Here is a 288358-nt window from a genome sequence, read left to right on the forward strand (position 1 = left end):
GCAATTGTGGGTCATGTGGTGCCTGACTGAAGCGGTCACTGGGCGAGATGTCCCTCGTAAAAAATTAAATATTTTAAAACATATTATAGTTGTTGAAAAATAGATTTAATAGCTTTAGTAAACGTAAAAAAAATGGTTGAATCCCACTTTTTGCACTTTTTTTGATGACTTCCTACTACCATTTTGTGGCTTTCAACTGTCGAATGCGATTTTAGATTCTCCAGCAACAATACCATGTCTCTTAAGAAACTGTAACTGATGCAATAAATTCAATATTTTAACACTGAACCTGTTTGAAAGTACAGCTGCTAATTTTGCTGAGGGCAACAACAAAGCTGAGAACCTGGTAACACTATTGTTTTCCAAGGTGCTCCAGCATGGAGGATTTTACCAGTGTTTCCCACACACATTTATGCTAATTACTGTAGACAACGTTTATAGAGTACTCCCATAAGAAAACAGTGCATGGCCAGGGCGATTATGTTTTATTTTGTTCATCATTCTGTACATCGACAAAGCAATGGGATTTCTAGATTTCATTTTTTTAAATTTACAAACATATGATACATTTCATAATTAGATTTTTATTGGGTATATTGATGAAAGCGTTGCATGTAGATATGACGTATTTGTGACACAACAGCAGTAACAATATTAATAGTATTAATAATATTTGATTGGTTTTCTGCAGCCGCTCACTCGTCTTCCCGTGTCGGGGTGTTTGAGTCGATCAGGAAAATACTGTGGACAGGTTGCTTGTGTGCTGCGGGCTGATAAATAAGCAGACAAACAAATTCAAACCTAAGGACAAGTTTGAGACTTCATTCCGCCAGATGCATGCATGCATGGTGGGAGGAAGGCCAGCACATACATCTGAGCTCATTAAACAAACCAAGGTTAAACTTCAGACATGGCTGTGAGCAACTGAACTATTGAGCCAGGCCACACATCGACTAACTTAGCGGCATACAGGCGTACTGGCATATCTTAGGGTCCACCTCAGGGGTCTAAAGCCGATGCTTTGCATGCTCCGTGCTTTGAAGCTCCATGGGTTTAGATTAGAGAACAACCATAACTCTATAGGTGCAAGCACAGTTTGTGTGCTCGCATGCACCTGTGAAGAATCGCACATCTGTTTCAATTTGAAAATGCAGCCTGGACTCGTTAGTAGTAATCTACCTGATTACTCGCAAACACTCCCGTGCGCAAGGTGCAGAGCAGCTGCGAATACAGGATCATGTAAGATGATTTCACTGTCACCTCTTTTGAATCAGACTGTGTGAATGGATGTGAATTATTCTCCTTGGTGGTGTTGATGTGACACTCTTTCAGCTTTTTGTGATGACTCTTAGCAACATGAACACTGTGTGCACAAAAACACAACTTCATCCTGGAAGACAGTATAACCTCTTTGCTGCATCTGGCTGCATTGATCCTTCAATCTTATAGAGTTATGCTTCCTTGTACAGATCATCCATTAATCAAACCCACACACACACACACACACACGGCAAACTTACTGGATCGTGGTTTATTTTTCTCTATCCTTTCTCTGTGACTAACTTTGTATCCTCCGTTTCTCCCTCTGCTGCTTTCTCACTTTTAAAAGCAATCTATTGTCTCATGATGCCATGGTGATACATCTATTTAATGAGGAAGGACAGTGTGAGCAGTTTTCTGCTTTTTAATCATGTCAAAATATGATATGCTTACACAACACCAACTCACCTTAGTTGCCCATTTTTATGTAAAGCCAGCATCATAATTTTTGTTAAAATACAAGCAGTGTTGAGTGGCACTAATAACCTAAGTTACAACCATTAGGACTAACAGGGGTGTCAAGATAATTCCTATGGTTTCATAAGTTAAGATTAAAGAATGAAAGTTTTTTAACACATACACCCCCCACACACATGTATGTATTTATATATATATATATATATATATTTGTGTGTACATGTATTTATGTATATATATGTGCGTGTGTGTGTGTGTGTATATGTATAAAGTATAAAGGGCCAATGCACAGTTTTTTCAAACAAAAGTATTGTGATTTGTGAAACCTTTATTTGTAAAAAAAATAAATAAAAAAATAACAAAAATGTCATTTTGCTAAAGGTATTGCAACAATAGGCTCAAATTAGCTGCTGAATTAGTTGAGCTACCTGCTGAGGTAGCCACGCCAAAGTCGGCCACTTTATTGTTATGCTGCTCATACCTTACCAACTTTAGTTTCAAAACAAGGTTACGTTTCTATTAATAATTTGTCCCCCTCCTTTGGTTTCCACACCATGACTTTCTGTGTTGTTATGATCTGCAGAAATGTTTTCTTCTACCAGTTGACCTGCATTGTACCAGTACAGGTGATTGGCTGTCAGATATGTGCTACTACTTAAATGAATTGTGGTTATTTTTAAATAACAATTTTCTAAAACCTCATACCAGATAACCCCCCCAAAGAAAAAAAAAAAACATGCCTTGTTACTGTTAGTTGAACGTGGCTCTTCCTGCCGCCATAGACTTCAGTGTTTCTAATCAGTGTTGTTGGTGTGTGAGATTCATTCCAGAGCAATGACTTGTTTTGGGAGCCCAGAGCGTATAAATTGTATTTTGTGGTTTGTTTTTCTTTCTTTCAACATACAGCCAATACATCTTATACTGCAGTGGTTCCTAGGATTGCCTGTGGCATGCTGTTTGGCAGAGTGCTTGTCTAACAGTTGGGAAGTCTTGGGTTTGATTTCCAGGTCCTCTACCTGCCAAAATACCCGTAGGAAAAAAAAAAATATCTTGTGTTGAACACTAATGTGTTCATTGGTGTGAGTATTACTGGAAGCTCCTTGCAATGAACAAAGAAAGAAAACTGCACAGTGTGTTTGAAAGGCTTATTGGCAGAGAAACTGTACAGCATTTTGTTGTGTGATTAATTCTGGGCATGGGCCATGATATTCTTATATGAAAGCAAGCAAAAATATCTCAGGTTCTAGGATTTTTCGCAGGACGTAAAACAGGAAAGCATTTTATTCCCTTGCCGTAAAATAATATAAAATAGTGTCACTAATATCAAAACATAATCTGTAAAATGTATTTATTGTTATATTTATCATGATGCATATAGCTTTTTTATCACAGAAACTCCTACATTTAGTAGTAGATATTGCAGATTTAAAGTATTGTTATGCTCCTAATAGAATAGCTTTTTGAGTTTAAGAAGCTGATGTTGGCTGATTAAATTGTCAGGGTATCTATCTAGGTAGCCAGCCTGCAGTCAGCTGCTCAATAAACCTGACATTAATTTCCATCAAACAGCCCACACAGCATGGATGTTCTGCGGCATAGTCACCAGTGATGCTTTTTTGAAACAGTTCTATGCAGGAGCGTCGACTCGTCTGATAAAATTAACTAGAGCCGAAGTCCAGTCATCTCTTCACTCTCTCCGCATGTCTTCTGCCTCTCAAAGGCACAAATATACGTGTCACAGACCATGCCACTACCAATGTGTGTTCACTATGTGTGCGACAAAGGTTAAATGAACTCTGGTCACTTTCTCTGGCATCTCAAAAAGTATTTTAAACCATAGCGCCTGTATGATGTATAAAACTCTGCCATACCCCGATACCAGAAACCAACCAATGCCTAGTGAATGCAAATGGGAAACTTCTTTCATGACGTTGATGGCAAATTATGTTTTCCCAGAATTTCTACCTTTATTTCCTTAATAGAAACTCAGATAGTGATCAGTTTAAATAACTTTGAAATATTTATTCCATATTAGCTCAGTTTAAGTCTGATTTTAACTGTTCATCTTACAATGAAATTGTTGATAGTAAAATTACATAATGTGGTGTAGTTACATATGTGTTCTTTTATTTATTGTGTATTTTTTGTTGAGCCGTTGTTATTAAGCCAGACATTGTGGTTATTTTACTTTTTACATAAAAACACAGTTGCTGGAAAAAAAATTAAAACATTAATAAGAGCTGTAAATGTCTGATAAATATACTGTGAATACATTGTGAATCTGGAGACATAACTGCCTACTGCTTTTATTGAAGTGAACAATATGTTGCAATACTAAGATGGTCTCTGCACCCTTATGTTACGTGTGATGTTAACTTTCTCTACCTAATTAAATCTACACTGTTCTTTCTTTACAATGGAAGGTTTTCCTAACTCAGTATATCTGTGTCTACAGCTCTATTTCATAGATGGAGTGTCTGTCATGTAAAATGTGAGATTGAAGCAGGACCAAACTGCACACAGGAGATGGGGAGCCGCATGGTGAGTAAACACAGAATTTAATAGTATTTATTTCATAAGAAAACTGAGCAAACTTAGGGTCAATGCATAGTCTTAAAAAAACAGAGTTGCTTGTTCTCACTCCTAGGGGTTCAAGAACTAAGTGACACTATTGTGATCTTGCAGCTTGTTCTGGAAGCATAGTCTGGGCAGAACCTTTATTTTATGTGGTGTCAGAGAAATATGAACTTAGTGTGCTGCACTGGGAGAGACCTACTGTATAAAGACCTCCTAGGAGTTCTGCACTGTAGCTCCTGTAAAGTAGGAAATGTTCTAGTTTGTTTTTTCTTGCCTTGCCTTGGGTAAAACACCTAATTTATCTACTCTTTCAGGGCATGCATCGGCTTTCTTGTGTCTGACCCAAGCAGAGGAGGACACAGAAGAGGGACGGTGTAAGGGAGGAATCCAAAAAGCAACGCTGACAACCAGGGTGCTTACATACAGAGGGGGTGTGATTAGTGACATGAAAACCAGGTGAAAACCTGCTGTGGTCTAACTCATCAGGCGAATGCAGAAAAGCTGAGGCAGAGTTTACAGCAGGGAATAGAGGCAAGAAGACTAATGAACACATATAACAGAGAGAAAGAGAGCTGGTCTCAGGCTTTTTTTGTCTTTTGATTTGTACATCCTTTTGTGTCTAACACTAGCATAAGAGAACAAACCAAAATGCACAGAGGATATAAGACAAGAAAGAAGTAAGAAACTAAACTCAAGGGATTAAAACTATATGGTAAAACCCTAACAACCATAATGAACACTTCAGAAAAATTAGCTACATCTGGAAAGACCTTACTAGCAATACTAAGCCAATAAATTAACTTTCTGTCCTGTCAATCCTGAGCCAAGTCAGTCAGTTGCGCATACCAAGCCTAGTTCTTCTATAGATTTACTCCTGTAGAAGGGGAGATATTACCACATCAACAAAACAAAGTTGACCAATACACTACAGTTAATAAATCTCTATGGTTTAATCTCTGCTTTCCTTACATCACTGCTTCCACTCTTTTGTATTGTTTGACATGTTCCTTTTTCTTGTAGTTTCCTCTAGGTTACTTCACTGTGGGTTTGTATAGGTTTTACACTTTAGCTTTGTCCAGTGCTCGTTCTCATATCTTCCTGGATTTTTTTCGTTTTTGTTTTGCTCCTCCTCTGTTTTCTGCCAATTTGCTGCAATCCAATCTGCATCCCATTCAACAGAGAATGAGATTAGGATTTCGCACTGACACATCTCTAAAAATAGCAGCATATTTGGTTCCCCTTCTCTGTGTTATTATGTTTCATATTTATCACTTTGATGCCACTCATAAAAAAAGCTATAATTTTTTATCATTCAATGTTGTTTGTTCATCAGATATTTAAAAGCCATTTCAACAGGTCAAGACTGCACTTGGAGTAACCCTGGTTGACTGTTTGTGGAAAATGTCTTGAAACAGTTCTTCGATCATGGTAGTTTGCAGTCTCCTGTCTGTGTCCTGGTTTATGTCCGAATGTGCAGCATTCTGGGTTCCCGACAGTATTTGTCCACGCAGAGACAGCCCATTCAAATCCAATTAAAGCTACACACATTGCTTCACAGCATTATTCATTCATGTGTCACTTATTCTAACCCCTTCCTTCTTTCTTTCCCTCCCCCTCCGCCAACTATGGATGAATGATTTGCAACTGAGTCAGTGAACTACATCTCTTTTTCTTTTACAAAATCATACAAACGTTTCCAAAAGGCTCTAAAAAAATAAATTCTGCAGCAATTCAGACAGTATTCAAAGTTGAATTACATAAAAAAATAATGACATCTTAAATACCATTATTTAAGATGTTCTAACTTGCTACTGAGGTGTTTTTAGTATTTCAAAGGTTTGTGTTTTTTTGAGTTGAGAAGTAGGGGTGGGGGGGGGGGATTTGACAGTTGAATTACTGAATTATTGAAGTTAGGTAGGTGGAAAATGGATCTATGGTCCATTATACTGTCTTTTATATAGGCTTGCTTTTACTATGTAAGATTGAAAAAAACTGAGCACATACAAAGCCAAGGATTTATTCATTTTTCAAATCTTAAAAGCAACTGATAGAAAACTAGGGAAAATAACTAAATATCCCTCAATTGCCTGCTCATTTTAGGGGAGGGAAATTCAAGGTGTTTGCAGTAGAAGAGAGGCGAGGATGGGGGGATATACAGAACTATCAGCAACTTATGAGTCTGGGTTGTGTAGGGATTCTGATCAGATATCCAAACCACATCAATTGAGTCCTTTCATCGTGGAAAAGCAATTGTTCTACTCTGAGCTCAATGATTGACGGAGCACCTCTGCATAGCTCTAAAGACTCGGATTTTGCATGGCGGATATCTCAAGAGAGGTCAAGAAGTGAAGAACGTTACTTTCAGTTTTATACCCTTGTGCATGCCATTTACTGCATTTATACAGTGGATGCCACTGCAGATCAATTGTGCCTGTGCTCAATAATTGATCAAAAGAAGAACATATTGAGGAAGTGCATTTATAACAGCCAATACATACAACAAAGTTTGAGTTTACAAGTCTTAGTTTTAGGCTTTTTAGTGTTAGGAACATGTTACAATAAAAAATTATCTCTGGATTTATGGTTGACCGTGCATATACTTCCATGTCACTACTTGTGTAACTCTAGTAGATATATAAAAAAAAGAACAGTCATTCGAAGTTAATTTTACAAAGTTCCTGGTTATTTCTATATTTGCCCACCTAAAGTCGCCATTATGCCTATGGGACACATGAGTTAGAATGGGTGGAGTATGCAAATTATCAAAAGTCTTAGTTCAGTATCAAACCTTATCATTTTGCAAACCATAGTCAAGCACCTTCATGTCATAAGCTTGACCAGAGATTTATTTTATAAATCGAAAGTAGAAATTTATGACTTTGTGTTCAGTTGTATGGATGGGAAATGTTTAAAACCAGTTCAGAGCTACCTGAAGCTGGTGACTGAAATAGCACAATCAGGAGGACTAAACATTTATTTTTTTTCCTGAATATTCTCAAAGTTTGTATATATTATTTAGTATATAGCAAGTCTGGAAAAGATTCAACAGAAGTTTTAGCATTTCTTGACAGGCTGTTGTTTGACCCATATATGAACTCACAGTTGCACTGTAAATTTAACTAAAATAATAAGATTAGACATAAAGAAAAGATCTGTAACTCAGACAATATATATTAGAAATAAAGACAAAATAGAGAATGGCATGGTTAAGTTATGCAATACTGTACTCTCTGCAGTTTAATATATTGAACAATGACCTATGATGGGCATTGTGTTTTTGTAAATTTGCCAAGTCAAAATGCGAGCTGCAATAAGTGTCAATTTTAAATGTAAGTGCATATCTAAAGTCAAACAAAAATATTAGATAAAGTAATAATATGTGCCATAATGTGTATAAAAATTATTAGTGCAAAATTTTTAATTGACTTGAAAATTCCAAAAGAAAAAAAATTCTACTGAAAAAAACTAAATCTTAGACTAAATAACTAATACTTATTGATGTCATTATCTTTAAGATTAGACACAGCATCAGATAAAGGAAATTCCAAAATAACCCTGCTTTGTCCTGGCAGTCCTGAAGGTGAAAAAAACGTCTTACATTTCAACTGAACATGCTTCAATCAAGCCTTCTAAAAAAACACATCTTAAATATGGATTACAGATAATGTTTCTCTACATGCACATAGCTTACATGCACATAACTTACATGCACAAAGCGCTTCCTGTCAGCAAAAGCTGTGAAAAGTGATCTTTTTCCAAATGTATACCATTAAATATGAAGGGCAAGCATGACACAGAGACGTTTGTGCAGCTTATCATTCATGGCTACAGAATCTGAACTCTTTAGGGAGTTACATTTAAACAGCTATATCTCTTACTTTCTATTTAGAAGGTTTCTACTCAAATTATGATATGTGATTCTAAAACAGAACAGATGAAACTAAACCATCAAAATGAAAAAATGTAGTTTCACCCTTTCTTAGCTACTGTGAGGTCAAACTTTGTATGGTATAAAACACAGTTTAAGAAAATTACGGTAACGTATTAAACAAAACTGAGATAAAGCAGATACAGTGATCAAAAAAATCTGATAAGAGCAGATATTGAGAGTATAATTCCTTTTGCTGCTTGGATTCAGATGAAACATATAGAAAGGAACATCAGTAAAATAAGTCACAAGAGAAAAATATCTATCAGCAAATATTACTTACGTTTTAATAATTTTTTTTACATGTTTACAATTTTTTACAGCTTTGTTTTCCGATAAATAAGGTCCAGATTGCTGCAAACAATTAGGTCGGCAGAAAAAAGTCGACCTTCCATCCGCCCAGGACATGTACAGGTCTAGGTTTAGGAAAAGGGCTGCCAACATCTCTGCAGACTCCACACATGCTGTGCACAAACTGTTGAGATCTTTGCCCTCAAGTCGGCACTATGAGCGCTAATCACAAAAACCAGACAGCTTCTTTCCCCAGGCTGTCAATCTGATAAACACAATGGACACCTTACAGCCTGATTAGTCAGCCATACTGCTATGAGACAAAAACAAGGACATAGCATTTTCACAACTCACAACTTTCTTTTTTTTTCTTTCTCTACAAAGAAACAAATCAAAACATTGTTCATATCGTACATAGCCTTTCTGTTCTCTCTCTCTCTTCGGAGCTGGTCGCTTTTTCTCTCTGGTCCGGCTCAGCCCCCCCCCCCACACACACACACACACACACACACCCACCCCTCCTGCTACTGCTGCTGTGTTTTTGTCTTTTGGAGCTCTCTTTATATCACCCGAACTCTTGGAAATATGTATCTAGTCAGCTGGTCTCTCAATGCTATTGATCAAATTTTTTTGACGGGAAGGCAGGGAAAAGGGGACCCGTCCTGTCCTGATGGGACACATGTCGTGGGATACACCCTAGATTCTTGGAACAGGTGGAAAATGGTGTGTTTTTCGATTTTGTCAGTCGAGGATGTGGAAGACGTATACATGTTTGGATTCATGATACTTGGATTTCTGCTATTTGGATTCGGTGGATTTTTGATGTATCAGCAAATTCAGCGCATGTCGGTAGCAATTATGGCCTTGATCAGGCTACCGGCTGCATATGACGCGATCACAGCAGAACTGTAAGTTGGAGGAGCAGAGCCGCAAGCTGGATGCGCTGGAACGCAGACTGGCTTCGGTGGTTGAACTCAAATGGGTTCAGTATATTTTTTTTTCCTCTCCCTGCCCAAATGTGGCACCTATCTTTACACAGAGTTAAAGGCAGCACCCTATGGTAACTGCATAGGTGGGGTCCTTGGCAGCAAGGCCTTAGTCAATCGTTCCCCCAAAATGTTTGTGATGTCTGTGATGGATGGTTGTACTGGAACTGTAATTTCCCTCTGGGATTATTAAAGTATTTCTGATTCTGATTCTGATATAGTCTGTAGACTGTGAGCGCTGTAACCAAGACAAATTCCTTTATGATTCCTTGTGCACACAATCATAGCCAAATACATATGGTTCTGGTTCTAAATAAACTGTAAAAAAAAAAAAAATTCCACAAATTCTTTTTGAATGTGTATCAGATAAAGTGGACATTTCTAGAGTGGAAAGACGCGACTACATGTTTATTTTTAGTTTCGGGAAGTTGTGGCTATAGTTTCAAAAGAAAATATTGACCCTCAAGGTTATTAAGGAAAAGAAAAAAAAATCGGCACCATAATATTGACTCTAGTATATAATAGGTGTGCTGTAGCTAAAAATAGACTACTTCTTCTGTGACCTTTACTAAAAAATAAATTTTCAGATCAAGACTTTTCTGTGCCCAGTACTGATGCAAGTAATTAAAAAATAAGAATTTGCCAATGCTAGGTCTCAGACTGATACTTGCAATATTTTATCGCACAGACTTGCACACATATATAATATTAATATTATTACCAAGTATATGAGGGTACCCTCTGTGGGTACCCATCACCTCCAGGTAATAATTAAACCACCAGCAACTGTAAGCCTGCTGACCTTTTTTCTCCTGGCGGCTCACTAATCTCTGCAACTAAGGCTACGTTCACACTGCAGGTCTTAATGCTCAATTCCGATTTTTTGCTGAAATCAGATTTTCTTGAGTTAGCTATTCGTACTACTATTAAATGCGGTTCGGAACGGTTCAAAGCCGCAAAGCGACTCGCATGCACAGATAACAGAAGGAGACCTCACAGAGCAGCGCACAGTTTACGGAAGTAATGGTGAAAGAAATTGTTTCTAGATGTGTTCAACAAAGTTTTATTTAAAAAAATATATAAAATAAAAGAAAAAGAAAAACACGGATACCAGCTGGCATCTCTCTTTGTCATTATTAGAAAACTGTTGCACCATGTTAGCCGACCATATTAAGACCATATCATAGAGAGATGAAATAGGTAAGAAGAAAGCGGCACAGCTATTAACAACGGTCTTTTATGGAGCGCTAACTGTTACTACTTTGTCTGGACATGCAGTGAGAGACAGGAGAGTGACGTGAAAGACGGATAAAGTGCAACATTGAAAAAAAATCAGATACGTATCCGAATTAATGCCACATGGAAGTAGTACAAATTAGATTTTTTGGGGGGTGAAAAGATCACAATTGGGCTGTTCACACTGTCATGACAAAGACACATATAAGACTCATTTGGGCAAAGAGATTGGATTTTGTCACATTTCCCTGCAGTGTGAACGTAGCCTAACTCTGCGCTTCCTTCCTCAGTGCCGTGCCAATCCAGTTTTCCGCACACTGATCCGGGAGTCCTGTTTCCTTCATTCATCTTTTAAATAAAAACCCTTAACCTTTTTCCTGCCTCCATGGTTGTTGCCTTTAGATCACAGTCGAAGTTAAGCATTATGACAATGCATTGGTGGTATGAAGTTAAGCTCTTTTGTTGCACCCCTCATAAATACCCTGGAACTCCTATTAAATTTGTCAGTGACATGCTTTGATAGGTACTGCAGTCTGACATTTGGGATTAGTTTGGGACATCCATGATGAAAAATTTTGTAAATGTTTTTTTTTTTTCAAAAGTGTTTCTATTCTCTATCTTAAGATACTTAATGTTATGTTTATCAATTTGGAGATGTTTATTTGGCTAAACTAACAGCGTTGTGTTTGATTTTCACATGCATGAGCGTATCCCTTTTTGTTTTTAGTTGTAATGAGCATTTAGCACCAGGTTTTCTTTGGATGTTGCAGATAACCAGCTGTAAATATATGGCAAGACCTGTGTGCTAAGCAAAAATGTTTCCATGCCAATGACAGGGTGCTCGTCTTGGCAGAGTAGGATGTGATCTTTTTAGGGGTTTTATACTATCACCACCAAGCAGGCAAACAGAAGAGCTTCTTGTTGCCAAATATTCTCCCTCAACCCATATCTTATGGTATAGGGGATGTGCAAATAGAAGCATGCAGATGCATACAAAATTAAAAAAACATATAAAAAACTAAATAAGAACGAGAGACTGTACACTAAGGGCAAATTTACAGCATAAGAGAAATAATACTCACCAGCTATTCAAATTAGTATTCTTAGATTAAACGAAATGTGCAACTGTGTAGGGTGATTTTATTTTATTATTATTCTTTTTTACAAATGATGCTTGTATATTTGTGCATACAGACAACAGACTATTTACCACAAATGAAAGAAATTCTGCAGAAAAACAGCAGGAATGTAAACACTTATTGAGTATGTTGGTCTAACAGCTGCTGGACCAGCAATAACACTCCTTAGTGCACCTATGGTGCAGCAGTCTGTCACTGAAGGAGCTCTCCAGTTCTGCAGCAGTTTCATGAATGTGGTGGGAGACATTGTCCAAAAGCAATATTATGTTTGCCAGAGTTTGTCTGTCCCCCATCATCAGCACTGGGTCGAAGGGGCATCCTAGAGCAGAGCTAGTATTCCTGATGAGTTTATGCCACTTACTCTCAGCTGTAGATAAGGTGCTGAGAGTAAGTGGCTGTTTAGTGTGACAAAAAAGCTTAAACAAAAAATGTGGAAGTGATCCAGTTTCCCTTTGTTGATACATGTTTTTACATATCTAAAGTGTGGGATTTTCAGGCATGGAAGAGGAACTTAGGGAAAACTCTGAGAGGTGCTTAGTGCTTTCAAGGCAAAAAAGCAAAATACAAAAAAAAAAAACAATAATGTATTATTTTCTTTGAAACTTTAAAGTAAACTTCACTTTGTTTTGGATGAGCAGTATTGCATTCCTAATAGAGCAAACAGACAACGACAGGTTTGTCAATGAGTTATCGTATTACTCCGAATGTCTGATGTACTACATGGCTAACACGTACACAGAATGCAGCAAAATATTTTTCTACATATCAGTAGATCATTCATTACATTTTCTGGGTGCGTTTGAAACGTCACCATCCTCATACTGTTTTTTTTTCTTCTTTATGCTTGCTATTCCACATGCACCTAAAAGGATTAAAAAGCTGTGCAAGTCATTACTTGTATGGTTTTATCCATTAGCTGATGCTCAAAGCTTTTTCAAATGAGCGTAAAACGATCTGTATCTTACCATCTAACTGCTTGGTAAGCATTTATTTTATGGAGTGCATTTCGACAGCTGGGTTAATATTAATGTGCATGTGTGTGCGAACCTCACACAGGGCCCACTATGGGGTGTACTGTTTCCATTAATGTCAGTGCTAAGATGCAACTCAGCTTTCTGAATTATGTAAATGAGGTGCTGTAAATTCATGACAGAATCAATGACTTTCATTTTTATCAAATCAATCAGGCCTCCATCAGTCCAAAACTCCACACTACTGCAAGACACACACAAATACACACCCACACACACAATGCAAGGCCCTATATTAATCCTGCCAAGACCGGTCTTAGAGTAATGAGTTTTGGAATGATGTGTATACAGTCATAAATATAATTTTTGCTTTTAACCATAGGCTGATTCATGAGAAAGTGTGTGTGTGTGTGTGTGTGTGCGTGTGTGTGTGTGTGTGTGTGTGTGTCTGTGTGTGTGTTTTGAGAGAGAGAGAGAGAGAGAGAGAGAGAGAGAGAAGAGGAAAAGATTTGTCTGATTGTTACAGTTACAACACTTTCAAAGGAACACATCATTAAAAAGAAGTTCTGAGCTCATTAGTGTCAGAAAATTCCCAGTGTCTCCATTCAATTTAATGTATCTATATTCTACCATCACTGTTGCCATTACTAGTTTTGAAGCTGTTGGCACACTGTTTCCTATATGGCCTGGCATTTTGGTAAAAGTAAAAACACATCATGTGACACAAAACATAAAAAAGATAAAAGCTATTTTGTGAAACATGAAGACTACATTATTTATGTTATTGACAATGCACCATTGTGACATAACTATTGTGATTACTGGGATAAAGTGTATCAGATGCACATTCTGCCAAAGACTACAGGTGAAGTATGAACTCCTTTCTATCCTGTGATGAAAATACAATGTTTTATAGGCTGTCAATGAGTGCAACCACACCACCACCAAGGTATAGGGATGGGCATCGCTACACATTCACTACTACTCTTAACGATACTCCTTATCGATCTGGTATTTTATCGGTACCATTATCGATACTTTTTTAATCAAACAAAAGGGTAAAAAAACAAACAAATCATGATTGACTAACTGGTTTATTTTTTAAGTACAAAATATTGTTTATAGATAGAGCAATAAAATCATCATATAAATAACTTTATATTAAATGACTAAAACACTATATCTTGAATAAAAAGTATATGGTAGGAGAGATAAATGACAACAATGACAAGATGAAATTATTTTATAGTGTGCTTTTTCGTTTTGAGCATATTTAGAGTGTTTCTAATATTTTTTAAGTATGACATAAGTATGAGGTATGCTGAACAAATAGGACTTTCATCTGAGGTTGTGCAATGCAACAGATGTGCTCTCTGAGAGCACATTAACAGAGTTTTTGAGAAACATGCTGACAAGTTCTCCCTCCACCCGCTTCATTCCTTTGAAGAAGAAAGCTATGTGCAGCTTGGAAATCCTGCAGTGTGGAACCAGCTAATTTCTAACGCTTTTACCGATCTAGGACCAGATCCTATGTGGACCCTGGTACTAGGAAATGTACGATTTTTTTGAGAAGACAAAGGCATCCTTGTTTTTTGTTTTTTTTTCTCCAGTCAACTATCTGTAGTTTTCATAATCTCTGCTTCCTGAACTGAAGTAAAACTGTGCCTCCCTGAGGCCCAGCGGATGTGCTGTTCAGGGAAGCTAGCTCGCAGCTACAGGCTACACCATGTTTGCGTCCTGTGAACGCAGCCTTGTTTTTCCTCTGCCCCTGTCTTGGCCGCTCTGACAGTGATCAAACACATTAAAGGTAGAGTGGATGATTTTTCCTGAAATGTAGGTAAGAGTCCAAGTCCCTTTCTGAAAAATTGTGTGCATGTGAAAGGGTGATCACGTGAAAAGAATCTCCCAAATACACTCTGGTCTTATTTCTGTCTTCTGAGGCCTTTATGTCTTCTCATAAACTTGTATAGCAGTTCACTTCCTGTTGACTCTCTGCCATTTTCAAAGTATATGGTGAGAGCAACGCCGCAACAAATAATGGCTAACACAGAAACTAACTGGATCCATAAACACTAGAAGTGCACATGCACAGTCAGCAAGCGGAAACTAACCAGGAATGTGGACGCACACTGGCATTAAGTGAGCGTATCACAATGATTGTCATGCGGGACAACCAAATATAAGGTGATCATCCACTATAACTTTATTTTTCCCATGAATGTTGTTTTTCTGTTTGCACACTCCAAGTTGATCCAAAGATTTGTTTATTTCACTGAATCTGCTGGTACTGGTTGACGCTTATCACATGGAGGAATCAAACTGAAGCCGTGTGATTACCTGTTTAATCGTCTAGGAATTGCTGGTCCAAATTGGTGGTTCAGTGAACCTGATATTAAAACCAATACTGTCAGTGGAATGGGGGGAAAAAACAACAGCTAATGTTAGTGACTATACTGGGGAGAGGGACGCGATTGGCACTGAATCTGTAGCAAATGTCTAATGGAGGTAAAACTTTTTTCACAGTACTTTGAAATATTATTTTTTTATTTACAATTTCCATTGATAGTGGTGTACAAGCTGATGACGTGCTGTCTGATTATGCTCATCAGCAATGCTTACCCCTGGACCCCACTACAATGCTGTGGCCTTTGCCTCGAAGGGAAAAAGTTCCCAACTTACTATGTTTGAAACTTAATGTGATTGCATTGACACATCTAGTTAGCTTCATCAGATTTCTGTTTTTGGCTTCAGACGGACTTGTTTATTTGTAACTGTTGTAAAATTCAGATATGTTCAATCCTTTGGTCCATCTGCAGCTTTGCATCCCTCATCACTCTGCTTTCTTTGTCTCCTTTCACCTTTCCGTCCATGTCCAAGAACACCTCAATATCACATTCCCACTTCTTTCGGATATCTAATAATGTCTAGAATGGCACAATATTGATTTTCTTACTGAAGAAAGAGAAAACCTATCTCATTCTTCATGTTATTCTAGCCTTGTAATCAACGATAGCTCATCTTACATTGTCATCGCTGGCATCTCATTCATACGTAAGAGTCCGTTTGATTTCAATCTTTCATCTTTGTGTGTTACGTTTTTTGCATTTGCATCTTTGCATTTCATTTGGTTTTAAGATTAACAGAGTAACTGACTGTTAAAATTCAGCATTATCAGGGTTTAGTTTTCATAGCACGATTTTGAAGCTACATCATGAGTAAAGGTCACCAGAAATTTAATCTTTACAGTTGTTTAAAGCCTTCTGCCCTTTGCATGTGGCAGATATGCCTCACATAAGGGAAAAAAAAACAAAAACTTATCAATGGCCAGAGCTGTCAAACACATCTTTATTTGTGTAGTAAAACATTCGGACCCTTGTTAAGACATTTATTGTCCTTAGCTGTAAAACTTGTTCCCCAAAAAAACTAAACGTCCATTTTAAAATTCAATTGTTTTACACAGAGTTGCATTCTTTCAAATAATAACGCATTTCTTAAATAAATACTGTGTTGCATTTATATGTAAGGGTAGGCCCTCACGTCTGTGTGTGTGTGTGTTGAACTTATGTCACCTTTCCTATTGTTTAGAGTGACAGGTGTGTTGTTGTTTCTAACTCTGTGTGTGTGTGTTTGTGAGAAAGTACCGTTGGATGCAATAATTTCCTGTCTCCTGGCTCAGGGAAGATGTTGGCATGACAACATGATACTTGGGAAGGGATTGAGGTTTGACAAAAATCCATAGATGGACAAATAAGATGTTACCTGGCAGCTGTGACAAGGAACTTTAAGCTGAACATACATTAGAAGTCCAACTTACAGTCAAATTTAAACAAAAATAGGAAATGACCTCAATAATTATACTAGTAATTATATTTTTAGAGGCTAGCCTCAGGTGATCAAACAAACAAACAAACAAAAACAACAAAAAAAACACTGTTGGGTTATTTATGTAACCAGAACTTTCTTTACAGGGCACCATTTTACACAGCAACCTAATCAGATTTCTGTAAACCTCTTCCTCAGGAGGAAATAGGAGATGGTAAGGTGGTAAAATTGCACTAAATAATAACTTTAATGTCAAAGATTTGTGTAAATAAATATTGTTAACTATGGAGAAAAGTTTTGCTAACAGAAATTATCACTCAACCTTTCACCTGCTCAGTAATTTGTGCAAGTGAGTGCAAAATATGTTCACTATTAACACTTTGACCAAAGAACTGGTCATAAAGTTAAGATTAACAACTTTTAAAGCTATAGTTGGTAATCCTGTTCAGAAGTTATACTGAACGAAATTGTCCTTCCATCCTGACTGTAGTCAATACATTATATACTCAGAAAAAGGAGGTTCAAAAAATAGATCTCTGTGAGAGCTGCAGGCCTGTAAAAACTCAATCCTATCATTTGCATTCGGTACGAACTAAAAGAACCAATCAGATGCCTTCATGTCTTGTCATGTCTCCCCCCACTTTAATCAAAGATGCAGTTAAATAAAGAGAATGTTCTATGACAAATATACATTTAAACATCTAAAGATATTTTTGTCAATAATTATGCATTTCATTTGTCCTTGGTAGTTGAAATTCTCGACCTCCGAGCCGGAAGATTTAACTGAAACGGCCCCTAAACAGTATGGTACGCGATCATAATGGCTGCTCCGCGCAGCAACATTGAGTAAAACCTCATACTTTGACTGTTTGTAGCAGCTCTACATTATTTGTGTAACATTTAGTCAGTTGAACAGGTTTTACCTTTCAGTGTTCATTTATTTGCACAAAATTCCACCTAGAACAGCGTCACTGTCATTGTTATTGCTTTAACAACAGTGCAAGCGTCCATGTTTTTCCCCACTGTCCGACAACAAGGAAACTGGAATGCAAAAAGGCAGAAATTATGTAATATGTGACTTGTTAGTTTCAACCTGCGAGATAAAAGTAACACTCCATTCAAGTCTAAACTGAAATAAAAAAACATATTTTATTTAAACCCAACAGTGACATGTTTAGTAATCCTGGCTTATTCTTTTTCAAACATTGTTTGATAGCTTAAATATTTGACATTAATCAGTTTAACCCAGTTTATCGGGTCAAACCGCTAATCCAACCCTGTATTTTCAAATCAACCCAAGATGAACTGGTCTATGTTTGACCCAGGATGAAGCAAAACAAATTGTAATTGTAGCGATTGGCTGATTCGGCTATAGTTGTGTAGAATTTTCTATTTTCTTTCTAAACCTAACCTGCCACACCCAATATTGACCATTGTCAATTTCTTTAATTGTTTTACGGACAATACAGCATAAAAGAGAATAAAATGCGTTGCAGGTTCCTTGGTAGAGTTATTAGTCTGCTACATGTTACAAACACACTTCTGGTAATGCCTATTTGCACACCATAATATCTTATGGAACGTCTGGTTGGATATCCATGCAATTCTGTAACTTCAAGGTTTAAAATTATTGCACATAGTTTACTGTGTACATGAGTGTCTATAAACGATGGAGCGTTCAGGTAATACATTCATGCAACAGCACAGTAATCTACATTGTTCGTAAAGGGATTGGTACATTTTGTCTCAAATATTAATCTTATTAGATCCTGGGAACAATTTGCACATATTAAACTTTTCAGGAAGCTTTGCTGGTTTGTCCAATCAACTGATTTCATGAAAGCAATAGGCGTGTGGAAACATTGTCTCTTGTCGTGTGGAAACATTGTCTCTTGTTGTGTCTGCGTGTTATGAGTATGTAATCTGTGTGCATCCTGAGCCGGTGTCTGTCTCATCAAATATGTCATTATAGTGACGCGTAATGGCGATAAAGATTATTGATTCTACTTTTAAATTCAACAGAAAAAGATGGAATTACAAGATTCCCCATATGTGCATTACATCACGTATCCCTAAGCTGTATCTGCTTTTCATTCAACTAAAAAAAATAAAAAAAATTACACCTTTGCACAAGCCGTTGATTGTATTTCAAGACCGAAAACAGTCTGTCTCTGGGTGTGTATTAAAAGCAGTGAGCAATTTTATACGTTTCATTTCCTAATTTAATGTACAGTATTGTTCATAAAAGGACAAGCTAAGATCAGCACTAGTTATGGGATGTTAATGTAATTCAATTCTGCTGGCACATTGATCCTGCCTATTGGACATGTCCTCCTAAAACATTCATGAGGAGGCTGAGGCTGTCACTCCCTCGTAACCACAAACACCAGCAGAGATTTGCTGGCACACAGTGATTTGATTGCAGCACCGTTTTGATCACTTTGACAAGACATTAATAATGTTGCTTTCTTTTTTTTAAACTTCATGTAAGAAAGGTATTAACTCAGTCTTCCCACTCTCTGTTTCAATTTGCATTAAAATTGGGGTGTCAGTAAAAAAAAAACAAAAAAAAACAGCATTAACTGTTTAGCCTTAACTATTCAATCTACTGTTTTATGGCTGGAGTTATGTAAAATATCACTGAAAGACAGCATGGAAAAAAAAAAAAACATGTAAAGAGAAAATGCATTTCTAAAATGGGGGAGGGGGGGCAAAGAAGCTGGGGGATTTTATCACCTCAATTATTAATCAAGATAATTCAGCTCCCACTGATAAGAATATCGGTCTCAGCCGCATACACACAGAACACATCTGTTCCCGTAGATGCGCAGAAAACTTTTATCTTGCATACTCAACGGTTATCGCTTTAAAATGGGTCAAGACGAAATAAAAACGGAGACACTTCTCATTGCTTGGAAACGAGGAGAAGAGTCACAGACACACAAGCGAGAGACAGATGAGTGCTGGAGGAAGGGAGGCAGGGAGGCAGGGAGGATGGGAGGAGGATGAGAGTAGTTTGCTGTGAAAAGTTTCTCTAGAATTTACAGGAAGGCAAAATGAAGTCACCCCATATTTTTAGCCATACAACAGAAAATCCAACTGTTTTTCATACTTGTAATGAACTCCTCCCAAAATACACGGTTTAAAAAAGCATCACTCCCAAGGGAATTTATTGTTTTCTGCATTGATTTCTTCTTCCTCTCTGTTACCAAGACAACAGACATACAAAATTAATGCTTAGTTCTGTTTAAATTTGCCCTTGGCTTTTTTCTCTCTCTCTTATAGGTCAGAAGGTCTGAGAGCATCCAGTAATCTATAATATATAATGATGCTGAATGATTTAACTATTTAAAAAAAAAAAAACTATAAGCAGAGTTTTACCCACGCGGGGGGGTAGTGCAATTTAACTTATCGCTGAGAGATAAACAGTGACTTGGCATGAGAGACGGTGAGAGGAAGCGAGGGACGAGGTGGGAGCAACGCCCACAGATGTGACAGATGCGAGGTAGACGATGAATCCCAGAGACAGAACCATCTAATGAAAGCCAGAGCTGCTGATTTGCATCGCTTGCTCTTCACTTTAAACGTGTTTATCCAGACAGATAGGTGGCATTCAAAACTGTTATAAAATGACAAGCTAATAACCTGCTTTATGCTCACGCAGTTGTTAACCTTCGCTGTAGCCTCCCACTGATATACCCCGGAGCTATTCGCTAATGTACCAAGCTCTGTTTTTCTGCAGAGTATGCTTCTTGTCAGTTTCTCCCTATTCCCTTTTGCCAACGGCTTTGCGATAATTGCATTTAGTTTTGAGAGATCTAAATGGAACCAAGTTGAAGTAAGTGCATCAAAATAAGAACTGACAAGCCATGACACTATCAAAATGTGGCTATATTGAACTTTAAAAAGGGGAATGGACTCCACACACTCCCGTCTAATAATAAATAAGTCTAATCGCATTGTAAGGCTTTTACTTGCGTCAAGTTATATCAGATGAAGGTCAGGCAGAACCTGCAGCATGACAATATTGCTTTAATAACGTGTGCAATGGCTACCAACATCCTTTTTGATCCTTTCTGTTTGTGCTTGTTTCCCTATAGGAGGCTATTTTTTAACACTGCCTAAAACACACGCCTGCAGCAATACATTATAAAGCACCTTCGCAGGCCTTATTGCTGAAATGTGAATATGAAAGTTTTTAGATATCTTCGTGATCACTTTAAATAAGTTCGGCAGTCAAACTAACCTGGCCAGCCAGACTGATAATGTATAGAACCGCTTGGCACTGGTCTTGGCACTTCTTGCTGTTCTTCTTTCAAATAAATTGTGGATTCTGACGAATCAGATGTGATACACTGTAAAAGATGTCAGTAAAATTCTCTGAAAGTTACTGTAAAATGGTGACATATAAAAACAGTCAACTGAAAAACAATAAAACACTTTAATTAACAGTAATGTTTAGTTATATGTTGTACTACGCAAGACTGGTATTTTTTTCTGCAACTACGTACATTTCAAAGTAATAAAAAATAATTGTAAAAAGTAGAAGTTAATGTAGTTTCAACACAGGAAAAAATGCTAAACAAAAACAAGTAATTATAGTTAAAAGTACAACATAGTTGTGTTCCAAATATTGTGTTTTTTTTATTATAAAGAAAACAATCTTTTACTTTACATATTATTATCTCAAGGTCCCCTGAACATGCAACACAACACATGCAAATACAACACCAGTGATTATTAAAATTAGAATACCATTGTTTTGATATGAGGGGTATAAAATGTGTATTTTGACATAAATATAGGCTTTTGTTTAACAATGCAACCCTTACGACCAGTGCCATGACTACACTTTTTTAAATCATAATTGATGCATATAATACTACAACGTGATTCGCCGAACTGTTTTTGGTTCAGTCATAAACGGTTTTAATAGGGAGCAGTGCAAGTTGGATTTTCATATTTGTAAATGCACAAATACTGCGATAATTCAGCTTTCAGGCAAGGTTACAGTAGAACTACAACATTTAAAGTACTATTGAGGTGACCTCCAAAACAGTGGGTTGCACAGGATTTGATTTAGGGATGTCAAAGAAAAAGGGGGCTGAATACAAAGAAGACTTTTTAATGTTTTCATGCAACACTTGAAGCATTCTTTTCCTTAAACTTCAGTAGTGTGAATACTATTGCAAGGCACTGAATGATGTGCACTATCTTTTTTAATGGAAACACTGTAAAACACTGAAATTCTCTGCTTTGCTTATAATGCTAAATGTTTGCAAAAAAAAAAAAAAAAAAAAACAGATCTCCTGACGAGATTTTAAGTTTATAGAAAATATGACAGAGGAGATGACAAAAAACAATCATGGCAATATTCAGCCAGTGAGAAATGTTTCAAACCCTACCAACAAGAAGCTTCGCCTTTAGGTTAGTGTCAATCAAAAAAAAAAAAAAAACATTACCTTGGATAATTGTTTCATATTTCTACTTTGATGATATTCTAATGTCAAAACAAAACAAGCAAAACATAGAAAAATCAACGGAAATCATAGTAAATACATTCTAATTATTTTTTTTATTGGCAATTCTGTTTGACAAGCTTTGAATAATTAAGTGTTTCAACCCGGCTTCAGGAGTGTCCCATTTCACAGTGGAATATTTTCCACGGCCACTTGAGTTTAATATGAAGGGATGGTGGAGCAGGTGTTGGCATATGGCTTACGTTATACATTTGATCCATTGATCAGTTCTCCTTCATTCTTTTCACATAAACAGAAGAAACATCCCTATTAATTGACAATAATAGCAAGCACAGCTTAGAATTGATACTAGACTTAAAGGAGCAATAAGTAAGATATTCACTATAAAATCAACCGATACATCATTCGCATTTGTCACCCAGGATGGAAGTAAAATTCGCTATACACAATCGCTCCTCTCTATCAACAATGTCTTAGTCACGTTTTTTTTTTTTCCTTTCAAATCTAGAGGTACTGTCCGGAACTACTTTGGTTCAGAGTGTAGCCGGTGTTTACTTCCTGGTTCCTGGGCCAATAATATGAGACTTCCCAGGGTTCCCAAAACAGAGCACAGAATGTGGTATTTTATTTTGGCAAAAGAGCTGCAGCCTGCAAACATGGATGCCACTAAGAGAAGCATCCTATCCTGTGGAAGTAAAAAGTCAGTGCAACAATGGACCATTGAGTAAATGGTGGGTGTCTGTGAAAGGCATTGGTTATGTGCTGTTCCAATTTTAACCACTAGGTGTTGTTATCACTTATTGTTCCTTTAAAAATGGCTATGTTGACAGTTAAATGGGTTGTGATGAAATTTGGCAGACAAAACCTTTTTTTTCATTGTTTTATGCTTATTAAGAACAATTCACACATATACAGTATGTCAAATAAATTGATTATACTTTAACACACATGGAAGGGGATTTTGTGGTAAAAAAAAAATACATGGAAAAGATTATTTCATTTGTGAGTGCAGTTCCTAGTGTGGTTCATAACCCTTTCTTTCAGTGCGCCCCTGAACATTATTCTATATGTTATATTCAAAGCAGGTCAAAATGTGGCATACACATACTCAGGAACGCAACTCACCCTTCTTCTGATAAATCCTCAGCTTTTGGAGTCTGCTGGTTGGCCACATGCTGTACCAGGAGCTTCCCACTGGATGTTCCACACAATAGCTGCAAAGGCGACGGTCCATTTGGCTTGAACATTCCCTGAAGCAGAGCCCACCTCCTCAAAAAAAAAAAAAGAAACTGCTTTCCAATGCAGTTTCTCTCATCCAGTCTGGATTGGATATTATCCTAATAAACAAAATGCTCTATGCTAAACTATTTTTTGCTTTTGATGAGTACAAAACCCAATTTGTATCAGGAGTACTCTTTGTTTTTTGACTGTTTGTGTTAGGTAAACTTCAGTCTCAGGTCACAGATTAGAATATAGGACATAGGATACAGAAATTCAACTTGTAAATAAACCAGAATGAAATAATAGCGTTGTTTGTTTTTTTTTACTACAGTTTTTTGTGTGTTCTTGCAATGCTCCCATTCATAGGACATTATTAAGTTTATGTCTGACTGTACTGCAACATCCTTTCTTTTTGACTGCAACTTAGTGTTAAATTCCTGGCTGCATTCAGATGTAAACAAGTTGTGGTATTCATTCCATTTGAACATTCCTGATTTTCCTAATTTTGCAGCAACAATTAGATTGTTATGAGTGAAGTAATGGTCTTGAAAATAGTTTTGTACTGGTTTGTTTTTTCTGGTGGTATTTACACCAGAAGTCCTTTTTGAGTCTTCAAAGACTGTCTTCATTTTGAAATATTTTTAACACTATAACCACCTCAATCTAGTGTAAAGAGGGTCTTACTAAGGTTTAGGTTTTGAGGAATCAAATCTCTGTTTTTGGCGTCAAATATAATTAGTATGAGAAAGTGCTTCGGTAATTTTTACAATGAACTAAATGTTAGTGTAAGGCAAGTATTCCCTTTGACAGTCAGAATAATTCAAGTTAACATCAGGTTTTTAAGAGTAAACAATGCACAGTTTGTGTACACTAAAATAGAAATATATAGGAGGGTGAGGGGTTACAGGAAAACCTTTGATTTATTTCACACAATTATTTTGAGATCATGAATAATAGGGCATATTTAAGAGTTAAAAGAACAGTCGGCATCATGCAAGGTTTCTCAAACCTGCAGCTTTTGGAAACAATCTGCTTATCTGGAATTACTTTTACACATTTGAATGAATTATTCAAAAGAACTGTGGTATTTTGATGCCTCCATTCAGCATTTAAATTATGCTAAACATTTTATTTTTGAGTATGTAGTAGTTTGTTGTTGTAGTCATAAAATAATGTTTGCAAGGTGTGTTCTGCATAACCTAACTCCAGATTCTTCTTTTAAAATGGCATCTGCTGAATGCTTGATTTTAATTAAAGTTTGAGAATTAAATAGAACACAGAGATGAATTAAAAGTGAGTATAGTAGACCTTTAGGCAAGTATGTATCAGATGCTGTAACGGAGCTGTGAAACAACACTTAGCAACTATAGGATTTCATCCTGGAATGTTTTACTTTACAGTAACGTTATACTTGCAAAAGGCAATGAAAGTCGAAGTAACATTTCACACACACACACACACACACTAACCCTAACAATAAACCTAAACATTCCCAGTACCTACCTAAGCCGAACCCCGTCCTAAACTAAATTCAGCCAACAAGACCGAATTACATTGAGCGTAAGTCAGTCTGGTAAGGCTCCATTCCCTCTGGCCAAAAACAGACCGATACTAGCTACTTTCGAGGTTGATAAACAGTGTGTATCACTTAAGTCAGTCTGGCTGTACAGGCTGAAAACCTAACCTCAGCCCAAAAAGGTGAGGACCAGGAAAATGTCCTCACTTTGCTGGTTAAATACAATAGAGAAATTATTTTCACTCCACAACACGGACACAAGCTTACCCACACACACTTTTTCCAAAAAAAGGGAACGTCTTGATGAAAACCCATACGTGTCCCATCAATACATAAATCAAATGGAAAATGGAGGATCAATTACAGACCTTGATGAGGTATCATGTCAAAGCCATCCTATCTACATCTTGTACTTATTTGGAGAAATATGCATTGCTTTAAGTGTCACATCCATACAACCAGAGTACAGGCCAGAAATTCAGTTGAGTAGATATGGCAAGACTTGTAAATTGCTGTTAACAGACACGGACACAGTGACTGAGCTTGAAAAAATGTCAGGCACTATTAGAGAGCGCTGTTGGAGATATATCTCTAATGACCAGCATAGCTTGGTCTACAAAATGTTCAAACTTTTCTGTTTTAATTGAAAAGCAAGAATCCTTTCACAGCTGTGTACTATTTATTTATTTTTTTGTTTATCTATATAGCACCCATGATTAATGAAAAAGCATTCAGCATTCGATGAGTGAAGCTACGTATTAAACCTTGTAACTTAGAGACAGTAAAAATGTAGTACCTACATTTGTCTATTGGGTTCACTTTTTTCTGCTTCGGATTTGTCCATTGTTCTTTATTGTGTTCGGCTCTACTGTATGCTTTACTGAACTTAACTCAGCCTTATTGATTCTCCACTTTGCATGGCTCTGATCTACTCTGCTTTTAAGGGACTTTTAATGAACTCGTGGAAGACAGCCAGCCAAGACCGATGGCAAACCTGTGACTGAAGATAACAGTTTAACACAGCGACAGAACAGCAAATATTAGAAAAAAAAAATCATCATGAACAACAACAATGGAGCAAATATTTAACAAAAATAAGTGCTCTACTAAGGTGCAACTAGAAGAGTCTCTTCATAATTATGTGTGATTTGTCCTTAAACCTTAACATTACAATCAAAACAGTGAAGACTGGCATATTGAGCCTGTGCTTTAGCAAGAGTGTTTACATATTAGCCAATCATATAATAACTAGCACCCTGCCTTGAAGTGCTAAGTTTAAACATAGCTTGTAAAATCACTCTACTAAAAAAACACTGTACTCTAGCACAGAAATTATGGGGCTAATTTACATCAGGCTGGTATGATGGCTAGTCCATATATAGCCTTTTGAAGTATTTGCCCCATTATTGATATTTTCAGTTTTTGCTTATTTGTTACACTTGAATATTTGAATCATCACATTAAGATTAAACAAAGATAATCTCAGTAATGGTGATTACTGCTGGACCTAATCAAGATTTCCATTAGATAAAACTCATCTGACAGCATGAAGTATTCTAAGAGATCTCAAAGGGCATCACATCGTATCCAAATTGAAAGGAATTTAATAACAGATGAGAAATAATTTGTGTCCATCTGTCTGAAAATGGTTACACGGCCATTTCAATGGCTTTGGGATGGCAACGAATCAAAGCAAGAGTGTTATCCACAAACAGGGAGAAGATGAAACCGTGGTGAATCTTTCCAGGAGTGGCTGACCCTCTAACATACCTCTAAAAGTGCATCAGTAACTCATCCATGACACCAAGCAGGCTTAAGCAACCTGCAGTTGGTGCACTTCTGCTTTTAAGCACATGGAGGCCCATCATTCTAGGCACATTCCAAGTCAGATTCAAATCAGTGACCCATCCGCCATTCTCCTGGGTCATTATGGCGCGTTCCACCGACCATGGTGACTATGAACACAGTGGTGTGCAGTGGTGAACACGCGGTGCACATTTTGCATGTTCACGGGGAACACGGGCTTCACCGCGAGTCACCGCATCATCAAATAGAAGGAGCTTCTATCCGCTTGTCTGTTCAACTCAACATGGCGGACTGGGACTATACCAAGTGTGTCACGGAGCCGCATTTAATGGGGAAAACCGAGCAAAGGGTGCTGACATCCCTGCTATGGAGCTCAGACAGAAGCAGCGGGACAGAGCAGAGCAAGAGGCCGACAGACAGATTACCTGACCCGCCCACAGAAGCGGCGCCTGGTAGGTCCAGTTCTGGAGCTACCAGAGGAGGACGCATGATGAAGGATTTGACAGTCCTTTGAAGGGCTAAATTAAAACGGCTTTTATCAAAGCAGCCCACAAACCTCTAAAGAGCATTTCTTACCTCAATTTTCTCTCTCCTATTTTGATTGAAAAGAGCTTGGCCTATGCTTCGCTCACTGTATGTCACAACAACAACAACCAGTCCCTGAGTAGTTGGTACGACACTATTTGACAGGAAGGTTCAGATTTTTGAATTCCAGACGGACCGCGGCTACCACACTTCACATCCCGTGTGGTCCGCACCGCGGACCGTTTTACCGCTCCTGACCGCCACCCGAATCATGATGAGAATGCTTTTATAAGGAGTGTGTCCCATTATATCTTGCATAAAACTACCGGTATTTCAGAAAAAAACAACATAATACTGAGTCCAGTATGAGAGTGGGAGTGTTATTATCTGATGCTGCTTTGCCTCGGGCCCTGTTATCTTATGTTATGCAGCAGGACAATGTTCACTTTCGAATGGCTCAAAATCAAGAAGATTTTAAAGTGTCAAAGTCAGAACTTAAATTGGAAATCTGATTAAGAACACAATAAACGTGCTGTTCATGTGCAAACACCTCTCATTGTGGCTGAATTAAAACAGGTCTGCAAAGAACAAATATCAAGTACTATCTAAGCAGTTATTGCAATCAGTTGATGGCACTTTCGACAGTTTTATTTCCCTAGGTTTATGAAATCATTATTTGAAAACAGTGTTTTGTATGGTCTTTTATTGAAATAGATTGGTGGTCTTAACCGTTTAAGTGAAATGCAAAAAAGAGGTTGGGTCGTTCTCTTGCGATGTCAGGCTATAAGGATCTATGGGGTGTAATACAAAGTTTTCAGAAATTATAGTCAGACTAATTTTTATTGTACCTCAGTGGACAATAAAATTGGATATAAATTTGAATCCATCCATCCATTTTCTAACACGCTTATCCCTATTGGGGTATAAGTAAATAATAATATAATATCCAATTAAACTATAAGATAGACAATGGGTACAAAATCGAGATACGGACTGGCCATGGGACAAATTCATTCAGAGCTGGAGTTAAGATTTTAAAAACCAAAACATTAGTTTTGACGGAGTCCCATTCTGACAGTTTGCGATAGACATTTCATTTCTGCTCTGACAGATCAATCCATGTTCTAGGAAGAAAGAAGTGACAGTTCAAGGTGACACCTACCTCCAATCAATCCAGAGTTTGCTCTGTGTGATGTGAGCTCCGTGTGCTGTATTTCTGTGTGTGCGTGTCGTGTTTGATTGCTAAAAAGAGAAAAATGTGTTAGCTCACACAACACCTCTTTTGTAGTGTTGGCCTAAGAAAGGGCTAGCTGGCAGGTGTCCCTTCTTCTTTGCCGTACAATTTATCACCCTGCTGGTGGTGGAGACCTTTTGCCTGAGTGGAAAAAAAAAACCCCAAGAACCTTGTGTCTCTCTCTTTTCTCTCTCTCACTCTGCAACAATTAAAGCATCGATAAAATCATTTCAATCTAAGACCGTGTAAATATGACAACATCATGTTTCTGTTTTTGTTATGCCCTCCCTCCATGCCTGTAATTATCAGTGGAGTGGCAAAGGCAGCAAATGCATTCTGACAAGAAAGAAAATCCTAATAATATTTTTTTTTTTAAAAAGTGCGGGCATGCTGAGCAGCCATGAAGATTTCAGATCTTTTGTTCTTTTTGGCTTGATAATAAAAAAAAGGTTTTCAGGGCTCAGCGTGACGCCAGCTGTCAGAAATAAACCACGTCTATCAGGATCACTCCCTAGATATCATTATTTTAGTTTTTTCAATTAATTATGAGAGTGTGGTGAGACGGTACTTTAGATCTCATTTCAGGGTCTAAATTGGTTTGTGAGCATAAAAACCGTTATTGAGTATGCCCTGCAGCTCTACACACACACACACACACACACACACACACACACACACACACACACACACAAGGAAGAAATGCCGAGGCGAGTCAGTTTAGATATGGAAGTTAAATGTGTAAATTTTCAGTTGAAGATCACAACATTTCGCTGGATATCGATCTGTTTATTGTCAGGCTTTTATTTTCAAATGTGCTTCATTTTGTTTGGTTATCTGGATCATCTTTTTTTTCTTTTCTTTTTTTTTTTTCGTGTGAAATACACATTCCTTTACTCTCTCCTTAGAAACAGCAGCTTTCTCAGTGGGGAGCCCCCTTACCACCAACTCACCCACTTCACCCCCACTACCCCTCCCTTTCTATTCATCCTCTGCTGCTGTACCAAATCAGCTTAAAGGGAGGGTGGGAGAGGTGGGTGGGCTGCGGGGTACCGCGCTGAAAGGCACAGGCAAAAGCAGGCCCTTAAACGCCCAAACCTTTGTTTTCCACCTTATCGTCTGATTCTTTTGCTGTCTTCATCTGTTCCACGCCGCTCTCGTTGAGGGAGCGAGAGTGATAAATAGGTGGTGTCCGATGAGCCCCCTTCCCCCGGTTTTTCTTTCTCTCCTTCTGCCTCGGCTCTCTTCCTCAGTCGGTTCAGCTCACCGCGCTTCCAGCACAACAATGAGCTCATTGCTGTCAGCAAGAAAGGGAATCACTGGAACAGCCAGATCCGTCGTGCACGCTTTAAATATGCTGGCGTGTCTGCAGACGGAGACTTGCAAACACAGAGGATGATGCGGTTGATACTACGGGGCCAGTGATGGTATATTAATGCGCAAAGCGTTATTTGATCAACTTGAGGAGCCCCGGTTGTTCGCTGACTTTAAAGTACACATGCAAGCCCGCTCACATCCAGACTCTGTTAGTGTTCCTAGTGGTGACCGTCTGTGAGAATTACCATCAGTGGTGGCCGGCACCTATAATTTACATGTGCTCATGCATCTATAGCATCTGAGAGCGAGAACTACTCTTCTTCTCAGTTTAACCCTCAGACCCATGGCACAGAAGCAACAAAACCCAATTTAAAGGAAGTGGTGAGTATGACTTCTAGTGATACGGACCACTCAAGGCTCTTCACGCTATTGCCACATTGCACTTACTAATGTGCACACATTCATACACCGATCGGTAAGCAATTTTGGGTTAAGTGCCTTGCTCAGGGGCACTTAACTATTGACACGTGGCAGGTGGAGGCTGGAATCAAACTCACAACCTTCCGATTGCGAGACAACTACTCTACCCTCTTAGCATTCTGGGTTGCTGACAGAGTTGTCAATGTCTTCCAAAGTCATCACTTCCCAACTTTCGAAGTGACTGTAAAAAATGAAATAGAACCCACTTTAGAGGTAAACTATCCTTTAGTTTCAGAGGGTGTGACTATTTTAAACAGGAAAGCTGGTAGTCATGTGTTAAATGTCATGAAAAGTAAAAAAAGCATGCTTAAAGTTTTGAAAGAAAGAATGAAAGAAATGAAGACATAATCAAATTGAAAAAAAAGAAAGAAAAGTGCAGATACGGTACAGCGGGGTGGTCAATGCAACTCCTTTTGATTAATGGCAGCCCTGGAGTTAGAGGCCTATCGAGATCATTCCTGCTTCTTGCTAACATGACATGTGTCCCTCTGGAAAACTAATATCAAAGGAAATGCCCGAATCTTGTGCAGCAACATTTTTACAGCTCCCAGGAACTCCTCAGATTTCCACGGGTTCATTTCAAATGTTTCTCTGGATGTATCCTTTTTACAGCTTGTTTCTAGGTTTATTACAGCATATGTGTTTCAGGGCTACCTCCTCTTCTCCAAACATTCTCTAGTTGTGCACTTCCTTCGACCTTTTGCTTGCTAAGCTTGTCAGTGGACTGTAATTGAGGAACATTTGGTGTAACCATTCCCTCGATGTTTTCATCCGTCTCCTGTTGTAAAGCTGCAGAGTCTGAAGGCCTGCTAATGATCGCCGGCTCAACCCTGGGCCTGTATTTGCATTGCTTTTAGCTTAGCACAAGGCTAATAGCAAGCCTGAAGGCACAATGGATCGGAGGATCGAACACCAATTTCCACAGTGCCAAAGGCAAGCTTACCACATCATTAGGAGCACAAGAGAAAAGGTGCAGGCCACCCGTTCTCTATATATCCCGCTGCACTTCAGATTGCAGCACTGTATAACTGAACCGCTGTTGCCTGGAGGTGCTCTGAGAGCTGCTATTTATTTGGTTGATGAGATTGAACCTGTTAGTGCAAGGGCAGTGAGGGAGGGATGCTAAAACCTCCAAAGAACTAGCTCTTTCCTCAACTCAAGAGAGCTCCTTTAAGAGGTCAGATGCAGTAAAGTGCACATACAGCACAACTCAGGAGGAAACGGATTATAAGCGAAAGATCTCACACACAGACACATAATCTGAATGTAACTTACAGCTACTGGCGAGACGGGTCTGGAAAATAAGTTAGGTTTCTTTTCTTTTTTTCTAATTTGATGTAAATTGCTTTTAGATCAGGATAAAATCGACCTCCAAAAAGAATCTTTCATAGGTGGGCAGTTGTTTTTCCCAAAGTGCCAAAAACGCAATTGTGACTGCAGCAGAAGGTCTGACTTTTGGCAGAAAGCAATGTTTTCGACTATAATGTTTACCTACAAGTAAATTCATCCTCTTGCAAAAGTAATCTATGCAGCTGAACCTTTAAATGTGAGCCACATTACTGGCAACTGAAACCTTATATTTATAAGGTAACCCCTTCATCTTCTGCTCCACCTGCTTCCCTAGGGCATGAAAAGATAATTTAAGGATTGCCTAAAAATATTATGTATGAGCATGTATTTTCAAATGTTTTCTTAAGCATCCCATTATTAATTTCAGTTCTGTCATGCAAAACAAAAGCTATGCATTTTCAGGATTTTAAAATGCATTTAAAACCCACTAAATACCAGTTCCACTGCCCAATGCACAAAGGTTATTTGTCTGAGTGTAAAAAATAAGCAACAACTATGACTCTGATCATTTATTTGTGCACATTTTTTAAAAGGTACAGTTTTTCCCAACCTATATTTGCCAACTGTTAGGTTCACCGTACATGATATCTTACGTACCATACGTAACATCTTCACCAAGGGGAAAACAGTAAAATATACCAATGTTAAACAGATTTTGAAACCAGACAATGAAAAAAAAATTTAATAAATTACAGTGACAGTCAAATAAAGAAATTCCAACAGGGATACAGATTATGTAGGGAAAAAAAAAGTTTGAAGAAAAAAAGCATGAAAAATGAAAAGTCACCCCAGCTTATGCAACCTGGCTCAGTTTTATTCTATTTGAATCACATAGCCAGTTATCCAAAATAAAACAAAAGAAAAAAAAAGGTCTGGGTACCCAAGTATCTTTTATAAAAACAATTGCCAGGTGTCTTGTTTTTCCAGTTTTGTTCAGTGTATACTATGTTTTTAGCATGTGCTAAGATTTAATACAGATTTATTAGATCTCTCTCTTTATACATAGCCTGTTTACAATGGTGCACTGTTGGATGAGTTCAAGGCCACTTGTATAAAAGGATCACATTAAGATTCACTAAGCACAGAACTAACACTTTTTGCATGTTTGATTTACAGTAGTCAAACAGGCTAGTTGAATACACCTAAGGCTACTGTACGTTAACACTGTAGGTCCTAATTCCGTTTTTTTCTGAAATCTGATTTATTTATTTTTTGTGAGATTGTTCGCATTACTTTAAAAATGCTACATAGATCCGATTACAGTGTGGACTTATCCAAACTTTTGCATCACTGAAGAACAATAACAATGATGCCATGCCCATTATGCTTTGGTCCAGGAAAAATGGAAGCCTTCAACGGATGCCATTTATTGTGTCAGTGGGTGCTGAGGGGGAAAGGCACCAATAGAACAGAGGTCTGTTTGGATGCGGGGACACAGCCAGCAATGGTTGCGCAGGGATTTTAACAACTTCACAGAGAAGAGAGTTTATCCATAACATTAGGATGTCAACTTTTAATCATATAAGTCAGAACCTTTAATCTCGACTCTTAAGGAAGGACACTCGTTGCAATTGCGGGCCAGTGGATTATGCCACGCTGCCCCCAATGAAATAAGAAACGATGGATTGCAAAGAGTGAAAACCTCTTCGGTGTTGCAAAGAAAGAAATAAGACGAGAGTGGATTTGGACGATTTGTTTCACACGATTCCCCTGAAGAGCGAAAGAGCAGGTAGGATGGTCTTGCACATGCACAGGTATTCAAAAAGGGACTTGGGGAAATGTCCAGAAAAATCGCCAACCCTACCTTTAAGGCTGCCCTCCGGTGACATTACATAAGGCATAAGGCATGGTACAACTGATCAGAGTTTTGCTTGAGGAGCTCCATTTGTGCTTTTCCTCTACCAGCATGATGTTAAAATTTTTGCTACAGTTGCAAGAAACAATTAGAGCCAATTCAACAGTTTGCAGTACGGTAGCTCTTGAGGACTACAATTGGAGACCCCTGATTGATAATATTTACTGCAGGTTTGGGACCAATAGACATGTTCAGTTCTTTGTTTTATTTTTTATCATTATTAAAATAATTTAGCAAGTATTGTTGCTGTTATTTCTTTTTTCTTTTTGCATGTCACTGCCATTGTTCCCCCTGGTCCCCCCCCCCCCCCCCCCCCCCGTTCCCTCTAGTTTGCCCTGCCTCTATTATTCTTACCAGTCTCTCTCTCTTTCTAACAGACAAGATTTGTAAATTTCTGCTGTGGAAATCCATACTTTTTTTTGTTTGTTTTATATTCTTTGCCAGAGAGAAAAAGACACCGCAGGATAATATCTTTAAAATTTAGTATTTTTGTTTGTTTGTTTTTTCCTCCTAAGATTCATTCTGCACGGGGCAGGGATTGGGTAGGAACAAGCACTGGATTTGTTTTCTAGTCACAAAGATTGAAAGTAGATAAAAAAAAAAACACCCAACGCAAAGCTTCACTTGCATTTTTCTTTCATGAGTATAATGCTGCGTGAATGTGTTCGTTTCTGTGTTTGCTCTGCTTTTGAAGGCAACAACAGAAATTTAAATGTTGATTTGAGTTTCCATTCATCCAGCAGATGCACAGCCATCCCACATGCAAAGTGAAATCCTATCCCCACTGAACGACACGCAGTACGTTACTAGGTGATATAAACAATGTTGTAGCTCCATCCTTGGCCTGCTGCTGTCATTTTGAGCTGCCTGTGCTTCACTCTCTTTATGGCACTTATTATTGGAAAGTCAACAGGGATATAGGGGTAGAGAAGCCTGGCCAGTGTTTTGGAGTGTCATTTGGCAGCTGTAGTCAGGAGGGTATTGGATGAAATCACAAAACTATACAGGAAATCATTCACTTGGACTGTCTCTAGCTACTCCAGATTTTTAGAATGGGCTCCGCCGCTTTAATTGAAAAGGAAAAGGGAGATGGAAAGAGAGAGAAAAGCTGTTACAAACAAGAACATGATTTATGAAATCCATCCCTCTGTTCGTCCAAGCGAGCTCATTATGGATGCGCAGCGGAGGGAGTGCGAGAAGACAGATGAGTCGTCCCCGTGGCAGGAGAAGAGGAATGGCGCCGCTAAACTCCGCCGGTAATCAACTGGTGAAATTAAACATCAAAAAACAGGAATGATTGTGTGCGGCAAAGCGATTTGTCTGCAATTAGCGACCAGTCGCATAACTCACGCGCAGGCCCACATAAACACGTTCACGCCTAATGGGACAGGACACGTCACTGGGTGTGTGTGTGTGTGTGTGTGTTTTAGGGTGTGTATGCAAAAATACGACAGAGGATGACCGTAAAAAAGTGTTGGTTAATAAACCCAGGAGACATTAACGACATCAAGGGCAATTGGGGAGCAGCTCTTTCATTCGTCAGCAAGTCTTATTGAAAGCTTTCTGAAAGGCAGCAGCATGTATTTATGACCTTTTCACTGTCATTTGTTTACACTTGTTTAGCTACACGGGGATTGGAAAACACCCGGGAGGAAAGTGTTTTTCACATGATCAAACATAATGAAGATGTCTCACTATAAAAGAACAAAGCTTGTCTTAACTTTGATCAATTTCCTCATGCATTCAGAAAAAGCTACTGTTTTACCTGAATTTGGCCATTTGTTTTTCCTCACTCCTGTGTGTGTATGAGGCCATTTACCGCAATCTGATTTTTTTTTTTGTCATGTCACAGCAATGTAGTCACCTGTATCTTTTCCCATTATTAATCTTTTTGTATGTGGATGATTCAAAGCAGTTTTGTCCGAAACCAATGAAGCGCCAATCACATATTTTGTAAAATATTTCTAATTGACAATTTTGTAAAGCTCTGACCTGCATATATTTGATTCTAATTCCTCTTTAAGAACTATAAATGACAATGAAATACTACACAAATACAGACAAATGGAAAATTGAACTGCTCTAGTGATAAAGGGTTTAACATAAAAAAAGCAATGATTTCTCAAAAATACCCAAAAGCTAAATTTTAGTTTTTTCTCTGCATTATAAGAAATGTATAGTTTTTTCTCTGCATTATAAGAAATGTATCAATTAAAGCTCCTTAAAATAATTCAGGTTATGGGCCAAAGGTACAGGTAGACCAAAGGTTTTCGTACCCCTGGCAAATTTAGGTTTAAAGTAATATTTTATTTTTACCAACATGCTTCTTCTGACTGGAAGTAATATTGTTGTTTAGGAGTTCCCCAGCCAGACTCTCTTAATTGATATGTATTTATATATATATATATATATATATATATATATATATATATATATATATATATATATATATATATATATATATCATGCTACTTATGTGCGTGATGGCTATTGTTTGTACTTGGACATAATTGTTTGAGTACATGATTGTTGTTCCCTTCCAACATCTCTAATTGGATCCAAGGACAAACTCAATTTATTTGTGGGGGTTCCAACTTTCTTTGACTTTTACAAGATGTCACAAGCAAGCAGGGTATTTGAGATTTTGCCTAAAAATCTGTACACAGGTCTGCTTCTATTTAACTCTAAGGTTGAAAATGATCCTGTTAGAAGCTTAGAAAGCAATGAAATTAGCATACGGGCTTTACCAATCATTTAAATGCATATTGATCTTAGTGCCTGCAGATCTAAAAATGTGTATTAAAAAGTAATTGTTCCAAAAAACATCTCTTTAATCATCTTGCCGTTAAGCAAATGAAAGAAACAAAATTGATGATCGTGATCTAAGACAAGTAATGTTTAATCTGATTTTATGTCAGACAGCACAAAAGAACAAGTGTGTCTTTTGTAAACATCTGATTGTCGTAATTCATTGAAAGCTTCTCCTTTCCTCTCTTAAATTCATGTAAAAAATTATGTATAAATCCAGGCATTAATAGGGTTGACTATTGAACCCCCAGCCCCCGCGTGTCACCACAGCCATCTGCTTCAGAGTATCAGCTCTGTGCTGGTCATACACTGAAAGGCCAGAGGTTCAGCTCCTTCCTGTTGGTGCGTCGAGGACAAAACACTGACGCTGAAGTTTGTTTGTGTGGCGCAGCACAACTTTCACTGCTAGGTCTATTTGTGTTTGAATAGGTGAATTAGGAGGCAGCAATGTAAAGTCATTTCCAAACCGCTAATATGAAATGCTGCTCAACAAGCACACAGTTTGTTTACCCTGTAATGAAGTCGGCTGCATGCGTTTAAGTGCTCAAAGCGTTTCGCCGACATGTGTTCGCATCGATATTATCGTCCTCGCCTTCTTTTTTCTCTACTTTGTGTCATTTGGTAACGAGCGGAATGACTTTTCTCTCACAAGTTTGCTTTTTTTTAAATTTTCAGTCACTATCTATGGACAATGAGACATAGGATAGCCATTTTTATTGTAATGCATTTTATTTATATAGGACCAATTCATAACACGCCATCTCCAGTCACTTCACAAAGTCAGTCTTATCAAAACCAAACAGATTGGTTAAAGGTTTTCTAAAGTAATCCCGGAAGATTTTATCGAGTCATTGACTTGCAGCATTCCCTACTCCTGGATGAGGATGTAGCTACAGTGGCCAGTCGCTTGCATTATCTCGGTGACTTTGCAGCTATCCCTCATACCGGGCATGCATGGGGCGACAGTGGAGAGGAAAACTCCCCTTTAACAGGAAGAAACCTTAACCAGAACCAGGTCTAGTGTCAACCGCCATCTGCCACGACTGACTTGATTTGAGAAGACACACAAAAAGAGCACAGGGGCACTGATCTGTGTTAAAGAAAAAGCAAAAGAATAATGGCAGACTAGCCTTATGTAGGAAAGAAACACAGTAAAGCAGATACCTTCTAAGCCAGTTTTTAGGTCAAGAGGATGAAAGAGAGCACCGACAGTTAGTTGCGGTAAAAGCTAGGTCAACAGCTACGTCTAGGAGAGAAGCAAAGTTAGACTCTGAATGTCATGGCCAAGTGACATTCACTTGGTAGCTCAAACAATGCCCCCTCACCCAAGATGGAGTCCCGGCTAAAGGGAACATCAGGCCAGATGTACTGTAGCTACTACGAAGAGAAAAAAAAAGAGAGCATAAAGTAAATAGTTGAAATAGCAACAAATGATGCAAAATTAGAGAGTTGCAAGAGAATGAAGGAGAGTGAGGGAAAACTCCTTTATTATACAAACATTTCTTGATAATTGTTAGCTTAGCAATCACTGGCATGGCTCTTTGATGCAATACTGTAAATTAAGACCCTAAAGCTAATATATTAGGCAACTGGGACCATGCTGAGTGTACCTGGTCTCCTCAGATTTTCTCTTTGGTGACTCCCTGGCACAGAGCGCTAAAGTAAAAGCCAGCCTCTCAACCTAATATGACACAGAACAAGATTGTTTGTTGTTTCCCCCTCTTTTCTCAACAGAAAATTGCTTCAGCGTAACTCACAGGGGTTGCTCCACCTGGGGGTGCTTCAGATAGTTTTGTGTGAATTGCTGCCGCATCCTATGTTGGCCTCTCACCTCTCACCATCAAGCAGGTGAAATGGAGTTGACCTAAAGCGTGCTTTCCGGCGGAGCAGCCCACAGAAATGGAATCCGATAGGGTTCATCAGATCAGACAAACTTTGGGGCCTGAATATAACATCCACATGTGCTGGAGTCTCTTCTTTGGACAATATCCTTTCCTCTCAATCCCTCTTCGCTCCTGCTGTCTTCAATCTGTCTTCCTCTTTACTTCTGACCTTTTCACTTTAGAGTTTTCTTTATACCAATCTGTTCTCTTATCTTGTTGTCTGTTCCTTTTCTCTCCCGCCACACCACTGACCTTTTTATTTTCATTCTTCCTTTATTTCTTATCCCCTCCTCTCCTTCTGGCCTGGGCTGTAATTCAGCTTGTTTCAGGGCCAGTTAGGCAGCCAGTGGAGTTAATCTGTCCTTTCAGGTCATAAATCACTGCTTGGCATCTCTCGTTCTTTCTTTATCTCTGTTTCTTCTCCCCTCTTGCTTCATTGCTCTGGCTTGCAGCACAGATGTGGCGCATACTCTGAGGTAATTGTGACCGACATTCAGCGGCGGTGCTCTTACGATGAATGTTGGAGCGCACCAGGTAGGGCTTTGCGTGTGGCTCTGCTTCAAAATCCGAAAGATATGCGGGGGAACTGTGTACCGCTGAAGTGCCACAGCCAATGAGAAAGCACTGCTGAAATGTCAAAACCAATCGGATGAGATGTTTCTTTCAGTGGTGCATTTTTTGATCTGAGTTCTTTTCTTCTTCGTGGCTACTAAAGTTCAAACAGCAATATCAAACATTGTCACCTGTACAAATCAACTGCAATAGTAGATTAAGTAGAGCATTTTGTCAGGTTTGTAAAACGGGATTACGCCTCATGGACAAAAGATTTCTAACTGTAGGAACTGATCATTTGGGAATTTGTACTAATTATCAAATATCACATTAGTCTCAGTTTAAATACCATATATTATCGTGTATCATTCTCAAAATCTATGAAAGCTTTGTCTGAAAAGTAAATTTTTTTTTTCAGTCTGTCTAAATGGCTTCATTAATAAAAAAGAATGACATACATATTATCATCAAAGTTGAGTTAAGGCCAAATGATTCCTACTCCTGGTAGATTCAGCGCCATTATCCTTCAACCAAGAAATGTGTTCCTAATAGGAAACAAGACGGATGTCTCTTAAAAGATAACGGAATGATCTAAAATGAGTATATATATATATTTTTTTTCCAATTTATCAGAAATGGCATATAGAGTATTCTTTACATGCTTTTCAATAATCAGTAGATATATTTGTATTTGCTTTAGACCAGTTAGCCCTGTTTTTGAATGTTTCTACTGCTTTTCAAGATTTATTTTGGCAATGTGCTCCAAGTCTTTTAGGTTGAATGGCCTCCTTGCCTAATCTTTAGCTCCCTCCATCAGATTCTTGGCAGGGTTCTAAACTCACCTTCATTCTTCGGCTGTAAAAAATAATGAAACCATTCTTTAAAATTGCTATAACATTCCCTTATTTCTCCCTGGCAACGTCTTGAACTAATTCTCTATCATATTTAAATCTTAACTCCGGCTGGGGAACTCCAAAAGGTTAGTATTGCTTCAGTCAGAAGAAATATGCTGGTCACATGAAAATATTCCTTTCAACGTAAATCATTCAGAGATTTGACTATTATTGGACTTAGCTGTATTCCTTCTTAGACGCACAAAACCAACCCTTCAATAGAAATAAAAATATTATTTGATCAAATTGTTTATAGAATCAAGAATTTATTTATTTGCAACTTCTGGATGATTACTTAAACAAACAAAACACAAATTAGCATAAACTCCAACTATTAATAAATGAATGAGCAGTCTTGGTCAGAGTGTGAAGTGTATACAGTCTATACAGTAAATTCTACCGCTCCAACGTTTGTGGTCACTTAGAAATGTCCACATATCTTTTTATGAAAAGCACAATTTTCTTCAATTAAAATACCATTAAATGAATCAGATATACCGTCTATTGAGATTATCAATGTGGTATTCTGCCTATAGTGACCAGCACAGTCACCAGATCTCAACCTTATTGAGCTGTTTAGGGAGCAGCTTGATCGCATGGTGCCCATCAAGCCGACAAATCCGACTTGGGGGAGGTGCTTCAGGAAGCATCGGGTGATTTTTCCTCAGATTACCACAACAGATTCACTGCTAGAATGCCAAAGGTCTGCAGTGCTATAATTGCTGCAAATTAAGGATTCTTTGATGAAAGCAAATTTTGTCCGACTTTCATCTGCATAATGTAAATCACTCAAAACTGTCACTCATGAACCCAGTGGCCAAGGGTACTAACCGATTCAGATGATTTTCTGAATCAGTATTGAATTAGGAATGCTAAATGCTTTGTGTGGCAGAAATCTAACAGTGAACATAATCATGAACACAACATGGTGAAACATAATGGAGCCGCCATCGTGTAATGGGGATGGTTTTCTTCAGCAAGGAAAGGTTAACTGATCAATAGACTTGAGACTTTGCAGAGTCAAAGTCCAAAACTAAATCTCATCAAAAAATGATAATTGAAAACCTGAATACTTGTTCACCGAAGCTCTTTGTCCAATCTACTGAGCTTTGGCTAGTCTACATAGAACCATGGACCTGCCATGATTTAGTTTTTTTTTTTTTGTGTTGGACCTTTCCAGACTTGTCTATAATCAGCTCTGTCACCTCTCGGCCACAGAAACCCTCCAATTAGCTCAGTCACCAGCCATCAGCCCAGACCAGTTCCACCTGCTGCCACTAATCAGTTCTCACTCTGCTCACCTGTTCCCCCGCCTTCACACACCTGCCTCACTCACCCACTCACTGCCAGACCGTCTCATCACCTCACTCGTGCTCTGCTGCCGTGATGCTTTCGGTTCTTGTGTGCTCAGTCTGCATCAGCTTAAGTCTGGTTCTGTCAGCAACTCCTGGTCTGTCTGCATTTAACATTTCCAATAAACCCTTTTTAATGTGACTCTGTGTTCGGCTGAATGTCGGGTTTACCGGCACTATTCGTTACAGGACCAGTTTTTTTTTTTATAATCTACGGATGTGCAAAACTGGGTAGGCGCTGAAACAAGACTGTTGGGAAAAATATGAAACGTTCACGGGGTGTGATTACTTTTGCGTTGCGTCTACAACTAATACACGAGACACGGCGGACCCCCGTAACAAACTGCACCCCATTGGGAACAAGAGTTGCGAAGCAGATGAAGGAAGGGGGGGGGGGGGCAAATGTGGGAGAGCGACGTGGTAAGACAGAAATCAGCTTAGCGTAGCAGGGGGTATGAGAGAGAAAGTAAGAGGGGGCCGCTCTGGCAGAGCAAAGTTGAATAGGAGTAAAGCAGAGGGGAGAAGGAGAGCGGGTGAATGAGAGTGCTGTGGATTGTGCCCAGCTCCTGAATGGAGTGTTAGGAAGCTAAGTAGTAGCTGGTGATTTACAGCTCCAAGGCCATATCAGCTGTAGTGGGCAAACAATACCCTTTCACAGGCCTCAAGAAGAGCCATTTAGGACTGTGATCTGAAAGTGAAGTAGGGAGCATGTTTTGGAAATTGGCTGCTTGTTGCCAGAAAACACCTCAGCAGCAGTCTGGAAAAGCAGGGTGAGAAAATGACAAGAGTAGACTAAATGGCCTCAGAGACTAGTTACCTGATTTTAGTTTTTTCTGTGTGGTAATTAGACGTGAACACGGGAACCTTGCAAAAAGAAAAAAAAAACGCTTTTCTACTTAAATAATTTCATGTTATTTGCTAATTATATTTTTCAACCAATTTTACTCCAAGGGTCCCGTTTTTTGGGTTTATTTCCTTCACCCAGGGAGAAATCTTGAGACAGCAGTCATCGCCAGCGAGAAGCCGGAACCCTGAACCCAGACCTATCTGTGGCATTAGAACAACAAGCCCTGTGACGAATGGGAGAAAATAGAGGAGCAGCAATGTGGATACGTGTGTGTGTGTGTGTGTGTGTGTGTGGGTGTGGGTGTGCGTTCTCCGGGTGTGTGTCCTCGGCTACACCTCTGCCATTCTGATTTTGTCGGGAAAGAGGAGAGATTCAGTTGACCATCCCGTCTCTCCATTGCACTGCAGAATTGCGATAAGGCCCCCCTCCACGTACACGCACACAATCATTCACCCAATCAGCAACTTCATCCCACACTGCATTGCCCATTCTGTTCTGCATATAGATTGCACGGAGGATAATCTGCAAAGAGGACTCAGCGGAAATAGCACGTGGAGGGAGAGCTCGCCAACACAGGCCGAGAAGCACCTGCATATATACGTCGACAGCAGGAGCAACAGTTGGCTGTGGCTTTGCCTTCCCCGGTCCCATGAGACCTCTATTTAGAGGCCCAGGAGATTTCAAGCTGCATCGTAATTCCCATCCCCTTTCCAATTCACCCCTCCTCTGTTCAGTCCCTCCTCATCCTCTGCCCACCACACAGGCTCCTCAGCTCTGGCAGAACAGTTAATCATAGGCTCTGCAGGTCTCATCCTATGAGTGCACTCGTGCCTGCACACACCTTTGCTTTAAGCCAAAGAGAGAATCTGTCTTCCTTGCCTCATTTGCTTGCAGCATGTTTATTGTCTTATTCAGGTGAGTTATAAAAATAAAAAACACACACAAACCAATGCAGTATAATTGAAAATAATTTAAAAATATTGAAATTGCAGTGAAGTGGGACATGAACCGAGTTCCAGTGCAGTCTAGAGGACTATTGAATTTAACGGAATGAAAACGCAAATAATATAAATAAAACAGAGCATCTATCTAAGCTCTTACGTTTGAATAGAACAATTATTGCACAACTGCAAACCTACCAAGGCTGAATAAACTGACAGGCCTGGCAAAAAGTACTTTAAACAGATATGCGGCAGAGACTCCCATGGTAACTCTAAGGTAGCTGCAGAGAGCCACAGCTTTTGTGGGAGAATCCATCGGCATAACAACTATGGGGCACTTTGGGTTTTATGGAAGTAGTAAAAAGAAAGCCATTGCTTAAACAAAGCCATAAGAAGTCCAATTGAAAGGTTGGAACAGCTCATGTTATTGCACGTGGAAGATGTTGAAACATGGTGGAGGCGGGATCATGCTGTGGGCATCTCTTTCCTCAGTGGGCAATGAGAAGCTCGTCAGAGTTACTGAGAAGACGAATAAAGCTAAATCTTGGAAAATCCGGAAAGAAAACGTGTTTGAGGCTGTAAAAGACTTGTTGCAGCCTGACCACAGCCATAAACTTGCAGCCTGAGTTACAAGAGGTGCGATTCAAATCTTTGACCTGAGTCTAACTGAGAATCTGTGGAAAATAGATATTTAGAGATGTTTTCCATCCGATCCAGCTTGTTTATGCTGGGGGGATTTCTGGAAGTTGCTGTGCATACTCAGGTCTGAATACTTGGCTACACGGTGATCTGTGGAGGCACCCTATACGCAGCCAGTAGGTCAGGGAAAAAAAATATGTACGCATCTGTCCGTCTGATTGGACGGATTAGACAGTTTAGTGTATCTTGGCCTTAACGGTTGAAAGGCGCTGTAAGACATCCTGGCTTCTTTGTTAAATGGAAACTGGGGACTTTCTGTTTCATAATATTGGCTCAGACTTCAGCACCCTTATATCAGTGTGACAAAGAAGTAAGAAATCAATTTTCATATGGTATTAGGGCATTGAATTTTGTCTGTCATCAAAAAGGAAGGTCTCTTTAGAGTCCCTCTGTGAAGATGAAGGGAACCACAAGAAATGTATTAATGTAGTTGTGGACCTGACCATCAGGCATGGTAAACAAAAAACAATGGAGACTGTTTAGCATTCTTGTTTAAAACCGAAAAAAGACTAGATTTGCTCTATTGTGTACATTGCCAATGTGTCAAGACAAGGAAGACTGTTTACATGCCAAGGTGTAATGAATTCAAAACCAGAGGGACAGAGAAAGACAAGACCATAAAAAAAGCCTGAAATACTCCTAGCTGAGAGAGCAGGATGCTAAAAACTCCTGGAATACTGGGCATGAGCTTTGCTTGCATTAATGTGTCTATGAGCAAACTGCAAAGCCACACACAATTTACAGAGAGGGAGAACTCATAAGAGCTGGCTGCATCTAATCGCTGAAAGACGTATCTAACGATACAGCAAAAAGCCCAAGAAACTTTCAAGAGTGGTGTGTATAGAGGGAAATCAATGCAGCTCAGACTCCTAAATTAAGAGTAGGGAGTGGTATTCAAAGCAAAAATACCCAGGGGTTATGCTCAGTGTATAAAAGTGTCAGGACAAGAAGTGACTTTTAAGTTGCCATTGTAATGGGAACACAAAGCATCAAATTACCCTCTTTGATAGGACAGCGTTTGCAGGTAGGCACATGTATGCTTTTGTTAAGCCCATCATCCTTGTGCTTGTCAAAAGGATCAGTGTGGGGGGAGAAGGCATGCACTCCGGCAGTAAAGGTGTAGCTCACCTGTCATCGTATATTATCCTTTAAAACTGTGTCAACAGAAACAGATGCATGACCACTTTGTCTTTTTTTTCTTTTTTTTTTTCGGTAGGTATATGTTTCAAACAGAACTCTTTTCTAAAAAAAAGCAACAGTATGGTGGCCAAGGGAATTTGAAAATTACTGGCAGAGTGTTGCTGTTAGCAGCACTTTATTACCAGGTTTTAGCAAAACAAGACTGTGATCTAAAGGATAATCTTACACGGTGCTTTTCAAACATATTAATTCCCCTTGATCTCCTTAACAATTAGTCATGTTACACTCTAGCTCTTCTGTTTATTTCATTGGAATTTTATGTACAAAACCACAAGAAGGGTGTGCTAAAGGGTGATGTGCCATGTCAGTGTTTTGCCTCATGTAATGTTTTGCTTGTAGCCCAAAGTGTAACTTTTGTCTCATCTGACCAGAACACCTTCTTTCACATGGTTCCTGTGTTCCATACAGAGTTTGTGGCATACCGCAAATTAGATTTCTTATTGCCACTCCTTAAATGAAGGCCAGTTTTGTGGCACATGGCAACTCGTCCATAGTCACCGTGGATCTCTTGGCTTTTCTTTGATTAAGCTCTTCCTGCCTGCCAGTTATGGTGAATGTCCTTGTTTTGCTAGGTTTGCAGTAGTGTCCCAATCATCAGTTGGGCAGATGTTGAACCCTTGTTAACTGTTAATGTCAACTTAATTTATGTAGCACTTTACAACCTAAAATCTGCACCAATGTGCTGCTTATAAAGAACAAAACAGCTAAAAGCAGTTAAACGGAAAGACAAAGAACACATAGAAGTCATAAATGAAATAACTAGTTTAAAATAAATGAAAATAATGTCTGCCCGCTTCATCCTGCCACCCTGACACAGAGGTCTGAGCCTCTGTTGCTAATTAAGCTATATCAATCCCACCTGCAAGCCTTCTTCTCCATTGCTCTGCAGTCAACCTCACCTGTTTCTTGCTCTTTATAACAGAAGGACGGCGCCAGATTATTGAAAGCCTTATGTAGCGAGTAGATGGTCATTGTTTTTCAATCCTTTTTCTGCTTTCTTCATCATAACTTCATTTCATGGATTTTCCTACCTTGTCTGATTCCCGGACCACGACTTGGAATCGTGTCACGACCACAAGCCTTGCCTAGTCCCAGGGATCTTTCTGCCCTTCTCTCTGCAGACCTTCTGTGCAGAACCAATGCCTGTTCCTCAGACTCAGATCAAGCCTCAGGCATCCTGCCTGTCATCTTCTGCAGTGAGCAGCATGCTCTCACCATCACCGGGCTCCAGCTTGCTGTTGCACCAGTTTCCAGTCTGAACGAGGTTTTTGTTAATAAACCTTTTAAAGCACAATGCTGTATTTGGTTAAAATATTGGGTTCCTTGCCTGTCAGCAACGTTACAGGAGCTCTACGTAATTCAAAACCCAAGGACTAGAGATGGGTCTTTAAAAGCACCTTAAAAGTATTGAGAGTATGAGCAGCTCTCATATGAATTGATAGCTTATTCCACAGTTCTGGAGCTGCAACAGAGAAGGGTCAATCACCTCGACTTTTCTGGTTGGACCTCGGGACATCTAAGAGCAACTGGCTGTGTCTGACGTCAGAGTTTTTGTGGGTGTATGGTGTTGAAGGAGATCCTTTAAATGTGACGGGGAAAGACCGTTAAAACCCTTAAAAACCAGTTGCAAACTTTTAAAACACCCCAACCCCTAACCCTAAGCATGTATTTTGATTTCAATTAGAAAACCTCTCAGCTGGTAAGATGTAAAGCTGATCACATCAGATTTGGATGCATAAAACAAAAATGTTGTGTTAGATGTGTTTCATTCAATAAACTAGGTTTGGTTGACTCGTTGTCTGTTTAGACGGAAGTAACCTTACAATATGTCTTGGTTTTCCAAGCTTTGTGCTACTCATGCAAACATTATCCTGCCATTTTGAGATGTTTGATTATTTGTTTTTATTCTAAAACCTTCACAAAACAACATTTATGCAGGGTTTTAATAAAGAGACATAAAAAAGGGCTAGACTTCATTGATCTACCAAAGAATAGTCTAACAATGTGCTTTACACTCTGGCTGAGGGGGCATGCTTCCTATTTTTGTGTCTAGTACCCTGTTTTGAAGAAAATACACAGAGCAAGGCATTTTCATTTAAAAGGTTGTGTGTGTTTGCATTTTGGTACCTGAATGTTTCAGCACAATCAGGCTAGATAGGAGTCTAATGCACAGTCTGCTTGTAAGGTTTGTAGTCCCCTGTCAATATATGATGACCCAATAAAGTTTATATAATTCACAGTGCACCACATGCACACATTTACAGCACAAGTGAGAATTTCCATCATCCACTCATCGTTGGGTCTGAATGTTGAATACATGTCATGTTTTATAACGAGCTCTTCAAACCATTCTCTTTTCAGAGTTAAATATCCACGCAACAAATACACTTTTCTTATTTTCAAAATCAAAACTGGGCGTAAATATATTGATAATATTTTTTTCTACCTGGTCAACAATATACATAAAATATATGTATGGATATTTTGCCACTTTTTGGACCGAATTGGCAGATTTAATTTAAATTGGATCGCTGACTCAAACAGATCTCGGTTTCAATAATAAAATATTCAATAGAGTTGAGGTCGAAAATTGTCACCCATCATATTGTTCAGGAAAGGAGATTGGTTCTGTGTCCTAGAGATGAATCGGTTTAGATGTAAACTGTGGGTATCAACCCCAGAATGAAAACAAAGTATCTTGTAGAGATGCTGGCTGAAGCTGGTAAGAGAGTAGCATCATGGGTCAAAATTATTTCAAACTATTGGGGAAAGCTTGTGGAAGAATTGTCAAAACATCTGACCCAAGTCATATAATTTAAAAGCCAGTTCTACCCGTTGACAAATTCCAAGAAAAAAAAAATTGCAATGACCTGAAAATTTTAGAGCTGAATTAAAAAGTGGTTGTTAGTTTTTAAGACATGGCATGTGGGAGATCCACCTTACCTCCCTGACCGCACTCAACCTTATCGTCCACCTAGACCTCTAGGATCAGCTGACCTGCTTCTTTTCTCTATTCAAACCAGCTGTCTGAGTATGAAAAGTGTGCTTTTTCACTATTGCCCATACTATTGAACAACCTCACTCCCATTGTGCTCTCAGTCTCTACCACAGAATGTTTTAAATCTAGGTTGAAAGTCCAGTGTGTTCTATTTTATATGATTTTATTTTGCTTTTAACACCTTTTTTATTTAGTTTAATGTGTGTGTTATACAATAATGAACTCTCAATGTTGTAATGTTAGTGTTGTGCGAAAAACCTTCATATTCCATAATTCTCAGTCAATCCCAAACATCTAATTTCTCATCCTTTTGGTTTTTTGTTTTTGCTGAAGGTTTAACTGAAACTTAAAACTGAACTGCAGCAGAAAGAATACATATTGGGAAAAATAGAGTAAGATAAAGTACTATTGTTGTATCTGATCTGTCGTCACCAGTGAAGTCTGTTTCAGTTAGCTGGAGGACAGGACTAATTTTATCTGAATGTGAAAGCATTTGGAGTTTTAGGGACAACAGGAACTGGGCTTCGATATCATCTCTGATTTGAAAATGAATTATTTAGAGGAGTTCAATCGCCTACTTTGAGCTCATGCTATCAGTGGTGCAAAGCATTTGTCTTTGCTGACTTTTCAAGTGCTTTTAACAAGGTGCAAACCCCAATCAAAGGGAACAAAAGCTCAAAGTATAAAGTTACGCAATTTTTTAACCCTCTGCAGCTTTTCATCTCTGACAGGGAATTGACTGCGAGATTGAATTTTGTGAAAATCTTTCCACTAGAGCGTTTAATCTCTCCTGTGTGCAATCCTGCAAACAAGCTTCATCATAGACTAAATTTCAATAATTCTACCTGAACAAGTCTGAGCTAATACATTGCCACAGTTATCTGGGTCAATCATTTTGTTTTAAGACCTAAGAAAATACTGGTAATCGTTTCAATTTTAGTTTAAAATTCCTAAACAGGGAGCATGAACATGGAGAAAGAGCAGAAAAAAAGAACTAATTTAATAACTTGATAACTAATTTCTCATTTAAAGGAGCATTGCACAAGTTTAAAGGTTAAATATAACATTTTCTTTCCCATACATGCTCTTACAATTGCCGGCCGTGTAAAATGAGTTGTCCTCTATTTACTGCAGTTGCCTCTATAGGCTCCATTAGTCAGTGCATGAGAGAGTGATTCGGGTCCTGTTCTCTGGACGTGCACGTGGGTGTGACCCTCAGCGTGCTTCTCGTTCACCTGGCTACTTTATCAAGTCTCTGCCATAATCGATGCATTAGCGAGAGAACACAGGCTAACTTCAATATTTATAACTTTCTTATCTCAGAAGATATTACTCCTCGGAACAAAAGACCTGTGCAGTCGCAGCGGCAGATGCCTTTCCTCTTCTCCCATGCACGTGCACGACACTGGTGTCAATTCAAGTTGTCGCCAGTGGGGGCAGACTTGTGCAAAAACCATGGAACTTGCACTATGCTCCTTTAATGTCTACAGAAACACTGTCGACTTTTAGCCCACATATCTCCGATCACCTTTTTTCTCCCACAAATATTTGACTAAACAAGTCATTACTGACAACCCACCGGTCCCGTAATGCACTCAAAGTAAATGCCACTGCACTTGGTAAAGAACCATTAAAAAGCATTTATAGCTAATGGAATAAAATCAAAGGACCGCAATTAGTAGCTGAGTCTGTATGCACACACATTACACAACCACTGATGTGCTACTTATCTTTAGGCTGTAGACATAGGAGATGTCAGCTTAGTGCCAAGCAACCTTAACATTTGCTTTACACACAGCTCTAAGAGATGTGACTCATTCATGCCTGAGCTCCAGATTGAATCATTTCTGTGCTAGATGTTGTTGTCTTAGAATGTGCTTGTTTTTTGGCTTTTTGATTGGTAGCCTTTCCCTTTGTTGCTGTGCCTTGTAATTCACAAATTGTATTTTATTGGGGCTTTAGTTGATAAACCCACACAAAGTATTGTAAGTTGTGAAGTGGTAGGAAAATAATACATAGTTTTCAAATAAATGGAACCATTAAAAATGTTAATAGCACGGTATCATTTGTATCCAGCCTACTTGAGCCAAAACCTCTAAAGGACCTATGGCTACAAGGACTGCTGCAGGGCTTTTAGGGGATTTTTCTACCAGCTTTGATCATTTAAACTGTGAAATGTTTGCCAATTTGTTAAAGAAAATTACTCTAAGTCAGTAAAACAGCTATTAGGCCTTGCTGTAGATTATCCATCAGATCAGAGTTTGGACTTTGACTTCAGCATTTTAATACATGAATATACTTTGGTCCAAACCATTCTTCTTCACTTCTGGCTATATGTTAAGGTTTGTTTTTCTCTGTCTCTTCCTCTCACCCTAAATCATATGAAATACAGCGGAGATGTACCTATGACCAATTTGCAACATAACTGAACGCTAGCAACATGCAAACAGATGCACGTACTCCTCACTGCTGGAAAGAGCACCTCAAGGTGCTCTTTCAAACCAAATCTAGTTCTAGACTCTTTTTTAGGCATTGTGGTCCATCAACTGCCCATGGTGCTGAACGTATACATCACTTAAAGTCACACTACATGTATTTGTAGGACAAAATTGAAAATCAAACATAGATTGAAAAACCAATTAAAAACCAAAAACCTTGAGTTGGTCCATTACTTAAAATCCCACCAAAACGTTTGTGGCTGTAGCTTGACAAAAAGATCAAGGAGTGGGATGACTTTGACATAGCACTCTGTATACGCTGATGTGTTACACAGATTGGTTTCTAAGGTGAGAAAGTTATTTAAATTCATGCAAATTTTATTTAGAGTTGTTAACACATACTACAACAACAACAACAGCTGCAAGAATGTCTGCAAAAAGAAAAGAACAAAGATATCTGGGAGACGTGGTCTGTTTAGGAAAAAAAAGTCACTCACTTCAAACCTCCAACTGTCCATCAAGTTACACAAAAATCAGGCTGAATAACAGAGAGATTGTTTTCTGCAACCCGCGGCTCCAGAGCCACATGTTGCTCTTCGCTCTTTGGCCCCTCGGCTGAGGCTCTCACAAAGCCAAAGAAGGTTTTTAATTAGAAAGGCAATAAGAAGCTTTTAAAAGGTAAACTGGTTATTTTTAGCTTCAAACTATTTGCTTTGTACAGTATTTTAAAGTGGGCTAATGATTTCCACATTTGCATAAATGACACTCTCAGCTGGCCGCCTCCTACAAAATAAAGAGGGATTTTTGTTATTTGTTTTGGAAAAGTTGAAAGTCATTTTATTCTAAACTCTGACAATAAAAACGCATTTTCACCAGAAACCCCTAGCTTCCCAAATAAAACATTTCATTTAAGGCGTATTTATGAAATCCAGGATTTTTGAGGCTCTGTTTTTGTGAACAAATTTTATTTTCTAGCACCCATGGCAAAAGTGGCTCTTTGAATAGAAAAGAAAAAGTGCTGACCCCTCCTTTAGACAGATCTTTATATTTTGATATTGTTAGGATATCAACAAGGTCAAGTGGAACGAGCTGTTTATCCCAGAACTGCATGGCACACTTAGATGGCACTGACCCAAAAGATTGGCACATATCTATCAGATACCACCCTGGAGGTGACGCAGCTTCCCTGCTGATGTCACAGTTTGGATGTGTACCGCCCTTGTATGGGTGTGTCCCGAGATCCCTTTATAATGTTTGTGTGATGAGCACTCGAGGCCTCCTGCCGATCAGGGGCCCATCAGCGCTGGTGTGACTGTAACTATTTCTCTGTCTTTACCTAGATAAAATATAACTAAAAGCATACTTGTCTGTTTTATGCGTCCTACATTCAAGGTAATAAGTAAGTGGGGGTCGCCTGACTGGGTAAAACGAACTGGGTCCACCGAGGGTGCTTCACCGTAGACGGGACACGGTGAAACAGTAACAAAATGGTGTTTCCGCCCGGACCCAAAGGACGACGTACCACCTTCCGTTTTCCGGTCAGGACGCCATTCCGGAAGAAAAACACACAGCGTGCGGCCGCACAAAAGGTAAGGAGATTCCATTTATCTCCCAGTGTCTTTTTCTTCCTGGAGGGCCGACTTTTTGTACTCCTAAAGGCAGAGAAAAGTTGAGGATAATTGTTTGCAAACGTGTCGATAATCGATAAGAACTTGGGATTTGCGTGCGGTCACAGAGGTGAGAGTCCGGGAAGCCTTGGCCAGGCTTCTGAAAATATTGTGAACCTTGAGAATTTGGGGTTTAGAGGTCCTCGTGTTAGACACAGAGGAAAATACGTGTTCCTCTGTGTGTAACATAAAAGCCGCCATTCTGACAAGACACGCCATTACGCGTGGCTTCTAAAACATCGTGTAGCCTAGAAAATGTGGGTTTAGAGTCCCGTATTTTCCGCAAGGACGAAAAAAAAAAAAAAAAAAAAAAAAAAAAAAATCTTCGTTTTTGCGGTAATATAAAAGCGGCCTTTTTCGAAAAACGAGCGCGTATGAGATTGAGAACAAGACCTGGCAAATACACAATAGTATGAATGCGGAGGTTTGACGGAGGGTGGCTCTGTTAAAACCCCGATTACAGACAAATATAGAAAATCAGCCAGTGAGTTCAAGATATCTAGTTTGAGAAGCCGAGAACCTGTCGTAGAGACAGCAATGCCGAGATATACCCGTGAGCTGGACGCACACACAACCAGCAAGACCGAAGGTACGTACAGAGTTAACTAAAAGATTGGCCAGAGAGTGTGAGTGTGAGTGTGTGTGTGTGTGTGTGTGAGACACGTTATTGTCATTGAGCCGTGGAAGTGAAGTGAAGGGTAAGGGCCTTCTCATCCTGAGTACACTGGCTCATTGAAACTGCCGTGTAAAAACACAATAATAAGGCATATAGGAACATAATAAGTTTTGGTGTCTGAGAGATAAAAAATAAGCTCTCATTGGACCGGGGTCAGGACGCTGTCCCAGCAGGTTGGCCAAGACGTGTGAGTGCTGGAATGGCTGAGAATCAGGCAGAAAATGAGCTCCAGGGGGGTTCTTTAGGAACACTGCTGGAGACAGGAAAGAGAGCATAATGGCAAGCTTTCCACACAGAGATGCTGAAAACCATTTAAAACAATTTGAGGAGTGGTGTGAAAAAATGAGGAGAGACGGGGTTTTTGGTGATACAGAAGGGTCACCACCAGAGCCCCAAATGTGCACTTACTATTTGCAGATGTTAAAAAAAAAAATAGATTAGCCCTAGCACAAGTAGAAACGGGTGATGCAGGTGAGTTTGCTCGAGAAAAAATACCAAAAAGAGGAAATCAAAATAGCAGGCTTGATAAAACTAACTGAACTGTATTTCAGCATGTGCTTCTCAGGCCTCGACAAACAACAAGAGAGTGAAAATCTGCAGGGGGTAAGGGAATCATCTTCTTTCAAACAAGAAGGTAAGTACACAACTATGCAAAACAATCTGCATGGTGATAAGGGAGAACTGTTATCCAAGGCCAGGAGTGTGGTGACTTCATCAGACCCTTCGGTGCAGGTGCCTGGTATGGTGTTATGTGGGGGACAGATAAGCTGTGACGTAAGACCCAGATGTAACCTGCATTCTAGCGAAACTGATCTTTCTTTACCTGCAACAAAACAAAGTGTGCAACTGCCATTGTTTCAGACTCACAGTGCTACAGGACAGGTGAATGCAGCTGGTTACAGCCCTCTTTCATGTGCTGACAACGTTCATCTGAGGCACATGTTCCCTGATCCCAGAAAAGGGGCGCACCTTTGGATCCAAGCATTCGTGGAGACTTTAAGCGGGTATGTATTGGCTATTGGTGATGTGAGGACTGGCTTATCAGCATACCTGGAACCACAAGAGGTACATGCGGTTGAAGTCTCTGCTGGAACTGACGTACTAGGAACAGCTGCTCCTTTGGCCCCAGTGGCACGGCAACTTTGGAGCACATTGAGGACATTTTTATCCAGTAAGTACGGATTCTGGCCTTTTTAAATGACACTACACGTTGGGCAGGGGAGACGGCTTCAGCATATGTGAACAGAATGTTGAAAGTTTGCGCGCAAGCTGTCTGTCTGATATTGTTGCCTTCGTCATGTCTTGTACAATATATTGTGTCTGTTGAAATGAGATTATTGAGTCAGAGTGAGTGGGGGAGAGACTGCTTGGATCCGCGGATATTGAGTGTGTCTGTGTGTGTGTGTGCAAATGGGTCTTTGTGTGTAAGTGAGGTTACAGATAAATGTATTTGTGTTTTGTTTTGTTTGTTTTGGGGGTTTTTGGCGCAGGGGGGTGTTCAAAGTGCAACCAGTTGGTCGGGGCAGTTGGATTAATAAGAAAAAGAAAAGCGAAAGTTTTTAATAAAATAAAAAATAAAAAGGAAACGGAAACGGAACTAAAAGGGCGTTGCACCGGGGAAGCGTTTACGTGGGGACCGACTGGGACTTCCGTTGTGGATAAAATTGTTCGTAACTATTAAATGCAACGTATAACTTTCAAAAAGGGGTAAGCGTCCAGGTGTCTGCGAGACACAGAGTTGTATCCTTGCGGGGCTGAAGAGTAAAACCGTGTTTGGACGAAACATTCGGGGGTCGTAGCCAGCGCAAGCTCTCCACTTTTAAACTAAGCGGGAACTTAACACGTTGAAAATACATCTTTCGGCGTTGCTATAGACGTTTAAAAACTATGAAAAACATAGAACTATTTAAGACAGTCAGAAAAAGCAGGCCTGCACGTGTTTGTCTGTCTGAATGTCATCTTTGTATGTAAATGTATGTATTTGTGTATCGTATGTAACTAAACGTTCGTCTGTGTGATGTTCATGGTTTCAGAATGTTCATTTGTTTTGGGAGAACTGCAGCTCCGTAATTCAAATGACGTTTTTAATCATGAACTACGTTAACTAAAAGCTGAAGAAAGGTAAAGAGAGATTTCAATAACAGTTTGTTTTCTTCCAACATTAAACATCCGGCCAAATTAAATTGTTACACTGAGAGATGTTAACGTGTCTTAAACAGAAAATATCCCAGGGCTGTAGGAAATACTTGGGACTGGGGATAAAGTTTTTTGTTGTTTGGAGCTTAAATATGCAGTACAGCAACCAGAGGCGTTAGGGCTGTATTCAGTTATGCTATTAGATTGCGTTTGGCTTGTGTTTGTCAATGAATTCATGACAGCTGAAATAACAGAGTAAAAGCTTTTATATTGTAATTTTAGAACATTAATAAAATGGCAAACAGCATATGGGGAGCATATGGGAGAATGTTTGGGAGAAAAGGATTTTACAGCTGCCTAAAAAGAAGAATTTAAGAGCACTAAGATATACATGATTTTTGATTTAAATAGATGAGACAAACTGTGCTTTAAACAAACTGTATGGGACTAAATATGGTTGCTTTTCTAAGGGTTCTGTATTAATTTATTTTATTTCTTCTTACTGGGGATTTGAATGCAGCAAATGAGAAATTTAGAGAAGTGTCAAGATATCACAAGGCCACATTAAGCATGTCATCAGTTACAAAAGCATCTGATGTTATTAGTTATGCTGAGCTGAGGCAAGCCTCAGAGGGTCAGTTTAACCTGAAACAGGACAATAGATATGATAAACAAATCTGACCACGATGTAAACATCTGAATGTTATGGCAAGGCTGGGTCTGTGTGTTCTGGCCTAGGGGCACGAAAACTATGTCAGAGGGAAAAAATAAAATAAAGCCAGCTTGTGAAGGGATTCTACTTCTAATCTCTTTGTTTTTGGGTAGCCTTCTCAATATGCTTACGGGAAAACACTTATCATTTACAGAAAAACACTAGAAGCTCAAAAAACTAAAAGAGAAAATCATTGATTAAAGTTTCACCCTTGACCAATGTAGATTGAAAAGTTATATATGAATAAAAGTATTACTAACAGCAAATACACATGGTCAAAGGACCAGAAGGATATCAAAAAGTACGTCAAAAACCTATGTCATATTGTAATAGACATAATTGTGCTCCTTGGAAGACAATCTTGTTTGTTTTTGTTTGTTAATTTCTTTTGTTTTTTGTTTTCTTTCTGTTGGAGGGGTTCTGAACGGAGTTCAGGGGAAAGGTGAGGAATAGATCTAATTTCCCAGGATCAGCAGAACAACATCACGTTAAAGTGACACTAAGGGGACCAGGGTTTTAACTACATGCTATTAACACTCTTGTTTTTCTCTGAGTTATTGCTTTCAGAATAAAGGAGACGCCACCTTTCTGCCAACGGGGGGCTCTGAGGAGACAGTGCGGTAAGGAGTTATAATCAGATTTGGACACTAAATTATACTTAGTTTTGACTGAGGAGATCTTCCGGCAGGAAAGGTGGTGTCTTAAAATTGTTTGTTGCTTTCTGCTATTAACAGCTCTATCTTTCTGCTTCTTTTTCCTTGCAAAGAAACCTGGTCAATATGATAGGGATGTGCTAACATAGAGATTTAGTCTCATTTTAGACATTCTCAGATGCGAGAGAATACAGAAACAGTGCCGCAGTGCCATGGGGGCTGATCCTTGGGACAAGGAGAAAAAGGTGATGTACTTGACTCCTGCCTAATCCAGTTTTTGATCAAATTTTGGACAAAAAATCAGTAATTTTTGCAGAAGCTGCATAGAGGTTTAGTAGGGAATGTGATGCTACAAGGTTAAGAGAAATGTTTTTTATTAATGAACTTATACAAAGAGGTTGAACTGTCTGTAAAATATTTTGCTTGGATAAATTTTTAAGGGATCAAGATCTGGGGTAAAGGTGAAAAACTTCAAGAATAATTTTGTTTTAGAGGGAACGATGTGGTTGATTTTGTTTTGAGACAGTTTTCTTGTAATTTTTGTTTTGATTTTTTCTTTTCAACTTATTTACACTACACTACGGATGAAGATAGACAATTCTTGTATTGGACAATTTGATTTTGGACAAAATCCATATTGGCAAAATGCTGGCAGAATTCCTTGTGGTTTCAGACACAACGATTGGAGAAAGAATATTCATGGACAACGCTTGTCCTGGAACGATGTTGTGCTGTTGAACTGAGACATGAGGACTGAAAATGGACAACTAATTGCGGGGGCAAAGACAGAGGCATCGGAAAACCTTCAATGGACCACAACACGAAACAAAGATGAGTTGGCAGACACCCCTTCTGCATTTCACATCAGATTTTCCTGCACATAATTAAAACACGAAACACACATTAGAAACATACACATTGGCGGATGCGCTTAGAAGAAAACTTTCAGATTCAAAGCAATCAGGATTATAATTAAACCCCTAGGATATTAATTGTTTTAAGTCAGAGCTGTTATTAGCGAGCGATAAGAGGGTCAAACGCATTCGGACAAGTGGTACTGGTCTGGAAACAAAGCTGGTAGAGATTTTGGGCCGCTGATAAGAAGGATTTTCTTTTACTTTTCTAACAAAGTTTTTATTTAAATCATTTAAAATACATATAGATATGTTTTGGAATTTTATTAGCCCCACAAGGGGTTTTGAATAAGATTCAAAGAGGCACCTTTAAGATACAATAAGCTTCATAAAATACATCATGCATGAGAAGAAATAGGGGGAACCGCTAAAAGACATCCATTTTGCACCAAAATATTAAGTTACGGGATGAGAGCATAGAGCAGCTTAAGTAATTATGCTAAACCTAAAAGGTTTGACAACTTATATTGGGGATTACATAGAGGGGCCGTTTAAACGTAAAAGGAAAGTGGATAAGAACAATGTATGCTATTACATCAATGGGCGATAATTATGATCATGACAAAACTAGTGGGCGAAAAAGTTAAAGTAGGCATTACAGCAACAGTTAATAGCATAACCGACTGAACGAACGAGTGAGCAAGCTAATTTTTCAATATAAGCAGAATAACTGCAGGTTTAGAATAATGCCTTATTCTAATAAATAACTTGGGTAAATTAGGATTAAAGCACCAGTGTAAATAGTTTGGAATTGTACGCAGTTACCTAAAAGGTGTGAGGAGACTCAAAAACTATCTGTTTAAACACAAAATAGCACAATAGTTGTTCTTTAACTAAATGTTAAAACATCCAGAAGAAAAGAACACATAAACATAGTTTAGCCATCTATTAACCTAGTGGTCTTTTAGACCAGGATAATCTAACGATCGTCCTCTTGTACATGCAGAAAAGTAATGAGATCAATTAGATTAGTTGGACGTTTGGTATCTGGTCAGGACAGCAGAAGCACTCCTGGACACAAGATGAGGATAACAGCTCCAACATGATATCAATGCATGAAGGTTGGCTCTGAGGAACATCAGAGCTGCAATGGCATCAGACAGTGACACTACTGCTGTGATAAAGAAAATCTTGAAAAGAACTATGCATGACTGCTTTGCTTCACAGGTGATGGAATTCAACTACAAGGTTTCACGAACATGACATGGAGAGGTTGGCGTTCAGGAAACGCACCTAGAACACACTCTTGAACACTGTGGGGTAAATGGGCTCTAAAGGGGGACACTTAACAGGAGAGAAACTGAAAGCCTGGGCTTACGACAAGGGGACATTTCACAGACAGGGGGTGTGGGACACCCAGGAATGGCTGCTGTGGTTTGAAAATGTCAGAGATTTGTCGCAGGTGGTGGAGTGTTTCGATGACCCAGGCGCTTGGAACCAGGTTGGACCAAGGAGACGACGTCGTGTTCCCACAGGGATTACCTGTAACCTAACACTAACTGTGAACAATTTTATGTCTGGGTTTGCTGGGGTTGCCAAAAGGAGCATCGGAGATGACTTTCTCTATCCTGACCAGGTTCACACTTAAAATGCAAAAAACAAAATTATAGAGGCCAAAACAAATAAGGACACAGAGAAGTGTTTATACAAAGAATTCCACTATTCGTCAATTTAAGGTGCAGATACTAAGGCTAAACAAAGAATTAGAAGAAGGGCAAAACTTAAAGCTGATCATTTACCAACGGGTGGTCAATATTTAAGAGGGTTTAAAGGAACTGCACAATTTCTTCAATAATCACAACAGACAGTGATTGATGAAACAAAAAAGCAAATTCTAAAATGGGAATTTTTAATCTGCTGGGACAAGACGGTGCAAACATAAAATAAGGATTTATAGATCACTGGGTGATATAAGATCACAAAGGTAATAATAATAAATGTATGAGAATGTAAGAAAATCACTCGGAGTAATGTCTGCTTAAAGTTTTTCAAGGATAAACTAAACACATGAGAACAAGAACTAGATACTTGTTAAAGGGTTGATTTACTTGGGGATATAATTATGCTTGGATGTATTATCAATTAAACTAATGTTGAATGACTGAAAAAGGTTTAAAGACCTAGAGCAGTATGGAGCTACTTACATGGTCAGGGGGCGATGTGTTTAATAAGCAACAATGAGTTACTGCTCACAGCATACTACAGTTTAAAGGTTTGTTTCAAACAAGATTCAAACAGGGGGACATAAGATAAAACCAGGGTCGCTTACAAAAGCTGTCTGTTAAAACAAGCAGAAGGGATTAAAAAATCAAGAATTAATGGGGGTAGAATTGCTCTTCGCTTCAGGTGGAGGGCGCATTCACCTACAAGTCTTTTGGTCTGATGCACGTCAAGCTGAAAGTGATTCACAGAACTACTTCCTGTCTCCGCCCTGGGCTACACCCACTTCCTGAATAGCAACCAATCACAACTCCGTGTGGGCGAGGGGCATGCACACACTTCCTTTCTCTTAGCTGAGTTTTTCAAAATAAGACAAGAAGTACATAGGGCTGCTTCTTATTAACATCACAACATTATTCTGCAAATATATATAGTGGAGCTTTCTTTTACAAACTTAAGGGTTTTTCTGTTGGACTTTTTAGAAAAATGTGAAGTATTTTGGAGCTGGTTCAGTAAGAAGTTTCTGAAAGGTTTTAATACAATTCCTTGTGTGCTAGATAAATTGAGATGAACCGTGTCACAGTAGCCATGAAACATATGATGATAAATTTCTATTGCAGAGATCTTTTCAACTGTTGGACAATTGTAAGGTGAGACACACATGGGAAAGAATTATAGAGAAATGCTGCTGCAGATAACGTTGAACTTTCAGATTTCTCTTTTATATAAGGGTAATGCAAGATCTAATGATTACAGTAAAGGAGGTTAAGCTAAGAGCATAATAATTGTGAACGGAAATATCTGGATGTGAAAGTGTTTGAAGAAGGTAAATGAAAGAAGGATTGGGAGTCTTGATAAGAACACTAATTACACCTTGTTTCTGTTATCCAACAGTAAACAAGGCCTGGTGTCTGCCAACCATCTCAACAGAGCATTTTCCTGGGGATAAAATGCTTATTGCCTGAAAAAGGACAGGACACTCATTACCATCCAACTAAATCGTTTTTGTCCATGCTGAGGAATAAGAAGAGGACTTAAGAAGTTTGGGAGTACATGCCAGAGACCTATGGATTTGCCATGAAGGAGCAGTTGCCTGAGAACACTGAGCTGACCACTTATGCGCGAATAGATTCATGTCCGCCACGTGCTCAGACTGGCCTGACGTTTTTTACTTGCGTTATTGACGTACGGACACTTTTTATATCACAAAACTGATTTTTTCCTTTCTCTTCTCCACTGACTTCCATCACCATGTTTGATCTTATGTGTTATGATGTTTATACTGTGATGTTGCATTATGATGATCGCTATGGCTTTATGACTAAGAATGGAAACTCTCTGTTACAGACACACACACCAAGACCTACAGTTCTTGCAATCTTTTTGCTTTGTTATATAGAGAACCAGGATCTGATGGCTATCACAGATTCATAAGTTACTCGGTAAGGCTAATTTCTAGATTCAATACAGGGTGTCTTCTCGCTCAGATTGGCCCAGAGTGGGAGTGCCCTTGACTGGGGCTCCATCACTTTTTTGCCATTTCTTAGAGATGGTTTTTTGTGATGAAGACTCAGCCTGCCCTATGATGCCCCCTACTGGTACTCCTGGATTTGTGAGGTTGAAAGCGATGGATATTTGTCCATAGGAATGGAGAGTGGAGGACCAAGTAGGAGGTTTTTCGGGGTGGAGGTAGAGTAGACGAATTTGGCCTTGATTAAGGTACATCTTTAGCTTATCTGGTCTAAAGTAAACTTAAAATAATGTGCGCATAGGAACCTAAAACAGGCCTAGCTCAAATAGTTGAACCCTAAATTGTAGTTAAAATGCTTGGACTGTGGGCTTGAGTAAAAAATTATGAAGTATTCATGCTGATTGATGCTAAGATGTTTCCATTGTGGTTTGTCCGGCCCTTTTCTTGGAACTATTTTCGTTGTGATGTGCCTTTGGGGCACACCAACAGGGGGGGCTAACGGACAACTGGACTGTTTTTACAAAGTGCTTTTCAGTCACACCAGCAGAGACTGTGTGACCCCAGAGACTGAACCGCACTATCGACTGCCATGGAGATCACAGATGGATGGACTCTGGAAGCCGGAAGCTGACGTGATTGGATTGCTTGGACTGGACGGAATGACCGACTGTTCTGGGAGAGGGACAGACTGAGAGCTGTCGTTCCACTGGTTGATCATCTTTGGTGATGTGCCATAATGACACATCATCAGGGGGACTGTTAGGATATCAACAAGGTCAAGTGGAACGAGCTGTTTATCCCAGAACTGCATGGCACACTTAGATGGCACTGACCCAAAAGATTGGCACATATCTATCAGATACCACCCTGGAGGTGACGCAGCTTCCCTGCTGATGTCACAGTTTGGATGTGTACCGCCCTTGTATGGGTGTGTCCCGAGATCCCTTTATAATGTTTGTGTGATGAGCACTCGAGGCCTCCTGCCGATCAGGGGCCCATCAGCGCTGGTGTGACTGTAACTATTTCTCTGTCTTTACCTAGATAAAATATAACTAAAAGCATACTTGTCTGTTTTATGCGTCCTACATTCAAGGTAATAAGTAAGTGGGGGTCGCCTGACTGGGTAAAACGAACTGGGTCCACCGAGGGTGCTTCACCGTAGACGGGACACGGTGAAACAGTAACAATATGAATACTTCAGACACAATTGCAGAAAGAACACTCAGTCCAGAGACGTGGTTGGAAAAGGATCACACAGAACCTGAAGCAGTCATTGTGTTTATCTCTCCTATGTCCCTCTCTCTTATTTACTGATGAAACATGTATCTGCATGTGACTGCAGATATGACTGGATTCAGATTCTCAGCTTAAGTCAACACCAAACCTAAATAGAAGTTTAAGACACAATTCAACTACTTCATTCACTTCAGTTTCCAGTCAGTTTGCAAATTTTATAGAGAAACTTAGGAACTGCATATTGAGCAAATCTTCCTGCCAGAAGGGAAGAAAAGAACAGATGATAAGTAGAAAGTCGGATTCAAAAGGTACAGAGGATATCGGCTTCCAAAATCCAAACTAAGGTTCTCTGCTGGAATAAAATGATATAAAGCCTAAAATATTTGATTAAGCTTCATGATTTGGAACTTTATACACGAGGAGAAGATTATTACAATTTTATTTTACAGGTAGTCAGTGCTTTCACTGCAGATCGCAGTGCTCTCGCTGCAGCATTTTGAATCAGCTGGAGGCAGAGAGTAATTTGAACATCCTGATAACAGGTAATTGAAATAGTCTAGAAGCAGCAAATGCTTTGACTAGTTTTCTGCATCACTTTGAGACAGGATGTTCCTCGGGTTTCCCAGCCCGAGTGTAAAAGGTGAGCTACTGCATTTTTTTAATGCTTGAGCTGAAGAACGGCTCTTCACCCGTTGTATTCCTCAAAGTCAGTACTGGGGAAGCTGAACAATTACCAAGACCCTTTTTAAGAAAAGCTGCTATGCAGTTGAAAGCAGTGTAAACACGGTTTAATGTTAAATCACACCGAACGTTTCCTGTTTTAGGCCAGTTAGGCTTGCCAAAGTTATTTCTATTTGCTAAATGCTAGAATACTGATTTTTTTGTGACTTTTGTCAAATTTGAAAGTTGCTGCAATTATGCCCCGTTTCTCCAAACAGAACTGCTGTAACTGAGTTCGGTTTTGTTCTCACTGTGGTTCAGTGGAGTCCATCAGCTCTACAAATGTCTTTGTGACTCTTTCCAGACTTAAACATGTTAATTGACTTTATCATCATCATATCTTCTTGAAATTCTGTAGAATTTCAAGGCATGATATGTCAATTTTGAGACCTTTATTCAATTTCATGTTTTAAAACTCTTCAGCTTTCAAAAATGTTGTTTATTGTTGTTAAATATCAGTTAACAAGGAGGAATATTGCATTTTGTTATTAGAACCAGCTTTCTTTGGATGGCCTTTTGCCCTTAAACAATGAAATATTAATTGAAAACTGCATTTTGTATTTACTGAGCTCATTTTTAAAACATTTGTGCATGAGGGGAAAAAAAATACACTGCTCAAAATAAAAAATAAAGGAATACTTTTTAATCAGAGCATAATATCAATTAACCTTCAGCGGTATTGATCTGGTCAGTAGTAGAGGAAGCTGTTAATCAGTGTTGGCTGTTTTGGTGGTAATGAAATTAACAACTGGGGCGCTAAAAGGGAAATTTGAGACAACCCTCAAAGACAGAAATGGTTCTGCAAGTGGAGGCTGCAGATGTTTTTTTGCTCCTCATTTTTTTTCTACTTATTTTCAGTAGTTTTACATTTGACCAGCGTTAATGCCACTCCTGGCAGCATGAGGCGACATCTGGACCCTACAGAGGTCCATCTCCAACAGGACGGCACATCAATATGTGTCACCGGCAAATGCTTTGCTGTGTCGCCCAGCACAGTCTCAGTAGCATGGAGGAGATTATAAAGGACAAGGAGTTACTCTAGGAGAACTGGACAAGCCTGTAGGAAGTCCAGGACCGGTACCTGCTCGTTTGTGCAAGGAGGAACAGGATAAGTTCTGCCAGAGCCCTACAAAGAGAGCGCCAGCAGGCCACTGGTATGAATGTCTCTGAACAAAGCCACCAGAAACTTCATGAGGATGGCCGCATGGTCTGACATCCTCCAGTAGGCCCTGTGCTCACTGCCTGGCCGGCACCATGGAGCTCAACTGGCAGGTTCAGCACTGGAGCCCTGTTCTTTTCACAGATGAGGGCAGGTTCCCTCTGAGCTCATGTGGCAGACGTGAGGGGGTTTGGAGAAGCTGTGGTGAACGTTATGCTGCAGACCTGTAAAGCATCAACAATGGCACCCTGACAGCCATCAGGTATCAGGTTGAAATCCTTAGACCCGTTGTTAGGCCCTTCACTGGTGGAGTAGATCCTTGGTTCGTCCTGGAACCTAGCGTGCATCTAAGCACAAAGAGGCCATATGAACTACCATTCTGAGCTGCTGCAAAGATGTTTCAGCGAATTGGACTAGCCTGCAGTATCGCCGTTTCTGTTTCAGTTTCTCTGGGATTTCGGATTAAGTCCTCTGTGGGTTGATCATTTTCATCAGGCGAAAATGAAACAAAAATTTCAGTCTTCCTTTAATTTCTTTGAGCAGTGCAAATCTGTAACGGGGAAAATAATTGAACACTCGTTACAAAGCTTTTTTTTTTTTTTTTTTAGCGAATAGCTCTTTCGAAATCGACTCGCAGGGGTTAAATTACATTTTTTTTTTACAATTTAATGAAAGAAACGATCATACGTTTACAAGAAAGTTTGCCTTGGGGGGGCGAGTGGGATGATTTAAGACATCTGCAATGCACTTTTAATGTGCAAGTTAACCCCTCCCGGTTCGTGCTGATACGATATGCTGATGGACACACACATCCCCACCTCACTCTTACACACACACACACACACACACACACACACACACACACACACACACACACACCGGCATAGCCATCAACTGTCCGTGCAAATGTAGGTGTGAGGGACTATTTCAAGTCAGCAGTTCTGAGGTGTGAAAATTGCTCTTGCTCCCCGGGATATTTTTAATTTCCTATTAAATATCATTACACTCACATGATTATGCATGGACACACACACACTTGCTCTCTCTCTCTCTCCCTCTCTCTCTCTCTCTCTCTGTCTGTCTCTCTCCCCTCTTTTTTCTGTCAAAGACAAACTCACCAAGTTCACACTGCATGACTGACCAAGTGATTCTCCTCCTTGTTCTCCCTTTTATTAGATAGGGGGCTGAGTGATCTATTCTGGGAGAGAACGGTAACTCTTTGCGGTTTGCTCAGCCGAAGAGACGTCTCCAATAGCAACTGAGACCTATGCCCCCCCTCGGTGTCCAACTCTCATACTCCTGGATCCGACTGTCCGTCTCTCTGTCTGCGTCCCTTTCTGGTGTGTGCCCGCTTCTTTTCTGGTGGTGCTTATGTGTGTGCGTGAACGTATGAAACGGGAAAGGATGTAGCGCTCACAGATCTATAACGGTGCAAGAGCAGAGGATGAGCACGTCAGTGTCAGACGTGGACTTGTGAGACGGGCTGAAGAGAGGAGTGATGTGGCTGTTATTGATCCTGCCTGGTAATTACAGCGCGATTTATTACAAGAGGAACGGAGGGGGAGGGAGGCAGAATGTGGAGGTATCATATTTAGTTTGGGGTTGTAAGGCAGGTTTTGGGCGAGAGCGAACAAGGTCAGGGAGAGACAAAGATAGATCACTTTACCTCTCCCTCCCTTGTGTGCCATGTGATCTAATCCCTCCTGTGCTTTCTGACATCCTCTGTTTTTTTTTCTCTCCCTCTCTGCACTTGTTCTTATTTTCTGTCTTTTTTTTTAATTATTATTTATTTTTTTTATTTAGATCCTCATTTGATAATATGGCACTGACTGCGAAAGCCTGCACTCCCTGCTGCATACATCCTGCCCTCACATGTCTTTTTGCTTGTCGGAAGCATCACTCGTAATCAGCACTAAGAGATGAAGTGTCGATACGATATGAAAGGAAGGTGCGCTCTGTCACTCCACCAACAACAACCCTGCCGGCCTTTGTGGCTTGTAAAAAAGTGTGGGAGCGCAGGGTTGTTTACAGAGACGTGTGGGCGTTAAGCATGATCTTGTGGGTACGCGCAGCGTGCCTTTATGTGTGTTTCTGTTTGTGCGGAGGCAATATTGTTCCCGAATATGTCGAAAAAAACTCTCTTCTTATTGGCGAACCACATCCTGTCTTTCAATGAGTCACAAAGAAAAACACAGTCAAACCAAAACGTACCAGATCTACTCGGTGTACGCTTCGTTGCACTGTAGCTGTATTGCTCTTTCCTTTCCCTCCTCTGTGACCATTCACTGTTTCGTAATCGCGTTGTAGTTTTGGCCTACAAATGTTTCCCTGATGAAAGGCAAAAAAGTGTGAAAGTAAAACATGGCTTTTTAGTTTGAGAAACGTCTTAGTTACAAAAGGTTGGCAAGTCCTGCACATTAGAGTGAAACAGAAGGCAATCTTTATTCTATGTGTGGATACACTACACATCACGGCAGGTGTAAATTATATCAGAATAGTACGTTGTAGAACCTGATGGTTTTAGTTTGGAACGTTCAAGTGAAGGACACTCAAAAACAATGGGCAGCATGCTCAGGTCTGTCAAGTTTAATCCTGAGACAGATCCCAAGATTCAAATAGAAGTATCCATAAACCCTAAAGTAATAAAATATATATATATATATATATATATATATATATATTTCTATTGCTGACTGGAGGGGATGGATACAAACATGAGCATCAGAAGCCAACGCATAAAGTGTGAAGCAATGGTGAAGAGTCTACAAACTGTAATACATGGTATTTGCTATATATATATATTTTTTTTTTTACGAAATCCCTGGTTGCACAATTGCTGTGCTTTAAAGCAAATAAAGTAACACAAATGTATCTTAATACATTTAATTCTTGCTATAGCCTTTAGAAATCAATTTCTATTAAATTTTACTTATAAATCAGGCTCATTGTGACACATTCTAGTTTTATTGAACATGAAAATGGATGGATGGATGGATGGATGGATGGATGGATGGATGGATGGATGGATGGATGGATGCATGGATGGATGGATGCATGGATGGATGCATGGATGGATGGATGGATGCATGGATGGATGGATGGATGCATGGATGGATGACTGTAAGTTCAGCTTTTCACCATGTAAAGTGATGAGAGTAGGATAGGAGAAATTCCCCAAATCTCATTGTAAGAGAGCTACAGCACCAAGTTACATAACAAGTAGCTGCCATCAACATGCCATCTAATGACTTAACTAGCATGTAGATAGGTTTAGTTTTCCTACCATCGCAAACAAAAAACTCAGACATGGAGTTTGATCGACTCTTCAAACAACTTCAACAAACACTCTAGCCTGGCCTGGTGTGACACCAGGGATGAAGATGTGGAAAAGCACGCCATGCTCACTGGGGATTATAGCGGAGGATCTGGGAGGATCTGGGAATGTTTTATCTTCCAAAGCCCATTGGTACCTTGTTCGATTACACATCTTATAACTCTTTTAAATACCAAGAAATTTTTAATGAAAGGTTGGAAGACTTTTTCCAGTAACTAAATGTTTGTCAACAGTGCGTCTTTCAGCAGTTTTGTGATGCAGAAAACATGGCCAGAAAAACACAGAAGCACTTCAGCAGGCACAGCATTTCACAAGTCACCTCAGGACCCCCAGACCTCAGTCCAACAGACAGCATGTGGGGCGATCTGAAGAGGAGAGTATAAGAGCAATCTAGAGAGAGGAACCTTCAAAGATCGCTTTAGCCCTATGCTCCAAGCCTGTGAAATCTCATCGCAGAAGACTGAGTACTGTCCTACTGGCAAAAGGGGGTTGCACTCAATATTGACAACAGGGATGGCAGCAATTGTGCCACAATCGATAAAAAAGAACAATAAAATGTGGACATCTGATTTTTTTTTTTTTTTACCCTCACCAAATTAGTACACTCAAATTAAATATCAATCTTCCTGCCTTTTCGGTGTGAAATGATGCCATTGTAATAAAACCTAAATTCATTTTAAGGATTTTACACAACTTTTAGAAAAGGGGAACCAACAAACCTTGCAATATATGTTAATAGATATGAAATTAAGTTAGTATAAAATTATTATTCATGATAGTTCTCATTAAAATAGATACATAATTGTGACCTGTAACATAAGACACCCGTGTGATTTTATTTTTAAACGCAGCACCGTTTGCCTTTGCATGTTGCTATGGAAATCTTACCACTGGCAGCATTCCAGTAATAGATTGATTTGGGTCGGGTTATTCTATATGCTGGAGCCAAAGATGGAAGAGGACATACTCCCCCCCCCCACCCCCCCCTCTTGTTTTGGCGCGCGCATGTTGCCGTGTGTGCGTCCGTGCATGTGTGTATCTATGTCTTATCAATCTGAAAGTGCAGCATCGATTGGTCCAAAAATTATTTTACTGTAAAGTGCTGGAGGAGTGTGGAGTGAGGGGTGGGGGCTATTTACTCACTTAGCCTCTAAGCTCTTAGGATGAACATCTATCTATCAAGATTTTCAGACTTGGGAAGAGGTCAGGAGTGAGGAGACGGGTTGATTTCTTTCTCTCTCACGGAAACACGCACGCAAACAAATGTAACCAGTGCATTTAGCAAGGACATCGACCTGCAGGCACACGCTAACGTAGTGCGGAATGTATATGGAAGCAAATGGAGAGCTGATACGTTTCACTGAGCCAGTAGCGTAAGCAATGAGATCCAGCGGTTACGGGTATGGAACCTGGCTTGTGCCAAATGAGAAAATAAAATTAAAGGTTGAAAAAAAAAAATCTGTTCTTTTATTTCAGGAAACTGGATTTCCGCAGGTCTGCAATGCAGTACTCTTGGAATTGCAATAACATTGATATTCATGTGCAGCAGATCAGGTTTTTCAGCTGGTTTCTATTGCTGACCAGAGGGGATGGATCCAAACATGAGCATCAGAAGCCAACGCATAAAGTGTGAAGCAATGGTGAAGAGTCTACAAACTGTAACACATGGTATTTGCTGTATTCCTTGTAGTGTCACGACCATCCCTCCACCCACACACACACACACACACACACACACGCCACCACCACCCATATAAATCTCCTAGTCTACCTTCCATTTAATTTGCATGAACAAACCTTTTTGGGCCCACCTACTTAACCACTGTTTATCGTTTATTTCTCTTGTGGTGGGGGGTTGAGTGACTTTGTCTGATGAAATAACTGAGGTTCTTATTTTTGATTAGGAAAGGAAGTAGCCTCTGAGTTGGGCTGTGTTGGTAGAGTTGACGAATAATGTTACAGAAACAAAGGCTATGTTCACACAGCAGGCAGTTCTTTTTTGTCCATATGCAACCCATGTTCCTTGTTTTCATGGCAGTGTGAATGGCCCAGTTCTTTTCACCCTCCAAAAATCTGATTTGCGCCACTTCCATATCTTGTACTAAATTGGATATGTAGCCGATAGTTTTCAAAGAGTCCGCTGTCTGAACGGCCATGTTGCATTTGATCCGACTTATACGTCACTGTCCCAGCTATGACTTACACATCGTGCTTTCTTCGCCTTGTTATGATGTGGTGTTAATATTGTCGGCTCCCCTTGCTCACCAACTGCACAATAACGCAGAGACGCCAGTATCCTCGATTACATTTTTATTTTGAACAAAGCTTTATAGTAACAATTACATCTGTTAGTACTTCTGTGAATAGTGTGCTGCTGCTTCATGTCTACGTTCTCCTGCATTTGTGGGTCGTTTTTGGGGCCGCGAACTGTTCAGACAGAAGTCTGATGGTGGTCGCGTCTCATTGGTAGCGGTGAACGACCAGCAAAAAATGGAAATTGGGTATCAAGACCTGCAGTGTGAACATAGCAATAGAAAATGTGTTTGCTACTTAAAAATTGTTAGCCTGCTAGCATTTGACATCTGCCAACTAAAGGAAACTGTGTGAGTGGGACAGACAATAACTGATTATTTAAAGGCACTGTGAGAATACTGCAGCCGATTAATTGGTCAGAAGGTGCTAAAGTTAAACAACGAAAGCTAAATCTCTATTTGTTTTTTTATATTATATATATATTAGGGCTGGGCAACGATTAAAATATTTAATCGCGATTAATCGCCCTGATTAATCGCGATTAATCGCGATTAATCGCATTGTATTAACAAACTCCAAGAATGAATTCAAAAGTAGTGTAAAGAGCACTTTTATTTTAATGTTCTGCTGCCATATGAACAAAAGTGTTGTAACATTTGTAGCACTTATTTTATACTGGATATTTTCAACCCATCTATTGAATTTAGTGCACTAGTTGATCTTTTCTTCATAAGAGAACAGCAAGCACTACAGCCAAAATATGGCCTTTTTTGACCTGCTGTATATTAGCCAGTCCCTAAGCTTGATGTATCATGAAACTGTTGACCTTTTGGGTTTTGTGGTTTTTATTTTATTATTACAATTAAATAATAATAATAATAATAATAATAATGTTCAGTGTTTTTTCGCTAATCCACCTCTTATATATTTCAATCCTTATGTAATTTTGTCTGTGTTGTGTGCACCTGCCTGTTGCTTTAATCCTATAAATTTCCCCGTCGTGGGATAAAAAAAAGGATTAGCTAATGTTATCTTATCTTAAATAACACTTTTTAATATATGTACTGGGTTCTTTCAAGGTCTTAATTACATGTTATGTGTGGGCTCCAGTAACATCCATCCATCCATCCATCCATCCATCCATCCATCCATCCATCCATCCATCCATCCACTGATCTACCTGGATGTTCCCTGGAGGACTGAACGCCTCAGTCAGAGACGTCTGTGGGTCTGTCGGGGCAATGACAGAAGTTTCCTCTCCTCTCTCAGTTTCTGTGGCTCGACGTTTTCATGTTTTTTCACGTGCTTAGATAAATTTGTTGTGTTTCCACGGAAATGAACCGGCTTTTTACAAAACATACAGCTTGATTTCATTTACGGTATTAAAATAAAGCCAAACGGTGCTACTTCCCCTGTTCGTGTTTTTCCGCTGCTGCTGTCTCTCTCAGCTGTTTGTGTATTAAGTTTGTGTGAGAGCTGAGCGGGCGGGCCAGGCTGAGCCTGCGTGCTGATTGGCTGGCGCCGCTGAGCCATGTACGAGAGGGGAGGGGGAGCGGGAGAGTGCTGCTGCAGTCAGCGCACTGCAGTCAGCGCGCGTGCTGACTGACACTGACTGAAAGCATGTGAGCAACATGCGTTAATGCGCGATAAAATAAATATCGCCGTTAATAGTCTAATGAATTAACGCGAAATTAACGCGTTAACTTGCCCAGCCCTAATATATATATATATATATTAGGGCTGGGCAACGATTAAAATATTTAATCGCGATTAATCGCATTGTATTTACAAACTCCAAGAATGAATTCAAAAGTAGTGTAAAGAGCACTTTTATTTTAATGTTCTGCTGCCATATGAACAAAAGTGTTGTAACATTTGTAGCACTTATTTTATACTGGATATTTTCAACCCATCTATTGAATTTAGTGCACTAGTTGATCTTTTCTTCATAAGAGAACAGCAAGCACTGCAGCCAAAATATGGCCTTTTTTGACCTGCTGTATATTAGCCAGTCCCAAAGCTTGATGTATCATGAAACTGTTGACCTTTTGGGTTTTGTGTTTTTTATTTCATTATTACAATTAAATAATGATGATAATAATAATAATAATAATAATAATAATAATAATAATAATAATAATAATAATAATAATAATGTTCAGTGTTTTTTCGCTAATCCACCTCTTATATATTTCAATCCTTATGTAATTTTGTCTGTGTTGTGTGCACCTGCCTGTTGCTTTAATCCTATAAATTTCCCCGTCGTGGGATAAAAAAAGGATTAGCTAATGTTATCTTATCTTAAATAACACTTTTTAATATATGTACTGGGTTCTTTCAAGGTCTTAATTACATGTTATGTGTGGGCTCCAGTAACATATGATAGATAATATCTACTTTGAAAGTTAACATGAACTGCTGCTGAAGATGAACACTGATCTACCTGGATGTTCCATGGAGGACTGAAACGCCTCAGTCAGAGACGTCTGTGGGTCTGTCGGGGCAATGACAGAAGTTTCGTCTCCTCTCTCCGTTTCTGGAGCTCGACGTTTTCATGTTTTTTCACATGCTTAGATAAATTTGTTGTGTTTCCACTGAAATGAACCGGCTTTTTACAAAACATACAGCTTGATTTCATTTACGGTATTAAAATAAAGCCAAACGGTGCTACTTCCCCTGTTCATGTTTTTTCGCTGTTGCGGTCTCTCTCAGCTGTTTGTGTATTAAGTTTGTGTGAGAGCTGAGCGGGCGGGCCAGGCTGAGCCTGCGTGCTGATTGGCTGGCGCCGCTGAGCCATGTACGAGAGGGGAGGGGGAGCGGGAGAGTGCTGCCGTGACAGCGCGCTGCAGTCAGCGCGCCTGCTGACTGACACTGACTGAAAGCATGTGAGCAACATGCGTTAATGCGCGATAAAATAAATATCGCCGTTAATAGTCTAATGAATTAACGCGAAATTAACGCGTTAACTTGCCCAGCCCTAATATATATATATATATATATATATATATATATATATATATATATATATATAGTTTCAAAAAGCAAAGCCATTGAAACTATATATAGTTTCAAAAAGTGATAGTTCCATCACAGGGCAACACAAAGACACACAGGACACACAACCGTGCACACACTCACACCTAAGGGCAATTAACCTAACAGTCATGTTTATGGACTGCGGGTGAAAGCCAGAGTACACAGACAGAACCCGAGCCGCCAAAGGGAGAACATGAGAAATACATGCTGAAAGAAACCGGGATTTAAATCCAGGACCTCCTTGCTGTAAGTCTGCAATCAACTTCACTGTCATGCATTTTTCAAATCCTATCTTCATTAATTAACCGTAACTTGCCTCAACTCATAAATTATAGATTTTAAACCTAGTTGGTAGTTAAGAATTTTGATGAAATATGGAAAAATGAAATCATAATAATCTAATAAAAAACTTAAATTCCTTTTCATTTTATTATCATTATATTTCCAATGATTGCATTTCTGATCTTTGTTCCAGACGAGTCCTATGAAACAGGAGAAATCGTGAGCCATGATAAAACCTAAAGGCTTTCAAGGGTATTTATTTGTATTTATTTGTCTGACTGTCAAAGCAGGTGCGTCTTGATGCAAAGTTTGTGAGAAATGTCCTTAGGCAGAGGGCAAAGAGTCGAGCACGACCACAACCGCATAAGTATGAAATGGCAAAAGGCTGGAGTGACTGGCATCTGTCGCTCATCAGACATTTGTGCATGTGTTGTTGACAAACATTGAATTAGAAATCTGCATGAATACATCCAGGGTGATATAACTGAGAAAGAGAGCGGCGACACTCACATAGACTTCTATAGGAATAATGGAGTGTGGAAGTCACGTGGTTATGTAGCTGCAAATAGTTTCAAAAAGTGATAGTTCCATCATAGACTGCAGTTCATTCTTGGTGTTTTCCAGTCATTTTCTCTGGAAAATGGATGAAATTACAACATTTTATGGCATTGGGAAGCTTTAGCAGACTGCTCCGTAATAAAATAGGCCAACGTTGACATTTCACGTAGCAGGTTTTAGTAAAATAATCCCGTTAACCAGCTGGTTGTTGTTAAACTGCAGCAAGCTAACTGTACGCAGGACGGGTCTGGATAGATTTAAATGGGTTTATTTAAGTCAGTCTAATTCAGCTTTTTTTATTTAAATATTTGGAGCAGTTTGAAATATAAAAGCTTAGATTGTTCTTATTTTTTGTGATGTCTGAGCTTAAAATTAATTTCTAGTGAGACAGAATGTGTGTAAAGTGGAGGCTCCACCTGACAGGGAGGCCGAGAACAAAATAAAGAAGGAAAGTTTCTACTTGTTGCTTTGTCCATAATCTTTAAATGATTTAAATTCAAGTTAATATAATTATTTTTTTTTTAGCTTTTGTTCTGTTCATGTTGATGACCCCTGCTTAAGAGTATCCGTGGCATTTGAGACCTCGCTGAAGGATGCACCAGACCTTGTTTGGAAAAGCTTCTCAGTTTTCTGGACCAGACTGAAGGCATCATGTGATGGTGCAACCTTTTGCCAGCATTTTCCCAGCCTTTGATTTGGTCTAGCTGGGTGTTGGATATTTTGTTGTGACCCACTCCAAAAGCCCACCACAGCAGGATTTGGACTGTCTGGTTCAGTGGTGATGTTTACTACAAAAAGTCCTATGGAAGCTGCTTTCTTAATTATTTCTAGGACGATTGGCTTGTAATTTTCCCAATTAATGATACTGAAATGTCCCTGCCGCTTCTAAATATAAATGTCCCTGCCTTACCACTGAAATGCTAAGCCACCACATGCTTCCATCTTGTTGTGCTTCCTGGCGACATAAAACACATACATGTGTTGCTGCTTTCCTCTGTGCTGAGGCAATGTCACATCCAAGAAGCTTCCCCGTCCCTGGGTGCAGCTCCACGCTTAGTGTGATTGCCTTTTCATCCAGCGTTAAGACACCTGGTTCCAGCTTAATGTGTTGCAGTCTTCTTCGCTGGTTTCTGATGTCAGGGAGAGGAAGAATCATGTCCTGAAAAAAACACGTAGGCCGTTGAGCATGCCAAAAAACGCATTGTATGTTTGTTTTATGTGCGTTCGCACCATCCAATGCCTCTATTATTATTTATACCAGTGGCCTTCATCTGTTCTTTGGTAAAAATATGACCCGATTTCTTTTCCATAGTTAAAAACTTTCTTTCGTAGGACTGATTTTTTTTTTTTTCTGTGGAAAGGTCTCCTTCTATCCTTTTTAATGTGATTTTTTTGGCTTTCTAATTCCTCCCTCAGTTTTTTCCACCTAAGGTGTCTGCTTTGTATAATAAAAGGCCTTGTATAACAAAATGCTTGATTATTTGTTTTTGCACAATTGACACATCAATAGTATGTTTTTAATCAGAGACAGTTTTATTGAAATTAATATTTTAATGAATTACTATTACGCACTGATTGTAAGGTTAAATGCACAATCCACTAAGTTATATATACATGTAGTACTCTGTTCACATGAAAATCAAAAAATGAAATATACAATTATGAATTCCGCAGAAAATAATTAATCCTGGGTCATTAGTCAAAACATCTACAGCAACATATCCTTATCGTTTCCTCCAAGTTACTTAAAGCTTCTTTAAAATATAGGTCAGCTCTACCATTCAGCCCATTTTCCATCTGCTACACATGTACTTTTTATTTTTTGGAAATATAAGAGTAACTCCTGGAAACAGTGATATTCATGCTTTGTTGAAGGATATGGAACTGAAGGTGAGCTGGAGCAAGACAAAGCTGGAGGACAAGCTTTAGCATTCCCAGCATGCAGAGAACAACTGAAAGAGCTTTTAAACTGGTAATATTCCTCCTGTTTGGTTTCCAAAATCTTATCATAAACCATTGTAGATATTTTATATTGATCAGTGTATTGCATTAACACCAAATATTTTTACCATTTGATCTGTAGCCCTAATGAATGTGCGGGGAATAAAATTTCCACTGTAATATTTAGATCACAGATAAATGTCCATACCACTCCTAAAAAAACACTTCAATAAAATGCAGTCAATTAAGTAATCAGAGCACATTAGAGGTCAATAATTGCGAGGGAAAAGAGAAATTGGTTGTTTTTTATGCCATCTGTCCCACCAGCAGCCGCTACGACGTTTGGGACTACATGAAACACGTGACTGGGTGTCGTAACTCTCTCTCTCTCTCTCTCTCTCTCTCTCTCTCTCTCTCTCTCTCTCTCTCTCTCTCTCTCTCTCTCTCTCTCTCTCCCCCTCTCTCTCTACGGCGCTGGATTCTGCATTTTAGAGAAACTTTATCCTGAGAGTTGTTATTTTTGCAATATTCTGTCTGTTAGTGAAAACAAAAAAACAACATTGGACTAATCTTTGATAAGATAAGATAAGATAAGATAGGCTTTATTGACTTCACATAGGAGAAATTCACTTGCCACATCGGCTCATTAGTCAATAATCAGAAGAATGTGCAAAAGTAGGAAGTTGCATCAGTTATATACAGTGTATACAGTGCTCTCATCTGAACTGAGGAAATAGTCAAACCGTGCACAAACCGTGGAAAAAGACTTGACACTTTTCCAGCCCCATTGTCAAAAAAGTTGAAATATCATAATACTTGCCAAATATATGAGTAGAAGCAACAATCTGCCCTTTTTATTTTTTGTCTGCCTCGATTTTAATCAGGAGGCCTTGGCACAGATGCTGGCTGCATGCCTGCCACCATGACTATTGCCATGACTGTAATCTCTTCCAGTTTTGAACTCTCCAGATCCAGCCACCCTCTTCCGGCCCTCACGCGGGGACCCGGCACTCACAGAGCCGCCGTTTAGCTCTCAGCGGGGCAGAGAGGCGAGGGAGAATCAGCCGCTCCTCCTCTCTTATCTCTCACTTAACAAAAGCCTCTGATGAAGACAACAAGCACTTTCCCTCGTGCTCCCTCTCATTTATCTCCGCGTCTTCCCCCTCTGTTTAACAGTAAGAGAGCTGGTTGAACATGGCAGCTCTGACACTTTCCACAGAGCGCTTTGTTGTGTCTGCTCTCACGCGCGTCTCTCTGAGTGACTGCATCCCTGTGTGCGCCGTCGAGAGTAAGACATGACACATGTGCTTTCTTGCTTCCACCGCTCTCTCTCTGCGGTTCTGACTGTGCAAGTCTGCAGCCGGGAAGGTCGCCGTAATTGCGTCGAGCCTCAACGCAAACATGCACGGGAATGTATAAATTACACTGGACCCTGCGTGCGGCTGTCTAGTATTTCATATCTGGGCTTATTGTCTGCCGTAGCCGGCACCAGCGCTGGAGTGGCTCTTCTCCTGTCACGCAGAGGAAATGGGTGAACAGCCTCTCTAATTACACTTCACCCACTGACACTAATTTACATACAAACACAATTGCGCTCCAGTCCAAACCTTCATTATCTCCGGATTCCATTCTGTAGGGGCATGATATTTTGGCTGTTATATTTCATTCAAGCTTTGTTTCTCAGCACGGCTGCTTAGTCATCCCGCTAAGTGTGAGACACAAATCGGAGCAATTCAAGTTGTACGACCCGAGAAAAATGTGCAAATATCACAAACGAAGCACCGGATAAGTGTAAGTGCTGCGGTGCCAAAAATGATGGTGGGAAATAAACGTATTTGTTTAAGCGTGTTTTTCCCAGCGCTTCTTATTCATCGCATGTGTGGCGCCATGCGAGCATTTTGGCACCTGGTACATTTGTTAACTGTGAACTGATACGACAACAAACTGACTACCAAAATAGATAAGATATATAGAGAGATTAAAAAAAAAAAAAGCTATATGTTTATATGGTGCCTTGTAAAGTTATTCATATCTCTTCAATTCAATTCAATTCAATTTTATTTATATAGCGCCAATTCATGAAACATGTCATCTCAAGGCACTTTACAAAGTCAAGTTCAATCATATTATACAGATTGGTCAAAAATTTCCTATATAAGGAAACCAGTTGATTGCATCAAAGTCCCGACAAGCAGCATTCACTCCTGGAGAAGTGTAGAGCCACAGGGAGAGTCGTCTGCATTGTACATGGCTTTGCTGCAATCCCTCATACTGAGCAAGCATAAAGCGACAGTGGAAAGAAAAACTCCCCATTAACAGGAAGGAAAACCTCCAGCAGAACCGGGCTCAGTATGAACGGTCATCTGCCTCGACCGACTGGGGGTTACAGAAGACAGAGCAGAGACACAACAAGAGAGACAAAAAAGCACACGAGCACACATTGATCCAGTAATCTGTTCTACATTAGATGGTAGTAGCGGGTGAGCCGTCTTCTCTGGATGATGTCACAGCTAACAGAACGTCAGACCAGGTGTACCTACTATGAAGAGAAAAGAGAGAGAACAGAAAGTTAAAGCAGAAATGACAACACATAATGCATAATTGAAGAACAGTAGAACTCAGTAGAGTGAGAAAATTAGATCCTGATGTCCTCCAGTAGCCTAAGCCTATAGCAGTAAAACTATAAAGGTAGCTCGGAGTAACATGAGCCACTCTAGTTATAAGTTTTGTCAAAAAGGAAAGTTTTAAGATTAGTCTTAAAAGTAGACAGGGTGTCTGCCTCACGGACCAAAACTGGGAGTTGGTTCCACAGGAGAGGAGCCTGATCTTGGAAAAACATTTTATGTCACACCCAAAAACTTCAGCTTTGTGACAGACAAATACAAAGTAGCACATAACAGTTAAATAAAAGTTAAACGAAGAGATACTTTAGCTGTTTTATCTGTTTTATTCTGGAACCTCATTGGGTCGCTGTGTTGTAGAGCACTTTGGATGGCCTTGTTGTTTTGAGGTGTTTTTTCGAGAAAGTGGCGTGGTAAGTGGTATACATAGTCTTTACAATTTCTATTTATTCTTTTTTTTTTTACAAATAAAGATTAGAAAAGTGTAGCATGCATTTTTATTTAGCCCTACTGAGTCAATACAGTTTCAAATCTTATATCTCAACAGCTTTGCACATCTAGAAACTGGAGTTGTTTACCCATTCTTCTTAGCAAAATGTAGCAAGTTAACTAAAGCCAGATCGGATTAAAAAAAAACACACACATTGAGCCACATTCTCAATTATGTTTAGGTCTGGACTTTGACTTGACCGCTCTAATCCATTCCATTGCACCTCTAGCTTTATATTTCTTGTCGATGCCCGGCTGGAAGGTGCTCCAGTCTCAAGTTTGTTTGTTGTCTCTTGCAGGTTTTTTTCCAGGATTGCTCCAACCATTTTCACATTAACCCTCTTCAGCTTCTTTGTCTATGCTAAAGAAAACCACCCATATCCCCTACCTTGGATGAACTATTATGTTCATCCAAGGTAGGGCGTGTTCCTTGATAAGGTGAAGTATCAATTTTCTGCCCCACGTAGCGTTTCGCACGTAAGCCAGAAAGTTACATTTTGGTCTAATCTGACAAGAGCATCTTCTTTTTTTTTTTTGTTTCTTGTCTCCCCTGCTGGGTTAAGGTAAACTGTGGGTTATTATGTCATCTCTTTCCAAAATTGTTTTCTCTTGACATTTTAACCAAATGTTCTGACTTGTAGAGTGCACAACTAAAAGTTGTCCTGTCCAGAAACTCTCCTACCAAAGTTATGTTTCTCTGCATCTCCTCCAGGGTTATTATAGTTCTTACTGGCCGTGTATCTCTGCAATGCAATCATTCAGTTTAGGTGGAAAAATATGCTCTCTAGCTTCTCTCCATTTTAACAGTGTAAGTCCATGGTGTTTTTTTTTTGTCTTTTGTTTTTTTTGGGTGGGGGGGGGGGGCTCTAACTACTTTTACTGTTAGAACTTAACAACCAGCTAAATTTGGGCATATCAAGATACTGGAGCTCGTAAAAAAAGGTTCTACATTCTTCCTCAACAAGAATTTAAAGGTTAATCAATACAAGAATACCCTAACTCTACCAAACCTCTCCGCATCTCTTTCATTCTGAAAATCGGAATGGCTGTTGCACACGAGGCAGGACCAGGCTAATCAAAAAGTGTTTCAAGCAAGCAATTACCTCAGTTCGCCGTATAAATGTGAAATACCTGCTCTGAGAATAACTACGGCCAAGTCCCTGCTTGTATTTGAATTACTAGAGAATGTGACATTGTTGCAAGGCTAGTCACCCCTTTCTTCTCCTTAAAAGAACAAAAATCAATACCTGCCACTGTGTGATATGTTTAGCCCAAACCTTCCCTTATAAGGGAGAGCTTTCTATTTACACTTTCTATGAGATTGATGAGACACAATAAAGTCAATGTTTTTCTTAAGAACATCTCAGATGGAAACTTTTAAAAATCAGTAATCAGTCATTTTAAGTTACTCCTGCTTGCAATAATGACCAAAGATGTTTATAACTTTGATTTTCCTATAAGAAGGACCATAACACACTCTTCAGACTTGCCATGTTAAAGGGGTTTAATTCAATGTTCCGTCATGCAGTCTTCATGCAAGTCATTATCTTTATCTTCCTTCTTTTTTTTTTTTTTTTTTACAACCAGACACAATCAGAAATTAGCAGACAAGAAACCACGCCTCAAAAAACGACGACGACAACAACAAAACCTGTGCATTGATGAAAAAGGTACTTCTCTCTTCAATAAACAAAGGTGCATTTAGAAGGAAAGAAAAGTTACTGAACTGAATAAAAACACTGATGATGTTTTGGACGTGTGCAGCCGTCGATGGCACAATGTCAGTAAAAAATCTGATGAAAAAGAGAATAGCTTCAGTAACAAAATCCCTACACTATAAAGGGAGCTCAAAATCCACAATGGATCACCTGGGGACACACAAGCTGAGGGCGATCACAGACCACCAACCACAATGTAATAAAAACCTGGGGATGGATCTTAAAAAACAAGAGCATGCCTCAAAGCCCAACAATCTCAAAGTCATTTTAAAGAATAGAAGCCAATGCTGGAAAGTAGAGCTTTAAAACTCCCATCTGTTCAAAAAAAAAAAATTGTTTAAGGACTGTCATATCTTGTGGGTTTTGCACATCACCTCACAGGGTTCTTATCTCATCTCATGTGTCGCATTGCAAATTTCAGATTTTTCCAGAAACAAGTTTCCAGGTTTTAAATCCCGCCCAGCTTTGTTTTTAAAGATTGGTGACATATACTGCTAGGTTGGATGGATGGATGGATGGATGGATGGATGGATCTATCCATCGGTGCATCCACTGACAGACTGATGGGTACATTAATGCACAGAGCGACAGATACATAAATAGAAGATAAATATGTGATGGCAAATTAGGTTTGAATATATTATTCTCTGTCCATGCTCAATTATTCCCATTCTTATTCTTGCATGGAAAATATTTTTGCAAGCGCTGATATTTTTCAAGACAATGTAGGATTCCTGATTTATCTTTTCCTAGGTTACCTCTTCACTGTGATATCATTTGTATTTTTCTGCATGGACCCCAGATAGAAATCAGCATACCCAACTATTAGTTGGCCCTCCTGTCTATAAGAGTACAATGGGGAGTCTCTCCAGGAGTCTGTGCATTTTGTTTTTCCCATGCTGACTGGTGTCCGCTCACTCACTCACTCACTCACTCACTCGCACACACTAAATAAGCCCCATTGTAAAGGCATTATAATGTGAATGAGGGGCTCACCAGCTCTACTGAGGTCTGTGTGAGGAAGAGTGTGTCAAAGCAAATGGGTTAGAGAGATTGATGAACTGGCAGGGAGTGAAAGGAGAACACCTAATCAAGTTAAAACACTGTGAGTGACAAGCTGCGGCTCCTTGATCGGCACTCAAAAGAAAGTCCTGATATTTAGAAAAAAAACATACACCATAAAAAGGAAAATAGGAGGATATTAAACACCAGCCGTTAACATTCTTAAGCCTGTTGGTTTGGCATTGTAATATGCAAGAGTGGATAAATGTAACAGGACTGAATAGTTTTTTGAGAAGATATCCTACCTTAACGTTTAGATTAGAATATAACAGAACATGCTTGTTCAGTGAAATCTCATTCTCTCTCACTGGGGGGATTTATTTGGGTTGTATTATAAACTTGTATTATCAGCTTGCTGAAAGGTAAGATCTATCATAAGGCTTGCGGTTGAAAACAATTCTGTGATGAAGAATATGTTTTAATTCCAGCTTTAGCTGGTTTAGCAATAGCGTTACTAATCTTAAAAGCAAAACTAATTGCCCATTGAAGAATGGTAGGGCTGATGTGTTTATGAGTGTTTTGATATGAATCGCTTTTCATTCAGTGAAAGTTATTATCTGTCATAAGACAATCTCTGTGTTGGAGCAATAATTGAAGCTTGTGTCCCACATTAGCCAATTTAGCAATGGTGCCAATGCTAAAGTCGTTTAGTATCCAGCTCAAATGGTTCAGCAATACAACAGTAAGGCTGAAATTGGTACATGGGTTGTAATTATCAATGACTTTTTTTTTAACTTTATAAAAACTAAGACACTGTCATGAAAATTGTGGCTGAGAGTGTGTTGGAGTAACAATTTAAGCATGTATCCACATTTCACTAGCTTAACTGCGGTGGCAGTGCTAACATCTCTTTACTCCTCAGAATGATAACGCTAATGATGTGACACATTTTAGGCCGTGGTTTTCAGGAAAAATAAAAACTTCTACCTTGTCTAAAAAGATGAAACTATTTAAATAGTTGATCACTATTTCAAAATGTTTTATGTTTTAATCACTATTTTATTTTTAGACAACTCCGTGTAGGAAATGGTAAAGGTGCTTGTTAGTCAGCAGAGGTAGCTACTTTATATGTTGGTACAGCCATCAAATTTGTTTGGGCACACTAATGAATGTTTCGTTAAAACTGTATTCTTATTCATCATTTGTTTTTGGGTAACAAGTTTGCAAGTTTTTAAAAAGCATGTTGAAGAAAAAAAAAATGCTAATTGTGCTTTATGTGTATTTGGACCAAAATCGACACAAGAGGTATGGGAATCAAGCTGATCATCTGATATTAGAAAACCTTGTGGAGGATGAGCAAATTTTTTACAAATTTAAACACAGATTCTGAAGTATTCAAGTTGGATTCGATTTGGAATTGGGTGGCACCTTACGTGTTCATGCTGGAGTTTGTCTTCAGAGACACCCGGGCCATGATGAATGATGCTGTTGCCGCCGCCGACGTGGCAAGGCAGGACAATGGAAAAAAACTATTTCATTAAAAATTTCACCCGCGCAAATTAATTTGTGTTCTTGTTTGAAATTTTCCATCTGATTACTTTCACAAACATACTTGCTGCTTGTAAAATAAAAACTTGCCTTAATCAGCTTGTGTAGAAAGGACTGGGTTCATGATCTGCATGACAATTAGTTGATTTTAACTGGCTAATTTTCTTGAAACCCCTCACGCTGTTCTCACATGTAACCCAAATAGATAAGAGTTTTCTAGGTTTCATTAAATATATTTCCATAAAAGCTAGTTCTGAAAGATCAATTTAAAATGCTTCTGTTCTCAATTGTTGATTGTGCATATGTGTTGTAGGCCTACCTTCATCTCTATATAAACTCAGTTAAAGTCAATATGAAGCAGAGTAGTTAGAACCTTGCTGATTCACAAGACTAACAACATGTTATTTAATTTGATCTAAACTAATTTATAATTTCATTCATTTTGTTGATATGTTGTTTTAAAGTTGTGGAACATGAACATTGTGTTATTGCGATCAAGGGGGGTATATAAGTGCAAAAGAAGAAAAATAAAGGAGAACTTAAAATTACAGAATGGTGTGTTGCTGTTGTTAAGCATTTATTTAAGTGTTGGAGGGGTCCAGGTGGAATGCAACAACCACCAAAAAAAAAAAAAAAGAAAAGAAAAGAAAAACGACAACAGCAATAAATGAATAATTACCATTACTGAATCCTGTGCAACACCCCACTCTCCACTAACTACACCCTTATGCTTCTTTGCCTGTCCTTATGATGCCTATACAGGGTAACCCATCGGTTCATCTCCCAGTTTCTCCTCCCAGTACGCATATATATCCCAAATAGTTATATTCTGAAAATGACACATTTTTATTCTTTTTTTATTGTTTCTCATTGGATAAATCTGAGTACTGAGTTTTTATACTAAGGCAGCATGAGGATATCGGTGAGGGGCGCGATCTCCCCGCACCGCTGCGTATTTGTGACACCCCCTTATTCGAGTAACACCAAGTAACGGGACAAGAGCTTTTACCCACCCCGTGATAGCTGATGGCCGAGAAAAAGGCTGTTTGTGTCAATCAACCCCCCCCCCCCCTCCTTCCTCCTTGCTCTTTCTCTCGCTTCCTTCGATCCCTCCTCCCTCCATCTCCTCCACCCTTTCTCCCTCGATCGCCTCCGCTAGTGTAGGCGCTCAGGAACCAGGCAGCATTTACGCGCGGCAGCCGGTCGTCGGCGGCCGGTCCGATGCGTCGGAGCTACGCCGCTCTTTAAAGCCCACCTTAACCAGCTGAGATTCAGCGACAGAGGTATAAAGTAGCGCAGGGCGGGATGGCGGGCGGGGAAAGAGAAAGGGGAGAGTGATGAGAGGGGGGAGGAGAGAGGATCATTCTGGCTGGACGACCCCGCTGCTTTGGTAGAGCGGAGGGGAGAAAGAGAGGAGGGGGGGGAGAGAGAGAGAGATGGCACAACGCCTCAGCATCCAAACCACACGAGAGTGGTGCGCCACCGAGACCGGAGCCCAGGATCCATCACCGGCACCAGCAGCAGCAGCAGCAGAAGCAGCAGCAGTGGCGGCATCACAGTCACCGTTCCACCGCCTCGCTTCCTCCGGCAGGGAAGCCTCTCACCCAGGGTTAGAGGTAAGTGGGCGAGTCGGCGCAGGTTCCCGGACAATAACTACACAACAGCGGGGAGCGCTACGGAAAACTGTTGATTTACATGCTCTTTTTGGATTTTTTTTTGTTAGAAGTTGTAATAATTTAATAAGTTTAAAGTAGAAAAAAACAACAAGATACCGGTCCGTTAAGTTAATCAGTGCTGTTTTTTTGTTTTGTTTTGTCTGTCTCTATTGTTTACACTTTACGCAACACTTAATTTCCGTCTTGTCTATTCAAATGTTATCTTCTTACATCAGGAAAAAAAAAATAAATCAGCGAGATAACGACGAATTACTAACTGCTTGTGACTAACAGGAGACAACATTATCTATTTTATTTCTGTTTGAGCCGTTAATCTGCGGCGAAAACTTCCAGGTGAACTCATTCTTAAACCGGCGCGAGCGCCCTCTTGTGGCGCAACGATTCACCACATCTGTGCCTTCTATTAGCAGGTTGAATCAGCCTTCCATTCCAGTCAAATCTCCAACCATCAGCGTCCATAATACCGCCTCCACTGTTGCCCAAGGCACAGTTTTTTCTTAAAGAGTAAATAGCGTTCTGGTGATCGCCCGTCTCCTTTTTTTTCTGAATCTAAGACAGGCATCTACCAGCATGTGTTTCTGACAGTATGATAACCTTGAGTAAAAATACCAAGGTTTAAGGGTACTAAAGAAGTAGCACCCACCCCCCACACACACATATGTATATATAATTATATATGTTATTTCATTCTTTCATTTTCTTTTTTATTAAAAAAGAGGTTAGTATTTCTACTGCTACAAAATTTATCTAACACATAAACAACTGCAGTTATGTTACAGAACATTCGCATAGTGTTGCATATTGTTGTTTTAATGCACAGACATAAAATAAACACTCGCTAAATTTAAAAGTGTTCTTCAGTTGCTTATTCGGCACAGCATTATGCCCTTTTCCAGTTCAGCGCTTCATTTAGTAAGAGCAGGAGTCTAATGAGATGATATTAGCTGGTTAATTAGTTGGTTTATCTGCTCGGGTAGAGCCGTGCAGTTTTTAAAACAGACGTTATTCCCCACACCACGGCTATCCGTGTTTTCCGTAACCGGAAATGTTTCCAAACTGCGGAATTTATAAGTTTAATGTAAGCGAGGGGAAAAGTGTAGGAGCCTTTTTTTTCAGCGAGCTGACTACCCGTGTGCAGCATTAGATTAGAAAAAAAAAGTTAGCACGCCGTCACTTTGTGCGCCTGACACCCAAAGACAGTCCAGTTGTTTCAGAAACAATACCTAATTAAAATGACTTTAAATGTGAAGGAAAGGTGTGACGGAAAAGCTTAAGTTATTTCTTTTTATATTTAAACCGTAGTATACCATTAGTACCTCCAACCGGTATATGCCAAGTTTATTCGTAATATTATTATTTTTTTTGTCTGAGTGTGAGAGTATGAAACAGCAATTAGCTCCACTCACACTTGGAAGAAGTAATACGGTTTTCATCTTTGTGCCGGCAGGTCCCCAAAGAGCATAGCCAGATTTTTTTTTTTTTTTGTTCCCCCTCTTTCGCATTTTCTGATCTAATATTTAAGGAATATGGCTGGAATCCCTCCTCCTTGACCTTCTCCCTGCTTGTGTTCCCTAAAAGTGAAGAACAAGAAAAAGAGAGAGATGGCGAATATAAGAAGAGGCTATTGATATTCAAACTGACAGAAGTGGAGAAGAAGGGCTCAGAGAGACAGAACAGGAGGAGGAGGACGAGGAGAGGGAGAAAAAAAAAGCGAGGGAAAGAAAGAGATGCTTTGGGATCTTTTCTTCTCCCTGGCTCCCGGCACATACATTAAGATGCTAATCCTGCTCTTTTTTGTCTGTTTCTATAATTCATGGCGTTTTGTTCCTCTCTCCTTCTCCCTTTTCTCGCTCTCTCTTATTCTTGCACTTCATTTCCTCTGTGCTGTCGTGGGTCCCCCCTCCCTTCAGATTAGCGCTCTTGGCAAAAGGATTCCAGCTCTAATTTTGTGGTATTTCAGATGATTAGGTTCAGAAATAGGACAGAGGTGCTCAGAGTTTGGCACAATTAGAGGAATTCTCTGCGGAGCTTTATGGGACTGATTAGTTGAGCTCCTATCCACCTCCCTGCAACACTACATTAGCACACAACCAGCTGTTGTTTATTTGTGTGGATTGAATTTTGTGTCATGTTTTAACTGGGATGTCATTGTGTGTGTGTGTGTGTGTGTGTGTGTTTTCAGAGACTGGCTAAGCCCTGAGGATGCAAGTTGTTTTCAATCAGTTCTGTTGTTACCAGCTGTGCCCTCACATTCCCCAGGGTGGCACAATAGGTACACATTCACTCACAAATACACACAGAACCGATGCAGGATATTCAACCTTGCACAATGAATGTAGTCCATTCTTTACTCCTTGTCCTCCTTCTTTGTAGATATTAATCACCGCTCTCACCGTCTCTGCATGTGACCCCTCTCTGTGAGGACCTGAGGAGAGAGAGCATCTACTGCGTTTCTTCAATCAAGACCCCTCTTCCAACATCCGGCTCTGCTTCCTTACTCACCTGCCATGGTGACATGACATACCCCTGAGTGGCTCCTGTCTCGCACACACAGACAATCTCTTGGGTTTCCCTAAACCTCTCGACGCCTGTGAAGCTATAAAAGACATATTAGTCTGACGGACAGTACCTCCGCGGATCGAGATGACAGTGGCTGTGAGATTCCGGCGCCACTTACGTAGACTCCTGCTCCTTCTGGCTTCATGCTGCCTCATCTCCCTGCTCCTCTCTGCCTATTTCCTCTTCTCAAACTCTTCCCCCTCAATGCATCTTGGACAATCCGCCGAGCCCGCCTGCTCCCAGCCGCTTTCTATATCCCCGTACCGTCAGCTCCCCTACCCGTACCCTCCTAATCCGCCTCACACTCATGTCCACACCGACCCGGTGGTGCTGGTGTTGGTGGAGTCCCAGTACTCTCAGCTGGGCCAGGACATCGTGGCAATACTGGAGTCAGCCCATTTCCAGTTCCGGATGGAGATTGCCTCAGGAAAGGGTGACCTTCCGCCGCTGACAGAAAAAGGCCGTGGACGGTACTCGCTCATCATTTATGAGAATCTGTTGAAGTATGCACACGCAGATACATGGAACAGACAGCTGTTGCATCAATATTGCACCGAGTACAGAGTTGGCATCATCGGCTTCTACCGCTCGACGGAGAATTCCCCCTCTGTGCTCAAACTGCGAGGCCTGCCGCTCGTCCTAAGGACCAACCAGGCCCTTTGGGACTGCTGCGTGGTGTCCAGCTCACCCCTCCTCCATTTGACCAAACCCGGCACAGATCGAGGGGCCTTACCTGGGGAGGACTGGACCTCGTTCTCATCTAATCACTCCACATACCAGGCCGTGCTGTTAGCCCGGGCTAAAGAGGGAGCGGGTGCGGGCAGCGGAGACAATGCCGGACCTGGTTTCAGCCTTGGCCTCCAGGCCACGGTGGTGCAGGACATGGGACTATACGATGGAGTGAGACGAGTGCTTTTTGGGCAGGGACTGGGCTACTGGCTCCACCGACTCATCCTGGTGGATGCCATCTCCTACCTCACAGACAGGAAACTTACCTTGGGCCTGGACCGGCACGTTCTGGTGGATATAGATGATATTTTCGTCGGCAAAGAGGGCACGCGCATGAACGCCAAGGATGTGAAGGTATTGGAATGTGATGAGTGTGGGATAATGCGCATTAGAGTAAGACAGAGACGGATAAAAAGGATGAATTAATGTCAGGTCAGTAACGCTGGATTAGCACACAGAGTCAGGTATCAACTTTTAAAACCAGTAATTGGTTGCTGTGCAGCGATGGAGATAAGGAAGGGTTTCTCTTTGAAAGGTAAGCCTCCTCAGTAGAGGATTGTTTCAGGAGTAGAGAGGATTGAGTACACGGAGGAGATTTCTGGAGTAGTGTGCAAGTGTATGTGTGCAATGCCTCTTTGTGTTTGCATCAAGTGCATATTTGTCGGGGCTGCAACAACAGAGCATTTTAAAGTGGGGGGTTTAGCCAGAAGAGAGGCCATTTAGGGGAACAAAGATGTGGTGTGAAAGGCGGAAAGAGGAGGGGGGTGAGAGTAAGAAAGAGAGGTAGTGAATGAGGCAGAGAGAAGATGAATGGCTCTTATTCCTCTTTTCCCACGTTCTTCCTTTTAGGGAGACTAAAGGAGAGTCGGCTGCACCGCTCGCCTCTCGAGATAGCTATTGTTTCAGCACACGCTTGTCCGAGCAAGCACACTAAAACAGACAGATACACTTTCTGCGTTCTTGTTTACATAGAAAAAATGCGCTGTATTTGCACACATGTAAAATACTGATTCATGTGAGAATGGATTATTTATGAGAAAAAGCTTCTCATGTTTTTCTGAACCGGGCTGGGCTGTTTGGGGCTATGGGCTAAGAACAGCAGTGTCTGCCCAGCTCACTATGGGCATACAAAACAGAAAAAGTGTGTTTATCTGACTTTCCCTCTCTTTATGTAGTGGTTTCTTTTTTAACTCCTTCACACAGAAAATAAAATTACTATCCCTTTTCAAAATATTTCCTAACCAGTAACCTGCTCTGCAGAAAAATGTCCTTCAGCCTTCGCTGTGCAGCGAGATCTTCCGTAACGTAAATGTCCTTTAGTCCTTTGATCTGTTGGGTCACTGTTGGTGGTTTGGCGCATCTCCATAAGGTGGCTATCATTTTTCTGGCAGCCAATAGAGAGAGGTTTAATATGTAGAATTTATCATCAGAAAGGCCTGGCTGGTTCGTGGGTATGCTGTGTAGCTGTTTCTTACATTTCTGCTAGATAGTTGGGGGGTGGATAGGAAGTGGAGGATACCAAGGTTTAAAAAAGTTAAAAAAAAAGTCCAATCAGGTTCCAGAAGTTGCCAGGGAAGGACTGCCCCTTTGTAGCCACCCATGGATTTCTTTGCTTTTGGGCTTTATAATAATGTATCAAGCTAACAGTACGGCATTTGCCTGTGACTGGAAAGGGAGCTACTTCTGATAGATTCCTGTAACTTCAACTCCAAAAATCCAACAATGCCTTTAAATGGAGTTAATTTTCATGCCATAACTCTCTGTGTTTTTTGCAGTCAGAGGTATTTGCTAAATGTATATTTCTTGTAGTTAGGCAAGATATTTGCTTTGGAGCCTCTTTTCAGCCAGCTGCTTGGAAAAAAAAAAATCAGGTCACTCTGGCACTTACTGTGCCTTCTCATTAAAAGGTTGTTAAACTGTAGGAACCATCTAACAATTGTTGAAGCTTTAATATATATATATATATATATATATATATATATATATATATATATATATATATATATATATATATATATATATATATATATAGGCTGTATTTTGACATGAGCAGCCTTTACTTGACAGTATACTGACAGAGAATGAGATTGAGGGAGATTGGGAAGACATGTGGCAAAGGTACACGGGTCAGGGCTCAAACCCAGGATGGCCACATTAAGTGCTGAAGCCTCCCAATTTGGGTCACATGTTCTACCCCTGCGGCACTGTTGTAACCACATTTCAACAGAGCTTCAACATACCTTAATACTTGTGCAGAATATTAGATTTTTATCCAATTTGCTCTTTGTGGTGCGTACATAGTAAGCTGATATTAAATGGTAAATGGCTTGTACTTGTACAGTACTTTAACTAGTCCGACGACCCCGAAGCGCTTTACTCTACAGTCATTCACACCCTGACGGTGGTGAGCTATGTTAGCAGCCACAACTGCCCTGGGTCGACTGACAGAGGCGAGGCTGCCATACATCGGCGCCACCGGACCCCCATAACCACCACCAGCAGGCAATGCGGGTGAAGTGTCTTGCCCAAAAAACACAATGACTGAGACTGTCGGAGCGGGGGATCGAACCGGCAACCCGCCAATTGCAGGACGAATTCCTGAGTAGTTAATTACTCAGGAGTTCAGAAGTTGATTAGTTAATTAGTCAGGTTGTCTACCCAGGTACCCAGCTAAGATGACATGTTTCTTCTAGCTTGGTGGAGAAGAATATTAGTTTAATCCACATGTTTAGTCCACATGGCCAAAGAACTCTCAGGTCAACTCTCAGGTCACTCCCTCTGGTGACTCCTTAAAATAAAAGCTACTTTAAACAGCACAGTTTTGCATACCTTGACACCCCTAACCAGCACACGCCTAATCTGTGTCTTTGATTAAATTGTCTCTGTTCAGTCGTGTCTGGTAATGGAAATAAATTTGCTTTCTGTTCTTTGTTGTAAGTTAGGAAGAGGATGAGAGAATGGGTGGAAAAAAAAGGGGAACATGAAGTCGATGATGAAGTGGAGAAAAAAAAATATATCCCTGAATATGGGGGGAAAAAATGTTTCTGAAAAGATAAGAGAGTGCATTTTCCCTCTCCCAGTCACACACATCCAGTGCACCACACTCTGGTGGGTGTACACACTCACAAAATGAGCACACAAGCACTCTCTAGTTGGAGTTTTAAGTCTGCCTGACTCTTCAGCTTTGTAGCATAAATATACATGAGGGCAAACCAGTGCCATAACAGAGGGGAAGGGAGATAGGGGGTGGGGGGGTGGAGGGTTGGATGGAAAAGATAGACAGAGAGAGGGTCAGCATAAAAGAGCAGGCAGTGCCTTTTAAAACATATTGGAATAGCTAGCAATCACAACGAGGAAGACTTTCTCTCCTAAAAGAAAAAAAAAAGAAAAGAAAAAAACTACAGGTATTTAGTAGCTGGAGAGGAAAAAAGGGAGCCGGAGTGAGGTGCCCATGGAGGAGCTTGTAGCAAACTTTGTAATTTCAGTGAAACAAAATGCTGAGGGGAAATGAGGGAACAGAGTAAGGCAAGCGGCAGAGGAGAAATATTTTTAGAAGCTCTTGCCTTATTGATGGTGAGCCTCAGGTAGAGTTGTCAGATTACAGTACGATCAAAGCTCATTCGCGGTGTCAGGTGTCTGAGCCGGGGAAAACTAGGTATCATAGGTGCGATATCAACGGATTCAATTCGTATTTTTAGATCTCTTTGTTGGAAAACATTTATAATAAATCACAGTGTTGTTTAGATGTCAGATGCTTTTTTTTTTTTTTGGGAGGGTAAAACTTTTCTGCTCCTGGTGTTAAAATGCGTTTAAGGTCGGTGACTGATATTAGTGCTGTGAAGATTCCCGCTAACTGAAACTGAAACGCTGCGTATATTCGTTTCATTTTAGTCATGTCTGATGGATTTTCTTGATAATATACAACATTTAACAACATTTTGATGGAATTGTAGTTTTGTTGTTGTTGTTTTTTAAGTTGAAGTTGTCTGAGGATGTCTTACCTGCAGTAGATCAGTGTGAGCTCAGACATCAGGAAGAACTTCACCGGGGAGTCTGCCTAATTGCTTCTCACAGCAGGTCAATTTGAAGACGGAGTCTCCGGCTTCAAAAAACAGCACAAGTGTAAAAGTTTCCCAGGAAATTAAAAGAAACACCATTAAGTCTGTCTCCTTTGCGTGAGGCTGTTGCTTCAGTGTTTTCTAAAGCAGCCGCTATGTGTCACTGATACTCTAGGGCAGCCAAGCCAGCATGCTTTCCTTATATTTTGGGGTTTTACACATTTTATACATTTGGTCTTTAGAGTGTAACACGTTCATCATAAACTTCAGCCAGTGGTAGCTTTTGAAGGGAGGTCACATATGAACTATAATGTTAAGAAAGAGATCTGCTTAATTCAAATGCACCTGGTCAGGTGGCATTACTAACAGATTTTTGAAGAATTGTGTTTTTTTTTTTCTTAGTAACATCTATATTCTTTCTTAAATAACAAGTGGAGCATTTTTAAATCTTATATGTTTATCATCCTTTGTAAATGCATAGGATTTTTTGGTAGGTTATTAGACTATTTTAAGTATTCTCTCGTTGCCTACGCAACAATATGATTTTTTTTTTTTTATTCCAATTCGTTTCATATACCCAATTTACTCTTTTTAGGGTTTCTCAGGGACTGGAGCATATCTATGTAAAGCATACACAGCAAAAACGGAACTAAAAATAAGTCAAATTTTCTTGAAATGAGTGTATTTGTCCTTGATTTAAGCAGGTAAATAAGATGATTTGCCAATGGAATGAGATGTTTGCACCTAAAATAGGAACAATTCATCTCCATAGTCTTATTTAGAGGGCAGAATATCTAAATATCTTATTTTAGGGGTCGAAATACTTATTCCATTGGCAGATAATCTTATTTATCTGCTCAAAACAAGGACAAATACTCTCATTAAAAAAAGACGTATTTTTAGTTCTGTTTTTGCAGTGTATTCTGTAAAGTGAATTCTGATCTTGCCCTATACGTAAAATCCTCCAGTCGTGCTCATTTCTGAGTTTTTTTTTTTTTTTCTTGTTCCAGTTACAGAAGAAAACCAACAAGAAGCAGGAGAGCGGTTTTAGTGGGAACTAAAATAACATCGACTACCTAAATATTCCGGCACTGCAGAATTACTTAGCAGTTACAAGATACCAGATGGCAAAAGATTTCACCACTAATAATTAGGAATGACACAAAAAAACAATGTGAAAATGTTAAGTGTGCCTGCAGGCGGCAAACCGTTTAATGTAGAAACCTTCATCGCGGGATGTGAGGAATCCTCTGAAAACACTCACCTGCTAGTTTAAATAGGACGGGAGACGGGATGGAGGCGAGGCCAATATAAATGCCACCCTTCTTTTCTTCATTAGTCTCACCCCCACACGTTCACGTGGTGACAAACAGCACCCTCACCCCCTTCTGTCTGTGCACACATACGCTCACACACATCTGCAATAGCTCTATTAAAATGATTCACAGGGTGGCACCCCACTGATGACATTTCTCAAAATGAGGGATGATGTCAGTCAAATCCCATCTTCAATGATTCTCAAGCCTCTGCTGACGTTTTTTTTTTTTTTTCTTTCATTCTTTTTCAAATCCACGCATGCAGGTCTCCTTTCTCTCTCAAGAGTGGTCGGCAGGGACGGGTCAGATCTTCCCCCTCTTCTACCTTTAGTCACCTTCTTTCTCTCTCGCTGCTCACTTCAGTCATTGATTGTTATCGCCAGCCTGTTTGTATTCCTCTCTAAACCTTCCTCTCTCCCTCTCTGAATTCGCTCTTGCTCTTTTCCTCTCTGAAGTGTTTTCTACAGGGGTGTTATCGGAGTTTAGACGAAACATGCGTGCAAACACACACCTTCGGTATAGATTTTGGAGCCGAAAGACATTTTCTTGTTAGATCACATGGGCTTGCATTCACTGAAGTCCAAACAGTGGCTCAGATATATACATACAGAGTGGCCCAATCTTAGAACTGGACACTATAGGAACGCAGTGTTCGATAAAGGTATCCACTGGAACATTTTGTCACATTAAAATCCCAAACTTCAATGTTTGTTTGTTTTTTCTTTTTTTACTGGGAACAGCGATTTTTTGATAATAATATATGATAAGTAGGACATGAATTTAGATACATCTCCCTTCACTCTGATATCTCTAAACAAAATCCACTGCAGCTTTAAATGGACAACTATTTGTCATGGACTCCACAAATATTGTCCTCAATTGTGGCAAGAAGTAAGACATATTCACAGTTTGTCAGAAGACAACAGTAGAGGGGTCCAAAAACTAAAACTGCACATCAACCTTAAAACAGCGTACCCATTAGAAAATAAGGGGGTGATAGCATTGTGCCGTGAGGAATGCTTTTCTTGAGCACAGACAGGAAAGCTGTTCAGAGCAGATGGAAAGATGGATTGAGCTAATTCTGAGATACGCTGAAATAAACCCAGTTGGAAGCTGTAGGAGGACTGGGCTGGAGACTCACCTTGCAGCTGGACAACAAGAGCTACGATCAAAGCAGAATCAGAATCAACTTTGTTTGCCAAGTTTGTGGGTACAGACAAGGAATTTGACTTCAGATTAAATGCTTTGCATTGTGTGGAAGAAAAAGAAAACAGCAGACAAGTAACAGCAAGCAGAATAAGAAACTGTAATCTATAATAGAAACTATATTATTCAGGGAAAAAGGTCAGGGGAAGTATGTACAGGATGGTGATAGTGATAATTAGTTTGAAATAGCCTAGTCAAAGTCCAGACCTCAAAAACCTAAGAATCTGTGGTAAGACTTGATAATTGATGCTCACGGATTCTATCTTATCTGACTGAAATTGAGCTGTTTTGCAAAGAAGGACGGGCAAAATTTCAGCCTCTATATATGCGTTGCTGGTAGAGACATACTGGACCCTGAGTTGTGCAATACTGAGCGCCACCAACTGTGGTTCTCCAACACATTGACAAATGGGTTGAATAAATGAATAAATGCACGCCGCATTTTCTAATTTTTGCTTGAATAAATACTTTTGCAAGGCCCTGTATGTCTGGTGAAGAACTGTTTTGCATTTTTCAAATTCCAGGTAGCAATAGTTTGTCTTTTTTCCGCCCCGAAGAAAGGAAAAGAAGATAAATGGTGCCATTATTATTATTTTTTTTTTTTACTTATTGTAATTCAGGTGCACAGATGCTTATTAAATCTGTGTGGTCTTATATTACAGGAATGCTGTTTTGCCTGTAGCACAGAACAAAAAACTTGTTTCAACAGCTTAGATCTTATACCGCCGAAGGGTTTTGTTATTTTCCTTTCGACTGCACCACAAACAATGAATGGATAGAACGGATGCTTGAAATTCACACATATAAATGTTGGGCTTGATATTTTTATCCCTGTGTGATCATTTGTGTGTCTTCAACTCAAAAAAAAAAAAAAAAACTCTCAAAAGAATGATGTTACCCAAAATGGGCTCAGTTCTCATTTCTTTGAAGTGTTTTCCTCGCCATTGTCATTTATTGTGCAGCTCAATTTAGAGTTAATCTTTAGAACTAATTAAGTCAATCACACTAAGCTCTTCCTCTTGGTATTTAGTTCTCTGCCAAATGCTATTTCATAGTTAATGAAGGAAAAACATAAACACTCAATAAAAGATTTAAGAATCGCTAAACAGAAAGAGAGGGAGGCGGGAGTTTGATAAAAAGAGATCAATGTGTTTCCTTTGTAACAACAAAGATACACACTTAGGCTTTTTGTTGTATTTGGAGCTGACTTAACCTCCTATTGTTATTTAGGAAGCCAACTACACGCGCATGAAGCACACCTTAGACATGGGGTTGCTTCTAAACTCATGCGTGGTACTGGAACTGATCTGACTGAGGAGTGCAAGAAATACCGTCCATGTCAGAGAGCTTCTCACAGGTTTTCTGTGTGAAACAATAAAAGATACATTAAAGTAGTCTAAGATTTTTTTTTTTAACATGAAACCAAAAGGGTGTACTATAAATACCTGTCATGTATTCGTCTACAAAAAATACCCTAATTGATTCTTATGTTGTGTCAAAATTTGTGCCAGGGCCGTTTTTCTCCTCCAAATAAACTCTAAGGCTGTGGCTGTGCGTCATGAAATCTCCTCCTCAAAGTGAGGTGGATCTCACAGTCACAGTAATCACTCAAGCCAAAATCCTTAAAGGGCTGGCTGCCAAGTAGGGGTGTAGCAGCTTATGTGGGACTAAAAACTAACGCTTGACATCATCCTGAACGCAGCACCCCTGTGGTGAAACACGGTGGTGGCAGCATCATACTGTGGGGATGCGTTTATTTTAGCAGGCACAGGAACTTGACCAGGACGTAGGTTGTCCTTTCATCAGGACAGTGACTCTAAAAACGTAACCAGAGCTAAAGAGGAATTGTTTAGATAAAAGCACATTTCTGTGCCCTACTCAAAGCCACTTCTATCGAGTGGAAAAATAAAAAACAGGCATATTACAGATTATGTGGTTTTCTTTAATAACTACAAGTGAAAATGTATAGCATAAACATCCTGTTTTATGTTTTGTCCACTAAAGAAAAAAAAATAAAAAAATCCTAATTGGTTGTTTTGTTTCATTAGCATTTTTTGTTTTCCAGGGCTGTTTTTCCACTCTAAATAAACCGTGAGGCTGTGGCTATGTGCCATGAATTTTCATCCGCAAAATGAGGCAGGTTTTGCAGTCGCAACAATCACTCAAGCTAAAATCCTTGAGGGGGCTGCCAAGTAGAATTTAGCACGAGGATAGCGATACCAAAGGAACCACAAGTACCTTGGAATGCGTAAATGCAAGTGAATAGATGAATTTGCAGAATGCTCAAACATGGAGAAACAGGAGGTAGTGTAAGAGAGGCAAGGAGGAAAGAGGTTGAGTGCTGGGATGACTGGCATTAACTGGAAAGCCTCTCTTTCTTCTCATGAAATAGAGATGCCTGACCCAGTTAGCTCTTCGGGTTTAGTGTTAATATAACATGCGCAGACACGAGCCATTCATGCAGATGAATCAAAAAGTTTGATTTGCATTTGCTTTGCAAATGGGTCTAATTTCTCAGTTTATTTCTCTCTCCTGTTCTCGGGTTTAAACTGCCGGTGCATTAAATCCTACTAGCGACCATTTTTTCCCCCTTTTTTTTTATTAATTTGTAATTTTAGATTCCCCTCGCAAGGCTTAAGACCATTAAAGGAAAAGGAAAGAAAGTGCTACGCAGAGAATGACAGAATGGGGATATGGTGCAGAGGTGGTTGGCGTAAGGGGTTTTTGAAAGGCGGTGAATGCCAGCTGTCCAGATGCCTGTCTCCCATCTGTTTGAACCCCGGCATCTATCTGGCACCTCTTCCACAGCTTACCACACACACACACACACACACACACGTATGCAAGTACACATAAACAGACATGTGCTGTCACTCAGATCCACGCTGAAACAAAAACAGCATTGCCTCTGACATTAGCCTTGCGTGGAGGCTGGAGAATCGGGTGCAGAAATAAGGGTGTTTTTTTTGCAAACTGCTAATCCCAGTGTGTGTTTATTTTTTTTCTCCCTGCGACTGTCACAATCACTCACATGCTGAATCGTCCTACGTTACGTGTATGCAAATGTACCCTTCTTACTTTTAGAGTGTAGCTCATAAGGCCTATTTTCAAACCATTCTCAGCCTTGAGCCTGGAGTCTACTCAGCAAGTTGAGATTGGCTCTGCGTTGTGTAAGAGACTGGCTCTCATAAACTGGCCACAGTTCCCCTAGGACAAACATCAGCAGGAAATCTCATAGATCCATGCAGCAGATGTAGGATTCAGTCATTCGGTTGAATCCCATTTCGGGTTCCCGTACCCCACTACTGCACTTTGCCTCCACAAAGTATGGTTTTGAAAACTGTCACTTACGGAAGGGGACCCTGTTTATGAAGTTGAAGACTTCAGCATGCACACATCGACTGTTTATTCAGTAATATAGATGTTGACTTATGATGTTATGTTAGTGACTAGCATTGTTAGCGTGGGTAACATCACCGTGTGTTTATACTCCAGAGGATGAACAGCCTTACCTCAACTCTGACATTTTCAAGAGGCTACCAATATTTCTAAACCTGTATTATTTTCTTTGGTGTGGAGAGATTTAATGATTGTATGCGGACATGTATACGAGGGACAGTAAAACAGATCTTGTGCATTAATTCTGCAACTAAAAACGTTGTAAAATAGGTTGAAAAATAGATATTTTACAGTTCATGTCTACCTGTTCCTTTTTGGACACATTTTGTAAAAAAAAAAAAAAAAAAGACATGACCATTTGTCTTATTATTTTCTTTCCTGTTTTTACTTTGCATTGTCTGTTCAAAATACATAAATAATAATAAAATAAATAAATAAAATAAATAGTTGTAACAGAGAAAATAGGTGCATTCCTGAAACACACGCAGAATCCAGGGAAAGGGCTTAGATTCTAAAAGTGAAGGTAAATTCGGGCATTGCGTTAGCAAGAGATTATCCATAGGTTAAGTTTCCGTAAAAGTGTCAACAGCAGGGGATACAAATACAAGCTCAATTTAATTCAATATCAAATTGCTAAAAACAACATAAAGAGAAGAAAATGTGTTCAGTAGTGAATAGAAATGTAATACATTCAGCTCACTAGATGAGATGTTCAATGGTGGGTTCATGAGAACATTATCAGATTTTTAGCTATATACATTTTGTTTTTCTTTAATAAATACAATTATCAAAAATCACAAACCAAATTTAAGAGGGGGGATTTGATGGTTTGCAATCTTCAGAAGTCGTCCTGAGGGGACTAAAGTTAGTTCTGCTTCCTTTCTTATTTCTAAATAAGAGTCTGTAACATATCTTCAACTGGGTGCTAAGCTAGATTTCCACAACTCAATGTTAGCTTACTTTACCAGTTGAAGTTGCAAGCTGTGACATCAACTACATGGCACTTCACAAGAGAAGATTCTCTTTGCTGAGAAATATCTTGATATTTTAATATCATGACATCTTAGTCCACAAAATCTCGTTGTAGCCCTGGCGCCGAGTAGTAAAGTAAAAAAAAAGCTACGTGTACAGTATTGCAAGAAAAGATGGTACATGAGGAAGTGCAATAGATGGAAAGGTGAATAGAGAATCTGACACAATCTGTAGGAGAAAGGGTCTGCTGTCCCCATGGAGTTAGTCCCTCCATGCTTCTCAGGAACACAGACGATCATTAATAGTCCCCACGTGGTGATTCTATTGCCTGGGTTGGTTTTGTTAAGATGCTACTGATGCCGTGGGAATTACCATGCAGGTATTATAAGATTATTTAGAAGATACACTTGAGGTTTGGCAGCTCTGTTGTTATCTACACATTTGAAGTTTCTGAGCTGTTTGAAGCAGCAAAAAAAAAAAAAACAATTCTTTGAAATGGAGCTTTCAAGTGGTTTGATAACCATTTGTGGGTTGAAGTTTGGTTTACAGCTACGAGCAAGTTCTCACCAGTGAAAGTTCCACAGTCTGTAGCATTTGCAGATAGTGTTTTATCCTCATTTTTCTTTGGAAATGAAAGCTGTCCACAAAAATGGTACCTTTTATGATGAAACAGGTTGAGTTTTCATTGTACTTGTGAAATAGATCAGTTTTTTTGCCCTCCTTCTGCCTTGCCAGTGCAGTCTTTGCCAGTGCAGTCTTTTTCAGAATGTCTTAGCTTAAAAACGCTGGCCTCCAAATTGCCCTTCAAACTACTGAAGGTTTTTGCCTGTCCATGTCTTAGTTTAAGCTAAAACAATATGTTGAACACAGTTTTTTTAGCCAACAGGTCCCATCCAAATCTAGTCTACACTATGCATAAGTCAGTAGGAGATCCTTTTGGTACGATATCCTTGAGGAAAAATACCATAGTACGTACAATCAAGACACCAAGGCTACTTTCACACTTCAGATCTTGATGCTGAAATCTGCATGGTTGTTCACATGACTTTTAAAATGTTGCCTACATCTGACAATAGTGTGAACTGCTTGCCGTTCCTAACTCTATGGTCCAGTATATATGGAAGACATGGTTTTTGTTCCCATGTCTGTCCAATAGAAACCGTTCAGTGTGTCTTCAGGTGCTGCAGAAGATACACACAATTGAAAACAGAGTGAAACTCTGTATTCTGGCGTTCATGGAGATTTGCCTGCCAATTCAGCACAGATCCTATATGTGCCTTTCAAATGGGGCCCCATATGTTAAGGAGGTCTAATATCACACGGTCCCTCCAGTGCGCCGGACCATCACAGCTGTTGTCAACATTGTCATCACTTACCATCACAATCCACCATGTTTTAATTCACTCTGATTCATCCATCCATCCAATTCCTATACATGCTGATCCATGTAGGGCCGTCGGGGGGTTGTTGAGTTAGAGGCAGGGTACACCCTGGATAGGTCGCCAGGCAACACAGAGACACACCGGGCAAACAACCATGCATGCATGCACTCACACCTAAGGGCAATTTAGAGAAACCAATTAACCTAGCAGCCATAATTTTTGTCCTTTGGGAGGAAGCCAGAGTCCCCAGAGAGAACCTATGTATACACAGAGAGAACATGAGGTTTGTCTGAGCCAATCATGGTATCAAATGGAAATGTTGTAAGCAACAGGCACCATGAGGAACCGCAACAAGTTACGCTGGTCAAGGCGCTCTTATTTAGATAGTGACACGCGTGACAATCATGGTCCTTGGGTCTTTCTGCTTAGGATCTTCTTGCTGCAAGGCAACAGTGCTACCAACTGGGCCACTGTACTGTCCAAATTCAGCTGAATTCAGTTTAATTTTATGGCACCAATTCACAACACATTACATCTTAGGGCACTTTACAAATTCAAATCATACAGACAGACCGGCTAAAACGTTTTCTATCTAAGGATGTTCCCACCGGGGTTTAAAGAAATTTATTGGATACGAGTCAGATTCAGAACCACATATGGAAGTGGCTCATATCTGATGTCAAAATCAGACATGGGCCAGATTTGCCTAAACCTGCCTGCAAGCTAAATTCTCGTGGTATTTGTATGTTCACAAACACACAAGGATCCATCTGGTCCCGCTCCTGCCTCAACCATTCACAGGACCGATCCCAATATGGGTTGGGCCAATTACGTTACAGGATTATAGTTTAAGGCGGGACGTGCCAGCTGTGACGAAAGCAAGAGTTTAGTCCATAGTTGAACCAACATAAACATGGCCGGCCAGGAGGATGCACGCATAGCTGCTGCTATCGCATCTGTTTTGTCAGAATCCATGATTGTCACGCGTGTCACTATCTAAATACGAGTGCCTTGAACAGCGTAACTTGTGGTGGTTTCTCATGGTGCCTGCTACGTACGACATTTTCGTCTGATACCATGATTGGCTCAAACCAACCTTTGCTAGGCGGGCACTAGCTGTGACTTTGCTATAGTTCTGATGAATGTCCCTCATGTCCCCGAACAGATTTGAGGGGAGCAGTCCCAGATTCATAATGTGCAGAACATAGAGAGCTACACATTATCAATCCGGCTTGCCAGGTTAAAATTTGCCTGTGCTTTGAGCCTTCTTCTTGAAGCAAAGACTGAGCCCTGACCTGGTAGGGGCAATCCACTTCTTTCTGTTTGAGGACCATGGCCTCAGACTTAGAGGGGCAGACTTTGATCCCAGCAGCTTCACGCTGGGCTTGAAATTGATTTGGTTCTCACTGAAGGTCATGGTGAGAAGACGCTAATAGAGCCACATGGTTTTCAAAAAGTAAATATGAAGGTTCCCAAAGCAGACCATCTCCCCTGCACTACCACGCCTTGAGGTTCTCCCCATGAAAACCAGCAGCAGACAAGGAGCAGCCCTGAAAGAGTCCAAGCCGCACTAACAATATGCCTCGCAAAATGTCTCAGTGGACATGGTTGTCGGCGTTCTCCAAATCCACAAAACACACCTGGGTTACCCTATTCCCAAGACACCCCTTAGGAACGTGCTGGTTCTCTGCTTTACGACCAGGACGAAAGCCACTCTGCTTCTCCTGGGTTCCTTTCAGTTGATCATGAGGTTAATAAACTCAGGTAAATTCTGGGAAAAAAACAATAATCTAAAAGTGACTTTGTCTGCTGAAGGCTGGGCAATTGCAACAAGCCTCACATGTAAACATTATAGGCTCTACGCTCTGTTGTATGTATGTTTTGAAGAACCAAGTAGTTCCTGCTTTGTGTTAACAGTCTGTTCACAACCTGCATGTCTGGCTGGCTGACAGCACTCGGTTGCCAAAGCACACAAGAAACCTCTACCATGTTTAAGACATTTTGTGTGGCAGCATTTTTGGCACCTAATAAAACAATAAGAAATGGTAACAGAGTGACAAACAAAATACAAAAAGCACTGTGAGGATAACACGGGACTAACCACAAAGAGCAAGCAATGTTAAATCTTCCTAACGGCACTACAATACATCAATAGCATTCGCTGTATGCTGCCTCGATCAAAATCTAAAAAAAAAATGATCAAACCAGAACAAGCCAGTTCTACACTAAACAGACATTGTTGGAAACAGTCTAATAAGAAAACAGAAACATATATATTATTGGTAAAAACAAAATTGAGGGCATTTTCAACACTGTTTTTGGCATCAAAACATCCTTACAATTGCCGTATATAAAGCACTTCGCTTTATAGACTAATCAAACCTGTACTAAATTATTGTACATTTATTACACTTAATCCAGTTTGGGATTTCTAAATTATGTGCACTGTCTATGTAAACAAACAAAAGAATCAACTTTTTCCCCCCAAAATGATTTCTCATAAAAATCATTTTGGGGGAAAAAAATCTTGTATTCTTGAACCCAGCATTGTGGGCTGGACATCTCATCAGACTGCAAACAATTGCAAATGTGTTCTACATCAGGCGGCATTGTCTCCTCTATGTCAATTCAATGAAAATTTGCCTGAGTGGGTGAGCAAGACGCACAACTCTATGTATAACTGCTGCAAAGGGAAGAGTTTAAAAATATTTTTTTTTCTCTTTTTTTTTTGCTAACAGCGACTGTGCGACACCCCCCAAACAAAAAAAAAAAAACAACAACAACATTGTGTTGACGAGTCAGAAACAGGAACTAAAGACAGTCACAGCTTAAACTAAAAACATGCAAAAGCAGCTGTTCTGTGTCCCACTAAGACGCCGCAAATATCCGCGGTGTGACTGCTGTTTTCTATTAAAGATCTTAGTTGGCAGAATACAAATGAGATGCTTAAACTAATATATTTCACACTTGGTCACAGTCCTCCACTCACTCTCACACATGCCAGCACGCACGTTAATAATGCATTTTGACCAAGCGCATCGGGGGAACGTATATTGAGTTACAATGCAAAGCGCTCAGCTCCAAACTTAATGTAATTCTTGAGTCTTTGTAGCCTCACGTTTGGCTCTGGGAGTGCACGTCCGCAAGACATAGAGGATGTCTTAGGGAAGGAGACAGGGGATCAGATTAGGGGATTGTGCACATCTGTCACCATGCGGCCCATCTTCAACACCATTCGATTAAAGCTAATGAAGACACTCCCTGCATGTGTCTGTGTATTTGTTAATTTGGAAGACTCGCTCTCAAGAGGAGGGGTAGCGAGAAGAAGGGGAAAGCGCGAGTGGAAACTGGCTCTTTGCTCTGACTCCAGCTGCTCAGGTATCATAAATCAGGGAAGGTTTCTGGGGATCGATTAAAAGCAGTATGACAAAGATTTGTAGTTGGGGTGCGGCTCGTGGCACAGGAGAAAGACCCAGATGACTGAATTATGAAAAGAAAAGTAAGGGTTTTATTTATAAACAACATGTGTGTGTGTGTGTGTATGTGTGTGTGTGCGTGCTCGTGTGGTTGTATGTGTGTGTGTGTGTGGGAGCGAGCAGCGAGTGGTACCAAAACAGCAAGGAGACGAAGTTGTAGAGTGCAAAAGAACAAGCAAGGGTATAGAGTCATAGAGGGAGAGGGAGCGATCTTTCTTCCATGCTGCTTCAGCCTTCCTTTCAAATTAGTACAACCCTGTCTCCTGAGAATGTGACATTTTCACGGAGCAAGCGAGGGAGAGATGGAGGTTCAGAGGAGGGTGGGAGGTGTGGAAGACAAATGCAGGAACCGCGGTGGGGGAGTGGTGGGGTTGCAGCAGAGAGAAGACTGCAGGTTCTTGGAGAGATGAGGAAGAAGAAGAAGAGTGATAGGAAGGCGGCTCCACAGAGGTGGTGGCAGGGTTCAGTGTTTCACTCGGTGGCGTTAGGGACGTATAGAGGAAATGATGAAAAGGAAGGGAATGTGTGTGTGTATGTGTGTGTGTGTGCATGGTTGGGTGGGGTAGTTATTAGTCCACCCTCCAGAGGCTACTAATGCACTGACCTTCATTAACTTGCATTAGTGTCGTTGCGTGGATGTGTGTGTGTGTGTGGATGTGTGAGCGCGGTGTAAAACTCGCTTTAGTTAACACTCATTAAGGAGTCTTTGTTTAAAGGCCAGCAAACTAATGAAGTCATTAAATAAGTGAGCAAAATCCTGATGCAAGGATGGAAACCAGAGACTGGAGGAGCGTTAAGGACAGAGGGGAAGAAACACTGGAGGAGTTGTGGGTGTACAACAATGAATAACAGACCTGACTAAAGAAAGATGTCGCAACGGCATGTCGGTGACAGCTGCCGTCGTCGGGCCATAGGGTAAGCGCTGATGAGAACACATCGTGATAGTCCTCCAAGGAACCCAAGTTCGCTTAAAGATACAGCAGAGAGACGCAACATCTAAATCACGCAGTGTTTTATCTCTGCTAGTGCTAGCAAGGGGGGAGGGTGCGGTATAATAACCTAATACAATGTTTTGTGCTTTGTACTGTTTAAAATGCTTTGTTCAGTTTCTTTCTAATGGCATTACTTAGTTCTGATCTTTTTGGTAATAATAACAATGTGTAAATGTAAATGTGTTTTACATCAGTTAACCAATCTCAAAGTGCTACAATTAAAAATGCAAAAAAAGTAGGATCAAATTAAAGGTATACTATGCAACCGGGGTTGATTTTCCAGCGAGGCTCCCCCCAGAGGGCGAAAGTAAAAGTGCACTGTCGTAAAGATGCTCAGCTGTTCGGGTTCCTCCGTCAAGCCAGGCGCGGTTGTTTTGAGCTTAGCAGACAGGCGAACGCAACGAAAAGTGGAAAAAACGGCAGTACAAACAATGACTAACACAGTGAAGGTATGAACATCAAGCTTCCCGCAGCGCTATCTTGGCGAGGCGGCCGCCCCGCCAAGCCGCTACCGCGGCCGCCGCCGCCTCGCGAGTTTTATTATTATTATTATTTTTATTTATTTTTTTATGTTGGCGAGACGCTACCGCCACCGCCTCGCCAAGCCGCAGCCGCCGCCGCCTCGCCGCGGCCGCCGCGGTAGTGTCTCGCCAACATAAAAAAAAAAAAAAAAAAAAAAAAAGATGATAATAATAATAATAATAATAAAACTCGATATGCTTGCATGTTTATTTGACGTTAACACGCGGTTCTTTGTTGTTGCTTTCGCGCCTGCATATAGTGAATGGCAGGGCAAAAACACATGGAGTTCTCGCCGTAAAGCGAGACTTCTGTGTGTGCGGGCCGTGAGCTCTTGCAATTGAAAGTGTGGTATTTCCCCCACAGACCCCCAGGGCGGCCGAGAAAACCTTTGTTCGACCTGAAATGACTCATTTAATCATCCAAAACGGTATGGAACACATTAATTAACTGAAAAATGTTGCATAGTATGCCTTTAAAGTGATAGGAGAAGGTGAGGTGGGAGTCAAACTGGGCACCAAGGCTTGTGACAGAAGAGGAGAGTGGCATGTCCTGACCAGAGAAAGTGATGATAGTGGGGCTGATGAGGAATGTCAATTAAACCTTCTTTAGTTCTGGAGCTGTTCAGTTGCAGGAAGTTATGGTTCATCCATACTTTTATCTCCTCCATGCAGAGTGTGAGTGTAGACAGTGATGACAGGGGTGATGTGAATGATGGAACAAGAGAAGGGCAGGAGTCCCTTTTCATGTATAGTTGAGAGTCATATGCGTAACAATGGTATTATACTCCATAGCGACTGATGACTTGATCGAGGGGATGTAGATGTTGAAGAAGGTGGGAGCAATGATGGATCCTTGAGGAACTTCACACTTGACTGTGTGAGTCCTGGATTTGGCCTTTCCAATGTATTCTGTCTGGTTGGTGACATAAGATATGCACCAGTTCAGAACAGTCTGACTAAGTCCAGTGATGTGACGGAGCCAGTCTAAAAGGATCCTGTGGTCATTGTTGTCAAAAGCTGCAAGAAGATCTAGGAGGGTGAGGGTGGGAAGGTGAACCGCTGTCTGCGACCATCATCGGGTCATTTGGGACTTTGACCAGTGCTGTTTTGGTGCTGTGTGCTGAATGGAACCCAGATAGGCACTTTTAAAGTAGTTGTTTAGTTTTAAGGTGGTCATGTAGGTGTGTAACTTAGGGAGAGGGGGTTCCCCTGGATCAATAGTTGGTCAACATCTCTGGATTGAGGCTGGGTTTTTTCATCAGTGGCTTTATTATAGCAGTTTTCAATGTGGATGGAACAGAGCCAACACAGAGGGACTGATTAATGATCATAGTGATAGGAGGAGCTCTGGTCGAGATACTTGTCTTAACTAAAGCAGAGGGGAAGAGGTCGAGAGCACATGAGGTTGTTTAGAATCTCCTACTTGGAGACAGGGAGGAAGGATAAGAGTGGTTCAGGAGTTTCAGACTGTAGGTCAGCACACTAAGCATGACGGCACTCTCTGTGTATCTGCCTGTCTGTCTGCCTGTCTGTCTGTCTGTCCACACCTAATCTAATCTCATCCAATCTCTCTGCAGACTTTGCTGGAGACCCAGAAGCAGTTGCGTTCCTATATCTCCAATTTCACTTTCAATCTGGGCTTTTCTGGAAAGTTCTACCATACAGGTGGGTTGTGTTTGTGCTTGCTGTGCCAGATTAATACATAAACTTAAACGCTCATTTATGTTTTCCATGGTTAACAATAGATTGCCTTTATGTTGACCTTGCTTGCAAGCTGAATTGTGCCGGTTCTGGTGTGTTCACAAACACATGAGACAAACACATCTTGTCCCGCTCCTGCCTCAACCATTTGGGAGCAAACCAAAAACAATTCGGGCCAATCACGTGGTAGTATTATGGTTTATGGCGGGACTTACAGCTGTGACAAAAGCAAGAGCCGCAGAGCCCACAGCCGGTAAACATAGCAGTGCAGGCGGACACACGTGTAGCTGCTGCTATCACATCTGTTAGTCAGAATCCACAATTTCTTCTTTTAAAGAACAGCAAAAAAATTATTTGACTAGCTTAACTTGTTGTGGTTTCTCATGACACCTGCTGCTTACAACATTTTAATTTGATACAGTGATTGGCTAAAACCAACCTTTGGTAGGCGGGGACTAGGTGTCACTTCACCCAATCAGCTCAGAAAGTTCAGCTGAATGTCCCTCCTTTCCCCGAATGGATTTGATGGAAGCAGGCCTAGATTGGTAATGTGCAGAACGTAGAGGGCTACACATTATCATGCCGGCTTGACAGGTTACCTTTATGTATAAACTACTAGAAACTACTAGGCTTTATGTATTTTGTAACATATCATTGTTTCAAGCTGAATATAATGTATGAGATATTGCAAGTTGCATTACATTCAATTAAAACATACATATTTTAGATGTTTTTATATTGTATTAATGTTTTAATAGATATTCTACATGTATTTCTCTTCAAACGCACATTACCTTGTATTATTCACATCCCTTGAACCTGCATACATCTAGCCCCATTACAGCCAAAAGTACAATATATTTCTGGTGGAAATTTGATAAGTGGCTTTTTTCAAGATGCTCAGATAAACATCTGAGTGGCATACTGGATCAATAACCCCTGTAATCATTAATGTTGACATCTTGTCCCAAATTCTCAGTTAGATTTGGCCATTTTACCGCAATTGTCACCACAGCATGAAGCTGCCACCATCATACTTCATTGTTTCTGCTGATTAAAGCATCCCCACAACATGATGTTGCCACAACCATGTTTCACACTTGGAATGGAGTCCTCAGTGCGGTTTATTTTTTAGTTTTCTCCCACAAACGTAGAGCAAAAAGCAACGTAACATGTTGACCAAAAAGTAAAATTTTCGTGTCATCTGAGCAGAGCACTTCGATCCGGGATTTTGATTTTGTCCCCTTGATGTCCTTTTGACACACTTTGAAACCATAATTCTTTCAGCTGTTATCTAATGCAATGTAGAAAAATGTATAGTGTATGAATACTTTTGCAAGGCACTGTTTAGCTGCTGTATAATTTATCCACCATGCATCATTCGATAACACATAAATCGTCCCTTTGTAAAAACATATGGATTTTTTGAGGTATATAAGACACAACTATGAACACCTATATTGTACTTCATAAAGCCATCACAACTTTGCCTTTTCAGCTATTTTTATGGAATCCATCATTATTTAGACATTTTTTGAAAAACTAATTATATATTTGCTCTTATTGTAGATTTACAAAGTAGTATTTATGCAATCACGCTTATGAGGTCATAGCATAAAGTGGTGCACCCGCTGCTGCACGGTGACACAAAGAATAAAATTTTGTATTTATCTACACGTCTAGATCTGCAGCAAGGGAAATAATGAAGGGAATGCACTAGAAGAGAAAAAAGAAAAGTGAAATTAGATTTAATTAAGGTTAACGGAACTCTGGCACACAAAAGAACAGCATAGCATCAATTTATCATTATTTATGTATCATAATACCATCTAAAGACTGATAATTATCTGTCCTTACTCAGCAAGAAGTTGCATTGCTTAGAATTTCCCAAATGTATTTGTTTTGGGACATGTTTCATTCTGTGTCCTTCTGTCCTTGAGAATGTGTGTGTGTTTTTTATCTGTGCAGGCACGGTGGAGGAGGATGAAGGAGATGATCTACTACTGAAGTATGTAGATGAGTTCTGGTGGTTCCCCCACATGTGGAGCCACATGCAGCCTCACCTCTTCCACAATGAGTCCTCTCTGTTGGAGCAGATGGTCCTCAACAAGGAGTTTGCTCTGGTGAGATGGATGCACACGCACATACGCATATGTCTTGCTGATGTCTGGTTTGTGGTTGTGTCTTTTTAAAGATACTTTTACTCATGATTGTGTTTTGTTTTTGTTTTATTTTGGCAAAGGACATCTATTACTTTTATTTATTTTATTTTTTTTCTCAGTAGATTAGTGAGCGTGTCTTCAAGTCAAAGTGCTGGATCTGTTGTAAGCAAAGCAAGCAGATTTTGATAAGAAAATGTAATTTGTTTGGTTTCTTATGTTAAACATAAAATACATATAAAATAAAATAAAAGTAATAAGTACTGTGTTCTTTAAAAGTCTTTTTTCCCCTCAGAAAATGTTTTATTCTATATTACAGGACCCAAGTAAAATGTTCTGTGCCTTGCATTAGTGTAGGAAATTATTATGGTATATTCTTAATGGTACACTCTTATAAAGAGTATACCATTGTCACAGAGTGCTAATTATAAAAAATGGCCAAGGTCAGAACCTTTAAATGTGCTGCAAGTCCATTACTTATTAATTATGGTCTCTTTAAAGCATATATTATAATTGCATGCAAATGAAAGAAGAAAACGTGTCATTTACATTTTAATCAGTTATTCAATCAAAATATAAGCTTTTTATTTAAGCAAGTTCTTCCTAAGTTTCCTTTGCAGTACCTTATATGAAACTGGTATTTCTCTATTGTTCAACTTCACAGTGAGTAGATTAATTAAATTCCTTTAATTAACCTTGTTAGTTTGACTGATATAACAGATCTCTCACCAAGAGCTGACCGAGATAGCAGCAACACATTTTAATTAGAAAACTCACACAGCACAATAGTAAACATGTAAAAAAACATGGCTAAACATGCCAAAAGGACTTGCACACCAGGGGTTTTCATTAGGGCTTTAGCCTATTAAGACCCGATAATTTTAGTCCTTACATAGGCTTTTAGACACCTTCAAATAAAAATAAATAAATAAAAATAATAGTTCCTCTTCAAACCTATATGTTTGATCGGTTTTAAACCTCATTTACAGATCTTACAGGCGAAAGAAAAAGTGTTTGTAGAGAAACTGATCATTTTTTAGGTATCAAAAGCCTATATTTAGACAAAAACTTAAAATTAGACAAAAATGTTATTAATTTAACGATATGATTCGCAGATATAATCAGAATCAGCTTTATATGCCAGGTCTGTGTGCACATGTGAGGAATTTGATTCTGGATGTAGGGCAGATTAAAGATTGCTCTAGGTATCATATGCTGAAAAGGCAAAAAAGGTGTCTTCTCACCGTTGGATCCACTTTTTATGTTTTACGAAACTGTTAATTTTCTTCTTTCGATACCAAAAGTTATTAAAAAAAAGTAGATTTACCCATAATGGCTTTGAATACAAATATGTACTACAGCCTGGGGCAGCAAGTATATAGGGATGGACCAGTTTATGATTGTATAGTGCTGAAATGGATGACAGAGAAAAAAAACATTTAGTTTAGAACCTTGGAGCCATGGGATTTACACTTTCCAACATGCAAAGAAAACAAGCAAGATAAATTCATACACTGCATATCTTCATAGTCAGGAACAGGGAAAAAAGTTTTCCGTTTCACATGGTAAGAAAACGGAAAACTTGTTTCTGTAATAAACAGTTGGTGATACCCAAAAGTCTTGAAGCAGTCAGTGAAACGTTATCTAACCTGAAAATAGATGCATCCTTTAATTCCTCATCTCTGCTTTACTTAGCTTTACCATATCAGTAGATGTTTGAGTAAAGATCATTTTTACGACCCTATTGAACTGTGCTCTCACACACGCAGGATCGCTTAAAGCATTCACTCATGCTACGTGAAGTGTGATTACTATACTCTGTTGTGTGCGCACATGCACGTACACACACACACACACACACACACACACACATTCACATTTCCTCTGACCGCTGATGCTTAGCTTTGACAGTGTGTGTAGGTGTACGTCGGAGCAAAGGACAACACCATCAGTCTTCCGGATGCAGCCTGCAAGCTCAAACACATAAACATTCTCCCACATACTGTACTTTTTCTAATTTCCAACCCGAAGGCCAATACTATAACAAACTCAAAACAACACGTACTATGTGCTTCCCCTACAAGGTCACACTGACGGGGCCTTGTGTGTTTATGTGATGCCGAGTCTTATGTCTGTGGGCTGTAAGTGTACCATGATTTTATGGGTTCATTTATATAACCTTCATGTGCGACTCTTTGCATGACCCCGCCACCTCCTCCCACCTACCCACAGGAGCACAACATCCCGGTTGACATGGGCTACGCCGTGGCCCCTCACCACTCCGGCGTCTACCCGGTGCACCTGCAGCTTTACGAGGCGTGGCGGCGCGTGTGGAACATCCGAGTCACGAGCACCGAGGAGTACCCTCACCTCAAACCCGCCCGCTACCGCAAGGGCTTCATCCACAACAACATAATGGTGAGGCTGAGCAGAATGACTGTTAATCATGATAGCTGATAAACGATTCTCAGTCTTCAAGGGCGCATTCACCTGCAATGTAGAAATATGCTCATCTACGCAATCAAATACATTTATGAAGGCGCTTTGTTCGGTTCAAACATTTCTGAACAGCTCTAAATAAAAGAAAATGCAGCATGCTGCCGCAGAGAACAGCATTGGGATCACTTTAAAGCATATTTAACATATTTAGGACTATTTATTATCGCCCTCCTCTCCTTTTTTACCTGCTTTGTTCATCCGTCGTAAGACTGGAAGTAGTATTCATTACGCCTGTTGTGTGCACAGTCATGTTTTATAAAACATGAGGCACCATGCAAGCAAAACACACATTTTACGGCTGAGTGAGGTGTGTGTGTGAAACTTATCGGGAATTAATTATGCTGTGTCTTGCAGAAGGATTCATACCCTTATAACTTTTTGTTTTACATTTTCTCACATTACAGACACACACTTCAGTGGCTTATAGTTTATGGTTTATTGGCGTTATTATGTCATAAAAGGACATTTCAAAGTGAAAAGAACATTATTTTTTAGAAATAAAAATCCCCCTCCTGAGTCAATTCTTTGAAGAGAATCGTTTCAAGGAAATATCAGCTGTCATTTGGGTTATGTCTATAATCAAGAGACATTTCTTTTGGCCATACATCTTCACGAGATAGCTCAAGCTCACTCAGAACGAACAGAGAACAACTATATAAACAGCAATCTTCACAATTTACTACAGATTTCCAATTGGAGTTAGTATTGAACTTTGACTGGGCCATTTAGAAATATGAATGCATTAAATTAAGCCATTCCATTTTTTTTATCTGACTACATGTTTAATGTCATTGTCCTGCTAGGCTGATAAAGATGTCCTATTGTGAAAAATGCACGTTTTTTCACAATAGGACACACACTAGAAAACACACCCAGCAGCAATAAATGTTTTGATGGTGTCAGGAAAACGAGCTGTTTCAAAAACCTTCCGATTGTTACTTTATAATCAGCGAGCGCTTCCCCTCACCTAGCACCCCAAGGTAAGGAGCTTGAAAGGAGCAATAGTGCAAAATATGTTTTGTATAGAACATAGACCTATCCTAAATGTTAAAAAGGAAGCATAACAGGTCACCTTTAACGTCTGATTCACTCTCAAGTCTGTTACAGCCAATCTGAGGGCAAGTTTTTCTAAATGTTTCAAAAGTTTTAATTTCCCGGAAGCCTTTCATCTACCAAGTTTTTTTTTTTTGGTCCATTTCACTGTAGTCAGGGGAGACAAACCAGGGTCCAAGGCAATAGTAGCCTCCAGAATATGGTGTGAAATATGATTATTACAGGATTAATCTTAGATTGTTTCATAGCAGTTAGGGCTTAAAAGCCACGGTCCGCCACTCCAAATTGTGTGAAATGTGTTGGTAGAATGGATTTTAAATGAAGGGAAAAGGGAGAGCTCCAATCATCATTACAGTCGGCTATCTAAATATAAGTTTTAGGAGAATTTACTTGCAATCAATCTCTGTAACCGAATTAACATAATTTCTGACTCTTGCGAAGCTTGTTATATTGCAGATTTTAATAATTAGAGCCGGCAAGATGTGTCGCATATTAAAAGTACCCATTCACACACAAATGTGAATCTGTAAATGATCAACAGCCCTGGACAGCTGTGACTGCTTTAATCTGGATCTCAGGACATAAATGGCGAAAAATATTTTAACGTACCATTACAGCTCTCTGTCTTTCATGGGAACATTTCTCTCGCTACCCGAAAGCTTGTGGTTCCTTCAACTCAATACTTCTGCTAAAAGTGGCTTTTTTTTTATCAATATAATTCAAAGCAAACTGTATTGCAATAGCCTTCTGACCACTTTTGTGTGATTTGGTCCTGGTTCCTGCAGTGGAAACACAGGAAGGATGACAATGACCTCCAAAAAGCTGAAAGTTTGTCTCATCTGACCTTCCTTCCTTCCTTCCTTCCTTCCTTCCTTCCTTCCTTCCTTCCTTCCTTCCTTCCTTCCTTCCTTCCTTCCTTCCTTCCTTCCTTCCTTCCTTCCTTCCTTCCTTCCTTCAAACATTTGTTTTACAGTTTTAATATGACAAAGTATTGATAAGTTGAAGAAGTATGAAACCTTTGCGACAATTTATAGATCCATATCAAGCAGCTCCTTTTAAACTTGAAATGGTTACTTGTGTTAGGAGAAAGTGAGTGTCCAAGTCTAGGTTAACATTAGAAAGAAAATGTAGTAATAATATTGAAATAATGACTACTACTTTTTAAAAAAAAAAATGCCAATTAATTAAAGTAAGGTCTGTCCAGATAGCTTGTTGAGCTTTTTGTGGGTTTTTTTTGTGGTTTTTTTTTACAAGAGTGTTTACCTTCTGTCTTTCTGTTGAAAGAGGTGTTAAAAACGAAACGTAAATTGTGTGCTGATTGTTTCTCGCAGTTCCAAACAAAAAATCAATAATGCCGCACGTGGTGTACAACCTCTTTGTGTCTGTCTGTGTTTATGGTTATGGAGTTTTTGACCTTCTCTCACAAAAGCACACTTTGCTCGCTTAATTCAATATTTAATGGCTTCCCAATGCTCGGAGAAAGGGCAAATTCTTTTAGTGAGTTTGTGTATTTGAATATAGCAGGATGTGTGTCATAGACTAAATGCATATATGAACGTGACAGTTTTATGTTATTTTTAACTAATTATCAATCACCGTTTGAGACTGCATTAGAATAAAACTTTTCCCAGTCGTTTTCGAATAAGCACGTTTCGTTACCAGCGTGCCTGCTCCTTCCTCCTCCTCCCCCTTTTCATCCACCTGTCACTCAGGCTCTCAGTGAGTCTGCCAACTGTTTTTTTTTATTGACAAAAGAGCCAATCACATCTGACACTTTAATTATCAGCACATGTTTTTTTCGCCATATTTGGCTCTTGAACAAACAATATAAAGAGACGGCTATATCAATTTTCCAATCAGTCCGGCTTTTATTTCCTGATGTCTTGTCACGGGGTTATAAAAGAGCCTTTTAATCCTATCCTACATCTTTTCAGCATGATGACAAGCTCTCCGTTTGACAGGCTGTTAGGCTTTATTATACATTTTTAATCACGAGGTATTGAAAAGCATCAATGACTCATTGAATTCAATAAAATAACAACCTACTGAACATAGATGAATCGTTTAAGAGTTGGTATGATTCGCCTAAAAAATATAAACTAGAAATGAAACAGAATAAGAAATTCAACATAAAATAGCCTCATATTTGTATTAGTTTTATACAGATCATTGTCCTTTAAATGCTAATAATGTTACAATTCTTTTTTTTTTTTTTTTACCTGACCATGTGCAATGCAGGTTCTTTTAGCTAAGCTACAATGGAGGTAGCGATGGAGCTTGCTGCCTGTGTTCACATGTGTCTTGGCCTCATTTTCTGTTGGCTCACTGTTGAATGGGACCACTAGCAACACAAATCAAAAAAAAAAATTACATATATATATATATATATATATATATATATATATATATATATAATTAAATCTAAGACACCATCGGTTCTCTGCTTTTATACTAACTAGATAGGAAGTTATCAACCAAGCTTCTTACTTTGAGTAATTCAACAGGCTTAAAGAAACACTATTCACTGCAGGATAAAATGTCTTGAAAAAGCAGATCCAATCTCCAGTACACTGTTCAGGTGTTAAAAATGATAATGAAAGTGACATGATGATTTTTTTTGTTTAGAGAAGGCTAATATTCAGGTTTCATCTAAGTTGCTGCCTGCTGGTGGGCAGTGGGCTGGAACGAAGCCGTTAGCCGTTAGCCGTTAGCTTTGTTCCAAATGTCTCATTGTTTCACTTTCCTGCTCTATGTAGCCCCAGACAGTAATACTGAAACTTATTTTTACACTACTCCTTATATTCTCATTTGCTCCATAGGGGTCTAATCAGTGGTGGTGGGGTACAAAGCCGTGTCCCCCATTCACCTTTTGGCCCTTCCTGGTCAAGGACCTGCACCTGGTCATTGGCTGTTGATAAACTGGCCCTACACCCACAGTTGTCGCGCTGTCGGCCAGGATTAATTCATGTAACTCTTCCTCCTCCTGTATATATGTCTGCCTTACCGGGCAGTTTTTTATACACATACAAATTCACTCATTGACCTGGTAACTTTTAACGTAAAAGAAAAATGTTTTATCCTTCTTCTTCTTTTACTATCTGGCAATCTTCAGACTAACCCAGACCCCTCTCTGAAGAACCTTGATCATTTCAAAGCCAGGTCAGGCCTGGGCATCTTATATGTAAATGTCCGGAGCCTTCTTCCTAAAATGGCTCAAGTAAAAAATGTTGGTACAGACAACTGATTCTGATATCTGTTATCCTACATGGCCTAAGCTCATGATATTGCTATCAACGGGTACAATAGTTTCCACTGTGATGGTCCTGAGAAAAGTGCTAGTGTATCCAGCTATATAAAAAAACAAGTTTCATGTGACTCTCCTCTTCTTTGTTAGCAAACAGTTTTACATTTTTAGCACTGAAGCTTTAATTTTGGCAGAGACAGTCCCTTACAGTCATGGGCTTTTATAGGCCTCCCTCAGTCTACAGTGAGGCTCTAAATGACTTTTGTGTACTCAGGGTTAACCTCTGGTCTGTTTGTGTTAGTGGGGGGCTTTAAAACCCAACTGGTTGTCATCAGCCTCAGACAGCCTAAAATCTACCTGACTCGCTGAATCTAAATCGATTAATAGTCACCGGTTATAAGTATTGATTACTGATGCTGAGCTTTCTTGTAAAATTAATTTTAAACATTTGATCTCCAAATTAAGGGTGAAGCTCGATTTCTGTTACAGAAACAAGTCATGTTTCTCATCTGATTACAGACCCTCTTCTGCTTGCACTTGAATATAGTGATGTTGTGTATATGTGTGCTTCAACAAGTTGCCCACGGTCCTTGACTCCTGAGTACCACTTTGCTGTCGGATTTATCCCTGGTTGTAGCTGCTTCACGCACCACTACGAACAGTAGGCCGGTGCTGGCACGCCTTTCTTGAATGTAAAACAATATACACCCTGCAGGAATTCTGGATTACAAAGCTCTTAATAGTTTGGCTTCTACTTATTTTTACACTTTCTTTCAGAGAAGTGAAAGACATTATGCTTTACGATCAAGTGACCTTTTGTATTGCTCTGCACCTTGTGTTCGAACTAAAACGGGAAGGACAGCTTTCAGTTTTTCTGCCCCCTCTGCTTGGAACGCTCTCCAATCTGAACTGGAACGGTCAGAACTGGTTTTACTGAAAGCCTTCTGCTTGATCTTAAAAGTATATAGCCACGTTATATACTCTTCATATAAAAAAAAAGAACAAAAAACGTTTGATCATAGTAAGATAAAGGTATCTACACCAAGCCTCCATCTTGATAGTGCTTTGATAGATCTTTTTGAGGCTGGATAGAATCCAGAGCTAGGCGCGATGAACAGATATAAACAGTCATGGCGTCGTCTACCGACAGTATAGCAGTAGACATATCATAATACCAGTTCGCTTAAATAATAAATAACTTGTAAATAATGCCAGACCGAGCCTAACACGCTGTAATGCCTTGCAGTAAAGCTGCAGCTCTGCGTGATCGAAGACCAACTGTTATTAATTAAAGACACCGATCTGCAGCATCTACTGTATTCCCAGCGACATTCAAGTCTTTTTTGTTTTAAAAACAAGATTGCCTTAATAAGAGTGACAGCCGTGGCACTTTCATGCCATGAATGTCCCTGTTTTTCGCAGCTGGAAATATTTCCAAACAGACAAATTTTGTCTTTCATCTAAGTAAGGGAAAAGTGTAGAGACCTTTTGTCAGCCGACTAATGCAACTGAACTGAGCCCTTAAATTGTTTTTCTGCCATCCTACTAAAAGAAGTTTAAACCAATGGCATGGTAAGACAGAAGACTTTTGGTGGTTTTAGGAAGTAACCTTTTACAACCTGGTATTGCTTGAGACCGGTCGCAACCAGTGTGTCTCTTGGAAGCGCACACTTTGGTGGCATCTTTCAAAATGTGTCGGGCGCAGGCAGGTGTGGAGCCGGTGTCACATTACAGAGGGGGCAGGTACTTGAAGTGTGGTACCTTTAAAGCTTTTTGCCTATTTCACTTGTTTTCGGATCTCGTTTCTTATTTATATAGTTTGTGTACGCACAAAATGGGGCCCGAAACATGCGTATGTCACTTTCCACGTAAAAGTTGGGACCTATAAAAATAAATGAAAAAATAGAGACGGGGAAATTGGCAACGCAGATGGTAAAGTGGTGAATCGCAGTCAAACTGCCTCGTGATTCCTTTTAAACTTCAATTTCACTCCATATCAGACTTTAATCGTAGACTGACTTCATCATAAGCGTTCACAACTGCGGTATTAACCATGCTGGCACTGGTGACACATAACTATACAGAACGACCGTTCAAATAAAAAAAGTCCATAAGCCAGCTTAAATCTTAAAAGTCCACACACCATTTTATCGGGGTATTGTAACATCGCATCTCCCAATGATCACCAGGGTGACGTGATGAACAGATTATTGTGAAAAGGTGTGAGGCAATACTTTAACTGCTGTAAATGGCCAAATCCTCGTGCGTAATGCTGCACGGTGGATGCAATGGCATGGTTGGAAGACCTTGTGGGGGAGAATTAGAAGGAAACTTGGTTTTAGGGCTCAAATATTTCCTGGCCATTGATGATGACTGGCCAATATGCTGCTTTAGACTCCGAGCATTGCATTCTGCTATAACCTGCAGGGGAGACTGGCTTTACCTCCCTCTCAGGTGCTGAAAGGCCACTCTCCAAGCCCCAGGTGCACCTACGCTCACACCCATGCAGCTCTCAGCATCCATCAGCTTCCTAAAATGCGTAATGCAGTGATTATTATTTTTTTTGGTGGTGGTGGTGGTGGTCGTCGTGGAGAAATTGTAGATAAAACAGGTTTGCTCGTACAGCATGTGGTGTCCAGTCAGACGGCAAGCACAACACACCACACACAAGCGGATCATTCAGATGTCAGACGTCGGGAAATCTTGACAAACCTCTCAAGATTAAACGTGAGTTCAGAGTAAATAAACATGGACGACGAGGAAGAACAATGGTGATAGTTTGTAGACTAATTTTAACATAGAAAACATAACAAAAAGAAAAGGCGTTATTGGTTAAATCAGTGGAGACAGCGTGAACAGAGACTCTATGTCGGAAGATCGGGGCAAAATTGGGGCAAATTATCCTGCCATGTGAACCAGCCTTAGACCGAATTTTGAATTTTACTTTTTTTTCTTCGCCATCAGTCTGGCGGTGTGCAGCGTGGGCCTCTTCATAACCGTGGGCCCAGGGCAGCCGCACCCACTGCCACCCCCTTGCTATTTAACTTTTAGTCTTTAGGGGACTCAATATTAACAAATGTCACAGCTCATTTGTGGTTGTAGGTAGCGTGTCTGTTTTTTGCCACAGCCAACTACAGCCATGGAACATCACTATGTTACCTAACAACTGGTAAGCAAACCTTTAGCAAACAAGGTCTATTTATAAACAATCATTACCATACACAAAGTCTAACCAAGGAATATGTTTGAAAAATAAAGTATTGAACATATCAATGTCTCAGTAAATACATTTCTAATCAGAATGAAAGGAAATTCATCGCAGATATCAGTAACCCACATAAGCAAAGAAATCAAAACATATTATTCCAAATATAATGTTATGTGTAATTAAATAATAAGCACATCAAATAAGTGTTGAATATGCTTAATTAAATTGTTTTTGTGCTTTTAAAACAAGACTTTTTGGTAATGACAAGATCAAGACAGCTTTAAAGAGAAACCGCCACATTCAGAGCCTCAAGATTCTTAGAGCCTCTCCGATCCACTCTGTTCTTTAGTGAATTTCCACAGATTTTAAACTATTGGGAAATTTGTTAAAAAAACGACATAGGTGGATATCACCAGCATGTTGTTGATTATAGGCAACAGTACAGCAACTTAAAATCCGCTGCAGAGTACATGAAGTATGGAAAGAAAAGGGCCAAGAACACAGTCTAGAAGAACCACCCAAGTAAAAGTTGATCTTTCTAATGTGGTTTGATTCACATAAAAAAACTCAGTAAAGTACTAAGAAAACCATTTAAAAACACAAACATGTTGCTTTTTGAAATAAACTTACATTTGGAAAAAAAGTTGTACAAAAACTCGTGTGAGTGAGGGGAACTGTACACAATAATAAGAGTTTGTAAGGGCAAAAGGTTACGTGACACACTATGTCAAAAGGTAATCTACTGTCTGGAGAAAAATAACGATATAAATTAAAAAAAGTCAATGTGCTGTCCAGGCTTTTATCTCTGATTTTGATCACTCACAGCCTCTTGCCCTCTTGGAAGATAACTTTGAGCATCAACAGCACTCTACCCACTTTCCTCACCTTTCACATTTTTCACGCCCAATTTTCCCGGCCATTCCTACCCATTAATCTCTTTCTCCTCCCCTGCGCGCTCCATCTTTGTTTGCTCAGAGGAGGACAGGAAGTTGTCTTAAGGCGGTAAAATTGGTGTTTGTGCGTCTCTCTCAGCAGATTGAGAGCCACCCACTGGACCTACAGTATCAGAACAAATCAGACTGAGATATGGAGCTCTGATGTGTGTGTGTGTGCGTGCGTGCGTGTGTGTGTATGCACGCGCACGTATGTGTATTTCTTTTTAAAATGTACTATATCAATTTGAGCTATGGCTCTGTGGATAATTGGTTTGGTGAAATAGTGCTGAGTGTCTGTGGCAATGGTGGCCTTCTCTCTTGTCCTTATCTCTCTCCCTCTCGCGCGCGTGTGTGTGTGTGTGTGTGTGTATGTATGTGTGTGTCTGTGTGTGAGTGAGTGAGTCAGAGAGAGAGAGAGAGAGAGAGAGAGAGAGAGAGAGAGAGAGAGAGAGCACGTTTTATGGATAAACCAATATCTGCGCTTCCAGCCTTTACTCTATTTCACATGGAGAAGTGGTCCGCGAGGAGTTTGCTATAAAGATGTTTGTCTCTCTTCTGTTTGTCGCTTCTTCTTTCCTTTATTAATTAACTAATAAAAAGGCTTTTAATTCACACGCTGCCAAATGCTTCTAACCAGCACCCCATTACTTCTTCATAGTTGTTTAGGTGTCCTTGTGTTTTTAGGCGTTTTATGGCATTGCTTACAACAACATACTTTAGAACTGTTTCCTTTTGCGGGAAGACCCCACCTAGCATTCCATCTACGAATGCTTTACTAGTGATCTAAATTATTCACGTGTGTGATAATGTCAAAAATGGATGAAATTTGCTGTTGCGATAGGAGCGATCTTTGATTCCCTTTTGACTGGTGGGGCAGAGCATGCAGCTCACGCAGGACATAGTGCTGTATTTGGATGTTTTTTTTTATTGCCTTGGGAGAAATCTGTTCCTTTCCTGAGACGGGATTAAAAGCAATTTGGTATCATCTCCTTTGGTAAACAGCAAGTCACCCAAATATCATAAAAGTGCAGCTAAGAAATGGATGAAACCAGTGCCACAGTATACCATTAAAGCTTTAAAAGGAGATTACTCTTGTGCTGTATTTTTTTATTTTTCTTTGTGGAGATTCAATGAAGCAATCTTCAGGATCCAGGGCTCAAGTCTCCTGAATGGATTACAATGTACTCTTTGTTATGTTTTTTTTTTTTTTTTTTTTTTTAAATGCACTTATGCAAATAATATCAATGGTCTAAATAGCTATTTTTAATTTTATTTATTTATTTGCTAAGTTTATTCAGTTTGGTATCTTGCCAAGAAGAATAAGATAAGTAACAGGGGTGCAATATCTCAATTATGCTAAATGTCCAGCCTCCTATAGAGTGGACCATGAATTTAAAAGGTATGTTCTGGTCTTTACCATTGTAAAACCATGAATCATCTAAGTTTTTAACTAAATTTCTCTTGATAGAACTGGACAAACTCTAGATGCATGTTGTTATTACCCTTAAACATTGTTTTAGTAAAATGTAACCTTACTATTTCTGACAAATTCTACACAGCTAAATTAATGGTTAAGTTGTTAGGTGCATCATAGTGTCCTTTGTTTAAAGTTAAATTTGATGAATGTAGTAAATCTGTATTTTTTATTTTTGCTGTGGAAGGTTTTTATTATTTTTCACAAGATATTGGTGTCACTATTGTACATTTAACACTTACAGCACCCTAATAGTGGGTGATTAAATAAAGGGAGCTGGCTCACTGTTGAAATTACAAAATATATCCTATTTATTCAGAAATATTTTTATTTTTAACATTACAGTGTCATGAATCAGAGCAGAGGACCCAGAATTCAGCCAGGCCAGCAGAGGTTCAGTAAAATAATATTTATTAACAAAATCCAAAAACCAAAAAGGGCAGAGAAACAAACAGTCCAGTTGGGCAGACAAGGCAGGAACAGACAGAAACAGGGTGGCTCAGATCTCTGGGGACAAAGGATCAAAAATCCAAAATTAAACCAATAAACAGAAACTTGCAGCAGGAGACTCACCCATACTCAAACAGACGACCTGGCACTGATGTCTGGTCTCAACAGTTTATATGGAGGTGGAAGCAGGTGAAACCGGTGAGAAGTGATTGCAGCAGGGGTGGAGTTAGGCAGGTGTGCAGAATAAGTAATTAGACCAGACATCAGTGCTGAGGCTCAAAACAAGAACAGATAGACAAATATAAATAGCTGACAAGACAAGTGGACAGAAACAAACTACACACACACGATCTAATAAAGAACAAAACAACCCTGAAGTACAAACCTAAAACAGAAAATAAAGCTAAGACTAAAACTGATGACAAAACAGGATAAACTAACAGTAAACAAGAACCTAGACAAGACAAAACTCAAAGCAACCAGAGAACCTAAGGAAGGAGGGCAAAATACCTTAAACATAAACCAGAACGTGACAGAGCCCCTCCCTTAGGGCGGATTCCAGACGCCCTAAAACAAGACAGACTAGACCGGGTGGGTGGAGGGAGGTACTGGACGGAGGGCCAGAGTCAAAACAAAAACAACCCAAACCGGGCGAAAGTCGAAAAACAAAAAACAAAGAGTCTGATGGGCATCCTGAACGACGGCCCCGACGAGTCAGGTTCTCCGGCGGGCGTCCCGGACGACGGCCCCGGCGTGTCTGGTTCTCCGGCGGGCGTCCCGGACGACGGCCCCGGCGTGTCTGGTTCTCCGGCGGGCGTCCCGGACGAAGGCAGCGGAGCAGGACTTTCGGAGGCCTTCGGCGGAGCAGAGCCCTCGGAGGCCTTCGCCTGGAGAGGGAGAAAACAGACCCTGGCGCCGGACTAAAGGCTACAGGAGGCGCCAAATTACAGGCTGAGGGGGGCGCCTGGCTACAGGCGACTAAGGAGAGAGCCTGGCTAATGGCTACGGGCGGAGGCGCCTGGCTAATGGCTACGGGCGGCGGCGCCTGGCTAATGGCTACGGGCGGCGGCGCCTGGCTAATGGCTACGGGCGGCGGCGCCTGGCTAATGGCTACGGGCGGCGGCGCCTGGCTAATGGCTACGGGCAGGAGTGCTTTAAAGCTGCGAGGAGCTGGCACTGGAGACGGTGCCTTAAAGCTGCGAGGAGCTGGCACTGGAGACGGTGCCTTAAAGCTGCGAGGAGCTGGCACTGGAGACGGTGCCTTAAAGCTGCGAGGAGCTGGCACTGGAGACGGTGCCTTAAAGCTGCGAGGAGCTGGCACTGGAGACGGTGCCTTAAAGCTACGGGGAGCCGGCACTGGAGACGGTGCCTTAAAGCTACGGGGAGCTGGCACTGGAGACGGTGCCTTAAAGCTACGGGGAGCTGGCACTGGAGACGGTGCCTTAAAGCTACGGGGAGCTGGCACTGGAGACGGTGCGCTAAAGCTACGTGGAGCTGGCACTGGAGACGGTGCGCTAAAGCTACGTGGAGCTGGCACTGGAGACGGTGCGCTAAAGCTACGTGGAGCTGGCACTGGAGACGGTGCGCTAAAGCTACGTGGAGCTGGCACTGGAGACGGTGCGCTAAAGCTACGTGGAGCTGGCACTGGAGACGGTGCGCTAAAGCTACGTGGAGCTGGCACTGGAGGCGGTGCCTTAAAGCTGCGGGGAGCAGGCACCGGAGGCTGAGTCTTTGAGTTGCTGGGAGCCGGCACTGGAGGCTGTGCTTTAAAGCTGCGGTGAGCCGGCACTGGAGCTGAAATCGAGGGCGAGTCTGAAGAAGAAAATAATATCTATTAACAAAATCCAAAAACCAAAAAGGGCAGAGAAACAAACAGTCCAGTTGGGCAGACAAGGCAGGAACAGACAGAAACAGGGTGGCTCAGATCTCTGGGGACAAAGGATCAAAAATCCAAAATTAAACCAATAAACAGAAACTTGCAGCAGGAGACTCACCCATACTCAAACAGACGACCTGGCACTGATGTCTGGTCTCAACAGTTTATATGGAGGTGGAAGCAGGTGAAACCGGTGAGAAGTGATTGCAGCAGGGGTGGAGTTAGGCAGGTGTGCAGAATAAGTAATTAGACCAGACATCAGTGCTGAGGCTCAAAACAAGAACAGATAGACAAATATAAATAGCTGACAAGACAAGTGGACAGAAACAAACTACACACACACGATCTAATAAAGAACAAAACAACCCTGAAGTACAAACCTAAAACAGAAAATAAAGCTAAGACTAAAACTGATGACAAAACAGGATAAACTAACAGTAAACAAGAACCTAGACAAGACAAAACTCAAAGCAACCAGAGAACCTAAGGAAGGAGGGCAAAATACCTTAAACATAAACCAGAACGTGACATACAGATGACCACTGTTGGTCATAAATTGCATCTCCATACTTGCAGAAATTTCCCTTCCATTTACAGGGAATCCGTTTCTGTTTTATAACACGTTTTTTTCATTTAACTTCTTTTTGGGCCTTATTTTATCCTCACTAATGTTAGCATTCTCCTTTGATCTTGAATCACCACTGCTGCCACCTACTGTTTTTATCAAGGCAAAATTACCAACTCAAGGATTTGAGCCTGTATAGATCTCTCATTGCATTTAATACATATAGTATAAATACATGAATGCCTAGGACCTTCATGCATACAATATACTGCATGTTCTCACGATGATCATAAAACGGTTTCATTTTTGCAGCCTTCTTTTCATAGTGACATGATAATTGATGTTATCACAATACCATTTTTTAAACTCTTGTTTTACTTTTTTAATGACCAAATCTGACCCTTTTAAGACATGACAGATGCTACAGCTATTGCTTTATTTTAGCCTTGGCAAGGTTTGAATACCACCAGAACTGAGACGGATGAAATGTTTATGTTTTAACGTCAAAGAGTGGTTGAAGTGGCAGATTAAAGCGACAAGCCTTCATTGATCACTTGATAGATGATGTTCATGACAGCATTATACTGCAAAAGCTGCAGAGATTACAAAGTCAACACCGGGCCTTTTTTTTTTTACTCACATTTTGCAAGCAGGAATGCATATTGTACTTTATCCCCGCTGAAGTCAAAAGCCAGGTGTTGTTAGGTGTTAGACGCCTTCTTGTCCAAAGTCAATGGGGCTCTTTGCAGCTCTTTTGTCACAACAGGCATGTCGGCAGGCCATTATGGGCAAAGCAAAGGTAGAGCTAATAACAGCGAATAATGGCTTCTTCTGTTTAAGTGGGTGCAAGTCCACATGCTTTCAGCCAAGATCCTGAAACTGCAACACCTAAATGAAAGTGAGCCATTGTTAATTACACCATTGCCTTATGCTGCAACAAACAACCTAGTAGAAATGTCCCTAACCAGCCCTGCTGTCTTTTACATTACAAAATAACTATTAATTCAAGGGGAACCACATTGATTTGTGTCTCATCTAATTCTTTCGCCCTTACATAAGCCATCTGATGCTATTATCGTTAATATTTTTACTTTATATTTTTTTATTTAGCTAAAGATTCCCACACAACAAGCGGTTTGAGTCGTGAATTATTTCATGATGTTGATTTTTCTTTTTCTTTGTCACAGTAAAGGGGAGCTCTTTGAAACATAAGGGTGTTTTTTTATAGTTCCCTTGGACTACTGATGTAAACGTGAACACCAGTGTAGAGTAAGCATAAAGAGTCTAGTGGTTCTCAAGGGGGTCATAAGAATAGCATAACGAGGACTAATAAAACCGCATGATGTCACTTAGGAAATGTTGAGTTTGAAAATGAGAATCTGGTAGCATCATGTACATATAGTGCTATGTGACCTTTGCAGTTATTTCCTTTTCTGCTGCTTAATACTATAGGAAATTAGGACTGAATTAGCTGACATCTAATTGATGATCTTGCTTGCCAATTTATCTATACTTACCAGTATAGATAAAATGGCCTAACCTAAACCTAATTGACACCTTAAAGCTAAACATAATCCCTAGCCCAGAAAAAAAGCGAGGACCAAAAAAAAGGTCCTTAATTTACATCAAAGTCCTCACTTTACTATTAAAATTAGGAAAAATTATCTCGCTCAGCTGGAAATACAAGAACACACACCGGCATCATTATATATAAAATCATTGTGTATTTTTATATAAACATCCACATCGTATAATGTCACAGTGAACTTTTGTATTAGAGAGGCAAAAGCGGTCAGAACCACTGGGATTTTAAGTTTATGAAATCTATGGAATTTTGACAGGAAAGATGCATCGTAACCCTGGATGTTCTTGTTTCATGCGGGTCAGCGCTAACTCTGAGCGCTTTCGAGCAGACCACATTCTGCGCATCATTTCTTGGTCAGCAGCTTAGGTCATTGCCTCCTCATGACTTGGTCTTATTGTTTTGTTTTTTTTTTCTCTCATAACAAACTATTTTCTTACATACAGCCATCGAAGACTGTCTTCATCTCCTCCGAAAACAAATGACAACGGATAAACACTTTTTCGGACCATTGCGAAGAGTGCGTGCTGCCACTTTTTGGTTTTTGAAGCTGTGTCCGTTCACTGAATTTTGTACCTGTTAACTGTACTTTAGTTGAGTCCTTCTTAATTTATTTATCTTCATTTTGAAGATGTGAAAAGCTTTAATAGCTCCTTTGCCTGCATGTCTCTGTGTGTGTGTGTGTGTCAAGGTGCTGCCTCGTCAGACGTGTGGCTTGTTTACTCACACCATCTACTATAAGGAGTATCCTGGTGGACCTAAGGAACTGGACAAAAGCATCCATGGGGGAGAGCTGTTTCTTACGGTGCTACTCAACCCTGTGAGTCAGCGAAAGCTTGCACGCAGCCAAACACAAGCATTTACACAGACTGATAACATTTTTATTTTTTATTTTTTGATTTATTGGCCTCAGAGAAGAACCACCAGGCTTTACTGCTTTAACTCTAACTGCAATTTCCACCGGTTGTGATCAGACTCACTTCTTGGCATCATTTGTCTGTCTGTCTCTTCTCCTGTCATGGGCAGCTTCTCACTTTTGAATCTGTGTTCATCTCTCCACTTTAAATTAGGTCTCGCCACAGGGGGGTTGCTGTCACATACATCCGTACACATACACACACACACACACAGGTTTTCCACCTCTCACTTACCCCTGCTGTGTATGTCAGCTCAACTTGACTCTGCTTTGAATTAAGGAACAGAATTAGGTTTTGGGTGGGAGTGGGGGAAAAAAAAAAAAAAAAGAAGAAGAAGAAAAAGAAACATTCGCACGCGCACGCTTGCAAGGGCTCGCTCGCTCGCGCGCACGGTTCAAGGCGCGCGTGGATATTCAAAGAAAGTGTCCCCCTAAACATTATCCCTCACCGTCTCTGTTTCTCTCTGCCTTGAACCACACATGCACAAACACACACACACACACAAAGTTGCTCATAGAGCGGCAGTAAGCTGTATTGAAGTGTCAGGTAAGGGAGTGCTGAACCAGAGGAGCTGTCAGAACTCTGCCGACATCATAAAGTCAAGTGCAGCTTCCTACAATACCCAAGTCTGGCTCTTTCTTCTATCTCTGCACCAATTTGTCTCTGTCTGTCCTTCTTTTTGTTTCCCAGCTCTTTTTCCCCTTTGTTTCTTTTTCTGTCACATTTTTATCATGCTTTCTCCTTTATTTGTGTCTCATTATTTTCCTCACTTCCTCAGGTTTTCTCTCTTTCTTGCATTTTTTTTTAAAGTTTTTATTTACTAAGTAGTCTTTCTTTTATTTTGTTCTTTTCTCTCTCCCCTCTCTCTCCCTCCTTTTTCTTCGTATGAGAAGAAGGTCTTGCCTGTTTAAAAAAAAGATCCTAATAGATATTGGCAGAAAAATACTTGAGGTTTCCTTTCACGCTTACTAGTTGAAGAAAAGAGAAATTACTTTTTATCCAGCTCTAAAGAATTCCCTAATTGCTTTGTATTGTGTAGCTCTCTCTTTGGACAAAGGATCTCTTGCACACAAAGGGGTGTTACATCTCCCCGACTGGCAATAACAGTTTTCTAATGATACATTAAAAGTAATGTTGCCCGTGCTTGCAAGGTGAAAAAAAAAAACTTAAAGGAGGGTAATTTATGTTTTTCTTGTCAGCGAAAGCTTGGATAGGGAGGCTAGTTGTTATGTATTGTTAAGGTAAGTGAGGCCAGTTGTAGGGATACTAAACTTTTAGCAATTATGTCACCTTATTCTCTTCAGCCTGGAAGTGTGAGCCAAAGTTCGAATGCATGTTGAAAGTAACAGAAGAATATTGACATGGAAGTGGCCATGGGTGTTATTTGGATGGGTGATCAAATGGGTGATCAAATACTTTTGGCAATATACTGTGTGTGTGTATATTAGCGATGGAGTCAATACTGGTTCTTCCAAGACCAAGACAAAGAGTGGGCCCACCAAGACCATCACTGAATCTTTAGAAATAGACTTATATTTTGGGACACTGTTTTTAAAGATAGTTTACAGCACAAAATGCAGAATTAAATAAAAGATTCATTGCTCAACTAAAACTGCTTCTAGGTATCAAATGAGCATCATAATAAACATATAAGGATATTTGTAAACTGGTGCAACATTTGCGATGAGGGTCAGGGGGGAGTTTTCCAGATGTTTTATTGTTTGTAATTTGCAGATCTACTCTAGGGTACAGTAGAGTACAGTAGAACTCTTCTCTGTAAAACCTCAGAGCTGATTCAGATGTAAACTTGGTAGTTGCTATTCTTTTGTACTCACTGCTTTTTAATGCACCACGCGAGTTAAGTTATGGTTTCATTTATTTTTGTAAAGTTTTTATTTTTTATGTTTTTAACATATTATTGTCGTAATGTGTCACTTTTGTTTGCAGCACTTTAGCCAACAGAAGTTGTTTTCAAAAGTGCTGTAATTAAGTTAAATTTTATTACAAAACGATCATCTTTCACATCTGGGAAAGGCAACAGGATAGCCTACTTGAGGGTCATTCACAATTTTCAGAATTGTAATGCATCAAACCCTGTCTACTATGTAGAAAACATACCAAAAAATAAATAAAAAGTATATAAAATATATGAATAACTTTTCTGTCACTATACCTCCCACAATCACATGCTGTGTTTTGTGACATCTATGGACTAGTTGTAAAACTTCCCATTGCATTGAACGCACCAATCACAAAGCAACCACTGTGTTTCGGAAGTCTCGTTTTCTGAGGGAACTTCAGCACTTAGCTAAGCAGTTTTTCAGAACAGTTATGTGTTGTTGAAACTGATCAAAATAACACGACACAGCTACTTTCATTCTGATTTTATGTGGGACCTTTTTGAACATGCGGGGATTGGTGGGGATGGCCTTCTTGCTTGTGCTGTGTCCGGAACAGCAGCTGTAAAAAACCGGCCAAAGCAACTTCACAGAACCAAAGGATTAGGCTGCTCCGAAATGGGCCGAAAAGGCTGAAAATTGTGAACAACCCCATCCGTTTTTATTTCTTTATTTTCCTCATCTATTGATTAAAACTTCCCCCCCAACGAACACAGGCTTAGAGTCGTCTTGATGTTTTGTTTTTTTTTTTGCTTGTTTTTATTTTTTCTTTACACAAGAACTTGAATCTACAGAGCTCAGAACAACATAACCTCAAAGTCGAGTGCTTCCAGTGCCTCTCAGCATTACAGATGTACACATAAACATTTAACTTACATGAGAAGCAGGCAGCATGAATCTATGTCGGGCTGCTGAGATGAATCCGACTTTCTGAGTTGGAGAGCCAGAGTCAGTTCTTAATGCATTCAGGTGTCATGATAAAGTGATCCCTGACCATATTTGTGTCCTCTGCATTGGGAGCACAAGAAGAGCGGATCCTGTTGACAGTGCTGCAATCAACGCACGTCTAACGCAGCTTTAATTGTTGGTTTTGCGGCCGATGTCGATTATCGCCTTATGTACGCGCAGTGTGGGGGACGGATCGGGATCGCTATGAATATGGGGGGACACGTAAATGGTAAATAAACTGAACTTATATAGCGCTTTTCCAGTCATGCTGACCACCCAAAGCACTGTACACTATAGCCACATTCACCTTGTCGCTCTCACTAACGCACACACATTTATACACCAAGACACAGCTCGGTAGGCAACTTGGGGTTAAGTGCCTTGCCCAAGGGGGCATTGACATGTGGCAAAGGGAAGCTGGAATCAAACCCACAACCTTCTGGTTGCCAGACAACTACTCAGCCCATCAAGCCACAGTCGCCCAATTCAAGCCACGTCCATTCTTTTCTTGTGATGTGCATTTGTGGTAGAGATAATATATATAATCTATATATTATATATATAGACAACTGCCATTTCAAGTCCAGTTGTGTGGGCTTGAAATTTGTTGCCTAGTTTTAAAAATGTTAGTGTGGTAGCATTAAAAATAATATTAAATATTGCATAAAAAATTGTAGGAAAAGTGGTGGTTGCTGTGACACTGGTACCTTTCTAAGATTATAAGAATATTAATAAGACTGCTTAGGATAGGATAGGATAATAAGTCAAGGCGCAACTAGTGCTTTATAAGATTGATAATGCCATCTCAACTCTAGCTTAAAAAAACTTGGGTGAAGGATTTACACTCGTGTTGCCTCTCTCACTTTTCTGATCTATTGTCCGTCTCCCTTAGGGCTGTAACAAATGACCCCAAGAGACACCTTTGTATCATCAATAAAACAACTAACGAACCAAAGAGTATTTCTTTCCCTAAATGAGAACTGTCTGCCCCGACTCAAACGCATGCACGGTGCACACGTACAGGCACAGTGATGATTCATGTTAGTGTCTTAGTGCAATGTTTCAATTTGCAGACACAAAGGCTTAATTAGTGTGCACACTTTGTGCCTAATCAATAGTGCTCTGTAGCTCGCTGCCTAAGTCCCCCTGGGTGTTTCCTTTTGTTTGATGATCTGCCCATCAGTAACATTGCCACTTCCTGTCGAAAGGCTCTAAATCACATTGGACATTTGGTGGCAGTTAGCCACCGACAGCAACCAAAGTGCGTGGATGCTTGTGCATATGCAAGCGCGTGCGACTGTGAAGATTTTCGTGCAGCGCTGTCACCGAGCTCGGCTGTTGCGTACAGTACACAGTACACTCGGCGATCGATTGGACTCTGCAAACAGCCAAAAGGGCACAAGTCATTCCCCGATAAATGGTCAGGAGGAGGGTGAGAGAGGAGAGGAGAGCCGGAGGAGACGGGGAGCAGGGGGGGAGAGAGGGGGGAGAGAGGCGGGGGGGAGCCGGGTGAGAAGGTGGCAGACAGATTGAGATTTAATTTTCAGGTCACGGCATCTTGTGTCACTTGAGAATCCAGACACATACAGGGAGGAAATGATGCACATATAGCCCCCAGACACACGCGCAGACAGAGATGCACAAACACACAATAGAGAATATTGTTGTGGACTGAAAGCACAGAGTGTGTGTGTGTTCTTGTACTTGGCAGCTGAGCGAGAGCATTTTTTGCTCATTTTACTAGTAAAGCGAGCCCTTTGATGTAAAGTGAGGACCGAAGAAAGACCCTCGCTGTTTTTTTCTGGGCTCGAGGTTGGGTTTAGGACTAAGGTGTCGATTAGGTTTTAGGTAAGGCTCAGGGTTAGGTATAAACCGGTAAAGGTTAGAGTTAAGCTATAGAAAGGCTTAAAGATGAATGGAAGTCTATGGAAGTCAAGGCACGGTCCTCACTACGTACATTAAACAAGGGTGCGTGTGTGTGCTTTGTAAACGTGTGTGTATAGTTGGCATAAGCAGAGCTTTAGACATATATCAGGCCTGACATTTAGTTCCGCTTAGCTCTACCACTGAGCTTATTAGCCAAAGACCAAATATCAGCACAATCTCCCCCTCTCCTGTGTTTTAAACCACTTCTCACCCTCAGCGTGCGTCACTGTTATTGTCACTGCTCAGGGTGTCTTCTGTTTTGCTCCCATGTTCTCCTCCTCCCCCTTGTCATCTTAGCAGTTGCCAACCTCTGCATGTTGACTTTGCTCACACATGTGGGAATCTTTCCACACCTCTTTTTGTCTCATTTTCACTTCTTCCCTCTCCGTTCTCTGGAGCCCCGCTGATCGCAACTGAAGGCTTTGGCAGCTCATCAACACATCCGAGCTCTCCCAAAAACAAAGATGCACACAATAATCTGCAATACAAAAACTGGGCAGACAACACGAAGTGACGGTAAAGCGGAGAAAAGCTGGCCCAACCGAAAGCGACGGCAACAGGCAGAAATGCGTGTCCTTAAAAATCATTTGAGGTTTTCACGCTCGGACGCTGGTCTGCCGGCGAGACAAAGAGACTGAGACGGACTGTGAGAGGGAAAGCGGGGGAAAAAAGTCACCGCGGGGTTTAGAGGATAGGGGGAAATGACCAAAAAATGAGACAGAATTGGGGAGTTGAGATAAGTAGTTGTCTTTTGAGTAGCAATAACAATTTAATCAGGATGAAATGTATGCAGAACTAAGTGGCCATTACTGGGGAAACCGGCTTCAGCTGCTGGAATGAACAGTGAGGTGACAGTGGCAGGCAGGAGGCAATCAGACATGCAAGAGTGCAAAAGTTACTCAACATGACAAAAAAAAACAAAAAAAAAAAAACCCGAATAGCTGCGAGAAATAAGCCAGTTTAAACAGTTGAGCTTCAGGATAAAAAAAAATAAATAGCATTCTTTCAACTGTCTTTTCTTGTGTTTGCATTTACCTGAAGGATGATTTGAAGACAATTACTCTCAGTTCATTACATCAAGCTATGTTCTACTTTCTAAGGCGATTTTAGGAGCTACTGTTTCACAAAGCAAACGCGTTTCCAACGTGCATTCCTGTTTTGCATCTGTGTGTTCAGCTGGTGAGTGTAGGTTAACCGCTACCGTACTGCTTTTTCACCGATGGCTCTTCTTTTGCAGGGAGATTAAAATGCAAAGCAAACAATCTTCCAAATTTCTAGAATATAGTGCTGCAGTCAGAAAAGTTACATTTGGTTGTCTATCATCAGTACAGTGGTACAGTGGATTCTTTGACCCATTCAGTTTACCTGTACAAATCTTTTTTTTTTCCATTTTGGGGTGCCACATTTGTTTTCATATTGAACAGATCAATAAACACCAACATTATCAACCCGTATTTAATGTTTTTAGTAGGTTAACACAAAAGTGTACCCATGCTAGCATAGCTGGAAATATTTTGTCCCTTAAAGAAGAAAGATTTCTCACTGACTGCTGTCTTGCCACGGAAATGTACATATGTTGAATAAAAAAAAAAAAAAATCATGAAATGCTTGTGAAATGCATGTATAGCAAGCATGTGTATCGTTAATAATGCATCCCTAGTTTGTATATTGCTGATGTGTGTAAAATTGAAACTGTTCTACTGCATCTGGACAGAATATGATGTCTTGAGAGTCCAAAAGGGGGTCAATTAACTCTTAGATAAAGTAATCGGAAAATAAGTTCAACTCTCCTTCCGTCAGCTAATTTCATCATTCTGCATGCCGAGACAAACAAATCTTCATCTATGTTAATCAGAGCATCTGAACAATCTAACATGTAATTAAGTAACCTTGTTATTAGGGGTGTAACTCACCAGCTTTATCACGATGCAATGTTATATTGATTTATTTACTTATTTTTGATGACGATGCAATGTTTGCCAACATCACAAAGTCTGTCGCAATTCGATTTCCATTAAACTCAATTCAAACGTCTGCGAGCGATATGATTCAATATCACCTGCCCATCTAGCACTATTATTTACACCGGTATAAACTCACAAAAAAATAAATATGATTGTTTCTAAGCTCTCACACATAGCAGGTATTTAAATCAAAAACAGTATTCTTCTAATTATAAAAAATATATACACTATAAGAATAAGAATAATAGTTCACTATAGTTTTATTCCTTGTGACTTTCAAAATAAAGATGCATCTTACAAATAGCATTCTAAATTATATTTTTTGATGGATTTATTTGGATTGTTAATCATTAAATCGATATATAAATATGGATCAATGTATCGGCACAACCCCAGTTGTTATCATATCAGTGCTGCCACATTTGAGTAGTATGCGCATAGATTCTGCAGCAGTTGCAGCAAGGTGTGGGGACATATGGCATCCCCGCACGCTCATGCCATAAACCTGTTAGACATGCCCCCAAAACATTTTTGCCAGCTTGACTTACCTGGAGATCAAATTATGTTTGCTACAGTATCAGATGCATAGAAGGGCAATGCCGGGGCAATACACGTACATCTGCATATCTCCATATGGCTGTAGGATGCCGTTTGTAAGTAGAGGATATTAAACCTGCGTCTGCTTAAATCAGTGGATCTAGAGAGAGGGACAGGCAGACAGGGAGGCACAAGGGAAGGACGGACATGCAGACATGAACAAAAATCAAGTAATAACTTCCAAAATGCAATCCTATTAATAGAGATTAGAATATGTCACAAACTCAAATACAAGATCACATGTTCTTTTAATCCCGCAAGACACGCTACGAGTGCCTGAGTTTCTGCCTGCTCGTGCGTGTTCTTGCATGCATGTACTTTGAAGAACATCACTCCATGTCGGGCTGACATGTTTCATTAGGGCATCTAGGTCAGCGTGAGATCTGGAAGAGGAGGGGAAGAAAAAAAAAAAAAGAAAAAAAACCATGAAGCGACTTTTTGGAGCAGACTAGAAAGTGAGAGCAAGACATCAAACTGATGAAAGAGGAGCAGGGAAACAAAGCTGCGCAGTAGCAATGAGAAGAAAAGACGAGGAGAAAAAGAAAAAAAAAAGATTCAAAGCGATAAGCTGAGAGGTCGTGTTTATGTGTTTCAATGCGCTGCCAGTCTAAGGTAAGATTCGAGTCCAGTTGTGTGTTGAAGTAGTTCCCTTTTCATTAAAGGCGCACATGGGGCCCAAAGCAATCCAGCGTTGGAAGAAACGCCGAGAAAAGGTTTAGATAGTTCAGTTAATTGAATTCTTAGCCACAGCAAGTTCTTCCACCGGGGGCTTGGAGTTTTTACCTCGTTGGGAGATTAATGCCCTCTCAAGTGGCTTTTTACTTCTTCTTTTTTTTAATTTAGACTCACCTGTCAAGGTTATTCTCTTTTTTGTCACCTTCACACTCCCTTGCTCTGTACTTCTGTTATTTTTTTCTTCTTTTCTTTTCCGCAGCTCTTCAATTACAGACACAAATCATCTCCTCTTTTCCCCCCTTTGTTTAATTTGGCTGCCAGTTCTCGGGGCCTCATGATGAATGCGTCCATGTGCCGCCATAGCCGAACCTCTCTCCCCCCCCCCCCCCCCCCTCTTTCTCCGTCTCTTTGTCCTAACTGTAAAGCACCTGCAAAACACCCCACACACAACCACACAGAGCAACCTGTTTCCACACAGCCTGCAGAGTCAGACATCATAGGCTTTGAGTGGGTTTGAAGGGAACATAAATCACTTTTTGATCACCCTGTTTCCTTTCCAAAAAAAAAAAGGCACAAAACAAAAACGGGGGCTTTCTTTTTAGCGACGCTGGTCTGCGTACACGCCCAGCCCACCTTTATTGGATAGGCGCTGCTAAATATCACTTCTTCATCATAATTTGACTAGATATTCTAAGTGACTTGTGTCTGAAATCTTGTGATAGGAGGGCTTGTTTTTTTTTTTATGTGAAATTCACCGGTGGTGAGGGCCAGGTGGATCTTTTTTTGCTTTTTTCTTCTGCCGTGTTTATCAAAATGGTCCTGCCTGAGTGTTTTGGCGTCTCCCCAGCAGTGGCTCCATGATCCTGCTCTTACATCAGCCACATTGATACAAGCCTGGCAAAAGCCTGAATGCTACACTGCTCGTTTGCCCTGCGAGCCCAAAATCTATAGGAAAAGGCTGTGACGGGTCCACAAACCGCTGCGGCACACGCCAATGCACAGATGCATAAACATTTGCTCAAACGTGCATCTGCGCTCCAACATTAAATCCTCTGCTCTTTCTCTCCTCGAAAAACACTAAAAAGGCGGCATGCATGCATCAGCTCGCCCTCCCGCTGTGTCTCGCTCTCTCTCTCTCGCTTGCTCGCTCGCTGATCCTCGTTCCTTCCGTCAGCATTCACCGGCGATCAGTATTCCCAGTAGCTTTCCAGGTCAGCCGGATGCTGATCTATCAAGCTCCGACAGTGTGTCGCTCTGTATCTACAGAGAACCCTAAAGAGGCTCACCCTCATATGTTCTATAGACTCATTACACAAAGAATGATGTATCGTCACTTGTTTGCTTCAGTTAATTTTAATCATTATGGTTTACAGCTAATAAAAAAAAAAAGATCAAATGAGAATTTTATATTAAACCAGAAAAAAAAGATAAACTGAAATCTACTGAAAAGTATTTCACTCAGTACTTGGTTGTGGCTCTTTGTGCATGAATCACTGCATGAATCGCTCACTGTGGAAACTTTACACTGGACCTCAAGCAGCCTGAAATCTGTACCTCTGCACTTGCAAATTTTGGGGCTTGATTTCCAAACACAATGCAGACTTTTTAGAAGAGACTTTGGATTACTGAGCAACTGCCCAGTCCTTTTTTTCTCCGATGCACGACGCATTGACGTTGTTTCAGGCCTGGCTTAACACAAGGCATGCAAGCAGTAGTGGCCCTTATCGGGGACACATCTGTGGTGGCATTTGAAGCACTCACTCCAGCTGCAGTCCACACCTAGGGACTCTCCCACAAACACTTGAATGGGCTTTGAGTCACAATCATCTCAAAACTGCAGCTACCCCCGTGGCTTGTGTAATTTTTTGTTATCTGCCGCACTTATCAGCAGCTATAAGGTTTGACCCTAAAGTGAGAAGAAATAAAGCATTTGTGTGTAAAGAATTTATCCATATTCTGATATTTGATATTCTGATATGAAAGTCTAATTATTTTATTCGCACATGTATGTCTGAAGGAGTTGTCATGTGCTCGCGTTCATTTCTTTGTTGTTTCGGGTGTCGTGTCCAGGCAGTTTAGGCAAACATGGCGGATCTGGTTGCCCTTGCGGCGTTGGGTCAGATTTGCTCTACAGAAAAGCGAGAGGGAAATATCCCTCCTGTTGCACCGACGACTTGATTTGCATACTGGCCTGACAGACATTGTCTCGTACATTTCTCGAAACAGAATGATGCGTTCTGGATGACTTTAACTCGAATCAACAAACATGAAATGAAATATAAGTACGTGTGATGAGACTAGCACGCGTACGTGCGTGTATGCGTGCGGCGGAGGGACTGGGTCCTTTTTACATCAAAGGACATTATAGACTGACACGCAATAACTCGAGCGTATCCAGACACCATCATTAGCTCCAACAAATAATTGATATCCTAATGGCTGATGTTAACGTTTTATCTAAAGATGTTTCCAGACCTCAGTGAACAAAAAGGAGCATGACATGAGTGTGTGTGTGTGTGTGTGTGCATTTGTCTGTAACAGCTACCTTAGCTTGTCTCTTTGATCAGCCTATAAAAGCAGTGAGGCGTGGACAGATAGCCCGGACCGACACACCATCGCTCCTCCGCTCACTCCGAGTGTCTCCTTCCTCTCCTCACACGCTTTAACCACCGCAAACACACTCTGACACACTGTCCCGCGTGTATCCGCATCTCTCCCATCTCCCAGTGCCTCCGAGGAGCATGGCGGTGCCTCCTCAGCTTTATCTACAAAGAGCGCTGAATGCATCAGTGTCATTTTATCTGTTTACCTTTTTTTTTTACCCCCCTTCTTTTTTGCACTTGAAACTGTGTACGTCGGGCTGAAACTTAATGTGAAATCTCGCCTAACATAAGCAAGCTGATAGGAGACGTTGATGCTCGGTAGACAGCTGAACTGCTCTGGACGCAACCAACTGAGCTCACATACTTGGAAACAATCTGTTTATATACAGACACTAGCTCTGTCATAGTTCCCTTAGCTGTAATCCCAGTTTTCACTCTTCTGGGGTTAGACTCAAGCTTTTCCTCTATTGGTCACTCCCTCATTTGCACAGTGACACTAGTCTCTTTAGGTATCCCACAAAGAATTAGCAATGCAGACTATCTAACTGTTTTCATTGCGAAGTAATACATTGGGCAAAATGTATTATCCAGCTGTTTATTTCGAATAAAACGGCACAGATGATGTCATATGACAGAGACATTGAAGAAAGGGGAATAAATCCTCAAAGCGAAGGGTGGCTAACAGACAGGCCAGACAGCTATTTTTAGCCAGGGGACGCGTTAGAGGGGATATTTAAATGTCTGGACCTTCATAAAAGTGCAAACTGAGAGTCTGCATAGTGTAGCTAAGCTTAGGTCATGTTGATCAGTAAATGTATCGCTTTCCAGACGAGGGACGCTGGTCCCAGAGAATTTTTAACACGTCCCAAAACATTGGGAGCCACCTGGCATAGCCATGAAGAAGAGGCTGGAGAGTCATTAACGTACATCCTTCGGTTTGCCTGTGACGCTGACATGCACGTGTTGCGTTTATAAGGGAACCACTGTACTAATGATGAAAACTTTCCAGAACTTCAATTAAAATTTTTTTTCTAAATTCTGAGCCATCCCTTTGACTTTGTTCCATTTTTGTTTCTTTCTCCACTCCAGATCAGCATTTTCATGACCCACCTCTCCAACTATGGCAACGATCGACTGGGTCTCTACACGTTCGTCCACCTGGCGTCCTTCCTTCGCTCTTGGACCAACCTGAAGCTCCACACGCTCCCGCCTCTTCAGCTCGCACACAAGTACTTTCAGCTTTTTCCTGAACAAAGGAGCCCGCTCTGGCAGGTGTGTTTGCATGGGGTACATGCCACGTGCATGTATGGACCTGTGCTTTCTTTTTCTGCTCTGCGTTCGGTTTGTTTACTGAAAAAAACGAGTCCTTTTGTACGTAAATCTGAGAAGAGGTGCAATATTGTGGTGCGCATAGAACAAGGAAGAAAATAGGAATAGATAAAGTAGGTTGTGTTTGTTCTTGCTCGTTGTCTGCTTTGATTCAGGGATCCATTAAGTTTATCGCAGGAAACAAAAGTCGGAAAGCTGTTACTGCCTTCTGACTCCTTTGTGGTAATGTTTGAGGAGGTATTTACAGCTTATATGGATTTGTGGTGTCTTCAAAGCCAGGAATGGTTCAACAGACCATTCATTCTTCTGCTCTATATAGCAGTTTCTCCTCACTGAACGTAGCTTTCCTGGCATGTTTGTTCTCGACATGCTCGCCCTCTAATCACTCTTTCTCTGCGCCCTTTGCAGAACCCATGTGACGACAAACGGCACAAAGACATCTGGTCCAAGGAGAAAACGTGCGACAGGTTGCCTAAATTCATGGTGGTGGGCCCACAGAAAACAGGTGAGAGGAAGCGATGCGAACACTCGGGCGTCCACGTGTGACACGGAGGCTTGTCCTGTGTGCACAGGTGTCTGCATCAGAGCCTTTTCATGTAATCCCCCATGCTCCTTTACTTCTGACAGAGGGAGACAAAGGAGGAGGCTCCTGCCTCTTTTTCTTCCACCCACATGCTTTCCGCTTTAGACGCACAGAGGTATCCGTCGTTCTTTTGCTTTGACTCTGTGGCAGAGACTGAAATAGAGAAGCTTACATAAAACGTGTAAATTCAGGGTGCAAATTATAGTCCTAGAAAAGGGCCTATAAGGGACTCTCCTGAACAAGGCTCTAAAAGAGGTAGAAATAATAGATAGGGGACAGTAAAGCATTTATGAATTTTGTATAGATTTACTTTTAAGTGTAGTAAATAAGTCTGATAGGGTGGCAGGCGGCTTATACCGTAGCTGTAAAAGTAGAAAAGGCACCCCATCTGTGATGGCTAAAGGTCCTTGATGCAGCCATTGGTGTGATTCCTGACATTGGGACCATTGCTGAGTTTCTTTCCTGCTTTCCCCGTGTCTCTTGTCTGCCTGTTTCCTGTCTAATTGCTGCTAATAAAGGCCTGTAGCACACAAAATGTGTTGTAGTAGGATAAAGCCACCATCATAGTAGGATTGTAGCCATTGTAGTAGGATAAAGCCTCCCACTCCTGTCAATGAAATTGTCTGAAAATGAACTCCGCAACCAATCTTCTTATTGTAGATTTATGAACAATGACCTTAACTTAGGGAACTGAGGTCTGCATATTCCTTCAACTGAGGATCTACTTCAGCGATTTGACTCAGGTGTGTGGGCTCAGGGACACATCTAACAGTTCCAGGACACCATACCTCGAGGACCGGAATTGAAGCCCCCTGCTTAAGTTGTTTCTCTGTGACCTCCTGGATGAGAGGTCGGTTACTCCTGTGAAGATGTAATGGCTTCACAGCCACAGACACTCCTGTGAAATGACTAGAAATGACTGTGTAACCCATTTCAGGCTGATACAAACTGATGACTGTATTTCTTGTCTGCTCTGGAATTTCTTTGCATCAGGCATCTTTCAGTCGACTTCCTGTTGTCAGACAGTTCCAACTCTGATTGATCTTTGTTTCTACAACTGTGGGAGTAACAGGGGTGGCCTGGTTGCACCTTGTGAAACTAAGAGAAAAAGGGAGTGGTGGATTTAGCAGGGCGGAGGGACGGGGCAGGTTAGTTTGGATAGCATTCTCCCCTTAATAAATTTAACCAATCAATTAAAAAGAGCTGTTTTTATTTATTTAGGTTAAAATGTGCTTACTCATCTATGTGTGACAAAAGAGCAAAAATGGCAGAACTCTGTGGGGGGGGGGGGGGGGGGGGGTGACACACTTTTTCACAGCTCTGAGGTACTGGGCTGAAGTCGAATTCTCAACCTACGAGAGAAGGTTAAGAGTCAGATTTCATTTTTGAATCTGAAACTATTCAGATTCAAAAATGACTACTGAATAACTGCATTGGATCAACTTAATTCAATAGTGGACTCTAGTTGCACACCAACCCTTTGCTTTTGCAGCTATAATGTTGTGTTAATCCAAGACAAATTGGTCACTTTACTTCAACACAACTCATTCACTTCCCTCCATACCTATTTGACCAGTTAAACCAGTGGTAATAGGTGACCTCAGTGGGTCCAATCCTGCAGATTATCAAAGGTGTCTCTCAACTCTGTGAGCTATCTGAACATTGTGCCAGAGAAGGCGTCGTTGCACTTTGAATCTGGAACCAGGCTCCGGTGAAATGTATTTCTCCTGAATTTTCTGTTCCCCTGACTTCTCTATAGGTTTACATATTGTGATGTTAAGTGTAGTGGCTAGTAGACAGGTGAGGAGAATACGCCTGTGAGCGGCAAGCACACAACCCACGTGAACCATCAGCGCATTCTGAGCGACCAGGGTAACAGATTGCTTCAAGAAAAGGAATTTCTCTCATCCATTTAATTTTCATTAGTTCTTAAACATCTTGTTGAACATGAGGTCAAATCTTCTTCTCAGTACACAAGGTAACATAATGATTGCCCGTTTCTATTAGTTTAACTTAGTTACCTCATTTTCAATTTAAGGGTACCTGTTATCGTGAATAAACTAAATCTCATTCAGTTTCAAAGTTAAATTGAACATGTTAATATGCAAATTGTTCATATTATGTAGTGTCTACACCATATTACTGCGTTCTCCAAGTACATGAAACAATAGTAATAAATTAAAATTAAATAAATAGAACCAACAGATGCCAGATTGTTTTTTTTTTCCCAGTGTAAAACAATTACTGTGTGGTCTATGCCCAGTGGACTGCTGGACTGGCAATGATTCATTATAATCGATATAGGTGGCAGATATTACGATAAACAAAACGATAATAAGACTTCAGTTTACTGAAGCACATCCAAGTGCACCACCTACGTTGCACCCTGCATACATTAAATGGATTCCAGAGCATTACGCCTTCATGAGATTTCCAGAATTTATTTAGGCAGAGTTTTTTTTTTTTTTTTCCCCGAGTGAGGGGTGAAAAGGTGAGGGATGAACAGTAATTACCTGGGTGGTAATATCCCAAATGGAAGGAGAGGTCATTGTCACGACATTAGCAACCCAACAACAATTAGATTACTATAAATCCCCATTTTATCAGAGGGGAACCGGGTGAAGAAAAGAGCTGCAGAGGGTGAGACAGAGGGCAGGATCATTTCCCCCTCTGCTGATTGGTGTCAAATGCTTCTGAGTCATTTGGAAGGAAAGGCCTATGATCTTTCTGCAGACACACGCGCACTCCCTCTGTGAATTCTCTCCACCATATAAATGTAGGAAAGGGGGGGGGGGGGGGGGGATCATCCAGTATGGATCTGTGTATAACATGTCTCATACACATCCTCATGCACACTTTCTCGCAAAACCCACACTCTGCTGAGCCGAGCTAACGAGCCAGTTATGAATTATGCCCTTTCTTCCAGGAACGACGGCACTTTACCTCTTCCTGCTCATGCATCCCTCAATCTCCAGCAACTTCCCCAGTCCGAAGACATACGAGGAGGTCCAGTTCTTCAACACCAATAATTACCACCGAGGAATCGACTGGTGGGCGCCCACGCACTGCACCGCACCACACACACACACACACACACACACACACACACTTCTTCGCCTTCTTTCATTTCTTTGTCTTTTATTAGGCTGTGCCTAAGGTTAAACAAAAGATAACAAACCACCTTTCTTCATTTCGTGAGGTTGTTATCGCCGTTCGCCAGCCTTTACAGACCCCAGTAATGCGTCAGGCGGCGCAAAACAGCTCAACAGTGTCGCCAAAATGAGGTTTTAATCCTGTAATGTAAGCCAACAGACATATGTCGGCCTAAAATGACCCATAAATGGGTTACTTAGCTGACAGACACAGCTGCCGCATTCCCCAGAAATACTTCTTCATTGAAAATGGCTTAAACCACATCATCAGATTACTTTAAGGCACAGATAAACTCCAGAACGTGTCGACTTTCCGGGCCGCATTTGACTTTGAAATTATGTGCAAAGGCGCTGCCGCGCGTTGCTTTGGCTTACCGGGGTTTGATTAAGTGCAGATGCCTGCGCGTGTGGTGTGCATCTTAAAATGAGGTCTGTTTTGCCTCAGGTACATGGAGTTCTTCCCCGTGCCCTCCAATGTTAGCACGGATTTCATGTTTGAGAAGAGCGCCAACTACTTTCCCTCGGAGGAGACCCCACGGCGAGCTGCTGCCCTGCTGCCCAAGGCCAAGATCATCACGCTGCTCATCAACCCGTCTGACAGGGCCTACAGCTGGTATCAGGTGAACACTCCCAGCACCAGCATGCACACAAGAAGGCTGATGCCCGTGACTGCACGCGTCCTGTTCCTGGCAAAAGTTTCCACGCCCCTCAACGTCTTTAACATTCTGTCACATTACGCCAACACACTTCGGTGCATTCTACTGACATTTTCTTTTAGACTAACACAAAGTAGTGCAAAAAATATGGATTGGGTGGAAAATGATACACAATTTTCCAATTTTCTTACAAATAAAAATCATATCTTTGTGACCTCCACTTGTCATAAGCATCCCTTCCCCATTATGACAGTCTTTTTAGGGTGATGTAGGTAATTTTCGCATGTACATGCGTATACATGAACTGCACTTATTCCTCTACAATTTACCTCACATGTGAGTTAATCAGGTTTTTTTGTGGCTGTTTGTGTGATATTGTGGTTATTGTGCGAGGCATGCATTGTCTATTGATGTTTTTGATGTAAGTGTCCGACGTCTGGATCTGCTCCAGGTGGTCCAAATCACTGGATCCTTTCTTTAATTACAGCAAAATATAAAAAGAAAGCACAAAAGCTGTGTTGGTCATTGTACTTGTATATTCCAACACAATTTGTCTCCTGCATTTCCTTAGGTAGCAGTGTGTAGCTTTTATGGCCCCCAGGGTCAAATCTGGGGTTAAGGGTCTTGCTCAGGGACCCATAGTGGCAGTCTATGGGGATTGAACCGGGTACCTGCAGCCTTCTCTGGACTCAAGCACCCTGCTCTAACCACTTAGGTCCCCACCCCCACCCCAGCTGTGTTCCAAAAACATGCTGAATCTGCTCATTTTGGGTTATATTACTGGGTCATTTGACTCTTTTATGCATGTGTATTTATAATATGGTGAAGGAAAAAACCTGTCCTGCGTTCTCTGAGATATTTCTATCTGTATCTTTTAATGACAACCACTACTATGCTTGTTTCTTTGAAGAAAAAAAAAAATAAGTGTAGTGTGGATTTGTTTTTAGACCCCTTTAGCCAGATATCCCTAAATGAAATCTGGTTTAATCAACTGCTTTCGGAAACATGATCATAGTGGAGTCTGCCTTTGTGTAGTTTCTCTGGGTTAACTGAGACCGACGCAGAACACCTGTAGTTATCTCAGGCCTCTGAAAGGCAGCGAGAGAGTGAAAACCGGGCGAGCAAACAGCATCACCAAGACCAATGAAAACAGAAAAAGAGGTGTGGGAGGAGTTCGAAGCAGATAAACTATGAAATTGTTTCCCAAGCGTTGGACATCTCACAGAGCGCAGTTCAGTCTATCATGTGGAAAAAGAAAAAGGGTGGTATAAGTGCAAACCAACCAAGACATGGCCATCCACCTAAAACTACATGCTAGCCAAGAAGAGCATTAATCAGAGAAGCCAAGAGGCCAGCCTCCGGATGTGCATAACCGGTAGAGTCATGCCCCCGAAGGATTTAAAGCCGTAACTGCGGCAATATCTTAAACGCTCCTCGGAGACGCAGAATACAAATTGACGACACACTTTTCCTGATATTTTGTTTGTTAAAAACTTTGAAAACTACGTGTCCTTTTCCTTCCACTATACAATTACGCACCACTTAGATAGATGTGTTTGTCTGTGACGTAAAAGCCCTAATGTGATACATTAAAGATTGCGATTGCAATATGAAAACAGCCGAATGCTTTTACAAGACACCGTGTTAGAAAAGCTGTCTGCCTCGTCTCGTGAGATGCCTCGGATGTCTGTTTACGTAACGTCAAGCATCCAAGAATGCTCTGATGCTACTAGCTAATGCTGCCTTATCAAGCTCTCTGTTATATCTGCAAATCAATTTGTTATAAACCCCTGAGACTGTCATCTTTGGGCTGTTTGATGAATCAGAAATGAATGGCGTTAATAAGTCAGCTCCAGTTTTATGCTGTTTTCCTCAAAACAGATACAAAGGAACGTATAAAAGGAAAATCCCCGACGTCCAAAGCAAGATATCTGACGCCTTTTTTTCTGCTGTTGTGCTTCCCCCCCCCCTCAGCATCAAAGAGCTCACGAGGACCGTGCAGCCCTGCAGTTCACCTTCTATGAGGTCATAAGTGCAAGAAAGGCGGCGCCTGCAGAGCTGCGGTCCCTGCAGAGTCGCTGTCTCATCCCCGGCCTGTATGCTACACACCTAGAGAGGTGGCTCATGTACTATCCCGCTAACCAGGTACACAGAGACGCAGACGCAAGCCAAGGCAGACTCTGCATGTTGTAATCCCAAACAGATTCAAAAGCAAATGCTAGTCTGCTTTGAGTTTTTAGCACAGTCTTTGCACGGTTTAAAATGCATTTAAGCTTTAATGATCTGTAACACTTTATTTTCCATCAAATGACACTCAAGTGGCAGTTTTACAGGTATCTACCTAATGAGGCCCCGCTCTGTGTGTTCAGGTGATGATAATCGACGGTCATCAGCTGAGAAGCGACCCCGCAGCAGTGATGGACGAGGTGCAGAAGTTCCTGGGCGTCACTCCTCACTTTAACTACTCGCAGACCCTTACGTGAGTGTCTGACACTGTACGTTTGCCTGTCAGGTGTGCAAGCGGGACAAATGTTGTTCCCATATGCATTCATCAACAGGTTCCCTAATGTCCCAAATCTGTGGGAAGCCTGACATCTGCTGGAAAAACAGTTCGGTCCACATCCGACAATATTAGATGGCTCTTTGTTAAAGCTGCAGGGGGGAAAAAAACAATAAACAAAAAAAAAAAAAAAAGCATGAATACATAAGGATTATTTTTTGGTTTACACATTCTTTATTAAAAACGTGAAATAAAAAAAGAGAAATAACAAAGCTAACAAATAAAAAGTATAGCCGCGACAGTAATTACGGTGCACCCTAATGTGCAATAAAGTTCACCAGACGTCTCAATATATCCTCAATTCCATCTGACCTCTACATCTTGCAAAATGATTCCTAGAACCTTCGAAATGTTACATTTCACCACCTCTCAACCACAACCTTCTATATTTGTGATGGTGGTGGCTTCATCATGCTGAGGGACTGCTTTCTTTTCAGCTGAGGAAGGGAAGCGTTGACTTGCATGAGCTATAAATGCATAGCATAGAATATTTCACAATAATTTGCAACTTTGTGTTGGTCTGTTACATAAAATCCCAATAAAAGACATAGGGTTTTTTAGTTTTAACATGGCAAAATGTGGAAAATGTTCAACGGGTATGAATAGTTTTGCAGGGTACTTTATAGTAGGCCTTTTAGAAACAAATCGCAGCACGCCGTTTCCGTCGCCCCATCATCTATTCTTGCTACATTCTTGGTCCTCGAGGACAGGCCTGCAGGAATCTAAAGTGCTCAGGATAAATGTTTACCATTTATACCTTTGGTAGACAGAGCACTTGCACTCCAACAATATTTGATATCGTTTAAAAAGCTGTTTTCCCACACTGAGTTTCATTCCTCTAAACATTCAGTACAATACTCTGTAATAGTCAGGGGACCAGCGGTTCAGCCTGACTGGTTTAATATTGGTTCTCATCAGCCATTTGTACCGCAGCAACCTCATTCTTGTATTGATTAACTGTTTTCGAGCATTAAGACAGGCTTTTTCCACAATAGGATCCATCTATGTTCGCTTGAATCTCCAGTTTCTTGCCTCTAATCTGTCAAGGACAGACTCATAATCATACGCTGCATTGCTAAAAGTTTTCATATATTATCTGACAGAGGAAACCAAAGTTTCTATCTATCTATCTATCTATCTATATTTGTGATAAGTACATTTGATGTGTAATAATATGGGCTGAGATATGTTATGTTATGTCTGTCTTTGAAATGTATAAAATGTTTAAACCATAAGTATTTGAAGAAGTGTGCAGGGTAGCCGACATAAATGATCAAACCGATGTAAACTACCATCCAAATAAAGATGTCCAAACCCCTGCAAACCTTTTCTGCCAAGATTTTAAATCCACCATCTGCTCCTTCTCCTCTGAAATAGATGTTACTCTATATGGGATTAAAAAAACATCTGCTACATTTTGTGTTAGCACATGTGAAATAAAAAAAGTTTAACCAGATTTTAACATAGACTAAGCGCTTTGTGTTGGTTTCCTCATTTTTACTCGGCTGTGATTAAACACATAATCAAAAAGATTTTTTTTTTTTTACTTTTTTAAACGGTATATTTGGATCTAGGCATGGACTTGTTTCCAGTATTAAGAAAGATATACCAAGGTTTTATATATATAAAAAAATCCCAGTCCATTTTTGAGATACCAGAGAAAGTGAGGGTAGAGTGGGTATTTCTCTGGATTTATGGAGTGCAGAGTAGTGCAGAAATGGCCCTTCTTCACCTGCTACTGCAAACTGCTGGTCAGCTGGCTAAAAGAAAGCCAGAGAGAGCCAAATTCAGCTGTTGTTGAAATATTTGTCTTCCCATCATCTCTTTTTGCGGTGAATTATCCCATCTGGTTGTGAAAAGCAAGGATGAACGGGGTGTCCCCAACAGGTTGACACCCTGTCTACCAAATATCCCTGTTGTTTTCTTTTCTTTCATTTTTCTTTTCTTTTTTTTATAGCTCAGTGGAATACAATACAGTTTCATTATGAGCTTTACAGCTCGATATTCATCCAGGCAATAGATTCAGGGTTGAGTTTTTTTCAGGTTAGGTTTACTTTGAGGGAAAAAAATGAAAGCGCATTTTAATATGCTAATTAATATGCTGTAAATAAATCACCCAGAAAAGGAATGACTTGCTGTTGTTTTGGCAAGATAACACCACAGAAGAGGTGTGATGATGTATCACATTTTAAGATTTTTTTCTGGAAACAGTGCTTCAACTTGAGGAAAAAAAATTAAGAGACTGGGAAATATATACTAGTAGTTTATCTAATTACATTAGAATATCATTGAAATTGTAATTATTTCACTAATTTCATTCTATAAGGGAAAACACGTGGAGTGTAGTTCAAGGTTTTGTTTTTCATTACCTAGCAAATGAGAACACAAAACTCAGTTTTTTAGACTGTTTGAATCTTAATTAAGACCCAAAAAAGTTTGGATTTTATCTAGAGAGTTGAATTATTTAGTCAAGGACATTTAAGTTTCAAAACAATGTAAATACATGGGAAAACAATTTTGACTTCTGTGTTTTACTAATTGTTTCATCTTTAACAATATTTTTTCCGCTAGTATGAAACATGTCTAGAAGCTGTTATAGATAGAGCATATTTAGAATGTTTAAATTTTTTACATCAGTTATCTAACTATACTTTTTTACTCTGAATGCATGTGGTTTATACACCTTGCCAATGACAAACAAAGCATGCATCGTAATATAGGACTGTATAAAGAGCAGTCTTTGAAATGTGTGATCTAGTCATTGGTTTACTGGAGATTATTTATTCTTAAATCTTTTCAATTATTTATCTTCACCCTTCTGAGTCTCAGGGGGGAATTTGCAGATGCAAGTGATTTGTATGTATTTCTGTTTAAGTGCACAGTTGCTGTTTTTTAACCCGGGTTGCCGAGTGAAAAACTTGCTACATATTTGTATTCTAACGTTAATTGACCCTCCTGGGTCTCTCGCCTTTTTTTGTGTGGAAAGATACATTCGTTTAACTGTTTCATTCGGAGATCGCTTTAGATTGTTTATTTCACTTGGAAAGGATTTGCAGAAATATCAGGCCAAACCTGAAATCAAGATCAGGTTCCCACTTTGGGTTTATTTTTTCTTCTGTTTCACCAACATTACCACCAGCTATTTTCCCCTTCTTCTTTTTTTTTGTCACGATCTGCATAACACAAACAGTTCAGCTTTGGAGCTTTGAGCTTGTTGCTCAGGCTGCGATTTACATAAATAAACATAACTAGGGTTTCCACATAAAGGCAGGTACAATACTTCATTTGAAGGAGACAAATACCCAGCACCAGATCAATCTCTTTATTTGGAGATGCCACTTTAGGAGCAGATCTGCCTAGGCTTCTTGGTGCAGAATTGGAAGCACATTTGCACACATTTAGCACCTGCTAATAGTTTTGTGCATCTGCCCCTCGGAGTGCAAATGGCTTGCATCCTCTGTCTGCCTGTCTGATCATTACAGCTGAAAGAGGACAAGACAGCAACCTTCGTTTTCCTGCACCGTTTCAAGCCAAAAGACTAAAGTGATTGAAAACAGCATGGCAACAAGTGACAAATAATTCCCCGGGACAAATAATAAAAGCTAAAACTCCTAGCTGTTTTTGGGGTTTTTTCAGCCTTTCAGAGCGGCGGCCGCTAAACCCCGCCTCTTAAGTGACTGATGCACTGTCTGATACGTGGGTCCACAGCCTGATCCCTGATGACATAAATGAAACATGTGGCATCTATGCTTTGGGTGAGTGGGAAACAGTTTATGTCTAAAGCACCACTCATCAGAATGCAATCAGCCTGCGGAGCCTCAAGCTTCGAGACAGTGACATCCAGAATTTGTGTCTCGGACCGGGAGAAAGAATGACTCTGTCTTCAATCACAATCCCACACGCATACAAATAACTCGGGAAGAGATTCTGATGGAATAATGAGTGGTCCCTGTGTGTGTGTGTGTGTGTGTGTGTGTGTATGTGTGTGTGTGTGTCTGTCTTTTGGCTGAAGATGGAGTTAGACAAAAGCCTAATCTTCTGTCCTGTCATTTCTTTTTTGACACAGCAGCACTCCGACAGATTCCTAACACTCAAGGCTATTTTTTTTTTCAAAATCTCCCCTTTCTTTCCTTACTTTTGTGACTGAAAGAGACCACTTAGCTCCTGTTTTGCTTTATTAATCCAAAAATGTAGGCAGATGAAGAAATAATTAACATCTTTCATTCCCATCCACCTTAACGTTGTACTCCAGCCCACTGTGCCAGTGGAGCACACTGATCAGCCAAGCTATGATAACCAAACATCTCTCACCCTTAAGGGCTGAGATGAAGATGATTGCATAGATGGGGACTGTGCTGGATCGCTGTGGATTTTCTTGCCTCGCACACATGATATGCTGAGGTGGGCTGTAGCTGTTAAGTTCTTTTTATTACTGATGTGCTGTGTCAGCAAAATATCCAGGCATGACATTACATATAACTTCTCATATCTACCATAGCCGGTTGTACAAAAAAATAGGCCTAGTTATGTCATCATGCACAGACATAAGAAGGAGACTTGCAGCTATTTATATATAACCTGTTCTGAGCGTCTTCACGTTGCTAATAATGGGCTGGTAAATTAGCAAGGCTGCTCACATGACGGTAAAGGAAGCAGCATTAATAAATCACTCTTATGAAAGACCTCTTCTTCACAGTTGTAATTTTTTTCATGTGTTATAAAATAGGGTTTCATCTGAAGCACATTCCTTTCACTGCCCAGTTTTCTTACTTGTTGTCAGGCTTTTCTGCTAGAGCTTGCTGCTGTCCCATCAGTAGAAAGCCTTTGAATATGGATGTTTGTTAGATAATCACATTGCAATACCACGTTTACGATGTTTAGTTAAATGGAATCGCTTTGAAACCTTTTTGCCATCTATTGAGACTACATAAAGATATAACTAATAATTCTAACAAAAGAAAAAAAAACACAGTTTAAAATATGTTTGGATTTCAACAAAACAAATTTTTCAATAAAATCTATTTAATGTAGTCATGTTTTTTTTGTTTGTTTGTTTGTTCTTTTTTTTTACTTCAGGCTTTCCGATAAAAAAAAAAAATGAAGATTTTCAATGAAACCAAAACTTGCGGACTGGACTAATTTTAAAAACGGCCAAACTGTCTTTAAATTCTCTGCCTGTCGGCCTCTCTCTTCGTTAAACCCGATGAATGAAAAGCCTGCCACGCTTGAAAGCGCTTGCCCATGAAGAGGCAAACGCTTTCAGCTGGTGTGACGCCACCAGCTAAAACCGTTTCTAAAAAAAAAACGTATTTTTTTTTTAGAAACATCAATCCGAAAGCCATGTAACGTTTTCAGGGTGGCTATATTTTGTAAGTATTTTGATTCATTTTGGACCAAACACCTCAACTGTGTATGAACTATTTAGTGTTTTATGTGACCATAAAAGTTTGACATGTAAGACTTATTTCGCAAGGCACAGCAGGACTCCCTGAAAATGGAAAGTGGACTAATTGTATCCATTGTGCATCTGTCTGGAGACGACAGCAGTAATGTGCTGCCTTTTTGCTCTCAAGGTTATTGATTTTTCATGAGCTTGACAAAAAAAAAAAAAAAAAAGACAAATCCCTTTTAATTTCTGTGCTGCAAGATTTTCATGACAATAAACTTCTAAACACAGTTTTTCACAGTCAAAACTGACAAAAAGAAACCACTTCATTTCGCCAGTCATGGTGACACTTTTACCTCTATTTTCTGCTTTCTTCTCCTCTCAGCTTTGACCCTCAAAAGGGCTTCTGGTGCCAGCTCCTGGAGGGAGGAAAGACAAAATGTTTGGGAAAAAGCAAAGGAAGGAAGTACCCTCCCATGGACCCAGAGGTAACTTGATTTCCTCTTAATTAAAATAAGGGGGTAAAAAAAGATTCATGTATCGCGATGTAAGGGATTAAAAAAAAGCAAGTGATACTAAAGGAATAGATGTGGGTTTTCAGTGCCATTCTGGCATTGAAAACCCACATTTCTCTCCATCATTGTGGCAAAAATATCCCCTATAGGGCTCAAAGCAGAGGTGGCCGCCCCAACCCCGTCGGATCCAGCCGGACGCTTTAGACCTAATAAGGAGGACTTAATAAAAACCACAATGAAAAAAAAAGAAGATCAGAACAAGCCAGATTGGAATAAAGGGAGATGAGAGCTAGAGAGAAAAAAAATCCATAAATCTTTGTCCTCCCTCGTGACTCCACATAGAGGCTGCAGACGATGAATCACACATTTGCTCTCACATAGATACATTCTGTCTCCACACATGTGCTCATGCGTGGCTCACGGCTGTGCCTCCGCGTCACCTGTAATTAAAATTTATTTGAGCCTCGACCAAGGAGACACCAGGAGAGGCCAAGGGGAGGCGACAGAGGGAACAGCAGGGCAGAGAGAGACAATAAATGCAGAGCCTAGCGCAAGTATTCACACCCCCTGAACCTTTTCACGTGGTCGTAACGTCACACAAGCCTTGGTGTGTATTATGAAGGACCAAAATAAAGCAGCACTTTTGTTTCTACAAATAAAATCTGCCGCCCTTAGCACCATTACCTTATTAATTTGAGACATAATTGGTAACCAGGATGTATTTACTGTCTATGAATAGAGCTGTCTTGGGAAGTCCTTTAGAGGTTTGTTAGAGCAAACAGTACCTAATAAACCGCACTGTGAAGAACGAAGAACTCAGCAGGCGGGTCAGGAAGAATGTTTTGAAGTGTAAAGCCGAATCAGTTTATAAAACCATATCCTGAGCGTCAAACGTGCAATGGCAGAACGGCAAATCATACGGAGACATGAATGTCCACCTAACGTGTCAGGCTGTTCAAAGACAAACAGCTGACTTTGGCTGAGCTGCAGAGATCCACCGCTCAGGTGTGAGAATGTCTTGGCAGGACAAGTTTTAGGCTGCGTTCACACTGCAGGGAAATGCGACCCAAATCAGATCTTTTTGCCCATATGCGACCCATATCTGTCTTTTTCATGGCAATGTGAACCAATTCCAGTCTTTTCACCTCCATATAAATCAGATGTGTGCCACTTCCCTATGTGGTACTAATTTTTATACGGATCAGATATTTTTCCAAAGCATCCGCAGTATGGACAGTCATGTCACATTTTATACGTCTTTCACGTCACTCTCCTGTCTCTCACTGCACGTCCACACACAGTAGTAAATGGTAAATGGCTTGTACTTGTATAGAGCTTTAACTAGTCTTGACGACCTCCAAAGCGCTTCCCCCTACACTTTAGTCATTCACCCATTCACACACACATTCACACATAGACGGTGGTGAGCTATGTTAGTAGCCACAGCTGCCCTGGGGCAGACTGACATACACCGGCGCCACCAGGCCCTCTGACTACCACCAGCAGGCAATGCAGGTGAAGTGTCTTGCCCAAGGACACAACGACAGAGACAGTCAGAGAAGGGGTGCATTGAACCGGCAACCCAGCAATTGCAGGGCAAACTCCCTAACCTCTGCACCACTGTCGCCCCAGTAGTAGCAGCTAGCGCTCCATAAAATACCATTGTTAATAGCCGTCCTTCTTTCTTCTTACCTTACTTCATCTTGTTATGATGTGGTCTCAATATTGTAGGCTCCCATTGCTTAACAGCTTTCCACTAATAAATAAGACTTTTAATTGCATTCTTTGGGAAACGCCCCTATTCTTGCCACTCTCCGTACCGTAAGACTAAGGCTACGTTCACACTGGAGGTCTTGATGTTCAATTCCGATTTTTTGCTGAAATCAGATTTTCTTTTGGTGGTGGTCATTCATACTACTATTAAATGCGACCGCCATCATACTGCTGCTGTCTGAACAATTCAGGACTGCAAAGCGACCCGCAAGCACAGATAACAGAAGGAGACGTCACACAGCAGTGCGCTGTTTTTTCTAGAATTGTTCGATAAAGTTTTGTTTAAGAAAAAAACAACCTTGAAAATAAATGCGAATACCAGCCGGCATCTCACCTTGTTGCATGTGGGGAAGTATGGAGGAAGGGGATCTGGCCAGATGAGACCAACATTTTTATTTTTGCCCACATACAAAAGGCTCATCACCCTGAGATTCACCATCCTGCAGGACCTTGACCTTAAACATTTAGATAAATCTTGTGTTATAACAGCAGTCAGAGTTCAAACCAAAATCCAACAGAACATATTTTGGCAAGACTTAGAAAACAGAATATTGGAGCAATTGGGTCTGTAGATTGTAGCCTCTCAGTAATCTTTTAAAAATATTTCTTGATTGTAATCTTTTCTCCTCCTTCATCTTCTCGAGTCTCGACTGCGGCTCTCTTGTTTTTTCCTGACTCTATTTCCTTTACTTCTCCCGCCTGTCTGTCATGCTCATTGTTCACACTTTCTCAATGTCTTTTCCTCTCCTCCCCTTCCGCTCCGCAGGCACGCGCATATCTCTCCAGGTATTACAGGGAGCACAATGTGGAGCTGTCAAAGCTGCTGCACCGGCTCGGACAGCCCCTTCCCTCATGGCTGAGAGAGGAGCTACAGAAGGTCAGCACCATGCTCATCTCACCAATGGATATGTGCTTTTAAAGGTTAAAGGAAATACCTAAAGTATAAAGAGCCACACAATATGGCTATTTACAAAGACTTGGACAGGACCTGCTACGGTATCGGTTCTTTTAATCATTTGGTCAGAATCAACATTTTCACAGGTTTTGTCTTATTTGTTTTTTTTCTGTTTTAGACTCAGGTTGTATTTTTTAAAGGGAGATTTTGTGTTTTTCTAAAATCAATAATTGCCCTTGACTAGAACAAGAAAACACAGTAACCAAAAGTGCAGATGAATCATTGCAGCGATTTTTCTGCCAAGTCCAAAACCAGCTAACATTTACAAGACCTCTGTCCATTGTCCTCTGATCTCCCTATCTCTTTTTATTTGTTTGATTTACCATGTTATGATCTGCCCCAGGAGTTTGTCAGAAAAAGGAGTGAAGCTTTTACGGGGCATTCTCATCCAAACCACCTCAACTGAACCCTTTCAGTGCAGATTAGCAGCAGCTCTTCTAAGACCTCTCCCCTAATTTCACAACCTGGCAAGCCAGACTGATAACGCTTAGCGCTCTCGTTTTTGTCCTACACATTATCAATCTGGGTCTGCTCCCATTGAATCTATTCAACCAAAGGTTGGTTTTAGCCAATCACAGTATGTCGTAAGCAGCAGCAGTCGCCATGAGAAACCATAACAGGTTACGCTGGTCAAGACCTCTGACTAAACAGATGAGATTAAACAGATGTGAGAGCAGCAGCTTTGTGCGCGTCCTCCTGCGCTGCCATGTTTATTTTGGCTCGGCTCTGGGCTTAGCAGATCATGCTGTCGTCACAGCTGTATGTCCCGCCTTAAGTCATAACACTGCAACAGAGAATGGCCAACTCGTGTTCGTCGAATCTTGAACGGTTGCGGCGGGAGAATTCAGCTTGCAGGGAAGGTTGCCGATTTGATGAAGCTACACTTCCTTTAGCTATCCTGAAATCCAAGCATCTGAACGGAGCTTACTCTACATGCCGGCTGGGCTCACCCTTGGAGATAAGGAGAGGAGCTCTGTAATATAAGGGAAACGTCTCTCCTTTTTGGCAGAAGTATATAAGAAATCCTCCAAAGGGAAGCATATGGCGGCTTCCTTTTATAGATTCCAGAAACCCTTCAAGTGACTCTTTTCAATGTGAGGCATTGGTGGCTCTACTTCAATTCCTCCTCCACCTATTGGATGGAGCTTCTCGCCCTCTCGTTATTTATATCCTCTATTTACCATTTTTTTATTTACTTTTTATCTATTTACTCTTCTGCATCAGTACCCATAATTATTAGATATGGATCACAAGCTGAAGAACAAGATCTGGGATACAAACGGCTGAAATGAGATTCCGCTGTAGGTCAAGTGGTTGGGCTCTGCCTTAGAGATGGGGCTGCTCAGAGTAGAGCAGCTGCTTCTCCACTTTGGAAGGAGCTCCCAAGATCTGCAACTTAAAACTCAATCAGAACCTATAAATCAGATTACCTCCCAATTTCATGCTAAATACTCATGGGTGCTTCAATTATAGTATTTTCCTAAGTCCTTTACAGGAACTGTATGGAAACACTTCTTATATCTCATGTTGTTTTCATATGCACTTGTGCCCTAAGCAGAAGTTTTCTCCCATTTTGCAGGAGACATTTGACTCTTAATTAAAAAGCAAACAAACCAAAAGAACAATAGTGCAATTAAAACCCTTCATTTCATTTTCTTTTGTCTCTCTCTCTTCTCTGTTTCTCTCTCTCCAACATTTCCCTGTTCTTACCCCTTTCTGAAGGTTAGATAACATTTCAGTCCATGAGCCAGGGGTAAAGGTCGAGCTATCAGAGATCGGGAAGCGACCAGGAGCTCCTGACCTTCATATGGGCGCTGTCTGTGGCCTTTTTAGAGCACGCTGAGGTGAAGCCAAGGACGGAAGGACTTGTTTCACCTGTGAGCTGCGGCGCTGCTGGATGGAGCGGGAGGAGTGAAGGGGCCAAGAATCTTTGTGAGCTGCACTGCGATGGATGGATGGATGGATGGATGGATGGATGGATGGATGGATGGATGGATGGATGGATGGATGGATGGATGGATGGATGGATGGATGGATGGATGGATGGATGGATGTTGCAGGTGACTGGAGGCAGCTCTAAAGAAACTGGGACTAAAACAAAGCGCCAGCTTCTAATAACAAAGAGAGCTGTGGGAGACGTTGAGGATTTGGCATGTTCTGAATGCCCAAACCTGGTTCTGAACTGACTCTCATGCAGACCTGCAGTGACTTTAATTTTTTTTTTCTTTTTTTTGAATTGATTTCTCCACTAAGTTATGTTACCAGAGCAGCGCTGGTCAGCTGTGCAGGGTTCACATAGAGATTGATTTGCACTGAGTTCTGTTCTATGGATCCCCCAAATACGAAATAATACGTACCTTTCAAGAGTTTCTTTAATATCCTTTGTTTGTTTGTTTGTTTGTTTGATGATGAGAATAAAAAGCAAAGATGAGATGGACTCAGGGTGAGTGACAGACTGTTACTTGTTTCTTTGGATTATAAATCTCTTAAAGCAGGTTTAAGGCAGCTCTGGTAGCATTGTTCCCTCCGCAGTACGTCGCCGGACACCTTCACGGGAAAAGGTTTGGACTGGAAGTGAGTAACTGAAACTAAACACGTAACTCAGTCAGGATTCTCCACGTATGCCGTGTCCATTCATTAGAGAATGACTTCAGTTCTAAGAACTGCAAATGTATGACCAAAACTAGTCCAAATTATGAGATGCGTTTAATTTTGAAGTTGTTGTTTTGTTTTTTTTTTTCAGTTGGTGCTGTGACTGCCAGCAGGTTATGTTTTATCAGTGTCTCTTTTAGGTCTAAACCTCTTTTTCCCTCTGATAACCAGTGGCCTATGTTTAGCCTCAATTTGAATGCAAACAAACCTAAATGTCGAACACAAAACCAAAATTCCAATAAAAATGGATATGACTGCATTAAATGTTTATTGTGTTTTTGGTGAGCTTGCCGGCCCACGTGAGGCCCGTTTGTGAGATTACCTGTTGTTCTGAATGGGTCAGGATAGAGAGCTTTACTTCAAAGGTAAGTTCAAAGGTACTGTATGGGAATTTATTTGGCACATTCATTTTACAAAACCAACACAGAGGCAGACAAAAAAAAAAAAAAAAAAGCTCACGGCTGTTTGGCCACTTTGCAGTCAGCAACACGGACATGAGAAACATTCACACCCCTTGTTCCGCTCCATGTTCCGACCGCAAATTTCAATGTGTCGCGTGGAGATTCTATGCAACAGACCACCAGGTAGCACATACCTGAGAAGTAAAAGGAAATTAAAGCCATGCACACAGTCAGCAGTGTTTACAATTCAAGAATTAATTTGGTGTTTTCAATCTGTACTCCATCATCCTCCATTTAGCTGATATGTATGTATAGTGTTGCATTTTACTTGTTTTCAATCACTTCACCTGTCAGGGGTCATGATGTTAAGTCTGATGTGCTCCAGCTTTTTTCCACACAGAATCACATCACAAGGCAAGCACAGCAAGTAAGAAATAAAAATAAGTCCTGCATAATAGCAGAATGGAACATACAGGCAGGTACAGATAAGCTTCGACGTATCTATAGCCCCGCCAGGTTGACATTCAGATCTATTTTTTTCAACTAAGTAGGTTTCTGATCGGAAATGAGACAGAAAAATCAAATAATATAACAATGTAAGAGGAATATCAGTAAAATAAATCTTAAAACTATTTCAAAATGGCATACCTTAGTCCAGACGTACAGAAGGTAAAGCAGGCAGCTGTCAAATGAAGGGCTCAGCCATGACGTATAAGAAATTCCTGCAGTTGCTTCAGTGTTGATGGAAGCCTCCCCGACCAGTTTGTGGTTTTATCACTTTTGGCGATGTGCAGTTTTCGTAATGTCTGTGTTGTCCCATTTGGGCCCACTTCTTACCCCTTGCTCCATGTAATGCTGTAGAATTGGTAAGCGTGTCCTACTGTTTGCAAGTAATATCCTTTGAATTTTTGTACATTTACCGTACTGTACAACTAGGGCTTTAGCAGAAGAATCCAAATTAGGAAATGTGAAGAAAGTCTGTTTCAGTCAGTTTCACTATGGTGATGCTGAGCATTAGCTAGATCAGACTGAACGCAAAAATTACATTAGAAAATGTGTCAACAACCTGCTATTTAATGGTGAGCACACGTACCACCAGATTATTGCGGGCGCTTTGGTTTTTTAATTGTTCCCCCAAGCGAATTTGTTTTTGTAATATAAAATAATTGTACAGCATACTGTATGTTATGCTATATTAAAGCTGGAAAAAGTGTTGGAAATATTTATCATGCTGTATTCTTACCTTACATACACCCAACTTTTTAAACAGAGAGGTATATACCTGTTTATCTGTAGTAAGTAAGTTCTGTTCTGTGACAGCCAGTAGAGTACCAAATAATACATTTACACATTATTAATTAAATAAGGAGCAAAAGGACAGGGTTTTATCTTTTTTGACCTACATCAATTTGAAAAGGTGTTACACTGAACTGTAACAGCTGGGACTTTGGGGTTTAAAATAGGTGTAAGATAACAGAAGTAGCCTCAATCGTGTTTTGACACCAGTGCCATGAGATGCTTTGAGATTTAAATCAGTTGAGGTGATTTGACTTTGAGCTGTGAAAATACAAACGATATTCACAGTGAACCTTTTTGCAAAACCCCGAGTGAGGTAAATATCTGAATTGGGTTTTTGTAATTTCTCAAATTGACCACATGGGGGCAGACTCAGACTGAAAGCCAAGTTTGAATGGTTTCGCTTCTTTTGATTATCTATTTTCCTGCCTGTGACAGTGGCCTAAAGATAAGACTGATGTGTAAATAAATAAATAACATCGTGTTCCCTAGGGCTCATGGTCAAATGCAAGTTTAATTTAACTTTTCTCTCTGCCATATGGGCTCATTCAAGTAAACAATCCTCTGTTTATCTTGTTTATCGTGCTGAAGTGTCCAACCAGCACTTTTCGGGTAACGCAAAAATAAATAAATAAAATCAACAATTTTAGGACTTTAGTCGACAATTTAGGTTTCCTTATAAGGAAAGTGTGGCTTGAAATTAAGTAATGTACCATATACCTTCAAAGTTAGATATTTTTTGTTTTGTAGGCTGTAGAAGACACATTCCACCTGCATTTTACAGTATTAAAATACAATTTAACAAGATAAAGACAAATAAACAAGAATGTCAGGTAAAATGTGTGTCTTTATGTCTAATATTTTGTTTGGTGCAGCTACCTGGTGTAACAATTGGCCTATGTTTTCGTTTAAAGAAAACTAGCTCCTCTTCATGTCAACACTGCCAGACATTTCTACGAACACTGGGTGTGTAGGTGTGTGTAAGCAGTGTCTCTTTCTGACAGTTTGCTGTCATGAACGTCTTTAAAAAAATATCCCTACAGGGCCTTGTCACCTGCTCAACCTGTGTCAAACAAAAGACCCAAAATGAAGCTCAACATCTACTTTAGCATGTATTTACAGACACCGCTTATGGCTATTTAAACTTCAAAGCCTTGACACCCAAGTATTGAAAGTCTAAAACGTAAATAACTCCCGATTGGCCTTTTAATTGTCTCTCCTTCAGAAACATGTTTTAGCCCCAAGATTGTGAAACATTTAGAATCTTGTTTTCCAAATGTTTTAATGGCAACAGCTAGCTTGAGCAGTGAGTCAGCAGGCAGACCATCAAGATGACTTCTGGAGTTACTGATGAGCGTATGTCAGGTAAGAAAACAGCAACATAGTTGTTGTTCTTTTTTTTTTTTTTCTCAGAGTCTGAGCCAAGTGAAGAAGGGGATGTTTAGCTGCAGATATCTTGTAAATACTTTTGCTATAGATTTTGCTATCACAATGTTTCACTTCGGTGGACATTGTGTCATGCATTGATGCCCTTATTCAAGGTCTTCAAATGAAATTGTATCTATCTTTAGAAACTTTTGACTGCATTTTGACTTTAATATATTTATTATTTACATGATTTTTATTTCAGACATGGAAATTAAGCTAACTATTCTGAGCTGAACATAACTGAAAAGGTAATGGTTGTAAAAAAAAAAAGTGTCCCCTTTAAATAGCTTGAGCGTGATAAATAAAAAGTCCACAGATTCTAACTCCTTACAAAATTTTCCTTTATGGGAAAATGTTACATTGAAATAATAACATTAAACAAAGTAAACATTGCATTTTTTTAGGTTTATGTCTTTCTTTAGTATCAGAATTATGTTCAATACTGTAATAACAACACATGCACAAAGTGTGGCTGCAGCAAACAGCCACATGGAAATACTGTTTTGTGCTTTGCCAAAGACACATTGCCTTTCTCTGTAAGCGTTGCTCAACACAAAGTCAACCTCTATGTATTAGTGCATACAATGGATGAAGACCTGTGCAGTGTTAAGACTTGAAATAAGCTTATTCCATAAATTAAAATAAACAGGACTGAAATGAGACTTGGGAGCAAATTTCACTGAGTATTGTACAGTTAAATGAAACAAAAAAATATATATAAATATAATATGTGAATAATACGTGATTTTAGTGCAAGTATGAAACTTACTCCACACTAGGTTTGGTCCTTTTTTTAAACAAATTACACATTCATTTAAAAAAACAATACAATATAAGGTAACAATAAATGCTTGCACACAAAACATAATTTAAACAATGGATCATGTCACAACCACAGAGATATTTCACTTATGTTGTATTCACGAGGGTGAATAAACTTCAGCATTGTGCTCTGACACTTTTTTTTACCTGAAAATCATCTTTTCACCTTTTCGTTAGGCAATATGTATTACCATGACAACGGATTGTCGTGAGGGAAACTTATTGCTGCCTTGTTTGTCACCTGACTGATCGAATCCTGAGACGTCACCTCCTTTCCGTTTCTGGACCCTCATCGTGTTTTCTCAAGGCGTCCAGTTACTTTGCGTATCCACGAGCTGAAGGCGGAGACCTTGGTGTAAACACCGGGGGACTGTTGTGTCCTGCAGGCGTGACCCCAAGACGTGACCCCATAAACCACCCAGCCCCCTCCAGGACGCTCGCACACCAATGGTCCTCCGCTGTCACCCCGGCAACTGTCCACGCGCTTCTCGGACTGGACGCTCCCGGCGCAGAGCATGCGGCTCGTGAAGGCGCTGTGGAAATACTGCTGGCATTGACGGCGGGGGAGGAGGGAAAGAGGGGCTTGCTGCAGAGTCTTGGAGTAGGAACGTCCTGTAAACGGAGATGCCGGTTAAAGGTTTTAATGAGTCCTGATGGACATTTGAGTTTTTAAAAAATAGGGTGGGTTCGCAGCAATGCGGGATATTCTTACTGCTGCTGCTAGTTCAACCACTGTGACGACATTGATGTTTGTATGTGATAGAGTGCCCCAAAACCTTCAACGAAAATATTTCATCATGACCGACTTGTGTGTCATGTTTTTCAAAGGCAGATTGATTAACATGAAATTTGAATAGTATTCAACTTTTGCCATAGGTAGATTAGTTCTTGTCCATTAGCTTGTGTTAATGTCAGTGCAAACACAGGTCAGCAAAACAGGCAGACAAGCTAAAACATACTCTTTCCTGATGTATTCCTGCTGCATTCTCAATGCAACAAAGGACTAGACCCTGCCATCCCAGCCAGCGCAATGCCGACCAGACAGCGTCGCTCAAACGCACTGAATCCAGCGGCAAGCACAGTGCAAACCCTGTTTTGTCTGAAACCCCCATGGCTGTAAACCAGGTGAAAGTCTCTCTACGCTCATTCCATGATGACTCTGGTGATTTTTATTAGAGTGAACCTCCACCTCATTTCTTGTGGGGAGAATATAGGTGATTAGCTGTAACTTACAATTAACCCATTCTGGGTCAGCATTCAGGTTTTGCGGCTATCTTCAGCCTTTTCCATGCCGTTACCACCTGTTCCTGTGCGCACACACGGAACAGGCTACCCTCTCTGGTTGGCTCCCCTTTTTCTGTTTGAATAATGCTTCCCCAGCAGATATTTGAAAAATGGCCGAGGCAGGCCAACGGCCCTGGGCTGCCAGTCCGCCTGTGCGCGTAGTTACGGCGAAGCATGCGTGTAACCATATGTTGAGTCTTCTTACGCTTTTGACTCATTGTCAGATTATGGTGGAACGGGTAGGTATAATAATGCGGTCCCTTTTGTACACAATTCCCTGTCGCATTTAGCTAGTGTCTGGCCAGCTGCCTGAGTAACACCACGTTTACAATCCCACCAATCAGATTGCACGACAAATATTCATCAGGTTCACGGATATGCATTTTTCTACGAAATGTGTATTGCAGATCCAGGGCCAATTTAATTAAGATGACAGCACAGACAGCCGTGATTTGATCTGACTTTGCATCATTTAGACAGCGATCCACAAAATATGAATAAATAATCATCAACACTGCTGGGGTAGGGAAAGGGGGCTGTTTTCAGGGGTACTTAAGACCCTCCTGTGCTCTCTCTCGCCACCATAGCTCAGAGTCATTAAATATCCATGGCAGCTCCTGCCTTGTGCATGAGTATGTGTGTGGAAAATTGCCTGCATGTCTGATAACATGGGTGGCAGATAGCCAAACATAAACAGCTGAAGAAAGTAGACACGAAGCCTTGAGTCAGACGCTTGCTGCTAAACATCACAGACTTTAAATAGCCTATGCGCCCTCACTTCAGCAAAGCAGTAAAACTCTCCCAACCACCCACACAAACATGCATATTTTATCAGTCAGGAATCATACGGGCATTAATGAGATCCAAGAGCATTTTGCAGTGGGGAGTGCGGGCTGTTGCATGGTGAAAGAATGACATTCTGCAGGCCTCTGTGATGAGGTCGAGATGATTAATGACACCAGTATGTAATTTAAAGATCACTAACAGATGTGTGTCTGTGTGGGCAGCCGCAGGAAGAATATGAACACGTGCAATTTACCATACAGGGTATTTGGAATAGAAAAAGCATTTGAATTTTCAGACGGTGTTTTTGTTCTTGGAAGCAATCCACCATTGCAATTATGTTTTTTTTATGCAAAATTAGTCTTTTATTTTCTTTCCATTTATTACTCTACCCTAACAGTTTGAAAATGACCTAATAACTCATTTCACATATTGCTGTTTGAAATCAAACAGTGTTTTTCTGTGAGAAATAGATTTTTTTAGGCTGTCCTTGTGTCTTTAGATACATATTTTTAATATTTATTACCCAAAATAATTAAGTACTACGTAACAGGTTTTGGACGGAATACAGAAAAAAAAATTTGTTCTATACTACAAGCCATGCATTAAAACACTGACCTGTGTCCCCCCATCCTGTAATGTGGCAGTTGCTGGCCTGTTTAAGCACTCTCTCTTTCCTCATGGGTAGGCAGGCGGGAAGGACGTGACGGCTGAACGACACGCACTCTCCCGGTGCCTGACCCATGGCCCCCGGTGACAGGCGGACCAGGGCCAGGTCATAGTCGTTGCTGTAGGAGTGGTAGTTCGGATGAAGGATGATTTGATCAACTCCGTACTCCTCTTCATACTCCTCTGGGACAAGGGAATGGTAGTCGCCCAGTCTGACTTTGTACTGCTTGGTGCTGTTCCCATACCTGTGGAGATCAAGAAAGCGTCTCACGTGTGTTATAACCTTAAACTTTCATGTATTTTATTGGGATCAATTAGGAAACTGAAGGAAAATGATGAACTGTTTTCAAAATTCTATGTGAATTGGATTTCACCAGGATTTCACATCTAGTCACTAAGATATTTGCCCGTTATTCTTTCATACTCTTTGCATTTGTAGATGATGGATCGAACAGAGCTCTGTCAGGTTGTCAAAGCTTGGGATGTTGTTTTTGAAACTCCTCCCCAGCTTCCTTCTTGACATGTCTGCTGTGTTCCTTGGTCTTCTTGACCTTGTTCAGTAATGTTCTGTTACAAACTTCGGAGGACTTCACAGAACAGCTGTAGTTGTACTAAGATTAAATAATACAGAGGTGTTCTCTGCTCACTTATTAGGTGACTTTTAAACGCAACAGATTACATTGGTGTCAGAGTAAAAGGGGTCAGAAGACAAGAGCATCCAATTGTTTGCATAAGTAAAATTGTAAACCATGTATATTTCCTTCCCCTTGACAGTTGTGCTCTACTTTTTGCTATACCAAATAAATAAAATCCTAATGCAATACCTTAAACTTGTAACGTGACAAAATGTGAAAAAACTCAAGAGGTATGAGAAGTCTTGTTTTCAACTCTACGAATAGCTTGTACTTTCAATATTACATCTGCCCAAGATTGCATACTTTTAAGCTTGCTACATACGCTATGAGAACAAAGAGATTTTTTTTTCTAATAGTATGGGTAGGAAGAAGACAAAAAAAATTGTTTTGGCTCTGTCTATACAGAGTGCACGAGACGCTCAGCTGCAGAACTCCGCCCCACGTCACGTCAGACTGTCCTGCTAGGAAAATTTACAGAACAAACCCCGTAAGTGAGCGGAATTGGCATGTTTGACTGCTTCAATGACCAGAGTTGTACTGCAGGACGGCGCAACTACAGTTCCACAGATGTGTGAGACATTTCCACTTCTCCCAGACATTGTGTCGAGAACAAAATGGCGTAATTTGCTGCGGGAGCGAGAACAAATCTCCTGTTTCTCGTGAAATATGTAGCAGCCATTAGCCATGACCTGGTTTGAACAAACTAAAAACGGAATTCAATAACAAAAAAACAGATTTGCTGCTTTGTGCCAATGTTTTCTTGACTCATAGTATGTCTATTATCAGAGTGTTGTCTACAGTCGCTTTATTTGTAGACACCAGACATGTTTGGCTTCCTCGAAATGAAAGGGACGAGAAGGTGAGCAGGGTGATCCAGGGACCGTGAAGGATGGAAAAGAAAGGCGAGACGAGGAGTGAAAGGACGAAGCTTTTAGACAGAGCCAAGTCTCCACTTGTGTCCAGTTACACACGGTGGAGTGTTTCCAGAAAGATGTCCGACCGCTTAAGTACATCAGAATTCACTGACATGCACTCTTTGGAAAGCTAATAGTGGTGAGTAATAAAATATCCAGCATCCTCTCCTAAAACCAAATCTACATTACAGTCAAGGCAGTTATTACTGAAAGTAGCTGGATTACTGTAGGCAAGAACTCTTCTGTACAGTTACAAGTATAAATAGATTTAATGTGTTGGCAGCATGTGACTGCTGACCTCAGGTCAGCTTTCACGAATCTACTAATGCTAGATGTCTAGTAAAACAATTTTATACCTTCAGATTCAATTCAAAACGTATATTTTGATGCTGTTTTGCACTAAACTCTGTGAATTTCCTAATTTTTGAGTGTGTGTGTTAGCTTAATTTAGTAGTTAACACTCATGAAGGTTGACACCATTAAAGTTGGAGGTCCCTTTTTAGCCATTGCACACTCTTGCTTGCATGCTGCAAATGACTTGCAAGCTGTAATTTGCTTGGAGCATTGAAAGAGCAACATGTGCTCAGACAACCAAGAAAAATAGGTTCAACGACTTGACCTCTGGGGTCTGATCATAATATTAAGAACAGTAATAAGAAAAAAAATAGAAACTAGAGACAAAAATAAGATTGAAAAAATTAATGGGCCTCATAGAGTAGCATTAAAGGGGGTGCTTTTATGCCCTAAACATACCCACATATGCGGTAGTAGCAACACGATGCCCTGCATTAGTATTAATGTTTTTGTCATGCTGTCACCACTTTCCTTATCAAGTTGGGGAAAAGCATCCCCACAGCATGATGCTGCCACCATTATTTTATCTTGGTGGCACATAAAATGTGAAGCTGTGAAGTCGAAAGTCTCTGTTGGCCTTCGTGCTCTCCTGCATGCATCCTGGAAATGGCTGCAGAAAGCTGTTACACCAAAGACTGAGAGCTTGACAGCTTGGAGCATGCCAGTGAGTATGTGTCTATCATCAGATAGACACAAAGAGCTTCAAGGGTTAGACCTCTGCAGTCAGTTACGATGTTCTTCGTAACAAATGTTCATGTTGAACTGTGGCGTAGCAAAGAGGGATATTAATCTAAAACACAGAACTGACACATTTTGGTGGTGTGTCTTAAATCCTGTGCCGCAGTCGTCTAAACATCATAAATACAGGCACACTTATACAACATAAACAATAACAAAAGAAAGCTTTTCTAAATGATTTTCTTAATCACTCATATGGTATGTGTTTTGTTATTATAACAACAAACGCGCGTACACACCCCACTCTATTTTGTCATGGTAATATTATTGTATTATGCCTGGTATTTCGGCCTCCATTTAGCCTCCGGGCAGTGTTTGAAATTTGAATGACTTAACAACAGCCTCTCAGTGTTGAAGGCATTCCATAATATGATGACAATAATTTACTTAAGGCTTTGTCATATTTGGTCAATTATGAAGGCATCCAACAACCAAAGCAATACCGACAGAAAGTTACTAAGCAGCTCAGTAATTAAGCGCACAATGGGTTATAATTACTTTAGGCAACGCCCATATTTTCTTCGTTTTACTATCAACTTCTTAGGGACAGCAATGCCAGTCTAAACAAACTAGTTACTGATTAAGGCAAAGGACAAAAGGACATACCAATGAGTCAGTGCCACCATCTGAATAATCTTTAAAACTACCTTCTATCATTTTTGGCAACCCTAGTAACGATGTGTAAACATTATATTGCAGTTGTATGATGTCACACTTTAGAAAAATCCAACATTTTATTTGTGTTCATTTATACAGAGAGGCAACTAATCCCACAAAAAATTATTTTATTTTTTTTAATTTATTTATTTTTGTGGACATGCTAAGTCTGAGAGATAGGGTGAGAGGCTCTGTTTTCCATGGGAGTTCAAAGTTGAGCCGCTGCTTCTCCACATTAAAAGGAGTCAAAATTGTTAAAGACAAAAGAAGAGGGCTACTTGGTTAAACTATTCATACTCCTTAAACTTTACAACCAAAAACTCTAATGTGTTTGAATTTAAAGCTATAGTTGGTAATCCTGTTCAAAAAATTGTAAAATTGTCCTTCCATCCTGAAAGTAGTTAATACATTATGTATTCACAAACAGAAGGTTAAAAAAAATTGTTCGCTGTGGGAGCTGCAGGCCTGTAAAAACTATAACCAATCTCTGCCGTTCGGTCCGAAGGGCAGAGATTGGTTATAGTTTTGTTCCTGCTCTCACCCATAGACGTTATATACTCACCCCCTCTAATATCTGCTGCTTGGGCTGATATTCACATTTACAATATCTAACAGACCAAGGGTTATTCAATAAATATAATATACATAACATTGTGTACCTTTAAGGGGGTCTTTTCTGGGTTTTATTATTTTGGCCACATGCTATACTTTTTAAGGGGGGGATAAAAACAAGTGACACATCAGACAACTGAAGACAGTTGCCAAACTAACCCATATTTAATGTAAACCATAAGCTTTAGTCATGAACTCTTAAAGCCCAGACCTTTCCAAATCACAACACAACCCAATACATTGTCCGAATGACAGAATGAAGAGTTCTTTATAAATAGTCCTTATCAATCAAAAATCATGAACCTCCCAAAAAAAAATAAAAAATAAATAAATAAACTACGTTTGGTGAAAAGCTGTTCCACATATCTGTCCGTTCCAAGCGCGGATAAGGTAAAAAAACAAAAATGTTGGAGCATTTAATCCAATACGTAGTTTAATACAGAGTAGCTCTCACAGGCCTCTTTTCTCCTCCAGGCCTGCCGTGCAACCTGTCATGCACCCCGCTAATTCCTCTGATTGCCACCCTTATAGATTCTCCATGTGGCCTCCTGTTCGCTATGATCAGCAAAACTTCTTTTTTTTTCTGGTTATCGTTGTCTGGAGTTAATTGGGCTGTCCCCCACTCAATCTCTCTTTTTCTTTTCTTTTGTGCAGAGGAGCACCGATCCAAACCTGGCCTGATTTTTTTTGCGGTTCCAGATGATTCTTATAGTGTAAAATTATAAGGCCTCGTTGTTTTAAATTACACAACACTGATAGTATTTTTTCCATGTTAATAAAAACATTTCATTTCCAGATAAGACATAAAAAGCTATTCGTTGGGATAAAAGCAATTATGTAATTTTTTTTTTACTTGGAAAAATAGTCTATTAAATCCAATAAACACCTTTTTAATGTCTTAACTTGAAATGTTAACATAAAGTGGATAACTGCCCTGGTTCATTTATTTGAGTGTGGCACTGTAATTAAAACTGTTATAACAGCCTAGATACGTCTAGATTCAAACCCATGTGTGTCCCTCACCACACAATGAGGAGAACTGTAAGAGGTAAAACAATCTCAAAAGCTGGCTGAAAAAACTGCAGCAGGTTTTTTTTTTTTCACCGTGAGATTATTTTAGTACAGTAGAAGGTACATTTACTGTAAGGAGTTTTTCACACATTAACAAGGCGTAACAGTAAGATATACATTTCCATTTATGCTTAAATCTCCTGGATGATATAATCAAAGTGCTTTTAAACATCTGTACAAAGATACTCTATGCTGTTTTTTGTTTCAGATTGAAGAGTAAAAGTTTGCATTAAATCATTCATCTCATAGTCACAATTGATCCAGTTCATCAGGGGAGCTACAGGGAAAAAATGTCTTCCTTTCCGAAATGTGGGAACATCAGCATTCACAGCCGTGGAGCGTCTGACGCATTTAGCAAGTTGTGGTTCTACGATTTAATGCAAGCAATGAAACTAAAACCTGGTAAGAAAAATATATTTCTTCAAAAACACCACATGTTCCTCAGAAACAATAAATACTGACTCTTGTGGTCAGATTCTTCTCCGATCTTAACTTCTTCTCCAGTGTATTTGTTCAATTATGGGTACCACGCGGAGGCCCCTGAACCCGAACCATGCTTCCTGTCACCTGCACTACCACTACGGCCAAATCACGACCAATTACTCCAGAGACTGTGTGGGTTCTCGGGAATCTCAATGGAAACTCACTTCAGTTTGCATTTAAACCTCAGGCATCAACCAAACGGCAAACATGCCGAAATTGTAGTGTGTGGAAGCAGTCTCACATTTACCTGAATTAAATTACATTCAGGACTTAAAATAGCAGGTGTGGTGACGCGTTTGTTCCTGACCTTTTGAAGCAGTGTGCTGAGGTGAGGACCCAGCAGGTGTCAATGAGAGTCCCACCGCAAACCAGCCTGCCGTCTCCTCGAGATCCTCGCAAACGAATGGCAGCCTGCCACGGCCAGCCGCCCCTATAAACACAAACATGCACACAAACACTGCCCTGTCACTACCAGAGCAATTATACTGGAAAAAAAGGAGGAACAAGAAATTTACAGATTGGTGAGTTGAGTTTCCTCCAGACAAAGCAACAAATTGAAATTAAATCAGCGCATGTGGTCGTTGCACAGAGATATATATAAACAGGGCCTTAGCAACAGGATGCCTTTGTACTAACATAAGCGCATGATTTATGCTTTTTTGGGGGGGAAACCCTAACATGCCTGTCAGAAAGAGTTCACAAGAGGCAATGTAGAGTATAAACATGCACTTCTGAACCACAGATATGCAAAAAGACAAGAGTAGAACGTCCACACAAAGACGTTCATGCAGCCATCAGCAGAAATATTGTAGATTTACCTCAATCACTAAGCAATAAATGTGCTATAGGAATCTAAGTATATTCCTATTAACAGTTTTGATTTCGTAAAAGCATATTTGCCTCCATGTTTACAACTCAATCCACCACAGAATCATAATCTTATTTGTCCTCTTTCCTACATCAACATAGCTTATTTCTTCTGCTTCAGAATTTAATGTATTGGTTATTTTCAAACAAGTAAATTACAATCTTGCTTTATTTCAGGTTCTAACTGCTAACACAAGTTATGCAGAAGCAAAGGTAAGCAGCCAAGGATATCAATAATGATGATGAGACAATCTTTCTGTTTTATACTGTCATACATTTTATGACACTCTGGTAATCCTATGTGCCAAAAGAGTACCAAAACGGTGTTTGTATGGCCGCCAAGAGTTCTCAAACTTCCTGTTTGAAGTTTCAAATCACATTAGATCAAAGGCTTAGAACAAAAGCTGATGAGCAAACCCAATTTATTGCGTTTGCTTGCAACTTAGAAGCAGAAATGAATCCCAGCCTGGGATTCAATTAAACAGAGGTTTTACCAAAGGGCTGTCCAATCTTAAGATGGAGGTTTGATAGATTTTGGTTTAGCTGAGCTTCCCCCTCAAAAGAATGAAGCGATTGACTTGCTGTTTAACCAAGATCTGGATCTGGGTTTGGACTTTGATAATTTTTCATATAAATACTGTATATCTTCATTCTGCTTGTAGAGGTTCAACGATTTATGGCTATAGTGTGTTCATTTGTGTCTTTAACTGGATGCAGTCTTCAGCCATACAATTGTGATCAAAGGCCTGCCAACAAATAATCAAAATTCAACTTTTTAATTTTTCTTTGTTCATCTCTAGTTTCTCTCACCCTAAAGAAACCATTAATACAATTCAGTGTTTTTGTTTCTAAAGTTTTTATGTCCTTACTGTTTTTTAAACAAATGGGGTTACATCACTAAGTATATGACAGAGAAGAAAAAAGAAACTAATAATTGAGGGAGAAATAAATAAATTAACAACCTAAACAATAGTTTGAGAGATGATCCACTTGAAATCTGGCAAATTAAAAATAAAGGAGGTAAATTAAAGTAAGACACGCTGTTCTGTTTCTGATTTTGTTTGGACAAATCTTTTATGTTTAAGATAAATCTAAAATATTTTTTTTCATAGTTAGTTTTTATTTTGTCATACAAAAGATTAAAGCCATTCCCAGACTTCTCCAAGAACCCCATAAAAATAAAATTAAAATCAACCTCCTCTGTTGCTAGCACAGCTGTCATTGTTTGTCATGTTTACTATTTTTTTTTTACTTTATTGAAAAATGATTCACTCTTAAATAACATAGACTGATTTAAGTTAATGGCATAAAACCCAGAGCTTGAAAAACGTTTTACCTTTGAATCAGCTGGTATCCATTTGCGACGTGAAATGTGGTCATTTGCTCTGACTGCTTCTCTTTCCTCTGTTATTAATCCCATCTGTCCCCTCCATCTTACCTCAGAGAGTTCGCTCCTCCTATGATCCGGCGCTGGCGAGTGTGCACGAGGCGCAGACCGCAAATTGAGCTGACAGGATCTGAGAGAGACAAAAGAGGAGCCACGGGTCGTGTGAATGAGAATGTGTGGAAAGATGGTGATTGCTACGCCATAAACTTCATCTCGGATTTTCCTCTTGTTAAATATTTAGACAGGTCCAAAAAAAAAAATGAGGTTTGAAATTTACCTTTTGGTGGAAAGCACAAGGCTGAAATCGATTAGAAATAAAATTTATTTGAGCTCCCTTTCAGAGTCTGAGCGTAATGGATGTTAAAGTCTAAGTAGTGAGACAAAACATCCTCTTGGCGCTGGTTAGAACTGGGAGAGGCAATAGGATATTTAGCTTTGTGTGAATCAGCTCTTACATGTGATAGACAAGATGAAGTGAAAACAAAGTCTGACCATTTTACCATCTGGAGGTATGTACTGTACAGTGACTTGAAAAAGTATTTGTACCCCTTGGACCCTTTCACATTTTCTAATGTTACAACCACAAACTTTAATGTACTTTTTTGGAGATTTATGTGGAGGTCCAACACAAAATGGGTCTACTACAAAAGCACTATTCAATCCATTAGCAATCATCTGACAATGGAAATAGAATGACACAATGGCAAACCCTTGGCGTGATCTGGGTTACTACAACAAAGTAGTTGCTAAATGCTAAATAAATTAACTGAATGCTAGATACTAAATCGCTAACCTGAAAATTGATAGAAAGATCGTGAAGCTCACTATTTCGACTTCAACTCGCTACAGTGGCATTTAAGACAGAGCTGCTTATGTACCCCACAGCGGCAGACCTACCGACGTTGGTTTTTCTGGGTCACAATATCTTTTGAGCCAATACGAATACTGATTGAAATTTCAATGGCAGTACACTCATTAAACATCAAAATAATGCATGTAGACAGCCCTATAAGACATCCATGTATACAGTTTATTGGCAAAAATAAGTCAATTTAGGGGTTACTTGTTCTTTAAGAAAGCAATTGTTAAGAAAAGCCAAAAGCTGCCCTTTTTGCCACAAGGCATACTTGAGACAAACGTGTAGAAGAAGTTCCTTTATTAAGACAAAACCAAAGCTGGAGTCTCTGGCCTACATGTAAAATATCTTGTCGAGAAAAACTAACACTGCCCATCACTCCGGACACACCATTCCCACTGTGAAACATTGGGCTGTCAGCAGCATACGACGAGAAGGCTTTTCTTCAACAGGGAAAGGAAAGTTTGTCAGAGCGGACAGGAAGATGGATGGAGCTTAACACAGGGCAGTCCTGCAAGAGAACTTGTTAGAGGCTGCAAAAGACAAGAGACTGGTGTGGCAGGACTCTAAACATTCAACCAGACTGTGTCTCCATAGGCACAAATGGGAAAGACAAGCCCTCAAAAGACTTGCAGGGTCTATATACAAATGTGTGGCACACATTTTAGACTTTTGTCATCAGAAATGGTCACAAACATGTACACTCGGAGGAGTTTCAGACTTTCTGCTAAGCAGTTCATCTAGTTTTTGTCAGCCATCTGTTTCTTATCTGCTTGTTTAATCCACGAGACAGAATGGCACTGTTTGCAAAATACATTTAGAGTTTCTGTATAACTCTTCACAGAGATCAAATAAGTTTAGCTTGTCAACCGCTTGACTGACCTTTAACCTCTCTGTTGCTGTGCTGCGATTCTCCGTAGTCACAGATGACCCCGGCGTCCTCGCTGTGGCGGCAGTTGTGCGTGCCGGGCTTCTGCTTGATGCAGTCGGCCAACGAACGCTCCTCGCCGTTACACTTCACGTTGTCAACGTGGATGGGGCCAGTCCCTTCTCCAAAGTATGCCATCACGCGGGCCTTTGCAACACCGCTGGAGGGAACAGACAGAACAGAAACCTTTACAACCAACAAAAACATATCAGAAAAACTGAAAATAAAGGTGTTAATGACACATTAGCTTGGATGTTATAGGGCAGGGGTGTCAATCATACGGCCCGCGGGCCGGTTCCGGCCCGCCGAACAATTTAGTCCGGCCCGGTGGCAAAATGCATTATCATTATTCAACAAAAAAAAAATATTTTTTTTTTTTTTCCAGTGTCCTGTCTGGCAATGTGGCAATAAGAATTGTTGTCTTAATGCCAAAAAGAGCTCATCAGATTTGACTTTCACAAGTGGAGCAGTACTGCTTTTGCCATAGAGCTCCGCTTGATTTATCAATGTGAATAGTTTTATTATGATTCATGCAGGGAATATCTCAAATGATATGGACACTACAATGGGAAAGTAGGAGAGGAAAGGAAGAACAAGATGAAAAAAAGAAGAGAAGGAAGAGAATGATAAAACAATTATTGAAAAAAACATGTACTTGGTTTAATTGAAAATCTGCAGTTCCTATATTGTCCACGGGGGGCACTGTGTTTTAATCAGCAGATGGTAGCACTGAGCTTCAGACGTGTAAAATTGATTTTAAATCATTTCTTAATTTTTTTCTGTTTGATGTATTTTGTCATGCAGGACAGTGTTTTTAAGTTCCAAAAAATGTGAATAAAAGTTTTTCAACATTGTACAATCACTTTGATCAGTTCTTATGCATAATGCACAAGTAAACGTTTAACTGAGTAAAAGTATTGTTGAAATTGCACATACCTTTCTTAAAAACGCTGAGCTTATTCATAATATATTGTGTAAAAGTGAAATTCATTTAATATAAAAATCAACAACAAGTCCACTTTTATTACTTCTATTTAATCTTGCAATGAGTTTACTCGTGTGGCCCTCTTGAGATCAGATTAAGCTGTATGCGGCCCCTCAACCAAAATGAGTTTGACACCCCTGTTATAGGGGGACCCTCCAAGGTCGCGATGCAAACCAGGTTGAACACTTTGACAAGCCAATGAACTACACAATATGATATCAGGAACCTATAGGCTGTGGTTGTGAATGTAGAGGCTGTAACTGTGATTTTAATTAAGATTGAAAAGATAACTGGAAGAGATTGTCTTATATTGCATCCCTAGAGTTCGGTGGGTGACAGGTCCTGTGACCCCAGTCATCCATTGGGAATTTCATGTCTCTTACTAGGTCATCTTGTGCTGTATGTGTTCCTCTGACAGCTCCCCGAGCAATACTTCAACTTGGAAGCAAGCCTAGAAACTGACATCATGCCTCGTTAGTGGCTTTCTCTAACAGCACACACATGTGTAACGGGTAAAGTACAATAAAACCTGCTTTAGATGAAAAGTCCATGCTACGCATTGACCACTGCGGACACCTTTCTTTCCAATAGGCATCTATGTTAGAGCATATGTTTTAACTGTTCGATGGGGAAATGAATGATGAGGTCAATGTGAAAAATGGTGGTTGAGGAGTTGACAACACCTGTGATAATGCAATACATTTATAAAAAGTCTGACGGAAACCACTCAAAATCCCATCTTTCATTTGAACAAGACTGTTTTAAAAAAGTTTGTACATAATCTACCAAAGAAATGTAAAAAGAATAAATGTGAAAAGGCAGCAAAGTTTGTTTTGGACATATGGTTGATTGTAGAATATCCTAAAAGAACCCTGAACAACAGAGCCTGAACTTCTAATAATTACAAAACTTGTAGAACAAATCTTTATTAGTCACTGCAATTGTACATTTCAACTAAATTTGTTAGCATTTAACCCATCCCGTTGGTCGTTGACATTTCACTTCTCTCTCGGAAACAATTTGCGCTGACAATGCAGTGAAATTACCCCCAGCCATCAGATAGGAGGAGTGTCTATCCGCTTGCCAGTTCCTCCTGTCTGTTCAACTCACCATGGCGGACATGGATTTGACCGAGCGAGTCACGATGATTTTTGTAATGTGGGAACTTGAAAAGACCACCTGAAAAAGACCAACATCTTCCTAGTGTTATCATCTCTGAGAAGAGGAATACATCCACCCAGACACAAAGGGTTTGGCGAATACCACCGCCTGTAGCTGCATCTAAATGGTGGTCGCTTCCAGCGATGCTTCCGTCTGTCCAGAGCCCAGTGTGAGGAGCTGTTGCCCTGCGTCAGGGGACAGATCACGCTCCAGGACACAGACTACAGGCATCTTCAGTCAGGAAATCCATCGTTGCTCAATAGAAATACAGCCTAATTGTACTGCCTAAATATGTAACATATTTTGTGCTTAAATAAATGGATGAGGAGGACCCTTCATGCGATGGGAATTGAAAGAAAAGTTTGGATTAATGAACGTGAGCAAAATTTCACTTTGCTCTAGACGTGCGTCCAGTTTCGCTCTAGTCATGTGTCTACTGCGCTGTTCACGGCGCTCTATTCGCACAATTTTTGCCATTCGCATCACTTGAAACGCGTCGTCCACACTGCAGACCATTAATTCGCTCCAGATAATAGGGATAAAATGTAAATCATTCGCTCCATTCACCTTGTTTGCGTTCAGTGTGAACACCCCTTTAGGAAGCAGCCCCCGGGAGCAATCTGGGGCTAAGGGTCTTGCTCAGGGACCCATGAAGGCAATCGGTGGGGATCAAACCTCAGAACCAGAAGCTTTCCCAGAACGCAAGTGCACTGCTGTAGCCACTAGTGGATCTAGTGAATTCATTTTATATTTAGATTTTATTCATTCAGTAATTTTTTTCTCTCTCAATAAAACACCTTGCAAATGTGTTTATATCCTTTTCTCTTTTTAAAATTTTGCATTTTTCACTTGCAAACATAAAACTCTATGTGCGTTTTGAGGATTTTATTTGATGTACCACAAAAAGTCTGCAGAATCAGGACATGAAAACCTTTAAAGGTGACATACTATGCTCCTCAGTTCTTCCTTTTCACATTGAAATCATTCAGTTGTCGTCTATATAAAGTGTAACCGCAATGCTTCGCTCAGAGAAATAAAAAATTGCAAAATTGGTAAGTCCGTGACCGTGTTTCGCAGCTTTGCAGCAAATACTGTGATGTAATTGTTAAAAAAAATGCAATAGAAACTAAATGGTTTGAAAAATATGACCTAAAAGAATAGAAAGATATCTACACAGCATCTGGACAGACTACATTAAACTTTTCTGCATTCCTACTGATGCCAACCAAGTACACAACAAGATGTATGCAAATGTTAAAAAAAGTGGATTTTGCATGATATCGCCTCTTAAAGAAACCGGTATTTAAAAAATGTGGCATGGATTCCTTTTCAGCCCCCTCGAGTTCATGCGTTGTAGAACCAGTTTCTGTTGCAACAAGTGTCTTTTGGAGTATCGGTATGTCTCTATCAGCTTTGCATATTTAGTGACTGGAATTTCTGTCCTTGCTTCAATACAAAATAGCTCACACACGGTCCAGCTGTGTGAAGAATGAACAGCTGTTATGTCTTGTCACAGACTATCAAATGGATTTAGCTCTGGAGTTTGACTGGGTCATTCTAAAAAATGAATAAGTCAAACCTAAGATGAACATCCATCCCAGTCTCAAGTCTTTCATAGTCTTGAACAGGTTTTCTTTTAGGATTCCCCTTCATTTAGTTTTCTACACTTTCCCATCAGCCCTGACCACCTTCCCCGTTCCTGCTGACAATAAGAATCCCCACAGTGTAATGCTGCCACCACCATGCATTATCATGTGATGGTGTGAGACCTGGGCGGTGTCTTGTGCCAGTGTTCTGCAAAGCCCCTGAGTTTAGCATTTAGTCCAAAAAGTTTAATTCAAACCTTATCTGACCAGAACATCATCGTCCACATGTTTGCTTTTAAAAGTCGTTTTCTTCTTGCCAGTCTCCATGAATACATGCATGCTTTGGTGTATATTTTGTTAAATCTAGCTTTTAAAACTTTCAACTTTTTGAAATAACATAATTGAAATAAAGAGATAAACATTTATGTTTATCTCATGTTATCCCTTTATTTTTTCTTTCAATATAGGGTTTAGTTTTTTTGTTCCCCATTGCACGTGGATTTACATATTACAGAATCTTCTAAATTAATCCAATTCTTCAAAATGCCAAATGAAAGCCTCTCCATGTGTGCAGCAGCTCACTACACATCAGCCTGCAGCTTAACAATGACAGCGTCTGCATATTTGGGCCCTTATTTTCTTTAAAGCTACTCTGTTTGCCTTTTGGGACCTGTCATGTAATAAGTTGTCACCACACCCAGCATGAAACAAAATGAAGATTCTAACATGTATGTCAAACACCTTTGAGTCGCCCTTCTGTCTTTAATTCTCTCACAGTTATGTTCCCCAGATGTAGCACTGGAGAGGTATGTGTCACAGGAAATACTTTTTTTTTTTTCTTTTTTAGAATTCGCATAAAACAAAACCATTTTGTTTTGGTTCAGTTCTCCCTGAACTTTCATATAAGAAAGAATTATTATTATTTTTTTTTTTTACATATAACCAGGATTGTAATATTGGTAATATGTTAGCTCCGACAGCTCTACAGTGCTGTGAAAACTGTGTTTTTGCTTTTTTATCGCATACAATTCTGAGATCAAACTTTTAAAATTCTGATAAAAATAACCTAGGTGAATAAAAGAATTATACTATATATATATATATATATATATATATATATATATATATATATATATATATATTAGATATATATATATATATATATTATTCTATATATTATATATATATATTATTCTATATATTATATATATATATTATATATATATATATATATATTCATATATATATATATATATATATATATATATACAGGTGAGGACTTAAATCAGAGGTGTTGTGGCATGACTTAAAATGTCATCATGTTTGAAATCCTCCCCATGACCACTTACACAAACACTTAATGACTGTTGTTCCCACCACAGTAGGTTGGCATGAGCGGTTGTAAGGTTTACAGTGCAAAAATCGTTCAGAAAAGGATTGATATACCATTCTAATTATTTAAAGCTATCTCCCCACTAAGAACTGAGCTTAAACTGCGCTGAGGTTTTGTGTGATCAAAGTTTAAGTGGAAAAAAAATGTCCAGACAAAGAAACAGGAAAGGAACAAAAGACTCATGCAGGGTCAAAAAGGTGTCGATGGATTGTGCGAAAAAATGCAGGCAGTCTGGTTTCACTTAACTGAGCCTAATGTAAAGAGCGATCACGTCCCAAAGCCACAACTTCAACTTAAGTTCTGCTCCAGAATTTGACCTCATTTCCAACATCCTGAGCTTGACCACAATTGCAAAAAACATGTTTAAAATAGGCTGTCATAAGATTTAGATAACTGTAAAGATATCTTGTAAGCACAGAAACATGTGTGCCGTTCACATTGAATGTACATTAGCTACTTCATGCATCTTGAATAAGTTGTCCATCTGTTAGAGGTTCAGAAAGAAAAATGTTGGTCTCCAATCTAATGTCAAAAATAATCAAACTGTGGATAAAGTCACACTGCATAGTACTATATGTCATTAATTCTTTATGTTTCTATTGTTTTCATACTTTGCAAATATTGTGTCTTCAAACAGGAGAAAAAGTTGTTTTTCTTGTTTTTTAAGCAACTTCAGAATGTATTGGGATCTAGATATATTACTAAGTTTCTGGTGTTTTGTTCAAAGTAAAGTTGTATTCTAAAAGTTTTCTCATTCATTGTGCAGTCCCCTATATAACATCCAGCTATTTAACACTGTATGTTATATTCCAACAGCAGTTTTCTATTAATTATGTATCACAATTTACATAATCACAGTATAAGTACAGTATAGATACAGAGTTTGTACACTACATTGGTCAAAAGACACTGGCATGGTGTGCGGTAGCTTTCTGACCCTCATGCTCAATCATGCACAGGACAAGGAATAAAGATGTTGAAAAAAAGTTTATTTTCAGGAAGGATCTGTGATTGGAGGTAATGACCTTCAGAGGCGTCTGGAGCAGGGGTATAGTCTTTAGAGGAAGCCAGGAGGACGATGAAGATGACTCTTCCAGGAAGAACTGAGACAACTTGGGGCTTACTGTTGCAGAGTGATGGAGGAGTGTTGAACGGATCCAAGAGGTTAGACTTGCAAATGAGCCTGGGTCCAGATGGTGTACTTGGAGTGGCTGACAGAAGGATTGGAGAGCCGGCAGGCCCGGATGATGAATCCAGGAGCAACAGATTCAGTGAGGTGATCAGCAGATCAAGAACTGGAGCTGTAACATAAACCTGAGAGGAGTATAAGGGCAAGTATCTAAGAGACAAGATTACTCTTGACATAATCATTTTTTCTAGGGGTAAGCATGAAAACTCTGAGGACTTGGTTATCTACAATAGTTGATCATCAGGCAAGGAGCAATCAATCTGCAGCTCCTTAAGAATGCCAACTCACTGTAGAGCAGATGGAGAACAGGAGCACGAAGCAGCGCCAGTCAGCCAGACTCGCCTGTAGAGATCTTCTGTTTAAGAGGAAACTCTCACCCAAGCAGGAAACAAAAACAGGGGTGCAGTTTATTGTCATTGGAGGAGTTCTGAGAAAGGACTGCACCCACACCAGAGTCAGAAGCATCCACCTTTGGGACCGGTTTGATGAAAGTACAGTAGGTGCACTAGCAAGCTTCTGGAATCCAAGCAAGCTGTTTTTTGGTGTAAGTGAAAGATGTGAGTGGGGAAGCAGATTGACTGTAGTTTTTGATAAATGTGTGGTAAAGGTTAGCCAACCCTAAGAAATGTAACTGGTTTCTGTAACGATTCTGTCTTATTCTGTCTGTGAACGATCTCACAATCACACTGAGTTGTTCTCGGCCACTAATCCTGTTCTCTCGCCCGCAGTGGTTCCAGAGTTTGCTCCCGTCAGTTTCCTGTTCCAGCAAAATCAGTTAATTTTATAAATCTTTTAAATGTTATCCTGCGTCAGCTGAATTACCGTGTCTTCAGATTCTGAAGGCATTACAGTTTTCTACTGGCAGGAGTAAGTCATTTCAGGACTGCTCGAATCTTTCCGCTCTGGAGGATAAATTCAAGAAATTAAACACGGAACTCACACTTCTTTGCTTTGACAAACGATTCCCTAACCTCTGAATGACTGATCTGATGTGCGTCGCTCTTCGGGAGTCTTAGAAAAGATCAGCGTATCATCTAAGTAGACGAAAACAAACCAGTCTAGGAAGTCCTGAAGAATGCCGTTCGCTGAAGACTGAAAAACTGCCGGAGAGTTGGTCAGTCCAAAAGCTATAACTAATTACTCAAAATGGCCGAGGAGAGAGGCTGACCAAATAACAGGCGTTTCGTAGCTCGACTTCTGAGAAGATGATGGCTTCTCAGAAGTTGAACTTGGATAGAAAAAGACCTAATGTGTGACATGAAATATTGTGCAACAGCCCCACCTTAGATCTTTTCCTTGGAGAAGTCCAATAATGTAAGATAACTTGGAGGGGTCATCAGGAAAGGAAGGGACCTGCGGAAAAAACAGTATTGTAACAGAAAGCCTCCACACTTTCCGATCTCTCCAGCATAGGATTGAGGAGTGGGTGAGACAGCCTCTCGGGAACGGGGAACATCAAAAGGAGGCGGAGCAAAGACGCCGGTTATGCTGGATGTAGAAGGAGGCTGTGCTGGAGGAAAGCATTTATTTATGAATAAAGTTTGTTAGTTGGTCCAAACACTGGAGAACTGGTGCATGGAGCAGCATCAGTCTGCCACGCCCCACAACAGACATCTTCTGTTCAGGAGGAAACTCACACCCAAGAAAGAAAACAAAAACTAACCCTCCCAGATCCTGACAGACACCACAATGCACTGCTGTAGGACCTGGAGGCACATGTAAAGGCAATACCTGCATTTATGTACTAACACCAGTGTTTACATAAACGTCTAAAATGGCCTAAAATTCTGTTTATTTGCATGTTGTTGAAATTTACAATCACAGTGAGTCCTGAGATCATGGTGCTTGTTCTTGTATTATAGGTATGCAAGCTACATTCCCAAGGGGTTTTATTTTATTTCATTTCTTTTCATTTTGATATGAATATTATAGTGGATTGCTATATCCATACATCATAAGCTATAATCAGTGTTTATGTTAGTAGGTATGGATGGTTTTAGTTTTACCTTTATCCCTTGATGTTCATCATATCACAGTAAAACATGCAAATTCAGAATCAGAACATTGCAGGAGGACTGCACCAATCTATTTAGGCGTGCAATCTGGTGCATCCTGCTATTATTTGTGCAACATCTAACGCTGACACGTGAATAAGGTGTTGAGGTGTTGCTAAAATAAAGTACTTTTTTGGAATGTAAAATGCTGGAAACCCCTAACATCCATGTTAAGTGGTAAACATAACATAAACCGAGCATTGTTCAAGTTCGGAAAACAACAAATGTTGTATATTCTCAAAATAAGAAAAAGTAATACATGAACTGTTCTAAAATAATACAAGTTGTACATGGCAGAAGAAGCCAAGAGGAGGCTGAATGGCAGAAGCCTAAATGTCATTTAGTTACAACTTATTCAACTCATATTCTTTTTATAGCCACAATGCACAATTTTAGACAATCTAATTCTGTCTAATTGTATTTGATTTAGTCAACTTATTCCAATCTAGTCCAAGTGCAGTTAAAGCTGTTTAATAAACCGTTTAATAAAGTGTAATAAACGGTTTAATAAACTCTTTAATAACCTGTTTCTTCCTTTTTTTGCTGCTCTCCGTTACTGTACCCGTGCTACATGTATCATTCTGTGACAAAATGCCACATTGTTACACTTTCCTGCTAATTTATTTGGAAGTCTTTACGTCTCTATAGAGGCCTTTCATTTAACTTTAAATGGCAACTGCTGTGAAAGCATCTGTAAATAAGGTTGTATTTCTTCGAGTACTGTTTGTCCAGCACAAACACATTGCTCATTGCCACTCGGACTTGTGGGGGCAGGAAAACCCATTAAATTGCGCATTCGCAAATACTGAGAAAAGTGGTGTGTGTGTGTGTTTATGTGTGTGCGTGTGTGACTTTCACATTTGCAAAAGCCAAGCAATAAATCTTACTTGAGTATGCCTCTAGGGGGGTTTCAATGTAAGCCGTTACTGGCCTTTGCCTCTAGAACTACAAAGCCATCAGAGGCTGTTTCCAAACACGCGGCAGTGCAAACATCAATACCTGTAGCCCAGCTGCCTGCACACCACCTCAGCATCTTGATCAGTCCATCCATCATCACAGACAGTCCCCCACTGGCCAGACAGAAAGAGCTCAACACGACCTTCCCGGGAGCTTTCCCCTCCCACAAGCCGCACAGGGATACCTGAAAAAAAGCATACAAGGTGATTTTATTAAGGCTAGACTGATTTATGGATTGCCAAATGTGAAAAAGACTGTAGACAGTTTTAGGGAACTTTTATATTAAATATTAATGGCACAGGATTTCCCCTCAACAACCCAATATTTGCACAGTGAAGACAGACTTGGTGACAGTAGGGAAAAACAAATCCCTGGTGAAGTAGAAGGTTTTGTATTTGACTTAATTTAGGCTGACAACATAAATTCGCCACTGATAAAGATTCACTTCTGCTCACCGAAGACACTCCAAACACGGAGTTCGGGAATGTTCAAACGAACAACTCTGGCATTCCTGACAAACCTGATCCTCCAGGCTAAAATTTTTCTGTAATGGCAGCTCGGGCTCACACACACTTTCCAGAGGAAGTAGTTGGCTCACCTGTCCGCCTTCTTACAGAAATGTTTTTGTGTGTGTGCGTGTGAGCGTGGAGCAGGAGCCTCCCAAAGCCTGCTCGGTCTGTGAAGAGTATTTGTTTTCCTTTCCTCTTGGCTCTTTTTGAATCTGTCTTGTTCTGTCTCTCCCAGACATACACACACACACACACACATTGTGTGCCACATCAGTCAGGCTTCTTTTTTTTTCTTCTTTTTGTTGAGTATTACTCGGTGTGCACACTTGCTCAATCATATGCGCTTACATTGACGCTATTTGAGTAGACACTGATGGGTTTTCCATGTGGAGACTTCCCCTATCAGTTTACACTCTTACGGAGTCTATGTTTGGACAGGCGTTTGGATGTTTGCTTCGAAAAGATGTAGATCGCGAGGTCTTTCTTTTGAAATTAGAAGTCCTTCAAAGCCAATAGACCTGTGCACACTGCATGCTGTAGAAACCAAGTTTCTGAGTAATATCCAGCTACTCTTTCGTGACTTCTGCTTAAACTCAATAGAATTTAACATTAAAAAACCCAGCTTGTTCATAATGTGTTTGTGGAGGACAAAAGGGGTAGGATTAAAGCTGACTGTGGGAATGTTTGCTTCTCAGTGAGCGTCGGCTAATGGTGAAATGCTCATGTTTGTGCTCCCGCTAAGAAACACAAACACTTCTGTTGCTTTAACACTAACATACACGCACTTGTGTTGGGGTGGTTCAATGGTATGTAAATGTTTAATACAAAATTAATACGGGATTCATAGCCATGATGACTTCAAGCAAACCTCTAACCATCTCAATGAGGAACATCCGTGTAAAACTAAGTGACTGATACCCAAAATACAAAAGGGGGACACAATTGATAAACTTATGAAGTCCTCGTTCTTGTACCACAACTTCTCCTCAGCATCAATAAAAAAAAAAGGACTAAAGTGACGGCTGGAGCTCAAAAGGTCGTTCAAATTTAAGTGCAGCACGGTGAACTTTGTCTAACCCCTTTTCCACCTTGTATCATCGCACTGAGTCTCCCCTCTACCTCTACACACCACCAACCAACACGCTGCGCGATTGTTCTCACAAAGATCTGTTTTATGATCTCGAACAAGTGAGGGAGAGGAAAGAGAGAGTTCATAGCAGCGGCTGGTTTATCTGCCGCTAATTCATTTCCAAAATAAACCCAGACCAATCTCCCTGTGGCATGCAGAGTGGGGACAGGGGAGATCTGCACACACACCCCAGCAACGCTCGCACGCTAACAGGCTAACACACGTAGCGCACTTTTGACACACATATTTCGTCAGGGGTTTGTAGGACGAGAGAGCCCTTCACAATCTTTCCCAACACTCGAAACATCCTAAACCCACATCATCTCTCGCTCTCTCTCTCTGAGCAGTTTGTGTAGCACTAAAGCTTTTATACAGAACATTCAACATCGCCCTTAGCTAAAAGTAGTGTGTACTAGAAGTTAATTTTATTAAATATACTTAAGTTTAACCTTGAGTATTAGTATTAATGTACTTAGTCTCAGACTTCTGTTTATACTTTTCAGTATAAGTCAAGTATACTTCACTAAATTGATAAGTATATGAAATATAGTTTATAATAAGTAAACCTCAAGTACACTACCTCATTTTAAGTAAAAAATAAATATACTTGTAGTACGGTTGAGTAAAGACAGATACCTTCATGTGAAGTTTACTCTCCTTTTTTCATTCCTAGGCTTATGACAATTGTATCGCTGCCTGGAAGCTGCAATAAAATAACCATGCTACAATCAGATGTTCTCCTTGTCTTCAGGTTCTTATAAAGTGAAAGCCTCTTCTGATGAGGACGTTATGATCACGGCAACAAGGTGCTTCACCAGGTTGCAGTCTGTCACTGGTAGAGTTTTCTCCTTCAGCCTGATATTTGGAAACCCTGTGAATCCCCTATTTCACATCTGCAGCTAGTAGGTTTGGTAACTCGAAGGGGTTTTACAAGCCTCGCAGAGAACGGACAAGTGAAGTAACAGCACAGGCCCGAGGGATTACAATGGATGACCTCACCTTCTTTGTGTCTCACCGAGAATGTTGTCTTTCCTCCTCTAAGTAATCCGAGATCTAATCGTCTGCAGGTTCAGTTTAGTAATGATCTTAGATCGGATCAGCTTGTTTTTTCCATTATCAGGGAAATCCACTACAAGCAAAGTTCAGGTCGAAGGTATCTTTAGATGACCTGGACTAACCCTACAATGAAGATTAATTTTGCAACAAAATTGCTTATCAACTGGGGATTTATCACTAAGGATACAATAATATGTTGCCTTGAAAAAGTCTGTGATATAGCCACAAACGTATTGTGCTGTATAAAACAAAAGTAGTGGATAATTTTGAAGTGAAAGGAAAAGGATATAAGGGGTTTTTTTTTATTCGAAAAATGTTAAACACATTTGTATTTATTCTCCTTTACTTTAAACCCTCTCAATAGAATCCAGGGGTGACAAATGAATGCTGCACAGCTGTCAGGGTGTGAATGGGTGTAAAGAGCTTTGGGGTCATCCAAGATTACCCTGTATGTGGCTCCATCAATCTTCCCATCTCCCCTGCACCCCAGAGCATGATGCTGCCACCACCATATTTAACAGTGGGTATGGTGTGGACACGGTGGTGTGCAGTGTTAGTTCTCCACCATACAAAGCGTTTTGCATTTGGCCAAAAAGTTCTATTTTGGTCTCGTCTGACCAAAGCACCTTCTTCCACATGGTTGCTGTGTCTCCAACATGGCTTCTGGCAAAATGCAAATTGGACTTCTGATGGTTTCCTTTCAACAACTGCTTTATTCTTGCCATTCTGCTATAGAGACCACATTTATGCAGTGCACAACCAATAGTTGTCCTGTGGACAGATTGCCCCCACCTGAGCTGTGGATCTCTGCAGTTCATCCAGAGTCAACCATGGGCCTCTTGGCTGCATCTCTGATCATTGTTCTCATTGTTTGGCCTGTAAGTATAGGTGGACGGCCTTGTCTTGGTAGGTTTACAGTTATGCCATAATCTTTTCATTTCTGAATGATGGGTTGAACAGTGCGCCGTGAGATGTTCAGAGCTGGGCAAATCTTTTTATAGCCTAGGCTTGCTGTAAACTTCTGCACAACTGACCTGTCTGATTTGTTCCTTGGACTTCATGATGCTGTTTGCTCCCCAATATTCTCTTAACCATCCACTGAGGCCCTCACAGGGCAGCTGTAGTTGTACTGAGATCGGATTACACACAGGTGGACTCTACTCAATCATCTGGCAACTTCTGAAGGCAATTTGTTGCAGTCAGAGAAAAGGGGGCTGAATACTTTTGCACACCACACTGTTTGGTTTTTTATTTGTAAAAAATATTTAAATCCTGTATAATGTTCTTGTTCTTTGCCATAAAATGACAATACAACAAAATTGTGTTTGTGGTTGAAATGTGACAATATGTGGAGAAATTCAAGGGGTAGGAATACTTTTACAAGCCACTGTATAATAAGCCAGCATGGCGTGATAATTTAATCAGAAAACCTCTGTATGCAACCAATGAGAGCTGCTGGCGTAGATTTCTGTAAAGTCATGGTAGGCTAGGCTCCTGTTAAAGTACACATAGAAAATCTGTCAACCATAAATGCTGGTAAATCTTCTCGTAGATCTTAAGATAGTTGTGTTCTGAACTCTCTCCGTCAATCACAAAGCTGTACTGTTGAAGAGTAAATATAGCTTTTTTTATCCAAATATAATATTCCAGGGATCAAGCTGAATATATACATTTACATTTATAACTGAAACTTAGCACCAAATCAGGCCAAACAATCCCTGTTATAGGTCACTTAGGAGTATATTCTCTTTTTGCTAAATGCCACAACAATGAAAGAGGGTGTTTAAAATATTTTTTGTCATTCTAAGTCAAGCAATTACATATACCAAGATAACAATGCGTGTAATTAACCACTTAGAGAAAAAGTCCCTTACTGACATGGACAGAAAGGCGACTCGGTGAGAAAGGAGGTGTTACTCCAAAAGCAACATAAGACAATAGATTACACTTTGCAAGTGCACTCAGGGAGAAATACCTCTATGTTTGAAGACATGTGCTGTGGTCTGATTAAAACTGAAATAGAAGTGTTTGGCCATAATGAGCATCGCCCCATTTGGAGGAAACGGGGAAGCTCGTAAGCCCGAGAACATCATCGTGAATTATGGAAGTGGTGGTATCATGTTGCGCTCGTGTTTTACTGCAGGAGGAACTGGGGCTCTTTACCATTTACAGCAGACAGCATAATGAGGAAAGAACATTATGTGGAAACGTTAAAGCAACATTACCAGACTTTAGCCAGGAGGCTTACGCTTGGACACAAACAGATCTTCCATACGAACAACGACCCCCTAAGCTGCCAGAGTACCTACAAAGCAAATAAAAGATTTTGGAGTGGCCATCACGAAGCCTTGATCCTCAATCCCAGATAAAATGTATGGTCAGAACTGAAATTGTGTGTAAGAGGCAAGGTGTCCTACAAACCCAACTCAGTCAAAGCAGTTTTCTCTGGAGGAATGGACCAAAACTAAAGCAAGCTATTTGTGAGTAGATTGTGGAAGGATACCCAAGATCTTTGGCCACATTCATACAGCTAAAAGAGGCAATTCCACCAAATGCCAAGGAAATGTGTGTGCAAACATCAGAATTTGAAGAAAGTGAAAAGATTCTGGCAGTTAAGAAAAAAAAAAAGAGTTCAGTCCGATTAATTGTCAGACTGTGATGAAGAAGGTTGTGTGTCTTGTTATACACTGTGTCTGTGAATATCTGGTTTCAACTGTAGTTTAGGCACTAGCATAAAATAATGATGTTCTAAAACAACACCTTCCCTTTAACTTGTTAAAATCAATATGGATTTGGGTTATTTGAAAAAAAAAAACATTTAAAAGACAAGTAAAATCTTACAAAACTGAGTTGTTTATGTGCAAGAATAATAATTGTTTTTGAGAAACAGCGTCACCATTTCTTGAAGGCCTGTCGAGCTACAGCCTTCTGGAAAGCAGAGCCAAGTTCATAGTTTTCACAGAGCCGGCAGAAACATTCTATGTCTAAGTGGATATCAGCTGGTTCCATACCTGGTCAGCGCGATCTGATCGCAAGCGTAAACATCAGAAAACTTTCCTGTCTCGTTCAAGTCACTGTTATGTGTGAACTGTAAGGAATGCATCACAGTAAGATAAGACGCTGTCTTACTGGCTGGTGGACTGGCTGCACTGCGCTCAGAGCTGCAGACGATGTTAACATCTTCAAGGTGCGTGCAGTCATGGCGGAGCCACTCCCTCCTGTTGCACAACAAGAGACTGGGTTCTTTTCCTGTGCAGCTCACGTCGTCCAAAAGGATAGGACCTGACCCCACCCCAAACCGCTGGACTGGGTTCGCGTCAAGTCCTTCCGCATGGAGAGTCTCGCCCACCCTGCCATGCAATACATAGGCCATACGTCCACAACTAAAGCCACGTTCTTGTGATTTGACAGTTGATCATAAGTGAGGTTGAATAAATACTTCAGATCACCTGTAGCCAAGCTGTCGACACGCGACTTGGGTGTTTGACGCCGTCCAGCCATCGTCGCACACCGTCCCCCACTGGCCACGGTAGAAGATTTCTAAACGTCCCTCGTGGCTTCCTGCTCCCCCGACCAGCCTGGTGGTACCGTCTGTAGGGATGGAGAGGATAAAAAGAGCAATTTTGCTTTCTCTAAAGCGCTCACGTTAATGTATGCTGTATTTTTTTTTTCTCTCCATTTGATTTCAAAGTCGGATTGAGGAATTTACTTGTTGTTTCGAGTTGTAGCTGTTCATCACGGTACTCTTGAGATGTGAAATACCAAATGAAAACAAAACACAGAAAGAATATAAAGAATTCAAAATGCCCACTAAACAGGAAAACACAAGACAGAGAACAGAAAGAACAGCACAAAATGAAAAAAAATCTAAAAATGCAACATAAACAAAACAAAGGATATGAATGTATTAGCATTTAGAGTATATATTGTATGTGAAACATTGTTTATCTTTATGTGGTGCTTTTATTTGGTTAGTGTACGTACTTTGCTGTGTTCTCTTCATTTTCATGTACTTTGGTGTGCTAATGTAATGTCAAGTGTAGCATCTTAAATGTTTTGGCAGAATATTTTGTAGGGATCAAGATATCTTTTGTCCCTGATATCACTCAACCATTTTAAATCCTTTGTACCTGCTGATTTTCTGCTGGACGGCCATAATATACCATTCCAACGTGGGCTTAATTTAGGAAAGCTGTTATAACCTTCTGAGAGCAAGTCAGTGAAAATATTTCTAAAGGCATACCCGACTCGATCCATACAGCCTTCAGTACACTCAGGGTTTGCTCGTGCAGAAAATCTTTTCAACCAAGCAGCCGGTGAAGTCAAGGGCTAATGCTATCAAAGTTCCATTCTGTTTTGATCTAACTTGTTTGATAACTCTGCTTGTGACATATTTCTGTGAGGTTCCAGCTAAACATGTGCAAACGAAACCCACAGAAAAAGGCTTTTTTTCCCCCTCCCTCATAAACTCCACGTTTTGCTTTGAACATCATAATATTAGCGCAGCTCCTACAGACTTTCAGCAGCCAATACGGTTCCTCTTTCACTGGAAGTGTTACTGTAAAAGGTAAAACAAGAAAAGAAAACTACTTGTTTTTGAAGCACAGATTTCTAAGTTCAACAAAAAAGTGCATAGACTACAATCCAGATGTGAAAGTTGTGCACACAAAACTAAACCTTGACGATAAAAAGAATGGCTTGCTTTGGCTGCAGCTGATAAACATTCCCAAACAGTGCACCGAGAAGCTACTGATTATTTCCTGCAAAAGTCTGCATCGGGACCCTGCACCAACACTTGGGTTTGGATTGGTAAATATAGGCATTTATTGTACTTGTCTTCTGAGCAAACAATATAGAATCAAATAAAAAGCAGTTTTTTTTTTTTTCATCAAGAGAAGGCAGTATTAACGTCTTAATGTCAGACTCAGACAGCAACAGGTCAAATAATGTAAATTCCAGCCAGAGGACTACTTTCACCTTGATCCTGCGACTACACGTGTGACTCCCCTCCTGATTTACAAACCCCAAAATGGGAAAGCTCCATCTTTCAGGGCAAACAATTTTTATTAAAAAAATGTTAAAAATTTCTTGAGTATAGCATTTTGACTTCTTTGCTTTCTGTACCCTTGTATATTTCCACTAGAAAATGTCCTGACAGAACCAGAAAAACACACATTCCTTAACGTTATAGTGGAGGTTTTCTCAGCCATAAGCGTAATTGTAGTTGTTAATCCTTGCACGTGTGCTTGACAAGTCAAAATTACCCCCCGGCTAAGATGAGATGGACATCAGTTTCGACAAGTCAAAATGCCTGCATTAAGAAAAGCGGACTATCCCTTATGGCTTATGGAGCTGTGGGTAAATGTGCCAACAAGTGTGACTTCTTATGGCGGCTTGACAATCCCGATGAATCACTCGGATAGGAAGCTGTTGGTCTACCTGTAAGAGCGCTGCAGGACACTCCTGCGTCCTCAGAGTGCAGACAGTTGTGTTCTCCCCAGGCGCTCTTTGGACACTGCTCCAAAGTGAGCTCATTGCCTGAGCAGCGCACCTCGTCCAACCAGACACGGCCTGTGCCTTTGCCAAAATGTGCTTGGCTCCATGCCCTCGCAACTCCACTGGAAAATACAAAAAAAAAAACCACAATGCACAGAAAATGAATGGTTTCTCCCGCAGTAACTCTAATGCAGTAGAAAACTATTGTGTTTATAAATAGCCTCGCAAAAACTTACAAGCAACAAAAAACAATAAGATACGGTTTATATTTAAACTGTCGGGTACCGCCGTTTCTTACCATTTCAGAATTTTAAACAAAAATTACATTTTTAAACGGAAATTCACTGTCACATCTGATTGTGCAAAACACAAACCCCGCACACATTTGCCAAGAACACAGTATTGCTAAATATGCATAACTCCATGGTGCGAGGATCCGTGCAGGAACAATGAGCCTGATTCACTGTTTGACTCCCAGATGTTCTTGACAGCGCACTCCTCGCTCTGTTTCTGAATGGAAAGAATACTTGTCATACTTCTAGAGAGACGGAGAGGAAGATGGCTCGACACCCACATTTACTTCTCTCACTGCAACAGCACTGTCTCTTAGTAAAAGTTAGTTAAAAACCAACATTGTTATTTCTTTGTGTGTGTGTGTGTGTGTGTGTGTGTGTGTGTGTGTGTGTGTGTGGCCTTATTTTTACCTCAACCCCAGCTGCCGACACACCACCTCTGCATCATTGTGGTCCCATTGGTCGTCACATATGGAGCCCCACTGCCCCGCATGGAAGACCTCAACCCTGCCCTCTGACTCAGACCGACCTCCCACCAGCCGTACAGGAAGGGTCCCGACCACTGACGGGCACACAAAATGAAATTTGCAAGTTTACACTCATTTTAAGACCAGAGTCTTTGCATCTTTACGCAGCAGAGTGGCGCTTTCGCCGTCCCAGAGCAGTGTCTTTCAAGAGTATTCACACCCCTTGAGATTTGGTCGATTCTGTGATGTTAAAACCAGAAATGCGAATCGGTTTTACTGGCATTTTACTTGATGGACACACAAATTAGGTCCTACTTTTTAAGTGGAAACGAGTGAAAAGAGAGTGGTGCAACTACAAACACATCAGACAGCTCTGGGATAACATTTTGGGTTATAAAAACAATTGCCTAAGCGTAAAACATCCCACAGAGCACCGTTAAATAAACCATCTGGCAATGAAAAGAGTGTAACACACCTGCAACTCCTCTTACCAACACATGTCTTTCCTTCTAAACTAACAGTTAGGTAAGAAGAACAGCAGCCAAGAGGCCCGGTGTAACTCTGGAGGAGCTGCAGAGATCAGCAGCTCAGGTGGGAGACTCCGTCAACATGGCAACTACAGTTTCATTTGTGTACTCATCAAATATGGCCTTTAGGGAAGAGTGGCAAAAAGGACGGAGCTGTTATAATGAAATTGTAGGAGGGCTCCGTCGTGGTGTGGGGATCCCTTTTCCTAGGGAAGCTGTTCTTTTGATGGGAAGATGGAAGAAAAGCTACTCAGTGCCTCAAAAGATTGAGACTGGGGTAAAAGTTCACCTTCCAGCAGGAAAATGACCCTAAACACACAGCCAGAAAGAAATAGTTCATATAAAAGCAGATGCATGTATTCAGACCAGGCTGTTTTTTTTTCTCCAGGGGAAGCTGCATCATTTCTCTGTATTCTCACAATCATTCAACAGTTTGTGTTGGTCTATCATATAAAATTCAAATAAAGCATGTGTGGTTATATGGACACAGGGTGAGCAAAGGAAGTGGCGTAAATAGGTTTGAGAGAGCCTGCTCAGGAGCTCACGGAGCTGCAAAGGAGCAGATCTTTTTTTTTTAGAACAGTGAGATTTTTTTAGGTTTAGCAGATCTCCTTTTATTCAGCAAACCATAACACGTCATCGCTGACACGTGAGGCCGGCCTACCCCTCTGTTGGGTGCAGGTAACAGCTGCAGCCAGGGAACACTCCTCCCCCTTCCAGGTAGTTTTGGGACACTGGAGTAGGTCCGGCTCTTCTCCCTGGCAATGGACCGCCGACCAGTGAAGCTTGGCAGCTTGGGGGCCAAACAAAGGAACCGCACGAGCAAGACCAGAGACCCTAAGACAAGAGAGTTGGGCAAAGAGGTTACTTAAACAAATTATTGCATTAGACTAATGCAATAATTAGAGTTGTTAAGTATTAAAAAAAAAGGATATTGATGTTTTGCTGTCTGATGAGAGAATGATGGCCTGCAAAATTGGGTTTGCAGGCCTCTAGGCACTGGTTGCTGTAATCCCCAGCTTTCAGCTTGCTCACCAGCAGCTTCCAATAACCAAGCATGGGAAAGTCATCACCAGGGCCTCCAGCTAATATACGGCTGACATTTGCCCTCCCTCCTTTCGACTGTGTTCTCTCCCCGACTTCTGTGCGAACGCACACATGCCGCGCAGACGTGCGTCCGTGTCAGAATGCGGGCCTGCGCTGGTGTTGGTGACAGCATGTGTAGTAAGTGTATAGAGTGACCGTGTTTTCCAGGATCCTCGTTCCAGCGAGTACGCCCCGTCTTATGAGCGCCGCCGACATGAATAACCGCTTTACGGGCTCCCCCCGAGACCTTTCTCTGGCATGGCCATACCTCATAGTTAAGACCACGAGGCAAGTCGCACGCAGAGGTCGGCTGGGGAAAGGAGGGAGCTTGCAGCGATGTAAATTACTGAGCTCTAAAGGTAATTAAATACCTAAGTGAAAAAGGGGCAGAGGGAGGGGGGGGGGGGGGCAAAGTGCATAAAAGATACATACATGCACTTTGGAAAGAAAGAAAAACAGTTTGTAGACTATATGTCTTATGGGTTGTTAACACCAGCTCCAGCTTGGGAATTTATGATACATGACGACACGACTCCCCCTTCGCACCTGTGTTTGAAACACATATGTGGGGAAGATGAGGCGGCAAACAGCGCAACGTGCGAGCACAAGCCAACGCATGCCCTCACCCTTCGCCCAGCTGTCTGCAGACCACTGCAGCATCTTCGTCCGCCCAGTGGTCGCCACACACAGACCCCCAAACTCCTCCCAGGTACACTTCCACCCGGCCGTCGAGCTTGGAGCGGCCTCCCTGCAGACGCACCGAGCCTGGGGAGGAGAGAAGGTTGGCGAGAGTCAGAGAAAAACAAGCGGCGGAGGAGAGCTGGAGCCATGGTAGAACGGTTTAAGTTTAGGAGATGTGCAAAGAATGGTGAACTCTAAAAATAAGGATCTTTTAAAATAAAGATACCTCACTATCATGCGCATCAGAGAATTCTCGTCCATAAAAAGAATTCACTCATTTCACGTGTTTTTGCCACAACGCAACTGTTGCACAACAGAAGCTGAAGCAGCAAATGTTGTTGCAGAACTTCAGTAATGAGACGAGAAAACGGGGCTTCTTGTTTTTTGAGTATTGAATATAAAAGATGGAAAACGAGAGGAATGACGAGAGGACAGAGGCCCGTGCTGTTGTCCTGGCGACATAAATTATGTTATGTCGCATAATTCATTATGGAACATACAGGCGCCATGTTGTTAGAATTGATACGGCTCTACTAATTTGGTTTCTTGTAAAATGTAGGGATGATGCATTACAGCAGCAGCATGTTATTGATGCACTAACGTCCTTTCAGGAAGCGTGTAAAATGAGCTTTATTTTATCCTGAACAAAAACAACGATCCAGAACAAGTAAACTTAATTAGGAGTAAAAAAATGCTCCTTCTTTTTTTATACTGTGAATTAGTAGTTGTTTATCACCGCATTTCATACTTCAGTGGACAAACTGTTTAACTTGTGTAATAATGATCTTTCTTTATAGACTTGAAAGTTTATGAGCCTTTATCATATTTAGATAATGCAAAAACTGAGAAATACTGCATTTTTTTCACAATGTAGGACGTGAAATGGTGTAGTTTATTGCAAGTTTTATTGCTTTATCTGGTATTATTTGCATGCTCATAATACAAACGTGTGAGTTTTTCCATGTTTCGCCCTGTTAACATGACATTGTCATTGTTTTTCTAAATTGTCCAATGTACTCTTTTTGGGTGAAAGTGAATTTTACATTGCGTGCGAGGCAAGAGTGAACTGGTACAGTCCAAGCTGCTTGAGGTCCAATAAGATTCCACAGTCACTGATGGTTTGGCGAACCGTGTCAATAAATCAACCTCCATCACATAGAGCACTTTACACACCCAAAGTGACCAAAGTTCTGCACAGGTCCAGGAGAAAAACAAAACAAAAATTAAGAAGAACAAAGAGAACAATAAGGAAAGAAAAAATATGACGTCACCTGCTGCTGTTGGTTCACTTTATTCATTCAAGTCCCAAGTCAGCACAGGAAGTTTTAGACCTACTCTATCCCATCCATCTATTTACAAGCTTAATGGATATGTTGGTTTCATTTCCCAGCAGGACCCGGCTTGGGTTTAATGACGTTGGCCAACAAACTGTCCTCAAGCTGAACGCCTCTAAGCCAACTGGGCTTCACCTCCGCAGTTACACAGGCTGGCCGCCTTGATGCAGTCCCTCATGCAAAGGGAGCCCCGAACACATGAGTGCTCATATTGTAATATACATAGGTATATTCCAATTTCCTGAGGAATTGAATTTAGGTTCTCATTAGCGAGCCATCATATTTCAAATTAATAGAACTGAATTGCTCTAATGTTTAAAGAATGAATTTAATTAGTTTCCCCTTTTGAGTTGAATTTTTGAAGTAGGTTACCTTTTTGATATTCAAATGTATTGTGATAATTGTCTGTAAAACATCTGAACATGCATGCCTTTTTTTTAAAAAATCTCTCATTATAAAGTTATAGTGTCTACGGGCATGCCCATAGCAACACACCAACACCCACAAACTAGGCTTGGCACAGGTAGAGGTGTGCCTCTCTCCGCTATCAGCAGCAGATCTGAACTTGCAGCAAAGAGAACACTTTGTCAGAGGCTACCCTCATTTCGCAACACAGAAACTATGCACCTCAGTTAGACGCACTGCTTAAATGCTTATTATTTTTTTTATACAATTCAAAGATGCAAAGTTTGGGGAATTAGATTTCAACTATAAAGCACGTATTTTCCATTAAAACAAATCCTTTCAGGTGTTACCACTCATACATAAGCAAATACACGTGCAGCCACAATACAAAGCATCGCTGGGACTGTGCTGCAAAACATCTGCTCCCCTTGAGCCCATATTGTCACAAAGGTATTTAAACATGCATATTTATTCGTTTATCTTTTCCTTCAAGATGCATTCATTTTTAAATGATCAACCAGGCCATTTTTTTGGATGCTGGGCGCCTATAACCGCTGATCGTGTCGCGTTTCATCCGCTGACAGGCCTGCGTGTTTACCTTGTTTACAGTCGCAGTAGCCCCAGTCGACTCTGCCTTTGTGGTTCCTGAAGAAGCACCAGGGTCGGATCCTGCCGTCCGGGTTGCGGCAGTGGTTGTGCTCCCCTATCCCTCTGCCCGGGTAGCGCTCTCCGAAGCCGGCCACCTCCGTCCAGTTCATGCACCGGCTGCCGGACTCGGTCACGTCGACGGCCCCCCGGTAGGAGCCGTCCTTCCCCCGGCTCCGTGCGCAGTCGGTGAACGGCAGGATGAATGAGGGGAGGCTGCTGGAGGAGCCGCCGCTCGCAGTCACCCACACGACCAGCGAGGCAAGCAGCGCCGCGCTCATGATAGGTCTGGGAGCGGAGCTGCTGATAACGGCGGAGGTCCGACTCACGCATCAGCTGACGGAACCCCTCCCCGCTCATCCAGTCAGCGTGTGCGCTTTGCGGCGAGGAGGAGAGGGGAACGAGCAGGACGGATCTGTTTGCGTGGGCTGATGGGGAGGATACGCTCAGAGAGAGAGAGAGAGAGAGAGAGAGAGAGAGAGAGAGGGAGGGAGAGAGAAAGAGAGAGAGAGAGAGAATTAACATTAGTGCGATTGATTGAAAACATTCATTCACGTTTATCCAGTATCCAAAATGCGCTAAATGCGCTAAATGCGCCTTTTCTTAAAAGTAACAAAAAAATAACTAAATCTAACAAATCAGTTACCTTTTCTCTCTACATAATGCATGGAATGCTTCTGGAATTTAACGCAGTTACGATTGCGTTATATTATAGCTTATGACTCTACAGCTTTACTCGTGCAGGAGTGTAAAATGAATGGACCTCTATAGAAATGTTTCAGTCTGCTGTTAGTTGTACATTCATAGCGGGAAAAAAAAAGGAATTCAAAAGACATTTGCTTGCATTTACATATAGCCCTGCAAAATAACTTAAGTAATAACGAGAGATAACTATTACCTAGTGTAGTTTGTATGTGTTGTGCTTAGGTAGGTTTGGTAGGATCAAGCCCAAGCTGCTAAGCCATTATTTTTTTAGTGAATGAAGGAGACTTGTGACTGAGCTCTTGCCTGATAAACCCTATTGTTCAGGAAATGTTTGAAGGTTACAGTTTCTACTTCTGACAGTGCAAATGTCTGTGAACTTTTAACATTCTCTAAAGATTCCCAAAAATCTATAACTCTCACAAAGTAAACGTAATATTCCTTTGATTAAAGCATTTCATAAAGGTTCCAAAAAGATTATCTACACATGTAACACAATAACTCCAATAGTGTGTCTGCAGCCTTGACAATGTGGCCTTTAGAGATCCTTCAGGGAATGTTCCCCAAGACCTCTGAAGAGAATTTGTAACCTTCTCATTTTAACCTTTAGAAATATTAGAAACATTCTGTCCAGGAGTGATGCTGAAAAACTAGTCCATGCATTTGTTACTTCAAGGCTGGACTATTGTAATTCTTTACTATCAAGAAGTCCACAAAATGCAGTTTAAAGCCTTCAGCTGATCCAAAATGCTGCAGCAAGAGTTCTGATGAAAATCAACAAGAGGGATCATATTTCTCCTATTTTAGCTTCCCTTCATTGGCTTCCTGTTAAATCAAGAATAGAATTTAAAATTCTTCTTCTAACGTATAAAGCCCTTAATAATCAAGCTCCATCATATATCAGAGCTCTGATTACCCCGTATGTTCCTAACAGAGCACTTCGCTCTCAGACTGCAGGTCTGCTGGTGGTTCCTAGAGTCTCTAAAAGTAGAATGGGAGGCAGATCCTTTAGCTATCAGGCTCCTCTCCTGTGGAACCAACTCCCAGTTTTGGTCCGTGAGGCAGACACCCTGTCTACTTTTAAGACTATTCTTAAAACTTTCCTTTTTGACAAAGCTTATAGTTAGAGTGGCTCATGTTACCCTGAGTTACCTCTATAGTTATGCAGCTATAGGCTTAGGCTGCTGGAGGACATCATGGTCTATTTCTCTCACTCTGCTGGGTTCTCCTACTGTTCTCCAATTTGCATTGTTTGTTGTTATTTCAAATTTTAGCTTTATGTTCTCTCTGTGTTTTTTCTCTCTCTTCATAGTAGGTACACCTGGTCTGACGTTCTGTTAGCTGTGACACCATCCATTGAGATTATGTGTTGTGAATTGGTGCTATATGAATAAAACTAAATTGAAAATCCTCAGGGAACATTATATGAAGGTTCCCTAAATATTATCTACAACCCTGACAATATCTTATGAGAATATGTATACCAAAAAGGTTTCCTGAAGATTTTTTTTTTTTTTTACAATTTTCATGGTGTAATGCTTAGAGATCCTGCTGGGATGTTCCACAAACGTTCTTAAACATACATCTTTCACAATGTAACCCGTCAAGAAACTTTAGAGAATGACCGCTAAAGGTTTCCGAACCTCCTCTGCAACTTTCCCAATCCAACCTTTAGAGAACTTCCATGAAGTCTTCAATAAAAGTTCCTGACCATTATTTACGACTTTCACATTGTAACCCTTATGAACGCTATGGAGAACATTCCCTGAAGGTTCTCTGGAGATTATTTTCAACTTTAGAAAACCTTTACAAATTTTCCTAAACTTGTTCTTAGTTTGCAGGGAACGTTTGGACAAGCATCCTTGACGGTTCTCTCAAGGTTTGCATCAACACAGACAATTTATCCGTTGATTCATTTCCTTTATTCATCCAGGTCTGTCTCATAGTGACACACCAACATTAACACTTGATAATAAATAGAAGTTGCTCACCTTTATTGTAATGCATTCAGTCAGTGTGCAGTTTGGCATATTGCAATGCATAGTTGATATATTACTGCCTGTAACTGAACTCTTGATCTTTTTTTTTTTTAAAACATGGGACAAACATAGATCAGTTAATATGGCTTACTTCTAACATATCTGAGAATGCTCACTTGTTCTCTACATAGTGCACTTTATGTTTTGGAATTCTCACTTGTGCTATACATTAAACAACTATGCCTTTCGAGTATTTTTGGGGGACTCCCCCCCCCCCCCCCCCAATTTTATTAAGAGCAACAAAACAGAACGTGGCACACATCAAGTTGACAAGAACAAACAAAGGGGTGAATAAGGTAAATAAATGAAAAAGATACAACTTCAGAGTACCACAAGCACAAAACACTAGTTCAAATTGTTCTAACACACGCAATTAAATTAATATATTAAAATGTTCAAAATAATTGCATGTTTTCAAGGCTTTTGAAGTTAATTATTGAGAAAATGTTATGCTTTATACACAAAGTAATTCAGTAAAATTTAGCTTACGATTGAAGGACATGGATTTACAATTTGGACAGTCGCAGTAGGAGAGAGAGTTGAATTCACTGCCAATATCTTTGTAACCAAACAAGACATTCTTCGAGCATAAGGAACAATTTGGGTAAACACATCAGAAACAAAACGTGAAGGTTTGCTCCAAAGATGTTTTGTGAACAAGCAAAAATAAACCATTGTTTTTCTATCGGCTTCACAAAAACATACATTTTACATTGATCACTTATAGGTCTCTGAGGGTCGTGGTTAGTTGGACAGAGCCTTTGAAGCATTTTAGGGAAACTTCCTTTACTTTGTTGGTCAAAAATTACTTTTGCAGTAAAAACCAGACTTTGTCACAGCAGATATGTTCCACAAAGCTGTGCCAGAATGATTGAGAAGGGGGTGAACAGGTAGAATCTTGAAGAAACAGGTTGTGAACTGTCTGGCTCTTCTTTTCAGAGGTTGATAAGAGACAGCGCTTGCCCGTTTCAGCTCTGTAGATCCAAAGACACAAAAGCTGGTTTCAGTCTCCTGTTACACCTTTACAAAGTAAGAGCAACCAAGCAGAATCAAGACTCTTGTGAGACACTGACTCAGAATTCAAATTTACACAGACACAAATCCAAGACAACCAAGAAAAAAATAAAGAATAAGCATTAATAGAGAAGAACCTCAAAAATGCAAAAAGACACTATGAAAAAAAAAAACCTAAATTTAAAGTTAAGCTCTGCAGCAGAAAATGAGAAAGACTTATCAGAAGGGGAAACACGGTACAATTGCTATTGGATAAAAATAAAATATTTAAGTTGGATGCATCAAACAACACCTCCTGCGAAGCTAAAAGTGAGCTCCGTAGGATCTGATAAAATATAAATATTTAAGTCAAAAAAGACAAACGGCAGTCAGTTTATAGAACAATGTAAAATACTGTGCAATTATTTCGATGTACTAGACAAACACTCCCTGAGAAATATAAAGTGTCCAAATAGTCATTGGCAAAAATTTAAATAATAAAGTTGATTGAAATGTTCAAGTTAAAAAAAAAAAAAAAAACATGTAACTTAGCATTAATACCCAAACAAGCTAAAAGTGTGGACATAGACATTAGCATGTGAGACACAGAGTTAATGATTAACTGAATACTGTGAGGATGTTGTTGTCAAACTGATGTGGGGAAGAAATGTACAGGTGTTTGCTTTTAGAGACACTATAGCTGTTATTTAATATAAAACATTTACGTGGCCTAAAGTTATGTTTGTGAATCAAGGACAGAGCCAGGAGCATCTGTTAGGGAAGGAATGATTATTTTAGAGGAGCTTTGTTCATTCTGTAATTGTAGAGCAAAATGAAGTCAAGGCTACCTATCAATGAAACACATAATGGGAAATAAAATTAAAAGTAGGGAAGTAAGGATTTTAAAGTAATTCTTCATGAAATACATTGTTAATGATTTAGTTATTGTGGTAAAGTTCAGAAAACCATGTCAATATTTCCAGTGAGTACTCATCAAGACTTGTTTTAAAGTTAAATTATAATTAAAAGCATATATTTTTCTTTTTTTTTTAGGGCTGGGTATTAGATAATATGTACTTGATATGTATATATATACAATATATATATATATATATATATATATATATATATATATATATATATATATATATATATATATATATATATATATATATATATATATATATATAATTATTTGCTCAGTCCCCGGTGATTTGTCATTGTGTTCATCCGTCCAATACAGTCTAGAATTTCCGTCAATGGAACAAAGCAACAATCCTTATTATCTTGCTCATTTTGACAGTGTTTTGTCGGCCTTTTTTTGAGCGTCAAACGTATGCGTCAAGATCCATGTCGTCATCAAGGGGCGACCGGTTCGTTTACAATCTGGCAAATCAAAGTCGGCATACACCGGTACCCGTCCTTGTAAGCGGAGTTAAGACCAAAACAATCAGTTACCATTTAGATCCGATATTTTTTAATTTCATATTGTTGAGTAACTTACCTAAACACAAAGTTCGTTTTTCCGTTCAGACATGAGCCCCAGTTTAACAAGCCGCGATTAAAGAGAGAATTCAACACGGACCAAGTCGTGTGTTCCAGTGTGAATAACAAGCGTACCCGCTGTGAATTTTAGCGGCTACCATCCCTCGGCCTGTTTTGACTGCAGCTTGCTTGCTCGCTGCTGCTGGATGTGTGCGGCGACATTTGCATGCATTCCTGGCCGAGTTCCCTTTATGTCATTTTCACGCAGTTGTTAAGAGGGAAGCAATGAACAGCAGGCTTCAGGAGATACGCGAGAGGCAAAAGCTGAGACGGCAGCTGTTGGCTCAGCAGGCAAGTACGCAACCAGCCAGTTAGCTAGCGTCAAAGCTGCAGCGTGAAACAGGCTCATCCTGCACGAATAAACGCATCATCGCGGATAAAACGCGGGTGCTCACGCGACTCTGCAGAAAAGGAGGACTAGTTTTTCTGTCGGCGTGAATTCGTGTTGGTTTTCGAGCCCCTTCAGCTAACAGGAAACCGTGAACCAAGCACAGAAATAAAGAGAAACGCAAGGTATTGCTGTGTTGAGATAATATTGGTTATTTTTTCCCCCAACCCACAGCTGGGAGCTGAGAGCCCGGACAGTATTGGAGCCGTCCTGCACAGCAAAGATGAGCTGAAGGAGATAGAAGAGACCAGGGAAACGTGCAGGTGAGATGAAACGCCTTCACACACACACACACACACACACACACACACACACACACACACACACACACACACACACACACACACAATGTGGGCATCTGCTGGCCTGGCTGGCCCTAACAAAGGTCACAAACCAACACAGGTGAAAGGACAACGAGAGGACTCATTTTAAAACCTAGCTTTTCGTGTCGATATGTTCTTCCAGTGCAGGAATAAAATTTTCTTTAAAACATTTAGAGAAGACTCAGTTTCAAATGACCAGATCTGAAGCAGCCAAGGGGATGGTGCAAAGATTCCCGCAAAAGCACGACATAGGAAATGGCATTAAATAACAAAGCTTGTGTACAAATAAGAAGTCTCACTTCAACATAAATGTTTTTGTCTCTTTGGTGCATTTGTTTTGTTAAAACAAGTAAAGTCTTTATTCATGAAGTTATTTGCAGAAGGTAGAGTAGCCAGAAATTGACTGAAGTAAGAGTAGTGATACTTCAGTCATGATATGACTCAAGTAGAAGTAAAAAGTACAGTGCAGTAAAACTACTCCTACATTTTTTTATTTTTTTTTCAAAAAGCTACTCAAGTAAGTGTAACTGAGTAAATGTAACTAGTTTCTACCCACATCTGGTTTTAGATCAGTTTGATCCTAGAAGAAACTGTTAAAGCCTGGAAAATGACTTGAGACTCTGTCGGAGTCAGGACCATAACCATAAGTATACAGCCAGAGCTACAGCAGAAGGATTTAAATCAAATCATGTTCATATTTTAGTCCAGATCTAAACCCAATTATGAATGTGTGGAAAGACATAAAACTGTCTTCTCCCAGATGATCTCTATCTGACTGTGCTGAGGAGAATTGGGGGAAACATATATATGTGTCTAGATGTGCAAAGCTGATAAGAGACATTCTGCAGAAAGTCACACACCTGTCCTTCCAGTGAAAGGTACTTCTACAAAGTATAAATACAACCCCAATAAAATACACTGGGGGTGTAGTTGTAATGTGACAAACTATGAAAAAGTTATAAGAGTGTGAATACATTTGCAGTATACTGTGCGTTTCTCCAACACATTTGTGGGGGTTGGCTGTGTTGCTAAAGGGTAAGGCCTAATGGTGTGAATTATCATTTAAAAAAAATAACAGCACAATATACACTATGTATCTATAACTATTCACTCACCTGCTTGGACTGGGGTTGAATATGCCGTTGGTCCACCCTTTGCAGCTACAAAAAGCTTCAGCTCTTCTGGGAAAAGCTGTCCACAGGGTTCTGGAGTGCGTTTATGGGAAAGTTTGACTGTTCTTGCATTTGTGAGGTCAGACACTGACGCTGGACGAAGAAGACGCCGCTTGGGGCCGGGTCTTTTTGAGAATAAGCGTTCTGTTGGATTGAAGTCAGGACTATGTGCAGGCCAGTCAATGCCCTCCACACCAAACCCTCTCATCCATCTTTTTATAGAGCTTGCTTTGTGCTCCCGGTACGCAGCTGATATACCAAAGAATTATTTTTGCTCTTTGACAATATATTATGGAAAAACCTGCTCACTTACATTACTTGTTTTTGAATTCACATAAACTAAGAGCAACATATATGCTCGTGCTCTGTTATTATGTTCTCACATAAACTTGTGGTGGGAACCTATGACAATGTGTTTTGGGATTGTATTCCCTATTTTGCTTATATTTTGCTTTGCTGTATTCGCAATGTTATTTTGCCTCACACACTGCTGAGAAGCTGGGAACGGTTTTTGTTTTGGAAACATGTTTTGGAAACGGGACGAACAGATCAGCTGAGAGAGAGAACTGGCCACTCTCGCTTCCAACTGACACTTTGTTTACTGGTATAAAAAGGAGCGAACCGCCCTAAATAGTTGAGTCTGCCGTGGGTTCGTGTGTGGATGCGTGGCCGCGTGGACGTTAATCTTAACCTGGACTGAGGGCTCCCAGTTCCGTGTCAATGGTAAGAGCTGATTCTGAGAATCTGTTGAGCATCACGCCTGTTTGAAAGCTTGTTGCTTTAAGTCCTTGCTACTTTGCATGTGTGAAGTGCTTGCTGTTTTGCGTTGCTGTATTCTGTGGGGAACAATAAATGTGGGCATTATTATCCTAACAGAAAAAGTGTTTTAGTCCTTAATTGTTTGTTGCCGATTTCTCCCGATCCTGAAATAAACATTTCATAAAACAGCAGCCATGTTGGAAGAGGCCATCTCCAAAATGTTCCCACAATGTTGGGGGCATTGAGTAGTCCGAAATCTCTTGGTCTGCTCCAAAGCACTTTCACAAAAGTGTAGAAACAGTCTGCCGGCCTAAGAGCTGAGTTTTACACACCGTAATTGTGATCCGAACACTTGATTTCCATTATTTAGCGCGGTGAGCGAATACATTTTGGCTAAATATGTGTAACCTCTAACACGGTGAAGGATTCACAAATGGTCATTTAACTGTAGCCCAATAGGTTTTTATCTGTGACATGGTTCCTGCCGCTTTATTCTTCTGTTTATTCTTCCCGTCTCAGAATGTGGACTAGTGACTCGCGCTGATTTCCCATCACTGTGGGAGGCACGACGTGGTCAGTGCAGTTTTTTTTCCCTGTCGTCACCTGTCCGACAGGCACTTTCCTTCCGTTCAGCAGGAATGCCTCGGTGGTTTCCAGAGTTTCAAAAACCCGCGCTTGCTCCTGATTACACCTGCATGCGTCCAGTTGGATGTTTGGTTAATACATTTTTATCGTCAGCAGATAGAAAGAAATGTCCTGCATCGTGTGCTTTTTAATGATCCGTTCAGATGTGGGTCATTATCGTGTTTTTTTTTTTTTTTTTTTTTTACCCGAGGCGAATGTTTTTCTGATTCTGATTAGGAATAAAAATGATGTGCTGTCCCTCACATTGATCGGTGCCAAAGGTTGGGTTCTGTATTTTTTTAATATAAGTGCATGTTGTGGACATTAAAAGCATTTGTGCTTGCAGGGCCTCATATGACAGCTCTGCCCCTCCTTCCAAAAGGAAGCCACAGACGGATGGAGAGGACACAGAGGAAGATGTGGAGGAGCAAAAAGTGAGTGTGCTCTCTTCAAGTTTGTCCCCAACATGCACCAGCTAAACATGGAGTCACTTTGCTGTCAAAAACAGCTTTAATGATGGAAGTGAACAGAATTTCCTGGAAGACAAATGTTAATAAAGCGTATGTTACAGGTTGATTAACAGGTAAACAGCAGTCAGGGTTACATACCTTGTAAAGCGGCTCCCCAGTTTCAGCGAGTAGTGATCAAACTGTTGCTGTAAACTGGCTGTTTAAAAAAAAAAGAAAGCAGTTTCCAAAATTGAATCTGCACTTTAAAAATAAGAAAAAACCCCACAGGTAACATAAATTTCCAGAATTTTGATGAAGATTGTATTATCTTACGACTCACTGTGTTTATCTTAACATTCCCACCGATTACACTTCACAGTTCTCTTGAGATTATTTTGTTTCCTTGATCTTCAGTCGCCGCTCCAAAGGTTCATGAATTCAGAGGACATTGTTTAATTCCAGGATTCCCTCTGCAGCTGCGTGCCTCTGACATCCGTGTGCATTTCACTTTTTTTTTTTTCAACCAGAGCACAAGGAAATGTTTGAGGGGCAGTGAAGTGGTTCAGCAACCAGTCATATGTGTGCAGTTTTTTTTTTTTTTTTATGTGAACATCTAGAATCGTCTCAGCCTCCCTGTACTCGTTTAGTGACCTCAGTTCTACGTCACTCTTAGCACTGCTCACCAAAACCAAAAGGGAAAAAACAAACAACAACAAAAAAAAAACGCAAAATGACTCAGGAGTTTCTCCACTGTTTTTTTTTTCATCTAAATTCTTTGCTTTAATGGCGTTTTCGCTTCGCCTCTTGTAGTATTTTCATGTGTCAGCACATTTGAGAGTTCAACTGTGAATGTTTGTTTCTATAGAAAACATAACATCACAGTGGTTGTGATTTTGCATAATTTTTAATTTTTTTTAAATCGCTTTTAACTGAAATAATTTTCATTTGTATGAATCTATCAACGTGTTGCTTGTCTGACATGATTTTATTCTGGACTCCGTCTTTTGTGTGCGCTAGGATGAGGTGGAGGTGCAGCAGGAAGAGGAGAGCAACCCGTACGAGGAAGTCTACAAGGATTCCAGCACTTTCCTTAAGGTTGGAACACATTCTTTTGAACGCGGCCGGGTTTTCTGAAGTATCATCAAAGTTTTACTTTAGATTATTTATTTTTTTCTTCCTTCATTGAGGCGGTAGAACTCGTGTCCTGCATTGTCTATATCAGAACGCACTGGCTATAAGTGGCGCTAAAGCTTTTGAGCAGCATTGGATGGATAAATCGACACACTCGCCCTCACTTGCAACGGTACCAGGAAGAAGATTTTGATAAATGATTAAAACCGCCTGATGTTGGAATCTGGCCAGAGTTTAGGAGCAGTTCCCAGCTAACATGTTAATGTGACCGGTTTGACCTGCGTCAAGTTTCACCTTTGAGAAAGCTGCGGTTTTAAGTTTCAGCTTACTGGATCTTATGACTGTTCTGACGTTAGTAACCGAGCGAGCAGTCGCTAAGGGCTCTTTTCATAGAAGATCATCAGAAAAAAAAACGGGAAAAAAGGTTTTGTAAAACCTAAAAGGTTTAGGTTCCATTTTTTAACATTCATTCATTCACGTTACATTTTCTCCTCTTTTATAAGATGCTTAAAAACCAAAAAAATCAACATGTTGGTCATCCACCCATGAAAAATATCCAGCACTTGTCTGGCTTTGACCCCTACGTTCCATTTTGTCTGATTTTCAACCAGATCTGTGTGCACAAAAAGCTGCATAAACGAAACGACGCGTCAAAATGTTATGTCACAATCAAGACGTGTTGCACATGATTGGCCGTCGTTCACGCCTGTCAGACGTGGAAGCTCGTGAGATAAACAGGTCTTTTTTTAGCTGTGGCTATTCAGCTTGAAGGACAGGTTTTGTTGGGCGGGTTCACTCTGTGTCAGCGGCATGCGTCACTGGACACAGTCCTGTTATTTTGTCATGCAAAATGGCCCAAACTTAAGCCTGTTTATAAATGGATGGTTTAGTGGTGGTTTAAGATTAGGCTTGATGTATATGTGGAAACTAGTCATGAGTCAAGGCAGAGGATATGACGAACTAGAGACAAACGCAACTATGGATTTGCTATATGGGTAAAAATGACAAATCCGGATTTTTGTAATGATCTTTCCATCCACACGGCACGGTGCAGCACGTTAACAATGACGGTGATGCGTCAAGCGAAGCTGACTTTGTGTGCAGGACGTAGGTCACTGAAGCAATATTAGACTCTAAATGTTTAAAGAGGATTTAGTTTTGAATATCTTGCATATGGAAAACAATTCTGCTCTCGCTGTCTCTTTTTATTTTAAAGATGTGCAATCAGGAGGTGTGTCGTTGCTTCGGCTTTAACCACTGCTGCTGACAAGGGTTTAAACATTATAATAGTAAATAAAATCATTTACCAAAGTGCCTGGATCTCTCTTTGTTGCATTGGGGAGTGTCTGTAAAAGTGGTTAATGTATTGACTTCATTTTGTCATTTTACAACCACAAACCTGTACGAATTTTGTCGGGGTTTCGTGTGACGGACCAACACAAAGCAGTGGGTAACTGTAATGCGGCAGGAAAGCAATGCATCCAAAATATTTCTGCAACCAAAAATCTGCAAAGCATGTCTTTCATTTCTAACTCCATTTACAACTCCCTTGCCTGGTTAGTTAACGGAGTCGATTGCGCGCACACACAATCTGTCAGAATAAATACAGATGTTCTGTGAAGGCCTCAGAAGTTTGTTAGAGAACGTCGCCGAACGGCACTTTGAGGCCCGAGGAACGCAGCAGGCAGTTGTTCAGACGTTCAAAGCAGGTTTAGGTTGTAGAAAAGGTTCTTTGAACAACGGAGCAAGCTTTGAACGTGTTGAGGAACACAGTTTAACACAAATGTAAGACCGCTTTTAGCTGTGCACTCCACAAATCTGGCCTTTAAGGACAAGGTGCGGGAAAGCCCCTTGTTGAAAGCACCTGCATAAACAATGCAGTGGAAGGACAGGTATGCTATAAACGTGTAAGAAGGTGCTGGGGTCAAATGTCACCTAAATAGACATTTCTGCCTGTAAGATAAATGTGACACATGGTAGGAAACTAACGCAGCACATCACCGCCCTGTGGGGATGCTTCCCTCCAGCAGGGGCAAGATCCTGGGTGGGTGGGCAGACAGATGGAGCAAAAACCTGACAACAACTAAACATACAGCCAGAGTTGGAAAGGAGAGGTTTTCAGATCAAAGTGTGTCCATGAATTAGTATGGGCCAGTCCGAATTCATGCATCACTACTCCAAGGCTCCATGTCATTTTCTCCTTCCGCTGCACATTTCTCTGCTACTTTCTGTGGCTTTACGACACAAGATTTAACAAAGATAAAGAAGTTAATGGCTGAAATGGGACAGGATGTGATTTAATTCAAGGGAAGGACTATTTTTGCTTTATTTAGGCATCCCAGCCTTTTAGATGTCAGTTCTATTTTCTGGCAATATAGATTCAACAAGTAAATGTTGCATTTCATTATCGAGTACGCACTTATTTCAACAGGCATGACGTAGAAAATCAGTAACTCCCCATTTGCCTTTGTTCGGGTGAAGCTTTTCGGGTTTCCATCTTTTGCGGCGCATTCAAGTGTTTTCATTTGAATTAAATTTAGAAAGCCAAATTAAATTAGAAATACATCAACTTTTCTGTATGTGCCTTATTTTTGCATATGTTTTCCTAATTTCCTTGCCCCTCTAACCGACTTTCTCCTGCTCCGTAATTCTTAGGGTACCCAAAGCTTGAACCCCCACAATGACTACTGTCAGCACTTTGTCGACACGGGACACAGACCACAGAACTTCATCAGGGACGTGGGTGAGTACATGATGCCCTTTTTTATTTATTTAGTTTTATTTTTTTAGAAATGTCCTGCTTGTGTTCTAGTGTGAACTGTGTCCTCTTTGTTCAAGGCTTGGCCGACCGATTTGAAGAATACCCCAAGCTGCGAGAGTTGATCCGACTCAAAGACGAGCTCATCGCCAGCACCAACATTCCTCCCATGTGAGTGAAATCGCATTAGCAGCGGTATCATTGAGCCCGGTTGTAGGTGTCAGACGGCCGCTTTCTAGCCTGCTCAGAGACGAGCTTGTACTTCTGTGTAAAGCAGCGGGCGTTTGCGTTTAGGTACCTCCAGGCGGATCTGGAGCACTTCGACCTGCGGGACTTAAAGAGCCAGTTTGATGTGATTCTGATCGAGCCTCCGTTGGAGGAGTACTACAGAGAGTCGGGCATCAGTCACACGGAGCGCTTCTCGACCTGGGATGATGTAAGTATTGGCTTTTCATTACGGCTGCTCTTCACTTTGTAGCTGCACCTAACGCCATAAGAACTGAATAGACTCTGGACGTATATAGGCCCGTCACAATAACAGATTTTGCTGGACGATAAATCTTTCTAAAAATGATCGCGATAAACCACAATATTGTCAGTTGGAAACCTTTTTCAACTAATATGATAGCGGCATAAAAACGCAAGTATATCCTCTCGACACAACTGCTTAGATTATTTGGCTTAAATCCTATAAACTCCTAGACTGTAGCAGCCATTTTCAGCTTTGACACCAACTCCATTTTATTTTCTTACTGCCGTTTTCTTTGGCTCTCCCTCACGAGGCTCTCATGCTACACTTTAAGCATGTACCTAAAACAAGATCTAACTCCTCTTACTCTGAGGAAACAAGAAGGAACGGGCAAGTAGATACCGATGCATCGTACTGAAACATTTTTGTGATCCAGTCTTGGCGAGAGTGGAGGGGGAAGCACAAGTGGTGAAAAAAAGCAAGCATGCAAATTATTGCGCCTATTTTAATTAATTAGGTGATGGAAATTCATCGTGTGATTAATTGATTAATTGATTATCGTGACAGCCCTAGCAAAGTATCGATGTGACAGATCTTTCTTGTAAAGTGCAGCTTCGATCTGCTAAGTGCTGCCTGAGTTGAGTGACTTTTTAATTGCCGGTTGGAAAACCAGCGGGATTGATTAATTGCTGTGATGTGAAGCTACAACTAACACTACTTGGAAAAAGTGACTTTTAAACACTAAACGGCTGTCTAAAACAAACTCGCTTTGAGGTTATCAGGGATATAGGCACGGGTGCTGCAAGCCAGCTGTTATGTGTGAAACAAAACAAAAGAATGTCGTCGGCTTCGGGTAGATGAAGAGCTGTAACCATAACAAAGAGCAACAATGGTGCTCAATGATCCGGTTGATTAGCAGTGACAAGCTCTTCAGAGCGTTTAACAACAATGCAGCTCAAGACAAACATTCTGTCTTGTTAACGATATATTTAAGCAGTCTGGAGCTTTTCACCGTGCGGCATCTCATTGTTTTCTATCTGTGGCTGTTCTAGATCATGAGACTGGAGATCGAGGAGATATCCGCCTTGCGCTCCTTCGTCTTTCTCTGGTGTGGCTCCGGAGAAGGCCTGGACCTGGGCAGAATGGTAACTCGGCCCTCTGGGATTAATTCAGGCAGCAATCTGTGTTGGTGGCTGGCCAGCCCATCGTACTGGAAAGCCGACTCCTTCCTTGTTCCTGCATTGCATGGAGTTATGTCACAGAATCATTTTCTCCATTCATACACGGGCTACACGCTTGATGTTGGTCGCGATGCTTTCTGCCATCCGTTCGTGCGTTTTCCTTCTCACCCGCGCTATGCTCGGCATCTGTTCCCCACCACAGGCATTCTTTGTCACGTTAAGCAGAACAACCCTTTATTTTTCTCATGGCACACTCGTCTACTGTTGTGACGTCAATCCTTTGAGCTTATCAGTAACACCGAGTCACAGCCACGCCCCGAGGGATGAAAATATCTTTTAGTATGCCCTTTACCCGGGCCGGTATGTTTATGTAACATTTTTGTTGTTCCTTTTTCCATACTGACTCTCACTGCAGACAGTTTCCTCATTTTAAACCCGCGGGATTTTAATTCTGTTTAATTCTGTTCAAGGATGCAGAATCTTACTTTCAAACGGCAGTTTTTTTTTGTTTTGTTTATGTCAAATTAGAGAAAGCTTGAGTTGATGCTTGACTTCTGATTTTTTTTTTTTTTAATTAGGTTGTCTGAATTTGAGCAAGTACAGAATATAAAAGAAGAGTTTAACGTTATAAGATATTGTTTTATAGCTTCTCAGCTGTTATGATGGTCCACTTACCGGCCAAGCGGGCAGGAAAGCGACACCCTGGTGTTTGTTTAGTTTAGTCATGTGCTGATAAAGGCATCATTGTTCTGCATCGTACACCTAATAATATCCTACAAAGACTTACTGTCAAACCTTGTCATTAAAAAAAATAAATCAGATGCTGATAACAGCCAAATGCTTCAATCCTTATCTTGATTTCAGTGCCTGAGAAAGTGGGGCTTCAGGAGGTGTGAAGACATCTGCTGGATCAAAACCAACAAGAACAACCCAGGAAAAACCAAGGCCCTGGACCCAAAAGCAGTTTTTCAGAGGACAAAGGTACGACGTACATCCACATACAACTCAAACAAACTGATATGTTGCATTTTGTACGTCTGTGTAACTATTATGTTACATTATCCGCTTTTCCCAACAGGTATAAAAAGGTTTATTCTCAAACGCCATACCAGCACGCTGTTAAAAATATATCTAAATCAACATGAGGCTGATTGTTATGAAGACGTGGACCCCCATATCCTCCCGCATCAATAAAAAAAGGCTGTTACATGTTTGTTGATGTGCAATTATAGAGATTATAGAGCCAAAAGGTCACAACTTATGCATAAAAGGTCTGACCATTTTGACCAAGAGTGCTGTCGGTAAACTGTGATGCATTTAAAGGATGGGGGGGGGCAGGGGGGGGGGGGGAAACATCAGGTTTTTGTTTGCTGATCAGAGCCTCCATTTCTAGTTAAGGATGCGCTTACGCTTGATAGAACAGCTGTTGTAGCGACACAAGGCTCTTTCCTTGGTCCACCATGTGTCATTATTTCAAAGAGGCTGCATCCATGTGCCCCCTCTGCCTTGTGGTCTGTAGCATCTGTGCAGCTGAGCTGAAACTATTTTTTCCCCCCCAATAGAAATTGATCTAAAAAGCCTTAAAACTGTCTTAATATTACTATTTGACAGTTTTGCCAACCCGTTAGATTTTGTATTGTTATTCCAGGAAACATTCTGAATGCGTTAGCAAGGTGTTGGATATGTGATTGAGTAAAATGATAAAAGTGCAATCTGACCTGTAAGAAAGTAATGTTGATAATATTACAGTTAAAATCTAGAAAACAAAACACTGAATCAAATGCTTTGGATACTTTTAAAACATTTTTACAAAGTTCTATTTATTGATGAGCTCCCTAGGTCCTATACAGTATTCCAATAATAACCAGGGCGACACGGTCTTCATTTCATTTCATTGCATGTATGCTGAATGTGTTGGATATGGTAGCTCCGTTACACTTGATGGATATAAAAGTGTGAAATTTCCATTATTGTTTTCAGAGTTAAATAATTATGAACATTATGGGGGGGGGAAAGCATACAATGAAATTCCCTAAAATACATTCAAGGTATGAATTTCTGGGACCAAAACAGAGAACCAAAGAGCTTTACACAGCTGTGTTAATTCAGATTTTTCCTCTAAGGGGAAATTAGCTTTTTAAGAGGCGTTAAAAACACAAACTGAGCCACTGTTTGTACAATGGAATAAATGGCCACCACTGCTTGTCACCACTAGAGAAAAGATTGATGTAGCTTTAGTTCACTTTGGGAACCTAAAGGTAGCTTTATACTTTTCAAATACTGTTAAAGGTTTTGACGTCTCAAAATGTTTCACTGAGATGTTGGAAATAGCCCAAAATATAAATAGCCCACAGATAAATATATAAAGTTTTAACCTGGAAAAGTCCAAACTTTTGAAAAAAAAAAAAAGAAATTGAATGTTGGCATTCGCATTCTGGAAAAGCTCGCTCCCACCAGAACTGGAGCGATCTATGTGAGAATGAAGGCGATCAGGCCCAACAGCTTAGCTTTGCTCTGCAGTGACCCTGCTAAGCTTCGCCTGGTCTAATGCCTACAGACCCGACTTCAAGGGTTGTAGGTTTTTGTGTTGACGTCATTTCTAAATCACAAAATGTTGTAACATTTACTGATAACCTAAGATTTTTTTTTTTACAAAGAACAAGAAGAAAAACAGACTAACATGCCATCCCTTTTGGTTATGCTTGGTCTGTTTTTCCTGCCTCTCTGTGTCAGAGCTGACGTCACGTCATTTTTTTTTTTTTTTTTAAGGAAACCTGATCAAGGCGTCACAGAATATGTGTTGTGGAAAGCTTTTGGAATTCAATGTCATCAAGAGATGCACAATGCTCCACTAAAATGCATCACAAATATGTTAGTTTATGATTAGTTTCTATGTCCCGAGCAACACCGGGGGTTGGGGGAGTTCAACTGTTTGTTGTTTCATTTTCTGGTTTGAACTGATCAAATATCATTATAAAAACATAGTTCCACCTGTAAAAATGCTTTTCAGGAGGCAGGGCCCATGTCAGGACAACAAATCCTTCTTTCTTCATTTTTGCTAATGAGATATAAATGTACTCATTAATCAAACGTGTTCGTTCCAGGAGCACTGCTTGATGGGAATCAAGGGAACTGTGCGCAGGAGTGATGACTTTGACTTCATCCACGCCAACGTGGACATCGACCTGATTATTACCGAGGAGCCTGAGATGGGAAACGTAGAGAAACCAGTGGAGATCTTCCACATCATTGAGCATTTCTGTTTGGGTCGCAGGAGGCTGCACTTGTTTGGAAGAGACTCGACCATCAGACCAGGTAGGACAGTCTGACGCTTCGTTGTAAAAATAGTTCAAATGTTTGCCTCGATGAAATGACACGGAAAGAGCTGTCCGCTCATCTTGGTTCCTAATTAATCCGGGGTTTTTGAAACTGCAGTTCTTTATTTGAACCTCTCTGTTTCCAGGCTGGGTGACTGTCGGTCCCACACTAACGAACACCAACTTTAACCCAGAGACCTACGCCGCACACTTCCCTACGCCCGAATCCCATTTATCCGGCTGCACAGAAGAAATAGAGAGACTGCGGCCCAAATCGCCCGTGAATCTCAAAATGGAACGTGGAGGGGGAGCACCCAGAGGGGGGCGCGGGGGGCCCAACGCTGGGAGAGGCGGAGACAGAGGGAGAGAAAGGAATAGGCCAAATTTCCGGGGCGACAGAGGGGGGTTCCGGGGAAGAGGAGGGCCACACCGGGGGTTTCCGCCTCGCTAGAATGGTGTGGTTAGAAAGAAACTACACTTTTACTGTTCTGAATGTTTTTGAAACAGTTCAATTTGAATATTTTTTTCATCCAAATACTTTAGTTTTAAGTAGTGTTTCTAAAATAAACGTTCTTTTCACAATTTGCTTTGTGTATTTTTGTAGACTCTGTGTTAAGTATGTCATTATGCTCCTGTAAACTCAACTAGCCGTTTACTCAGTCACGTGGCAGCAGCTCAGTGCGTCTCTGCATCCAGATGTTGTCGACTCGCTGAAGGTGAAACCAGGCATCAAAATAAGAAAAGGAGGTGGAGGTGATGGTCTTTAGTACCAGGTGGAGTGGTCTGGTAATGAACTGCGGACCTATAGGATGTTTAACACACAGCCCCCTCTGGGGGTTCACAAAGTCTGATAAAGAGAAAATACCCAGAAAACGACAGTGGTGTGTTTACCCAACTGGACCATATCAAAATGGAAAGATTTTGCTTTTTTTTCCAACAACATTTAGACGGTATAGTTGGAATTTAGTGTAAAGAATATAAAAGCATGAACCAATCCTGGTTTGCATCAATGGTTAAGGTACTGCTGGTGGTGTAAAAATTGTGTGGAGGATATTTTCTTGGCAGGCATTGGATCCCTTACATCTGACTGAGCACTGAACACCACAGTCTACTGTACCTGGGTATTGTTCCTGACCATGCCCGGCCCTTTATGAACACTCACCCATCGTCTGCTGGCTAGTTCCAGCAGAAGTGCGCTCGAACTAGCTGAAGATGTTTTGTTTTTTAACATAACCACGAGTTCCCTGTGCTTCCGCGGTCGTCAGACCTCAACCCGGTTAAGCACCTTTGGGATGTGACGCCATCACAACGATGAAATCTGCAGCAGTCTTATTTCTATTTGGATCCAAATCTCTGAAGAACGTTTTGAACAACACCTTGTTGAATCTATGCCATGAAGAATCACGACAGCTCTGAAAATAAAAGGGGTTGAACCCTGGTACTAGCAAGTTGTACCAAAGGGGAAAAAAAAGTGTCCAGTGAGTCTACTACTAATATTTTGAGCAGTCAGTATCTGTTTTTGTAAAACTTACAAGTGGGGACAAAAATATATTTTGTAGTGATGCCACAGCAGATTTCTTCCCAAAAAGCTGCGGTTGCTTTTTGTGTTGTCACTTTAATTGCTCGACAAATGTAGCATGGGCTCAGATTGCGGCTTGTGCTGCCACTGCCAACATGTCCCACATACAAGGCGGTGCTCTGCATGCTCGTCGACTACAATAGTCCTCAAAGGCCATTGGTTGTTGGTTTCTGTTCATGCACTGTACGCATGCTGTTATGCATTCATTCTCCAGTAATGCCAGGCTGAGGGCGAGGCCGTTACAGGAATGCCACCCTTTTCCGTAAACACCTGCGGTGCTTTCACGCCTTCAATTAATTATAAGTTGTTGGCTTAACATTATGACAAGATTTAAAGATTTATTTAAACATAATTACATGGTCTACCTGACACTTACATAAACGGTCTTACTGTTCCACTGCTATGCTTCAGAGTCCTTCTGTACGGCCTGAAAACACCTAGCAAATATCTGCACGATGACAATCTATGGAAAATGCATGTGCCGAAATTGTTATGGTATAAAAATGGGATCCACATTTGATTCAAAGCAGTGCTTTGGTTCAGTCCAGCCACGGAGTAAAGCTCACACTAAATATGTAAACTCGACCAATTGTTAAGCCTGTGATAATCTTTAGCTTCTCTGTACCCAAGAGTCTTGTTACCAGCATGCATCACTTCCTGATGTTGCTGCGAGGCCAGAAAAACTAGAAAAATTGACAGTTAACAGGAACAAAACAAAAGAACCAGAAGCTTCCTTCTCTTCCTGCTGTGGGTTAGATTAAAGGTGTTGCACCACCCACATGCCCATTGTTTTTACATCCCAGTCCATTTTTTTTTGGGGGGGGGGGGTTCAGAATAGGTCTAAATGAAACATTGCTGGGACAGAAATGGAAACGATGTCACCTGGCGTTTGTCTCTGATGTTGTTCAGTGGGTCTTTTCGTAAAATGACTGAGCCTGCTTTGTAATTAAAAAGTTCATGAAACCACAGATGCATTCACAAAATCTGCATTCCACTGCAGGGAGGCTCTTCTGTGATCTTTGTGGTACATTTCCTGGGACATGTTGTAAACTGAAACTCACTGGATCACCTGATTAATTTCTGTTTCAGAGTAAGTGCGAATGTCCCGAGTCAGCCCTAGCTGTCGCACACTTTGGTTCCGATTGGATTTTCATCTTAGGATTTAAAGTTGCTCTGATCTGTATTTGTTTCCAGATTGTTGAAGCCATACAAATAAATTCAGGGTGGTTTAAAAGAAATGTCACAGTCCAACATGAAAATTAAGAACTGAACACATAAATGATTTTCTCAGAAAACATAATAATGAGATTATTATCAGGTAATTCCCAACAATTTGCGTAGGTCACACACACCGAGAAATTCAACAAAGAAAGTCCAAAGTCATGTTTAATCGAGACAAATATCTTGAACACACAGACAGCAAATTATTCACGACATGGTAATGACGGCTTTAAGATATCTCCTGCGTGGAGTTTCATGCATTTCTCCGTTGTGGTTTTCACCCATTATTTCACACTAATTCTCCTCAAATGTTGAAGTTCATGCGGACCTCCTCCATGCACTCTGGTCACTCATGTTTTGAAAGCCTTTTGGTCGGATTCTGTTCAGATGATTGTCGGGGTTTTTCAAGCAGCTTTGTTTTTTCTCTGAAACCAATCAAGAGTTTCTTGGCTGTGTTTGGGATCATTGTCTTTCACAAAAATCCTCCCTTATTTTATATATATATTTATATATATATATATATATATATATATATATATATATACAAATAAAACTCTTAAAAAGATTCTCAGTAGTGAACTTTCTTCATAACTCAATGATAAAAAATCTACAGCCACAAACCATGTTTTCCCCTCCAAACATCACTATGTTTATAGGGATTTAATTCAATTGTTTCTATAGTGCCAATTCACAACAAATGTCTTCTCAATAGACTTTACAATATGTTTACTGAATTTGCAACATGGAGGGAATTTATCCAATTATGTTGACGGATTAAAAGTCCATTACAAATATTTAGTTTCTATCCTAGTTATAAAACAATTCAGTCAAGTTCAGTTCATAATGCCATTTGGCCAGCAATCCCTCCTCCTGAATATGTATGTGGTGACAGGGGACAGCTGATTGCTCTCAGGGTGTGTCCAAATCCAGGGGCTGCATCCTTTGAAGGACCTGACCTACTGTATGTAGACCAGGTCCTTTGAAGGATGCAGCCAGTGAATTTGGACACTCTGAGTCATTAACTCTGCAGCAGTCCTTTATAATTGTTTCATGTACATGGCAACAATCGAAAGGAGAAGTCCGTCTTTTAACAGGAAGCCCGCCAACACAACCCGGCTCATCCAAACCATCTGCCACAACCAACCGAAGGTTTTAAAAGGCAGAGAAGACATGCAGAAACAGAGACGCATTGATCTAGGAGTACTTTAGCAGCAGCTCTTCTAGACCTTCTATCTGTCTATCTAGGAAACAGCTAAACAGAGAAGCTCTAAGCTGGTAGTATAATCAATGGTGGACAGGCCATTCCCTCACATCTTGACGTGTGAGGTTATTTGTTACCCAAACATGATTCCACTTTGGTCTCATCTGACCAGAATGTGCCCAGTGATGGATCGGTGACTTTTCCAGGGTTTACCTTGCCTCTCGCTTAGTGGAAGCTGGAGACATTCACCTGTCACCCTAGCAGTGGAAGGTAGGGCTATTTCACAGGATTGTCTGTGAATTAGGCAGCAAGCTTTAACGTGCTTTTTCATGTGCATTGGAGTCTTGTTCACTGAGCATTCATGGATGCCGTGGTGGTTAAGTGCATTACTGGTTTATTTCTTATAAAAGCTGTATCTTCTAATTCCAAGTCTTGCTGAAGCTCTCAGCTCATGGTCCTGTGCTCCAGGACAACTATTCTGAATATTTTTTGACCCTCCCCATCAGAAATTTTGAAATGCTGTTCTTTTCACTTCTAGATTAGGCTTTTTAGATGCTCAATGAAACATTGAGAGTTTTAGAAATACATGTGGCACCAACACCATCAGGATGTTATGCAACATTTGCTTTCACCAGTAAAAGGGAGATTGTTCTTGTTTTGTACCTTACCAATGAAAACCTTTCTACACACCAATGATTAGCACTAAATCCGTAGCTATATGATAGTAGGGTTATGACGGGGCGCATTATGACAGTCACATAAAGACAAATAAATAAATAATAATAATTGCATTATTAAAAGTGACAAATGGATTTATGCAGGAAAGTGCAGGCCACAGCTTTGGTAAGCAACATATTTCATGTGTTTGCTCCCCGGGACAAAGACAATTAAGTGTACACGAACCATGGTAGCGATTAACTATGAGGATACAGTCAAAACATGGAGATACAAATGTAAAAAAACAAATAAACTGTGAAGTGTTTTGTAGAAACACTTCACAGTTTATGGGAATTCATTTAAGAACGTGGAAGTAAGTGGGACTGACGTACGAGCTGGATGCTGGCCAGCTGTCACTCAAGCCTTAAAATGTTACCAGAAGAGGAGCTCAGATGTGAAAGCAAAGCTAAATGTTTGGGATGTTTGTCACCAACATACAATTAGTCTTAAAAGACAGTTTACACTGCAATTACTTTACAATCCAATTGTAGCAATCATGAAGCTGCGGAGGAAAATGAATTAGTTTTAAGCTTTAAGCCTCAGAGGAAAGACGACACTGACAGTTTTGTAGAGGTCAATTGGTGTCATTTGGTAAACGTTTGAGGTTGAGCTCAGAATGGACTGTTTTATGCTTCTTTGGTACATGTTGCTTAGAGACAACACACCTGACACAATAACAGGGACAAACACGTTTGTTTTTTACTTAGTGCGTTGGAAGTATTCTTTTCTCAGGTCTATCAAAGTGGCTTCTGTTTCTCCTAAAAGCAATCTACTAGGATTTCCCTTCTCCCTATGTACTTCCTCCTCTGTGACCTCATTACTCCAGTCTCGTGGCCTTCATGAGCTGTTCTGTCTCTTTCACTTTTGGCAGGTCTTAATTATTAAAAGAACACTGCTCAGAAGTCTTTGAGAAGTAATGCAGTGAAATAAACAGGATATAATCCTTCATTACATTTCTTTTTGCATGTTAACATCCAGTTGTTCTCTTCCATACATATCACACAAAAAGGCAGCCTTTGACAAGGAGGGTAAACCACTAAATGTAATTGATAAAGAAGCTGGTTGTTCACAAGGTGCTGTGTCCATGCATAACAATGGAGAGTAAAGTGGAAGAAAAAGTGTGGTGAAAACAGATGCGCAAGCAACAGGAATGATTACAGCATTAAAAGGGTTGTTAAGCAAAGCCCATTTTGGGGTTTGGGAAGATTTGCCCACATTGCCACAGGTACCAATGCAAAGCATATCACTGTGCTGGAGTTACCAGCAAACATGTTGCTGTAAACCGGCTTTTTTCATTTTTCCAAAAAAAGCAGTTTCCAAAATGAAATCGGCACTTAAAAAAAAGAAAAAAAAGGTAACATACATTTTCCAGAATTTTGACAAAGATGAAATATGATGGAAATAACATATTATTACATGACTATGTTTTAAATTATTTGTTTGGATTATTTATTTACACTCATCTAAGCGCCAGGGGCCGCCTGAGTGAGACATTGTCTGATTAGCCCGCGTTGCAATGTTGGCCGTGGTTACGGTTACAAGGAGGAGGGAAGTGTGGATTGTTTAGGAAAAGGAATGAAAAAAACTCCCTTCGTGTGGTCACGATGGCCACATAGAGAGTCACTCCGGTAGACATCGAAGCAGCAGTGTTTTGTTGCTACCATTATATTTGCTGATGTAATATTCGGGACTCTTCACCGCTTTGCAAAGTTTGTCCGACTCCAAGACGGCTGCGACGCAAGCCCACTGCGCTGTTCTAAATGTAGTAATTTGACGTCATGTTAGAAATGTCCTATTGCGAAGTACAAAGAAAATTATACATGATTTATTTTTATTTTCTAGAAATAAAAAAACTGAAAAGGGCATTGTGCAAAAGTATTCTATTGTAGCTCTGGCTTTGTGCTCCAGTCTCGTGTTTTGCAGACTCCAACAGGTTTTATTCCAAGATTACCCTGTAATTGGCTCCATCCGTCTTCCCATCATCTCTGACCATCTGCCTTGCACCCCAGAGCATGATGCTGCCACCACCATATTTAACAGACGGGTTGGTGTGGTCAGAGTGATGTGCTGTGTTAGTTCTCCACCACACTTATTGTTTTGCATTTTGGCCAAAAAGTTCTATTTTGGTCTCATCTGGCCAAAGCACCTTCTTCCATGTTTGCTGTGTCCCCAGCATGGCTTCTAGCAAACTGCAAATTGGACTTCTTATGGTTTTCTTTTAACAACGGCTTTCTTCTTGCCATTCTGCCATAATTTATGGCAGAATGCGCATGACTTTGTCCTGTCGAAGTTTAGGTAAACGGCCTTCTGTTGGTAGGTTTACATTTGTGCCGTACTCTTTCCATTTTTGGGTTGAACTGTGCTCTGTGAGATGTTCAAAGCTTGGGAAACAGTTTTATAGCCTAAGCCTGCTTTAAACTTCTCCACAACTTTATCCCTGTTTTCAATGTTGTTTTGTTTAGAAACCAAATACAGGTATGTGACTATTATGAGTATGTGATTCATCAGGGTAACATTTGATCTCAGAGGCTACAAGTGAAGCAGAAAAAAGCACAAAGGTGTTTTTAAACATGTTTGCCTCTGTCTAGCAGATTTTATCAACACAGCATCACAGAAATGCCTGATAAAGTCACGAAACGGTAAAGGTATGCAGCTGAATACTCAGGGGTTTTTTGTCACTCATTTCACAAAATGAGACTCTTGTACAGATTCATTAAACCTGGAGTGAAATATTCCAAAACTTAATTTATTGACAGTTTGATGATTACAGCTTGCAGATAATGAAAATGTGAGATTTAGTGTCTGAGTAAATAAGGAATATTGCTACATAAGCGCAATAAAAATGATATCCAAAACATAAATGTAGATTTTACTACTCCATCTATTCCTACTACAATATTTCCTTCCTCTGAACCTTTGATGAATATGATTGGATAAAGCCCTCTGTGAAATGCTTTAGTCCTCAACAACCTTTTGTGGCTTATCCTGTTGGAGGAGGTTGCTGATCACTGTCTGTAGGACATCTGTTGAGTGAGCAGTGTTCCCCGTGATTGTGTAGCCTACTGACCCAGACTGAGAGACCTTTTAGAGGCCAAGGAAAGCTTTACGGGGTTTTTGAGTAAATTAATTAAGTTCACTTTTCCACAATAATATTTTCAGATATCAAAGTTTTCGTTTTTAACATTTGTAAGCCATCATCAACACAATTACAAAAAGATAAGGCTATTTTACTCTATATGAATGTATGAAACTTTTTAAATGAATGAACTTTTTCACAATATTGCATCTTTTTTAGATGTACCTGTAAGAAAATCAAAACCATGTTTGGTCTTTCTAAATCACCCGAACCTTTTGGCCTCTTATTACACTTTGTGTTCAGTCACATGTCTAAAATACTCAGTACGGCAAAAACATGTTTTCAAATTAAAGCAGCAACGTGTACGTTTTGACTCGAGTATCAGCTTGGTTTAAATGTTTTTTTCAGGTCAATATACAGCACTTTGTGCGTGTGGATGCTATGTGTGGGCTACCCTTCTCAAAAACTCACCTAAGAAAATTCAGAAGGTTGGATCTGTTGCTGAATGTGTCATTTGGCACATTCTAGGTTACTTTAGTCTGAGCACAGATTGGTGTAACAACAGAACAGATATGATACTAACCTGATGAGACATATTTTTAGTTCTATGATGTATGACTTAACTTAGAGGGGTGAATGTGGCCTTTTCTCTTTACAAGGAACTTGATGACTTCTCAATCTGCTGGTCCAAAGTTTTCTGCTATCAGATTCCAAAACACGGAGGGAGACTGCTTAATTTCGTGACAGCATGCCGTTGCCAGTGGCCTTCATGGGCACTAAACTTCGAAGTTACTGGTATAGTGCCCCTCGTGGCTATAAGTTACATGGTGCTGGTTTAAAATCACAATTTTATCTGTTTACAAATTCACTGATCAGACCTAACATTTTCTCCACTGGTGCCTTGTAGTGTTTTGGTCTCTCTTTTGCTCCTGACCCACCAAGGAATAGATGCCAGTACACAGGTTGGGTCTTTTTTTTTTTTTTTTTTTTTTTTTTGTACACATTGGATCATTTTTGGAAAGTTTTCATTCACACAAACCCATATAAATTCATCACTGAGTGTTGTTTTAAACATGCCAGACACATAGTGGGCAGTGTACCGCAATGCTTCAACCTATGTCAGTCAGTCAGAATCCTTGGGAGGGAGAGTTGGTGTAAACAACTGACGTCCAAGCGCTCTTTCTCCTTTGCACCTCAACATATTGGAGCATCTGGGCTTGTAAAAAAAGAAGAAGCAAAAAGCATGTGACCCTACTGTAATGTTTATAACATTCTATGTATACTTTTACTTTGAAGTCTCAATACAGAGGTGAGGACAGGAAACGCTGTGTGGTGCTGCGGTAATGACGGTTGGAAACAAATGACCGGAGACACTGTAAATTTTTTAGCAGTGAATTTGACTAGGTTAACGTTGAATAGACACGTATTGCCAACACTCAGCAACACCAACACCAATGTAGTAATCAGCATCTCTCTGACAGCATTCAGTTTTTCTCCACCGTATGGCCAAGCCTATAAACAATGGTTGCACACGTGACATCAGTGCTGCATTACTTTTCGGAGATGTGATGCACCAGTCATAAAAGTCGATTTTGACACAGGCTCAAAAACAAAGATTTTAGAAATCTCCACTTTGGCCATAGTTTTCAGAATCATTTGATTTTTAGATGTAAAATGGAGTTTACATGTGGATGAAAAGCCTAACTGCATAAAAACGTATTATTTTTCCCAGATAGCCGGCTACATTTTTCTGTAGAACAATGCCCAAAGCATCATACTGCCTTTACCAGCTTGTCCTTACTCTATTTTGCACCCTGGTACCATAAGTTCCTGAGGCTGTGTAAAAAAGGAGTCATCTGACAAGACTTACTTCTTCAATTGTAGCGTTGTCCTATTATGCTGCTCACACCCACATGGAAAGAACCTATATAAACATATATGTTTTAGTATAGGTTTTGATATAGGTTTTAAATATATGTGACATATATAAAATTGGCCGTTTTCCTATATTATATGTACATATATGTACATATATGTGCATATATGCAATACCACATATATGTACATATATAAAATTGGCCGTTTTCCTATATTATATGTACATATATGTACATGTATGTGCATATATGTAATACCACATATATGTACATATATAAAATTGGCCGTTTTCCTATATTATATGTACATATATGTATATATATATGTGTATATCTATATCCGTGCATACATGTACCTATATGTGTACCTATACCCGTGCATGCATGTACCTAAATGTGTAGATCATGTGCATACATGTACCTATATCCGCTGATACATTTATCTATATCAATCCACACATATATGCACTTGTTTACCTATGTATTACCGTTTTGCTATACATTCTCTTCTTTTCCACTATCTTTACAGAAGAATTGACCTTGTAAATGTTTCAGGAAAACATGTAGACATCATAGCTTTCCATTTCCTCTCACTTTTCTCACAATTGTTAAATTCCATAACATGCCAATTACAAGAGATACCAATTTCATGTGTTCGCACATACATAAGTCCTTGCATAATTTTTACCTTGATAATACAAAATTAGCTAGTCATCATGTATGAGAGTTGCCAAAGTGAGATATGAGCTACAAAATGACCAGATCCTGTCAACATCTTGCATACACATACTGTATAGGGCTTATATGTGAATATAAAGAGGCAATACCGGAGACCTACATGGCCTGTATATGCACCTCAATTTTGCCTATATCCAGCATATAAATGCATATATATTATCATATATGTGGATATATGCCCCTCAATCTAGCATATATGGACATATGTATGCACATATATGCAACTCAATCTAGCGTATATACAGCATATATGTACATATATATGCGTCATATATGCACATATATGCGCCTCAATCTAGCTTATATGCAGCATATATGCAGCATATATATGCGTCATATATGCACATATATGCTGTATATATGCAGCATATATGCGCATATATGACGCATATATGTTTCATATATGCGCATATATCCTCATATAGGTTCTTTCCATGTGGGCATACCTACTGTTGGTCCATTGAGCAAAGAACAGAAACAGCTTGCTCACTGGTCAAAGGCAAAGTTGCACCCTACGTATAAAAATGTGGGATATTGTGTATTCTCGCCCCCTTTTTCTATCATAATCAGCATTAACTTAATTAGCTACGGTGGCTCATCTGCTGGATCAAACCAAAAGGGTTAGTCTTAAACATCCATCAATGATCCTTGGCCAACATTGAATCTCCCTGTAGTTTATCAAAGAGCTTTTCTCAGATCCCTGTTGATCGTTACAGACCTCTCCAAAACAGAAGCAACAGACAACAGCTCCAATTTCTTCTCTGACTGGGTCAGAGCATCTCCAAAATGATTGTTTCGTTAAACTATGAATTATTTGTTTGGGTCTAGAATAAAAAAATTAGCAATCTGTTAAGCCAAGTTCTGATTATTACTCGTAACGCCACCAACCCTCACAGCACAACCTACTACAGTCCAATCTGTTGTTAGGTGGCATGATTCTTCCCTGCTTTTCCTTGTTCCCCCATGATTTGTCATTTATTTGGCACTGGCTGCATGCCTCCCTCTGCTCTACTCCTTAATTAATAGCTAGCGCGTTAACTTATTTACACTGGGAGGTTTTCTCCCAGATGGTAACTTTACTGACCATTTTATGTTGCTCTTAAACATCGAGGCATTTCAAATAAACAAATGACGCTTAGCCTGGTTTGGGGGGGGGGGGGGGGGGGGGGGGGGGGTGTAAAACCTAGTGGCCTATTTAGATTAAATTTGGGTGGTAAAATATCCAAACATGAGAAAAATTTAGTTCCAATACTATTTTAAAAGTTATTAGTTAATTCTGGAGCCCAGAGAAAGGAAAAGAATAAACTCATAGCATAAGATTGTTACCATGTTAACGCAAACATTAAGAAAATAAAAGTTATTCTCTGCAATTTTACAAAGTAATCTGGCAAAATCCTTTAAATCTCACATTTAATTTGTAAACTATTTAAAACTGTAATTTATCTATGTTGATCAATTGATATTTAATAGTGATGCGAGATCACAAGCAAACCTTCCATGAAAAAATTTGCTCTAAAAAAAAAGTTAAAAAATATGGTAATAATTTCATAGTAGCACATAACAGAACCGGGGAAGAAAAAGACACTTTTAAAAAACTTAAAAGACTTAAAAAAGTTTAATTTTAAATTATTAATAATTTAAAATCAGTTTAGTTGGATGATCATGTCTTGGTAAATTGATGTTTGGTTCATGGATTATACAGTGGTTTGTGAGATGTTTAAAGCTTTGGATATTGTTTTCTAATGTAACCCTGCTTTAAACCCCTTTAAAAGTATATCCTGACCCGTCTGGTGCTTTCCTTGGTCTGCATGAATGCTGTCTGCTTTACGATGTTCTCTAACAAACCATTGGGGCCTTCACAGAAGAGCTGGATCCACATTGAGATCAGATTAGACAGAGGTTTACTAATTTAGTGACTTCTGAAGGACACCGGCTGGACTGAGGGCTGAATAGACATTAAATCTTTAAGATACTCAAGCTGTCATTGTAATTTAAGGTTTTTTTTGCTCAGTATTGACAAACATGAGTTACAAAAGAGAACCAAATTTCCTGGACCTTTTGAGGCTTCCAAACGGTATGCATGAATCTTTGAGCTAAATGCAAATGGCAACTTTTACAAATGGGACAATAAAGCTCCTGAAATTCTTACAGTTGAATTTACATTAAGTTTAACATAGTATCACAAATACTTAAAAACGCCCCCAGTCCTGCTGTTGCTTGTAAGAACACCTATTATTTCCATTGCTAAGTAACTTTTCTCGTTCATGAGAACTGAGCTTTCAACCCTTTGACTTTGTTGTCGATGAGTACTATTTGAATGTGAGATGAACTGGTTTATCTCTTAGGTCGGTCCGTCATCCGGACGTACTGTACCTTTTCCATGCTTTCAGTGAGAGATCGTTTCAATTTTTCTCAGTCAACAGAACCACTCCTTTGTCTCGGTGCGTCTTGTCTCTTTTGATCTCTATGACTGGAATTTTTCACTGCTACATTTTGCTAAATTTGTACTCCATCTTCTTTCCAGATCTTTATGCTTTTTTAGTATTTTGCTCGTCATTAATCTCCACTGTTCGATACAACGATACAAGAAAAAGTTCTGTTTCATACCATACCAAACCATTCCATTTTATTTCTAGAACACTTTAAAAACAACATCAAACCTGACCAGAGTGCTGCACAAAAAACAAATATATGAAAAATATATACATAAAACACACTATAATATTTTAGTATAATTTATTAAGATAAAACACGCAAATACTCCTTGACAAAAAGTATTTATTCGTCAGCTTTCATTTTATCATGGCAACTTTCAGTTATAATGCCCACTTGTCCTCTTGGGAACTTGATCAACTTTACTTTGTCAGGGCTTTTGGATTGTTTTGGCAGAAACAGACTCACACTCAACAAGGTTTTCTTGGAAAAACCTGCACACTGTCAATTTTAGGAGCCCTCAGTAATATTAAAATTGGAAAATGTCCAGATTCCGACTTACTTAATTTAGGACATCGATGGATATTCTGCCTAGAACACGTGTGATGCCCCACATAATTTATTACATTGTCTTAATTAATTTTTAGAGATATCAGTTTTCCCAAATCATTCATATATATATATATATATATATATATATATATATATATATATATATATATATATATATATATATATATATATATATAATTCTTCGTAACAGACGTTAAGATAGAATACTACCTTTGAGTGGCATTCTACTTCAATCGCCTGACTTTGTGGCCCAAAAACTGATGTAAAATAATTTTAGAGAACAAGCACTCCTGATCAATACTAACCACAATTATTTGCTGATGGTTACAACCTTATTTATACCTTCATTTGTGAACAGCGATGTTTGAATTTGGCTGTTGTGCTTTTAACTTGATAATGACCTTTTTGCATAACTTTACTACAGTTGAAATGTCTTGGTGGCCATTCTAGAGTGATTTTCAAGCTGTTTATTGTGTGGAGTACAGTCGCTGTAACATACATAGTAAGGGTTGAAATAACACTGTAATCTCTCTTCTGTTACTCTTTCTGCTCTGTTTGTAATCCCTTTTTGTTAGCTAAATTTAAAAGCTATCAAATGTCATTGAGGGGCTGAGGCTCATAATATTTTACTACAGATGTTTTCCATTCTAACTTACAATATGGCATTTTATTTGTTCCATTTTTCTAATCCAGCATGCCATGATCTTCTATTTTCTTTGACTGGAACCATGTGTTGCATTCCATTAACCCCCAAAGTTGGGCCAAGGAAGGATGCCAAACTTACCCTTATGATGTTCTAGTTGAAAAGGTGTTGCACCTGCAATATGTTTGGTTCAGAGACCAGACCTAATACCAATAGTCATTCAAAAAGAATGATCAGGTCTTTTTATGTATTCTAATGCATACGAACACAGCAGGAACACATTTTCTAACTGATTTAAAAGAAAAAAGTACATCTGAATTAATAGAATGTAAAATGAAAGAAGATCAAAGAATATTTATTAATATAGCTTTTGCCACTTTTTGTGTGTGAGGCAGCCATATTGGATTTTAAGTCAGGGCATCTAGTTTTCTCCAGGTCAAGTGGGGTTGAAGGTTGGGGAGGATTTTTTTTTTTTTAATTTTCTGAGACATAATCCGAATGCAAATGGAAGGTGCGATTAAACTCACCTGATAATCAAGGGACGATAAGGTTTATGAAGTATTTCCTTCTTCCTCTTTGCAGTTTTGCTTCTTTACTTGATCTACGACATATCCTCTTTTTAGATCTTTGTCTGTCCCAGTTTTTTGTCTTATTTTAGTTTTACAAAGTTCAGTTCCGTCCTAATGATGTAAATGACTGTTCCATTGCATGGCTATGGATTGTAACAGATAGCACAGTGCAAAAAGTGCAAACAGAAATCATGGTAGCAGTGCAACATTTGAAACAGAGAGAAACAAATCTTTAGTAGTGCTTCAACATAACAACCAGTGGCACAAAATAGTTTTTTTCTAAAAAATCTATCAGCCCATTCATAACCTGCTGAGTTGTTAAGAGGATCTAACTTGAGTTTGTACGTCATGGAGGAGAATTATTTTAGAGTCTCATATGTTAAGACAGGTATGTTTTTATTCAGATAGTTGAATGACAAAAAAAGATACTTTCAGGACCAAAACATCAAACACAGTTCAGAAAAGCATTTAAAACATTTAGTTAATGTTTATTTTATGTTTTTGTTTATTTTATTTAATAAAGGACAGTGCATACTAACAATCAACATGCACACATTAAACTGGCTTATAAATACGCATGGGGAAATGCACCCTAAAGTGTAATCACTATATAATGATCAGTACATTTTATTTGGTCTCTTGGGTCTGTACAACACAAGGCATTCCAGGAACTACAGAAAAACAGATACAGATCTGTTAACCCATGACCGTCCAAGGTGTTTCGGAGTAATGTTGTCGAGCCTGCTCTTGCTTAGAGAAGGAGCACCACACCCAACATACTGGAAGTCCCCCATTCTTGTGAAAGATGCCATTATTGAAGAACAAAAAATACTGACAGACATCCTCATTCAAACAATGCACAAGATCTGTGTAAGAAAAACTCTTACCAGTTGTTAAAAAAATATTGAAGTGTCTCCAATATTTTAAAATGTAGCGGCAAGAATTCCTAAAACATTAAAAAGGAATAGTCGACATTCTGAAATTTGACTTTTTTCTGCACTTGTTACAAGTAAAATCTTGAACAGAAATCACCTAACTAGTTGAAACCATTTCAAGCTATTACTCTACCTTAATTTAAAATTTCCTCTTTAACACTTTCTATAGTTAAGGCTGACTTTGTATGATCCTGAGATGTTTCTTAACTTAACTTCCTTGTAGTGTTTGATGAATTTCTATACTAATCACCTCTTCTCATTTTTCCATCTTTAGCCTTTGGGATCTTTTTCATTAACATAATTCTTTTGTTTTCTTCTCCATAGCAGATATCCCTGGGCTTGTGCATTCTGTTTTTCGTGTTTCCTTTACTTTTAGGAGCATTCAGTAAGTGCTGGCTCAGTCTGTACTTCTGCACTCCAGATGTCGGAGTGTCCATGTTCACGACACTGTACGCCTGGTGCAAATGTGTTTAATCAAAGGAGAAAACCTGTAAGCAGTGTTGTGAGAGTTTGAAATATACAAGGCCTAGTTCAAAGTTCAGTTTACACTGATTGAAATTGATAGTACATCTCCATTGTTCACTATATAAAAATTCTGAGTTAACAAAAACACCCTGCCTGCTTGTAACTTCAATGTCATTTAAAAATTTCTTCCAAAATAACCTAAATCTAGGCAGATGATATCAGACGCCACGTCGTGCTGGGGTGTATGCGGACTGGGTGTGTGTGCACAACCCTGCATAAACGTTCAGCTTTGGTGGTCAGGAAACAAAACTTACATTGCAGACGCTGTTCACTCCGAAATAAAACAGCCTTTAAAGTGTTTGTTCATACCACTGAGTAGATTTACTGTAAATGTCTTTGTCAGTGAAGGCTGTATTACTTTGAATGTGTTCACAGACAACATTGGTCTAGATGGGAGACCTAGACTGAGCCTGAAGATTCTCCATGGATAGATATCCATAGATAGATACACATATAGGTAAATTTAGGCAACCATGACAAAGCACTCCAATTAGCCAGCAGCACCTGAAAAGGCACAGTGTAAATTTAGTTCTCTATTTTCCATCACCTGGTCAGTTGCCACCAGCTGCTGCCCATGAGCCTCATCTACCCAGTAAAGCTGTAAAGAAGTGTGCCTCAAATTTTGTCTCAATAATGATGAAAAAGACTAATTAGTAAAGTCAGAAAGTGATTGTTTCAAGTTAATGTTGCTTAATGTGATCCTACTGACCATTATAAACACATGGCTTTATGAATTGTTTCACAGGTCCAGCATTTATTTATTTGATTAATATAGATCATCTTAGGGGTCACATGAGGTTTTAGTCCCAGTATTTCTAAGACTTTAGGTAATATAATCATTTTAGAACCTTTAGAAGAGAACCACGGAGAGTGGTGACGTAGTGGTTAGAGCAGCACACTTGCGTTCGGAGAAGCCTGCAAGAACCTGGTTCAAATCCCACAGATTTCCACTGTGGGTCCCTGAGCAAGACCCTTGGCCCCCGATTGGTGCCTGGGCATCATATGGTGGCAGCCCACTGCTCCCTGAGGGAAAGGTTAAATGCAGAAGACAAGTTTAATTGCAATGTACAATTGTGATGACAAAAAAAATATTTCTCCTTCTTCTTAGACATGACTTTATACTTACAGAAAAACTTTCTGAGTGGCAAAAACAAGTGTTAGGCTGCTGAAGAGAAACAAGCCCACACAAGACATGGTTCAGTTTATGCCCGGAATGACAGAAATTTAAACTTGACAAATATCTGATTTCTGCGCTGTGCTGCAGGGTCTTTTTCACACAAACAACTCAGTTCTGTCCAGGTTGACAGTCCAGTTTGTGCTGTACAGGATCTGTCCCAGTACAGAAAAAGACAAATATTGAATAAGGATGGGAAATATACCTTCTATCAGATCATGTAATGCTCAGAGGTTCCACAGCGAAAGCACGACTAAAGACTAAGCATCACTGTTTGGAGTGAATTTACAACAACTTTACAACAACTAGGTGCCTGGGAGACCACATTATTTTGGATTTGTTGGATTGAAATGAGCAGAAATAAGAAGATTTCACATAATACAAATGGAGAGTGTTGCCTTTAATTACAATAAAATCAATTAATGTGTCACACAATACCATTTTTACTTCTGCTTCTGGATACAGGCATTGCTTAATACAATTTAGACCTTTTTAGGCATAATTTATTACTGAATGCATATTTTTATTCTGCAAAATGTGCGGGTCACCTCACAGGCATCTTCACAGACGTTTTCAGCATGTCCCTCATCCAAGCAGCTGTGCCTACATGCTTTAAAATACCATCGTACCAGTGCAGAAAACCTTTGACCGGACGATGCCTCAACAACTACCCCTCTGTAGCACCCATCGTACTGGAGTGCTTCAAGTGAAACTTCTTATCTACCTGTTATTTTGTGCACCGCCGTCTTTGGGGTTTACAAGGAAAGGCCTGACATATAGAAAACAGTCAGAGGAGGATGGGTAGAGTGATTTAATGTCAGCAGTGACATTTAGATGTTCATGTCAGAGATTAGCATAAACAAAATAAATAAATCTACCAATGAATCAATCAATCAACCATTCTCTGCATTGTAACAGCAATACAGGCTGCTGGTGGGGTTAGGAATGTTACAGGGTATATTTCATTGTCGCTGAGCATGTTTATCCCTATATGACTGCAGTGTACACATCCTAGGATGGTTCTCTACAGCACTAGCCAGGACCATGTCACGAAGCTCATGTCATCTCAAAGTGGTTTATTGAACAGGGTAATAGGATAACTGTACTCCGTGGACCTCCACCGATACCAGACCTTAATCCAGCAGAACACCTTTGGGATATGGTGGATACCAGTACTAGCAAGGCTTACTTTGGTGGAAAGCTAGGAATGATCAGGGTTTACTAAGGATGTAAAATTTGTAAATCCAGGCACTACTTTTAACATATAGGGTATCTTAAATGATTTATTTTCTTCATTATGTTAGCATGGAGTTCCTATTTAAAATGTACATATGTGGTTTTATATTAAACTACCTAAGTGACATTTAGCTGCAATGTCAAACATAGAGGGTTTCCATGTGCATTTAAAAGTTCAAACTTAACTCAACCTTAAAAGAAAGGAAACAATTGTATTAAGAAAAGATGCTCAAGAAGAATAGAGGAAACTTGCAATGAGATTAGATTTAAACTGTTTTATTATGAAGGCAAATAAATCACTTTGCCATTCTAAAAAAAAATGTACTTGGTTTCTGTTGCTAAGTATAGAGTAACTTACCTCAGAAAATATGCATTATTGGTTTATGTTGCAGTCATCTTTTACGTCATGGCAGGAATGAAGGTGTGTAAAAATGTACTGTCATGCTGTTCCTGTTTCAGGTGCTCAACCAAAAAATTAAACACTTGTTTATCTTTGTATTTGTCTTAAGCCATCTAATATTTACACAATCGTAGTGTTAGTAAATAGCAAGTCTGTGCAGACATTATAATCGTAGATTGAGTAATAGAAAATATCACTGGCTATTTTTTATTGTAGATTAAGATCAGCAGTTTGTTATGGGGGGGTAGTTACAAAAGGAAACAACTTCTATTTTATAAAGGACAACTGGCTAACAAAAGGCAATGTCTTAATGATGAAGTAATGAAAATGAGAAATTTGATGGTAGTTTGGACCTCCAGGTTCAATGGCAGTGTTACTTATTTTAAAAAGCTTTGTCTTTTAGTCTTAAAATGTTCACAGCTGAAGATAAAGTTCAAAACAAAATATTGAATTTTTAAACTGTGTTTATGTAAATCCTTTATTGCAAGAAGTTAGGCACCCCCCACGTTGTTTTTGTCCATTAGGATGGCTTTCCAGACGTTTCCTTCTGCCTGTTTAAGTGTCTGCTTTCTTCAGGGGATAATCTGCCTCTCAATGAGTAAAAAACATGTGTCTGACTGAAACTTAGCATTCAATTACTGCATTATAAATAAAGTGAGTGGGGTTTAGGTCGCACAAGCTTAAGTTTTGATTGATGACGGATATATCAAAACAGATCAACAGTATTACATAAGTTAAATGCATAAAAAAATAAATAAGTGATACAGCTCAAAGTCTCCAGCTTCATCACTGGTGTCCGTTTGATTTATGGTAACGACGATCACACACAACTTCCTGAGCACGTTCTACACATTTTAATACATCAGATTGCGCTAGTGATTTCAACAATGCTTCTGTATGTGCTGTTTATTACCCATGGCATTTTTTTTGGGGCTTTTTGCTTAGACCCACATCAATGTCAACCTATTCCTTTCTCCTCCCGCCTCTCTGTCTTTTCACTAGCATCATCAAGGGATGAAACAAGTTCAACAAGTTGGGTTAGAAAAAAAATGCTGCGTCCTTTAAAAACCCTCTGCCACTGATAAATCCTCACTTCCATCTTCAGACCTGAGGCAGAAGGGTGTCTTCACTTTCTCATTCCAAACTTTGGTGACTACAAGGAACTTGCTGGATTGTTGGACTGTACTCAGGTAAGACGTTTTTTTTTTTTTTTAAAATAAAATCTGCATTGCGATGAAAAGCTAAAATTTAAAAGATGGGAATTTACTACTGATTTCATGGAAGAACAGCAGATTTTTTTTAATATATTTTTTAAACATTAATGTGGGTTACTTTACAAATGAGCTGAATTTAAATTAAACCAGACAATGTTTAATTAGAGTTTCTCCAATGCAAGGTTCTTCTTTCTACTTTTATGTGTTTTGAAATAAATACAGATTTGATTTGCACTGTTTCCCAGTACTTTAAATGATGATTGCAAAAAAAAACTAAAGGAAGAGGAATATCACATTTAACAGAAACTAAAGTAATGTTTGATAGATGCAGCGAACAACGTATTCTTAAGTAAACATCCTTAATTGCTTGGTTTGCAGGGTGCGGTTACCCACTTGATAAAATTGAGAGTAACAAAAGGTTATTGTAGTGTAGTGTATGAGAATTTCACAGCACATAGCACTAGATAAGATAATTTAACCACACACACACACACACACACACACACACACACACACACACACACACACACACACACACACACACACACACACACACACACACACATGCACGCACAGGTATGTACATCATTGTGTGGACTTTCCATTGTCTTCCATTTATTTTTTTTATTGCTTTCCATGCTCTTACCCTGAACCAAACCCTAAAGCTGTACATAGCCAACCCTAACACTAACCTAAACTCAATTCACACTTTAGCCCTAAACCTAAGCATTAGTCCAATTTGCATTGTGTCAAACTTGCAAAATGTCCTCGTAATGCCAATGGTCCACACAACATTTGTTTACTGTTAAGTTTGGTTCTCACAATGACAGATATACACACACACATTTGGTAGCATGCAATTATGAATGGTTTCTGTGTTGGTAGTATAGTAAAGGGCTGTTTCAGATTCAAAACTAATTGCATGGACCAAAACGTAGGGAAATTGACCAATTGTTGATTAGTTACTAAACTAAAGTTTTAACATGAAAAATTAAAGCTAAGGATGTCATCTATATATGAATTGACGCAAAAAAAACCTCTTTATTTTTCATTCGATGGTTCCAGGTTCCTTTATTTGTTATGCTATTAAAGTAAAGTTGTGAGTAATCAGTTATTCGTGAAATATTTATGTAGACATCTTTCATGGCTTCATAAGGATGCTGTGACCTAACTGCATTTATCAAGAAATTATGTTTAAAGAATGCTGCTTAACTACATGATGGTTTTGCTGAGATTTCGAGATTGTTAAGGGATCTGTTTGTTCAAAATGTTTATCCTGTGGAAAGTGGATGCACCTGCTGATGGAATCTTGAATGGCAACTGTAGATTTGATACTGCTCTGTCACGAGGACAAGAAGTTTCACAAATGTCACTCTGGAATGCTGGCTAGCCCGGTTTGCCCACCTTGCAGTGGCAGTGCCAAGAGTGCAGCAAATATCTTTTAAGACTCTGCTGGGAGTTAATAAATGAGTCAGTTTCAGAGTGAGAATGAGGATATAAAACTGGTGCCGCCAGATTCACTCAAAAAAAGGGACTTTTGTTCTGGCATAACATCTCAGCTGCTGCCTTTTCTCGGTTCGTTTAAAGTGGTTAATAGGGTAAATAAATGTATGATCTGGTTCAGGTTGTTAAATTTGACCTTAAAATCTGATGACAGAAAGCATTTGAGAATATGCAATATTGTGTAAGTTTCTTTTAGGAAGACTATGGAAGCCTGACTTCAGTTAAGAGTAGATTTATAATGTTCTGCAGATCAAAATGCAATTAAAATAGCTTTATTCTGAAATATATTTCACAGAGAACTGACACCGAGAGGATGGCACCTCACATGTTTCTTCTCCTGTTAGCAGGTAAGGGAAATGTTACAGTGAATATCTGTATATGCATTTGCAAGTGTGACAGAAGGAGTGAGAGCCAACACCATAATCATAAATTAAAGTTCAACTGAATTACCCACTGATCACTTTTTTTTCCCTACAGGACTAATAGGAGCAACAACAGCACAGACAACAATGAATGTCACAGCAGGTAACACATTCAGAAGTCACATGATTTATATTTATGAAGTTCAGTGTGAAAATAGCAACTATTTCCAACAAGACTAACCATCTCAGGAGAATATAATAAAAAAAATAACCACATGGCTTTATTTATTTATTTGTTATCAAAAATTGCAGGCCAACGTTACAGTCAGGAAGTTGGAAAAAGCAAGAACTGATTTTTCCAAAACTAAAGAGGAGTGAAATCTTTTCACGGTTGCTAGGTTTAATTCAAGACTTGAATGAAACGTGTATTTAAAACCAAGAGATACTGATCCCAGTAGCACATTACTATGGTTTCAAAGTTTCCAAACTTTGTACCACTTGTATATCAATCCAGTCAGTAAATTCCAACGCAGTACATCACATGTCCCACTAGAGGGCGACCGTGAACAGGAAACTGCAGCCAAATGGTAGCGAAGCTAAACTTTGCATTGGTGCTATACAATAGTAAGAATTATCATAAACCATTACTGCCTTCAATCAAATGACTTAGGGAACCAAGTAAAGTCAGATTCTGAAACTCTAAAGCCTTTGAAACTACTTATTTTTTAATTAGGCCGATTAGTCAAGTAATATAAGATTTTATTTTCTCTTAAACTTAGAAATTTCTTTATACTAACAAAACTGTATCTATTTCTTTTCAACAGCTGCTGTTCCTGCAGATTCAAGGCTCAACCTGGAATTTAGGTTGGAGGCAAATTTTCTCGACGGCCTGAATGACAGTTCATCATCAGTATTTGGGGAATTTTCAACGCCACTGATAGAACAAGTAAGCCCGATAATTTTTTGTAGTCTCATAATACCAATATCTTGTGCATGGGAGTACTTCCACCGAATAAAATAAACAAGATCTTCACGTTAACAGAAATATTAGACTTAATACCTAAATATTCTTCAGTTTTCTGCTCTTGCTGAACTTTTATTTTTTGTATCAAATTTCAGCTTAATACCATCTATAGCAGTAGATTCAGCGGATTTCTGCAAGCTGTGATCAGAGCTTTCAGGTATAAATCACTGTTGATCAAAGAATAGTTTTTCATGACTCATTAAACATAATAAATTACAATCAATTCTACCAACAGAGACTTTTGACATACCTTTGACAGTGGGTTGTTTTGTTTCTTTTGACACAATATCTATGATAATAATTTCCTTTTCCAGGCGTGGGTCCATCATAGTGGATTCTGAGCTGCAATTTGCAAATGCCTCCTCTGTGCCAGACACTCAACTTGTAGTGGATACTCTGGTGGAGGCAAAAAACAGCTCCAGCCCTCTCTCCGACCTGAACACATCTAGTATTGTTGTGACACGTAAGTAATTTTTTACAAATCATGTTGTGTCTGATGTTAAATAGATTAAGAATGATGAGGTCCAAATTGATACCAAGACCTAATGTAAATTCTCTAATTATTTTTTGTTTTGGCAGGCATTGAGGCTGCAACTGTTCCTCCCACAACAGGTAACAAGTTGGCAAAATCATTTCTTGTACTTTCAATTTTGAGTGAGCAAGAGAGAGAGAGAGAGAGAGAGAGAGAGAGAGAGAGAGAGAGAGAGAGAAAATCATGAGCACTAAATACTTACATAAGGCAGTTATTCTTTTAATCATTTTGTGTGATTAAGTTTTATTTTGCCTGTTAAGCTTTTTGATTCAGTCATGTTTTTTTTAAATTGCCTGACATTGGATACATGCTACCAATACAATAATGTTTGGTTTAACAACAGGAACTGGGAATGAAACGACAACCGATCTAGCAGCCACAACCACAGCTGGAACTACACTTAATTCAACTTCTGTACCAGGTATGTTCTTGACAAAACCTTTTTGAAAAGAAACAATATGCTTTTTATATTTAACAGATCACATAATTTTTTTATTATTTCTTAAAATGGCCAATTAATGCATTGTCTGGATCTATTTAAGTATATAAGATAACATAAGGCAACTTTGCCAGAAGTCACCATGACCTCAAACCTACTGAATAGAATACCAATAGTACTAAACGCCATTGAATCCCCGCAGGTAATCCATTCTTATTTGTGCATTTCAGTTATTACTTTTATTAATCAACACTGAGATATTTCCAGTTCCATAAGGCAGTTATTTTTTTTAATCATCTTATGTGAATAAGTTTTTTTTTTTTTTTTGTTAAGCTGTTTGATTCAGTCCTGGTTATTTTTAAGTTGCCTGGGCAATGGATAATTGCTACTGATACAATAACTTCTACTTTAACAACAGGAACTGGGAATGAAACGACTGCCAACCTAGAAGTCACAACCACAGCTGGAACCACACTTAATTCAACTTCTGTAGCAGGTATGTTCTTGACGAATCCTTTGTGAAAAGAAATGTTATGCTTTTTCTATTTAACAGATCACATAATTTTCATATTATTTCTTAAAATGGCCAATTAGGGCATTGCCTGGATGTTTTAAGTATTTAAGATAACATAAGGCAACTTTGCCAGATGTTACCATGACCTCAAACCTACTGAATAGAATACCAATAGTATTAAAACGCCATTGACTCCCCGCTGGGTAATTAATTCTTATTTGTGCAGGTCAGTCATTACTTTTATTAATCAACACTGAGATATTTCCAATTTCTTAATTTTTAAATATACTTGTCATGAGTATTTTACTTATCTCTTTACTGTTTTAGATCAAGTGTAATTTTGCACTTTTACGCCATTTGATTCAGTCTAGGTTATTATTAAATTGCCTCAGCAATGGATAAATGCTACCGATACAATAACTTCTACTATAACAACAGGAACTGGGAATGAAACGACAGCCGACCTGGCAGCCACAACCACAGCTGGAACTACAGTGAATACAACTTCTGAAGCAGGTATGTTTACAACAAAATCTTTTGAAAAGAAATGTTATGCTTTTTCTATTTAACAGATCACATAATTTTCTTATTATTTCTTAAAATGGCCAATTAACGCATTGCCTGGATGTTTTAAGTATTTAAGATAACATAAGGCAACTTTGCCAGATGTTACCATGACCTCAAACCTACTGAATAGAATACCAATAGTATTAAAACGCCATTGACTCCCCGCTAGGTAATTCATTCTTATTTGTGCATTTCAGTTATTACTTTTATTAATCAACACTGAGATATTTCCAGTTCCATAAGGCAGTTATTTTTTTTAATCATCTTATGTGATTAAGTTTTATTTTTATTTTTTTGTTAAGCTGTTTGATTCAGTCCTGGTTATTTTTAAGTTGCCTGGGCAATGGATAATTGCTACCAATACAATAACTTCTACTATAACAACAGGAACTGGGAATGAAACGACTGCCAACCTAGAAGTCACAACCACAGCTGGAACTACACTTAATTCAACTTCTGTAGCAGGTATGTTCTTGACGAATCCTTTGTGATAAGAAATGTTATGCATTTTCTATTTAACAGATCAAATCATCTTTTTTATTATTTCTTAAAATGGCCAATACATGCATTGTCTGGATGTTTTAAGTATTTAAGATAACATAAGGCAACTTTGCCAGATGTTACCATGACCTCAAACCTACTGAATAGAATACCAATAGTATTAAAACGCCATTGAATCCCCGCTGGGTAATTCATTCTTATTTGTGCAGGTCAGTTATTACTTTTATTAATCAACACTGAGATATTTCCAATTTCTTATTTTTTAAATATACTTGTCATGAGTATTTTACTCATCTCTTTACTGTTTTAGATCAAGTGTAATTTTGCACTTTTACGCCATTTGATTCAGTGTAGGCGATTATTAAATTGCCTCAGCAATGGATAAATGCTACCGATACAATAACTTCTACTATAAAAACAGGAACTGGGAATGAAACGACAGCCGACCTAGCAGTAACAACTACAGCTGGAACTACAGTGAATACAACTTCTGTAGCAGGTATGTTCACAACAAAACCTTTTGAAAAGAAACGTTATGCTTTTTCTATTTAACAGATCACATAATGTTCTTATTATTTCTTAAAATGGCCAATTAATGCATTGTCTGGATGTTTTATAGTATTTAAGATAACATAAGGCAACTTTGCCAGAAGTTACCATGACCTCAAACCTACTGAATAGAATACCAGTAGTAGTAAACACCATTGAATCCTCGCTGGGTAATTCATTCTTATTTGTGCAGGTCAGTTATTACTTTTATTAATCAACACTGAAAATATTTCCGGTTCCATAAGGCAGTTATTTTTTTTAATCATCTTGTGTGATTAAGTTTTATTTTTTCTGTTAAGCTGTTTGATTCAGTCCTGGTTATTTTTAAGTTGCCTGGGCAATGGATAATTGCTACTGATACAATAACTTCTACTTTAACAACAGGAACTGGAAATGAAACGACTGCCAACCTAGAAGTCACAACCACAGCTGGAACCACACTTAATTCAACTTCTGTAGCAGGTATGTTCTTGACGAATCCTTTGTGAAAAGAAATGTTATGCTTTTTCTATTTAACAGATCACATATTTTTTTTAATTATTTCTTAAAATGGCCAATTAATGCATTGTCTGGATGTTTTAAGTATTTAAGATAACATAAGGCAACTTTGCCAGATGTTACCATGACCTCAAACCTACTGAATAGAATACCAATAGTACTAAATGCCATTGACTCCCCGCTGGGTAATTCATTCTTATTTGTGCAGGTCAGTTATTACTTTTATTAATCAACACTGAGATATTTCCAATTTCTTAATTTTTAAATATACTTGTCATGAGTATTTTACTTATCTCTTTACTGTTTTACATCAAGTGTAATTTTGCACTTTGACGCCATTTGATTCAGTCTAGATTATTATTAAATTGCCTCAGCAATGGATAAATGCTACCAATACAATAACTTCTACTATAACAACAGGAACTGGGAATGAAACGACGGCCGACCTGGCAGCCACAACCACAGCTGGAACTACACTTAATTCAACTACTGTGGCAGGTATGTTCTTGACAAAACCTTTTGAAAAGAAACGTTATGCTTTTTCTTTTTAACAGATCACATAATGTTCTTATTATTTCTTAAAATGGCCAATTAATGCATTGTCTGGATGTTTTAAGTATTTAAGATAACATAAGGCAACTTTGCCAGAAGTTACCATTGACCTCAAACCTACTGAATAGAATACCAATAGTATTAAAACGCCATTGAATCCCCGCTGGGTAATTCATTCTTATTTGTGCATTTCAGTTATTACTTTTATTAATCAACACTGAGATATTTCCAGTTCCATAAGGCAGTTATTTTTTTTAATCATCTTGTGTGATTAAGTTTTATTTTTTCTGTTAAGCTGTTTGATTCAGTCCTGGTTATTTTTAAGTTGCCTGGGCAATGGATAATTGCTACCAATACAATAACTTCTACTATAACAACAGGAACTGGGAATGAAACGACAGCCAACCTAGAAGTCACAACCACAGCTGGAACTACACTTAATTCAACTTCTGTAGCAGGTATGTTCTTGACGAATCCTTTGTGAAAAGAAATGTTATGCTTTTTCTATTTAACAGATCACATAATTTTTTCATTATTTCTTAAAATGGCCAATTAATGCATTGTCTGGATGTTTTATAGTATTTAAGATAACATAAGGCAACTTTGCCAGAAGTTACCATAACCTCAAACCTACTGAATAGAATACCAATAGTAGTAAACACCATTGAATCCTCGCTGGGTAATTCATTCTTATTTGTGCAGGTCAGTTATTACTTTTATTAATCAACACTGAAAATATTTCCGGTTCCATAAGGCAGTTATTTTTTTTAATCATCTTGTGTGATTAAGTTTTATTTTTTCTGTTAAGCTGTTTGAATCAGTCCTGGTTATTTTTATGTTGCCTGGGCAATGGATAAATGCTACCAATACAATAACTTCTACTTTAACAACAGGAACTGGGAATGAAACGACAGCCAACCTAGAAGTCACAACCACAGCTGGAACCACACTTAATTCAACTTCTGTAGCAGGTATGTTCTTGACGAATCCTTTGTGAAAATAAATGTTATGCTTTTTCTATTTAACAGATCACATCATTTTTTTATTATTTCTTAAAATGGCCAATTAATGCATTGTCTGGATGTTTTACGTATATAAGATAACATAAGGCAACTTTGCCAGATGTTACCATGACCTCAAACCTACTGAATAGAATACCAATAGTATTAAAACGCCATTGACTCCCCGCTGGGTAATTCATTCTTATTTATGCAGGTCAGTTATTACTTTTATTAATCAACACTGAGATATTTCCAATTTCTTAATTTTTAAATATACTTGTCATGAGTATTTTACTCATCTCTTTACTGTTTTAGATCAAGTGTAATTTTGCACTTTTACGCCATTTGATTCAGTCTAGGCGATTATTAAATTGCCTCAGCAATGGATACATGCTACCGATACAATAACTTCTACTATAACAACAGGAACTGGGAATGAAACGACAGCCGACCTAGCAGCCACAACCACAGCTGGAACTACAGTGAATACAACTTCTGTAGCAGGTATGTTCACAACAAAACCTTTTGAAAAGAAATGTTATGCTTTTTCTATTTAACAGATCACATAATGTTCTTATTATTTCTTAAAATGGCCAATTAATGCATTGCCTGGATTTTTTAAGTATTTAAGATAACATAAGGCAACTTTGCCAGAAGTTACCATGACCTCAAACCTACTGAATAGAATACCAATAGTATTAAAACGCCATTGAATCCCCGCTGGGTAATTCATTCTTATTTGTGCAGGTCAGTTATTACTTTTATTAATCAACACTGAAATATTTCCAGTTCCATTAGGCAGTTATTTTTTTTTAATCATCTTGTGTGATTAAGTTTTATTTTTTCTGTTAAGCTGTTTGATTCAGTCCTGGTTATTTTTATGTTGCCTGGGCAATGGATAATTGCTACCAATACAATAACTTCTACTATAACAACAGGAACTGGGAATGAAACGACTGCCAACCTAGAAGTCACAACCACAGCTGGAACTACACTTAATTCAACTTCTGTAGCAGGTATGTTCTTGACGAATCCTTTGTGAAAAGAAATGTTATGCTTTTTCTATTTAACAGATCACATATTTTTTTTTTATTATTTCTTAAAATGGCCAATTAATGCATTGTCTGGATGTTTTAAGTATTTAAGATAACATAAGGCAACTTTGCCAGAAGTTACCATGACCTCAAACCTACTGAATAGAATACCAATAGTACTAAATGCCATTGACTCCCCGCTGGGTAATTCATTCTTATTTGTGCAGGTCAGTTATTACTTTTATTAATCAACACTGAGATATTTCCAATTTCTTCATTTTTAAATATACTTGTCATGAGTATTTTACTTATCTCTTTACTGTTTTACATCAAGTGTAATTTTGCACTTTTACGCCATTTGATTCAGTGTAGGTTATTATTAAATTGCCTCAGCAATGGATAAATGCTACCGATACAATAACTTCTACTATAATAACAGGAACTGGGAATGAAACGACAACCGACCTGGCAGCCACAACCACAGCTGGAACTACACTTAATTCAACTACTGTAGCAGGTATGTTCATGACAAAACCTTTTAAAAAAATTTTTATGCTTTTTCTTTTTAACAGATCACATAATGTTCTTATTATTTCTTAAAATGGCCAATACATGCATTGTCTGGATGTTTTAAGTATTTAAGATAACATAAGGCAACTTTGGCAGAAGTTACCATGACCTCAAACCTACTGAATAGAATACCAATAGTATTAAAACGCCATTGAATCCCCGCTGGGTAATCCATTCTTATTTGTGCAGGTCAGTTATTGCTTTTATTAATCAACACTGAAATACTTCCAGTTCCATAAGGCAGTTATTTTTTTAATCATCTTGTGTGATTAAGTTTTAGTTTTTCTGTTAAGCTGTTTGATTCAGTCCTGGTTATTTTTATGTTGCCTGGGCAATGGATAATTGCTACCGATACAATAACTTCTACTATAACAACAGGAACTGGGAATGAAACGACTGCCAACCTAGAAGTCACAACCACAGCTGGAACCACACTTAATTCAACTTCTGTAGCAGGTATGTTCTTGACGAATCCTTTGTGAAAAGAAATGTTATGCTTTTTCTATTTAACAGATCAAATCATCTTTTTTATTATTTCTTAAAATGGCCAATACATGCATTGTCTGGATGTTTTAAGTATATAAGATAACATAAGGCAACTTTGCCAGATGTTACCATGACCTCAAACCTACTGAATAGAATACCAATAGTATTAAAACGCCATTGACTCCCTGCTGGGTAATTCATTCTTATTTGTGCAGGTCAGTTATTACTTTTATTAATCAAGACTGAGATATTTACATTTTCTTAATTTTCAAATATACTTGTCATGAGTATTTTACTCATCACTTTACTGTTTTAGATCAAGTGTAATTTTGCACTTTTACGCCATTTGATTCAGTCTAGGTTATTATTAAATTGCCTCAGCAATGGATACATGCTACTGATACAATAACTTCTACTATAACAACAGGAACTGGGAATGAAACGACAGCCGACCTGGCAGCCACAACTACAGCTGGAACTACAGTGAATACAACTTCTGTAGCAGGTATGTTCACAACAAAACCTTTTGAAAAGAAACGTTATGCTTTTTCTATTGACAGATCACATAATTTTCTTATTATTTCTTAAAATGGCCAATTAATGCATTGCCTAGATGTTTTATAGTATTTAAGATAACATAAGGCAACTTTGCCAGAAGTTACCGTGACCTAAAAACCTACTGAATAGAATACCAATAGTATCAAAACGCTATTGAATCCCCGCTAGGTAACTCATTCTTATTTGTGCAGGTCAGTTATTACTTTTATTAATCAACACTGAAATATTTCCAGTTCCATAAGGCAGTTATTATTTTTTAATCATCTTGTGTGATTAAGTTTTATTTTTTCTGTTAAGCTGTTTGATTCAGTCCTGGTTATTTTTAAGTTGCCTGGGCAATGGATAATTGCTACCAATACAATAACTTCTACTATAACAACAGGAACTGGGAATGAAACGACTGCCAACCTAGAAGTCACAACCACAGCTGGAACTACACTTAATGCAACTTCTGTAGCAGGTATGTTCTTGACGAATCCTTTGTGAAAAGAAATATTATGCTTTATATAGTTTTTAAGTATTTAAAATAATATTCCACATAGTTTTCTTGAACAAAATCTCATATAATTTTACTATATGAACCACATTAATATGAACCAATAACTCTAATAATTAACATACCTTTACCATGGCTTAATAATGTTTACCACCAGAAAACACAACTTCACAACCACTTAGTCCAACATCACCAGCAGCCAACATGACTTCACCTCCTCTAAATACAACTTCTCTACCAGTCAGTCCAACATCACCAGCAACCAACATGACTTCACCCCCTCTCAATGCAACTTCTATACCAGTCAGTCCAACATCACCAGCAGCCAACATGACTTCACCTTCACTCAATGCAACTTCACCCTCAGTCAGTCCAACATCACCAGCAACCAACATGACTTCACCTCCTCTAAATCCAACTTCTATACCAGTCAGTCCAACATCACCAGCAACCAACATGACTTCACCTCCGCTCAATGCAACTTCAGTCACTGTGAGCTCAACAACAGTCAATATAACCTCAGCACAACCCATGTCCACATCACCATCAGGTAATTTTACTTTACTGTCATAATATTAGTACAGGCTTTATATGTTAGTTTTAAAGAGAGAAGAAATGCCTGCCACATGTCTAACTGACACCTTTACATTTGTAAACTATATTTTTATAGGTAATCTTGTACTAAAGAGGAACATCAAACATTAAAATCGCAACTCTCCCACCAGTTGAATCAAAATGTAAAAATGTTTTTGAAAGAATGTTTGTGGTTGTATGTTTATTAGTAATTCAAGTCCTAAGAGAAATTATTTGATATTACTTTCTGCTTAGAAAGAAACAGCAATAGGGTAAAATAGTAGTAGTAAGTCATGCCTGCTATTGTCAGGCATGACTTACTACAGATCAGTAAACATCTACCAAATATGACCTCACCAGTCAAAATGTCTTCACTACCTTTTAATGAAGCCATATGAGCACAGAATGTGACTTGTCAGTTAGCAATACCTTTTATTATAGCTTTTCAACTGTAACCAGCAGTGTTTTAACTTCTACAGTAGTCAGTGTCGGTTTGTCAGAAGTTAATGTTACATTAGAAGTACTTAAAAGAATCTCCCCAATACATTTATACAGCTATAATTCTTTATTTCACAGCTGACCCAACTCTACCATCACTCAGCTCAATTACAATACTTTTCTGAATAATTAATCTTCTAATTGTTTATGTATTGTGAGGAAATATCAGATTAAACAGCAATTAACTGTAAGTATTATGCTTTTAGGAAATGCAACCTTACAGCAAACAAGTACGACCTCACCACAAGTCAACGAAACTTCACAATCTACTCCATCACCCATCAGCCAGACCTCAGCAACTAGCAATGTAACTTCCCAATCAACATTATCATCAACTATATCAACAACAACAACTACTACTACTACTACTACTGCTACAACTACAACCACAACTCCTGCCCCACCACCTGAGCCAAAAATTAGGTTACAATTTAACTTGAAGGCGACATTCACAGAGGATTTGAAAAACAACTCCTCCCCACAGTTCAAAGCACTTGAGAGAAATGTGACTGCAGCAGTAAGTTTGCTTTATTTCATTCAAAATTCTGATCATATTTATTTTATAGCATTACAGAGTACTATGCTTTAAAAGTTAAGCATTTCAAGAGACTGTAACAGTAGAAAAATCCCTATGAACAATGTTTTAGCAAACACAATAACAAATATTTAAAAATAAAAATACAATTTAAGAAAGATCTTTGAGAAACATGGTAACACACTAATTTATGGTGTAAACTTTTAATAATGACTTATTTATATAGAATATCTCTACCTTTTTGACAAACAAAATCAAAAAAAGTTATGTACCAGGAGAGATCCTGATTTTTTACATTGAAATAAAAGTGCATATAAGCACATAGAAAAATGGAAAAAATGTGAAGTTTATTATATTTTCACCAATATGAAATGTACTTTTTCCATTTATTGTATTGTTTTTTTTTCCTCCTAAAACTCTTAACAGCTCAATGGAGTCTATAAAAAAAGATTTGGGGACAGATTCAATCGAACTGTCATCAGAGGATTCAGGTATAACAATAACATTTCCAGCAACTGATTTATTTTTACAAGCAGTTTACATTTCTTTCTTAACGTAACAAAACCTTTCCTCAGTACTTTTTTAGTTATTACAAATGCCCTTGTTTGGTTTCATTCTTCTGTTATTGTTTACGACATAATTGTATTTTTTGGAAAACTGCTCAAACCTTTCTTATTTTACTCAAAGGTTGAACATTAGGTGGATTTATAGTAACAGACAATGAACATAATAAATAAAAAAAAAATAATCTGTTGCAGACAAGGATCGGTTATTGCTGAAACTGAGCTGATATTCAATAATGTCTCAGCACTACCAAATACCAGCGAAGTGACTGAAACTTTAAGGAATGCAACCTCTGACCCAGCTTTCAGCCTACCTGTCAACGAAAGTACTATTGCTGCAGAAGGTAAGGATTCACCTCCCCTCACAAAAATCTTGAATTGTACATCAGTTATGAATGAAACAGGTTAATTTAGACTTATTTGTCACACTTTCTGCCTCATGTAGACAAGGTTGTCAGCTCCCTGTTTTCTACTGAGGGACTCAGACATTCCCCTCATTTTTTCTGTCCCCATCTCTGCCCAGATTTATTTCACTCAAAGCAGAACTATTTTTTTACACTGCTTTCTGTGATTTACTAAACACAGCAACACTTTGAATATGGCCGTTGGGACTCTGACCCTTCGGCAGATGCTTGCGGTTTTGGTGGTGCTGTCTCTGGGCTATAGAGTGATTTAGCTGGTTTAGGATTCTCCAGATGATTCTCCAGGGTATGAATTTGTTCAGGAGGTTTTTATTTAGGTCAGACTTCCTCACTATTGTATTAAATATGCTGTTCCTCTCTGCTTTAGCACAATGACGGTTAATGTTGGGGTTAAAGTCCTACATGTCCTCCAGTCCAAAGTTAACCACTTGGTTGTTTGAATGTTAAATAAGGATAGATTGTTGCTTTCACAACATATCAGCAAAGATGCCTTCTAACCTCTATGACCTGTACACGTCTCATCTGTTATATCTGACTATTTTATAATGAAATTATTCATGTCTGTGGTAGCAAAGTCATTATTTATCTGTTGCCAGAGGACATTTAGTACTTTTAGGAAGACTTCCAAACTTAGACAGAAAATAGAGATATTCACCTTAGTCTTTTAAAGTGATTCACCAACCACAGACAACAAAACTTGTTCAGTTAATTGCAAAGACTTTCAAAACAAAACATTGATATATTTTTTTCCCCATAAATCAATATCAGAATCATTTAAATTTTAAGACTGATTGCATAAATGTCCACATCTTCCTACAAGCTCCACTTAATAGCTGACAAATCAGTACACACCGTGTACACAGAGTTCAGAAAAAGAATCAAGCACAACCTATGGCTAAAAACAGAGTCACTTATGTGTTATTTTTTCATCCTTTAGTTGTATTACCTCCAACTCAACCACCAACAACAACTACAGTCACAACTACAGTGCAAACAACTTCTGTAACAGGTATGTTCACAACAAAACCTTTTGAAAAAATATGCTATGCTTTTTTATTTTAACAGACCACAAAATGATCTTGTCATCTCTTAAAATGACCAATGAATGCTTTGTCTAGATATTTAAAGTATTTAACATTACATAAGGCAACTTTGCCATAAGGCACCATGACGTTAAACCTACTCGATAGAATATCAATAGTAATAAAAGCTATGGAATCCCCACTGGGTAATTCATTCTGATTTGTGCAAGTAAATTATTACTTGTATGAATCAGCACTGAGATATTTCCTATTTCTTCATTTTTAAATGTACTTGTCATGAGTATTTTACTTATTTCCATACTGTTTTAGATCAAGTTTTATTTTGCCCTTTTACACCATTTGATTCAGTTTAGGTTATTTTAAGATTGCCTGAGCAATGAATAAAGGCTACCAATACAATAACTTATACTATAAAAACAGGAACTGGGAATGAAACGACTGCCAACCTAGAAGTCACAACCACAGCTGGAACTATACTTAATTCAACTTCTGTACCAGGTATGTTCTTAACAAAACCTTTTTGAAAAGAAATGTTATGCTTTGTTTAGTTTGTACATATTTAAATAATATTCCACATAGTTCTCTTGAACAAAATCTCATAATTTTACGACATGAACCACATTAACATGAACTAATAACTCTAATAATTAACATACCTTCACCATGGCTTGATAATGTTTACCACCAGAAAACACAACTTCACAACCACTTAGTCCAACATCACCAGCAGCCAACATGACTTCACCTCCTCTAAATACAACTTCTCTACCAGTCAGTCCAACATCACCAGCAGCCAACATGACTTCACCTCCTCTAAATACAACTTCTCTACCAGTCAGTCCAACATCACCAGCAGCCAACATGACTTCACCTCCTCTAAATACAACTTCTCTACCAGTCAGTCCAACGTCACCAGCAGCCAACATGACTTCACCTCCTCTAAATACAACTTCTCTACCAGTCAGTCCAACATCACCAGCAGCCAACATGACTTCACCTCCTCTAAATACAACTTCTCTACCAGTCAGTCCAACATCACCAGCAGCCAACATGACTTCATCTCCTCTAAATACAACTTCTCTACCAGTCAGTCCAACATCACCAGCAGCCAACATGACTTCACCTCCTCTAAATACAACTTCTTTACCAGTCAGTCCAACATCACCAGCAGCCAACATGACTTCACCTCCTCTAAATACAACTTCTATACCAGTCAGTCCAACATCACCAGCAACCAACATGACTACAGCTTCACTCAATGCAACTTCACCACAAGTCACTGTGAGCTCAACAACAGTCAATATAACCTCAGCACAACCCATGTCCACATCACTATCAGGTAATTTTATTTTACTGTCATGACATTACAGTTTTCTTTGATTGCTTTGACCAGTTTGAAGAAACTGGCAACCTCTCAGTTTTCATCATCACCATCTCAGTGGAGCAAAAGACACATCTTGCAAATGAGTTATAGTTTTTATTGGTTGCTTTGACCTGTTTGAAGAAACTGGGAACCTCTCAGTTTTCAGCATCACCATCTCAGCAGAGCAAAAGACACCTCTTGCAAATGAGTCAACCCATTCTCATTGGTTTGACTCATTCTCCCCGCTCTTTTGCAAAACAGTTAACGCAGATGTCATTCATGCAGTCCAAACTCCATTGCTTTAGCTGTGGTAGCAAAACAGAAACTATATGTTCCAAGCTCTTAGAAACTTCTTGATCTGAATGAAATCACTGGAGCACCTGATTGACACTTCCTTACACAATTTTTCAATTTGCAATCAGTTTGTAGGCTTTATGTAAAAGGTGCCATGTTGTGTGTTGATTTTTGCGAGCATGGATTGTCTAAGGCAGATGAGAGTCAGAGCAAGAGGTAGATGGGTCAGGGGAAGAAGATAATGAGGAAGAGGAATCCGTGTGTGAGGTGGCGGGGTAGCTGGAAGGGCTCAAGTTACACATGAACTTCAGGCAACTATGATTGATCATGTGGTAAATCACGGCCTTTCACTTAGAGGGGCGGGACAAAGAGTCCAACCTTTTCTCAATAGAAACAAGGTTGCATCCATTGTAAGAGTTTTTCAACGGGAGAGCAGGTATTGCTGCTATACAGTATATACATCTCTATCTATTCCAATAGAGGAATTCTTCAGTGCATGGAGATGGAAGGCATATGATCACCGTCCCTATGAGCAGATGCCTTTGCTCAATGCAATGACAATATATAGATGCAGAGGCATGTCAAGGATGGATCAGGCATGCAAGAAGATTTTTCCCTAAGTGCAGGGGAAAACATTGAGTGGTATGAATATGACGCTATGTGGCCTTTTCGTCAAGAGAGAAGAGACTAGAAGAGACAGACAGCTCTAGTATCTTCTGTTAGAATATTTCATTTGTAGCCACAATCTGAAAAAAAAGAATAATCAATAAAATTTGCATCACAGCATATCTGATTCTGGATCCATTTTTTGCAAGAAGGCAAATTTGACTACAAATGACACTGACATGTAAGATACGTACAGTCTTTGGCTACAATGACCAGCAATGCTGTACTGATTCACATTGAGTGTGGTATTTTGTATTTTGTTGTCCCTTGTGTAATGAATGATTGGAGGGGCTTAAACATTTGTGTGCAGGTTGTGTTGTTTGATGGCAAAATTTGCTTTTTGTTCATATTTTAAATGTTTTGGCAGAGTTGGAGCCTTTTGCAAACAAAATGTTTCATTTTGACCATTGGTGCCACTGTTTAGGCCTCTGCGTTAGCTGTTTTGGGTGGGTTTTGAGTTGACTGCTGCGTCAAAGCAATCTATAAAAACTGTAATTTAACAGACCACGCAATTAACTTGTTATCTCTTAAACTGACCAGTGGATGCCATGGCTTCATGTTTTAAGTATTTAACATAACATAAGGCAACTTTGACAGAAGTCACCATGAACACAAACCTACTCAATAGAACACCCATAGTACTAAAAACCATGGAGTCCCCACTGGGTAATTCATTCTTATTTGCGCAAGTCAATTATTACTTTTATTAATCAGCACTGAGATATTTCCTCTTTCTTGATTTTCTTAAATGTACTTGCCATGAGTATTTTACTTACCTGTATAATTTTTTAGATTAAGTTTTATTTTGCCTGTTAAGCCATTTGATTCTGTGTAGGTAAATTAAAAATGTTCCACGTAACGGACAAATGTTACAAATACAATAACTTATATTGTAAAAATGGGAACTGTGAATGGAACAACTACCAACCCAACAGTCCCAACTGAAGCTACAGCTACAATGAATACATCTGTAACAGTTATGGTCATGACAAAACTTTTTTATAAAAAAATTAGGTTATGCTTTGTTTAGTTTGACATACCACATATTTATATTATTATCTCTTAAAATGACAGATGAATGCAATGTCTGGGAATGTAACGTATTTTTTTAAAAATCCACACAGTTCTCTTGAACAAATTTTAATCTAATCTTACCACATGGACCTCCTTAACATTGTCACATACCTCCAAGATTTACCATAACTTTAGCACGGCTTAATACTGCTTCACCATCAGTAAAAACAACTTCATAATCAGCTGTTCCAACATCACCAGCAGCTAAAATGACTTTCAACACAGCTTCACCACTAATCAGAACTAGCTCGTTAACAGTCAATATATAATCACCAGCTGGTCATTTTCTGGTCTCTGATTAAACAAAACTACATGCTTTGAATGGTGGATTGTAAATTTAAGAGAACAGCAGTGCAAATAAATGGCACCTGTCTACCTGCATTATGTTATTTTAAAGTAATAAAGTGGTATCAATGCAGTAATAAATGTTATCTCTCTGCCAGTCAATGGGACGTCAACACAACCAGCTATTCCAACCACTGTTACAACTGCAACAACGACAATGGCTGCTGTTCCTGCAGATTCAAGGCTCAACCTGGAATTTAGGCTGACGCAACCTTTTGCTGTTGGCCTGGATGACAGTTCATCATCAGCATTTATGGAATTAGCACAGACAGTGGCAGAACAAGTAAGCACAATGATCTTTTTGTTGTCTAATACATATGTTGTGAATGGGAGTACTTCTACTAAATACAATGAGCAAGATTGTCATGTTAACAGACATGTTAGACTTAATAACTTAACATTTTTCTGGATATCAGTTTTCTGCTCTTGCTGAACTTTTATTTTTGTATCAAATTTCAGCTTAATACCGTCTATAGCAGAAGATTCGGCCGCATATTTCTGCAAGCTCTGATCAGAGCTTTCAGGTATAAATCACTGTTGGTCAAAGAATAGTTTTTGATGACTCATTAAACATAATAAATTACAAGCAATTCTACCAACAGAGACTTTTGACATACCTTTGACAGTGGGTTGTTTTGTTTCTTTTGACACAATATCTATGATAATAATTTCCTGTTCCAGGCGTGGGTCGGTCATAGTGGATTCTGAGCTGCAATTTGCAAATGCCTCCGTTGTGCCAGAAACTCAACTTGTAGCAGATACTCTGGTGGAGGCAAGAAACAGCTCCAACTTTACCCTCCTACTGAACACATCAAGTGTTGTTGTGATGCGTAAGTTATTTTTTACAAATCATGTTGTCTGGTGTTAAATAGATTAAGAATGATGATGTCTAAATTGATACCAAGACCTAATGCAAATTATCTCATATATTTTTGTTTTGGCAGGCATTGAGGCTACAACTGTTCCTCCCACAACAGGTAATAAGTTGGCACAATCATTTCTTGTACTTTCACTTTTGAGCGAGCGAGCGAGAGAGAGAGAGAAAGAATCATGAGCATTACATAAGGCAGTTATTTTTTTTGTCATGTTGTGTGTTTTGTTTTGCCTGTTAAGCTTTTTGATTCAGTCCTGGTTATTTTTAAATTACCTGGCATTGGATAAATGCTACCAATACAATAATGTTTGATTTAACAACAGAAACTGGGAATAAAACGACAACCGTCCTGGCTGTCACAACTACAGCTGGAACTACACTTAATTCAACTGCAAAACCTTTTGAAAAGAAATGTTATGCTTTTTCTATTTAACAGATCACATAATTTTCTTATTATTTCTTAAAATGGCCAATTATGCATTGTTTGGTTGTTTTAAGTATTTAAGATAACATAAGGCAATGTTGTCAGAAGTTACTATGACCTCAAACCTACTGAATAGAATACCAATAGTATCAAAACGCCATTGAATCCCCGCTGGGTAATTCATTCTTATTTATGCAGGTCAGTTATTACTTTTATTAATCAACACTGAGATATATCCAGTTTCTTGATTTTTAAATTACTTGTTCATGAGTATTTTACTTATCTCTTTACTGTTTTAGATCAAGTGTAATTTTGCACTTTATTATTATTTATTATTAAATTGTCTCAGCAATGGACACACGCTACCAATACAATAACTTCTACTATAACAACAGGAACTGGGAATGTAACAACACCCGACCTAGCAGTCACAACTACAGCTGGAACTACAGTGAATACAACTTCTGTAGCAGGTATGTTCACAACAAAACCTTTTGAAAAGAAATGTTATGCTGTGTTTAGTTTGTAAGTATTTAAAAATGTTACACAAAGTTCTGTTAAACAAAATCTCATATAATTTTACCACGTGAACCACATCAACATGAACTAATAACTCTAATAATTAACATAACTTCACCATGGCTTAATACTGTTTACCACCAGCAAACACAACTTCACAACCACTTAGTCCAACATCACCAGGAGCCAACATGACTTCACCTCCTCTAAATACAACTTCTCTACCAGTCAGTCCAACATCACCAGAAGTCAACATGACTTCACTTCCTCTAAATACAACTTCTCTACCAGTCAGTCCAACATCACCAGCAGCCAACATGACCTCACCTCCTCTAAATACAACTTCTATACCAGTCAGTCCAACATCATTCGCAGCAAACATGACTTCACCTCCTCTCAATACAACTTCACCCTCAGTCAGTCCAACATCACCAGCAGCCAACATGACTTCACCTTCACTCAATGCAACTTCACCCTCAGTCAGTCCAACATCACCAGCAGCCAACATGACTTTACCTTCACTCAATGCAACTTCACCCTCAGTCAGTCCAACATCACCAGCAGCCAACATGACTTCACCTTCACTCAATGCAACTTCACCCTCAGTCAGTCCAACATCACCAGCAATCAACATGACTTTACCTTCACTCAATGCAACTTCACCCTCAGTCAGTCCAACATCACCAGCAACCAACATGACTTTACCTTCACTCAATGCAACTTCACCCTCAGTCAGTCCAACATCACCAGCAACCAACATGACTTTACCTTCACTCAATGCAACTTCACCCTCAGTCAGTCCAACATCACCAGCAACCAACATGACTTTACCTTCACTCAATGCAACTTCACCCTCAGTCAGTCCAACATCACCAGCAACCAACATGACTTTACCTTCACTCAATGCAACTTCACCCTCAGTCAGTCCAACATCACCAGCAACCAACATGACTTTACCTTCACTCAATGCAACTTCACCCTCAGTCAGTCCAACATCACCAGCAACCAACATGACTTCACCTTCACTCAATGCAACTTCACCCTCAGTCAGTCCAACATCACCAGCAACCAACATGACTTCACCTCCGCTCAATGCAACTTCAGTCACTGTGAGCTCAACAACAGTCAATATAACCTCAGCACAACCCACATCACCATCAGGTAATTTTCGTTTACTTTCGTAGCATTAGTAAAGGCTTTATATGTTAGTTTTAAAGAGAAAAAAATGGCAAAGACCTGCCACATGTCTAACTGACACCTTTACATTTGTAAAACTATATTTTTTTATAGGTAATCTTGTACTAAAGAGGAACATCAACCATTAAAACCACAACTATCCCACCAGTAAAATCAAAATGTAAAAATGTTTTTCAAAGAATGTTTGTGATTGTATGTTTAATAGTAATTCAAGTCCTAAGGGAAATTATTTTACTTTCTGCTTAGAAAAAAAAAAACAAAAAAAAAACACACAAGGCTAAAATAGTATCCTGCTACTGCCAGGCATGACTTACTACAGATCAGTAAACATCTACCAAAGATGGCCTCACCAGTCAAAATGTCTTTACTACCTTTTAATGAAGACATGTGAGCACAGAATGTGACTCATCAGTTAGCAATACCTTACTAGATTTTTATTACTAAACATGATCAACCATAACCAGCAGTGTTTTAACTTCTACTGGAGTCAGTGTCAATTTACCAGAAGTCAATTTACCAGAAGAAGCACTGAACAGAATCCCCATAATACCTTTATACAGCAATAAATGTAATTCTTTACTTGACAGCTGGCCCAACCCTACCATCTCTTAGCACAATTACAATAGTCTTCTGAATATTTTCTAAATGTTGATGTAAAATTTCCCAGTCTACTCCGACACCCATCAGCTAGACATCAGCAATTAGCAATGTTATACTAGTTATCTTGTTATATCTTAAATGACCAATGAATGCAATGTCTGGATATTTAAATTATTTACTATAACATAAGGCAACTTTGACAGAAGTCACCATAACCTCAAACCTACTCAATAGAATACCAATACTACTAAGTGCCATTGAATCTCCGCTGTGGATTTCGTTCTTATTTGTGCTGGTCAATTATTACTTTTTTTAATCAAGACTGAGGAATTTCCTATTCCTTAATTTTCTTAAATATACTTGTCATGAGTATTCTACTTATCTTTTTAATGTTTTAGATTCAGTTTTATATTGCCTGTTAACCCATTTGATGCAGTTAATTTTAGGTTAATTTTAAATTATCTGCGTAATGGACAAAAAAATTAAAAAAATACAACTTCTACTGTAACAGGAACTGTGAATGGAACAACTACCAACCCACCAGTCCCAACTGCAGCTGCAACTACAATGAACACACACCACAGATTTATGATATTATCCCCTAAAATGACAGATGAATACATTGTCTGGATTTCTAACATATTTAAAATGAAATCCAGAAAGTTCTCTTGGACAAATCTTACCACATGAACCTCATTAACATGGTCATATACCTCTAATATTTAACATAACTTTATCACACCTTGATACTGTTTCACCATAAGCAAAAACAACTTCATAATGAGCTGTTCCAACATCACCAGCAGCTAAAATGACTTTCAACACAGCTTCACCACTAATCAGAACTAGCTTGTTAACAATCAATATATAATCACCGGCTGGTCATTTTCTGGTCTCTGACTAAACAAAACTACATGCTTTGAATGGTGGATTGTAAATTTAAGAGAACAGCAGTGCAAATAAATGGCACCTGTCTACCTGCATCATATGTTATTTTAAAGTAATAAAGTGGTATCAAGGCAGTAATAAATGTTATCTCTCTGCCAGTCAATGGGACGTCAACACAACCAGCTATTCCAACCACTGTTACAACTGCAACAACGACAACGGCTGCTGTTCCTGCAGATTCAAGGCTCAACCTGGAATTTAGGCTGACGCAAGATTTTGATGTTGGCCTGGATGACAGTTCATCAGCAGCATTTAAGAATTTAGCACAGACAGTGGCAGAACAAGTAAGCACAATTATCTTTTTGTTGTCTAATACATATCTTGTGAATGGGAGTACTTCTACTAAATTAAATGAGCAAGATTGTCATGTTAACAGACATGTTAGACTTAATAACTTAACATTTTTCTGGATATCAGTTTTCTGCTCTTGCTAAACTTTTATTTTTGTATCAAATTTCAGCTTAATACCATCTATCGCAGAAGATTCAGGGGATTTCTGCGAGCTCTGATCAGAGCTTTCAGGTATAAATCACTGTTGGTCAAACAATAGTTTTTGATGACTCATTAAACATAATAAATTACAATAAATTATACTATCAGAGACTTTTGACAGACGTTTGACAGTGGGTTGTCTTGTTTCTTTTGACACGATATCTATGATAATAATTTCCTTTCCAGGCGTGGGTCAGTCATAGTGGATTCTGAGCTGCAATTTGCAAATGCCTCCATTGTGCCAGAGACTCAAGCTGTAGCAGATACTCTGGTGGAAGCAAGAAACAGCTCCAACTTTACCCTCCCACTGAACATATCAAGTGTTGTGGTGATGCGTAAGTTATTTTTTACAAATCATGTTGTGTCTGGTGTTAAATAGATTAAGAATGATGAGGTCTAAATTGATATCAAAACCTAATGCAAACACTCTCATTCATTTTTGCTTCCGCAGCCATTGAGGTCACAACTGTTCCTCCGACAACAGGTGAGAGAGAGAGACAAAGAGAGATAAGCATGATTACAAAATTATTTACATGAGGCAACTTAACAACAAGTTAATTTAACTGCCATTGGTATTTTAATCACATTATCTATCCACATTATGGTTTCTCTTAAACTGACCAATGAATACATTGTCTGGATACTCAAAGTATTTAACGTAATATAAGGTAACTTCCAGAAGTCTCCATGACCTCAAAACCACTCAGTACAATAACAATAGTTCTAAAAGCCATAGAATCCCCACTGGGTAATTATTTTTTATTTGTGCAGATCAATTATTACTTTTATGAATCAATACTGAGATATTTCTTATATATTAATTTGCAAAATGTAATTGTCATCTTTGCCTGTTAAATCGTTTGATTCAGTCTAGGTTATGTTTAAATTGCCCGGTCAATGAGCAAATGTTACCAATACAATAACTTTTACTGTAACAGGAACTGTGAATGGAACGGCTACCAATGGAACAACTACCAACCCAGCAGTCCCAACTGCAGCTGCAACAACAATGAATGCATCTGTAGCAGGTATGTTCATGACAAAGCCTTTTTAAAAATGACGTATGCTTTGTTTAGTTTGACATACCACAGATTTATGTTATTATCTTATAAACTGACCAATGAATGCATTGTCTGGATACTCAAAGTATTTAACATAATATAAGGTAGCTTCCAGAAGTCTCCATGACCTCAAAACCACTCAGTACAATAACAATAGTTCTAAAAGCCATGGAATCCCCACTGGGTAATTCATTTCTATTTGTGCAGATCAATTATTACTTTTATGAATCAATACTGAGATATTTCTTATATATTAATTTGCAAAATGTAATTGTCATGAGTATTTTACTTATCTCTTTACTGTTTTAGATTAAGTTTTTCTTTGCCTGTTAAATCGTTTGATTCAGTCTAGGTTATGTTTAAATTGCCCGGTCAATGAACAAATGTTACCAATACAATAACTTCTACTGTAACAGGAACTGTGAATGGAACGGCTACCAATGGAACAACTACCAACCCAGCAGTCCCAACTGCAGCTGCAACAACAATGAATGCATCTGTAGCAGGTATGTTCATGACAAAGCCTTTTTAAAAATGACAAATGCTTTGTTTAGTTTGACATACCACAGATTTATGTTATTATCTCTTAAACTGACAGATGAATGCAATGTTTGGGAATTTAACGTATCTAAAAATAAATCCACACAATTCTCTTGAACAAATTTTTATCTAATCTTACCATGTCTTATCATTAACATGGTCATATACCCCTAAAATTTAACATAACTTTAGCACGGATTAATACTGCTTTACCATCAGCAAAAACAACTTCATAATCAGCTGATCCAACATCACCATCTGGTTTCTGATTAAACAAAACTACATGCTTTGAATGGTGGGTTGTAAATTTAAGAGAACAGCAGTGCAAATAAATGGCACCTGTCTACCTTCATCATATGTTATTTTGAAAGTAATAAAGTGGTATCAGTGCAGTAATAAAAATCGTTGTCTCTCTGCCAGTCAATGGGACGTCAACACAACCAGCTAGTCCAACCACTGTTACAACTGCAACAACGACAACGGCTGCTGTTCCTGCAGATTCAAGGCTCAACCTGGAATTTAGGCTGACGCGAGATTTTGTTGTTGGCCTGGATGACAGTTCATCATCAGCATTTAAGAATTTAGCACAGTCACTGACAGAACAAGTAAGCACAGTGATCTTTTTGTTGTCTAATACATATCCTGTGAATGGGAGTACTTCTACTAAATGAAATGAGCAAGACTCAAAAACATATATCAGTTTTCTGCTCTTGCTGAACTCTTATTTTTGTTTCAATGTTTCAGCTTAATGCCATCTATAGCAGAAGATTCGGCCGCAAATTTCTGCGAGCTCTGATCAGAGCTTTCAGGTATAAATCACTGTTGGTCAAAGAATAGTTTTTGGATACTCATTAAATATAATAAATTACAATCAATTCTACGAACAGAGACTTTTGACAGACTTTTGACATTGGGCTGTCTTGTTTCTTTTGACACGATATCTATGATCATAATTTCCTTTCCAGGCGTGGGTCTGTCATAGTGGATTCTGAGCTGCAATTTGCAAATGCCTCCTCTGTGCCAGACACTCAAGCTGTAGTGGATACTCTGGTGGAGGCAAGAAACAGCTCCATCCCTCTCTCCGACCTGAACACATCTAGTATTGTTGTGACACGTAAGTTTTTTTTTAAATCATGTTATGTCTGGTGTTAAATAGATTAAGAATGATGAGGTCTAAATTGATATCAAAACCTAATGCAAACACTCTCATTCATTTTTGCTTCCGCAGCCGTTGAGGCTACAACTGTTCCTCCGACAACAGGTGAGACAAAGAGACAAACAGAGAGAAGCATGACAACAAAATGATGTACATGAGGCAGCTTTACAACAAGTTAATTTAACTGCCATTGTTATTTTAATAATCTCTTTACTATCCATCCATTCATTTTCTGACCTGCTTAATCCCTCATGGGGTGATATTTATTTTAATTTTATTGTTACAGCTTTATCAACTACCACAGCCTTCACTGGTCCTCCAGCAGCCTCTGAGGGAAGTCTTGGCATTAGATTTAGCCTCGATAGAGTATTTAATGCAGCTCTAACAGACACAACTTCAGCAGAATTCATCCAACTGGCTACAACTGTGATCACAGAGGTAATTTGACATTGCATTTTAACCATGTAATTAGACTGCAAAATGTAAATAAATTGGGGCATATTTAAAAGTCTTGTAATTAAATGCAGATAATCCTTCTGACTGCCAACATATAATAGAGAACATATATGACTGCAAGAGCAACACCTTTACTGGGTGCCAGTTGGTGCTTGTACAAACTTAACAGTATCCTCTTCTTCCAGATGAACAGAATTTGCCTCAGACTCTTTGCCAGATTCAGTCGCTCACGGGTCAATTCATTCACGTAAGATTATACTCGTGTCACTGTCTGTATTTCTTTGTTTGCTGTTGAGTTGCTTTTTAAAGTGTTGCCTTTTGTTTTTTTTAATGTAGGAGCGGATCTGTGGTTGTCAACATGACTCTTGTGTTCAGAGAGGCTTCTTCTGTTCCTTCGCTAGCCGATGCTCAGTCACAGCTGGCCACTGCGCTTCTTTTTTCCAACCTGAATTATATCAATGGCACCCTAGGTAAGTAACTGCAGACCCAAAGGTTGAAGTATAATAACTAACAATGAAGTTACAATGGGTAATTAAAAAAAAATGTTAGCAACAATAACCTAAATTCCTCATTCTTTAAGTTTGTATGTTCATTTTGTAATGAAACATATTCCAAAGAACTGTTCTAACTGATTCCTTTGATCTTCCTGTTTCTGCTATTTCAGTATTAGCATCGGGCTGTCCTCCTCTACACACAATGGCTGGATTGACTTTCTTTTCGCTAACTATGCTGGCTGTGGTACAGATGCTGATCAACCCATAGTACGAGAGAACATGAGCTGCTATTTTTTTGCAATCATGCATGCAAAAATATGTTAATTTGACATAGCACATGCACACTGTGAAATTTACCATTTTGTCATGGGGTAAATAGATGTGTCCTGTGGGTCAAGGATTGATAAAGGTTTAAAGAATTTTCCAAATTGATGTTATTTAATTTAATTTACTAATCAATGCTACTTTTACAAAACATGTGTATCTTCTATTTGTTGTTTGAGCATATTTCTTCGATTTCATACAGCAATTGCTTATATGTAAAAAAATACAAATGTCTAAATTATCATGTATGACACATATATGTCTTAATAAATGCAATATATGACTCGGCAATATAAAGTTTCAATCCAAATTCATGCTGACATTAAAGAAGGCCAGTGGGGAAGGTGCAGTGTGGAGCAAAAAGCCTTGCAAAAAGGGGAAATGATCTATTTATGAAGATGATTTAATTTAATCTGCTATATTTCGTATAAACTGTTTGACAAGTAGACTGTCTTATCCAGGCAATATTTTTAACTGTAAAAATACTTAACGGTTCCTGTTGAATATTTTAAAAATGGAAAGACTAACATGTTGCAATGGATCAGAAATTTAATAAACAGTCACATTTGAAATTATGGCACTTTTTTGTTTTATTTATTTACTTGTTTTATTTTGTTTGAGATTGTATGGAGATTGCAACCAAAAAGTACTGTTATGCTATGCTTAAGTCCTTTACAGCAACTTAGCAGAAGGTAACTTTTTATAAAGCTATGTATTTATTCTAAAAAATTTGCTTTGCTAATTGAAAACAGATACATACACATGAAGAGTAAAAAAAAACAACCTTTTTGTCATTCTCTCTTGTTGAATGGTAATTTTTTTAGGTCCATTAGGTCCATGATCAAAATAATTTATATTTGCTACATGCTAGAAAAATGTAAATACTTTTTAAAATTAAATTCTGTTGCCTCATAGTAATAACTTTTCACAAATTACAATTCCTTTTATTCTAAACAATTTGACAAGGCACATATGATGATGTCATGGCTTTGTGAGCTTTTAATTCAGAGGATTTAAGTTAAAAGGAGGTCTGTAGATGTATTTTTAAGAAGGATTCAAAGGGAGAATTGTAGACTGCCATAATGAGGTCATTCTAGGATAAAATATTCATACGATTTTGCCACATTTGCCTGGTCAAACGTTTGTGTTTAGTCGCAAAATGTTAAGTTGGTCAGAGTCCTATTCCAACATGGACTCGAAGACCATTCAGCAAGGATGAAGTCAATACTCCAAAAGCAACAGGAAAAAGCCAGATTACAGTTAGGACATACACTCCAGAGAAAATACCTTTACCACCATTTACTGTGGTCTGATGAAAGCAAAAATCTAATGAAACCATTACGACCACCCTTACATTTAGAAGGGGCAAAATTTGACTACATCATCCAAAAAACAGCATTATGTCGTAAGGCCATTTTACTGCAGAAAGGAATGGTGCACAAAATAGATGGCATTGTGGGAAAAGAACATCATACGGAGATATTGATATATTGAATGACAACATCCCAAGTTATCAGTCTGGAAGTTAAAACTTAATTTTGGTAAATCTGACTGGCCTTAAACAGAAAACAATTGGCCTGATTTAATTTCAAACAGTGGGAAAAACAACAACACTATGTTGTTTTCTACAATACAAACTTATGGTTTCAACTGTTCAACCTGTGACGGTGGCACAGAGGTTAGGGGGTTTGTCCTGCAATTGGCGGGCCAGTTCGATCCCCCGCTCTGACTGTCTCCGTCGTGGTGTCCTTGGGCAAGACACTTTACCCGCATTGCCTGCTGGCAGTCGTCAGAGGGCCCTATGGCACCGTTGTATGGCAGCCTCACCTCTGTCAGCTTTAGCTACTAACATAGCTCACCACTGTCAGGGTGTGAATGTGTGTGTAAATGGGTGAATGACTAAAGCTGTAGTGTAAAGCGCTTTGGGGGTCGTCAAGACTAGTTAAAGTGCTATACAAGTACAAGCCATTTACCATGAATGAAGAACACAACAATGTGAAGAATAAAAGCCAAATATGTAAAATAAAGCAGCTAAAATATTCCACCAAACCCACCCTACCCTTCCACCTATACCTGCAAGGACACATAGATATAGAAAATGGATAGTTGGATGGATGGATTAAAATAATTATCATGATTTATTAGACCATGGGAACTACTGAATTAGTCCCATGGTCTTAACTATTAGACCATGGGAACTACTGAATTTTGCACAAATTGTTTTGCCGCCTTTGAATTAACCACAATTAATAATGTGTAGATATGACTTAACTCATCGCTTCAGTAATCATGAACAAAGAAAATAGTATATCCTGTCACCAATGCTTTTATGTAATTGTAATTCGCAGGACATACCAGCAGAGGGCTGCCTTATGCCAAACATAATAAATGTGTTTGCCCAGTTTTTTAGGTTAGCTGTAATAAAAAGTTAAAAAGGTTTTGTACCCCACCTCTCACCAAGTGACTGTAGAAAAACTCAGTCAAGCATCAGGAGCAAAAGTAGAGAACAGGGTAGAGTGATGCATAATGATGCAGAATAATAGAGTAAACAAAATAATGCAGCAATGAACAAAAACAACCGGAAACCTTCTATACAGGAGAAAGGGTGGGAAAAGGCATGGGAACACAGGTGGAAGTAATCAGGTGATAAATGAGAAAAAAACGTAAGAGCAATGAAGGCAGAGGAACTGAGGGGAAGAGAGTAATGATCAGGATCAGCAAAAAGAGAAACACAGGGAAGAACGCTAACAGAGGTACTATAAGGTGACAATATTTTTATTTGAAAAAAGAGGGCACTTGACCTATTTGAGAAAAACTTAAATGATACTTTGGTTAATTGAACAAGACGTGATTTTATTTTTTTTAAATATGCCTTTACTGTGGTTGGAAAGAATAGTTAAATAACAAACTTCAAATAGTCTTTCATAAATATACAAATATAACAATTACTGGTTTTAAATAATGATATAAGTTGTTGGATATTATATGAAACCACAGATTGCTGGAAGTGGCTGAAAGCAGTTACTGGGAGGATAACAGATTCAAAGATTCTTTAACGTCACTGCATGTTACTGTGGTGAAATTTCTTTTTGGCCACTCCAGCTAAGAGTACACATAAAAGACAAACAAATAAACAGAAAGTGAACAAGGTTTAAAGTGTTTTTGTTTCTCATTATAGCATTCAAACAGAACGTGTGCTTCACAATTTGAAAAACAAATTTAACAATATGAACATTCAAGAGTTTGTATGAACTAGTTGTCCTTCATGAGTCACAGAGATAACAAATAATGAGGTAATAACTGTGGACGTCAGAGAAGTGGCATACTTAAATTATACAAACTGGACTGATTAAATAAAATGGGTCAGCTTGGTCACTTCCAGAATCGGTGCATTTGTGCATTTAGCACATCTTGCCTATAAGTTGTAAAAGGAGTTTCAATGAAGACTCTTATTGAGGATTCTTGCATTGCCTGTTGGCGGCGGTTGCAACACACCCAAGAAAACATACTGAAGAATGCCAAAAAAAAAAGCCACAACAAAAAAACAAAGCAAATCTAATGTTGAATTTAACAACATTTTCTGATTAAACCAACAAAAACAGAATGTTTAATATTGTTAATAATGTCATTTAGCACAAAACATGCTTACCATACTCGCTCTTGTAGAGCCAAGGCTCTAACTCATCTAGCCGTATAGCTCGGCTAGCATTAATAAAGTTGGCTCCTTGGTGATGCACTCCCCCTGGCCACCACGTAAACGTGTGAACTCGTCAACTCCACTGCTCCTCTGACTTGGGAAAATGAAAGTGTCCAACATCTTTTGTCCCTTTCTCAGTGACATGTTAGCGTCTAGACTGATATGACTGACATTCTGGCACAGTCTGGCATGGAGGGGGGCAAGTAAAGCCTATAATACGGTGGGAGAAAACTTGCATGTTACAGGTAGTTGGATTTGAACCATTTGTTTATGGAAATAAATAATTTTTCTCTAGTAACAATCTTTGACTTTTACAATGGTTTAAAGTTGTTTCAGGTAAGTGATTACGTTCAGTGTAGAGGGAGCTACTGTCTGACAATGTATCATTAAGAATTGCTTTCTTAATGCCAAAGAGAGCCCAGCATATTTTATTTTCACAAGTGGAGCATTACTGCTTTCGGTATGGTGCTCTGCTTGATTTATATATGCCTAAGCTTTATCAGATTTTATTCTGGGACTTTCATGTTCAATGGACACAAATACAGAGAGGTAGAGGAGAAAATAGTAGAGAAAAACATGAAACTTAATTCTAAAGGTGAAAAAAGAGTGGAAAAGAAGAGAACCGTATAAGATCATGTTTCAAGCTCTGTGAATTAATATGAATAAGAGATTCACTTTCTGCTATGTTTTGGTAGATATCTTTATTTATTTATTTTTTTACAAATGCTTCTGAGGGCTATTTATAATGACATGGGTAATCATATGAGGCAGTTCACCTTATTTGCCTTCCATTGAATTCAACAAAGCACTAGAATCAACATGCCCTCATTTCAGGAACAGATGCGCACCATGCTGCCTTGCCAGAGGAGCACACTTGCATTACTCATATGAATGACTGGTCTGAAAAAAAATAACATTAGCTATTGAGTCTTTTATTCAGTCCTTCATTACAAATTCCCCAATGTTTAATTAGAATTTGTCTGCTACACTTGAAAAACGTTTGTCATTGGCTGAGGCCCAGAAGTAGAGCAGAATTGTCTTAGGTCCATTGCACACTGGCTCACATGAAACAGGATGACAAGAGCTGCATTGGAGTGGGTAAAGTAAAAATTTGTACCTCAGAACTGTTTTAGATAATGCCATAAGACCCTCTAGGTTTTAGACATTAGATTTGGCTATTTGATACTGATGGATTTAACTTAGTTTCAATGTAGAATTTTAGTATAAATGTACATTCAAAATGGTTTTCTTTTTCTCTTAGTGACAATTCTTACAATAATGCTAATAATAATGTGCTCTCGCATCCAAAATCCCCGAATGTCAACTTGTTATTGCTTCACTGAAATGTAAAGATATTAGTATTACAACTTAATGTTTTTCTGAGAAAATCTTCACCCTGAATTTCACTTTTTAATATTAGATCGATCTGTCCAGTCTACAGGTCCCAACAACGCAACAGTATTTATATTACATTCTAGTATTGATTGCTTTGACCTGCTTAAGGAATCCACTAAATTTTCATAATCAATGAATCCAATTTTATTGGTTTACCACTTTACATCAGTCAGCAATGTGACACAGGAGGGCCAACTTTGACATATTTCAAAATAAATAAATAAATGCTCAATAAATAAATACATTTAAAAATACAGTGCATAAAAATGTATGTAACCAGCAATTAAATTAGAGATATAAATGTATAAATTACACAGATATAAATTTATGTGCATATATTTTAATTATCTTAATTTTTTCACCTTTGTAATAATTACCTTAATTATTATGTTATATTTCAAATTTATTTAAGAATGTATTATGTTTTAAATGTATTTGTTTCTGGGTATTTAATTATTCTCCTGTATTATTGTTTCTTTTTTATTTTTTGTAACCTATTTATTTCTTCAACGCTATTTATTTCTGCCTGTCCTTCATACATTTTTTTTTATACATTTGAATTCAATTCAATTTCAAATTCAAATTCAATCAAATCATACAGACAGATTGGTCAAAAAGTTTCCTATCTAAGGAAACCCAGAATATTGCATCGAGGCTTCACAAGCAGCATTCACTCCTGATAAAAGAGTGTAGAGCCCCAGCAGACAGTTATCTGCATTTTCAACGATTTTGCAGCAATCTCTGATACTTAGCATGCATGAAGCGACAGTGGAGAGGAAAACTCTTAGATCTAAGGGACATAACCTCTGCCTAGACTGCATAGCTGGTACTATTTGTATAAATAAACTTTATTTAGTGTTTATTAGATCACATTTGTGATCTGTTTTATATGATCCATTCATGCAGGTCAATGTAGTGCAGACAGCTGTTTTCAGAGAATGAGTCAAGAAGGTAAATTGTTGGTTGCAGCAGACATAGCCTATACAGATGTGCAATGATGAGAACAAATATTATTTTTGTCACACATCAGGAAGCAACCACAGAGTAGTTTACTTTTTGAGAATGTGCTACAATGAGCATTAAAGTAGCACAGTGTAACTTTTAGCCACTAGGGGACACTAGACCTGTAACTTTCAGGTTTAGTGCCGCTGAAGGCCAGTGGCAAAACTGCACTATCTCAAAATGAAACAGTCTCCACGTTTTGGAATCTGATAGCAGACCACTTTAGACCAGCAAATTGAGAAGTACGTGAGTTACTTGAAATGGATAGGGAGAGGACGAGGCAGAGACAGGGGGAGAGGAAGAGACGGTGAGCTCAAGAAGCCATGGAATGAAAGGACGGGGCAGACAACAAGCTCAATCATTTAATTATGAAAGGCTGCAGGAACTTCAACAGACGAGAAGAGCTGAAATGCAGGTTTGTGAACAATGTTTACTGTATTTTGTAATAATAACCATTGCCAAGACAACCTTTGACTCGAGGATGAGAAAAGTAGAAACATGTAAGGTTAGATTTTATATTTAAGGGGAGCTCAGACTGCTGTACATAAAGCAGAGCTCTAGATCACATGACCCATTCAGAGCCGAATATGCACCTCTGAAGTTACATAGGTGAGTTTTTGAAAAACGCAGCCTGTACTGAGCATCCATATGCAGCAAGTTCTGTACATTGACCAGAAAAAAAAATCACTTAATATATCTCGAATTAAAGGCATACTATGCAACATTTTTCATTTAAATAATGTGTTCCGTACCGTTTTGGATGATTAAATGAGTCATTTCAGGTCGAACAAAGGTTTTCTCGGCCGCCCTGGTGGTCTGTGGGGGAAATACCACACTTGCAATTGCAAGAGCCCTCGGCCCGCACACACAGGCTCAGAAGTCTCGAGCAAGACCGTGAGAGTCGGTCTTGCTTTACGGCGAGAACTCCATGTGTTTTTGCCCTGCCATTCACTATATGCACGCGCGAAAGCAACAACACAGAACCGCGTGTCAACGTCAAATAAACATGCAAGCATATCGAGTTTTATTATTATTATTATTATTTTATGTTGGCGAGATGCTACCGCGGCGGCGGCGGCGGCGGCTTGGCGAGGCGGCGGCGGTAGCGTCTCGCCAACATAAAAAAAATAAAAAATAATAATAATAATAAAACTGGCGAGATAGATAGCGCTCCGGGAAGCTTGATGTTCATACTTTCACTGTGTTAGTCATTGTTTGTACTGCCGTTTTTTCCACTTTTCGTTGCGTTCGCCTGTCTGCTAAGCTCAAAACAACCGTGCCTGGCTTGACGGAGAAACCAGAACAGCTGAGCATTATGACAGTGCACTTTTACTTTCGCCCTCTGGGGGGAGCCTCGCTGGAAAATCCACCCCGGTTGCATAGTATACCTTTAAGCTAATACTTGGGTCAACAATTACACTGCGCTGCTTTGATGTTTATATGAATCGAGTTTAAATAGACGTTATCATCCTCATCTTGATCAAACAGTATGTTCAAACAATCACATAGGATACAACCATGGGAGAATAAGTATCATTCAGTATCAATAAGTATAATTTTCTGTTGTAACCCAATAACTGAACAATGAGGTAACAACACTCCTCTTTCACTTTTCAACAAAAGTTAAACATCATTATTTACAAAACTAGTTGGCTGGAAACGAGAGGATCGACTGGATCTGCCCTAGCCGGCGAATGCACATTCCCAACGCAGTGGCTACAATTTCGGGGCTAACTAGTTTGGTTCAACATCTGTCGACCGGCGACATTTGCATCCACATGTGCTGCTAAGTGAAGCACACGTTCTGTCAGAGTGTCTACACAACAAACAATAAAGTTGGGAAAAACAGCGTTGTCTTCAAATACATTTCCTGAATACCAGCTTGATAACCAAGGTTAGCCATTGAGAATGTGGCCAGTTGAGCCATTGATACCAAATAGAAACCACAAATAGATTCTAGCTGTGCAGTCTGATACTAACCAACCAATAGACAGAAGTTGTCCCCTTAAGATCCACTCCCTCCTAATTTGCATTATTAAGCATAAATGTAAAAAGGACATACAGAAATACATAGCATAGCATTAAATACATTTTAAAAATAAGTAATTAATAAAGTTGAAAATTATAACAGATAATAAATATAAAACGCTGCGATGGACTGGCGACTTGTCAACGGTGTACCCCGCCTTACTGACAGCTGGAGATAAGCACCAGCACCCCTCGCCACCCCAAAAGGGATAAGCGTGTTGGAAAATGGATGGATGGATAATAAATATAAAAGGGTGATTATTAAAAAGGTGAAAAGATGTATACATGTATGTCTCATTGTAGGATTTAATCACTGCTTACATTTATTTATTTATCACATTGGTGTGCAAATAATGAAATGGTTATTTATTTATTGAGCAAATATTTATTTCTGTATTTATTTTTAATAATGTCAGAGTTGGTCATCCATACAACTGGGCCAAAGTGTTCATCAGAGTTGCAAGAAATCCAAACAAAAATAAAGAAAAATAAAATCAAAGTATATGCAAATATATCATTAATAAAAGTGATACAGTGTTATGTGCTAAAAGCAGTCCCGTCCCTGTCTCAGCAGAGCGGAAGACACCCCTTGCAAATATGTCAACCCTTTCTCTTTGGATTAACACAATTCTCCCACCCTTTTGCAAAACAGTTAACACTGATGTTGATCAAGCAGTCCAAAATCCATTGTTTTATCTAAGGTAATTAAACAGAATTCACCTTTTACTAACTATTAGAAACTACCTAAAGTATGAAATCATTAAACCACTTGTTTGATACTGTTTAACTCAGATTTTGAATTAGCAATAACTCTGCAGGGCTTGCTGTGCCATGTCTGAATTGTTCTTTACCAGCGTGGATAGAGGAGGTCTAACATAGATGAGAGTGAGAGTGAGTACATGGGGTATGACAGCCTAGTGGGAGATTCCTAAAATAACAAAATGTTCCTTCCGTGTCAGCTTACACTGATCTGGAATAACCCTGAAATCCTGTAAAACATAGAAATGTTGAATTTTGCTGTATGGAAAAACAAAGGAATAAAGATTTTAGAACATATATTCCAGCAAGGCAATTTTAATTTCTTTTGACATACTTAACACAATAAGTAACACAATATGAGAAATGCACTAGAATATTCTTAGACCACCCCAAGCATTTATCAAAAACTCAATGCTATGAGTAAGAGATATTTTGTAAATAAACTAGATTCAAAACTTACTTGCAGGGTAACCACATTTTTAAACATCCCCTCCTGAAAATGTATCTCAACGACTATTTAGAATATTATCTAAAATAAAATACTCAATTTCCCTACCACCTGTAAAATTGGATACAGACTTATCTTTGAGCTTAGATCATAACATTTGATCAGTAATATGTTTGAACACTTTCAAAATGCTTAAAAACCCAAACTTTTTTTAATACAAAAATCTTCACAGAATGCACTGTACAGGATACAGGATGTGCAAGATGTTAACATGTGCTTGAATTGCACAGATTACACAACTAATGATTATATGCACGCTTTGTAATGTTGTGCACGTGTCCACAAATACCTTTCTTGAGTTTTGTGAGGATCTGACAACATAGCTCAGAGTTACTGGGTAACCTGGATGACATAACATTAAAATCAATTTAGGACCCATGAATCTGGGGAAAGAACCAGAGCTGTGGAAGACCTTCTGTGTGGTACCAGTGCTGAAGACTACATATCCGAAAAACCTCAACAGTTTCAGGCGGGTAGCACTGGCGTCCCATCCAATGAAGACCCTCGAGAGGCTAGTTCTCAACCATCTTTTCTCCCTTGTAAGTTATCAGGAGTGCACCACCATATGTCCCAGTGGATACTGGACTACCACACTGGCCACCCACAGTATGTGAGGACACGGGGCTGTGTCTCTGCCAGGCTGATCTGCAGTGTGGGGGTCCTGCAGGGAGCTGTCCAGGCACCATTCCTTTTCACCCTCTAAACCACATACTTCTCCATCAATTCCCCTGACTGCCATCTTCAGAAGTTCTCAAAGGACTCTACCATAGTTGGCCTCACTACAGGTGAGGATGACTCAGAAAACTGACACTGGACAAATGCCTTTGCAGAATTATGCTAGCAGAAAAATCTCTTGATAGAAGCAACAAAAACCAGAGAGCTGGTGGTGGATTTCCCCAGTTACAGACCCATGACACTGACACCGGTGAACATCCGAGGAACTGACATTGAGATTATGGACTCTTATTTAGTATCTGGGTGTTCACCAGAACAAAAATCTGGACTGGAGTAATATAACACTGACGCTGTTTACAGGAGGGGTCAGGGGGAGTTCAACAAAAATAACACCGTTATTGGGCAGTGTCTCCTAAGTTTTTCTCATCAGTGCTGTTTCTTTGCGTTTTTTCTTATTCCCATTAAAAATATGTTGGTGGTTGTCATGCATAAATCTACATACAAGTTTTACGGGTTTCACACAAAATAATTCTACTCAGTTGCCGTAATGATTCCTGTCTGATTCCTGTGTAACTGCCAGATTCTTGCGTTCCTTTTATTGACCTCCTGATCTCGACCTGTCTCATTCCTGGTTTGCTCCTGCCTGTCTTTCCCCTGTCATCCTATGCATGACCCTCAAACTGATGACCACATCCCAGCTAGCTTCTGCCCTACCTAGCTACACCGAGATTTGGATCAGTCAGTCAGTGATCCAAATCGTTCAGATGGAGTCGTTGAGATCAATCATAAGAACCAGTGCAATCTCCTGGCATCTGAGAAGGTTAGTGGCTTTTATTATGTGTAACACAATCTCCACTAAGGTGTTCTCGGCCACTAACGCTGCTCTTCTCCCCACAGTAATTACAGTATGAGCTCTTGACAATTGCTGTTCCATCTACTGCAGTTTATTTATAAAAAACATTGGTAAATGCTTATTCTCTCTATTGGCTAAATTATCAGGTCAGCAGATTCTGTCAGGGTATTGCAGTTGCACAATTAACTATATTTTTTGATTACCGTATTTTCCGGACTATAAGTCGCTCCGGAGTACAAGTCGCACAAGCCATAAAATGCATAATAAAGAAGGAAAAAAACATATATAAGTCGCACTGGTGTATAAGTCGCATTTTTGGGGGAAATTTATTTGATAATATACAACATCAAGAACAGACATGTCATCTTGAAAGGCAATTTTAAATAAAAATAGAACGGAGGCAACAATAGGCTGAATAATTGTACGCTTAGCTTACGCTACATGACAACTGAGAACGTGCCTGGTATGTTAACATAACATATTAAAAGCTATTCAGATAACTATAGCATAAATAACATGCGAAGAAGTTAACCAAAGCGCCCGTGTCACTCCAAATAACTAAAATCCAGTGAAATCTTAATTCTCGGTGTCACTTTCAAATAACTCCGTTAACTCCGTAGGTAGAAGCTGCGGCACTTCTGCTTCTATGTCGCTTACGTCTGATTCAACACAGACCCAGAGCGCCCTCTTGCGGTTTGGTGTGAAAATAACGGGTATAATGATATACCGGTAAAAATGTGTAATAATTTCACACATAAGTCGCTCCAGAGTATAAGTCGCACCCCCGGCCAAACTATGAAAAAAACTGCGACTTATAGTCTGGAAAATACAGTATGTTATATTAATGACTAATAAATGTACAGTATTTTTTCTAAGGTTCAGAACTTACCCTTACTACAGTCTCTTGTCCTCCCTTTTGTTTTATAAGCTTACTTCTGTGTGTATCTATATTCTACCATTATGTTTCACAGTGAGAGTGTACTGTATGTCATTTCTATTATTTTTGGTTGTATTCTATTTTCCTCTGAGTGAGATAGTTTTGCCAAAAGTGCCTCTAATCTCTACATTATTACTAAAGGTTTTTTTTTTTTATAATATCCTTCTGATTAATTTAGTTTTATCCTTAGATGCCCCATCACTTTTCAACATTCAACTGTTTCATTAGAGCATTTAACATTCTAAGTCCCTTGGCCATCATATCTACAATAATTTGAATTGATTTGGCAGGGGAGTTGGCAGCAGAGCATATTTTGTTGTGGTGGTTATTGTTGCATGCATTCATTAAAATCCACCTCCCACCTCTCCCCTCTCTGTCATCTGTATGAAACAAAGGGTGATGGAGCACGTCAGTATGGTACAGATATGAGGGCAAACGATCATCTCTCCTCCTTTCAGGTGAGTAACGTTGTTTACAGAATTTTAGGTTAGTACTGGATGCAAACTTAAAAGAAAACATATGCAAATTACTTCATAAACATATTGAAATGTATTGTAGAATATAATGACAATCATTTAGGCAGCATTTGCTATACTTAGTTGTATCAGTAATAGCTGGAAAAAGCATATTGCTGCTTGATGGTATGTGTGAAATGTGTGTGTGGTCTAACTGCAATATGGAAAGTTTTAGTTTTAATTCCTGTTCCTATCACGCGTGAACTGTTTTGTACAATACTCCAGCATTTGTAATATTGTAACGAGGATAGTAGTGTACAGTTTTTAAGTACAATACATGTTTTTACTTGTCAGTATAACTAACAAATATTTTTAGTATATTAGCACATTTTAAATTATATATATATATATATATATATATATATATATATATATATATATATATATATATATATATATATATATATATATATATATATATATGTGTGCATGGGAGAGGTAGCAATGAGGTTTTGTGTAATGACATTAAAGATAAACCTTTGTCATTGTCACATCTTCCGGGTACAATGAAAGCTGCAGTGATTATTTATAATCTAAGATTAAAAAAAATAGAATATCAACTATACAGATATTGCACTATGTCATATCATGATTTTAGATAATTGTTTGGCCCACATGCAGAACACACTCAGGAGACCAGAAGAGTTTTACGCTTAAACGTTTATTTGAGTAGTGGCAAAGGCTGGATCGGGGTTTCCGGAGCTGTGTAATTTGGGAACGCAGACTGCGTTAAGGGGAGACAGATTGGTTAGAGGGGAAACAAATGAGCAGAAATGTTCGAATGGGAGGGGGTGGGGGCAGCTTACTGAGGGATGGTTGATATACCACCAAGGGGAAGTGAGAGGGATCTGTGGGAGGGGCTGCTGAAGGTGGGGTGTTGTGGTTGTGAGGTGGAAATCCTCTCCGGGAAGGGTTTGTGTGGACGTGGCGGTGATGCAGGGAGGCTGGACGAGACTCGATCGGGAGGAAAAGGCTCAGTAAGAGAGGAGTTGACCAACTGCCAGCTGGAAACACAGAGGACAGGGTTACACAGTGAAACTGGAGAGTGACTTGAAAAATCTGTGGCGAGTCCTGGGAGCGAGGGGTCAAGCTCGGCCAGAACCTGTGAACAAGATGAACAGAATACGTTTCACAGGAAGCTCAGGTTCACATCAACAGGGATGGCCGAGTCCTAACACATGGGTTAACACTGGCAGTGAAGTGCTGACAGCAGCCTCCTTTTAAGCTTATCTGCACCATTTCAATGTAAGATTAAATCCTAGCTCTTTCCACCTAAGGAAAACCCATAGTTCCGGTTGTCAAATAATTGATGCAAAGACACCAGCCTCTTTAATATTTTGTCCATGTTTTGTACAATATTTGCATGTAATATTTGGGCAGGGTTCCCTTAGCATGAATTACTGAAATCACGGCATTCAATGCAGTATGGCGTGGAGGGAATCCTTCTGTGGTTCTGCTGAGGTATGAAGGAAGCCCAGGTTGCTTGACTTTCAGCTCAAAATCATTCTTGGCTTTGGGGTGTCTCATCTTCCTCTTCACAATGCTCCAAAAATTCTCTATGGGGTTCATGTCAAGCCAGTTTGCTGACTGACCAATCAGACACAACGATACCATTGGCATTTTCTCAGTTGGAATAGTCCACACTGTTTTGGGCAAATAAGCAGTTATTTTCAAATAAACCTTCCCTTATTGATTGCTAATCTTAGTTTTTGTCATCTATGGCAAATAAAATATTTTGATTGCATGTGAATGTCTTTTGTTTTACTCAGTAAACAAAACAAGTAAACACATTTATTTTTCTTCCTGAGAAAAATTTTGAACTTCCCACCACTGTTATCCCTTCTGGGTGATACAACTTCAGTGAGATGCTTCTAGTTGCCGTTTGCTAGTCTACCTGGCCAGAGAAAGGTTCCCCATAATTCTACCCTTTAGTTGGGAGATGTTTGAAAAGTTTCTTTCCTTCTAGACTGTTCAAATATTATTTTTTATAAGTCCCTTTACAGCATTTCAGTGTTGTGCTGGACCTAAGCCGAAGGGAAAACCCTAATTTCTCAGCCAATGTAAAATCAAAAATATCTGAAATCATATTTTCAATGTTCGTGTAAATATAATGAACATATATGAATGTTTGTTTTGACAGGTTTGATTAGACCATGGAGAACAGCAGTTTGGCATGGCCCGGAAATGATAGTACATCCCTTCAGATTGAACTACCGTCATGTGCCACATTGAGGAGCCAGATCTCACGGATTCTCCTGTATGCCTTCCTCTCTGCAGGCGTAGTCTGCACTGTTGTGGGCAATTTCTTGGTTGTTTTGTCTATCTCCTACTTCAAGCAGCTTCAGTCTCCAACAAACTCTTTTGTTTTGTCCCTTGCGGTAGCTGACTGCCTTGTTGGCCTGCTGGTGATGCCTTTTAGTATGATACGGACTGTGGAGGGGTGTTGGTACTTTGGCCCCCTCTTTTGTAAGTTTCACTCTAGCCTAGATGTCATGCTGTGCACTGCCTCTATATTCCATCTCAGTTGTATTGCCTTTGACAGGTATTATGCTGTCTGCAACCCCCTGGTCTACTCTCTAAAGATGTCTAACAGTCACGTAGCTCAGCTCATTGCCATTTGTTGGACTGTTCCTATGCTAATTTCTTTTGGCCCCATAATGCTAGATCTACACATTGCGTATGTTGACATTTTTATTCCCTCAGATGTGTGTGTGTTCTTGGTCAACCGTATTTATGCTGTCATGGCCTCTTTGGTAGCCTTTTACTTGCCTATGGCCATTATGCTTGTGGCATACTGGAAGATCTTCAAAGCTGCAAAGCGACAGGCAAAGCAGATCAGTGCAATGGAAAGCCAAATGGCTTCTGGAGTGGGCAAAGACTCAAGCAAGAAAAAAAGACACCGCAACACTATGAAGAGGGAAGGAAAGGCTGCAAAAACGTTAGGTATTATTATGGGAGTTTTCCTTATCTTCTGGATGCCTTTCTTCACTGTCAACATTGTGGATCCGTTCATTGAATACAGCACAGAAGTGGTCGTCTGGGACGTTTTTCTCTGGCTGGGATATATCAACTCGTCTTTGAATCCCTTCCTGTATGGATTTTTCAATCGCTGCTTTCGTAGGGCATTCCTCATGTTTTTAGGCTGCAGAGTTTGCTTGCCTGGAATATCACCTGGGATGGAGCTATCACATTCCAAGAAAGGGATAAATTAATGAACAGGTTCATCGGGAAAAGAAGAAACCTGTGCATGTTTCCTGTAGTTATAGAAACATTGGGAATCAGCTAGAGTTTTAAGGGAGAACAAGAATTTAATTGGTTAAAAATAAAACTGCAGTGCCAGACTTTTGCTAATGACTGGGCCAAATTTGTCCATGTTATTTAGAATTAGTGCTACATTAATTACAACACAAATAAGGACATTATGACAACAACCTTGCCATCAAACATGGTAACTTAAAGCACCCCTATGTCGTTGAGGTGTTTCCTGTAATATTTAGCCTGAAATTAAACAATAGCTTTGCTAAAGGCATGTATTTGCAAATAATTTGTCTTTGGATGTCTCTCTATTTTTCTCTAGACATAGAGGTATATTTGTCCATTGTAAGTGATGTGTTAGTGAATATTATACTGCTCCATATTTAGAAAACAAAACCAAATGTATTTATTAAACTGGTTTAATTTAAAAGAAAACAAAGTTGAATTTATTACAAGTATTATTTCAAGTGTCCTTGAATTAAATACTATTTGGGAACGAAAAGCAGAACTTTGAAAACTCGTATTTCTTAGTATATATGTAGTATTAGATGCAAGACCGTGAGCTAAATCTTGGGAAAAGGTTGTTATTAAAAGCTGCTGTGGAAAAGCTTTCAAATGTTGTTTACAATGTACTTTTTTGTATGAATCAATTTATGATTTTCTGTAATCTGAGCTGTGAGGTGTGTATTTTTGAAAACATGTATTTATAAAATTGTTGATTATCTTCTTTTTTAAACTTACCTCAAAACAGGTCTTGGTGTATCTGTATTTTATTAAAATAAATTCAACCTTGCTTAATTTCTTATTCTTCTACAAGGAGTTGAATAGACAAAGAAACAAACAAATCTTCATAGGCCTACAAACCTGTTTTGCATCCATGTCTGCATTTATATATGACAAGCAAAGCTCTTTAACAGTTTTTATTCATACAACATCTTTTGCAAGGCATCTGTAAACAACAGTCAATGTGAGCAAACAGAATGAAGATACTGTACTTTGAGATTTCCAAAAGCCTGCAAACATTTCTAAGATACACAAGTCTTCTGATAGATCGATAGTAGACTCCAAAAGGATGGGGAGTAACTTTTTGTCAGCTTTGTGCAATCAACTGACATTTAAATTTCCTTTTAAAAGGTGTAGTCTTAATGAACAGCAGAAATATCTCTTTAGAAAAATACATATTTTTTATATTTTCTTACATCCTCTGTGAATCGACTTCTTCTTAAAACACCTCACATTGAATATATGATATCACTGATGTTACAACAATAAATAACACTAAACATAATGATTTATTTCATGTTAAAGAATGATTATGGAGGGGAAACTGGACCTCCAGAAAGGCTATCAAAATTAAGATATGAAGAAACGGAACTATTTACACACAAAATAACAAAAAGGACAAACTAAAATGTTGAAAACCTTTCATCAGAACGATTTAGTGAATCTTGGGTTCACTGCAGATCCAAGTTAGAGAACCCACGTTCTTCTTAAGGAATGTGTAATGAGATTAAATTATCTTAACTAATTTAGAACAACATTTGGTATGTTCAAGCCATTCAAAATCCAAATCCTGAGTTAGATAAAACATTATTTGAGGAAATAACATTTTAAAGAATCCAGAATCAAATCAGTAACTTAGGAAGCAACAGGGCACTGTAGTAGATGATCAACCGGAAATCATGGTACTTCCTCTGGCCATTGTTTACATTAGCTTAATTAGTTAACCTTAAGTTACACAAAACACAATTTAATCAACGTTAATGTTCCTTACTAAGGCTGTAACGCTGGAAGCACTATTAGACGGTGTAACGACAGCAAGACCAGCTTTAGGTTTAAACAGCTTAGTTACATTTATTAGTGCAGTAGCTGTATGTTATCCGGGAGGTTAGTAGCGACTAACCCAAGTGGACATTCGCTTCTAACTTAAAAGACTTTTAAGCCATGTTTTGTTGTAATGAGCAGACTGCAAAAACCCAAACAATGTCCCAACTGTGTACAAAACCCTTATGGAAATAAAGTTTGTCATAACCGTAAAACACATCCAGAGCTGGGTGCGGGACAGAGCTGGGGGCGTGGTTGGGGTGTGGTTGGGGGCAGAGCTGACGGGACCATGGAAGAGCCGGTCCAGTTAGCTCAGTCTCATTTTTATCCGACCAGAGATGGAAGTACACGTGTATTACTTTTGTTAAAAAGTGAAAGAGAAGTGTTAATACGTTATTGTTCAGTTAGTGGGTTAAAACTGAAAAACACACACAATTGTTCAAATAATACTGCATTATTAACCATATTATTACTATGTTACACATTAACCTATGGGTTTGTTTATCAGGGTAGATCTATAATCTCATTGTTGAATGAGTTTCATCAAGCCTATATGGTCAAAATTTCCCGCCTCAGCTGCAATACTTAAAGCACATAGGGGTTCACGCTGCATCTTTATGCATGATACAGCTGCTGATGTTTTCCCTCTTTTCAGCTCCATGCACTTGTAGCCTGTTACATTTTATACCTATCATCATGACCTTTCACAACGACAGGTTCCTCATCTCAGTCTCCGCGCCAACCAGACAAATCTCCTCTATGGCGCAGGGCGCTCTGGTGCGTTATTATGCAAGCAGAAGGCTGAGTTTGAAGTTGTTCTCTGATCGTGTTTTGTTTGTGGTCGGAGCGGACAGAATGAGGACTTTCTGCTTCACTTTTAGCCCACTAGTAGTCTTAATGCGGAATCCTATAGGAAATATCACTTTTTATGCATTGCAACCCCAGATTTGATATTATAGGTGCAACTTTTCAAGTAGCTGCATCTCACTGGTTCCTAAGTGACGATAGAAAAAAACACTTTTTTTGGTAACGTCTGGTATCAGCATAATTTATACTTAATGATACCTGTTAGAGGCGGTGAGGTGGGCGGATTTTACCCCCATTTGTACGATGCACGCGAGGGATAAACAGTGGGAAAAATAAATAAATAAAGACTGTAAAGGACTCCTTTAGAGGGAAGAGGAGGAATAATGGATCTGATCTCAAGCCCCTGATGTTACAAGTCTCTTAAAATGACGTTTAAGTGTGCGCACCTAAATTACATGTAACGTAATTATGAGCAGCCTGCCCACTGAAGCACTACTGGTTCTGTTGTTAAAAACAAAACAGCATGAAACACAGCTACTAACTCTCCTACTGACTTTAACTGGCACATTTTGCTAAGGGTGTGAGGACATTAAACGTAGTGATTCATGTTTGAAATGGTGACCGCTGATAAAAGCACCTGGGTCCGAGGGAAGGGAGGGGAGAGGAGCCGTAGGAGCGTTGAGGCACCGAAACACAGCACATATAGTTTAAAAAATGCAGAATTAATATCAATTAAACTTAGAAACAGACTAAATTGTGTTTTAGACTGCATATGGTTAGCATATCTGTTTTCTGATCCACAGTGCAGCCATGACTGGTTCTGAATGAAGGCTTTATATGGCAGGCACTCTCCCCCCTAACCTCCTGCGTACGCAGTACCAGACCGTACCGGCTTACTTTCACCGCTGGTTAAGACCAAAATTATTTATAACTCTTATCCCTCTTCCTGATCCTCTGTTAACATGAACTGCAGCAGGAATTACTGATAGCCACAAGTTGTGAAAGAAGCTAAAACAGCTCCGTAGAAGGCGGGGTTTAGACTGAGCACTGGATGGACAGAGCTGTTAACGGATCATCCGCAGCCCAGATGAGCTTTGTTGTTTGTTACGTGAGAAATGCCATGTGTTGCGTGTGAGCGTGTGAAGTCAGTGAAATGCGTGTGCCACACGGTCAATGCGTGAGAGCTGAGAGCCCTGCCTCTGCCTCTTAGTCAGTTCGGTCGACCTTGGGCATCTAGTTGGAAGAAGTTGAACCAGGGTGAAGCTGGTTCGGGTCGGGGCGAGGAAGCTGCTGGCCTCAGTCTATATGAATCCCAGCGGTGATCTGGTGGGCTGCACTCGAGTCTTCAGTTGGAAACTGTTTAAGCCAGCGGCGGGGAACTCTGCAAGCTTTCCCAGAGTGGCTGTGCTCGTTCTCTGAAGGCTACAACGTACCTAGCTTGGTCTGGCCGCTGGCAACCGCTTCATGCAGCCTCGGCTCAGTTTTCCTGCAACAGCTGAGAAAAATCACAAAGCAGGTTTCGGTATAGGCTGGTTCCTGACTCTGGTGTTTAATTATTCAGAAGACAGACTGCAGAATTAGCTCTATTTCCCATTGAGCACATGTGTTCGGGCCATTCTGACCCACGGAAAGAGAGAGAGCTCATTCCTCTCCAGTGCTCTAACAGCATCAGCACCAGTCTTGTTTTATCCTTCCTGGCTGAAAGCACACTACCATATTGAGGTGTTTTAGAAGCAGTTTATGTTTTCCTTCCTTAATTTGTAAATGTACATATGAGACATGTGCAACTGAAAAAATCCATTCTAATTTCAAGCGATCCAAGGAAAGAATGTGTTTTGTGTGAACTTAAATTTAGATTTGCCGACAGCTTTCAAATGCAGAAAGCATAGCTCACTATATGCCTAACATCGCAGAAAAAAATAAATTAAATGAGAAAATAGATTTTGGAGGTTATTTTCAAAATAACACAGAAAGGTCTGTGTTCTCCTGCATCCTACCTCCAATGTAAATTGTAGCTTAATCCCAGCCTTCCAAATCGCATTGCAAATGAGTCCTTCTCAAAATAGTCAGCCAGCAGCTGCAGTCTGTTTATTAACTCTGAGCCTTACTCAGAGTCATATCATAGTTAAAACAGGATCAAAGCTGTCAGTTGACAATTAGGAGTCTGGGCAGGCTGTCACTTTGGCTGGCTCTGACGCTTCGTGTAACTGCAAGCTGTGAAAATGGAATCAACATATGGCAGTCAATGACTTTTCTAACACAAGTTGGAAAAAAAAGCTTTGAAAAGTTTCCCTTTCCCCTGTTTTATTTAAAGGAAGGGGGAGTAAATATAAATGGGAAACTTCTAAAACAAACAACCTGATTCTGGCTCTTTCTAGTTTGTCTTAGCCTATTTTATTCACTTTAATAAAGAAGCAATAAGTAAGAAATGTATGGCAAAATTAATCAAAATCACTCTCACTTCTCACCCAAGGATAGAAGTAACATTAAATTCAGTGGGGTTTCACACCATTGAGAAATTCTGTTCTCCATGAAGCTATTGTGTATTTGTTGTTCCAATTTGTAACACTAGGTGTCAGTATTACTTATTTCTCATTTTAATCTCAGCATTTCTTGACAGCATTTAGCAACAACATAGATTGTGAAGTGGGATCTCTGTGTTAGAGCTTGCTACCAACAGACGTTATCAGACCCCATCTAACTGGTGTTTGGTAAACGTGGTGACAGGGAGAACTCCCCACATTCTTTATTGTGTTCTCTGAAACCTTCCTAACAACTTTTACTAATACACCTACAGATATGTTGTTGTATGGTGGGTGAGTAATTGGAGATCGGGTTGCAGGGGATGGATACAGTAGTGCTCTTGCAAAAATGAGACCCTGCTCCTTCTGTGCCTCCAAAATAGCAACTATTATAATATGGAGCTAGAACAGTCTCAATATTTTCAAATACACATATGTCATTCATACATGCACAGGACAAGATCCACACACGCACAGGAAAAGATCCACACAGGCACAGCAAAAGATACACACATGCACAGCAAAAGATACACACAAGCACAGGACGATTCACACACAGACAGGAAAAGATACACACACACAAATACAAAATTCACACATGTACAGGACAATTCACACAAGCACAAAAGATACACACACACAGGACAAGATCCACACACGCACAGGACAATTCACACAAGCACAAAAGACACACACATAGACACACACACACACACACATACACACACACACACACACACACAGGACAAGATCCACACATGCACAGAACGATTCACACAAGCACACAAGATTTACACATGCACAGGACAAGATTCACCAAAGTATATCTGGTCCATAAACAATTATAAATTAAATTATAAAGTACCAGTGGTCTTTAAACTTCACTGCATTTGTGTGTGGATTTTTAAGACTCCCCTGACTTGACTCGACACAGAAATGCATTTTTTTTCCAAGTATCTTACCAAGCAGATAAGCTAAAAATATCAGGTTATATGTTTTACTTACCGCTCCACTGACGTTGCCGTCAGAATCCATGCTGAGGTCTGAAAAAGCTGAACTCCGCCAGCTGAATGCGCCTTGTGCTCATAGTACATAGTGCTTTCTGAACAGGTTGAATGTGATTGACTTATGAGTAAGTCATTCCACGTTGAGTACTTTCTTGTGATTGCTTATACAAGGGAGATTTCTGATTGGTTGCAAACCATTCCCTGTTTAAAAAAATGCAATTGTGTATAGTCAAGTCAAGCGAGTCTCAAAAATCCACACACAAATTCAATGAAGTTTAAAAACCACTGGTACTTGGTGATTTAATTTATAATTGTTTATGGACTAGACATACTTTGGTGAATCTTGTTCTGTGCATGTGTAAATCTTGTGTTTGTGTGTCTGTAATTTGTCCTTAGTGTGTTTGAAGCGTCCTGTGCATGTGTGTGTGTATATATATATATATATATATATATATATATATATATATATATATATATATATATATATATATATATATATATATATATATATATTATATATTATATATTATATATATATATATATATATATATATATATATACATATATACATATATACATGAATGATATATATGAATGATCTCATTGAGAAAAATGTCTAAATCAAATACGGAAACTTCTAAATGCATAACATTTAATTACCAATTTGTTCTTTTGTCAATCATATGATAAAGTGGATTATTTTTCTCCCTTTTTATTTTGCTTTACATTTGACAAAAACATTACATTACGAAATACAAAGAAGCACATTAATTTCACATTAGCATTCCCTTGGCAATGCAAATTACATCTTGATGCACATGTGTATGCCAGGTTACCCTCTGAATGCAACAGAAGAAAAAAAAAACTTTGCAAACATTCTTCTTCGGTTTTATAACCGCCTGTCAGAAACAGAAGGGAATATAATACATTCCGATATATTATACTCCAGAGTCAACAATAGAAACTGCACTTTTGACTCTTTTGTGCACACGTTTTCCAAGCAGCTGAAAGATTTTTGTTCCTCCTTTTTTGAAAAACATTAAGTCAACAGATGTCACAGTTTTTTTTTATACACACCATCAGTTGCCTAATAATTGAACACAAGGAGGCTGTCGGGACTATGATTTATCAAAATACGTCAACAGAGACTAACATTCATGTTATGGGCTGAGGAGTGTGAATGTGTGTTAAAATCATGAAAAGTAATTCGAAGGAGTCCAAACTGTGACTTTTAGCCACATTGTTTATATAAACACAACTCAAAATAAAATAAAGGTTGAGTCCAGTTTGTGCTGGTGTCATGTCATTATTCTTATTTTTGCTTCTCTGTCCGTTTTCTGACCATAATATCATGCGCCATCAGATTGTGTGCGGAAAAGCTGTCCCAGCATGATCCCTTGAAAATAGCTAAAAGTCTCCTTAGAGAGCCTCTAAATGTCAGTCTCTTTAAGGCCATAACACTCAGCTAGATCGTAGAACTGAAAACTGCTCTGCTCACAGGAATTGCAAATCCCCATAGAGACTGTATCCACTGTATCGGTCTGACCCATGGCAGGTGGGCTGCCTTTTCCTGTCCCTCCTTTGATTTTATTGGACAGATCGTTTACTTTCTCTTTGAACTGAAAGGAGGACTTCTGCAGGGGTGAAAATAGGCTCAATTTCTTTAAGCCTAGTGAGCAATGTTTCCTCTTGTGTATCAAAGACCTTCCACAAGATTCGTGGATAGGATAGCCAGTGGTGTAGTCCCCCCTCTGATCCCTGGTCATTCCCTTCACGGCCGTTCTCCACCTCTGGTCATAGAAGCGGCGCAGGACCCTCCTCTTTTGGTGACACTGGCATCTGAGGAGCCGAGTGAAAGCCCGCTGGAACTCTTTGCTGGAGCAGGGGTAGATCATGGGGTTGATGCAGCTGTTGAAGTATCCCAGCCAAAAGATAAACTTAAACACAGATTCAGATGGTTTCAGTGCTGGGAACAAAGAACCTGAAAAACAGATCAAGAAATATTGGCTTATAAGTCTTTGCATATTAGGGATGTTTTATGTTAAGTCGTGTTTTAAAAGCATTCACACCCACATTTGTCACAAACTTCAATGTATTTCAATGCGATTCTGGTGAACGACCGACACAATATAGTGCATGGGTAACTGGGGATAAAAGCCCTCTTTACACTGTAAATCCTAAATAAAATCCAGCAAAATTAACCTATGGATTCCAGACTTAGCCCTTGCACATTGGTCCAGGTAATATATTACCTTGTTAATTTAAATCCTAGCACTGTCTTTATTTTTTATTGTTTTATTTAAGATGTGAAAATTACTTTACTGCTGCTTTCATCAACTTTTCTTGCCACCCTTAAGTATATGTTGGAATTTATGAACGGGGAAATTTTTTCTAACAAAAAAAAAAAATATTTTATTAAATGAATTCTGATAAATTACATTACTTGGAAATTTAATGAAGTTGTTACATATGTCCAGACCAACACATCCTCACTCCCTACTCGTCATATATTGATGCTTGATCAGGTTCCCTCAGTGTCACAAGTTGCCGCACGGAGTACTCCCCCCCGCCTCCCGACATGCAGGGTGCCCTCGCACAATATCATAGCAACGCAGCCTAAATTAAGCATTCAAGCAAAACAACTGCGTTTACATGCATTTTAAAGATATTTCTAGGGAGAAGTATGTATATAATTTTCATAATCTTTATCCAGGGAAGGTAGAAAATATTTCATTCATTAGTTTAGCCGAATATTATAATGCGTTCTGTCACTGCCACCGAGTTGCTCCGAAATTCCAGTCCACAACAAATAACTTTTAAACAAAACATCTGCAGTTATGTGCATTTTGATGACATCTATAGCAAAATGTCTGCAAGATATTTTTATAATCTTCGTTCAGGGAAGGGAGACAACCGTTCCTTTATTAGTTTCGCTGAGGATTTTTCAGTACATTCTCAGAAAGACGTGAGACGACTAAGTTGTTTTGCTTGTGTCCATTACCATTGACGCAGCCATATACATCAGGGACATGCACCGACTTCCGCATTCATAAAAACAACATATAACAGAAACTGTGGTTCTATGCATTTTGATGACATCTCTAGCGGAAAGTATGCATGATATAGTTATAATCTTCATTCAAGAAAGGTAGACAATCTTTCCTTTGTTAGTTTTGCTGAAGGGTTCAGTGTCACGTGTTGTAATGCATGTAGTCCACGTTCCAATTACTCCCCACCTATCCACGGTATTTGTAAAGGGAAAGGCAACATGTGAACAGGGTATCTACAATTAGTTACATTTTGATGACATTTTGAGCAAAAATAATGCAGTCCTTGGTGGGACAATCTGTTACATTTTCCCTGACACAAAGCAGTCCAAAGTTAATTCAAATATAGTGTCTACAAGAAGGGACAGAGCAGACTGGACATCTAGAAGAAGCTTTGAACAGTGTCTGTTGCAAGATGCTGCAGATCTTTTCTGCCGTGCAGTCTGTTATCTCTTCTGTCTTTATCTGCAGGGGCAGTGTCAGATGCAATTGACCTAAAGCATCAGAGTAACTGACTTGAAGAAAGCTCTTCAAAAATGAAAGCCAGCTCTGTTCTGGGGACATTATGGACAACTCTGAGCACCCTCTTCATCAGATTGTCATATACAACAGAGTGTCTTCAGTGAGAGGCTTTTCCGGGATCCACTGAAAGACAGGCCGCTACAGGAGATCCTTCCTGCATGCAGCCATGCACAGCTCATTGAAGAAACTCTAATAACACGAGTTATACCAACATTTATTTTCCCTTTGGGATTAAGAATGTATTTTTTATTACATGTAATAAAAGTAATAACTAAATACACATTACAGTGATAATGTTATTTTCACACAATAGGTGATTAAAATTGATCCTTAATTCAAAATGTCCCTGCAAAAGAGTCAAGCTCAGATTTTTCTGCTGTAGGAGCTGTGAAGCTGACAGCAATTTCACATGTTACAGGTTCTGCTGTTTCCTGGTGTGGCCAAGATGTGGGCCAAGTATGGGTAAACGAGGGTGTTGGGAGTGCTTGTACATTACTAAAAAGTGTTAAAACCCACCTTAAAAGTCAAGGGGAACAGGTAGCATGAAGCTCTAGGTGTCTCACATGCAAATTGGGTTTACAATTACTAGACAAAAGCATCCCCACTCATATAATAAGGGAAATCAGATGTTCTAATCATTTCATAGCCACAGATGTATAAAATCAAACACCAGGTGTGCTGGCTGTTTCTACAAACTTCTTCTTATAATTTTGAATACAATTTTTGAAGACAAAAAAGCAGCAACCTCCCCTGAAACAGCACTCAGTCCCGAAGGATGAGGGGATAAACGAGGCTGATTTTCATTTATGGAGAAGTACCACACAATTATAACCCCAGATTGAACCTCAGTGAAGTTAGTTTTAGGTTGGATATTGGATATTCGAGCTCCGCTTCTTTGGCGGCGTCTGACTCCTGTTTGACCTGATAATCTGGGGCTGCCGCTATCCCGCCCCCAAAGCCGCAGAGCACAAATATCTAATATCAGACCAAAAACGAACTTCACCACGGTCCAATACGAGACTGTGTTATGTTCATATGTTTAGCGCACTTTTCTGGAGACTGTTTCCTGAACATTGTCATACAAACTGATTTTGAAAAAAAGTTCTTGAGGTGGTGACCACAACGTTGTCATTACCCGTAAGTTTATTTAATTTCTAAATGCTGTCTCATCTGATAAACGTATGAACACTTTCTGAAGCAGCTCGTTGCCCTGCTGCCGTAGACCGCAGACTTCACTCTCACAGACTTCGCCTGTGAGGATGATGAATCGCGCCGCCAGGTTAAAGCCTTTGGTCAGCTTGTCCTCGCCTGTCTGACATCTGTAATACAAATACTTCCACCAGCCATAACACCATAATAGATTTTCGAGTGTTGCGCCGAGAAAAGAGGTGTAGATGGAGGGAGCAAGGGCCTGTTGGGCGTGTTTGACCGGTTTCCCAAATACGGTTGTGGCCAATCAGAGTGAAGTCAAGTAGGTAGAGCCATATATCATCACCGTACCCAAACCTTTTACTGAGGAGGAGGCCTGACAACCCCTTACACAAAGGTAGCTTTATTTTTTAGTTTTTGATGAAATTCTTTTGAGAATTTACATTTGCAGCAATATCAACTATATGAAATAGTTTAAAGATTGATGTCATGGCCCCTTTAACCTCAGACAGGGTTATGAGGAAATTTAAGTCAGGTGTGAGAAGCTGCAGAGACCCTGCCAACCCCATCAGTGAAGATCTACTCAGAAAAAAACACCTCAAAAAAGAGTCTCAAACACACAC

General features: G+C 39.5%; 6 protein-coding genes across 9 annotated transcripts in view; 4 read left to right on the forward strand and 2 right to left on the reverse strand.

Moving 5' to 3' along the window:
- The first annotated feature begins 83516 nt into the window (after window positions 1-83516).
- Window positions 83517-156750, forward strand: ndst3 (N-deacetylase/N-sulfotransferase (heparan glucosaminyl) 3). 3 transcript variants are annotated; one of them, XM_036136988.1, is made up of 16 exons: window positions 83517-83981; window positions 86224-86313; window positions 86415-87683; window positions 106229-106316; window positions 108321-108475; window positions 110744-110929; window positions 126089-126217; window positions 138015-138197; window positions 138663-138759; window positions 141764-141887; window positions 142435-142609; window positions 144620-144790; window positions 145015-145124; window positions 150977-151079; window positions 153646-153756; window positions 155557-156750. In XM_036136988.1, the coding sequence occupies exons 3-16, from the start codon at window positions 86685-86687 to the stop codon at window positions 155563-155565; spliced, it is 2640 nt and encodes an 879-aa protein (XP_035992881.1). In that variant the 5' UTR covers window positions 83517-83981; window positions 86224-86313; window positions 86415-86684; the 3' UTR covers window positions 155566-156750. The 3 variants fall into 3 exon arrangements, with proteins under 3 accessions (XP_035992881.1, XP_012733153.2, XP_035992880.1); XM_012877699.3 differs by having other exon boundaries at window positions 155562-156750; XM_036136987.1 differs by lacking the exon at window positions 86224-86313 and having other exon boundaries at window positions 155562-156750.
- A 3184-nt stretch (window positions 156751-159934) lies between these two features.
- Window positions 159935-196060, reverse strand: prss12 (serine protease 12). Of its 2 annotated transcripts, XM_021324124.2 has the most exons (14): window positions 195578-196060; window positions 193186-193324; window positions 192138-192310; window positions 190891-191041; window positions 190130-190308; window positions 188400-188435; window positions 188140-188281; window positions 187820-188040; window positions 182039-182180; window positions 172626-172831; window positions 170939-171017; window positions 168941-169063; window positions 163119-163414; window positions 159935-161045 (listed from the first exon to the last, which is right to left on the reverse strand). In XM_021324124.2, exons 1-14 carry the CDS (start codon window positions 195903-195905, stop codon window positions 160723-160725), a joined length of 2538 nt encoding a protein of 845 aa, XP_021179799.2. In that variant the 5' UTR covers window positions 195906-196060; the 3' UTR covers window positions 159935-160722. The 2 variants fall into 2 exon arrangements, with proteins under 2 accessions (XP_021179799.2, XP_012733146.2); XM_012877692.3 differs by lacking the exon at window positions 188400-188435.
- A 4925-nt stretch (window positions 196061-200985) lies between these two features.
- Window positions 200986-214059, forward strand: mettl14 (methyltransferase like 14). The gene is made up of 11 exons (XM_012877694.3): window positions 200986-201194; window positions 201466-201554; window positions 204516-204603; window positions 205636-205713; window positions 208405-208492; window positions 208588-208678; window positions 208802-208943; window positions 210029-210121; window positions 211022-211138; window positions 213262-213472; window positions 213621-214059. Exons 1-11 carry the CDS (start codon window positions 201129-201131, stop codon window positions 213923-213925), a joined length of 1368 nt encoding a protein of 455 aa, XP_012733148.1. The 5' UTR covers window positions 200986-201128; the 3' UTR covers window positions 213926-214059.
- A 19397-nt stretch (window positions 214060-233456) lies between these two features.
- On the forward strand, window positions 233457-261809 carry LOC105936738 (mucin-5AC). Its single transcript, XM_036136989.1, has 47 exons — window positions 233457-233561; window positions 235384-235435; window positions 235566-235613; window positions 236290-236396; window positions 236570-236631; window positions 236789-236937; window positions 237054-237086; window positions 237350-237427; window positions 237864-237941; window positions 238398-238475; window positions 238914-238991; window positions 239449-239526; window positions 239961-240038; window positions 241007-241084; window positions 241520-241597; window positions 242054-242131; window positions 242566-242643; window positions 243101-243178; window positions 243610-243687; window positions 244145-244222; window positions 244658-244735; window positions 244929-245321; window positions 246049-246359; window positions 246804-246868; window positions 247136-247284; window positions 248300-248371; window positions 248826-248903; window positions 249094-249744; window positions 252246-252430; window positions 252607-252671; window positions 252829-252977; window positions 253092-253124; window positions 253841-253918; window positions 256809-256993; window positions 257170-257231; window positions 257388-257536; window positions 257653-257685; window positions 258140-258229; window positions 258679-258768; window positions 259223-259407; window positions 259547-259611; window positions 259768-259916; window positions 260031-260063; window positions 260245-260396; window positions 260600-260661; window positions 260751-260884; window positions 261079-261809. Exons 2-47 carry the CDS (start codon window positions 235402-235404, stop codon window positions 261174-261176), a joined length of 5241 nt encoding a protein of 1746 aa, XP_035992882.1. The 5' UTR covers window positions 233457-233561; window positions 235384-235401; the 3' UTR covers window positions 261177-261809.
- Window positions 261810-273474: 11665 nt separating this feature from the next.
- LOC105936713 (5-hydroxytryptamine receptor 4) lies at window positions 273475-277649 on the forward strand. The gene is made up of 2 exons (XM_036136990.1): window positions 273475-273544; window positions 275742-277649. The coding sequence occupies exon 2, from the start codon at window positions 275755-275757 to the stop codon at window positions 276811-276813; it is 1059 nt and encodes a 352-aa protein (XP_035992883.1). The 5' UTR covers window positions 273475-273544; window positions 275742-275754; the 3' UTR covers window positions 276814-277649.
- Window positions 277650-283713: 6064 nt separating this feature from the next.
- The window catches only part of adra1d (adrenoceptor alpha 1D), a 14353-nt gene continuing 9708 nt past the window's right edge, over window positions 283714-288358 (reverse strand). Inside the window, exon 2 of the mRNA XM_012877667.3 lies at window positions 283714-284998. Within this exon, the coding sequence (XP_012733121.1) occupies window positions 284448-284998 (551 nt within the window). The 3' untranslated portion in view covers window positions 283714-284447. The remainder of the gene's footprint in view (window positions 284999-288358) is intronic.

This window comes from Fundulus heteroclitus, chromosome 5 (genome assembly GCF_011125445.2).
Source record: "Fundulus heteroclitus isolate FHET01 chromosome 5, MU-UCD_Fhet_4.1, whole genome shotgun sequence".
Taxonomy (NCBI): domain Eukaryota; kingdom Metazoa; phylum Chordata; class Actinopteri; order Cyprinodontiformes; family Fundulidae; genus Fundulus; species Fundulus heteroclitus.

What these genes read in the sequence shown, in the direction of transcription:
- prss12 (XM_021324124.2), bottom strand. Translation starts at nt 195,905, where the DNA reads ATGAGCGCGGCGCTGCTTGCCTCGCTGGTCGTGTGGGTGACTGCGAGC. An exon ending in CTACTGCGACTGTAAACAAG is followed by an intron (nt 193,325 to 195,577) that starts GTAAACACGCAG and finishes TCTCCTCCCCAG; the next exon opens with GCTCGGTGCGTCTGCAGGGA. An exon ending in GTCCTGCAGCGCTCTTACAG is followed by an intron (nt 188,436 to 190,129) that starts GTAGACCAACAG and finishes TCACATCTCAAG; the next exon opens with AGTACCGTGATGAACAGCTA.
- LOC105936738 (XM_036136989.1), top strand. Translation starts at nt 235,402, where the DNA reads ATGGCACCTCACATGTTTCTTCTCCTGTTAGCAG. An exon ending in TAATTCAACTTCTGTAGCAG is followed by an intron (nt 242,644 to 243,100) that starts GTATGTTCTTGA and finishes CTATAATAACAG; the next exon opens with GAACTGGGAATGAAACGACA. An exon ending in TCACGGGTCAATTCATTCAC is followed by an intron (nt 260,662 to 260,750) that starts GTAAGATTATAC and finishes TTTTTAATGTAG; the next exon opens with GAGCGGATCTGTGGTTGTCA.
- LOC105936713 (XM_036136990.1), top strand. Translation starts at nt 275,755, where the DNA reads ATGGAGAACAGCAGTTTGGCATGGCCCGGAAATGATAGTACATCCCTT.
- mettl14 (XM_012877694.3), top strand. Translation starts at nt 201,129, where the DNA reads ATGAACAGCAGGCTTCAGGAGATACGCGAGAGGCAAAAGCTGAGACGG. An exon ending in GGCAGCTGTTGGCTCAGCAG is followed by an intron (nt 201,195 to 201,465) that starts GCAAGTACGCAA and finishes CCCAACCCACAG; the next exon opens with CTGGGAGCTGAGAGCCCGGA. An exon ending in GAGACCAGGGAAACGTGCAG is followed by an intron (nt 201,555 to 204,515) that starts GTGAGATGAAAC and finishes TTGTGCTTGCAG; the next exon opens with GGCCTCATATGACAGCTCTG.
- ndst3 (XM_012877699.3), top strand. Translation starts at nt 86,685, where the DNA reads ATGACAGTGGCTGTGAGATTCCGGCGCCACTTACGTAGACTCCTGCTC. An exon ending in GGGCCTACAGCTGGTATCAG is followed by an intron (nt 142,610 to 144,619) that starts GTGAACACTCCC and finishes CCCCCCCCTCAG; the next exon opens with CATCAAAGAGCTCACGAGGA. An exon ending in TGAGAGAGGAGCTACAGAAG is followed by an intron (nt 153,757 to 155,561) that starts GTCAGCACCATG and finishes TCTGAAGGTTAG; the next exon opens with ATAACATTTCAGTCCATGAG.